The sequence below is a fragment of the Lacerta agilis genome, chromosome 7 (assembly GCF_009819535.1).
Source record: "Lacerta agilis isolate rLacAgi1 chromosome 7, rLacAgi1.pri, whole genome shotgun sequence".
NCBI classification, from domain to species: Eukaryota; Metazoa; Chordata; class Lepidosauria; order Squamata; family Lacertidae; genus Lacerta; species Lacerta agilis.
In genome coordinates this window covers 63,185,561-63,473,918 of record NC_046318.1, presented here as the reverse complement: position 1 = coordinate 63,473,918, position 288,358 = coordinate 63,185,561, and the positions used below count along the sequence as shown (strand labels likewise).

Here is a 288,358-nt window from a genome sequence, read left to right as displayed (position 1 = left end):
CTGCCACCACCAGAAGGCATTGATTACCCTTCTGACATGTGTTCATCACATGTGGCGATGCTTCTGTTCTGCTTGCATGCCAAGGCACCCGAGCCCCAAAGCTCCCAGGAACATAGTAACTCACACAGAATATTTAGTTTATGGGTTCAAATAGGCCACAACTTTTATTGGTTACAGATGTGAGCTGTTTGGCTTAGGTATTGGGGTGAAGCCAGGCTATATATTGACTCCTGTTCATCTGCAGGGAGTCCTGGAAGGGTAAACCACTGACAGAGGGTACCTTATAACATATGTCAGATAGTGGCACCCCTTGGGGTCCCCATAGGGGCTGTGACATGGCCCTAGCCCATGCCCAGGCTTCAGACAGTAGAATCATAGAATCATAGAGTTGGAAGAGACCACAAGGGCCATCCAGTCCAACCCCCTGCCAAGCAGGAAACACCATCAAAGCATTCCTGACAGATGGCTGTCAAGCCTCTGCTTAAAGACCTCCAAAGAAGGAGACTCCACCACACTCCTTGGCAGCAAATTCCACTGCCGAACAGCTCTCACTGTCAGGAACTTCTTCCTAATGTTTAGGTGGAATCTTCTTTCTTGTAGTTTGAATCCATTGCCCCGTGTCCGCTTCTCTGGAGCAGCAGAAAACAAACTTTCACCCTCCTACCAAGGACCCTTTTTAACAGGGTACCCTTACTGAGGAGGGGCAGGCAAGGCCACAACCTCCCCTCCGACCAAACAAATGCTTACCCAATGCCTAACCTCACAAAAGTTGTGACGATTGCTACTAGGTAGGTGAAAACCAAATCGTCGGTGCCAATTTGCCAAGTGGAAAAAAATTCCTGCCTGGCCCCCCACAACAAGGCGACCGACAACTGTCATAGCAAGGTCATATCAGAGCAATGCATGGTGGGTAGGGTGATCTGAAGCAAAGAGAAGAATGAACTGGCCGGCCACAGTGTAATTAAACGGCCCGTGGCCACGCCCTCCCTGGCAGCAGATTGGCTGGGGATGTTCCCAGCACTGATGAGGTGGCCGGCAGTGACGCAAGAGGGAAGGCAATTTCCACCCTCACACCAGAAGGCTGTTGAGGCTCGGCTGACTGGCTGCAATGCCGTACACCCGGTAAAAGGTGAATGGACTTCGGACAAAAACAACTTAAGTCGCCTTGCTGTTTGCTGTGGCAGGATTTTACACAACTAATTGTGTAATTAATTACATTATTCTACACCATTACAGTGCAACAGAAACACAATGCAAATCAAGGGAGGGGAACATCCTTTGTGGACTTAGAACAACAGTGAATATTGATCGTCAGACCAGGCATGGGGCATGGGGTGTTCCATGATATCTTACTATTTTTATCCCAACTGTTCAATATGATGAGCTTAAGGGGCTTATATATTATTTCTGTCTTTCCAACGTCTCTTAAATATTTCTAAATAAGTTATCTGATGAGTCCTGTGTTAGGTGAGCACACATTCTGCATGCAGGAGACCCTCGATCCAAACCCAGGTGTTTTGAGCAAAAAGATTCCTGCATTGCAGCGGGTTAGACTAGATGATCCTTGTGGTTCCTTCCAGCTCTACAATTCTATGTTTCTAAGATTCAGGTAGGGCTGTGATAAACCCTCCTGTCTGAAACCTTGGAGAGGCTTCTGCAAATCAGAGTAGACAATACTGAGTTAAATGGACCAATTGCAGCTTCCTATGCTCATACGCCAACTTGTGACATGAAATAATGCAGAAAGCTAGTATCCAGCATTGTGTCACAGTCTTCTGTATTCTAAAATGGGAATATAGGGATCTAGGCAGACAACCTGGCTAACTTATCCCAGTGATAGCCCCAGTTACAAAACAAGCTGCATGTAACAAACAGCAAATGCCAATTTAATTAGATTACCCATTTAAAGTAATTGAAAGCATGGTCTAAAAAGGCAATTGCAATCATGAGATACATTAGCAGCTGACCTTAGAATTTATGATGATGAATACTATCTTTGAGTAATGTAGAGCATCATTGTGATGCAATTAGGATGGCTCTGTTTTTCACCTGAATTAATCTCTGAGTATAAAGCTGATCCAAATTGAAATGCTTTTCGCCATCTGCTGTCAAACACCCAACAAACATGAAAATCCCACAAAGCCTGGACCTCCCACCAGTTTGCCGTGGCACATGGAGGAAACCGACTTAGCTGAAAGATCACACTGCTTGAGAAAGTAAATGTTCTTCAAAGCTGTGTTCATCGCCAAGTCTGGAGAAGATTGTTGTGGTTGTGCAGCCTCACTGCAATGTTTTATATGTGAAAATAAAATCTCTGCATCTAAAATCTGTAAAATGAGTTTATTTATTTATTTGAACAAATGTTTTCTCACAAAGAGTGATTGAAGGCAAGGACAAAGGGTAAGACAGAAGGACCATGTGAGGCATCATAGCAGAACAAAAATGAAATAGGAAATACAAGTCATGGGGAACAGTGGAACCCACTCTCTGAACACAGATTGTCGGGATGCTGTCAGAGGCTCCCGGCTGGTTGCCCAGGAAAGTATAAAGACAAGGGGAAGTTTATTACTGTCCTTTTTATTTCAATATTACAGAGAGAGGCTATAGCCTCTTGGATAATGGTGTTGTCCCGACTCCTGAGTGAATCTCCACCCCCCTTTTCTCCCACAGCTGCTACTTGCCCTCTGTCTTTGAGCTCTTTGCTCTCCTACTTTGCTCTCCTACTTTTAAGGCTCGCCATTCCTCCTCTGCCCAGTGCCTTACACAGATAGAGCAAGCAGCCACTGGATTTAGAAAATCCACAAATCTATTTATAGTTAACTATTATGGCATTAAGAAGAGCCTCTTGGACCAGGCCAGTGGCCCGTCTGGTCCAGCATCCTGTTCTCACAGTGACCAACCAGATACTTGTGGGGAACCTGCAAGCAGGACCTGAGCACTCTCACATTCTATAGTTTCCAGCATCTGGTAATAACTTTTAATTTTTAATACCGGTATCTTTTATTATTAAGACTTCGGAAGGACAACAGCACTAGTAAACCGTAATACAACACCACTACACATGCTAAAGAAAGAAAAGTCATCAATATGGCTTTGCAGAAAACCAAGGTAAGCACAAAACAGAGATGGAGGCATACGGCAATAAATGAAAGGGAAGAACGTCATCTTCTTAAGCTAGGGTCGAATGAAGGGGACATCCAATGTGTGACTAATCAGTCCAACAGTATGACATATGAATTGCCAGATAAAGTCACCCTTCAGTGGGATAAACGGCTTCTTATGTTGTTTATGTGTGTCACAAGCACTGGTGCCAACTGTAGGGGGCTGGGATCCATTGCCCACCCCCCACAATAATTTTCTTTTGGGGGTACCCTCCAAGGTGAAAGGTTTAGATAAGTTTTTAGTCAGTAGAAGGGGACTTTTACTGAAAATTAAGAGAATAACAAGGAATATTGTAAAAGGGAAGACTAACAAATGCTAGAAAGTAAGCTATAAATTGGGAAACCATGAAGTGGGAGGGAGGGAAGTCAATGCTCGGATGAGCAATATATAAAGTGAATGTTAAGATTATGCTTTAATGTTAAAAATGGAAAAAGGAATAAAAAATATTATTTAAAACAAGTTTTTAGTCAGTAGTACATTTGGTCATTTTTTACTGCCTCGCCACTTACTAGGCTGTGTGAGTTCCTTGTAAAACGCAGACTAATAACTGCATGTTTAATGTACCTGGTGGCAGGGGCCATCTTGTCACAAGGAGGAAGCTTACAATCTTATGCACTTAACCAACCTGCTTTTACTTTAATCTGTAGGCATAATCAAAGCTGAAATATAATCAAACTTGAAATATAATTGAATCACTTTGACCAGCATGAATGATATCTATTATCCATAGGGCTTAAAAGCACATAACACAAATTGGAACTTAAAGCAAGTAAAATCCTAAAAAAATACATTAAATTATATTGTTTTATTTATTTATTTATTTATTTATTTATTTATCTATCTATTATTATTTTGAGCTGATGATAAAATATGGCTTAATATTCAATAAAAAGCCATCCTTGTTTCTTGTTATCATTTAGCTGTGGGAAGTACAAAATGCGAATTTTTTTTAAAAAGCTGAAGGAGAGATGGGAGGATGAGGGGAAAAAAACCTGGTTCAAGAGGAGAATGTTGAAAATATGCTATTAATTCTAAATGCATCTGGAAGCTAGAAAGCATAATACAAGTGGATTAAGAGATCCAAGTTGTTTGAATGACTGTGATTACCCTGTGGGGCTCTCTATAAAATTCCAGAGGAAAAGTTGAGGTAGATTGGTTGGCTTGTTTGACAAGAGCACAGCTGAGGTGAAGTGCTTCTCTAATCTTCCCTTTTTGACAGTTCATTACTCACCTCCACTTGCTGTACACACTATATGTGGCCGCCTTTGCAGGTTCTTGTTGAGAGAGAGAGAGAGAGAGAGAGAGAGAGAGAGAGAGAGACCCTTATGAAATATATATTGCCAGTGACACTCTCAATAGACCTCAGGAAAAGAATGTATTTATGATCCCACACCACAATATCATCTTTATCACTTGGAACGGGCCGCAGAGGGCAAGCGCAACATGAAGTCATGGAAATCTCTGAACTAAGTAGAACCAGATCTCCTTTCCAACATATCAAAGCCTCCTGGTTTCTTCCACAGCCCAACCCCATGCATGTTTATTCAGAATTAGCAGTGCAATCCTAAGCATGTTTACTCAGAAGTTTGAAAGGGGGCCCCAATTCAAAGTGCTGTTTTTCACTTCCAAAGCTCTAAACTGGGGTTGCCAACCTGCTTTGGGCCAGCGGGCACATCTGGAACTTTGAGCAAGTGCTGTGGGTGCCAGTCAGAAAATGGTTGCTGTGGGAGCGTGGTATAATAACACAAAATGGCTGCCGCTTCAGAAACAGAAGAAAAAGGGACAGGGCAGCACAGCATGGACATGCCCCATCCCCATCACTTGGGGGAAAGATGCCTACATCAAACACTGCTGCATTTGGTCACAGATAGAAGCTCCTTGAACCTTCCACCTGGTCAGAAGGGGGTTGTGTGTGTGTAAAACTGACATACAGTGGCATGTATGTTAGTGTTCTGAATACAGTTCAAGAACTTCCCTCTCTCTGGTTCCAGAGAGGGAAAGAGCCTATGCAAGCATCTTGCTTGTTCATCATTGCTGAGCTTAGCATCAACTGCTCCAATGACCAGTGCTGAGTTCTCATGTTTCATCTCATGCTATGAGAGATCTCTGCTTGGGCTTCTAGGATGAGTCATCAGCTCTCCTGAATACAACCTTTTCTGCCGCATTTGCTAGAGACAAACCTCTCTTCCTAATGCAAACAGCTCTGCGTAGCATTTTAAATGCAAAGCACTCAGACATAGCATTTTATGTGTATCAAATGTATATCTTTAACAGTATGGGTATGCTTAAGGTGTTGTGTTCAATGTAGGAGAGGCTGAGCCAGTGTAAATAGGAACTCAGCAGGAAGAGCAAAGAGTCTCTTGTGCGCTGTGGATTTTTAAGGCAATAAGAGAACCCTTGCTCTAAACAGCTCCTACCAGGGATTACTTGAAACACTACCTTCTCCCATATGTATCTACCTTGAACCTTAAGACACTTTTCGGAGCTGCGTGGAATGAAGTGAGGCTGTACTTATTCATTCATTCATTGGCCTATTTATATACAGCTTTATGGGTCAAGGCCATCAAAGTACTGAACAGAAAAAGGATAAGAAAAATGCAGTAAAATTACATCAAATACAGACACAAAAATGCAATAAATAGATTAATAATAATAATAATAATAATAATAATCTCAACATCTCCTTCAACAGGAATATATATTTGTGAGATGGAACATTGGAACAATCTTCCCGGACAGGCTTTTCTCATCTTAGTGTTTTTTTCAGCACCAGATGAAGACCTTTCTATTCACCCAGGCATTTTAAATAAGTATGTAGCCAAGCATCTTTTATCAACTTTGCTGTGGATTTATTTCTATAGTTTTTGTGGTCTTGTATCTTATTTTGTATTTGAATTGCTTTCACTTAATAACTGTAAGATGACCTGAGAACTTTATGTTATAGGTTGGCATACAAATGCTGTAAATAAATACCGTTTAGTAGGGTATGGCTAGGATTGCAGTCTTAACAGTAACAAACCTACGCATGCTTACTTGGAAGTAACCCCCTTTGCATTCAAGGGGATTTACTCCCAGTGATGTCATGCACAATTTTTTTTGGGGGGGGGAATAAGTGCAGTTGAACATATTTCTGACATGCATCAGATTGGCTGTAAGCCTTCCTTTGCGGTCCAAACTGCTTACTTCCAAGCAAGCACGTTGGATTCCAGCCTAAGGTTTATTCCTACAAAGAGAGTGAATTATATATAGATAAAATGTCACACTTCAGTTGTCATCTAACGTGATAAACTGAGTTGCTGTCTTCTCCGCTTGCCCCTCCTACCCGCCACACGCAATTGCTGGGCTCCACGATAGTTTTAAATATGCATATATTTTAAATGAATGGGAGTGCACAGATTAGAAGACTTTTACTTCTTCTGCTAGAGTGAACAATTCTAATTCACGCTGCGGCTTTATTGCACAATAACAGCAGGGAGCGTCTGGGCGAGCGTTTGTCATGCAGGCTTAGCACTGCGTATCACAAATTAAAATGCACCCTAAGGATATCTGAATGCCCTTTGGAGTATAACCCCAACTGCTATGTAAATAAGCGACCAAAAGCAGCTTGCCTTGCGGAGATGCTATATTTGCTTCCTGGATGGTGAGTTGCTGTTGCTTACCAGAAGAGGCAATGAGGCAATGCAGCGGGGAAGTTGGCACCAGGCAATGCAGCGGGGAAGTTGGCACCAGATTGGCATCGTGCCACCCTCCCCAACACCTCACCTTTCCACTCCTGGCAAGCAGCAGCAACCCACCTGCTGAGAAGCTGGTGTAGTGGCTTTATCCCACTAGCAACCCACTTTTGAAAACCACAATTTCATGATGCCCTGAGGTATTTCTGAGATCTCCCACCGATGTCATGGTTTCTTGCACTGGGGAAACAGGCCTTTTCTATTTCTCCGTAAGAGTAGTTTTTGTTACTAAAAACCATGGGGGGGGAGGGAATTCCCTAGCAAAAGAAATTGAAGAAGGGAGGACTACATTTTGAGGATTACCATCACAGCCACCATTCTCTTCCTAATGGCTGCCAGACCCAGGACACAAACAAGGATCTTCTTGAAATGTCAAAATTCTGCCTACCTACAATGCTGTAATGACATCAAGCTGTAAGTTAGAGGATGGTTCTGTTGCCAGGATTTCTTGCAACGGTCTGTAAACTCAGCCAGATTTCTCAAGTGAGGAAAGAGTAGAGACAGCAGTGCATAAAATCACGGTGTAGCTAGCAGCTTCGCAATATTATTAGAATACTGGAACAAATTCCCCAACCCCACCACAATATTGTGGAAACTAAAACAGTTCTTGGGGGGTGGGGCAAGATGTAGGTATAGAAACACATATCAGGGGACGAAACCACATGGGAATGGACTGCTATAATGAACTATGTGGCAGAAATTTTAGTAGCACAATGCAAGATAAAAGAATTGTTATCAAAATAGCTTTAACCTTCTTCCTTGGCAGCTCACATACAATATGCTAAAATGTCTGTGCCTGTATATTGGATTTGAAATTGTTCTTATACATAAAATTGTTTTTATTGTTGACGCTTCTGTTTTTAAATCACCTTGAGATATACATTTTGAGAAGCGATTCATAAATGGAATTAAATAAATAGATAGATAAAAATAAACAAAGGAAACGGATTTATTGACAGCCACGTGGTATCTATTTGTGATGCATACAGATAAGGCCTGCACCATATGTGTTCTGGTAGCTCAGGTTAAATTCTGCATTAATGTTTTCTGGAAACAAAGTCTATATAATGAAAAGACAATATTTCACTTAGATTAGAGAAAATAGAAATGAAGGCTTGAGGACGGTATGTTGTATTTTTTTTTATTATAAAGATTTTATTCTTTTTCCATATATAAACAAAGGAAAATACAGAAATACATAATAAACAACAAACAATAAACAACAACAGTAACAATAACAATAACAATAAACATAAGAAAAAACTCAAATACATAACTAAACATACACCTAGCTCAGTCTTCTTCTTGGTTCTATCTTCTTTGCATACTTTCGGACTTCCCCCGTTCCCCCTCCTGCATTCAAAACTGATATAAAATTTGGGTAGCTTTGTATCTTTTTCCATAAATCTTAACCTTATCTCTCAATAAACTTTAAGTTTATTAAACAAATATATTTTCTGACTTAAACTCAATATCTTAGACAACCCTTAAGCATTTGTAACATTCACATCTAAACTTCTTCTGCACTGTTCTACCTAACATATACATGCTAAAGCCAGTTCTGCTAGCTAATTCTGCTCAAATATTCAATTTTGCATATTTAACTAAATAGTCCTTGAATTTCTTCCAATCCTGCGACTCCTTCTCCTCCCTCTGGTCTCGGATTCTCGCGGTCAGTTCGGCGAGTTCCATAAAATCCATTAGCTTCATCTGCCATTCTTCCACTGTCGGAATCTCTTCACCTTTCCAGTTTCTTGCCAATAAAATTCTAGCCGCTGTTGTGGCATACATAAAAAATACTCTATCTTGACTGGGTATCTCTTCATTGGTCATGCTCAAAAGGAATGCCTCTGGTTTCTTACTAAAGGTAATTTTCATTACCTTCTTTAATTCGTTATAAATCTTGTCCCAGAAGGCATTTACCCCTGGGCATGACCACCACATATGATAAAAGGTACCTTTCGAAGATTTACATTTCCAACACACATCAGACATTATAGGATTCATCTTTGCTATCTTAACTGGTGTTAAATACCATCTGTAAAGCATTTTCATGATGCTTTCTCTTAAACTATTACAAGCTGTAAATTGGATACCTTTCTTCCACAATTTCTCCCAGTCATCCATCATAATGTTATGACCCACATCTTTTGCCCAATCTATCATTGTCGATTTAACCAGTTCATCTTTCGTATGCCGGTATGTTGTATTTTATCATCTTAAGGTTCCGATTATGTTAATAGGTTGTAGCCAATGCTAGTTGTACTCAACAATAGATCCATTTAAATTAATTAACATCATTACCTTAGTTCCATTAATTTCAGTAGGTTTAGTCTGAGTAAAACTTGGTTGGAGACAAGCCAATAACTTATTGTCAAGACCCAATACAGTGGTACCTTGGGTTACAAACACCTCGGGTTACAAACTTTGCTCCAGGGTGAGAATGGAAATCGCGTACCGGTGGTGCGGCGGCAGCGGGAGGCCCCATTAGCGAAAGCATGCCTCAGGTTCAGAACGGTTTTGGGTTCAGAACAGACCTCCGGAACGAATTAAGTTCGTAACCCGAGGTACCACTGTATGGGAAAATAGATATGTCTTTTTGATAAATGTTTTCTCTTTTAGAAAGAGCCACCAATGAATTTGCCGCCGCCACCACAGGAGTGCTTCTGGGCCCTCATGAAACACAGATGCATTCCGGGGAATGAATAAAGAAAATAAATTATGTAAGCGGCTTGTTTCAGTCCCAATAGGCTGTCCTAGGGCTATGAGCCCTGGCATTTGCCTGGCCAGGCCAGGCGCTTATGCCAAGTCTGGTGTCTTGGCTCGTATAGTTTATCATCTGAATTATGTGGTCTAATTTTTTTTAGCTCCTGATTTCAGTTTTTGGGGCAATTTAGAAAACTGCTTCATTGCAAGCCCAACTATTAGTCCATCTAGCTCAATATTTCCATACTGACTGGCAGCAGTTCTCCCGGGTTTCAGTCAAGTGACTTTTGCAGTTGGTATCAGGGACTGGTTGGACGCAGAGGAATGGTTGGAGGAACCAGCTTGGGAACCCACAAAGGAAGAAGGCTCAGAGCCTGGGGAGTGGTGCTGGGATGACGATGAGTGGAGTTGCTGTGCTCATTAGACCTAACACTCCTGTGAAGATCCTGTTTTTTCCTACTTGCTCAGTGTGATTTACTGCTGGCTTGCTCCTGTCACTTGTTAATGTCAGGGATTGAACTTTCAACTCACTTCGTGCAAAGCATTTGCTGTTCAGTTGAGCTGTGGTCCTGTAGATATAAGGTGCATTTTATGTTGGTGTCACTCCATGAGCGTCCATTTTCTTCCATGCCATGCCTCTGGGCTGCTGGGCTCCACCTTGGCCTCTTCAAGGTGCTTGTGCAGTGAAGAAGCATCTCTGAGTCCATCTGTGAAATACTGAAGAGCAACAATGGAATTTGAGCCACTTCCAGGGTCCCATAAATTGTGCCTTGGGTGTATAATTCCAACACAGAGGATCATTAGTTTCCATGACGTAAGAATTGCCATTTGCTGGCAAATTTCCCCAAATACCACATCCCTCCCCTAATGCTACTTAAACAGAACTCAATTTTCTACACTTACTATGGATGCTTCCATCAGTATAGAGTTTTTCAGTATGTCAGAACTTTGTATGCTCTCTTAAAATATTTTGGACTAGCCCTTCAAGGAAGGTTTGCAAATCAAGAGTGTTTATGCAATGAAAGCTAGGATCCCAACAAATATTTGCGCTGTAACTTTGCTTGTATACACAGCCTAAGGGTTTGTACAAAGCAAGTGCCAACTAGATACGTGTTTCCTTGCACAGTCAAAATGACTACTGTATGTTTGCTATTACTACTAGCTCTATATACAAATACAGCTTATTTGAGATGGGGGGGGGGGACGGCACTGGGAATGTCAAAAACCTAAACTCATGAAAGGTGCTGACCAGAAACTGCAATAATCCTGGATCCCTCAAGGTCACCTTCACCTTGTTAAATATAAGGTGATCATTATAACACTGGCTTATTTATCTCCACCCAGTCCAATGTGGAAGGCAAAGAACTGGCAGTGGTTAAAGAGGAGCTTTATAGATGGGTGAGTTTTATGGCCATTTCCACTTGTTTTGTTTTTAAGTAAATGTGGGGACATGTGTGGAACAGGAAGTGTCAGAGGTGGAAAGCATTCAAAGCACTCCCTGTTTGCAGGGCTGGTGAGGCAAAAAAGTTCAAAGTAAACAAACATCTCGGTTGCTGCTTTTAATAATTTCTTCTCAGCTGCACTGGAGTTTATTGTGGCCTTCCTCTGGCAGGACTAGGTTGCTTTGCCAAAGTTAGTTTGACGACAGTAAGTCCACTCTACAAGTTTCCATGATATTTTTCCAACACATTTGAGGGATGTGTGAAGAGGATTAACGAACTCCTAATGTGTCAAGGCCTTATTTACAAACTGTTTTTTCCCGAGTCCTCTGGGCTGCCCTGATGGACTAGGGACTGCATATGGCCCTCCATACCTTTCCATCAGGCCCTCCTTAGGTCATACCCCCTTCCCTGGCCACACCCCTCCTTAGTTCATAAGATTTGTACTGCCTGTTGAACCTTAGATATGGAAATCAGGCAACTTAACTGGTTTATTAACAGGGATCTATACAGCTCTCTGGCAGGGCTCTTAACAAAAGCTGGCATCATTTTCTTGTAGTCTGAGGGAAGAAGAGAGAGAAGTGGGAGTCTGGAGACTCAGTTGTGCTTAAGGGTATTAATTCACTGTGCGTGCCTGACTACACTGCAGACCTAAAACCTTGTTTACGCTGAGGCTTTGTTGAAGGCTGATATGGATTAGAGGCCATATGTAATGCACAGTTTACTTGGGATTAAGCCCTCTGAAGACTTAGTTCCAAGTAAATATGTGCAGGATCACGTGATTCATGCTCAGTTGCAGTGAAGCATCACTAAGTCAGCCTAGATTTCTAACCTGTCCTTTCGGTTCTGGTCAAGAATTTCTGACTGAAGTATTCAAATTTGGGTTGGCTGTAAAATCTAGGGAATAAATAGAACTACTTCCTTAAAAGCCCCGGAAGGGAGAGGACTCACTGGTCCAAGAAATGAACCAAAGCCCCCTTCCCTAGTTTTCTCTCAGATCCTTATTTCATCTGGAAGCAATATTGGCGATAAGCTTAGGAGGCTTCAAAGAACACATTTCTCCCAAGATACCACCCAGAAAAGGAATGAGAGCAGTCTTTCTCTCCAGGAAGCCCGACTAAGCGCCCCTTGTAATAATAGTTACGACAGAATGGGAAGCATAATCATATTCACTACTATGCACTGAAACTAACATCCATTCGTCAGCTGGCATTTATTGCTGCGACAAAACAGCAACAACTCTTTATCTGTGTCACGGAGCGATCTCCTAAATACTTGCACTGGGGCAACTGCTCACATGCTATGTCAGTGCAGCCCTTTGACACTCAAGTTGGCGCAATGGTTGCACGCAGCCACATGCACTCAGTCCTAAACGAGTGCTTTGGCTGCTAGCTCAAGAGACCAACAGGCAGGGAGAGGGGGGCAGAATTAACCCAGCATGCAATTGCCCATCTGGTAGATTGTGTGTGTATATTTTGTTTCAAGTCTCTGCCCGCCTGTACACTTGTGGGAAGCCATAAACCAAATATAGGCTTTCGCCACGGCTGAATTAGATGCGCTCAGAGGACACAATCCTTTGAGTGTGTGATGCCAAGCGTACTAGCAGAGGCTATGCAATAGTGCATGAGCAGGGGTACCAAGTTGAATAAAATATTGAGGGGGCCCAGGTAAGCTCTGCCCTGCATAGTTGATCACATGACACAGCACACACACACCCCGTTTGAATGGCAATGCCCATTAACTTGGTGGAGGCCTCAAATGTTTAATTGGTGGGGGGGATGAAGGGACCTTGGTCCCTAGAAGCTGGCTCCTATGTGTGTGAGGAAGTTACAATTCCTTATATAGAACTAGGAGTGCTAGTGACTCTTTTCATGCTGCAGACTGGTTTCTCATTCACTCCTGATGTTATAAGAGTAGCCACTGGCCTGGCTAGTGAACCAGCCTAGAACTTCTCCTTAAAGCAGGAATGGCTAACTGGTTTTTTTTTTTGCCAATTCTTTTGGTCAATACTTTAATTTTTCTTCTTCTTGCCACCCAAACTGGTGAGGTCTTGGAGGCCCTGCAAAATTTCCTCGGGGACTGGCTCAGGACCCCAAACTGGAGGCTATCCACCGTCGCCTCACGGTGAAGACTGGTTACTGGCTGACACTGACCCCTCTGCTTATGGAAACACTGCCACACCATACCTTTAAATCACATCTAACACATATTTAAAGCACAAGACTTCCTGGGAACTGTAGTGTTCCTCCCTCATATGACCACAATTCCTAGAACCATTAACAAACTACAGTTCTCAGGATTCTGTGAGGGAAGTCATGTGTTTTAAATGTGTGCTGAATGTCCTTTAAATGTATGGTGTGGATCTCCCCAAGGTAATTTTATGGGTGTGGCAACACTCTCTTTTGTTCCATGGTGTTGGAGCTCCCACCCACCCCAATCTCCAAATATGTTCCTGATTTACTATTTTACAAAATAGTAAGTAATTTCTCTTGAATGCCTCACCTTTGCTACATTAATATTTAAATCCAGATACAACAAAACAACAATTTTATTATTTATACCCCACCACTCTGACTGGGGTTTCCCCAGCCACTCTGGGTGGTTCTCAGCAGAATAGTAAAAACATGATTAAACATCAAACATTAAAAAAACTTCCCTAAATAGGACTGCCTTCAGATGTCTTCTAAAAGTCAGATAGTTGTTTATTTCCTTGACATCTGAAGGGAGGGCATTACACAGGGAGGGTGCCACTGCCGAGAAGGCTTTCTGCTTGTTTTCCTGTAACTTCGCTTCTCACAGTGAGGGAACAAACAGAAGCCCCTCAGAGGAGGATCGCAGTGTCTGGGCTGAACAATGGGGGAGGAGATGCTAAATGAAATAACAACAACAACAACAACAACAACAACAACAACAACAACAACAATTTATTATTTGTACCCTGCCCATCTGGCTGGGTCTCCCCAGTCACTCTGCGCGGCTTCCAACATATATTAAGATACATTAAAATATCACAGATTAAAAACTTCCCTAAAGGACAATCCATTTTTCCCCAAAGAGGCTCTGGAAGATTAAAAAGAAAACACTTTAGTTTTAAGTTTTGTTTGACTTAGTTGCCCACTTTCATTTATGAAAAATCCCAACTCCACCATCCCGAGGTTAGGCAGACTATGTAGCAAAAAGTCCCCTGGGCTTTGTGTTTAGGTTCTGTATTTATTCTAAATGAAGTCAGGCAAATCTTATTTAGCCATTGATGAGGGAACCTCAAAAGCCGGGAGTTTCGATTTGGATAAACACTGAAATGTTTAGCGATTTGTCTAAATTTAACCTACCACAGATGTGAGGGAATGAAATGTTAGGCATCTAGTAGGGCATTTCTTAATCCGCTGGTTCCAGATGCAAGCTTTTAAAGTGCACAATCCTCAAAAGTTCCTAAATTACAAAAGTTGCTAAAGTTTGGGCGCCAAACTGCACTTCTCCATTGATGGATATGAAAACCTTTGTTGTTGTTGTTGTTGTTGTTGTTGTTGTTGTTGTTGTTGTTGTTGTTGTTGTTGTTGTTGTTTCTATACCGCCCTTCATCTGAGGATCACAGGACAGTTTACAATATAAATACACAAAAATATATACCAAACAAAATCCACCCACCCCACCCCAGTTTAAAAGGCCCTCGATTGTTTAACTAGCCAAAGACCTGGGGGAAAGGGGAATGTTTTTGCATGGCACCTAAAGATATGTAATGAAGGTGCATTGACTAAGACAGCAGCTGAAGTTGGATGTCCTACACCTCTTGCAAATTGGAAGGTGGCCATTTGTTATTGCCAAAATCAAGAGAACAGCAGAAGCTACATTCAGCAACACCTCATCTGTGTGAAGTTAAGGCACAGACCGCTAGGAAATGTCTTCCTGCGCAAGTCACAATGAATTTGGAAATGAATGTGAACTCTTGTACAGCTCCTGGTCTTTCCAGTGGAACTTGCATAGGAAATGTTCTCAGTGGGTGCCACCCATAATTTTCTCTAACACTAGATCCATTATAACATGGGACTCATTACAAAGCACATATGCCTGCAGGCTTGCCAGCACACGGTTTGCCTTACAGACCAGGCTGTGCTAGCCAGCAACCACTGGAAACATTTGCAGACTTGAGCCTAGGACACTAGTCATCATGAAACTCTTGCTCAGGAAACACACAACAGCTGTAAATGGAAAAAGAGATAGTTTTTAGTGTAAATGCTCAGAAGTATTTTCTGGGAAATAAACATGTCTGATACAAACACACAATATTAAAATATTCCATATTGGCGTCACTGAAAATTGCACAGTGGAGCAAACAAATGCAGGCTGCAATCCTATACACACTTACCTAGGAGTAAGCACCATTGGACTCAATGAAACTTACTTTTGAGCAGACATGCATACACTCATGTCAGTATTTTCTGTTCTGAAGTATCTCGCCTATCAAAAGAGACATCAATGATTGATAACATTTGAAATAAACATTTTAAAGATTGTCCTCTGATTAAAGGGTTTTTTTTTTAATCAGTTGACTATCATGATTTTAAGTGATTAATTAAACCAATTAAAATAAATGCCATAGTTTATCATTACAGATGACATTTTGGATGTGTTTTAGGGAAGTGAAGTTATTCAAAGATGCCCTTAATTGATTAGCTGCTTTGCTTTAACTGATTAAAATAAGTAATGATAATGTTTGGATTACTATCACTTGACATTTACTTGACAATAAAGTAAAACTAGTTCACTGTTGGGGAAACCATCTTAACTGATTTCAAGATGTACTTATCGGACAAATCTACAATCTAGACTAAAAGGAAAGTTAAAAAACCAGGTTCCTGAAGAGAGCCCAAGTGTGGCGCACTTGATATGGCTGATACAGTTCTACCCCCCTCTATCTACTCCATGTGAGACAAGGACTTCCACTCCTGAGAAACAGTGGGGCTTGGGGGGGGGGTCGGCATGAAATTTGAGGGGCATTTCATACAGGGATGGAGGACGAGTATAAATTTTTTAATACAAGTCAACGACATTCCTTACAATCAGAGACACTTGAGATGTATAATTAGGTGCAAATATCAATTGGCTCATTAGCTGGTGCCATTGCCTTCCTATAAATGAAAATAACAGCCTAGACTACCGTATTTTTCCATGTATAAGACGCCCCCTATTTTTGGGGAATCCAAATTAAGAAAACACCCCTCAGCACTACCCGTATATAAGACAAGCCCCAATTTTAAACCTAATTTTTTGGTTAAAAAAAAACCTAGTCTTATACACGGAAAAAGTAATTCTGATCTCCTAGAGGACAAAAAAGAGGGCAGCACAGGAATCCTGAGATTTTAAACACACACCATAAGCACTTTCCCTTTACCACCAAGGCAGAGGTGGGGAACCTCAGGCCCCGGGGCGTAATGCAACCTTCTAGGACTCTCTGTCTTACCCTTTGAACCCTTTGCAGGCTGCACCATCTCTCCCCAGACTACTTGCACCCCAACTGTCTTTGCCTGACTGGAACACATCCTTGAACTTTGATAACACCATGCCTTCCAACATTCTGCTGATTAAAATCGGGACACACATCTTTCAGTGCTGTGTTCCCATGCGAGCCAGCTGGGGCTTCTAACAACTCTCTTAACAACTCTCAGCACCCTACAGTTCCCAGAATTCTTTGAGGGAAGCCATGACTGTTAAAGTGGCCTCATAGCGCTTTAAATGTATAGTGCATATGTGACCTATGGAAAGAATAATTTTGGTGTGTGTGTGTGTCCCCCCCTCCCACACTTGCTGATGTCGTCTGGAAGCCAACTGAGATGGCAGCCATTCTGTGTTTTAGGTCTCCTGCTCTAATTCAACCCTCTAATGTTTAACTTTCCCTGAACGGTGACTTCTTTTCAGACTTAAACATTCCCTCCCTCCCTCTTAGAAAGCATCTGTTTCCTGGCTCCCTTTTCAGGAGACCTGGGTGGCCCAAGTCTGCACTTGTTTGAGAAAAAAAAAAAACCTCACCTACTGTTCAAAGCCTTAATTTTTTATTTTTATTTTTTTTAAAATATTGGGTACGGTATATATTTTCTCCTCCTCCTCCATGCTTTCTTTTTTTTTTTTTTTGAAAGCCTGTAACCAGACTCAGTAAAAAAAAGAAGAAGAAGAAAGTCTTTCAGACAAGCCAGCTAAAGTAGAAGAAAAATATTCTGAGGAGCAGCATTTAATGTCCTCTGCCCTCAGGCTGAAATCGTGGGTTTGTTTTCGCACAGCTGTGCCATTTGGAATGTCCCCATGTGGCCAAAAGCAGACTGTGTTCTTCCTTTCTTGCCATTTTTCTCACAGATTACAGAAGTTCACACATAGGGATATCTCACACATTGTTTAGCCTTAAGGCTGCCTTCTGTGTGCCTTTAATGGGCACAGGCTGACTCCCTCAAGTCGCTCCTGGGCTCTGAATACACAAGAGAGAGGCTTGTGTGAACAAACAATTTTTGTGACTGGATTCCTGACAGACCCCAAGGGCCTAGCTAGCAGTTTACATATTGAGCAGATAACCTCACTTGTGTTCTTTGTGCATTCAGCAAAACATGGAGATAACTTTTCAGGGAATATCACTAGTTTTAAGTGACAACAACCCTGCTGAGGCATAGTGGTTCAGGGTAATGAGAATCAGCTGCAGTGAGCCTTGGTCATATGTCTTCTCCTCTTCTCCTTTCTGCAGAATGGGATGAGTTCAAAAGCTTGTGCTTTTTCATTTTGAATAAATCACAGTTTCCTGTTACATTTAAACTCGGGAAACTGTAGTTTATTTGACTGTAATTAGTTAACAAACCAGGATTCGAAACCATGGTTTGATTCTGGCTAGTTTGAACTAAACACAAATCTGGATGCAACAGGAAACAATGATGGATTCAAAACTAGCAGCGTAAGTTTTCAATCTCCTTCTCTTACTGTACATGTGGATAAGAAGTTGGGGGAAGCACCAAAGTTTGCCATGCCTCAATCTCAAAACATGAAATCATTGATGGGGACCTCCAGCCCAATTTGGCCCATGAGACAGTTTGTGCCAAACCACAGTCACCTTCCATATGTGATTTTAAGTGGGTGGCATGTAAACTTGTGACTCTAGCAGAGTTTGAGTCCAGCAACATCCAGAGGACTTCAGATAGAGAAGGCTGTCATAAAGGATCCTTTATTGTCCTTATGTTGTTGTTGTTCAGTCATTCAGTCGTATCCGACTCTTCATGACCCCATGGACCAGAGCACCCCAGGCACACCTATCTTTCACTGCCTCTCACAGTTTGGCCAAACTCATGCTAGTCACTTTGAGAACACTGTCCAACCATCTCATCCTCTGTCGTCCCCTTCCCCTTGTGCCCCCCATCTTTCCTAACATCAGGGTCTTTTCTAGGGAGTCTTCTCTTCTCATGAGGTGGCCAAAGTACTGGAGCCTCAACTTCAGGATCTGTCCTTCCAGTGAGCACTCAGGGCTGATTTCTTTAAGGATGGATAAGTTTGAGCTTTTTACAGTCCATGGGACTTCCTCCAGCACCATAATTCAAAAGCATCAATTCTTCAGCGATCAGTCGTCTTTATGGTCCAGCTCTCATTTCCATACATTACTACTGGGAAAACAATAGCTTTAACTATACAGACCTTTGTCGGCAAGGTGATGTCTCTACTTTTTAAGACGCTGTCTAGGTTTGTCATTGCTTTCCTCCCAAGAAGCAGGCGTCTTTTAATTTCGTGACTGCTGTCACCATCTGCAGTGATCATGGAGCCCAAGAAAGTAAAATCTCTCACTGCCTCCATTTCTTCCCCTTCTATTTGCCAGGAGGTGATGGGACCAGTGGCCATGATCTTAGTTTTTTTGATGTTGAGCTTCAGACCATATTTTGCGCTCTCCTCTTTCACTCATTAAAAGGTTCTTTAATTCCTCCTCACTTTCTGCCATCAAGGTTGTATCATCAGCATATCTGAGGTTGTTGATATTTCTTCCAGCAATCTTAATTTCGGCTTGGGATTCATCCAGTCCAGCCTTTTGCATGATAAATTCTGCATATAAGTTAAATAAGCTGGGAGACAATATACAGCCTTGTCATACTCCTTTCCCAATTTTGAACCAATCAGTTGTTCCATATCCAGTTCTAACTGTAGCTTCTTGTCCTACATAGAGATTTCTCAGGAGACAAATGAGGTGATCCGGCACTCCCATTTCTTTAAGAACTTGCCATAGTTTGCTGTGGTCAACACAGTCAAATGCAAATGCTTTTGCGTAGTCAATGAAGCAGAAGTAGATGTTTTTCTGGAACTCTCTAGCTTTCTTATACTTCACCTCTTTCCCAGTTTTCCATGTTTTTCTTGAACATTGTTTATATGCTTCATGCTTCCTGTGGAATTTTCCATCAGGGCTGTATAGCTAAGGACACCGAGGCACTGAACATATTAGTGCTGACACACTGGCGAAGGAACAGAGGTCGAGAGGTCATATAAAAGTCTGGATGCCTCTGAAGATTCTTCAGATCTATGAATGTGAAACACATGCTATTTCTTTCCCTTTGCAACTAGTTGGCTTTTAAATTTATTTCTATTACTTGCTTTATTGATTTTATCTAGTAATAATTTATTCCTCATGCTTATTACCCTTTGACTGAAATAGCTCTTTCAGTCATAATTTCCTTTAACAAAAAAATCTTGTTTCTCCAGCCTCCTTATCACTCAGAAGAGTTTCTCTCATTGAATTTGATCAAATCTCCTACAATTTTAAATATGTCTTGTTGCCCACCAAGAAGTCATCCTTGTCATTATCTTTTTATCTTCTTTTGAAAAAGAAATGACTGTATATCTTGGTGGATTATATATTCATTTTAACTTAGTCTTTGGGTAAAAAAGAGAGCAAAGACCGTGAAAATAATTCACAACTAGATTATAGAGCCATGAGTGCCGGTTTATTGTTCAGGTGTGTTGCATTCTCTGATAGCACCACAAGAAACCAAGATTATTTCTGATAGCACTATGTGTTAGGGAGGATATCTTGGCTGAGTTGTGCCAACTTTCCAAATGTAAGGGAAATCAGTTAAAGAAAAAGCAGGTTGATGTCAGGGACTGGTAGGATGCAGAAGAATGGTGGGAGAAACCAGCTGGGGAATCTCCAAAGGAAGGAGACTCAGAGCCAGGGGAGTGGTGGTTGGACAACAATGAGTGGTCAGAGGGAGAAGACTGGGAGGAGGAGGTGTCGGAAGCTGAAGAGGAAACAGGGCTTAGTGAGCAGGGAGAGTCTGTGGCAAAGAGAAGTCCAGAATTTTCCTTCACAACATACATTTATCAATGAAGATGAGAGTGTGAGTTTGGTTTTTTCCTTACATGTAAGTTATAGCAGCCATTTTGCTCTTACTTGTCCGTGGCTGCTTTAATTTCCTAGCTGTATTTAGGAAGCTAGTGCTGGGAGCACAGTGGGAGGGTATCATTTTCTCTCTCTCTCTCTTGGGCATTTATTTATTGGGTAGCTATCAAAAAAGGAAATAAAAATGGCAGCATGGTAAAAGTGTCTGGTAAATTACACAGTGCTAATTGAACTACAGTATAGTGTAGGGTTTTTTAATATTTGAATCTGTTTTATGAGACTCTTCTATTGTGTTTATACTATATTTTTGTATGCCTCTTAGAGATTCTCCTACACACACACACACACACACACACGACTACTTATATTCAGATTTATTTATTTATATTTTTTGTGTTGGCTTCTGGGTTGGGGGATAAAAAAAAGAGAGGATATGAATTGGCTCCTAAACGTCCACAGAATATTTTGCTATGCAGGGAAATGTGTTTTTAAGGAAATGGCGATTAACGAGTTAACAACTGTTGCAGAAATGGGCCAAAATAAAAGGATATTTTGCTCCAGATGCTTGCTGTTGCGTGCTGTCACCAAGTGTTATCCCATTAGTACAAATTGCTGCTTGATGAGACCAAGCTGAATCAATATGGTGAATGTCACCCATAAGCAGAGGGGTCAGGTTGCCGGTAGGGAATATGATCATGGAAACCAGTAACAATTATGAAAGATTAGGTGAAAAGGAAAGGCAACGAGGAATTCAGAGGCTGGCATAGCTGGAGTGCAGCATTTATCTTTCAAAAAATGCTAGCAGTTTGCAAATATTAAGCTTAAATATTGACAGCTAAGCCTGAGTTCACCAGTTGTTTCCTGAACCCTTTTTTTTCTCAGCATTCAAAACTGGCTAATTCCTTTTGTGCTGTGAGAAAGGACAGCTCTCAATGGTGCCGGAAACCACCTTCTCCCAATAAACATGTAACATATTTTAAAAAATGAATTGCTTCCTATGAAACACCTTGTAGTGATTTAACAACAAAAACTTCAATAGTAACAAACAAGTACAAAGCAATTTCTTATATAAAAACAATTTCAAACCCAATACAGGCACAGACTGGTATAAAAATCTCCACTTAAAAGGCTTGTTGTAAAAGAAAGATGTTCCAAAGACAATAGCATATTTCGTTATCCCAAATCTTTACGTCACTGCTCTTTTCTGTTTTCTTGCACCCACAATGGTGCTTTGCGCAGCAATTGCTGGTGCTGGGACATCCATAACTTGAGGGTGGCAGGACATAGTCTAAGTCACATGAGACATTCTATTTTCTGTTCTTGTTGCTTTAATAACATTTAATTCTTCCCAAAGGCTCATGGGCTGTAACCTTGAGTACACACAGTAGGGGAATGTGGCTCACTGACTTACCTCTGCATAAACATGTATTGGAACATAGGAAGATGCCTTATATTTAAGACCACCAGTTCATCTAGCACACAATTGCCTCCATCAACTGGCAGTGTCTCTCCTGGGTTCTGGCAGGAGTCTTTCTCAGCAGTACCTGGAGATGTGGGGATAGAACCTGGGAACTTCTGCATGCAAAGGAGATTGTTGACCACTGAACTACGGTCCTTCATAGGACTACGCTGCCAAACATCTGATGGGTCTTACCCTTGTGGAAGCCATGCTCGTTCTTTTTCAGCAAGACTTGTTCTTCTATATGCTTAGTAATTTTATCTTTAATAACACTTTACAGCAGTTTTACTGGAACATATATTAAACCAATTAGACTGTAATTTATCAGATCCCCCCTACATCCCTTTTCAAAATTTGGTTGCGTTGGCCACTTCCTGGTCCTCGTGAATGAAGGCTGATCTTGGGGACAAGTAACATATTTTTGTTAGAAGATCAGAAATTTTATATTTGAGTTCTTTAAGAACTCTCAGATGGATGGCATCTGGACCCAGTGATTTGTTGATTTTTAATTTGTCAATAAGGTCTAGAACTCCATACCTAGTCATTTGCCTCATTTCCTCATAGTCACTTCATAAGAAAGTTAGGTTAGGCACAGGGATTTGCCCTTCAACTTTGTCAGTAAAGAGGCAAATAATTCATTCATTTTCTAGACAATCTCATTTTTGTACGTTAGCTCACCTTTGACTCCCTTGTTGGCCGAAGGTCAGCCTCTTGCAGGTTTCCCTTTCTAATGATTTTAAGTATTTTTTCATTGTTGGTCTTAATGTTTTTTTAGGTAAATGTTCTTCAAATTCTTTCTTGCTTTCCACATCCATTCTTGTCTGCTTGCATTTTATTTGCCAAAGTTTGTATTCCTTTCTTTCATTTTCAGAAGATAGCTTTCTTGCCTCTAACAGTTTGTTAAACATGACTTTGCTTGTTAACCTTGCTGACATCCTCCTAGTATTGGTAGTAGTTGTTGTTGTTGTTCAGTCGTTCAGTCGTGTCCGACTCTTCGTGACCCCATGGACCAGAGCACGCCAGGCACGCCTATCCTTCACTGCCTCTCGCAGTTTGGCCAAACTCATGTTAGTAGCTTCGAGAACACTGTCCAACCATCTCATCCTCTGTCGTCCCCTTCTCCTTGTGCCCTCCATCTTTCCCAACATCAGGGTCTTTTCTAGGGAGTCTTCTCTTCTCATGAGGTGGCCAAAGTACTGGAGCCTCAACTTCAGGATCTGTCCTTCTAGTGAGCACTCAGGGCTGATTTCTTTGAGAATGGATAGGTTTGATCTTCTTGCAGTCCATGGGACTCTCAAGAGTCTCCTCCAGCACCATAATTCAAAAGCATCAATTCTTCGGCGATCAGCCTTCTTGATGGTCCAGCTCTCACTTCCGTACATTACTACTGGGAAAACCATAGCTTTAACTATACGGACCTTTGTCGGCAAGGTGATGTCTTTGCTTTTTAAGATGCTGTCTAGGTTTGTCATTGCTTTTCTCCCAAGAAGCAGGCGTCTTCTAATTTCGTGACTGCTGCCACCATCTGCAGTGATCATGGAACCCAAGAAAGTGAAATCTCTCACTGCCTCCATTTCTTCCCCTTCTATTTGCCAGGAGGTGATGGGACCAGTGGCCATGATCTTAGTTTTTTTGATGTTGAGCTTCAGACCATATTTTGCGCTCTCCTCTTTCACCCTCATTAAAAGGTTCTTTAATCCCTCCTCACTTTCTGCCATCAAGGTAGTATCATCAGCATATCTGAGGTTGTTGATATTTTTTCTGGCAATCTTAATTCCGGTTTGGGATTCATCCAGTTCAGCCTTTCGCATGATGAATTCTGCATATAAGTTAAATAAGCAGGGAGACAATATACAGCCTTGTCGTACTCCTTTCCCAATTGGTAGTATTGGTAGTACCTTTCCTGATTTGTGGTACAGGTGAACTAATACCAGTATAGTGGAAGAAGCAAATATCACTGTTATGTTTTGAAGTTCTCACCCTAGGCCACTAGGGGTGTGTGTATATAGTTCATTCTGCTGCAGTTTTCACTCAGGTCCGCACATGCAAATGAGGGATTGAAAGTGATGTTCAGGGATTGGGTAACTACAGAAAGTTGTTACTGTTGCTTGTAGCTGAGTTCTATATAAGCAGGCTGCTGAGCCCTTCAGTTCACTTCTGTTCCAGCCTGAGAATAAACAAGAGCTGCTTGAAAATCACTGTGTCGTCTGCTGCGTCCACCCACTACTTAACACTCACCAGTGTTGAAGCAATGATTCTTCAACATCAACTTTATTGGACTGGTCATGTTGTGCGGATGTGTCTTCCAAAGCAACTACTCTATTCCGAACACTGGAAAGTGTAATGCTGGTGGTCAACAAAAGAGGTTTAAAGACTGTCTCAAGGCAATTTTTTTTAAAAAAAATGTAGTATAAACACCAACAATTGGGAAACACTTGCCTGCGAGCGTTCCAGTTGGAGAACAGCCTTTACCAAAGGTGTCATGGGCTTTGAAGACGCTCGAACTCAGTATGCAAGGGAGAAACATGCTTGGCAAATCCGCTTGGCAAATCCACATTGTGATCAACTCCCACCTGGAAACCAATGTCCCCACTGTGGAAGGACGTGTGGATCCAGAATTGGCCTCCATAGTCACTTACGGACTCATTGTTAAACCGTGTTTATGGAAGAAAATCGTACTCGGCTATGAGCGATCGCCAAATAAGAAAAAGACACTCTTTGTTTTAGCTGAGCTATTATTGTGGTTTCGAATAACATTGAAGCATTCTGGAGAGATTTGACCCTCTTGACTTTCTCTTTCAACTTCCTTGACAACAATCTCCTCATTTTTGAGAAGCTTCGTCTTCTGAATTCAAATGTGAGTATGTTGAACTTTATTGGTAAATGCCCACTTGCATATATAATAAAACTGGTAGCACTGTGGTCACTTTTCCAAGTCAGTTCAACAGCATGTCCTGGTTGCCACTTAAAATTAAGGGTCTTCTCCCCTCTGGTTGGTTTCACAACCAACTATTCTGCAGCACGGAATTTATGGTATCTAGAAATTTAATCTTTTTGTCATAAATTAAGCTTGCATTCATCCCGTCCGTGTGAAGGGAATTGTCACAAAGTACTGCCACATTTCCTTCTTGGGGAATCCTTGATTTCATGCCCCCATTTTGGTAGCAGATGACATGCTTTGTATGTAAACGTTTCCAGGTCCAATCCTCGACACCTTCAGTTAAAGGCTCAGTTAGAAGGGGGAGAAGCCTCTTCTGAAGACCCTGGAGAATCTCTACCAGTCAGAGTAGACATACTCTGAGTATGTACTGAACTAAGTAGTATGCACTGAACACAGAGTAGTACTGAACTAAGCAGACTAATAGCCTTTCCTGGTAAAAGGCAGTTTCCTATATTTCTGCATCTGGACCACTCATTAACTTAATTTACAGGCCCATTGCAAGGCTAACATGCTGCCAGGTATTGGTTGGGAAAAGGTTGTTTACAAATTGGACAGTGGAACAGCATTAATCTCCACTGAAATAGACCACTGTCAGTTTGAATCTCAGTACTTGGTGAAATTGGCAAATTGGCACTTAGGAACAGAAAAATATAAACATGTTTATCATTAGATTATCTGACATCCTTTGACCCCCTGGGACCCTAGAGTGTCTCACAAGAAATGAACAGTTAGTTAAAATACTAACATCAAATCAAAACAAGACAAACATCACAAAAACAACCAGGGAGCTTTAATAATTAAAATTATTAAAATAGAACCGCATATGGCACAGTGATTCCAGTAGAACAGCAATGCAAGGAATAACGGGAATGGCAAGATGAGCCATCTATCAAAATCATACAGCGGCATGCCCCAGCCTAGTGCACTTCACATGTTGAACTCCCACTCCCACCATCCTTGACCAACAGCCATGCTCATTGGGGGTGATGGGAGTTGTAGTCTCCCCCCCCCAAAAAAAACCCCTCAAACCCAGAGGGGCATTACATTGGGGAAGGCTGCCTTGCAGATTGGCCTTCTGGATCAGTGAGTGATTATTTATCTGAGTATTCTGCTTGCAGACCACCAGATGTCTCTGGGAAGCTCAATAAGCAGGGAACAGTCCTCACCCAACTTGTACTCCTATGCAGGTGGGGAATGCATCCCATGCAGGTGGGGAGGGCATCTAGGGCATAGCTGTCAACCTTTCCCTTTTTTGCAGGAAATTCCCTTATTATAGCATTGGGAAACAGCAGGGAGGGTTGGCAGCTATGTATATAGCAGTGGGGAATAGCAAGGAGGGATTCTAGGGTGTAATATTGGGACATGAGGTAGCCTACTGGGAGATACATGGGAGAGTGTTTCAAAATGCTACATCCTGCGACACCTGCTGTAGCTAAACATATATTCTGCTTGCTGGCAACTAACACAATTTGCATCAAGATGTTGGGTGCCATGTCCTACTTCACCAGTGGAGATTTCATGCCAGCTGCGGTGACCAGCATTCGTGGCATCTTTTGCCCCAGTGGAGCAGTCATAAGCCTCTCAAAAATATGATAAATGAATGCATAATAAATTCACAGTTCTCAATCACTTGTCGTCTTTCTTCTCTCTCCCCCCCCCCTTTTAAACTAAACATTTGAATACATTGCTTCCTCCAGTTTTCCCTTGTGGCAGAAAGGGACTAATGCTATCAAAGAGACTTTTCTTTTTAAAGAAGAGATGATTAAGAAGACGATGAAGAAATCAGCTGGTGCTCCAACCACTTTGGCCATGAAAAATGGTAAATGATTTTTGTTTAATAGTTTTCAAAGTCTGGTTGCTTGTTGTTTCATCATTGACATAAAAATAAAACATAGCTGATTAAATTGCATCCATGTGGGTCTAATATTGTCATTTTTAAAAAATTTCATATTTGATATTGGATCAGAACCTGTATAAAAATCCCCTATGGTATTGTTTTAAAAATGATTTAAATTTACCCAGGTGATTCAAAAGTGGGTGATTTTTTTATTAAAAAAAAGTGTCAGAGAAGACACTGGAGGTGTCATTCATTTTAACTCATCCAGTCCAAACCTGCCAGGCATCCACATTTGTTCTGCCGAGCCATTTTGGCTAAGCCATGCTTACCTGCCAGTCACCTGGTGCATAGGCCAGTAGAAAGAAATACAAAATATTATGTTTTCTCATTTTGCATTTTTCTGTTGTGAATATTATGTTTTCTCATTTTGCATTTTTCTGTTGTGAACTGCCCTGGGATCTTTGAATGAAGGACTAAATAAATAAATAAAGCAGGGCCAAAAGGGACTTCAGAAGCACTTCATACTTATCCCCTATTAAGTGGGACTTCAAAGTGCAGTGCAGGGCTGTTTGCAACTCCCTTTGAAAATAGCCTTGTGTCGTGCTTTAAAGTCCTGATAATCAGCTGACTGTTGGGGCTGCAAAGCACCACACCAGTCTCTTTGCAAGCCCCAGGGTGGCAATTTGGAGTTCCTATGACCAGCAGATTGTTGGGACTTCAAAGCACCATGCCACTTGACATCATTGTGACCACCCGGTGATTAAAAGGAGGGTGAACTCCATCCAACTGCCAAATCTGGCCCATGGACAGGGGAGCAGGGGAGATAAGGATCTGACGCACTGGGCTGGATCCAGTTCCCTACTCCTTGTATAGACAGTATTGAATGAGATGCACCACTGGCTTGACTCAGTATAAAATAGCTTCCTGTCTTCCTTTCACTGGCTCCAGCAGTGATCTGACTCAGTATAAGACAGCTTTACTGGTTCAGAACCAGTTTCTTTAGCCGAAAGGTTGTTGGGTTAAGCTCTGGGGAGAAGCATAGATTTTTATTTTATTTTTTGCTTATTGCACAGTTCTGATGGTTTGGTGTGGTCCTACTGAAAGCAAAACAGCTTCTCTGTGCTTTCTAGGTACTGACTCACCAACCATCAAGCCTGATGTGCAGCCAGTTTTTTGCAATTTAAAGGATTATGTGAGAAAGACTGTAAAATATCAGGCATGTTCTCCATCAGCCAGGAAGTCTGCTAGAGCACACTCCCGAGAAGGAAACTGTGAAGCTATTGTCAGAGGCCTCAGCTGACCCCACTCTTGGAATCTTTTCAACCACCTGTTAGTACATTGGCAAAGAGAATGGACTATGAGGAGCAATGACTGAAGGGGCTGCTCAGGAGGTCTGTGCTAACAAAAGCCTTCATAAGAAAGGGAGAGAGATGAATTACGAATCTTGAAGAGTGATCCATGGAAACAGGTCGTCTGACTAGGGTTCAGGTAACAAACTCCTAGGCTACGGTAGGTTGCAGTATGAATGAGTGGTTTTTATTACAAACCACAGCACAGAAGAAATGGACTGTGAATGGAATCCCAATTACTGGGTAAAGGTTGCTGTGGAATTGAGTATATGAGTTTTCTGTCCATCTGTATTTAGTTCAACCCAGTTGCTGAAGAGGATAGGGTTGATCTATACTGTAGTGTAAAATAGAATTTCAGCCCATCATGCAAGGATGATAAAATCTCCATTTGCCGTATCAGATTAGATTCAGTTCACATTTAAAGGTGAACCTACCAAATTTGCACTTTGTGGACAATTGGCAAACCGAAACACAACCATTTTTTCAAATTCTCTGAATTTTGCAATGCAGCTCTCCAGCCTAGTAGTGTGCACAAAAATGCACATATTTGTGACCGTAATATGCAATATATTAGGGGAAATTGATTTGCAAAAATGTGTAAATTAAGAGAAATTCAAACTAAAAAGCTGGTGTATTTTCATGAGAACTTTTTTTAAAATTGCAAATTGATGTGGAAATGTGGAGAACTGAACCAAGAACCGGAAAAAAAGAGAAATGATTCATCCATCACTAGTTCTGATAGCCTAATCATTTTTGAGCTGGTGCAGAAACCCTTAAGGCTCAGACAGAAGAATTATGTGTAACCAGCATACAGAACCCCTGTAAACTGGTCCAGTGGAGCCCAGCCTCTGGCTCTTCTATTTAAACACACATCTCCTGCCTGTGCTCTTGTTTCCTTCCTTGTCCCTGCCCATTTCTTCTGTCTTTCATTGCTTCTCTTCATTCATTGGGTCTGCATACTCAGCCAAACATTGTCTGAAAATTCTGAGAAATGTCATCTAGGTCTTAGTTTCCTCTCTTCTGTTCCAGTTCCCCCATATCCTGTCTCTCACCACTCACAACAAAAGTTACCTAGAAGTCTCTACAATCCACCACAACCCACTTGGCAGTCGTCATTGAATCACACACATGAATAATCTACCAGCTTCTCCTATCATGAATGACAAACTGTGCGTTTTGTCTCAGTCTGCACAGGCTTGAATCTGCATGTGGCACTCTAGGCTTAGGAAATGGCTGTGCCTCTCTCCAAAGCAAGTTTCGGACAGGGTGATTCGTGCTGCTACAAATCCACAACCATCAGGATCCTCTCACCATTTCCCTCCAAATGTTTTCAGCCTCCGAGCCAGTTTTCCCACCCTTGCCTGATCCGTATTTGTGTTACTTGAGGTCAGTTATTATAAACCACCATTCGCTTCTCAGGAATGCAGTAAATCCAGCGGCTGTATAAATGGAGTTTCTATCGACGCTCTCAGGCTTTCAACCGCCAGTAATCCCCCCACCCCCCATTCCAGTCCTCTGCCCCCTTCTCTCTTTCTCCTTCCAACATTAATGGTTTCCAGCTGTGTGTTCTTTGGATATGTCCCTGCATCGGCTTTTTCCATAATGTGGAGCCAGCCCACTTCCAAATCCCAGATGTGCTATTTATTTACTCTGCAGCATCTGGGTCTCGCTACGGTCCTGTCACTGCAACGTGGCAAACTTGTGAAAAATCAGACTGGCAGCCAGTTAACAAGCTGCATTACCCTGTGAGAACATTTCAAAGGAGAAAGTTGAAAGCCAGGAAAGGGTGTGTGTGTGTGTGTGTGTAGGAAAGGAGGGAGGGAATGATGGAAATCAGGAAGAAACAGACAATGTTTTTTTCTGTACCATGTTTTACAAGGTTACAGATGACTAGTAGTGACATTAACGTTGGAAGCCGGGGATTTTGCTCTTTTTGAAGAGGGTGCTGGAAACCCAATAAAGTCTATAGGAAGAAGGATGCATCTACCCACTGCCAAGGCAAGCATCTCATTACTAACTATTCCCTGGTCCAGACTCATAAATGGCACCTTCATGCAATCTATTGCAATATAGGCAAGTGAAAACTGGAAAGTGAGTGAGAGTCCCACAAATCCTCTGGCTGCACACATGCCATAGATTTAAACAGTGCCCCCCCCTCTAAAAAAATGTTTAGGGGTACTCTCATTTCCCTACTCATATTGAAATACTACCCCAGACTTAGATGCACAAAATGTTTAGTGGGTATGCGTAACCCAGCGTACCCCCAGAAAAAAGCACTGGATTTAAAGCACATGACTTCCTCCAAAGAATCCCGAGACCTGTAGTTTGTTAAAGGTACTGCGAATTGCAGCTTTGCAAGTGGTAAAATACAGCCCCCAGAATTCTTTGTGGGAAGTACTTTAAATATATGGTGTGTGTGTGTTTGTTTGTGTGTGTGTGTGCAGTTAAAGCACATTGGCAGCCAATAAGCCAGCTATGTTTGCATTCATGCTTCTTTTGCTAGCTCCGGATAGTTCAAACTACTGGTAAGTGATAGTTAATAGCCACATAACAGCTGTATTTGGGTGTTCCTTCTACTTTCATTAAAGCAAATAGGTGAAAATGATATTGTATGTTAATGTGAGAATGTATTGGATGTATTGTGTTTTAATCAATAAAGTTTTTTGCATCAAAATAAATAAATAAATAAATAAATAAATAAATAAAGCAAATAGGTGAGTGGGAACAGGGGCAGGCTAGCAAGTCACATACCTTCCTGCAGCATATCTCTATCCTTTAGAGCCCTCAATGAGTTTGAGGACAAAGGTGTGAAGTAGGGAGTCTCCTCTATTCTTCGAGACCCCTTGTCCAATTTAGAGCCTTGATTTTGCCCTCCAGGCAACATGGCAGAAGGTGTAGGGAATTGGCAGTACACCTCTACTCTGCTTCTTCTATTTCTTTTGATGCAAGTAGATTGAATGTCTGGTAACGGGTAGTAAGGTAATGAAAGTGGTGGGACTTGATCCATGCTAACTATAGGAAGGCTAGATATATTTTTTTTTGGTCCAGGATTGTCTACTCTGACAGGTAGTGACTTTCCAAGATCTCAGGATGTTTCTTTCACATTACCAACTTCCTAATTCTTTTAAGTGGCGATGCCCAGGACTGAACCTGGGATCTCCTGCATGCTAAGCACGGACTCTAAGTCTATAAGAGTTTAAGTATTTCTCACTTCTTTTTTGGTGCACGTGCACAATATTCCCTAGAAATGTCAAAGTATGATGGAAACAAACACCTGCTTGGAAAAGCATGTTGGCTATAGCAGGCAGTCAAGTTTGGCCATTACTCCCTCTAAGATGGAGAACAGAAGGCCAAAAAAAGGGGGGGGGAGAAAAAGACCTGCAATGGCAAAACCAACCATGAAATAGCAATAACCAATAGTGTTATATTTTCACAAAAGTTATCCAAAAGCACATTATAATGTTGTGAATATACAACAAACAAGAACAAAAGCTGAATGGTGAATGCAGTTATGCTAATGAAGGTCTACAGCCCACATCTGAAGATGTTCTAAAATCCATCCATGCTGAAATTCCTTAGTATTCTGAATCAATCTCTCTTGAATAAATATGACTGGTCCATCAATCCATTTCAGGTTATTCTTATTCTTGCAGTTCACCCCTTTCTCCTGTTTTTGTTCTGGGTGTTATGGCACACAGGATGGTGTATGAACATTTCCTACCATGTAATGTGGGAAACAGACAGGGGTGGCCAACTTCCAAGAGACTGCGATCTACTCACAGAGTTAAAAACTGGCAGTGATCTACCCCCTTTTGGGGGGTTCACGTAAAAGTTATTGAGCTTCTTTAGGGAGTAGGAAAACGACACTGAGTTGTTGTTGTTGTTTTTAGGAAGGAAAGCCCTGTTTTTGGTGGTTCAGGTCATTTTAGGGGTGCAGGGCAAAGATGTTGAGTTTTTTTTTAGGCGCGCCAAGGTTTTTTAGCTTCCTTGGGGAGAACCACTGATCTACCGGTGATCTACCACAGACGTCCAGTGATCTACCGGTAGATCACGATCTACCTGTAGGACATGCCTGGACTAGACCTTCTGGTTCTGAATATAATGAACTGTGACTCTTCCATGTTCACTTTGTGAAACTCTGTTTTGGTGTTTCCTTGCTGTATCCTGGGGCAGGCAAGGCAAGGGGGGATATTTGAAAAGTGACACTCAGGCACATGCCACTAATAAATATTCTAGTTTTATTATAGGATGCTAAGAATTAAACACTGATAGAAACTTCCTCAGAAAATGTCAGGACAACAACAGTACCAATGTTTGAAATTTTGGCTCAGACATTTTGAACCAAGATGATAATGATGATTTTTACAATGGCACCAGGGCTTAAGGTTCCATTTTATTTGGCCCTCGAGACACATGTTTAAACAGATGTCACAGTTGTTAAAAAATGGAATTGAAGTTTCAGATGTGGAAGGCCAAAAGTCAAAACTTTATTAAGGCCGTCACCCCAGAAACAAGATAGTCTGTAAAACCAAAATACCTTATATAATCTGACTTCAGTTTAGAAGTTGTTTTTCCAAATTTAAAGCACAACTAGTTTCAGTAGTTTCAGGTTCCACAATGCTCAAGCCGAGTGTCCATCATTTATGCCCCAGATAAATCAGAATGTGTACGCATGGTGCAATAATGTTCATTCAGTGCTGGATGCAGGTGCCATTTTTGGGGTGCTGTACAAAAGCTGTAGTCCAAGTTGCAACTCCACCCACCCCTAGGCAGTGACTCAAGTAAGGAGTGGTTAAATAAACTCAAGCAGAGAATGATCTGGATTAAAAATGGCCACAACTTTATTGATTACAGATGTGGGTGGAATTCGGCTCAGGTATTGAGAAGGTATCAACCTCATGGTGTCCTTATCCTGCAAATATATCTCTATCTATCTCTATCTCTGTATGTCTGTAGGAATACCAACTGAGGGGAGAGGAATAGAGAACACCATTGTGCAGAGGCGTAGGAAGGTCAGGTGGTACCCGGTGCGGAAAATTTCTTGTCACCCCACCCCAATTGATTCCCCCCCCCCGCAAAAATGGTTTTACGTTATTTCATATTTTCTTACAAAGGAATAATAACAAGTAATAATAATAATAAACTTTTATTTATATCCTGCCCTCCCCGGCCGAAGTCAGGCTCAGGGTGGCTAACATCAGATACATAATATTGGTATAAAATCAAACAATAATTAAATTACCTCCTAAAAACAGAATCAAATTAAAGTGTAATTAGATGGCTTTCCACAGGGTTAGGGTTGGGAACAGTAAGTGCTCCACTGAACTGAAATTTCAGCCTTCACGACATAGGAAAACAGCCAAGTAAACAGCTATTTTGGTGGAGGTGGGTCAAGATATTAACCAATATGCATGAAATTTCATATATAGCTATATAATCCCTAGTATAGTAAGATAAGACCTTTGGAGCAGACATTTTTTATTTTTTTAAAAAAGTTTTTTTTTATGAACCGCCCTAGTAGGGCAGTAATTGTTCCTTGATAATTTGTCACCCCCTCCATTATGGAACATGGGGTAGTCTGCCCCCTACGCCCCCCTGTGTGTGCAGACAACACAGACAGTAGCTGCTAGTTTAGATGGCTTTATTCCAGGAAGGTGTGTAGAATGGCTATGCACAAATGTGCATTGTGGAAAAACATGATCCCTGTGCATTTCAGAGGCTATGTGTACACAGCTTCAATTTTAGTAGGGTGGCTAAAAGGAGGCAATTCTGGCCCTAACTGCTCCCCTATGAAAAATTTCACCATACACCACTGGTACTGTTACACTGAGTTGCAGCCCGAATGATAGCTTTGCATATGTTGTGGAAATGGTGAAGGGCGGGGAGTGAGAAACACCTAATTGCTTGTGCAGCCTCTTCCCTCCCCTTCCCATTGAGGCAGCATTCAAAGTGATTCTGTCATGGCTGCTTTTCTGCAATCAGATTTCATCTGTCTGTGCCTTATGTTGTTGTTGTTGTTCAGTCGTTCAGTCGTGTCCGACTCTTCATGACCCCATGGACCAGAGCACGCCAAGCACACCTATCCTTCACTGCCTCCCGCAGTTTGGCCAAACTCATGTTAGTAGCTTCGAGAACACTGTCCAACCATCTCATCCTTTGTCGTCCCCTTCTCCTTGTGCCCTCCATCTTTCCCAACATCAGGGTCTTTTCTAGGGAGTCTTCTCTTCTCATGAGGTGGCCAAAGTACTGGAGCCTCAACTTCAGGATCTGTCCTTCTAGTGAGCACTCAGGGCCGATTTCTTTGAGAATCGATAGGTTTGATCTTCTTGCAGTCCATGGGACTCTCAAGAGTCTCCTCCAGCACCATAATTCAAAAGCATCAATTCTTCGGCGATCAGCCTTATAGATGGATATATTTACTAGCTTTTAGTTCTTTGGTTCCTTGTCGAATAACTATGTTTGTGCTGAAGCACTGCCCTGACTGCAGAAGGAACAACTTGGGGATTCTGTCAGTCAAGGTATCCCTTGTAGCACTGCAGTAAAACCTGAGGTTTAACTTTCAGGACCTGCCAATCTGAGTATGTTCTGGGAGCTGTGCCCTATCAACTGCAATATCACCAGAGATCCCCGAGTTTGCAAATGTCAGATTGTGCAGTTTAAAAGCATGGAACAGGCATACACCTTGGGCTGGACAGCTTATGCCAGCTTCTATTTATATATATATTGAGTTTTGAAGTGCTGGGAATCAGATGTATAGAGAAAATGTAAAAACAAAAACAAACAAACAAAAAACAGGTTTGCTGTATCTCAGTATAAAAACGCATTTCCTGATAGAAATTCAGGAACTGAAAGGCAGTCAACTCCAAGAAATGTTTAGTTCTCCACACCCAATGCAGTTCTCGAACCAAAATGATCCAATGCAAAAATTATTATATTATAAGAAAATTGCTTGCAAAAGCAAAATTGCATATCAGGGGAAGCACACATTAGAATGCTGATGAATTTTCATGGGGACTTTTCGAAAGAAAATTTGAATGCTGGTGAAGAAATGTGGAGAGTTGACTTTAAGACTGGGAAAAGACAATCACCACATAATTATATTTGTTGGTAGAGTGTCAGCAGTAGATGACTAGTCAGCCAGCTTTCCTCCCATAAGTTCCCAATCATCATCACTTTCAATTGTGCCCGGAAGATTGGTAACCAGGATTGGTGTGACATCATCAAGCACCCACCAACATCCTTGCAGCTGCATTCTGGACCAAATGATTTTTGCTGAAGGTAGCCTCTTGTAGAGCACCACTCTTGTATAGAGAGTAGGGTGAGGGGTAGGGGAGTAGATGACATCTCAAGGAGCCGAAGAGACAGACAGACAGAGAGAGAGAGAGAGAGAGAGAGAGAGAAATGCAATAATTTACCAGGCTGCATAATGCAAAAATAAAAAATAAAAAATGCAACCTTTGTTTATAGGACTGTTTTTATACTGGGCCTGGCTATACTTGAAAAACAGACACTATGATTCAGATGGATTGTTGTCACATAATGGAAGACTGTGAGAAGAAACCACATATTCAAATAGATTTGGGAACGTTGAACCATACTACGTGGTGGATTGGGAATTCTTTTAATATTTCATCTCATTCAGCACATGGTATACTGTAGTTCTTCTCATCAACCATCTTCCTTTCAACTGGAAAAGGAAACAAAGCAGAGGGTCCAAGGGATGATTGATCAATGCTTATATCTTATGCATAAATACAGGAAAAGTCTTATTCCCAAATGCCCTCCTTTAAAACCTTTCCCACTGGGCAACAGCCTCCCTGTCCATTTCTAACATTATATTAAAGTCTGGCTGAGTGTGGCTAATTGTTGCCTGGACTCTTTGAGATAAGCAAAGTTCTTGGGCCCATACCAGCTAATATGCAGGCGGTTGGAGGAGTATTCAGCAGAGAATGGGGGGGGGGGAGTGGCTTAACCCTTTCCCTCACTTGACAATTGTTTTCTACCCTCTAACTGATTTTCTTCTACCAGAAGATAAGTCCCATAATCTGTCCCAGCCCCTCATGGCTGGGAAAGCAACTTGTGGGCTGCTGCTGTGTGAAAATGGTGAAGAGCAATAATTAAGAAGATCTTCCATCCCACTTTTTTTTCCCTCTTTGGTGCAGCCTCTGAAGCTGCTTTTCAGTTTAAAAACCAGCAGAGGGAAAACAAAGCCCACCAGGAGCCTTTTAACATGGCTCCTGAACATTGGTTAGTTTGGCCCTGTGAGCCAGTATAGTTCATTAATTGGACCAGTGGAAGATGTCTTACAGTAGATGAGAGCTATTTCTCCCTCTAGGCCAGTGCTGACTACACTGACTGGCAGCAGCTTCCCCTGATCTCAGACCGAGGTCTTTTTCATCACCTGCAGCATGACCCTTTTTAAAACTGGAGGTGCCAGGTATTGAACCTTTGACCTTCTTAATCCAAAGCATGTGCTGTGACAGAGCTATGGTCCCTTCACTTAAAAGTGAGGTGAGGTTACATCTGGAGACCCCTGCTGGTTCCAAGCCATAGCCACCTGATTTTCTTGTGTGGCCTAAGAGAGCCCTATAGCTGGACTACAATTCCCATTGAAGGGGACAGTTCCATATTGCTAATTATTCCATATTAATTATAAATGCCTTTTTAATGTTTAATGCGTTTAAATATAGTCTTTAACCTGTTTAAATATATTTCCCTGTATTGCTTAAAATTACAAGCCTCTGAAAGAGAAACAGTTTAGAAGAGGCCCCATTCTGGGAAACGAGCCAACATTGACCTTGGGAGATAAGAACTGTCTGGGCTAGAACAAAGCACCTTAGAGGAGTTTTGAAACTGTCTATTAATACACAAGAGACAGAAGCAGAGACCTTTGAAGAGAATGGAATGTGCCATTAATATTGAGCCTATGAGCTAGTCTTATTAATCAATCGTATTAGAAGCATCAAGCTTGTTAGAGCTATGTACCCTTGCTATGTATTGCTTATTGATTTATACCCTTTGTATTCTAAAAGCCTAATGCAATAATTATTGCCAGTTAATTGAAGTTATGCTTTCTTGTTGATTAGCAGTCACACATGTCCTATGGATAGACTCAACCTTCAATAGACAATGGGGATCTGTTTGCTTGCTAGGTTCTATGTTGCTACCTTGGAGAAAGCTTGCCAAGAACGAACTCCGTTACATTTTCAGACAAGAAGGAGGGGGCTTTGGGAGGCCGCTTAAGTTTCTATTTTCGGTTTCCTGTAAGTCGCCTGATTTCCCGTAAGTCACGTGTGCTTGTCATGAATTAAGTTTTGAATTCCTGTTGTATCTATAAAAAGAATGCACGCTAGTCTCTCGGCGCGCAGTCTGGCTTTTGCCCTGTGCCTTTTGCTTTGCATATGCAACTCAAAATAAAACCTGTTGTATCCTGCATGGTGTTTGCCTCTTTGTGTTCAAGGTCCAGCACTCAGGAGCTCAAGAGCCCATAAATGGTCTTACACCATCATCCCTCACCATTGCCCATGCTGGCTGGGGCTTATGTCAATTGTGGTCCAGCAACCTCTGGTCCCCATCTGCACTATACATTTGAAGCAGTATCATACCACTTTAAACAGCCATGGCTTCTCCCACAACTCCTCGGAACTATAGTTCATTAAGGGTGAGAAAAGTTGTTAAGAGACCCCTATTCCTTTCCTGAAGCTACTGTTCTCAGAGTGGTTTAATGATTGGTCTCTCTTCCCAGAGAATTCTGAAAATTGTGGCTCTGCAAGGGGATATTTTGGATATTCCAAAGGGGGGGGAATCTTCTCATGAAATATAACAAAGGGCATATCTAGTCTATAGGCTTATATCCATTTTATTGCCCTTTAACTTTCATGGCCTTCTCACAACCATTCCAGAAACTGTAGTTTATTTAGGGTGCTGAACAGTCTGTAAGAGATTTCCAGGACCACACTCAGAACTATAGTTCTGTCTGGATAATGCTGTTATACAGTTTAGTCACTAGGTGGCACTGGATTTATATTTGGGTATTATTCTTATTTTATTTATTAAATTTGTATACCATCCTTTATCCACAGATCTGAGGGCAGTTAGCAGCATAAAAAGACTATGTAAAACACAAAATACATGATAAAAACAACCGAAAACAAAAATGAAACCCCAGACCAATAACTCCTTCCCCCACACCCTCTGTGTCTACTTTGGTCCATTGTTGGAGAGAAGCAAAATTCAGTTCTTTCTAACTTGGGACATTTCCTCCCTGGTTCACAACAGTCTGATGGTTCTTCAGAGAGCGGAATTGTGATATGTTTTTTCTTAAGAGTGACCATTATTTCTTGTTTTTCAGCTCAGGTGTCATGTCAAATATTTTCAGGGATGTGTTCCGCCTTTGGGGGATAGCGATATTGTTCCAGTAAGCAGCAGCTAACACCAAGGTCCATCATGGGGCCAGGAGATGTTTCCTTTCTGTTGGGAATAAGTTTTGTTTGGTTTTAATATCTTCCGGTTAATGGACATAGCATGAAGTTGGTAAAATTAAAGGAGAAACGTCTGCAAGAAATAAATGTGTCTTTTCTGTCACTCTTTTTTATTCCAGAGGGCTTTGAAGATCTGACCTGTAGTGATTTTGCCTTTATTTGGTCCTTGCTCAGTCTGAAACAAACAAATGAGTCTCTTTCAAGCCATCCCCACCTTTTCTTTTCTTAAATGTATTGTCTGAGAGTTTTTGCCTCCAGGGCCCAACATCATGGAAAGAAAAACAGACAAAGCAACTTAACCAAAATCCCTCTTCCTCTTCCGAGGACTTGGCTAGATTCCCCCCCCCTCACCCTAAACTGGTGTTTTGTTTTAAGATTGCTTCTTTCTACAATAAAATGTTTGAAAAAGCCAGGGTGGGGGAATGTGACATTTTCGGTGGCTTATGTAATAACTAAAAAAAACAAATTGAAAGCTTTTGTCTGTACATTTTAACCGCAGTTTAATAATTCTGGGCCTAAGGATTTGACAATTATAGGTAAAGTAGAAAACACTTTTGAAATTGTTAGAGAAGGTTATTCAAATCATGAGCTGCTCTTCCATTTAAAATGTGGCTTGCCTTTTCAGATTACCTTTGGTGGGAAGGTGCCTTGCCTTTTTGGCCCTCTTAAAATGCCCGTATGTTTCTCGTTATCTGGAATGAGTATATCTGGTAAAGCAAGTGAACCTTTAAAAACCAAGATTTTATTTATTTATTTATTTATTTATTTATTTATTTATTTAAGTTTAGTTTATTGAGGCCAGTAGGTGTAACATTTTAGTTTTGACACTGTGAGGGATTTTGAACTGTGTGTAATCAGCAGAGGAATTGTGAAAGCTTTTACGGAGTGTGATGTTTTGCAGTTGCTTTGTAAGAAAAATCCCACTGTGAGGAAGTCAAAGGAAGAGCTTGTTTTCTGAAAGCTTAATGGCTGATAAACACTTATTAATTTTAAATTTGCGCTCATCGTAGGGCTTGAGGACATTAAAAATCTTGCATTCCTCCCACATAGTCTCAGTTATCAGCAGACACTAATTCCTGATTTGGAGACTGCGGTGTGGCTGGCCTGGGCTGCACAATCCACAGGAATGGTTTCCCTCGTGCCCAGTTCCCATGCTCTTGATTCAGCAATATGGTGCTGATTGAATCGGGTTTGTGGGAAGCCATGTTAGATAAGCCAGAAGTTGGGACCATCAGAGCCAAGGGGCTGAATGCAGCTCAACAGGCCTCTATTTTGGCCTTGGGACTATTCCCCAGACCACACCCTGTTTCGCCACCCTGCTCCCTCAAGCACTTTTGCCTGGCTGGAATGTGTCCTGCCATGAACTGGCAGGAAGATGGGGAGGAGTAAGAGGAGGGAAAGTATCCCAGCGAGGGATGTAGCTGGGACTGGGAAACACTGGGGCAAGCAAGGGATGTGGAAAGGGGAATCAGAGCAGCAGGACCCAGAGCCAGAGGGGCCTCTGTCTCCATGAACACAGTGGGCTCTGAGGTGCAGGGAGCAGCAGGAGCTGCTCTCTAGGAGGCTGAGGCAGGCAAAGATCCACAGCCCAACTCCCTAGTTGGCCAGGTGGGGCTCGCTAACTCGAAGGAGGTGTGTGATTCCTCAGCTGGAGTAGGCTTAGAACAGGTGAGGGCCACATTCCTCATCAAGCCCAGATGCTGCAATCAGCAAGCAAAGTGCAAAAGGGAAGCAGAGCTGAGGTGCTGTGTCTGCTCAACTGCCCATGTTGGTGGACCTCAGCATGGATACTCCTGGACCTCCATGGGACTGTGCTTTGGGTTTGACTCTGGACTGTATCCTGACTGCTGGACTTTGGATTTGGCTTCACTCTGGGCCTCGTTCCTGACCTTTGGACTTTGCTTGTGTGGCTCGACCCTCACACGTAGAACTTTGGACTTGGCATACTGACTTGCTGCCAGGTAGACCAGTGTCCTTGAATGTGCTAATGCTTGCCAGGGTGGAGACATGTGGGTGGGTAGGTGCAGGTCAAAACCGCTGCCCTTTGTGTACCTTGAATATAACCTACAGTTAAGCGTTGTATCCATTGCTTTGTCCACTTTTGCCGCTGGCTCTGTGGGCACCTGGACGATTGGTGCTCAGAATGGATAGCTGTGTTAGTGGGCGAGGAGAAGGTGGACCCGGTCAGGGAGGGGCACCACTGAATGCATCTTCCCCAGGCTTCCTCAAACTCAGCTCTCCAGATGTTTTGAGACTACAATTCCCATCATCCCTGACCACTGGTTCTGCTAGCTAGGGATCATGGGATCTTGCCCATGGACCCCTCAGAACATGGAGCTGCTCAACTCTGATGATCTGACACAGCATGTCAGTTTGAAAAGTTCAAAAGCCACGTACCTTAAGGTATGAAAAAGGTGGCATCCATGCCTACTTCTAAGAAAGGGGCTACAATCCATCAGAGTATTTTAGAATTTTTCCTATGCATAATTTCTCTAGAAGGACAACGTTTTCTCACATAATGCGCTTGTCTTTTCTAAAAATAAAATGGGAGGTTTCTCTGACTATCACATACAAGCTGCCACAATCTGTGTTTGTTATAGTTTTCTACAAAGAAAACTATAAAACTTGCAACTATGCTTAAAAATTATGGTGTCTATGCAACTTGGAACGGGAAAAACCACAAACAGTTTCTTCTTTTTTCCTTTTTTGGCTTGCTGGGAGATCTTTGTTGACAATGTGGAGATGTAATTTCATAGTTGCCGATGGAATAGGATCTTCTGATTGGTTTACCTTCACTTCTAAGGCCAAATACAGCTTACTAAGCAAGTGTCATGTACCAACCCCAAATTACTCCATTAGGAGGCATAATTTTCCCTGCAAGGTAAAAGAAAAATCAGCAGTCTTGATTTCTGCACACTTGCATAATTCGAATATGCTATAGAGCTTTTTGCAGTGAACCCTTAGTATGGTAGCCAGTTTAAAGAGACAAATGCCTAGTCTTTGTTTTCTGAAATTTTCTGGCCCTACAATTTCGGTGCAATCCTATACTTACTGTAAATCCAATTGAGGGGCTTCAGGATGTGATGTAGGTGCCAGTCTGGCAGCAAAGATGGAGGTATGCTGGTGAGACAATACTTTTTCGACCAGACATCCTCCATCATGTTGCTGGAAACCTCCCATGTACATCGGAAACTATACTGAGTCACATCAATGGTCTATGCGGCTCTTTATCATCTACACTGAGTAGCAGTGGCTCTCCAAGATTCCTGGCATTCCCAGTCCTACTTGTAGATGCCTGGAATTGAGCCTGGGACTTTCTGAGCACAAAGCAGAATTCTACAGCCCTTCCTATGTAAGCTGATCCACACTTCCTCAACAAACAGCCTCATCGAACTCGGTGCTATTTGCCTCTACGTCAACTTGTGTAAAAGTCTCTCTCTTAAACATTTGCGCTTCTACCTGTTGCAACCAAATGGGAGTTTAAAGTTTTGATTTTCCTTCAAAGAAATGGAACATTCAACCTGCTTGAGAAGAACATCTTGGTTCTGAAGTTCTTCTTGAAAGGCTTCAAGCTTTGCATTTCCCTGCAGATGGCCCGAGATGTGGGTGCAGACATCAGTCATCTCTATTCTGCTGTCCTGACTCTAGCACACCATGTTCTTTCATTCAAGTTCCCTTCTGATTGACAAGCCCTAGGATGACTAACATAATTCAGGCCACCTATTTCCCACCATCAGTCCATTATGTGCTGTACACAGTGTACAGCTGGTATTGATGCCATACAAAATGAAAAGTGGCTGGAGTGATGGAGAATTACAGGTTGTGATGAGCCTTACACATCATTACCTGAGCAAACTACTGGGAGAATGCAAAGAGGAGGAAGTAGGATGCATCACTGTACACCCTACTAAAGAAAGGATGTGTCTATTTCCCACCACTCTGTCTTAATCCTGGAAAGATTATTTGTTCAGTGAGTGATTGAATACTTTCAGATATTGCCAAACTGGCCCGAAGGAACCAGCGGCAGCAGTTCCACTTGGGACAGTTTTGAACGTACAGAAGCAATTGACAAAGGCATATCTTTAGTTGTCCTAGCTGTCTTTTTTGGGATCAAAAGCACAGGATGTGAAATAAAATAAAACAAACGAGTAACTTACTTTCCAGGGGAAATCTGATGAATTGAAATTTCCTGTGATATCTCAATGACCTGTTTACAATATTAAGTCCCCATTTGGAAGCACTTGCAGAAAATGACACTCTTGCATGGTGTTTGCAGCATAACATATTGTAATTCCAGAATATAGGCTAATGAAGGGATATGTTTACCACGCAATATTGACATATCGAAAGAGAAAGGAAGTTGAAAGGCTTTGCCTAACATCTTGTGGTTAAATTATGTGGACATAATATTTGGGAAAGATTCATAGCACACCTCCACAAATGCTTGCCCATGTTCTCCCCTGAACCATGCTGCCAGCTTTGTTTTTCACTGTTCCTATGCTCCTATGTTCTTTTCTGTTTTTTTCTGCTGCCAGTAAAAGCAGCAGCAGCAGCAGCAGCAGCTGTGTCCTCCACAATGCCCTGGACCTACCATCATTCCAGGGCATGGTGTATGTGTGTGTGGAAATGATGGACACTACAAAAAAAAAAAACCAGTGGAGATTCTGCGAGGTTGCCTTCTTTTCTGGGGTAAGGAGAAGAAAAACCTCAGATTCCTCCTATCTCAAAAAGTGTACAGTATTCAGAAAAATTTGAGCACAGCTCTTGACAAACACAAAAAAGAAGGCTCATAAACAGCAACAACCTTGCAACATACATATTACACTCTACAATAATGTTTCAATATGTGAGCACCATTTTGAGATTTTGCTACATAAGAACCCTGCATGATCAGATCAAAGGCCCATCTAGTCCAGCATTTTCCCAGATGCTTGTGGGAAGCCTCCTTTTTGTTTTTTTGAGAGGAACATTTGCCAAACCTGTGTGCTAAAGGCATGAACCTCTTTCATAAAAGCTGGGGTGGCGGGGATGTACATATGATATAAACAATATAAGCAAATGCAGGGGCACTGCTCCCTAGTGTGTGCGCACGCAGTGATATCATAGCGCATGCGCAGCATCCCGGGTGGACTGTGCATGTGCAGACATGCGCAATCCACCCAAGATGGCGGGCACGAGCATCAGGCACCCCTCCCGACCATGTGGCGGCATGGCAAGTTTTAAGGCTGCAGCACGCGAACAGTAGCACAGCCTTAAAACTTGCAGCACCCCACGCATGCTGGCACCGCCGATCGCAGGGGCGGGGCACTGCCTCGAGTGTCACCCCCCCGGGTGGTAACTGGGGTGGCCCGCCCCCTTGCTTCGCCCCGACCACTAGTGAGCTCTCTAATTCGTATTCCCATTGTATCGGCTGAAGGTAACCAGTCTGCCTGGAAGTGAAGCCTGGCATTTAAATAGGGTGGTCCCCTGTTCTATTTTACAGTACAGAGGGCAATCTTCTGTTTGAAGGGCTGTCAGCCCGCTGTTCGAGAGCACCCTCTGCTTTTACAGGGTTGACTGGTCCAAGCCCAATTTAAAGGCAAAGAACCCCAAGAAGAGAGAGAGCAGCAAGGGCCTTGAAGTTGCCTCGAAAACACCTGGACAGCAAGATTGACACAGGTCACCTGGTCACAGTCATCCACGCTGTGGAAAGATGTGCTGCATTTTCATTTCACAGTCATGATTTCTATATTGGCACATCTCCATATCCATATATATATATTAGCACATTGCAATTTTAACGCAAATCTGTGCCCTCTTCTGTTTTGGCAATGCCTAGGTGGCCACCCGGATGCCAAGGGCCTGGTTTAGACCTACACACATTTTGCCCAGAAATCCATAAAAACCAAACTTCGGCAAAAACCCTTCCCTCTATCTCTCCATCTTGGGAGTTTCACAAGCCTCTGCCGCATAAACAAGATGCCAACACTTAAATAAACTCAAGGGAGGGGGAGCCAAAAGGACTGCAAAAAGGGCTTCAGTTCAGTCCTGTCCCCCCCTCTGCACTGTCCTATGTAAATACCAGAAGGGAAGTGAGCCAGACTTGGATGCTTTCTGATGTGGATGAGATGCTTTGACATCGGTGCAGATGGAAATGTGTATGTGGTCTGAGTGGGCGAGACGAGCTCCGCTCTTGATCATGGGAAAACAACGGATCAGTATGCTATCAAACTCTGCCTAGGGTCAGTCCAGCTTAGATCAGGCAGGCAGTGATGTGCTGACATTCTGGGCAGCTCTGAAACTCCGAGTTCTTTTGAGCACAGTTTGTACCCGGAGGAATGAGGCTGAATGTGTTTGCTATTTTTCTCACTTGTACGGCTGCCTAGACTCAGTGAAGGAAAGGAAAAAAACCACAGTGTTAGTTGTTCATCAGCATGACCCCATTTAAGATCAATTGCAATGGGATCTAAGCCAAAAGATTAATAGGAATCTGACAGATCTTGTTTGAAAGTATATTTATTCTGTCAGATTTCACGAGTGGTAGCTATTTCTCCATTCAAGCTGAATGATAGCATTCAGCTTGCATACTTACTCATCCTGACGGCTAGAAAGATAAACATGTCAGCATGTGATTGGCCAAATACTTTCCCATGGAATCGAGGCAGCAGTGCTTGCACTGAAAAAAGAGGATCGTGGCTCTGGAAGCAATACAGGACCCCCCAATGCTGCGAAACAAGCTTTCAACAACAGCGGCCAAAAGTTTGGAATTAGCGTCACAATATGTCTCTGCCCACCATGAACTTCTGTTCGCATTCTAACTTATTTGCAGAAATGTTTGCTCTTGGAGTAAGAGCAAGCATAAGCTAAGGGTAAGACTCACCTGCCCTGAGTGGAGTTCATAAAAGAGGGAACTGTGCATGTAAAACATTGAATGGGAATAGCTGGTACAGCCATTAGGGAATAAATCATGGTTTAGGGAATAAACCATTGCTGGCTGGCCATGCCCTTTAAAAAAAACAAACTTCTGCACATTTACCGGTATGTTTCACAGGCTGAGAAAGAAGGGCTTTGCACCTTGCCTGACAGAGAAACCGCACGCCTTGCACCCCTCCTGGCAACAGCCACCCGCCTGTGACTCCTGAGCCTCCCCCAAACAAAGGGGCAGGAGACGGGGAAGGCTCAGGATTCACGGGCTGGCAGCGTGCGTTGTCCAGTTTTGTTTGTTTTTTTAAAAAAACCCTCTGTGCATTTCATTTTTCACAGGGCTTTGCACCTTTATACAATAGGCATATGTGCTGGGCCAGGGTCTTTTGCCTCACCATCCCCACTACTGACTCCCTGTTGCTACTCAGCTTCCCCCCCTCAGGAAAAAGTTCCCCAGATTCATTGAAAAAATCTGGTAACCATACTCTGGAGCACATGTGGGGCTTGATATTACAGTGACCCATATTGTTTCAAATAGGCCAGAGGTCAGCAACCTTCGGCTCTCCAGATGTTTCGGACTACAATTCCCATCATCCCTGACCACTGGCCTGTTAGCTAGGGATCATGGGAGTTGTAGGCCAAAACATCTGGAGAGCCGAAGGTTGCCTATGCCTGAAATAGGCAATCTGCTTGTTCTTTTTTTCCCTGGAAGCAAGCTACTTCATGATTCAATCCATCGTTTTAAAATTGAAAGGTGTGAAAGCTCACTTTGGGGAGATAAGTATGCTGATTCCTACTTTCCTGCAGTCTTGACAAAGACCGATTCCTAAAAACCATTTGAGAAAACAATCACGGAGGGTGATGGTTCATTTAAAGGTGTAGCATGAGCTTCATCTCTAACTGCAAATACGTACAATTTCCTGTTGCCAGGTTCTGATGGGATTCCGCTTAGTGACAGGATACAATTAAACCATTTATCAAATCTAAGGCCGGGAGTTGACATGTGCGAAGGGCAGGTAACTGATGGATTTGGAAGACTGAATTGCTAGTTATCGGAAAAATCGTTACATAGCGCTTCAAACTTTTCAGCGTTAATCTAGAACTCTGCAAAAAAGAGACCTCACTGACAGGAATTTTGCTCAGTTAAAAATGATATAAAAGGAATGTGTTTGTGATAAGAATAGGATATAAGAGGAAACCCTCAAATAAGTGTAGACTCTGAAATCAAAAGAAAGAAAAACTAGGAATGGTTGAATCCAGGCTTTCCCAGATAATCTGTTTATACTGCCATGTGCAGTTTTTTTTTTTTACTTATTTGTTGGGAGTTGGATAGGCTTTGACAAAGTCTCTCATGGTATTATTGTGGAGAAGCTGGTAAAATGTGGACTGGATGAAGTAACTGTTAAGTGGATTTATAGCTCACTAACCGTTCCTTGTCATCCTAGAAAAAGTGGCAAGTTTTGCAGGGTTCTATCCTGGGCCCATTGTTGTTCAACATTTCTATAAACAACTTGGATGAAGGTATTGGGGGTGCTAATCAAACTGAGATGACACCAACTGGAAGGGGGTAGCATTGCAGCTGCAGACAGACTCTCAAAACGGCCATAACAGATTTGAGAACTGGCCAAAACTAACAAAATGAATTTCAATAGGGACAAATGTAAGCAGAACTTAGGCAGAATATAAGATGGGGGACACCTGCTTTACCAGTAAGATATGTGAGAAGGACTCCATGAATTCCTTTTAAATAGATCCTGTATACACACACATGCATGGTGAACAATGTTCTTCATCTTTGGCATGAATGAATGTCCCTACTTTTCATAGTTGTACATTTCCCATGCCTTTGTGTGTTATATATGTAGGATTCCTGCCCCGCCATTATAAAGAGTGTATCTATTCCCTTGCAAAAAGGCTTGTGATAGTTGTGGTGTCATTGGTAAGTACTTGAGTGTTCAGTTGTACATACAATGGTTTTTAGGCTGCAGTCTATGTGCATCAGCCAGAGGAAGACATTATCTAGGACTGTACTGTCCATTGTTTAGACAGGAGACAGTGTGTGGTGTGTGTGTGTGTGTGTGTGTGTGTGTGAGAGAGAGAGAGAGATGAGAGAGAGAGGGAGAGAGAGAGAGAGAGGAGAGAGGAGGAGAGAGCCTTTTACACAAGTTGATGTAGAGATAAATAGCACGAGTTTGATGAGGACTGTTGTGAGGAAGTGGGGATCAGCTTACATAGGAAGGGCTGTAGCATTCTGCTTTGTGCCTCAGAAAGAGATTTGATGGTTTTTCTTTTTTTGGTTTCAATGGAGTAAAATACTCATGTCACCTCAAGGCTACATAGGTATGGGACCTAACCCAGTACTCTGCTGGGGTGTGTGTTGTGGTTTTGAATCCTTGAAGCCCTAATTCAGATGCTATATCCAGTGGGAATTTTCCCCACAGTTCTACTCCCATAGAGCTTTCTGTAGGCATACTTGCCCCCCTCAGTTCTTCTGCAACAGACCTTAGGATTGCCCTGTTTTTCTTTTACTTTTGATTTGGTTCAAAGAAACCAAACAGAGCTAAAGACTACTTATAAAGAAATATTCCCAAAGATTTGAACAATTGTTTATTTTCTTTGAATGTGGTCTTTTATTTTTATGAAAATGTCAAGAGCAGATCATGCCTTCTGACTTGAACAAGAAAATGTTCACTCACAGTTGTCAAAATGCCACTTTTTTTTTAACCTTTTTAGCATTCATTCTGTTTTCCCTCCTTGTTTGCTTTGCATTCCTCCCCTTAAATTGAAAAAAGAGTAAGAATTTAAGATGAAAATAAAATGCAACAAGGCGTATTGAACACTGTCACTTTGCTTTTGTTTTTGGTTCTTAAACAAAACTTTGCAATAAATCTGACTGATGCTTATCTGAGATGACATACTGGTTGCATATTTCTCACAGTTAAGTGAATCCTAAATTATACCTTCTTTATCTTAAATTTTAGTTTTCATCCCATGAGTCTTTAAAAAGAAAGATTATGGGGTGTGTGTTTTTTTCCGAGAGAGAGAGAGAGAGAGGAGAGAGAGAGAGAGAGAGAGAGGGGAGAGAGAGAGAGAGAGAGAGAGAAAATAAATCGGGCCATGAACCTTAAAAACATCCTTAAATATTACCAGTGGGCAGAGTAATCTGAACTCCCAACTCTCCCTGCTGTAGGGGTTGGATGAGGCAGAGGAGTTCTGTCTCTGCCCAGCTATGCAAGTCTCTGCCAGTGAAGAGACTCCACTGCTGCGGAAAACTGCTCTGTCTTCTGAAAACCTTTGTGGGCAGAAGCATAAATGGGCCATTTCAGGGAGAGAGAAAACACTCAGTTGGCCAAAGATCTGCTGGATTTTAAGCTGGTCCAGCTACCAACAAGTGGCCAAATCCAGGCCTATCTGCTCCACCAGCCTGGAGCTGGCACAAACATGTAAGTTTTTTCCTACCCCTGCTCATCACACTTCTACCGTGACTGGTATGAGCTTCAGGGCCCCTGCTGCTGCCCTCAAGGGCTTAGAATCGAGCCATTGGACTATAGGTACCACTATAGGTATAATTCCGAGGTGTCCCGTATACATCCCTGCCCTATGTGGTACCGATGGGAGACTGCAGTAACAGTTTCACATGCATTGCCATGCAGACAGGGATATGTATCCCCAGCCATTATTGTGCGGATCAAGGCCTACGGACCACTGGATTCCCACATGGTTTGTGCACTCTGTGCTGAAGTGGTTGTCATACAATAAGCAGTCGTCTGCGTTCACCTGAAGAAAGACCTTTGAAAAGTCAGTTGAAAGAACTTCAGAAATGGCTACAAGAGCTTTATGCCTGTCGGTGGAAAATATTCTTCCCTTAGATGCCAGTAAACAATGCTAAGGCTATAAAATACCAGGGTGGGGTGGGGTGGATGTTACTGTGCAACTGAAGCACCCTCTGCAAAGTTTGCCAACTATTTAATCTTAAACAGATTCAGAAGCATTGTGAAAGATTAATGGCATATATGAAGAAAACTTTCATTGACACCTAATACAGACCATAAAGTAAATGTTTAAGCAGCTCCCTCCCTTTGAAGGCATTGTCAAGAGCTCTGGTAAAATCCACGCTGCTCCAGCCTGCTTTGGATGCAGTTCTGAAATGCAGCGATATGAAACATGAAAAGCATTTGATTTCGGTGGTTTCACAATGTGGTGACAACATCGTAAATTGAATCCTGACGGCATCTCCAAGTTTGAAAGGTATCCAAGTGGGGTAATTATTAATGGCATGCGATTCCAGCTGCCAGGTGTTGCGAGACAAGCTGTGCCCGTCCTCAAGGGCTGGCAAATCTTACACATCTGAGCAAAGCTGCTTACAAGCTGTCAGCCCAGTTAAAAACCTCCCTTTAAGATACAGCAGAAACCTGTTTTTTTTAAAAAAAAAGTTCTGGAACAATTCACTCTACCTTTAAACTCGGGCCCCAAACCAGTAAGTCACATGCCCACCAATGAAAATGCCTGCCATGAATGTGTTGCTCAGGGAGGAGCAACCTCAGTCTGCGGGGGGGGGGGGCTCAAATGTGGCCGTCCAGGTTTCTGTATCTGCCCCACAGAACTTTCTGCAGTGCCCCCCCCCCAATTTCCCCAGGCCATTCCCTAACTGGCCTGGCTTCTCTTGCTCCTTGAGTGTTTACCCCTAGCTGGAAGAGCACCTTGAACTCTACTTCTTGTTTGTCTGGATGTTGTTTCTAAGGGCTGTATGGGAAGAAAGATGCCTCCTCCATTTGATGATGTGGAGGCTATAATTTTCCCCGCCCCTTACAGCCCTTGGGAACATTGAATAATCATGGGGCACCATTTACGGGGACATTGCCAGACTAAGTTTGAAGTCATGCTGCAGGAGACATGCTCCCTAGCCTTTTGGTGAGGCTATTATCTCTGAGGAAGTCAAAGAAAATAAAGAAGAAATCTACTTAAAAGACTACCTTGCACTACTGTAAGTTTAGATTTGAAGATATTTGGAAACCGTGCAATAGCAAAGAGCTTTCTGTTGATTTTTATAAAGTTGGATTTGTAACTTGGCCAGCAAACTTGCAAGCTACCCCTTGTGCTTTGTGTGATGTCTATTTCTTTCTCCCAAAAGCAGCTCTATAAGGCTGAAAGAGACCCATCTCCATTAAATTTATTGTGCATTCCATCTAATGAACTCTGCTGGGGCTGTATATCCTCACCTGTATCAAAAGATTCATCCTTCAGTGGGTCCCAGATGATGCAAACGTTTATCCAGATGCACATTCCAACCATGCAGAAATTTGCATCTGCAGGAAGCTCTGCCTTGATGACTTAGGGCACTTGACATTAACCTGTGTCCAAGTCTTGCCTCTGCCAAGAACTCCCTAATGCAGCTATTTCTCACTTTCTGTTCTGCAGCTGCAGAATGAGTGTAACAGTAACCTATCTCACAGGACTGTTGCAGAGATGAATGTCACACATCAAAAGTTCTACAAAAGTTATTATTATTCTTAGCATTACTCTCCGAACGGCTTTCCAAACCAGACACTTCAATTGAGGTCTGACTGATAATGGTCACACACTACTGAAACTAGTAAAACTCCACACACACTATGATGTTATGTAGTTGGAATCTGACCAAAATAAGATGCCTGCCTATGGAAATTCTCCACTCCTCATCCCGGCCAAAAAAAGGAAAAAAAAAGAAAGAAATCGCCATGAAGATAAATATTCCTTGGAAGAAAATGCAAAATATACCGTGAAGACAAAGCCACTTGAATGCTTCAGGCTACAGAGACACATTTCCCCCAAGTTATGGCAAAAGTAGTATAATACCATAGTTCCCCACAGCATTTGACTTTTACCCAAGTCTCTCTGCAATTTATCCAAGTTAAGGTATTAGTTTCAAGACTAAAAACTGAGAGTTGAAGCCTCTGTAATATGAGTCGTTTCTCTTCTACAAAACCAGCTCAGGTAATTCATTGGACGGTGGAAGCCTTCATTGTTATGTGTGATTTGGGCTAGTTTGCAAGGGCTAATAAAACGGTTGTTTATTTCACAGTCCTGAGTGAGGAGCGGTTGCACGACCACACCCATGGAGGCTGGAAAGGCCCAATGCGCAGAGCAAATAAGAAAGTTATGCACACAGTGTGCATTATGTCATCAAGGAATTAGGCGTATTAATTACTTTCCAGGCACATACCACTTAGAGATATAAAGATTTGAGAAAAAAGAAAGACTGAGAGATCATGTCATTAACTGGCTCCTCTGTTTCCAAGTTTTGGATGGTGGGGACAAACGTCGGGGAAAGGAAACCCACGTTAACTTTCCAGCACCAAATTATTTCTTTGGTTTCTTGCATTCTTGTCCTGACCCTTTCTGGAGTTCAGGGTGACTCATGACTTTCCCTTGTGCCCAGTCTATCCTCAAAACAAGTCTATGAGGTAGACTAGACTGCAAGGGAGTGACCAGTCCACCATCACCCACCATGCTTCCCCACTGTGAACACTCCTGCCCCATTTCTGTGCTGCTTTCCCCAACCCCATGGTCACTCCTTTTCCTCTTGCCCCCTACATTTCCCCCACCCCCTTTTATCCTACCAAGGATCGGCTTTGCTTTCAAATGAAGATGGGTGAATCAGTTTCTCAATTTTCCATTCTTAAGGTTGGTTCTTTACATTTCCACAACAGTTTGAGAATTTTATTTTTTTTGGGGGGGGGGGAGGAGACCTCATGAAAACTCACCAGCATTTCACTGTGAATTTATTCTAAGATACACAGATAGTGGGTTTCAACTAACGAATCCCACCCACACAAGGTCTTCTGCTAGGACAATGGGGCTCCCCCCTCCCTGCCCCATGTGCCCTAGAACCCCCCAAATTGGCTTTGGAGGGCAGTTTCAAAAGAATCCTTGGAACATCATGATAGGGAGAGGGCAGACTGCTCCATGAGGAAGCAGAATGCTTGGGTTGATTGAGTGATCTGCTTAGCACAGTACTGACTCCCTTCCTTAATTGTGTGCCATTTTGCTGAATTCACATGTTTTTGCAAAGCAGCTCCCCTAATATAAAGTGTTTTTGTATGTTGTTTTCACCAATGTACAATCTTTTTAATTTTTTATTGGTTTTACATAAATTTATACACAATAACTTTAACCATTCCAAATCATAACAATAAAAAACCCTTTCCTCCATGGGTTCCATTAAGAAAAATTATTCTTTTTCATTTTTCCTGCACCTTTTACCATTATCCATCTATTATATAATCATAGTTACCAAATTTTATTTCACATTACAAGTGTCATTGTATCACTGCCAGTGATTTTAACTGTCTACAGTGGTCTTTTAAATAAATTAAGAAATTGTTCCAATCTTTAAAAAATACTTGATTTTCCTGGTTTCTGTTCCTTCCCGTCAGTTTTTCTGCGTATTCCACCAACTTGGTCTGCCATTCCTCTCTGGTCTGTACTAATGTACTTTCATATGAACACTTTACCTGAGTATACCAGTATATGCCTTTGCTTGCACATTACTTAGTTGAAGAACTACATTTAAAATTTAAAGAAAGGCAATGTTTGGGGGACTAATGTATTTCCCACATTCAGAAAGTGGGAATTCAGTAAGTTTGCCTTCCAATGTGAACTGAATCAAATGACCCCATTACTTGTCTTACAGGGAGGGGGGCACCGTTAAGACCCCACTTGCTAGGTGGGGTGAAACTCCAAAGCACAGTGCAGTAAGACCCCAAACATTTGATGTTTTAATTTGCCCACCAGCACTTTCTGGTGTGCTCAGCCAGCCTGTAAACAAAGTGAAAAACCAATATATATACTGTACCTGCTTAAGTTTTTTAAAAGTGGAAGAAGTGGCTGGAGATTGAGGGCCCATCACGAAGACTGACTCGGCTCCCCTGGGCTCCCTCTTAACAACACTCCTGCTTTAAGCGCTTTTTCCTGTTCTTAATGATAGGGGGGAAATATTTTCACCAGGCTGATGTATATTTAATAACCTGGGAGTGAGACACTGGCTGGGTTCAATTTGCGTTCAACACAAGGACTGCCCCCCACTCGCCAGAAGCAGTTCCCGACTGATCTTAATGGAATTTATTTCATTCTTCTAGAAGGGAATGATTGCAAACACATCAGGAACACTTTCTGATTCAAGAAATGTCTTGAATGCCTCCAATACATCGGGGAGAATTGAGACGTGTGCTTCGTTAATTTCTATGCGGGAAACTCTGCTCACTTCAACCAGCGATTAATGGTAACATTTCTATCTTGTGTTGTCATGAGATTTTTATTATGCTAATCAATAAAGAGCAGAAAATTAGTCATTTGGGTACTGTTGAAGGAGATGTATATTTCATGAGGCGAATATAGATGTTGAGATCCACTTTGATATTCGCTGGCAGTAAATGGAAGCGGTTCAGATCTTTATGAATGAAGCATAAATAAATACATGGCCCGGGATTTCTGCTGTGTAAGTGCCTGCCCCATTGATGCATGTGATTCACTCTTTCAGCCCTCAGCCCTGGGCCACAGCTCATCCTGCCATTATGCAATTTTATCATTATGCAAAATGGCCAGTGTTCAAATGGTTTCAAATTCAGATAGCTCTAATACAAAATGATATTATTTTATGGGGAGAAGGAGAGAGAGAATACAATAAGTAAAGAGCCTTTGAACTAAAGGTAGTCACAGACCGCAATCCAGTATGGTGCCTTAGACAAGAGTAATTGGTTGCATGTGTACAAGTTGAGCTGATTTGACCTATTTCTCCTTAGGCACAATTTAATATGCAGGCAAGAAACTGATGTTATATGATCCAATCAGATGTATACTGTTGTGACACATGCCTCTTAGTTGTGCAAGCTGAAACTCCCTTTAGGCTTTAGTTATAGCCTTTCCATTGATGGTGGACCATGGGCAGTTGGTTGTTCCAGTTGGCTGAAATGAAGATCATCCCTCCTTCCCTGTCAGTGTGGCTCTGAAGCCAGTTTTCTTTGAGTCTATAATCTCTGTATTCCAAGTGAGGTTGGCCCAACAGCTGGCATTCCTGGGAAGTGGCCAGGGCCCTCAACATGTTGGCAGAGGACACTGTTGACACCTGCTTTGGTTCTCCCTTCCAAAATACTCCAACCTGATATTCCAAGTGCCCATGAGCAACTAGGCCTATCTGCCATTTAAATTTCCCGTAATGCCCAGGAGCATCGCGGGGAGCTTAATGAAGGCTAGATCCAATTGCCAGGCATTGTTTGGGCTTCTGCTGTCGCACCACTGCCTCTCACCCCTACCACCAAGCCTATCAGTGAAGGATGGGGCCTGTCAGAGGGCCATCTCAACCCTAGAGCTGGCAGCAGTTCCAAGACCCCTTGAAGCAAATGGCTATAGTCAGTGCAGAGAGCTGTAATTGACTAGCTCTGTGCTTGTCTGTCCTGTGCATTTGTAAACAGGCTGTTAAATGGATCCCACCATTTTCTAGTGTTCTTTCTCTGCCAAAGGAAACTCAGTTCATTTAGGGTAGCTAGCATGCTATATCCAAAGCATGAACTCAGCATAAGCAAGACCCAAAGCCACCAATATAGTGGCAAGGGGTACATTAGCAAATTCTTCAGGAAACCATGGTCTGGTTAGCATAAAACAAGGCTAACTGTTGAGCTAAGATGATGGTATAACTGTGTGCCAGGCTGGCATTCGATGCTGCAAATCCCAAGCCTGCTTAGCAGTTAAACTTGAAACCTTAATGCATTCTTCCCACTGTATTTTTCATTCATTTGCGTTGCAGGGGTGAGTGGTTGATAATGGACTGGGCAGAGTGCTTTACTCTCCAGCATGACCCGAGTGCTTCTCCTTCTCTTAGGGGTTTGCTATTGTCACCTGCTCCTGAGGGAAGCCAATTACCACTTTTAGTTACCAGCATGCTTCCTCCCCGCCTCACCTGTTCCCTCATCTTGGAACACTGCAGATTTGCTTCAAGTGGGAATGCTCAGGACATAGCTGCGCCTGTTTCAATAAGTTGAAGTTGCTTCAGGAAAATAATTGGCCTTTTGATGACTGGCTGACAGGTGGGTGGGTCAGGTTCTGCCCTGAAGCTTAAGCCCTCGCCGAGCATTCTCAATGTGAGTGAAGTGGGACAAACAGTTTCAGAAAGTGTGTGTGTGGGACGGTTGTGCCGGGTGCAAAATATGTTAGGGGCGCAAAATTTCAACACCTGGTACTGCTTCAATATAGCTGTGTGCTTTCATCGCTGGACTCCTTTGAAAACAGCTTCTCCATGTGAACCAAGAAGTGACCTCTTCGGAGAACAGAATGACTCTTCTTTTCTTACCTCTGTGGCTGCGATCTCCTGGGTGATGTGGATGCTGTCAGGCAGTTGAATGAACATGCATAATAATAATAATAATAATTTAATAATGATTTATTTGTACCCTGCCCATCTGGCTGGGTCTCCCCAGCCACTCTGTACTCATGCCCGTTTCCCTCCCACCCACTCTGCGTGGCCCTGGGCACTGGCAACCCACGCTACGCCACTGGGTGGGGCGGTGGTGCTCACCTGCCCTCTAGAGAGCTTAGCTGCTGCTACTTACAGGAAGGAGAGAGGTGAGGTGATGGGGAGGTCTGAGCAATGCAAGGACACGGGCAGGAGGATTGGCTCCTCTGATGGTTCGCACTGCACTGGCTGCTCCACCCCTCCGTTTCTCCTTTCCTTTATGTAACCGTGACTCTGGTGTTAGGAGGTCAGGTGAGTACTGCTGCCCCGCCTTGCCCACTGATACTGGGGACAAGTGCACTAGTTCCACCCCGTCAGCGTTCCACTCTGAAAACCAGGGTACTCAAATCCTGCAAGGAACCTCCATGAATACAGAAGGCTCTCTACTCCACCAACTCACAAAGGACAACGAAAATGGCAAGGGAGCTAGAATGCTCATCTCCATTGAGAATGCCTCAAGGGGACTTTCTGGATATGTACAGAATGTCAAGTCCTCAATCAAAGTCTTTACAGCCGTATGTGGTCCCCAGCTCCCTCTCTCCCTGGCCCTTGGATTTCTCCCCAGAAGAATTCCTGCTTCACACCCCAAGTATTCTAGCCTAGCTTGAATGTGGCCTTGAACTCTGACCATGCCTCTTGCTGGCCTGAATGGAGGACAGAGAGGTGTGCATGTAGGAATTAGCCTACAGTACATTTGAATCCGTTGCTCCACCCACATTTGGCTCTGGCCCCTCCCCCTGTCCCCATAACTAGATCCAAGTCCGAGAACTCTTCAAGATTGCTTGAACATCTTTATTTTTCTTCCTTCTCTCTCAGTACCCCTAAAGTGCATATTAAGCAGAGAGTGTGTCGGAATTTTACAATGCAACACATTTATTTAAAGTACTTGGGAGGTAACGGGTTCACTTGTTTTACTGAAAGCTGCTGTGAGTGGCACAGCAGAGCAGCTCTAGAAAAATCACAGAATTTAATATAGGTAGCAGGAAACAGTCATCAGGAAATCGAAGCAGGCCTGCATAATTAAAGGACCATCTTTGACACAAGCTTTTAAAGGAAAAACAGGATTTCATCACAGCAATAGACCATGTGCATTCCTTGTCTGCTCTGGAAAAGATCAATCTTTCCCCTCCTTTTCTTTTTTTAATTACACTGGTATCTTCTCATCCATGTCAGCAATTACATAGGATACCACAGTCCAAAGAGCAGCACAGAGATTCATCTGGATAGGATCCTGAACTGTCAATGTGTCCCCTTGGGAATGATGAAACCAAAAGTATCTAGTGAGATCATCACGCAAACTGGCAGCTGTGAAGGGGGGAAAAGTCACTTTGTTATTATGAGAATTTTATCATTTTGACATTTTCTTGTACTTTGGCTTTGACTGAATCCAGGTGAGCTACTAACAAACAATGTATGGTGCATGAAACCACTTTAAGCCTAAGTGTCTGGGTTTTTCATGGCTTCCCTATTAAATACACTTCCCATAGTTTTCTCAAACTTGTAGGAGTAAACGAGACAGCAAAAATGAAGGCTTCTGTTTTTCAGTTATTTGTAGCACAAATGAAACATTGTACAACAAACATTAGATTGCAAAAACCCCCACCAAATTTCTGTCCTTTTTATTGCATTTCTCACAAAATCAGTAAAAGCTTGAAACTTTACATCCTGCTTCTTACAGAATGCTTACTTACATTCTGATCAGTGAGGTGGTTCTTCAGCAAAGAAGGTGGGCTTGTTCTGCTTTTGTTTAATATGTGTATATTCAAATTAATGGCTCAGATACTAAGACAAATAAAGGAAACTTTCTTAATTCCCCCTGTAGCCACCTGTGGCCCCTGAAAAGCCTAGAGTCTCAGGGACCCTCCAGAAGAATGTAGAATATGGTACAGGGGGCCAATGTAGGAGGGGCAATTTGTTCTCCTAATGCCAACATCCTGTTTTAAATTGTTTTACTTGCTGCCATTGTGCATCCATTCATCGTTTTTCGTTCAACAGTCTGAGAATGAGAATTAATGAATGATAATGAGAGAATTCTGCCGTCGTTCCTTGCCTACGGAGGCCACAAGAAGGCGCACATGGCACCAGCGTTTTCTTGTTCCAATGCCAGGCAATTTTTGTTTTGTTTTGTTTTCCTAGGCCTCTGGGCAGCACCAATGATTGGATGTTTTGACTTTTACTTTGTTTTCCATTATGTCTATCTTCCTATATACATAAAACTATAAGGCTGTAATCACGCGGAACAGCTGTGGGGTGAGGAGGGGGAGTGGTGGGGTCAAGGGTGGGGAAAGAGTGGTTGGCGAAGGAGTGGATAGGGGTGGCAAGCAGTGCAGGCATGGGGGGGCAGCCCCTAGTGTATACATACCTACTGTATCACTGTATTTTATTCTTACAAATTCCTTTGGGGCATTCTGTTGTGGGGAGCCATTCGTAAATCCAATGAACTAAACTAACTATTCCAATTGACTGCATGCGGAAGGGAATGATTATGGGATACAGCCATATTTTGTTGCCCAGCACATTTCTGATTAATGAAGTTGCATCTCCTGTTTGCATCTGTGCAGGGAGATTTCTTCCACATGTTGGCAACATACAATCCATGGGCTTAATTGGACTCTGTTGAGCAGCATAGGCCCCGGGTATCAGCACTGGAACCAGCTACAGAGTTTTCTGAATGCTGGTGATGATTACATGGGTTTCCTTCCAAAATAAAGCTTCAAATCAATCATACAAGTTCTCCTGAAATTGTTGCTTGAAGTGCTATTCTGCACATACATGTTCAGTCAAGCAGTTGCAGAAAACATTTTTAAAGTCCATCTTTTATGAAAACCCACGGCACAGCCTAATTACGCAAACAAACTGCGGGCCAGGTGTTCTCCTCATAAGAATAATTATGTTTTTGTATAAAATAACATTTAATTAATTCAAACAATGAACTCAACTTTTTTTTTCTTGTAATGGATCACTCCATTAAAAGCTTGTACTGTAATAGGTTAATAGATTTAAACTATACCCTGAAAAAAATTAAGAAGTGGGTTGCAAAACACACTGGGTGGTCTTCTGCTTGGGTACAGAAGATTTTCGGCTCTTCCTCCATGTGGCAGCTACGCTCCCCACAAAGCCGCCCTCCCCCCTTGGACAGGACATCTTCCAGGGTCATATCCCATGAGGTACAAGGGGCTGCCACCAGATCTCTCCTCACTTCATGCATGGAAGCACTCTGTTCTGTGATGGATTGGGTTCAAAGTACTTCAATTTTCTTCCCTAAACATTTGGGCAACAGATACAGTCTCGTCTGATGTGAGAGCTAGCGACTCACGATTGTCCCACTGGAGTAAATGAAATCATTTCCAAGGATGTGGTTTTCATAGTGTAAATTACTCTCCCTGTCTCTCTCACAATTATGACTAAAATTGAGTATATAGCTCATATACTCTCATATACTAACATACATTCTTGTGATGGGGATGTTGTGGCTTTATTGTGTTGCTGGTCAAAATGCTTCCATCTATGGAAAATAAATGTTTCAATTCATGGAACCCAAAAGAGGCAGGAGAATGCATTCATTCCTTACTATAAGTAAACAGAACAGTTCGTAATTTGCTTCTACCCAAGAAATACTTGGCATGTCTCACGGATGACATTGTGGTCAGGACCAAAGGTTGCATAAGCTCCCCGCAGCCTTATGGGAGCTTAAAGGTTCCATAGCTTAAGCGCATCTGAAAGACTGGGAAATTAGACATTTATCAGCTTCAAAGGGGGAGGAAATGCCAGGGAGGGAATTAAAAGAGACTCTCTTTAAAGTGCCTCTTTAATCAGAAGATGAGTTTCAAACAGATGGAAAGCAGTCAGAGTCATCTTGAAGTGCAAACATGGGAATGAAACAGGGTCAAGCAAGCCTCATACTTTATAACAATAATATGTATTGTTTATTAAGCATTTGTAGCACCTAGGTGCTGGGGAAACATAGGAACATCAAAATACAGGAAGCTGCCTTATACTAAGGCAGGACACTTCCAAACAACCTGTGCATTTGTCCCGATTTGTTTGCAGGGAGATCAGACTACGTTGGCTATTTAATGAGCACCTGTCCTGATCTGCTTGGGAGAAGCTAGATGATGTGCATCAAGGCAAGTGTTATTCCACACTTTCTACTGTGTTTTTCCATTGCATTGCTTATTGCAAAAATTCTGGTATTTTGAGGAAGTAGGGCATGTTATGCAAGAGCTCCAAATGAAGTCTAATTGTACAAACTCATTTTTGCCAGGATGTGCTTGCATACCCAACAATAATGGTAACAGACTGGAAGTCCTCTCAGACTCCTGGTCCCTCTAGCTCAGTAAAGTCTACTACAATGACGGACAGAAGCTCTCCAGGAAGCTCATGCTGGAAGATTCAGGAGGGGTAAAAGTAAGCAGTTCTTAGCACAGGACTTTTAACTATGGAACTCACTCCCGCAGGAGGCAGGGATGGACAGCAACATGGAGGACATCAACTTGTTAGGATTCTTTTCCCGTGCTGCAGTCATGGGATTGTTTTTATCACATGACGGTGTATGTTTTCATTCCACATTGTGGGACGTGACGGAGCCAGGATGTTTGTATTACTGTGTTCCCGTGATGTAGGACGTTTGTCCTTTGTTCTTTCTCTTTGCTGTCTGATGCTGAAGAGGAAGGAGCTGAGTTACGATGCTCCAAGTGTGTATATGTAAATAAACTTAGTTTAGCCAAATGCTGTGCTACTGAGTCTGTACGCTGACTGCCTATACTCTGCTGATCCTGAAGTGTGCTGATGCCTCTTGGTATCAGTTGCTGTGATGTTCAGGCTGGAGAAAGATTTTGAATCTCCTGAACAGACGACCAGGAGGGAGAGAACATACCAGTTGGGCATGTGTCTCTGCCAGACTCCTACTCATGTGTAGGACCTCCTGACAGAACTCACTTCCGCAGGAGGCAGGGATGGACACCAACTTGGATGGCTTGAAAAGAAGACTGGACAAAATCCTGGAAGATAAGGCTGTCAATTGCTGCAAGCCTTGATGGCTATGCTCTGCCCCCATGGTCGGAGGCAGCAATGCTTCTGAAGAGCCGTTGCTGGAAGCCACAGGAGAGGAGAGTGCTCTTGTGTTCAGGTCCTGCTTGTCTGTTTCCTATAGGCATCTGGTTGGCCACTGTGAGAACAGGATGCTGAGCCATTGGCCTGATCCAGCAGGCTCTTATGTTCAGTACCTGGTATAGCTTTCACAAGAAATGTTTTGGAGTACAGCTCCCATCAGCCCCAGCTAGCACTGGGTGTTGCTGATGGGAGTGCAGTGCTTTGTCTGCTTCCTGCCTAGTACAGATACAAAACAGGCTTCTGGTGGAATGGATGGAGTGCTTGGGTTTCTGCTGCATGGAAAGGAGGGGGGAGACTCCTCTTTCTGTCCAGTGCAGAAATCAAGCAGGCTTCCAGTGGAGACATTATTGTTATAAACGCAGAATCCCCTATTCCTTCTCTAGCAGCCTACTGTATTCTGAAACTGGACAGAACAGGAGCTGGAGCTCCCTCCTGTGCAGCTGGTACAGAAACCAAGAAGACTGGCAGTAGAGGAAATGAGGGCTTCACCCACTCACCATCAGTTTGCTGTGTTCCTAGCATAGCCAAACCTCCTGCCCATCATGCTGGTGGTGAAGGGACTGAGTGGATCTGTGCCTTTGCAGCCCATCCATTCCCATGTTGGAGATTACATTATAAGTACTTTACAGATATTGAAAAGAGAAGACAGTCCCTGCCCCCAGGCTCGCAATTGAATAGACACAAGGAAAAATGATTGGGGAGAGTAGAGGAAAGCAAACATTGACGCTGCCCTGATATTCATTGTCACAGGCAAGGGAACAGCTTTCCAGAGGCCCTTGTTTTCACCACTGATGGCAGAGGCCAGAGTGTGCCCACTAGGTTTGTGAAGTCGGAGGAGAGTGCTCTTTCTTTTTTAGTTACAAAGCAAGGTATACAATACGCCTCCTCCACTTTAAAGGGAACAGTCATTGACAACTGTACTTTAAAGGTTATATTTAGGAGCCCTTTTTAAAGTGCAAAAGAACTGGCTTGCCCTTTCTCATCATTGTTTTGTACTTACATTTTAAGGCAGCACTACAAGCACAGGATTAGTAGGCTAGGCATGGAATCACACACACACACACACACACACACACACACCCCTGAAGAGGAGAGATAGAGCATCCATTAATAAATCAAAGCTTCATCATCTCAACGAAGCAAAGGGCATCTGCAATGAAGAGCAAGTTTTAAGTATAACAAACAAGTGCATTCTGGATCTCCAGGGAAGTGCATATTCATATCCTTCTAGGATAGCTGTGTTGGTTAGTGTGTTGTGCTGACAATGCCAAGGTTGCAGATTTCATCCCCGTATGGGGCAACTGCATAGTCCTGCATTGCAGGGGGTTCTCCAATTTCATGATTCTGTGGCATGTCAAGTATCTGTTTTTCTTTTCACTTATCAGAATTTTGTGAGGCAGTTCTCCAACCAAATAATGTTCTCATATTGTTTCGCATAAGGTAAATTTGACAGATTGAACACACACTCAATTGAATTTCTCTTGCACCCCTAATGAAGTAGTAAATTGCTTGTATTCAAAAAAAGTCATTGCTTCATGAGACCCACAGGTTGTACTGAGTATTCCCCACTTGGCTTACTCCAAACTCCTTATACTCCATCTCCATCAATAACATTCCAGCAGGGCAGGGAGCTATAAAGTGCTTGGCATTTATCTTCGAGCACATCTAGCTAAACTACCATACTAATTAGAGAAAGGCCAAGAATAATTGGAGCAAAGGACCATTTTGTGAACCCCACCCCCACCCGTCCCTCTGTCTGCCTCCTTCTCTCAAATTCCCTTTAACTCTTTGCAATAAGAGGTTCCAAGGAGTTGGGGCCACAAAATAGCAAGCAATGGAATCATAGCCCAGTCTTGTCAGCAGCTGCCCAACTTCCACTGGCTGAGATGCCTTTACTCTGTGCGAAGGTGTTCACACCTTGGCTAGAGATGAATTAGGAATGGTTTAAGGACTCCAACAAATGTGAAGCTGGTTGGAGAAACAAGGCATCAAATACAGTCAAACCTCGGTTCCTGAACACCTCCGTTTTGGAACGTTTCGGCTCCCGAATGCCAAAAACCCGGAAGTAACTGCTTCAGTTTTATAACAATTTTCGGAAGCTGAACGTGCTACACGGCTTCCGTTTTGAGTTTCCCTATTGTATTGAGGCTTCCGCTTTCAGTTTTTGGTTGTCAAACATTTCAGAAGTCGAACGGTCTTCCAGAACGGATTATGTTTGACAACCAAGGTTTGACTATAGTAGTATTTCATAACAAAGTACAGGATACATATGCTTTTTGGATAACATCACATGAACAGGGAGTAAAAGCTCAGCACTAGAAATGCAGTTGGTGCTCAGAAAACAAGAGTGTGGCTATATCCTAACTTAGTCATTAATTTCAATGGGTCTACTCTGAGTAGGACTGAATACCACCTAATGGACTTAATTTTGGCAGATCTCCTTAGACTCTGCCTGAGTTGGACAGAGACCTGGAAAAGTGGCTTATTTATTTACTTATTGGAAGAGTTATGGCTCACCACCAATTTATTTATTTTTAAGGCCAAATGTGTGTGGAGTGTTTGTGTCATTTCAATTTTTCGCTTCAGATGCCGCAACATCTAAAGCTAGCACTGTTCCGCAGGATTAAGTGAGCCAATTGGTGCCTTTGGTGGCAGACAATACTTTGAGAATTTTTGTTTCATTTTGGTTTTTTTTGTCAATTTGAGCCAAAATGATCAAGAAGTTAATGTGGTTCCAGTGGGGCAACGGTGCCATTAGCTCTGTCACTGAGCCTCTGCGCTTGAAATTACTGGGTAAAGTAAATGTTGCTTGAGTTACCCTGCTGCATGCAGACCTTGAAATAGTTTCCGGCACAGAGTTTATAAATAACACCCGAAGTCCTGCTGTTTTTACCTCCTGAATCACTGCTCTCTAAAGCTTTAAAAAAATAATAAAAAATCAAGGTTTGCACAAAATGGCAAAAGGGAAGCACTTCCTACAGCTGCTGTGGTGCCTAATTAAATGAGGGTCTGCTGATGGGAGGGAAGGAGAGACGAGAGACAGGGAGAGAGAAATATATGCTGCTCATCCAGTCATTTCCTGTTCTGTTTAATCCATTTGAGTATTAATTTGTATTGATACAGTAAATAGGGTAAATTACAGCCCAGGATTATCACAGTTACTTTTGCAGCACATTAACCTTTCACTCATCGCCGCAGAGCATTAGTGGCAGCTGGAGATGGAAACGAAGCTTGCATAAAGACGGCACGAAATCAGGTCGGGGTTCCACTCTGCGGCACAAAAGCTGACGGGAATCAAAAATAACTTCTCCTAAAGTGCTCCCAAGTTAAAACCAAAACAGATATAGCCTTTGTTTTGTGAAAACACTCTGGTGGCTTTCGTAAAAAACACTCCCACCCAGCTGCTCCCAAGCATTACACAAGCAGATTTCTACTTTTAAGCATTACCAACAACCGATAACTGGCATACACAGATTGACGGGACTGTTAGATTCCACCCACCCACTCACCACCCGCAACATCCCATAATCAGTAGTTTTCAGCCTTTACTGCATAAATAAATAAATAGAGCCCAGAAAGATAATCATGTTGGCCCACAAGGGTAAAAAAACTCTCAAATTTATAGTCGGGGTATATCTTCGTTGAGGAAGAACCAGATACATAATACCTAAGCAATTAAGGCCCCATCTGCACTGTAGCAGGATCATAGCACTTCAAACGTGTTTCCTCATTAGGAGACGAGGAAGACTATCGAAGGCTACCGACAACAATGGCTGTGCTCTGCCTCCACAGCTGGAAGCAGCAAAGCTTCTGACTACCAGTTGCTGGAAACCAAAGGAGAGGAGAATGTCCTTGTGTTCGAAACACGCTTGCTGGTTTTTCACTGGATTAGATGGGCCTTTGGCCTGATCTAGAAGACTCTTCTTGTGTTCATATGTCTGACTCCCCCCCCCCCCCCCGATCTATTCTCTTATTGTGTTGTGTCTTTTAGACTGTGAGTCTGAGGACCGGGACTGTCATATTACTGATGTTTCTAAGTCACTATGCTATGGGAACCTTTTTTCCAACTGAAGAGAGGGGTGAAAATACTATATGAATGAATGAATGAATGAATAAAGTATGTTGCCTTCTGCTCATCAGCTGGAGAAAAAAAAAACCAACCCCAGCTAGGCTGTAAAGAATGGAATCTCCAAATATCCCTACATTGTAAAGTGCTAATTTTTCTTTCATCAGGCTTCAAATAAGAAAAAAAACCCACATTGCACTGGAAGAAGAATTTATATGCAATTAAAATTCCAATTCTCCCACCAGATTAGGCTTGTTGTGTTTTCATGTTGTCACAGTATAAATCTGGAAATGCACAACTGATGCCGAAAGTTGATACACCAGTGATTGAAAGCAAAACTATATTCTTATTTTATTACTGAATTTATACTGCCATGCGCAGCATAGGAACAAGTGAGGAAGGAGAATTCAGATTAAATAAAACTGCAACTGCCAACCAAGCACTTAATATGGCAATTTCTTTGTTTCCCATAGTAACTATGTTGTATCTCCAGTAATTTGATATATGAAGAGAATTTAAGAGAATATGCAAGAGAAATGGAAGAAACATGCACCTTTTCTTAAAAAAAGCATTTTCTAGATTTCTAAATTACGAGAAGTAGCAATGACACCTGGACAGAAAGCAAAATGATAATTAAACAAAAATGAAAATTAATACCCCTTAAAGCAGTGTGTGAGAGTGTGTGAGCTGGATCCAACAGATAGACAGCATCCTGAGTTCTGGCAACCCCAGTGGCCACTTTGACAGGATTGTGGGGGTGTTGGCCACCTGTCAATCACCTGGCTTCAATATGACACCAGGTGACCATTTTTTCTTGGATGACAAACCACATTGCAAAAGAAAATCCAAGGCAAGTGAGTCCTGGAGTTGTAGTGGTGAATTCAAGCCTGCCAGAAGTCCTCATGTCCTGCTTTGGACAGGGGTTGGCTGAGTCCCCCAAGGAGTACTCAGTAGCATAGTCAATCCCTCGTTCTAACTGTCAATCATCACTGGTAACAGCCTGCCTCTCTTGCCACTGCACAACCAGGAGCACACTTTAAGGCTACCAATTGCACATGGGCTGCCACATCTCTACATGCCCTGCACTTCACTTCACTTGTGACATCAGGTGTAGGGCACCTGAGCATGGTTTCGGGGGGAACCGGAGGATAGCTCAGTCGGTAGAGCAGGAGACTCTTAATCTCAAGGTTGTGGGTTCGGGCCCCACTTTGGGCAAAAAGATTCCTGCATTGAAGGGGGCTGGACTAGACAACCCTCGAGAGCTCTTCCTTCCAACTCTACAATTCTATTATTATATGAGTGTATGACATACGCCGGGTTTAATTAGACCTGCAGGCTGCACCCCACCTTAAAGGATTAGTATAAATCATGTGCAAGGCGGATGAAACATGTAGAGCCGTTCAGCCCAGCCTGTACTCTGCCAATAGTGCAGAGAAGTATATTCCATGCCAAACTTGCATCTTTCTCCTGCAGCTGAGGGCCTGCCTGCACAATATGTTAATCATGTGATTAGCAATCCTTTTGTGGTGTATATGAAAATAAAATGCCAGGGACGGGTGAGAGGTGATTATCAGTGCCACAGGGTACAGGGAGGGGAGGTTTAAACTTTCCCACTTCAACAAAAGTCTTGATAAAAATCTCCCCCTCACGTAAGAGTTACCGTAGGTAAGGTTTTTCTTACTGCTAATTGCAGCACAGTGTTCCCCAAGATCATGGCTGGAAGGTGGGGAGAGGCTTAAACCACCCCTGTCAACATGCTACGGTGCTGATGGCAAACCCCCACCCGCCTACTTGTTCTTTTATTTTTCAAAATACCGCAAGCTGGTGGCTAATCACATCATTAAAGCTAGGTCTTTAGAGTGACAAATTGATCCTGTGTTACAGTGAGAGCCTCATAATATTTCAGCACATCTGGATATCTAGAGCCCATCCCCCACAGGAGTCACCTGGGTCTCCTTGTAAATGGGTACATAAAAATCCCTTTTCACGGTTTGCAAACAACATGTTCTGCCACCATTTCATTCCTGTATTTTGCATCTCTCCATGGCGGATGCTGTGGTTGCATCAATTGAAGTGCAACATCTTTGGTCAGCCCACATTTTCTACTGCAACATCAAAACTGTATGTGACACAATTGCTCAATCCTGCCTATTACTACTACTGCCAATAGTGATATTGGCAATATTCTCAATTTTACAATGGAAACCGTTTGCAATAACCTGCTCCTAAGACATGCACAAATGCCCGGATGTGTTTTCAGATATGGATGTGCATGAGTATGGCAGCTCCCATCATTCCTCCCAAGCTTGCTTCCTTCCCACTTCTAAGGCTGGGACTAGGAATGGGGGAGAAACCAAATTCCATTCTCATTTGAGGGAGAATCTACTTAATCCACACTTTCTGAAACAGTACCCAAACCAAAACACAGCCTGCCTTCAAAATTCACACTTCTCTGAATTTTGCAATGTGCATCTCCAGCCAATTAATGAACACCAAAATGCATATACTAGGGTAAAATGTGCATATAAATGCATAAGGTAAAGGGACCTCTGACCATTAGGTCCAGTCGTGTCCGAGTCTGGGGTTGCGGCGCTCATCTTGCGTTACTGGCCGAGGGAGCCGGCGTACAGCTTCCGGGTCATGTGGCAAGCATGACAAAGCCGCTTCTGGCGAACCAGAGCAGCGCATGGAAACGCTGTTTACCTTCCCACCGGAGCGGTACCTATTTATCTACTTGCACTTTTGACGTGCTTTCAAACTGCTAGGTGGGCAGGAGCTGGGACCGAGCAACGGGAGCTCACCCCATCATGGGGATTCGAACCACCGACCTTCTGATCAGCAAGCCCTAGGCTCTGTGGTTTAACCCACAGCGCCACCCGCATCCGCTATAAAGGCATACATTAGCAATAATAACATATAAAATGCATTATACTAGGCAAAACTGCTTAGGAACATGTGTATCTTAGGAAAAATTTGTACTAACATGCTGATGAGTTTTATGAGGGGCTGGAGTGCATGAAAATTTTCCTCTTAATATCTAAATTAGATGTTCCTTTCCTTTCACAATCAGGGTTCCGTTCCAAGAGTTACCCAACAATATCTTAAAGTTATTTCTGTATTATAAAACATTTTCTTTCTTTTTTGTGGTGGTCGTGGTGGGGGGTGGGGGATAAAGCAGTGAATCCATATTTTCAGAAATGTATTATTAAGTTGTGACTCTCCTTCCACATATATATATATCCCAAGGCAATTTTTATGTTCTGTAATACAAAGGAATAAAAGTTCTGTTTAGCAGAATAAAAAGCTAGGCTCCCTTTCAGAAGACTGGACCAACCAGTACAGAAATGTCCCCACATCCATGAAGTAATTAATAAAGGCGTTTGTCACAGGCACTGCAGTGTTTGAAGACAGCAGCACTACATGAAAACACTTCAGAATCTAATTTATTGGTGCTTTCTTGTGAGAACTGGGAAGATACAGAACCTCCTTGGATCTGTTTGGTGTTGTTTCCTTTGGGGACTTGTTTGTTTCCTCAGTATTTTATAGCAAAAGCCTCCAATGCTGAGTGTAGAAATTTATGCATGCCTGTCAATGCATTCTCTCCACCATCTTTTACATAATTCTACTTGAATGAATTCAGACTTGAGTTAAATGAGGTCACCAATGGTTTCACAGCTTAAGAGCAACAAAACAATAAAGTCAATCATTTGCAAATTTCATTTTCCCACCTGGTCTCACCACACGCTGAAGTTTGTATTTCCAAAAGGCAAAGTTGTCCCCACCCCGGTGATTAAAAGTACAGTTGGACATCATTTTTTGAGAATAGCAAGATGCTGAAATCAGGACCCCAATGCATGTGCAGACACACTTATGTACTCAAGTGGTAAGATGAGCAAGTGAAATCCAGTACACTGACCATGGTAAAAAGTCATAAGAAGATGTTAACCATGGTTGTCTCCAGGCTGTCAAGCACCTGCTGGAAATTTAGGCCTGCACAACTAAAGTGGATTAAAGCACTGTGCCACCCTAGCACAAAATATCAGTTTTAAATTATTTTTAACTGACTTCTTCAGAGAAAAAAAGTTCCCATTGGGCAGGCATGTCCAACAGGTAGATTGTGATCTACTGGTAGATCACTGGATGTCTGTGGTAGATCACTGCCCCCCCCCCAAGAAGCTCAACAAGTTTGGCTCCCCCCAGAAAAGCTCAACATTTATCCCTAAAAAACGTGGTCTTCTCCTCCCTATGAAAAGCTCAACAACTTCAACCTGAACCTCGCCAAAATGGGCCTTCCTCCTTCCTAAAAAAGCTCATCAACTTTGACCTGAACCCCCCAAAAGGGGGTAGATCACTGCCAGTTTTTAACTCTGTGAGTAGATTGCTGTCTCTTGGAAGTTGGCCACCCCTGCCATAGGGCATTGTCCCCCAATTGAAAAAGGAATGCTGCTGGGTTGCTGAGGGCAGGCTAGCTCTACTTGAAATGGCAGCCATCATGGTCATAACAGAGACAGAGTGCCAGAGAAAGAGGTTTTCCCTCAGCCTTACTTCAGATAGCTGAGGAGGAGCTGAAAGAGTAATGGTCACAGGCAGAGGCAGGGATATATCAGGATATGTGGGCCGAGAAATGAGAGAGGGTGAGAGAGAGAGAGAGAGAGAGAGAGGATAACAAGGCAGACAAATAGTTCTTGGTGGCAGTTGTGGGGCAGTGGGGGCTGCAGTGTTAAAACACCAGGGAAGAGAAGTAAAAGAGGGAATCAATGAGAGCGTGATGCAATTTTCACTGAATGGGCAGAAAGGAAGTGCTATATTTTCTCAGTTCTGCACGGGGAGAACTGACAAGACTCTCTTTAAGGAGCAATTTCAATTTTTTTCAAAGCCTAATAGCATTAAATTAAGTGCTCACAAAAGATAGTGTTACAGGTTAACACTCTCTCTTGTAATGCAGCCAATAGTTGTTGTTTTTTTCTTTAAAGAGTAATGGATTTAACATTTGTGGTTGGTTCTCCAAGTGCCAAGCAATTAAAATTGTTCTCTTGGCATGGTGCTTCAACTTAATAGCTCCTAGCTGGTCAAAAGCACACTCCTTTCATCCTTGTTTTCCGCTAGGACAAGATAATTTTATGGGAGACTGGATGGCCTATAGAAGCTGGTGGAGCGCTAAAGAAAATACACATACCTGTCACTTGTAAAAAACAAAACAGAACGAAAACAGCTAGGTTCCTAACACTGTATCTAGGTATCTTTGGCTTGGCAATCTGTGCTGCAGGGCTCAGAATAATATGGTGTGAAGTGATTTAGTTCTGTACATGGAATCAGGAAGACCTGGGTTCAAATCCTCACTCAGCTGTGAAGCTAGGGATGGAGGTGGAACTTGTTCAGCCTGCTTTTTGCAGAGGATTGGAAAGCAGCTAACAACTAGAATACACATTCCTCAGGATGTTGCAGTGCAGTTTCAGTCCCCAAATTGTGCACAAACACAGACATAGCTTATATTACATAATGCAATTTGGGGGGGGTGGAATGCACTGCAAAAGCTCTTTACGGAGGCTTTCAACACTTAAGATGTATATTCAACTTATTTCTGTAATGTTAAGTTGTTTTCAGTTGTTTTCAACATTGCTTAATATTGTGTTTTAATGTTCACATTTTGTTTTAATTGTTGTAATCCACCCTGGCGCCTTAGGAAATAGGGTGGGTAATACGTCGCTGCTGCTGTTGTTTTTGATGCCGTTGTTATTTCTGGGAAGAGGGCACACAAAATGTGTCCTAAATGCATACAATGTGCAGGCAGATTTTTCATGCATTTGTTTTGGAAAGGCCACTTTCCCCCTCTACCCCCTTACCCCTATTTTTAGTCTGATGACAAGGAATGTGTCATTTAGTGATTGTTGTAAGCCATTTGGGGAGGCACTAGCTGTATAAAAAGCAGAATGAAATGTAGTAAAACAGAGCCATCCTAGCCATAGCATAACCTTCACCAGTGTTCATTACTCTTATTCCAAACTCTGCTGAGGAGCCTCTGGGATGAGCTATTGCCAGCCAAGCTGGCAGGGAAGTGTGGGCCTGAGGTCATATGACTGAGCTGAACATAGTTTGCAACAGGTGTAAGTCTCTCCTTTTTCTGTCCCATCGCTGTCACACCACCACAACTCCCCTGGACTGGTCATGTTGTACGGATGCGTGATTATCGTCTTCCAAAGCAACTACTCTATCCCGATCTTAAAAACGGAAAGTGTAATGCTGGTGGACAACAAAAGAGGTTTAAAGACTCTCTCAAGGCAAATCTTAAAAAATGTAGTATAAACACCGACAACTGGGAAACACTGGCTTACAAGCGCCCCAATTGGAGAACAGCCTTTACCAAAGGTGTTGTGGACTTTGAAGATGCTCGAATTCAGGACGAAAGGGAGAAACGTGCTAAGAGGAAGGCACGCTTGGCAAACCCTCACCATGATCAACTCCTGCCCGGAAACCTATGTCCCCACTGTGGAAGGACGTGTGCATCCAGAATTGGCCGCCACAGTCACTTAACGGACTCGCTGTTAAGACATGTTCATGGAAGACAATCTTACTCGGATTGCCAAAGAAGAAGAAAGAACACTCCCCTGGAACACCTCTTTTGGGAAATATATGCTAGCCTAAATTATGCCAGCTGAGCTGGGGAAAAGAGTTACGCTGGTGTATCTCTGGCTCAAAAGGGATGAGAGCTACACTTGCTGATGTAGCCCCCCACCCCCAGCCTCAGCTCAGTTGAGAAAGGCCAAAATCTGTTGTGACTCCTGCGAGCGTTGGATGTTGCTGCAAAGAAACAATTAAAAAAAACACCTTACTTGTGGTTCTGAAGACTGTTATGCACAGTGCCGCATGCTACAGCGGTAGCACTGTGGAGAAGGTGCTTGTTGAATCTGTTTGGGATAGCATGATGTGTAGAGTAGCCCTCAGTTGGCAGCTAATGACAGCAATCCAACAAGGCTAAGCCTTTCCAGGAAGGCTCCAGTCCTTTCCAGGCATATTCGCCACAGTACACAGGCAGCTTCTACACTCAATATGCACTTTGTAGGAGATCTTGGCTTTCCGATGATTTTCTAAGTCCATGTAAAGCTTTCAATCATTCAGAATTTAACTGGCCAATTCATAAACTAGATTGGGTAGGTCATTAAAAAAGAAAGAAAGATTGCTTATGGGATTTACTTGCCTAATGAATTTGAAGGAAGTTCCTTCACGTGTAAACAGTTCCTTTCAAATATAAAAGAATGAAGCCGTATATTTAGCGTCTGCTCCTTGGTCTAACAGAAGGTGCTTATGTTACACTTTTAGGGGGATATGAAGAGAATGGGCTGAGGTGGAAAGTGGTGGGATTGCTGTGTTTACTGAATTGCTGTTTCTAAAACGAGTAGCCGATGGGCAGCGCAGCACAAACTTGTCAGCTGCTCAGACAAGGCTAATTATATAAATAAGCACTAAAAGGCAGTGGTTGGTATGACTTCAAAGAGGCACACTTATTCTAGGGTTGCCATATTGCAAACAGTGAAAATCTGGACAGAAAGGTTGTTGAGCTCCCCCCACCCTGCCCAAATCTCAAAAGAAAAGCTGTTTTGAGCTATTTTTATGGGGAAACGGCGGAAACGGCACTGCCAACACAGGCTACCATACGTTCGGATTTTCCCGGACACTTTCCTGATTTCCACCCAGACGCTGCTGCCAACTTCAGCATTCCAGACATATGACAACCCTACATATTCATAGTACAGTTCACTCAAACAGGTATTTACCTATTTAGCTTCTGCTAACCAAATGTGCTGGCTGTAAACACTGTGGAGTAACACAGGCAGAATTCTGCTAGTCCGTCTTTTCACCTGGGATGGGAGATTAATTAGAAGCAGTTCACCTTTACAGATGAAACTACTGTCAGGAGCAAGACAGCAGTAAATCACAGGGAGTAGGTGAAGTTTAATCTTTTTTTAAAGAAAAAAACAAAACAGCCACAGGATCTGCACAGGGGCGCCAGGCTTAATGAGCACAGCAACTCGTTTGGGATAGGTCTTGCTCACATGTCTGCTTGCCTCCTTTTAGGGGTGCGGCAGCTTTGCAGGACGGCCAACGCCTCCCCCTGCCAATAGTGCGGGGTTGTGTTTTGAGGTCTCCTTGTCAGAGCGCGAGCTTAGACTCATGCTTCCGGGTTGAAATTCTGCTCCGCATCAGCCTGCCGATTTGGCCAATGGTAGGCTGGCGCAGAGGTCTGGTCTGGTCTGAGGGAACAGTCAAGCTACCCTCCGGTCAACTCCCAGGGGATTTAAAACAGCCCGCCCAGCCTCCAACACCCAGCTCTTCTTCATCGGATCAACCCACCCACTCCAGTATTAGGGCATTTACTCATTGAATTGACCTTGCTATGGCTGCAGTGCTCACTCTATTTTTGTGGCTGGGTAGGAATTTGCCTAACAGGTGAATTGGCTATGACCTGGAGGTTTTGCCTACCTCATAGCAATTGTCACAACTTTGGCGGTTTAGGCTTTGGGTAACCTTAGCCTTGGTTGGGGGGTGGGGTTGTACCCCCCGCTTTCCCCTCCAGAAACAGGGTATATCATTAAAGGGATCTGTGATGGAGTTGCTTCTGTCCATTTGTCCAGGCGGGGGGCTTGGGCCTCAGTGCTCCTAGAAGCAGCAATTCCTGCGGCGATCCCCCTATTTCATGTATGTCATAGGAATCCCCACTGCCGGATGGACCCTGATGTCATTTCCAGTAGGCAGCCCGGAAATAAACGCTTACCCAATGCCTATGCCAAACCACTTCATCTGTACTCAATAAAGTTGTGGCCTACTTTGATCCCATTCAGCTGTGTGGTCTCTTTAATTGATTGCTCACCTGAGCAGAGGAGGGGGGAATGGGCCTGTAAGAGGCATTTGCGGAGACTGAAAGTCCCTGCCTTCCCACAGCTGCCTAAGTACCCTCCTCTCCTGGGGTTTTCTCAAGCAATCTGAGACTGCGTCTGCTTGCCTGCCTTTGCTCCTCCCACTTCATGCATCTTTGCATTCTGGGAGACCAGGGGTGAGCTTGTCGCAGCAGCAGCAGCAGGAGGAGGAGGACACCCGTGCCTCTTCACCAGCTGGACTCATCTCTGCCTCTTGTCCTCCCTCATCCCATTTATCCCACTCTCTGGCTTCCACTTATGACTCTGGACTTCTCTCTGCCACAGACTCTCCCTTCTCACCAAGCCCTGTTCAGCTTTCAACACCTCCTCCTCCCAGTCTTCTCCCTCTGACCAGTCACTATCATCCCAGCGCCAGTCCCCTGGCTCTGAACCTCCTTCCTTTGGGTATTCCCCAGCTGGTTCCTCCCACCATTCCTCTGCATCCAACCAGTCCATGACACCTAAGCAGCTTAACACTTTATGAAACAATACGTGAACCAAAACACAGCCATCCTTTGAAATTCACCCTTCTCTGAATGAGGTGATACATTTTTTTCCACCCAAGTACTGTGTACAAAAATGCATACAGAAAGGTACGTTGCATGGTGCATAAAAATGCATTATAGTGGAGAAGATATAAATGTTAGGGAAAATACATTTTGCAAAAATGTATATATTAGGCGAAATAGCATACAAAATTGGGTACAACAGAAAAAAATTCATGATAAAGTGCCAATTAACTTTTTACTAAAGTAAATGCAAACTGATATGGAAATGTGAAGATTGCAGATTTATTGTTCATTAGACCAGTGTTTTTCAACCACTGTTCCGTGGCACACTAGTGTGCCGCGAGATGTTGCCTGGTGTGCCGTGGGAAAAATTGTGTTTATTTGTTTCCTATTCAAGAGAATTACTTTATATATAGTCAATATAGGCACAGAGTTAAATTTTTTAACATTTTCTAATGGTGGTGTGCCTCGTGATTTTTTTCATGAAACAAGTGTGCCTTTGCCCAAAAAAGGTTGAAAAACACTGCATTAGACCTCAGCTAGACTCCTTAGACTATAACGATGGTCCAAAGTTGCATGCTTTCTACTTTCAAAACTAATTCCTTGCAGAATAATTTCAAAACCTATGCGGTTGTGAGCATTTCCATTCATAAATGGTAATGATTGATTCGTTCAGTGCTATTTATGTTGCTGCTATTGGAATTATAACGCATTTTTTCAAAGGATGGCCATAAGTCACACAAGATTCTTGTTTAAACTTTTACAAAACCGTTTGGTACAGGCTAGTTTATTTTGCCCGTAAGACAACAAAGTCCAAAAAATGACGAAGTTTTTTCAGTAAACAGTGTCTGGAAATAAAACTGCTCTTCCCGTAACCCATGTGACTGAGTTTGTTTAGGGAACGGGAGGCGAGGTTCTATCAGCACTGCAGAAAACTATATTGGACAGCTGTACTAGATGAAAGGTTGAATTTATAATCTCCGAGGTTAACATAGGCTCATTACACATACATACACAAATTCTTGAGGAAGCTGCTTTGGAGAACGATACAGACCTGCAGTCTGCTGGAACAGACATCACCTCACCGCAAAATCCTTCACTTTCAAGATACTAGAAAAAATGTAGCTTTCTTTCCAAGTTAGAAACCCAAAACCAAATTAATAGCTGTGAAATGCAATGTGGAAATCTGATTCTTAAAATTAGAACCTTCCTATTAAGGTGAGGTTTTCTAGGTAAATAGTTTTTGTCTTTCAAAGGAAACATAAGCATCGTGAATACTTCTGGATCATGTCGCCATCTAACAAAAGAAGTTGAGAACCCCTGTATTGTTAATTGTTTACTTATAGTTATATGAATGTCACAGTCAGGCCTAATTGAAGTAAATCTAAAGCCCCCCTAGGCGCTCCCCCCTCCTGCAATTAACAATCATATGGGCGAAAAGTGGGGGTCACAGTGACTGGCCCTGTCTTCACCATCATAATTTTGGTTGCACTCACAAACCCCATCACCACAAGGCAATTAGGGAGGAAATCACATTGGCACCAAAGACTAAGCTTTTAAGGCTAAGTGTTGTGCATGGAGGTTTTCTAGTGTGGCTGGGGAGAGAAGGGTTAAACTTCTCCTCCTCGTTTTCTGCAGTCCTGATTAAAATTGCCCCCACCCCACCCCAATGCTTGGTATTTATTTATATTTTAAAAACTTAGGCATGGTTGCTAGTCATACTAGCAATACCTGGCGTAAGATGCAGACAAAATTAGGGTCAGTCCAACTCAGATGGGGCCCTGGTTCAAATGCTGCTCAGCACCCCATAACTAAGTGGTTGTGAGCAGCTCACTTGATTTTGGCCTGATTTAGAAAGCTGCTATAATAAATAAGAATTATCTCGGCCTTTCCCAATGACCTGTTTGCCCCCCCCCCAGAAAATCCAGCTGCTCATGCAACCCCTTTCATCAGACACTTGACTTTACATTTTAAGAGGCACACATGCCAGAACATTTTGAACCCCTAGCTAGCAAACCCATTGTGATGATTAGTGTCATGGGGAAATGAGTGCTATTTAGGGGAACTTTTCAAAACTTGCCTGCTATTTTTTTTTTCATTCTTAAAAGCGCTGTGTCACTAAAATGCTGACCTGAAGTTCAAGCTGACCTTTTTTTAAAAAATAGAGAACACCAGCAACACAGACATGTTGGCATGCCTTGCCATTGTATGGATCTTTCTGGGGTTTTTAAAATAATAATAATTTAGTTCTATAAAAGCGAAGGAGAAAGGTTGTATTTTATCTATAGTGATTTTATAGAAAAAGAACTTAAAATGTCATGGCTGAGCCAGGCTTTGATTATTTGCCCTGGAACATTTTACCCTCAATCATGGGCAAGAACTTGAATGTGGAACATTCATGTTTTTAAACAACTATTTGATGTCCTAGTTTAAATAAACTGGCCTTGGACTTCAGTTGCTGCTCGTCAAGTACTTGCAAAGGGCATGTTGAGCCTTCTGTGAATGATGAAACTTCAGCATATTGCTGGGGCATTGTGTTTAAGCACAGCATTATAGACTCAAGGGTTCTTTTTTCTGACATTCACTGCACTCTGCCCCCTGGGATTAAAATCCAGAGGGCACTGTCCCCATTTACACCCCCAAATAAGAGTGAAGAGGTGCAATGCCACGTTGCACAGGGGCTGAATCACTCAGAAAAGGGAGCAGGTCTCTTTGTACTAAGGTAATGTAAAGTCAGTGCATGCCTTCAAAGGCAGCTGCTGGTGGAACAGGTGTGCACCAAGAGATGAGCCCTGAATGCCAGGGAGAGTTCTGGAAGCCTAAAGGCTTCTGTGGCAGTGGTGTGCGGTGAATTTTTTTTGGGTAGAACAATTAGGGCCAGAGGCTCAAGCTTGCAAGGGCAATTGTGTGTGGGGGGGGGTGTGCTGACGTTTCGTGTGACCATCATGCCTCCCTTCCCTAAGCTGGTCAGAAGCTTCCCTCTAATTTACAAGGAACATGTAGGAGACTAGCCTAGAACCCCTAGTCCAATGATCACACACCATTGTACGGGGAGCTTTATTCTGAGGTCAAGCCTGTGAGAAAAGAGAGAGAGAGGTCCTGGTGAGGACATGATCCCTCCTGAGGTGTTCAAATCAAACGACCAATGGTGGGCCATCTTTCTGGCCAAACTTTTTACGGCAACAAACAACACATGTAAAATTCCAGCAAAGTGGAAACTAAGTTTGGTAGCCCCTATCTACAAGAAGGGAGATATCCAAGATCCAGCAAACTATCGCCCTGTAAGTCTCCTGGACATCGCATACAAACTTTATACCCGCTACCTACTAAATAAGTTGGTGGACTGGGCGGACCACTCTAACCTGTTCAACCAGGAACAGGCAGGATTTAGAAAGGGACACAATACGATAGGTCATTGCATGGTACTACAGACCCTGATAGCTAAATATTCAAAAGCGCATAAGAGCAGACTCTTTGTGGCTTTTGTAGACTTGACATCCGCCTTTGACTCAATCTGTAGAGATAGTCTATGGAAAAAATTACATGAAACAGATATTGATAGACGACTTTTAAAAATTCTCAGAGAGCTACACACAGATACCACAGTTAAAATTAGAACTGGGCCATCGGGAAATCTTACTGACCCTCTTCCATTGGAGAAAGGGGTCAAACAAGGATGCCTGCTAGCCCCATTTCTTTTTAACTTTTATATAAACGACATTGTCCAGCACATGGCAAAGTACAAGTCATCGGCTCCAGCCCTCGAAGGCAAACATCTAAATATATTGTTATATGCTGATGACATGGCTATAATGGCACTCACCCGAAGAGGCTTACGCAGCATGTTGGAGGGGATTGCAGCCTACTGTTCTCATAACTCACTAAAGATAAACTACGACAAAACAAAAATTGTGGTGTTCACTAGAGCTCGCCACACTTTTAGATGGTCTTTAGACGAACATGTAATTGAACAGTGCCCTTTTTTAAAATATCTGGGTGTTACATTCCAGGCTACATCTAGTTGGCTAGCCCACTTTAAGGCTGTAACCCTCCTAACACGAAGAACAATTGGTGTCCTGCTTAGCTTCTTCCATACCCGGGGAGGACAATTGGTGATCCTGGCACTAAGAGCTTTTGTTGGGAAAGCTATTCCCCAGATGTTATATGGGGTAGAACTCTGGGGGTGGAACCAGAGGCTGTTGGATCGGCTTGAAATTTTGCAAAATTACTATCTCAAGAGGATCCTAGGCCTTCCTCAAGGAACTCCGGCAGCTTACTTGAGAGTGGAGGTAGGATTACCTTCTGTGTCTGCCAGGGCCCACTTGAGATTCTTACGTTTTTACATCAACCTTGCAAACACCTCGAACAACTTACTGGCCAAACAAGCCTTTGTATCTCTTCAAAAGAACACCACTTGGCGTCAAAACTTATCTGATATCCTGGTTAGATACACCCTACCGGAGTTTAATACACTCAAACTGTGGAGCCCGGACAAAGTTCGGGAATGGATCCTGGAGAGAGACGCCCTGTTAGACATCACAAAAATACAGAACCCAGGGTCCTCCCACTGGTTTCCCCGACTGAAAACAGTCAAAACCTGTGCCAATTACTTGGCGAATATCACCGATCCCACACTTCGGAGAGCTTTCACCATGGCCTGTTTTCAAACTATCCCTACGGCCTATCTGTCAGGCAGATATGCAAAAATCCCAGTAGAGCACCGTTTATGTCCTTGCCACATGAGAACCAAAGAGGACCTCACACATTACTTGTTGTACTGTCCCATCTACTCGGCCTTCAGGGATGCGATCTTACAAACTATTCCCAAGTCAATAGTCAACTCTGAGGACCAAGTAAAGTTTCTGCTGGTGGACGCTGACCCACGGATTACCCACGTGGTAGCGGTTTTCATGGCGAGGGCTATGAAAACCAGGGTGGGGTTCCTGGATGAGGCAGTGAAGGCCCTCCCATCGCTCTCCTAACCTGTTGAATCTTCTTTCCTGTATGGGGGGGGGGTGTTGGGTTTCATTTTTTTGCTTCTTTGTTTTTTGTTTGGTCTTGTTTTGTCCCCTTTGCTGCGACAGCGCGGCACAGGCTTTTAAAATTTTAAACCTATTTTAACCTATTTTAACAATTTTATTGTTTACCCTTTTATGGTGTTGTATGGTGTTTCGTGTAAAGGCATGGGCCTCACAAACCTAATAAATGATTGATTGATTGATTGAGAGAGAGGTCCGATTCATGTCTTCCAAGAGTTGACAAAATAGTGTTTTCCTAAACCGGAACACCGCCTTCTCTGGAAAAGAACCTGCCTGCTGGCTGAGCTTCTGAAACAGGTTGCAAAGTTCCATTACACTACTGAAGGATGGGCTCTGGAACCCAGAGATGGAGAGCAAAAGCCCCCCTTGTCACAACAGAGGAGTACACCAACACTACACACACTCACCAGGCATGCAGCATTCTCTCTCTCTCTCTCTCTCTCTCTCTCTCACACACACACACACACACAGAAGCAACCAGCATTTCCAGCCTTTTGCATTGTAGTGATGGGATGAGATAGCTACTCTCAAAGAGAAGGCAGGGGACTTTATCCCTGATCTCAGCACTAGGACTGGATATAAAAGATCCCTGTGCCTGCTCTTTAGAGAAGGTAGCTAAAGAGCAGGCAGAGTCGTTTATCTCCCATATAAAGCTTTGAGGCTGATGGAGCACTTCTTGCGGCCAGATGTTACCCACAAGTTAGACATCCCTTCCCTATTGGAAAGACCACCATTGGCAAACATACAGTAGTACTCAAGGTTAGGACGCAACTCTTACCTCAGCTGCGAGAATCTGTGGCCTTCCAAATGCTGCTGAACCCTTGTCCAATAGGATGCTATGGGATAGCCCAATCAGCTTGCTATGGCTGATGGGAGCTGTAGTTCAGCAATACCTAGGAGGCCAAAGGTTCCCCTTGGAGGAAGGATGGGATAAAAATGCAAGTGTAAATAAACATCACTGTGAGAAGTCATAGTAATTCCTCCCATAGAACCCTAATTCCCTTTTATCTGTTAGCAGTACCTGTCACTTAAGAGACAGGAAATTATGCTTAACAGCTGCTTTATCTCTTCTTTCCTCTGAGGAGGGATGTAACCATTTCAACAGCACTAGACTGTGGTCTCAGCAGAAAGGCCTATTGGATGAATCAAAGGTCACAAGGTTATTGTGCCTTTCTGCTGGAGAAGTTTCCTTGTGGAAGGAGGAGATGTTCAACATTAATAGCCTTGTTCATATCACAGTGAACTGCTCACCTTTAACATTACTAGCTTCCCTGCAGCATTTTGAGTCATTACCTATCTGACCAAGATCTGGAAGTTGTAGTCAATAGCCTGTAATCTTCTTGGTTCATCAAGTTACACCTTGCTTCAGGACTCTTTTGATCATACTAAAGGGAACGGGCTTCCTTTTCTCACATCTAATGCCTTGTTTGCTTGCTGTAAATATCAGACTATTTGTCTAGATGGGGTCCCAGCATGCTTTTCCCACCAAGAACACCGAGCAAGCAATATATGGAGTTCTATCTTTTTCTAAACTTTGGTTGGGTCCACGGGGAAAGTAATAACTTTCCCCCCAGACCCAACCAAAGTTCAGAAATAAAAAACAAATCGAAGGACATTGATTGAGGAAGATTTCCCTATAATGAAGCTACGTCTCATGGGGCTGATGTTCTGCACAAATCAAAAGGCCATCAGTTTTAAATGATTTTATTTAATGTAATGGCATTTGGTTTGCATTTGCTGGAAAGGAAAAGACCACCCATATACACGTATTACAAAGCACTTAAAATTGAGAACAGAATTTTTTTTAAAATACTTTTACAGAAAGAGTGTTTGATTTATAATGAGGTCGTCTTCAGCAATCCAAAAAGATCTGGTCCACTGAAAATGGTTCTCCGTGTGTTTACTGTTGAGCAGTCTTATTTAGGTTTGAGTGAATTCTCTTGATGGGCATATGTGCCTGGGTTCAATTTGGAGCTGGGTTTGGTATACCAAGCTGTTTCTCCAAAATATCTAAAAATAGAACCCCCCTCTGACCAATCTGGGGGTCCTGTTGAACCCCCACTGAGTACACCAAGAGTACAACATGGCCTGAATCCATCTTCTGTGCCCATGAATATGCCAACCACTCTCAAGTCCTAAAGCCTCTTACTTCCAATGAAACATTATCTCATGGACAGCAGCAATGACCAAGAGGCCTCTCTGCAAATCTTCCATTCATCCCTGGTACCCAGGACATTGCAACTGCAGCACCCCAATTCTGAGGATGATATGGTTTCCGAAGGCATTTTAGGACTTAGTAGGGATACCACCATAAATATACCATAAATCTGTATGTGGGACAAGAAGCTACAGTTAGAACTGGATATGGAATTGGGAAAGGAGTACGACAAGGCTGTATATTGTCTCCCTGCTTATTTAACTTATATGCAGAATTCATCATGCGAAAGGCTGGGCTGGATGAATCCCAAACCGGAATTAAGATTGCCGGAAAAAATATCAACAACCTCAGATATGCTGATGATACAACCTTGATGGCAGAAAGTGAGGAGGAATTGAAGAACCTTTTAATGAGGGTGAAAGAGGAAAGCGCAAAATATGGTTTGAAGCTCAACATCAAAAAAACTAAGATCATGGCCACTGGTCCCATCACCTCCTGGCAAATAGAAGGGGAAGAAATGGAGGCAGTGAGAAATTTCACTTTCTTGGGTTCTATGATCACTGCAGATGGTGACAGCAGTCACGAAATTAGAAGACGCCTGCTTCTTGGGAGAAAAGCAATGACAAACCTAGACAGCATCTTAAAAAGCAAAGACATCACCTTGCCAACAAAGGTCCGTATAGTTAAAGCTATGGTTTTCCCAGTAGTAATGTACGGAAGTGAGAGCTGGACCATAAAGAAGGCTGATCGCCGAAGAATTGATGCTTTTGAATTATGGTGCTGGAGGAGACTCTTGAGAGTCCCATGGACTGCAAGAAGATCAAACCTATCCATTCTCAAGGAAATCGGCCCTGAGTGCTCACTAGAAGGACAGATCCTGAAGTTGAGGCTCCAGTACTTTGGCCACCTCATGAGAAGAGAAGACTCCCTGGAAAAGACCCTGATGTTGGGAAAGATGGAGGGCACAAGGAGAAGGGGACGACAAAGGATGAGATGGTTGGACAGTATTCTCGAAGCTACTAACATGAGTTTGGCCAAACTGCGGGAGGCAGTGAAGGATAGGCGTGCCTGGCGTGCTCTGGTCCATGGGGTCACGAAGAGTCGGACACGACTGAACGACTGAACAAGGGATACCACTGCTCTGGAAGCTACATATTCCAGGACTCAGTGCACCTTTAATGCTGTTGTGAGTATTCATGGAGCAAGGAACTATGAGATATGCAGTTCCCAGGGCACCTGATGTCTTGAAACTTCAAGCACCCTGCGAAGAATGTGTGTGGGGTGTTTTTTTTAAAATAAAAAATATTTCTACATTTCTATATTGCTGATGACCCACCCATGTTCAAAATATCAACTTCTTTTCTTCACTGGAGAATGACACTTGATTCATAATGTGGCTGAACAATCTAGCCTGAAGATGTTTGTTTACGGAGCAAAATTGCTGCATATATCTTTAGTGTATTGTTAGGTCAGACACCGCAGATTAAGTGGTTTGAGGACTGAAATGCTGCCCATGAGTAAGATGCAAGGATGACAATGGTGTTGTAGTCAGAGTGCTGGACTAGGATCTGGGAGACCGGGGTCCAAATCCCCACTTAGGCATGTAGCTCACTAGGGCCAGTCACAGTCTGTCAGCCTAACCTCCCTCACAGGGCGTTGCGCTGTGGATAAAATGTGGAGGGGTAGAAACATGCATACAAGTGGTGCCATCTTGAACAAAACATTGGGGGCAGGCTTGACCTAATCCGCCCTCCACTGCTGCCCCCTCACTGCACCACAAGCAAGGGACCCCAGCCCCCTAGAGTTGACACCTATGATGTATACCACCTTGAGCTCCTTGCAGGAAATATGGATTATAAATGTAATATTACTTTTTAATCTGTGTGAGGGGGTATTGTTTTTGTTTGTTACTATGCTATGCATTTTTGTGTTTTTATATTGTAAACCACCCTGTGATCCTCAGATGAAGGGCAGCACAGAAATTTAATCAACAACCCACAAATTTAAACATTGATTGTATTTGTGCACCTATATTATTATTTGAATAATAATAATAAATTATTATTTATATGCTGCCCATCTGACTAGGTTACCCCAGCCACTCTAGGCATTTCTTGAAACCTGTATAACCCATCCTATATCAATTCACACAAAATATCGAGTAATGCACGATGCAATATAGTGTCCAAGGCTTAGGAAAATAGGTGAAAGAGAAGCATGGCTAAAATATATATTTGGTTTGATAACTGTGAAAAGAGGGAAAGACAAATTGCATGTGCCAAAAGAGGAGGAGGTAGATTTAAAAACTGGGAGCAGAAGTTGCATGACCCTAACACAGCTAATTAGTCATTTATGAGAGAACTAAATTGCTGTGATTGAATTTGTGACCAAAATAGCTCTTGTTGATAACAAGACAATTCCATAAGATTAAAAAGAAGAACAGGGAAGAAAAGAAAAAAAAGGACTTTCATCGAAGTAGCAGAGTGAATTTTCAGGAATATATTTAAATGGAAATGACGAAGTGTCGACATTTCACGGCATGCTTAAATTGGATGCAACCGTGCAAGCTGTTAGAATACGTACAATTAGCTGCCGTGGTATTACATACCATAAGTATTCCCCTGGCCTGTTCGCAGCTGAGCGGCATGTGAACTGTGCCAAGATGTTCAAAGCTTTTTCTCTTGGACAGAATATGCATGGTGCAATTTGAAGCAACATGAGCCCTTTGAGGAGGGTCTGCCAGACAAACAAAGCAGCTACTCTATGCATTGTTCCAACACTTACTGCGTACTGTAGCATTAGAGAGGGAAGAGGCGGCTCTAACTGAGGTGGCTCTAAGTTTGATGTGTGTCCTTGGCATGCCCCCCACCCCTATCCTGCCTGTGGGATTCCCCATTGTGTTGGGAGGCTGTGGCTCTTCTTTCATCTTCCCAAGCTGCATCTTATAAATCTACACTACCAGTGGACCAGCAGACAAGTGGGACCTCCCTGCACACACTGGGCATGGAGAGGAGACGGCAGTGGTGATACCCTGAACAAGTATGGCAAAAGTAGCAGCAAAGTTGAACAGGAGAAGAAGGGACCATGGCAGTTGCCCAACCATGCTGCTTGGCGCAGCTGGACTCGCACGGAAAGATTTCAGGGCTAGTGGGAGAAGGAAAAAGGCTGCTAAAATTGGTGGCTGGTAATCTTTTGTCTTCAGATTGCAGGTAAATAGTTCAGGATGGTCATTTATGTATGTGACAACAGCGGCTAGAATATTATATGCACAGAAATGGAAAGAAAAGAAGGTTCCAACAAAGGAGGAATGGCTTTTGAAAGTAATGGACTATGCGTAAATGGCAAAGCTGAAAGCAAAATTAAGAGATCAAAACGATGAATTTTTAAAATGGAGAACAGAGGCCTTCCGTGGACTATCTAAAAAAAATTACAGTCAAATGAAATTGTGGGCAGGATTCGAGATAAAAGCAGCAGAGGAAAAATGACAAAATAATTGTAATAGAGAAACCTTTTGTAATAGGTAAAGTTATAATGCAGTAGATAAGGTTTGTGTAAAACCGCTGAGTAGGTGAGGGTTGTTGTTGTTGTCATTTAGTGGTGTCTGACTCTTTGTGACCCCATGGACCAGAGCATGCCAGGCACCCCTATCCTCCACTGCCTCCCGCAGTTTGGTCAGACTCATGTTGGTAGCTTCGAGAACACTGTCCAACCATCTCGTCCTCTGTCATCCCCTTCTCCTTGTGCCCTCCATCTTTCCCAACATCAGGGTCTTTTCCAGGGAGTCTTCTCTTCTCATGAGGTGGCCAAGTATTGGAGCCTCCGCTTCAGGATCTGTCCTTCCAGTGAGCACTCAGGCCTGATTTCCTTAAGAATGTATAGTTTTGATCTTCTTGCAATCCATGGGACTCTCAAGAGTCTCCTCCAGCACCATAATTCAAAAGCATCAATTCTTCGGTGATCAGCCTTCTTTATGGTCCAGCTCTCACTTCCATGCCTCACTACTGGGAAAACCATGGCTTTAACTATACGGAGGGTGGGATGGTCAAATAGTGCTTTATCAACAGGAGCTGATTTTTGGGAGATGGACTTCTGATAGCTCTGGTTTTGTTTTGTAATGAGACTCCCAAGCCCTGTTCAGGCATTCGCAACCTCCATGTGATTAGACTTTCATAAGGGAGAGTGGGAACGCTAGTCCTGCTCACCCCTGTGTCTGGCCCTTCTGCCTTCCATTACTTGGAGGGCCGAATGTTTGCAGTGGGAAGTCTTCTATACTCATGGAGACTCATGTGCAACTTAGAACCCTGATCTTCTGAAATTCTAAACCAAGCAGCAAACCTCCAAGAGTAGGAAAAACTCCTTGTTGCAGAAGTTCATCTCCTCAACATGTGGAAGGTGATGGTCAACGGTGGGGATGTGATAGAGCGGGTGAGCCAATGGCTCGTTCCTGCTCTCCCTTCATTCAATGAGGCTAAACATCTGAAGAGGGGCTTCTGGGAGAGGGTAGATGGGGGCATAGGTGTTAGAAACAGTGGTTGGTGGTTTGAGTGAAAGAGAATGCTGAGAACTTCTAAAAGGAGTTAGCTGAAATTGGGATGCATTCAGGGATTGTCCCATGACTCTCTGGAGGAGGTCCTCTTCTGAAAGAATGCCTCCTTCCCTCCATTCATGCTCTGTTGTATGTTTGTAAATAAAGCTTATGATTATAACTGCGAGTATAGGAGTGGATTGCGCCCAATGGGGAGTGTGCGCCCTCCCTCCAGCCAACTATTTAATGCAAAGAAAGGAGGAAACACAGACTGTATTTCAATGCATTATTTTTGGTTTGTGTGTCTGCCCCCACTTACATTTAAGCAGAGGGAATGCTCTGCTATTTTTAGTCCACTGCTCTAGGAAAGATTATTATAAAGCCTAAAGCCTAAAAGAAGATTGTAGGCACACTACCCACACATCATCTATAACTTTTCTAAAGAGAAGATCAAGCACACGTTATACCCAAGCTTCTGTAGGTTAGCTCTGGGATATGCATACATGTTTCATTTCTGGTACGGAGCTGTTCAAGAAAAGTCATTGTCAAACCCTGGGGCTGCCACAAAGGAAGACAAATGGAAAAGAGAGGAAAGCAGTAGGAACAACTGAGCAATTTCCACAACTCATTCAGGAATCTCACCTGGTATTCCATCATGTATCCAGTAATTAATGTCTGTTCCTTCACCGTTTTCAAAGACATCAGTAACATTGATGGGCTTCAGCAACTTCATGATCTCCTTCATGATGTCACGAGCTTTATCACTGCCTGTGAAAGCCAGGCCAGTGGGCATGAATGTTCCCTCATCAGACTCCATCACCATGTCAAAGTTGGAGATGTTCTCCTGAAAGACATAAAGCGAGCACCTTGGGTTTGCAAATGCCAATTTTAAGGAGGACATTGTTTTGGTAACCGTTTCAATTCCTGCGCTACCTGCCATGCAGTTAGACAGGAAATGTGTGTGAACCAGAAATTTTGAGTGGAGAATGACGGCATTGTAACGGCTAAGGCTCGGTTCAGATGCAGCACTGCCGCTCCAACGAATTGCGCCTTGTTGGATGGAACATGGACGAGAGATTAACTGAAGTGCTCCCTCCTTTCTCATCCCCTCTGCATCTTATCCATCTGTCTTCAAGGAAGACCATCCAAATTGGTGGCCATCGCTACCTCCTTGTAGGAGCGAATGCCATAGTTTATCTATGCACTGTGTGAAGGAGAAACTTCTGAATCTTCAATCATTCAGCTTCATTGCATGTCCCTAGTGCTCATATTTTAAGAGAGAGGGAGGGGGGAAAAGCTCTCTTCACACAATGCATCATTTTATACACATTGATCATGTCCACTATTCGCCAGACCTTTCCTCACAATGGAGTTGCTCCAACCCCTTAATGATTTCGGTTGCCTGTGGGGAGACAGTGTCCTGGCAAATTGCCCGTTGCTCCTTTAAACTTGTGTCCTGACTGGCTGCTTCCCATAGCTGTGAACTCATTGGGCAACCCGTGTTTCATAGCGTCCTTCCTGCATCTGCCATACAGGGATAATAAACAACCTATTTTATTGGGTTTATGCGTGGATTACAATGTGAGGTGCTTTGAATAAGGTGTTACGAGTAAGAGAGCACAATGGATGCAATGCAGAAGAGCTCAGCCAGCGTGACATAGCTGTTATGAGAGATCAGCCTATTAAGCAGCATTACTGAATTTGCAAAATGGGTTTTTGAAAAGCCTCAGAGTTTAAACAGCAGTGTGAGGTTCTGGCATAAGAGCTGCAAAAAGAGAAACTTGCTTTATTATTTACTTGCACACTGATTTACAGAGAACATTCTCTGGGAGGCTTGTACTGTAAAAGCCTTGCAGCATCAATAAAATTTCATGATGCAAAACTCAACTGTAAAACAATACAAGAGCAGACCTGAAGAATAATTTAAAATATTGTTGTGAGTTGGGAGGGGTAGACTACATGCTTGAGTCCCTTCCAATTCCTGGATCCAGCATGGATTCAATTTCTGGAATGGTTTCAATTCTTGGAATAGCCAGGCTAGCTTCCCGGTGCGGTAATGGTATAAGTATGGGCTGTTAGGGTAACAAAGGAAGTGGTTTGGTGCCAGAGGACAAATGGGTGCTCCTCCCATTGAACTCTCTTATTAGTTAGAAACACAAAGGCCAGAGTTGTATATGTGAGCTTTGATGATAGAGGCTGCAGGCTGCAGGCTGGGCAGCTGAGAGACAGAGCCATGCCTGATTTTGGGTGAAATCCAATGTTGTTGTGGGAGAAGCAAGACTCTCTTTGGGGTGTTGATGCACCACAGGGACAGGTTGTACATATTTGTAAATAAACCATATATCATAAAGACAACACAGTCTCTGCTGTCTCTCCTTTCGAGGAAACCAAATCTGGGGTAAGTGCCTGGAACCCCTGGAATCTTGCACTGCTCAGAGATTGGGGTGGTGTGTGATAATATTTAAAACAGCCTCCCACAATCTGGTGCCTGTGCTGGTTGGGGCTGATGCAAGTTGTAGCCCAACATCTGGAGGGTGTAAAGTTGAGGTATGTCTTAAAAGTCCTTAAGACAATATAAAGAAGCATTTGCCTGGCACTGAAATGACCCCCAAGCAGGCACCAAGTGAGCATCTCTAGGGAGAGAATTTCACAGCCAAGGTGCCAAAACCAAAAATGCCCTCTGTGTTTTTTAAAAAAAACATGTTCCTACTTCTGGAGACAGCTTTGCTTTCTTGCACCACTGACAAATCTCCAATTTCTTTTTCTCTTTCTTAATTTAGGGTAATCTGAAAGTCACCTGTCAGGCTGACTGTGGGGACCTACTGATAGGGAATGTCTCTAAATAACATTGACAAGTTGCATGTGTGTGCCTTCGGATCAGACAGGAAGGCTGTAACCCAGAAAAGGGCAGAAGGAAAGAGATTGTGAAGTTAGTTTGAAGATTGCACTGGGTAAAATAAATGATGAGCACCCCTTTGCTTTTCTGGGCCATGCACAATATTTCTGGCATCACTTATTAAACAATCACTGAGATATAATTAAGTACTTCACACATATCTCCTCCAAGTTCTACACAAACATTCATTAAAATCAGCCTTGCAATAATATTCTGAGGCAAGTAGTTATTACCAAATCAAGTGACTTCACCACAGAATAATATACTCTGCTGAAATCTGCAGACCCCTTGAGAGGTTAATTTGAAGGCTGGCTTTAGGTGTTTCATTTTCTTTCATTCTTTCCTTTCTGACCACCCAAGCAGGTATATTCGGTTTCGAAAAGGAAGGTAGGCAATTAGCCGTTCTGTGCTCCCCTGCACTGTAGTAGCCATAAATTAGACATGGTTAAGGAGACATAGAACTTATCTCTCTTAACAGCATAAGGAGGTGTGTGGGTTGGTGTTTTTTTTTACACCACCGTTTACTATGGAACAAGCACCCAAATTTGTCACCTCCAAACTGGCATTTCAGCAGCCATTGGTTAAGATCCTTTGGAAGGTAGGGATGCAGTCTGGCCGGGTCAGAGTGAAAGTGGGTTGCTGATGCCTCTATGGCAATGAGGAAAGTTTCCTCAGTTATTATTTCCAACAAGGAGACTGGGGTGCATGTGTGCTTCTTGAAGAGTGCTCCTGGCAAGTGAGCTCTGTTCCATTCATCTAGTACAGGGGTGGCCAACTTCCAAGAGACTGCGATCTACTCACAGAGTTAAAAACTGGCAGTGATCTACCCCCCCCCCTTTTAATTTTTTTTAAAATTTTATAAACTTTATTGAAAATTATCACATTCATACAATAAAAGCAACACACAACAAACAAACAACAACACTACCCCCTTTTTGTTGAGCTTTTTTTTAGGAGGGAAAGCCCTGTTTGGGGGGGGTTCACGTAAAAGTTGTTGAGCTTCTTTAGGGAAGAGGAAAGCGACACTGAGCTTTTTTTTAGGGAGGAAAGCCCTATTTTTGGTGGTTCAGGTCATTTTAGGGGTGCAGGGCAAAAATGTTGAGCTTTTTTAGGGGAGCCAAAGTTTTTTAGCTTCTTTGGGGGGAGCCGGTGATCTACCACAAATGTCCAGTGATCTACCGGTAGATCACGATCTACCTGTTGGACATGCCTGATCTAGTAGATCACAGTCCTTAGGCAATGACATAAGCCTTAGCTGGATCCCAGCATATGGCTGTGCAGCTTAAAGCCTTCCAAGGTATGGTGGCCACTCTTACATGTCACCGAAAAAGAGGAAACACATCACCAAAAGAGAGGGCTCACATTTGCATAAAATGCTGATTGATATGTAGAGGTGCAAATTTAGAAACAACTACTATAATTTTAATAGAAATACAATGCATCTCACCATAATGGGGGGACAACTGTGAACAGTCTAATGCCCAGGTGCTAATTGTAGATGGGCAATTTCAAGGACCTGTTATCTGTTCCTATGGTTCTTTATCTTTAAAGGACCAGACAGCCCTTCAAACAGAGGATTCCTCCAAATAGAAGACCATCCTTTGTGAAGTAGGCCACCCAATTTCAAAGTGTTATGGGCATGTCACTTGCTAAATCTAGCTTTTGTTCCATCAGTGTGCTGCAAAAACACTATTGTTCATTGATGACAGAAGAAGTTATATACAGTCCCAAAGCTATAATGCTACTTTTATTTTACTTTTTTTTTGCCTAGTGGCCAGGAAATAAGTGCCATTCTACAGGAACGCCACAGAATTAGCAATGATCCCCTTCCAAGAAGCGTGGAATCTTAAGAATCTAGGTTTGAACTGTATAGCATAATCTCTTTTTCTCTAAACGCTTGGGGTGCATTCCAAACATCACGATAAATCTGAAATGCATATAAACCAGAGTGCCATATACAGAGAGAGCTACGTCGCGACAACTTTGGCTACATCCAAATCATACATTCAAAGCACTCACACAACTTTAACTGTCATGGAGAATCCTGGGAACTACAGTTTGTGAGGGTGCTGGGAATTGTAGGTCTTTGAGATCAGCACCCTTAACAAACTACAGTTCCCATGATGCTTTGGGGAGAAGCCATGGCTCTTAAAGTGGCATGAGAGTGCTTTAAATGTGAGGTGTGGGCAGTGCTGGGGGCACTGAAAGGTACGCAGTACTGGCACCTTCTTTTCTAGAAGAAAAGCAGTGGGTGTAACCTCTGACTGGCAGGTGACAGTCATACTTAGCATCCGTATATGCATTAGAGGCTTCAGAGCAGTTTATGTGCATTACCTCAATAATCAAGACAGAATGCAAACTGGTACGATTTAAGGTAGACTGGTGCTGTTATCTTCGTATTACATACAGGGAGGGGTGGAGCGGAGGATGAGAAAAGCTTGCTTAAGGCCATGTACCAAGTGAATTCTTGGTCATGGGCATTCACAGGAATTTTCCAAAGTGAATGCGGGGAGAAGGATATACAAACAAAGATAATGCATATGTACAAAATATGGCAATAGAAACCTATACACACAAAGCAAGAATTTCATATTGGAAAGAAAAGCATTTGCTTACTTTCATCAAGTTTGATCTGTCCTCTCTTCAAAATGTTGAAATTGCTCTTTAAAAACTTTTAAAAGGGAGTTACTGTATTCACTACAAGCACGCCAATAAATCAGTAGTTTTCAACCTACCTTCTTCTTCTCCATGTGGGACCCACTTGTTAATTTAGGGACTGCATACTACCTCCCTGCTTGCCCACATTTGGGCAAAATGAAACTGAAGTGTGGACTTCCTAGTTCATAGCAACTTTGCTACATTAGAGTCCTGCTCCGTTGTCCATTCTACACAGCATGACTACAATGAGAGGTGGCACAATCTCTGCCCCCAACCTACACATGTTTGTGAGAATGACTGTAAGAAGTTACATGCAAAGGGACCTCATACAGATGTTCCAATGGATATCTGTTATAATAATAATAATTTATTATTTATAACCCGCCAATCTTGTGGTGGGAATCTGTGCTAGCTGAGGTGGCAGTGGCTGCCCTCACCACCCCTTCTTCCTCCTTATCTCTTCTCCTGCTGTTTCTGCCTCGTCTTCCTCCCTCCCTGGATGTTAGTGGTTAGTAGTATGACAAGGCTGTATATTGTCTCCCTGCTTATTTAACTTATATGCAGAATTCATCATGCGAAAGGCTGGGCTGGATGAATCCCAAACCGGAATTAAGATTGCCGGAAAAAATATCAACAACCTCAGATATGCTGATGACACAACCTTGATGGCAGAAAGTGAGGAGGAATTAAAGAACCTTTTAATGAGGGTGAAAGAGGAGAGCGCAAAATATGGTCTGAAGCTCAACATCAAAAAAACTAAGATCATGGCCACTGGTCCCATCACCTCCTGGCAAATAGAAGGGGAAGAAATGGAGGCAGTGAGAGATTTCACTTTCTTGGGTTCCATGATCACTGCAGATGGTGACAGCAGTCACGAAATCAGAAGACGCCTGCTTCTTGGGAGAAAAGCAATGACAAACCTAGACAGCATCTTAAAAAGCAAAGACATCACCTTGCCGACAAAGGTCTGTATAGTTAAAGCTATAGTTTTCCCAGTAGTAATGTATGGAAGTGAGAGCTGGACCATAAAGAAGGCTGATCGCCGAAGAATTGATGCTTTTGAATTATGGTGCTGGAGGAGACTCTTGAGAGTCCCATGGACTGCAAGAAGATCAAACCTATCCATTCTCAAGGAAATCGGCCCTGAGTGCTCACTAGAAGGACAGATCCTGAAGTTGAGGCTCCAGTACTTTGGCCACCTCATGAGAAGAGAAGACTCCCTGGAAAAGACCCTGATGTTGGGAAAGATGGAAGGCACAAGGAGAAGGGGACGACAGAGGATGAGATGGTTGGACAGTGTTCTCGAAGCTACTAGCACGAGTTTGGCCAAACTGCGGGAGGCAGTGAAGGATAGGCGTGCCAGGCGTGCTCTGGTCCATGGGGTCACGAAGAGTCGGACACGACTGAACGACTGAACAACAACAACAAGTGCTGTCACACATCCTGCCTCGTTCCCCCCCCCCTTTTGCCACTGCAAGGGCAGAAGCCATCTTTCTTCCTCCTCCATCCCATGGTCTAAGAAATAGGCAAGGTAGAGTCCTTCCTCAAGAGTGTTTGCATTCTGAGCCAGGCAGCTGAGAGACCCCCTGTGCTGCCACAACGGCTAGACGTTTTGTTTAAACTTCATTTTTGCCTATGCTTAAATGAAATTTCTAGCCACTGCGGCAAAGCAGTGGCGGCACAGGCAGTCTCTCAGTTGCTACACCCAGAATGCACTGCTCTGAAGAAGGGCCCTCCTTGTGGCAGAATGGAGGAGAAGGAGCGTCACATGGTTGCAGCAGGATGTTGCCCTCCCTATGAGGCTTCTGTTGGTCAAGGCCAGCAGTAGCATGCATGCCACCTGAGATTAATGTCTCAGTTCAACACATGACTTGGCTGGCCTTGATCCTGGCCCTCCGACACATGCCTTCATTATATAACAGCAGCAGCAGCAGCAGCAGCAACAACAACAACAACAGCAATTTATTATTTATACCCCATCCATCTAGCTGGGTTTCCCCAGCCACTCTGGGCAGCTCCCAACAGAATATTAAAAACATGATAAAACATCAAACATGAAAAACTTCCCTAAACAGGGCTGTCTTCAGATGTCTTCTAAAAGTCAGATAGTTGTTTACTTCCTTGACATCTGAAGGGAGAGTGTTCCACAGGGCGGGTGCCACTACCGAGAAGGCCCTCGGAGCTGGACTTCAGTGTGCAGAATGGCAACTGAAGAAATTGTAGCTCTCTATGAATGCTGGTTAATATAAATATTTGGGAAATTGTCCTGGACAACTTGAATTCTGTGTGTGTGTGTGTGTGTGTGTGTGTGTGTGTTGTGGGGGGTTACACGCTTCAAGCATGTGAAAATTATGCTACCGACATCTATTACAATTCTCCTTACCAGTGATAAATCTGGCAGCCAGTCCCAAAATTCAGGCTTTTACACACACAAAATTGAGCAACTACTCTGATTTTTTTTTAAAGCAATCTTATGTGCCACAGTAATGTATCTGTGGGTTTAGCAAAAAACAAAAACAAAAAACCCTGCTACCATTTGGTGAGTTCTGTCAGGAAAAGCCTGCTTTTTAATGGTGTATACAGCACCACACATGGCTTGCAAAGTTACTCACTGTCATGAGAGTCTGAGGATCTGGCTCATGTTGCTGCTATTGTGGGTGCTTGTAAAGCACAGCTTTAAAACATTATCTCTGCATATAAATCATGAAAACAGGAACTGAATAAGGGAAGCTAGATGTATTTTAGTGGCCAGTTTGAGCCTGGGTGAGGAGAGTTGCATGAAACAAATATGTTTCCATCTCACAATGGTGGGAGAAGCAACCAAGGATCTCACAGTGCTAATATTAACTTAGCAGGATAGATTATGAGAAAGAGAAAGAGAAAGAGAGAGAGAGAGAGAATTATTATGGTAGATTTTTGAAAGCTATTGGCAACATGACATCAGTTCATTGTTATCCATTTTTGTAATGCTCTGCATATGTTTCTAATATGAAACCAAGAACATGAACCACCCTTAGCACATGATATGGCTACACCCCATCCCTCCATCATTCCTCATGTATTACTGTAACCGTTAATTTTGAGCATATGTTGGGAGATGCCTTAAAAACAGAACTTTTCTGTAGAGAGAAACCAGTATTGGGGAGGGGGAAACACACACAAGGCAAAACAGATCTCAGATGTGAAAAGTGGGTTCATTGCCTCCTGAAGACCATCCTTTAAGAGTTTATTTCAGCACAATGAATAATTGTAAAGTATAAGAAGTCTGCCTCGGGGTGGGGGGGGGCAGGCAATGCAAACCCCTTCAGAAAGCATTTTTGCTTCTGCTAGCTCAGAGGCCGCAAACACTTTAGAAATGTATTAAGAGCGCATATTTGTATGAATTGTGCTGCCCTTTGTTTCCTATCAGATGGCGAAAAATATAACTGCTGTTTGTCAAAACAAGCGCCGATCAGGCTATATTCTCCTAGGTAATTTAAGTCAAGAGTGACTGTATGAGCCAAAGATTAACTGTGGGCTCAGCTGTTTCCTCCGTCTCTCCTCATATTGGAGGACTCATTCAAATATGCAAGCTCATTAAAATATCAGTCCACTGAGATAATCACTTTCGTCAGGCAGGCAACGATCTGAGCTCCTGCCTCTGACTGTACAATGTGACGCTCTCACCACAGCACATGACAGCAGGGTGGGGGAAATAAGTCAACACATTTTGTCAAAGGGTAGAGCTTACTTAACTCTCTGCATGCCTACTGACAGGGCCAGGCTGGGGTTGTGGGCATCACAGCTACATACATCCAGATCTGGAGGGCACATTCTCCACTCCAAGGCCCCAAGATTGGCAGCATCAGCTGGTAAAATGGAGGACAGCAAGCTGAAGGTACAATTCTGTTGACTATACAAAGGCAGGACATAGGAAGCTGCTTTACAGACAACTGATTCATCTAGCTCCATTCTGTCCGCACTGACTGGCAGAAGCTGTCCAAGGTTTCAGGCAGAAGTCTCTCCCAGCCCTACCTGGAGATGATGGGGAATGATATTGGGACCTTCTGCTTGCAAAGCAGATGCTCACTGGCTGAGCTATGGCTCTTCCTAAAAGGGATGGTTCACCAGTTCTGGCCAACACAGAGGCTTTTTGCCGGTGCTGATGTTGCATATCTGTAGTACTTTTTTATGCTCAAAGACGGCTCCAAGGCCTATCTGGTCCAGCATCCTGTTCTCACAGTGGCCAATCAGATGCCTATGGGAAGCCTGCAAGCAGGCATGAGATTAACAGCACTCTCCTCACATCTTATGCCCAGCAACTAGTATTCAGAAGCATATTGCCTCCGACAATGAAGGTAGAACATAACCATAGAATCATAGAATTGTACAGTTGGAAGGGTCATCTAGGACAAGGGTCATCTAGGTCAAATGAAGGAGTTGCACTCCTGAATTTAAGCAGGTTTGGGTCTGCATAAATGGAAGTCCACCTATGGATGCCTCCTTGAGTTACATGATGAAAGAACACCGGGATATAAATGTACAAAATAAATGCAGGAATATACAAGTGCTAATGGTGGAATCTGGTGGTACATGTTTGTGCCCTGTAAAAGAACTGTATTATTATCATCATGCTTTCCATAAGTTCTGTAGATTGCAAAGCAACAAGGTGTGGTCTTCCTGTGTTGCAAATGTAGAGAACAGCTCTCTCCGAGCCCCATGAAGCCATGAAGCAAGGTATAGAAAAAGGGTAATTAATAGGTCTTTAAAATTCACGAACTGGCACTTTTGTTATGCATTATTACTTCCACTGTGATTTCTCAGCTCCCAGGAAGCCACGAACCTCCATTTCTTCGATATGGTTGAATTCGACTTTTGGCCTTTTTTTTGTTCAGATCTGAAGTGAGTTTTTGTTAATATTAGAACTTGACATGCATTTTAAACAGGTCATTTGAAAGCATCCTAAGAATTCAAAGTTGAAATGTGTCCATGTACAATAACCAATTCTGGCTGCTCACTTCACTCTCTACCCAAAACCTCACCCATATGAGTGAATTTTTATTAGTCTAATATGGGGGTGGCTAACAGGCAGCTCACAGACTGGATTTGGCCCTGAAAGCAATTTGTGCTAAATGCTGTTGCTATTATGAAGTACAGTATTAATAAAACACAACACATGATTACAGTGCTTGCATTTTAACTACTGCATTTTTACATGTTGGGTTTATCCAAGCAGAAACATCAGGACAGATTTGCTGCATATCTTAAATCACTTTTGACCCCCCTCTGCCTGAAATACAATGCTTGATCAATACTGTCATTACCACTGACAGTAGTACTACTACAAGTCTAAGATCAGCATACAAAAAGCCCTCATTTATAACTCATGAAACTTTAATGGTTTAGATTTGGCACTGAAGGTAAGCAGCTCTCTTGTGCTTTCGGCATCTATTGGGTAGGCAGGGTCGACCCATCCGTGATCAGACTGTGGCAGCCGCCTCATGCAGCAGAATCCAAGGGGCGCCTCTGTGGGTGTAGCTGCTGGAGAAGTGAGACCAACCTTTGTTAAGTTTTCTACTAGAATGCCAGCAGTAATACCTACTTTTGTGTGTCACCATGGAAGTCTAGAAGTTCTGCAACTAATTATAGCGTTGCAGTTGCTTTTCTCACCTCTCCCTCTGTTCGTGTGTAGTGAAATGATAATCACCTTGCTCAGGTTTCTAATAAAATATGCAGAACTGCAAGTTTTGTAGCTTGAAAAGAAACGAGGAGGAAATGCAATCTAGATATTCTTATAGGATTAAAATGATTTTGAGTTTCTAATTGTATTCTTATCTTTTTCTGTATGACTCCTGTCAGTACATGTCGTTTTGATATAAACCGCATTGAGGTTCAAAAAAAAAGTGGTACACAAGAACACAATATATAAAAATAGTCCAGAGAAACTGAATAGAAGAAGAGGGGGCCATAGATTCTCCATATTTGACTTACAGTGTGTAAAGAGTGCATGTCAAGGGGCTTTGAAAGGACTGGAGAAAAATGCTGTAGAAACAGAAAGCTTTATGAAGATTACACTTGCTATGACTTCTTAAAGGCTGTGCCTCTACCCATTTTAGCACTGATGGACAAATACCACAAGAATGGGGTTACCAGGTTGTTCTCTCCCTAGACCCTCCCCACCTCCAGCTGATGTTACTGCCTGAAGAATTAGGCCAATGCAAGTAGTATAGAGGCCAAAGCATCTCCAGAAGAAACTCTGAGAAAGCAAATAAATTCTCTGCCCCAGGCATCCGTTGCCTGCATCTATTCTTATCTCCCCTCCTTTTCATGACCCTCTGCACTATTTCCTTCTCCCTGGCTGCACTACCCTTAAAAACATATAACAGTGCAGACATGAAGGGGGTGGAAACACCACTTACTTTTCTGTGATGAAAAATTCCCGCTATCTTCGCTTAAAACACACACATACCAACAATTGTCCATGCATACAAACAAGCTTTACAAGAAGCTGCAACATAACAGGTTCACTATTAAGTCTCCATTCTATAGTCTTAATTCTCAGTAAGGTAAAGGGACGCCTGACCGTTAGGTCCAGTCGCGAACGACTCTTGGGTTGCAGCGCTCATCTCGCTTTACTGGCTGAGGGAGCCGGCGTACAGCTTCCAGGTCATGTGGCCAGCATGACTAAGCTGCTTCTGCCGAACCAGAGCACCGCATGGAAACGCCATTTACCTTCCCGCCGGAGTGGTACTTATTTATCTACTTGCACTTTGACGTGCTTTCAAACTGCTAGGTTGGCAGGAGCAGGGACCGAGCAACGGGAGCTCACCCCGTCGCGAGGATTCGAACTGCCAACCTTCTGATCGGCAAGCCCTAGGCTGTGTGGTTTAGACCACAGCGCCACCTGCGTCACTAATTTGCAGTAAGACACTGCAATAAACTCATTCATACCACATAGTAGCCTTTGACTGGACTTAACTGTCCAGGGGTTCTTTACCTTTACCTTTTACTAGTCGCCCCCAAGCTGAAAATCATATTTGTTTGCTACATGAAACAAAGTGGACTCCTTGTGATGTACTGGGCCATGTATCAGTTTGCAAATTGCTGTTTGTCTGCTCACCTTGGCATAAAGGTAAAAGTAAAGGACCCCTAGAAGGTTAAGTCCAGCCAAATTTGACTGTGGGGTGTGGCGCTCATCTCACTTTCAGGCCAAGGGGGCTGGCGTTTGTTCGCAGACAGTTTTTCTGGATCATGTGGCCAGCATGACTGAACCGCTTCTGGCACAACGGAACACTGTGACGGAAACCAGAGTGCACGGAAACGCCGTTTACCTTCCTGCCACAGCGGTACCTATTTATCTACTTGCACTGGTATGCTTTCAAACTTCTAGGTTGGCAGGAGCAGGGAACGAGCAATGGGAGCTCACCCCTTTGTGGGGATTTGAACCGCTGACCTTCTGATTGGCAAGCCCAAGAGGCTCAGTGGTTCAGACCACAGAGCCACCTGCACCCCTTGGCATATAGCAGCATGTATTTCTGAATGTCTACATGGCAAAGTGCTGCACAACACAACTAGTCCTTTCAAACTGCACATAGGAGTGGGGTAGGCATTTGGTTTGGTTCCACCTTTTAATGTCAACATATCTGAGTACGTATCTATCTATCTATCTATCTATCTATCTATCTATCTATCTATCTATCTGGCCTGCACAGTGATCAGTGTACTGCTCTGTGTTTTGTTATATTTTAATCGATTATTATGACTGTCTTTACTGCATCTTACATTTTACAGTATTCTATATTGCTATAGACAGTGATGGAGTATGCAAACATCTGTTGCAATGATTGTTGCTGTTGCTTCTGATTGGTGTGTTTGAATGAATTGATTTGTTAGTATAGTTCCTAAAGAAAATATCAAAGAAAGCATTCATTTTATTTCAGTCTTAGATGTGTCCTAGCCTTGCTTGTCAAAAGCTGACACAGATCAGATTTAATATGGGGCCATTTGTTGAAAAGAGCAGTTGGTGGCTCTTGAGATGTCTTGGTAAGTAACATGGTTGTACAAAGAGGCTTATTTTGGACAGTTATCAGCCTGCCTTGGAAAATAGGGATAAAATTGATTATTTGACAATGGAACTTTGTAAATGTCAGATGCTTACAATGTTTCCAAAGGGCCTCCAATATTCATGGCATTTCTGACAGTTACCAAAGGATGCTTTCTAAAACTATTCTGTTGTGCTCCGAAGCAGCGCTCTATGATTATGAATGCATGTGATATAAATTAATACTATAAGGATATCTGTTTTGTCACCGTATTTGCCTCTTGCTAATAATTATTCTCTTAATTGAAAAGGTTTAATTATGTTCTCCTTTGCAATCAGCCAGTCTCATAATAAATCCATCCTCGTAAATGAATTATCCAATCATCTTTTAAAAAGTAACCTTTAAAACTTAAAAGATGGAAAGTTTAAACGATGGATCATATTTGTCTGTGAATAATTACTATCGACAAGAGATGTTCATATTTTCATAATCCATTTCTTGAAAATGTGTGCAGCAACTCTGCAAAAGGTTAAGATGTTTTTCGTGCAAAAAAGGCATTATTTACAGTATTAATCAGTTTATATTTGCCACCTCATGCTAATTAGACTTCCCTGTCGATAGATACATACCAAACATACAATTACAGTGGAAAGAACAGGTTGCATAGAAAAGGGATGGGTGGGGGAAAGCCTTCAAAAGCACATTTTATCTTGCTGATTTCTTCCTATCCTCACAATAAGCAATTTCCCCCATCCAGATGGTATACAATAGTTGGGTATAATTCAGTAATGCTCAGGGGCTCTTTTCTATCACCCCTCTATTATTTAGATAATTCTTTCATGCTTAGAATATTAAATGGAATTATTTATAAATTTCCCTGTCAAGATTTTCAATAAATAAGATTAGCAGCAGAATACTCCTTGGCAAAGCAAGGGAGCACGAGTCTATCGGAAAGTGATGCTGAGGGAGAAAACCCAGGGTAGAATAAGCATTATACATGCATGGATGTGACAAAACTCTGTCATCTCCTTGTTAGAGAAAAGCTGCTTTGAGAGGGGGCAGTTTGAATTTGTGTGTGTATATTTCACCTTCAGAGACCTACCACTTTCCCCACGGTTCTCCCCCCCCTCCCCCAATAAACTCATTTAACTCATAAACTTAAATTCAGAACTCCACAGGGAGGGGAGTTGCACAGAAAAGGGGAAAGATTTAATCTCCTCCTTGCCATTTCTTCAAAATGCCACATCTCTCTAATAAAAATGGATTCCACATGTAAAAAAAAACCAACGGGTTCCATTTGGAATGGTTTTACCTGTCTTATAATTGTATCGATTTTATGTTTTCATAATTGTATAGAGTATTGGTACTCTAGGACATTATGGTGAAGGGAAGGGAAGGAAATCTTGTATACAAATAATTTGTTTGCAGTGTTCAGTTCTGCCCTAGGTGAACACAGCTGTGTGTATTTCAGCAGAACCACATAAGATAAAGTTGCTAGTGAACCGCTGCTATGGGTTGATCTACACATGTAGACCCATTACTAGACTTCTAACCACTATGGGGGCTCGAGTAAGTCCTCTCCCCCATAGTTAAAGTATTCATGGCGGTTGTTGGGGCCTCATGGCTCAGCCACACTTCCTCCGTTGATGAACCTGGCAACTCCACCCTCCATGCCTATGCCCGTGTGTGTGTGTGTGTGTGTGTGTGTGTGTGTAAACACAGATATGTATATGAGCATATATATACATACACATATACCTATCCAGTTTGCAATTGGTGGCTTCTACATAAAGTTTACTCCTTAATTTTTGAGGAAGTAATTATAAGAAGTCATAACTAAGTTAGCAATGACATGTTTATACAATGATCACATTGGCTCAGAGACAATTTTATCAAGTTATCCCTCATTTCATACCATCCTTTGAAGAGACAATTGCAAACAAATTCCACAGAAAACATGGAAATGCTGTGACATGGTACATTCAGCCTAATTTTTAATTTTAAAAGAATTGTTTAAAAATTTATAAGGCACCACAAAAACATTGGTGATGTTCAGAACATGTTTCATTCTATACGGCTAACACACTAACTGGCAAAAATCACATTCTGAAGCTGTCGCAAAAGCATCCTTCTTGATTTGAGTCCAACTTCTTGTCATAAAGTGCACCGTTAAAATAAACGAGGCACATACCGTAACCTCTTTTGCTCCTCTTTTCTTCCAGCCCAAATCACAAACAGTCAATTATTTCCGAAAACCACTGATGATATCCATAAGATCTAGTCACTGTGGAATATTATTTTTTAAATGATTTTGCAAGGTGGGACAAATGCAGAGCATATGCGCAACTCGGCATGTAGTAAGCCATGAAAGGAAAACATTGTCACCTCCAGCTTGCAAGGCACAAAGATATCAGAGTCAGCAACCTAAATTGAAAGAACCGCAGGCACTCTACCGCAGTTTGTAGAAAAGCCTCACAAATCATGATCCCAAGGGCAGTGGCGGAGCTTCAAGCTCCAGCGGCGGAGTGGGGGGGGAGACGGAGAACAAGCGGGCGCGTGGCGCACGATGTGCCGCCCACAGGGACATGGCGCACAGTGCGCTGCCTGCAGGGGCGTGGTGCACATCCTGGGGGTGTGGCGCACCACCTGTGGGGCGTGGTGCCCAGTGCGGGGGGGGGGCAGCCGCAATGGAACTCCACCAGGATCGTGCCGCCAGGGGTGGTACGCTCCCCCTGCACCCCTGTTCCTCCACCAGTGCCTAAGGGCCTAACTACATTTGACTCTACCTGTATGACTTGCAGCCACACCATTGGCTTTACTTTATTTAATTGCAGGCAGCCAGAGAGGAGGATTTTTTTATATCAGGAATGCAGTGCAGTGAGGGGTGGTTTAACCCTTTCCTCCCCACTGCAGTCTCAATGAACACCCCCCCTCCCCTGGTGTTGCAATTCAGCTAAGGACAAAAGATCCCATGATGTTAATGGGAGCTCCCTCCCACCCCAAGCTTGACTTCAATCTGTGCGGATTTGAATCAAGATCAGAGTGGGAAAGGAAAGGGTTAACCTCCCCCCCCCCCCATCTACTGCAGTGCTGATAAAAATGTACACTCCTGTAATTAAAATCAAGAACAAACAGGTTGGTGTGACTGCAAGTGATGCAAAGAAGGGTTACTGTTGCTGAAGGGTCTATCACACACAAGAATGTGAAAAACCTCCCTGAGAAATGTTGTTACTTCAATTGAAATGGCTTTAGCTTTCTTCAAAATCCCTCTGAGGTTTCATCTTGTGGAGGAAACTCTAAATTCACTTTAAATTTTGCTTTGTGCAAAATCAAGTTAGCAGGTTGGCAATATGCAGGGCAGCCACCCCCAAGCTGATGCCCTCTGGGTATTTCTGGGCCACTGCCTCCATTAGTCCCCATTCAGCAAGGCCAGACTATGGTTTGGGTTGCTGCTCCACCCTTGGAGGCTGCTAGAGGGATTCTCAGGGGAGGCAAGGAGAAAACTTCTCAAATCATGGTTTGCCTATATGTCTGAAACAAAACAACGGTTTGGAATCTAAGTTATGCTTAGAGCAAACACTTGAACTAACCCTCTCTTTGCCAATAGCTTCTTGGATGATGGTGTTTGTTTCTGATACTTTCTGGATGATAACCCTTGTTTGTTTCCTACATCCTAATGGGAATCCTAATTTTCCCTCATAAAAACTGGGCTTAGTCTCTAGGCCAAAACCATTTCATAGCTTCATTGCTTCCCTTCATCCCATACATTTGAAGTAAGAAATTAAATAAATCAAACTACAAAAGGAATGGCTACTGTCATGAAATACATATTGCTCCACCAGACTGCTTACTTTATGCATCTTGTAGTATTGTTCAGCTCCTATTCCACCTTGTTCTTCTCCAGTCCAAAGCAGTAGACGCAGAGTTCTCTTGGGACGGAGCCCTAAGTTATTTTTTAAAAGAAAAAGAGGGGGAATAAGTGAGCAATTAAAAAAACAACAACAACCTCCATTTGAATTTGAATGAGCTTCTTCTTCTAAGCATTTATGGAGTAACCCTAAACTAGAAGTGGACCACTCACATCACATCTGAGATGAGGGCCACTTTTGCATTTTTATTACCACAAGGGGGCTGCATGAGTATGTGATGAGAAGAGAAGCACATTGGTCATTATTGTAAATGTTTTCTTTCAAATGCATTTCCTGTTAACCACCCTTTCCCTTCTGCATCCCGCTTCCCTCTGTCTGCACCTCCACAGGTCTCTCTGAACCTCTCTGTCTGTTTGTCCGCTCTCTTTGCACCCTGTAGCACACACACACTCTTCTCCACAGGGGAGGGGCTGCAGCACATGTTCTATATGCAGGAAGTCCCTGGTTCATCTCTAGGTAGGGCTGGGAGAGAAGCCTGCCTGAAACCCTGGAGAGCCATTCTCAGCCAGTCCTAGATGGACTTGGTGTAAGGCAGCGTCCCAGCTTCCTAGATGTTTCCTATCCTCTACGTTCCTATATCCACATCACCACAGGTCAGCATCTTCATATCTGCGACCCATCAGTGCCACATGTCTTTCAGTTACCGCCCTTTTCTCTTTCCTTTTTGACAGTGCACAGAGAAGGGCTGTAGCTCAAGGGTAGAGCATCTACAGAACCAAGGTTGGTCAGCTCTGATTGGCATGCAGAAGGTCCAGGTTTCTATGATTCTATCACTGGTATCTCCAGGTAGGACTGGGGGAGAACCCTGCTTGGAGCCCTGGAGAACTTGGAGCCCAGTCAGTGTAGTAGACAATACTGAGCTAGATGGACCAAAGGGTCTCATATGGTATGAGGTTGTTTCCTATGTTTGTTTGTTTGTACCTCTCCCTGCACTCCCAGCTCCATTATCCTGAAGTTCATCCACATAATGGTAAACTGTGGTTTGATCATTAACATTAACTAGCAAAGTCCATTTAAAAACTACAGACATTTTCTTTTATCTAAGCTCCCTCCTACATCTTCTGTGCAATTTAAGTTAAAGAGTTCAATGGGAATTACTTCCAGGTAAGTGAGTATAGCCTTGTATGCACTAACCCAGTGCCCTCTTTGGACTACATTTCCCATCATCCTTGACCATCGGCCATGCTTGCTGGGGCTGATGGGAACTGTAGTTCAAAACATCTGGAAGGTACCTGGTTAGTGAAGGCTACTTTGTATTTGTTGTGCATAAAAGGTGCAAACCAAAAGTAAGTGGATAAACTGAACCAAAATCATGCAAAATACAGTGGTACCTCGGGTTAAGAACTTAATTCGTTCTGGAGGTCTGTTTTTAACCTGAAACTGTTCTTAATCTGAGGTACCACTTTAGCTAATGGGGCCTCCCGCTGCCACCGTGCTGCTGTCATGCGATTTTTGTTCTCATCCTGAAGCAAAGTTCTTAACCCGAGGTACTATTTCTGGGTTAGTGGAGTCTGTAACCTGCAGCATCTGTAACCTGATGTACCACTGTACTACAATGTGTGTATAATGTAGCAAAATAAAGGGGGAGGCACAGAGCTACAAAAAGAGCATTTTATGACTACAGTGGTACATACGCTTCAGGTTACAAACTCTGCCAACCCAGAAATAACGCTTCAGGTTAAGAACTTTGCTTCAGGATAAGAACAGATATCGTGCTCTGGCAGCGCAGTGGCAGTGGGAGGCCCCATTAGCTAAAGTGGTGCTTCAGGTTAAGAAGAGTTTCAGGTTAAGAACGGACCTCCGGAACGAATTAAGTACGTAACCAGAAGTACCACTGTACAAGCAAATGGGTCTGTTAGTTTCAAGAGCAAAACCTAAAAAATATATCCAAGAGATTTACTCGTGTGCTTCTTAGTTACTATTACAGCACAGGATTAGAGCTTCCTTTCCCTTTTCAAACCAGCCAGATGGCCAATGATGTCATATTAAGATAATAAAAACAGTAGTCACATTAAAGCCATCACATGTGGTCTCTGGTCAGCCTCAGGTCAGGTGTTTAGTTTTGGTGTGATCTTTTAAAAGTCCGCAGAGAAGCCTAAAATTCTGTGCTTTTTGGGTTACTGCCATAAGATGCACTGGATGCTGATAACATTTCAGATGCAAAATAATGCAAGTTTGGCTCAGCAAATGGGGGCAGCATGTTTCAGAAGAACGAGGGGGATTACTGATAATAGGCACTAAATGCCATGGAGGGATTAGATTGTATAATATGTATGTGTATATATAAATGGGTGCAAAAAAATATATGACAGGGCTGGAAAATGATTTTCCACCTTCTTGGGCATCTGGTACCAAATGATGCTTTGCATAATGCACTGCAAGGTGGGGTTTCGAGTAAGGGGGCACATGATAGAGATGTAGGAAATTATGCATGGTGTGAAGAAAGGTGTTTTTATCCCTTTCTCATGCTACTAGAATCAGAGTCATCAATGAAGCTGAATGCTGTTGTCTGTTCTGAAAGTACTTATTTACACTGTGCGTTAACCAAAGGAATTTGCTACCACAAGATATGTTGGTGGCCCCCAACCTGGGTGTCTTTAGAAGTGGGTTAGACATATTTATGGGGAAGAAGGCTATCAATAGCTTCCCATCACAGTGGCTATATGTTATATCCCGGATCAGAGGTGGTGTCCTTCTGAATGCCAGTTGCTGAGGAACCCTAGCGAGAAGCATGCTGTGCTGCTCATGTCATGTTTGTGAGGAAAGGCATTCTCAGGGATGTCTAGACTGCTTGCTCTGCTAATTTCTTAGTTCTCAAGCTCCACTATTCTGTGCCTCAATATAGGAATATTGATCAATTGCCTTGGACTGGTCACTTGCAGAGTTCTGTGTTGGAATGCCTGGTCTGTAGTAACTCAGGTGCAGATTTGCTTTAGAATATGCAGATTAACAGGGACGCGGGTGGTGCTGTGGGTTAAACCACAGAGCCTAGGGCTTGCCAATCAGAAGGTCAGCAGTTTGAATTCCCACTACGGGGTGAGCTCCTGTTGCTCGGTCCCTGCTCCTGCCAACCTAGCAGTTCGAAAGCATGCCAGTGCAAGTAGATAAATAGGTACCGCTGTGGCAGGAAGGTAAACGGCGTTTCCATGCGCTGCTCTGGTTCGCCAGAAGTGGCTTAGTCATGCTGGCCACATGACCTGGAAGCTGTACGCCGGCTCCCTCGGCCAGTAAAGCGAGATGAGTGCCGCAACCCCAGAGTCGTCTGCGACTAGACCTAATGGTCAGGGGTCCCTTTACCTTTACCCTTTATGCAGGTTAACCCAAGTTGCATGGGGTACAAGAGGTATCTGGCTGTGCCCCCCAAACCACCCCTCACATCTGGCTCCACCCCCATAGCCATGACTTGAACCAGACTTTGGTTAGCGAACCTTGGTGTTCTAGTGGTAAACAAAGCCGATCCTGGAAGTGTGATGTCTGTCCACCCGCTGTACTAGAGGATCCCTGTGGCATGTAGCTTTCGTTGCTTGCAAAAGTGGCACTTTAAGAAGAGTAGGGCATTCCACCTCCTGCTTAAAAGGGGTTTGTGAAGGTGGAGTCTTAAAATGAATTGCAATCTATTAGAAACCTCCTGGCTTCAGCTGGCACTCTTTAGCCAGCGGCACCCATTGATAAATTTGGGCACGGCAATTTGAATCTTTCATTGGGTATTGTGGATCGTCTCCTTCTGCATAAATCTACTTGAAGGGAGAAACACCAGCCTTCCTAATGAACCCACTTTTCGTGCAAAAAGGAAAGTAAAATTAAAAACAAAACTCCTGCCTGAATAGTTGTAGCTTTAAATTTGTAAGCTATAATAAGCAAGCAGTGTATTGAACAAGGTCTTTCAAAATCCACATGACTTCCTCTTTAGCTGGTTGGGTTTTTAAATAGAGGTGCAAGTTACATATGTCATGAAAGTAACTGCTGCATTGATACTGGATTGAGAGGTTTAGCAAAATGAATTACTTTAGATTTTAAAATAATATATTACTTTCTTTTTGCGCAGCTGAAATGTAATACAAGCAGGATGTGTATGACATGTTTCATTATGGTTGCTTATTCATTTTTGGCAGCGCCTCCCAGCTTTTCCATTCCAGGGGAAGGGAAGGGGGATGATCTGATTTCACGAGGCCTAAGAGATTCCCTGAATGCCACCGGTATTTAACAGTCTGAGTGGAAACTTACTCAACACCTTTTAAACAGCACCCGATGACAATACAACAGACTATCTATAACTTGGATACAGAAAACATGCACAATGGCTACAGATTTAGCTGCATATTTCATTACAGCAGCCGTAGACTCATGTGTCAAATGCATGACTAAGATACAATCCCAAGCATGGCTCAGCGTCATTTTCTATAAATAAAACAAGGTACTGAATTTGCTTTCCCACCATGGTCTGAATTTTTAAAAAAGTAATACAATGGTGTTTCAATTCACTGTCTAATTTGACCTAGTGAGGAATCACTCCATTCAAATCAACTGAGCAACAATGGTTTATTTCCTTACAGCATTTTAATCCATTTTTTCTACAGTCTAGGGCAAGAGAAGGAAACCTGTGACCTCCAGGTGTTGCTGACCATTGGACCTGTTATCTGGGGCTGATGGGAGTTGGAGACCAACAGCATGCAAAGGGCCACTGATTCCCCAGCCCTGATCCATCAAGTTCAATGGAATCCCTAGAAGAATTTTACTAGAAGGGTGAAAGGACCTGCCTCTATCCTCATCTTGTTTCATGTACTAGAAAGCTAAATAATTGAAACAGGGGGTGGGGGTGGGGCTTAGATCCAATGTGTGAAACGATTTCAAAACAATAACCACAACATCTATTGGATTCAGAACCATGACAGCATTTAATCATTTTTTGTGATCTATTTAAACGTGCATTAAGTGAAGCACAGGCAATGCAGTTCCAAGGGTCTGCTCCTGTACTGGCCCCATTAAGGTTCTCTCTTCATAAAATTATCTTCTTCTCCAAAACAACCAGTCTATGGATGAGCCAGTAAACAGCAGTATCTGAGCCTTTGCAATCTATATCATTTAGATTGCCTACCCTGGTATAAAACAATGAATTTTGAAGGGCTGTAGCTCAGTGGGAGGGACTTACTTTGCATGCAGAGGATCTCAATCTCTGGCATCTCTAGGTAAAAAAAACAACTGCTGTTGCTTAGTGTAGATTTGGTGCCCCTTATGGTAGTTTGGACTACAAATCCCATCAGCCCTAGCCAGGACAGCTGAGCACCAAGTTGGCAGACATTGGTGTAGACAATAGTGAGCTAGATAGACCAATGGGTTGACTTGGTATAAGACCAATGAGCTGAAATAAAAACTAGTGTCTTAACAGCAGCTTAGTGCCAACTCCAGGTTAGAGGGAGGGGCTTAGCTGGCCACTCCCACCACACCCTGACCCCTCCCACATGATAAGTGGGCGGCAGCTACTACTACTCACTAGCATTGGCTGCCTGTTTCCCCACACTCCCTCCCTAGAAACATGGATGGTAAGGAGGTGGACTGTGGGAGCCGAGGCTGGAAAACTGGAACGTGTGGCGTGGCTAGGCAGACTATCCACAGTCAGGGAGAAAAAAGAAGATCTGTTGCACTGCAGCAGTATGGGAAGTGTTCCAATTGTCTGAGGATTTCATTCGGTCCGCATTAGCCTGCACTTCCTAGACAAACATGCTAATCAGAATGCAGTTATTCCTCACTTTTCACATTTTCTGAATTTTGTAATTCAGTTTTTGGCTCAAAAATCTAACACAGGTGTGTGAAAAATGTGTATTTTAGGTTAAGGCGTTTTTTAAATGTGCATTTTGGACTAAAATGGGTAAAAAAAAAATCACATTTTTAGGGAAAATTGCATACAATAGTGTATACTTTGTGGAAAAAAATAGATACACAAATAATGTGAATCATTGCATGCTGTTTTAAAAGATGTACTGATTGGTGCAGAAACAGGATGGAATAGACTTATGAATCAACCAGAAATTTTCTTACACTAAGGGCTCACCCAGACTTCAGCTTGCTCTGCTGCTTTCAACACTGACTGGCGTAATTTCAGACTAGGGACATGCCTATCACTACCTGGAGATGCCAGAAATTGAATCTGGGACCTCCTAACACATGTGAAGCTGACTTGAAATTGACTGATCTGTCTGTCCCTACTGCCATCCCACAGTGAGGTAGGGGGAAAATGAATGAGGCGGCACAAGAGCGGCTCAGCAGCCCTCTCTGTCTGATGGTTGGGATTTGTGCCAGAGAAAGAGGAAGGACAAATGAGCAGGTAGGAGCTCATAACTAGGAGTAGCATCAACAACAACAGGGCTCCCAAGTCATCATTAGGTTCTGGCAAGGGTTTTGTGTCAGGACATGGGAGTCTTGAACTGGCTTGTCAGTGGAGGCTACAAGAAAGGTGGTATGGCATGAGATGTACTTTGATTTTCAGGAGCAGGAACCCACAGAAAGAAAAGAATTTACTATTAGGGATGAAGAAGAAATTCTGTTTGATAAGCATTATGTGGAGGGGAAAGGGCACTGAGAAGATGGAGAGATCTCAAAAAGCCGAGGGCTCAGGTGATAAGAAATAGATTCCAGTTACAATTTCAAAGATAAATCCGACAGAGAACATAACAGATAAAGGGGGAAGGAGGTACGTTAAGAGGCAACAAGCACAAAAAGTTCATTGTTGGACATCTTCCCTTTAGTGAAGTAAGAGGCCAATTAAAGATGAAATATACAGTAACAGACACAAGGCTGGACAAGGATTAGAAGTGCATCTGTGAGTAATCTGAGCTGAGGTAATAGCTGAGCTATGAAGTGGAGAAAAGAAGGAACAAATGTCAAAATGATAATGTTCTAGGGAGAACTCTCTTTAGAGAAGGATGTCAAAAAGTGAAGGTTGCATGGGTACTTTTGAAAGGGTCAGATTCACACTAACTGCATACTGATGAGCAACCAGGTCACTGAATTTTCACCTAAGGTTGTAGGATCTGCAGAACTGGTAATGCAATTTTTTTTAATGGATCTAAAATAGCATTGGAGCCAGACTAAAATTATTAACAGTTTTCCCCTTTTCAGAAATGTTGCAGCACTTCTCAAGAAAAAAGTTTGCTGATTATTTACATTGCCCTCAGTAACACCAACACATGTTCAATTCTGATTGGAGATGCAGCATTCTGATGTCATCCAGTACTTTTCATGATCCACCATGACTGAGTTAGTGGACAAGTAGTGAATTCAGGAGAAACAGTAACTATTCATATTACAGAATCTGGGCTGGTACACAAAACTCTGAAGGGAAAAAGCTCCAATGACTCCAGAAAAAAGCACACGCAAAAGAAGCGGTGTGGCATTCAAGACCTTCTATACCCCACAACTGATCGCCGAAGAATTGATGCTTTTGAATTATGGTGCTGGAGGAGACTTTTGAGAGTCCCATGGACTGCAAAAAGATCAAACTTATCCATCCTTAAAGAAATCAGCCCTGAGTGCTCACTGGAAGGGCAGATCCTGAAGTTGAGGCTCCAGTACTTTGGCCACCTCATGAGAAGAGAAGACTCCCTGGAAAAGACCCTGATGTTGGGAAAGATGGAGGGCACAAGGAGAAGGGGACGACAGAGGATGAGATGGTTGGACAGTGTTCTTGAAGTGACTGGCATGAGTTTGGCCAAACTGCGGGAGGCAGTGGAGGATAGGGATGCCTGGCATGCTCTGGTCCATGGGGTCACGAAGAGTCGGACACGACTGAACGACTGAACAACAAAATACCCCACAACAAAACCTGAAGTGGAGAAGAACTCTGTGATCATAATGCTCACCCCACCTTTAAGACATGCACCCCAAGTTACTGAAGCTTCCATTCCGACCTAAGGTGTGATGAAACTCAATGATGGCCTGTCAAAATGTATGAGTGCAAATACTAAACATATCATTTGCTGAACTCCCAACGCTAAGCACCCTAAGAGTAACCTCCTCCACTATCTAGACAACATCCTTTCTTGGATAGCATGACATCCCGGCTCTTTTCCAGGATGTGCCTCTTTTCCAGGAAAACTAACCTAAGGTTCAGATTGCAAACAAAGCAAACTTATGTCAGTTTCCTGAACGTTGCTTGCTTGGTTTCCAAGTCAGCTAAAACACACACACAAGATCTCTAGTGCAACCACCTCAAGGCTAAGACACATGACTACTGTGCTATTGTCAGCCATTCCCCCCTTTGGTGTGTGATGAGGTTGCTCCCTGCTGTGCTTGTGGAAAGTTTTAATGTGGTGAAAAGGCCAGAAAGTGGCATCCGACATTGTGAGAGTGCTGCCACAAGTGTGGGTGGGTGGGTGGGGAGGTATTCAGCTATACACACACACACACACACACACACACACACACATCATATGTACCAGGCTTTAGCCCTTTTCAGCAGTAATTATTCTTTTCTGTCTACTGTCATCATCCTTCTATAGCAGTGGCAGCTCACAGGCAGCATTCAGTCTCTGACAAGATTTTCCCCCTGCCACTGGACCCTTGGGGAGAATGCAGGGCCTGGCATCCTTGGACAGCTGCTGCAATCCTAGCAGAGTTCACCACTAATATCTGCCCTGGGCTCCCCATTGTGTGAGTGGCTAGGTCTAGATGCCATTTTGATCCCCCACAATGCCCTAGAGCGACGATACATTGTGCAGGAGCTTAAAATGGCAGCCAGAAGCTCCTTCTTGCTCTGAGGACTGCAACCCATTGCCAGGTAAGCCCACTAGGACAATGAGATGATCTCAAACTGGATCTGGCCCTAGGAGACTATTCTGGAAGAAAAAGGGAACAATGTCACAGTGGGAGGACCTTGGCTTCATCTTACAGCTGACAGCAGTTCTTCAAGATCTCAGGCAGAAGTCTTTCCAATCAGGTGCCACCTAATCTGTTAAAAAAATGAAGAAGACTAGAGATGTCTGGTTTTGAGCCTGGGACCTTCTACATGCAAGGCATATGCTTCACCACTAAGTAACGGTCCCTTCTCTGGAGCTTCTGACCCTGTGCATTATGCCCACCCCTAGCCTTTAAGAGTTGGCCACTGCTGTTCTATATAATTCCTTCCTTTATAAAAAAACAGATTGATTGCTCTCCTACTCATTCCCAGCACTGGGTTATTTAGAGTCCATAGATGCAAAAGGAGAGTATTCCAGACCAGAAAGACGTCATGTCCCCTCAATCTCATTGACAGAGAATCATAAAATTTGTCCTGGCCTTTGAACTCAACCAAGCCATGCCATTGACGTTTTGCTTCTGTGCTTTTCCAAGTGAAGTATAGAGATTGAATACTCGGTTTATAACCCTTGTCATTTTCTCCCCATCTCAATGACATGGGACTTGTCTGTCCCCAGGATGTATGACACATTCTAACAATATAATATTAATTTAAAATAAATCGTCTGCGAAGAGAAGAAGGCAGAGGACTCTCTCTTTCTCCCTTTCTCTTTTAATATGTTTTTATTGATCTTCCAGGACCATTCCAATATCAGCCTCATTAATTGGCTAAAATACCAATTTTATACAATTTATACAGTTATTAATGCCAATTATTAATATGTCAAATTATATGATTTAATCAAACTGGCCTCCCCATGTGCTAGATTTGATGTCTTCATTCTTCTATATTTTTTCTGCATTCCAAAATCTTAACAATTTCCATCCCACTCCATTCAAATATAATAATCCTATTTATAACTGCTACAAGGAGTCATTCTCAATAGCCCCATGCATTCTGGTGGTACACAGCTTTATGAAGAACTTGAAGTTCAATAGCACCAAGCCATAACTGATAATCTTTATTTTGATGGTGGTAAACCTAGGCCCAAATTCAGGGTTAGACATTTCCCAACTAATATGATGAAAGCATGTGCAGTGGCTACAAATGCATTTGTTTTTGAGCTTCAAGAGGGAAGACGATAGAAAGCACGTGTGATTCATACTTCCTATTTCCTGTCCTTCATAACATCCAAAATGGAGGTCTTGACAATCTTTCAATTTAATTTGACAAACTCTTCATTTACAAATGAGGTTCACTAGCAGAATTAGCTCTGAAATTGTTTACAGGGGCTTCCTCTTAACAATCCTTTTATAGTTCCAAAATTGGATACCACCATACAGACATTGCTTCTTTATACCCTACAGAGAACTAGTTACTAAAGTTCTTCATGTTTGATTGCATGACTGCTTTGACAGGCGCTTGTATATGGATATATACCTGTTGGATGAGGTAAAAATGGGACAACAGTCTGAACAGACACTTCTCGGTCACATCTTTCATTTCAGTTACTATGGAAACAGCAGAAAGAGCATATTCCATGGTCTGTTTGGGTGCATCTGGGTTCTCTGTTTTCAAGGGGAAAACTGTTATCTCTGATCTTTGTCCACTGGAAGCATTAATGCCAATGTAACCATTTCCCAAGAACTGCAAGAGACTACATTTTCATGGAAATAACTCCAAATGGGATCTGGAACAAAACTAGCTGAGAGGTACTGACATGCTTTCCTTTGCTTCATCCACCTTTAAACCCACCTTTAAACCAAAAGCAGAAATAGGAGGCTGCAATTGTGAGTAGAGCAACATTCCCTAACCTGGGACCTTCCAGATGTTTCAGATCACACTTCCCATCAGCCCACCGGATTCCTTGGGCTGGTGGGAGTTGTGGTTCAAAATAGGATTGTGCAAGGTTCCCCTGATCTGATTCACAGTCCAATATCCCTATCTCTAATGCCCTGTGCTTCCCTTCTAATCAGGAATCCATCATCTCAACTATCTTGCCTCTTAGCACCCTTCCTATAACTTGTGGCCACAAAAGACACAAACCATATAGTCCCAAGCCTAATATTTAAGAAATTTTGTTCCCATCCAAATTATGACTGGCGAACTCAGGGATCTTGGTCAGAAGCAGTGTGTCTCTGAATACCAACCGCTAGCAATCAGAGGTGAGGAGAGTGCTACTGTACCCAGGTCCAGCTTGCAGGCTTCCCATAGGCACACTGTGATAACAGGTTCCTGGCCCAGATGGGCCATTGGCTGGGCCCTCCTCTGATGCAAAAAAGTGTCTCCAGTCTGCCACTAGCTGAATCAAAACAGTAGAGTACAAAACATTGACATCTGAAGAGACGCAATTCTAGAGGCCGAAATAAATGATAAACTGCATCCTTAAGAACAGTCATACCCATCCTATAACTATTCTCTATATGCTAAAACTAAGGATGCACTGTGATATGTTTGGATAGTCTCCATTGACCTAGTCGCCAAGAAATGGGCCTCTAAAGATACTATCTGTCCAGTAGCTATTAATCTCTTTCACAACCACCCTTGGAAGTAAATATCCCATCTCTGTAATTAAAGAATTGGAAGCGCAGCCCAGATTCAAAGCATGGTTTCTTCTGACCTCTTCCCAAAGCAAGGGTGGTAAAGGGAAAGGGAACACCCACCTGGCTGCAGGCAGCATGAGGGATGTAGTTTGAATAAGAAATAAAAGAGAACCCCTAGGCTGCTGACTTTTGCACAGGCGGCATTCAGCACTGCCTTGGCTATTTCTAAAAGGACTCACTCACCACACAGGTGACCTTTTGGGTGAGGAAGCAACAGTGCCAGTGGGGTGGTGCCAGTGGTGGAGCTTCATGCTCCGGCACCGGGGGGTGGAGAGCAGGCGGGGATGGAGCTGGCGTGCATCCTGGGGGCGTGGTGCGCTGCCCGCAGTGGCGTAATGCGTGTCCTGGGGGCGGGGCACGCCACCTGCAGGGGTGGGCAGCCACGATGGCACCCTACCAGGACTGCGCTGCCACTCCTCTTCCTCCGCCAGTGGGTGGTGATAAACAAGTCATTTTCAATAATGCTAAAATGACCTGGCTATTTCATGTTTGATAACGGTGTCCATGCTGCACCACTGACTATAATTTCATTTCTTCCTTTCCTTTGTTTGCTGGCATCTTGCAATTCTTGAATAGTTCCTGGAGGCTTTTTCTGTACTACAAGCATTCAACATACAGCACAGATTAGCTAGTGACCTTACCAAAAATATTACAATCGTTGAGCAATTAACAACAACAAACAACAACAACAACAACAACAACAACAAATAAATTTAATGACACATTGCAACTTAGGGCAATGTCACTCTGATTTGTTGCTCTTCGCTGTTATCATCTTGATATATATCTTAGAATTACATCTCAAAGGGATTCTTGAATATTGTTAATGGTTTGTCTTTAGTTTTATTTTGAATTGTTCTAAGGTGGCAACAATAAGGTTTCTGTTGTTGTTTCTGTGGAAATGCATGCCACCCCAATCTCTGAGCAGGGCGAGATTTCAGGTGCTGACCCTGTGTTCATGTTTTCTTTGGAATGAGGCACAGCGGAGACTGTGGTGTCTTTATGATATATGGTTTATTTACACATCTATACAGCCTGAGCCTATGGTGGAATGGTTCACAGCACTAACATCTCAAGAGGTTCTGACTTTTCCCATAGCCATAGCAGCCTCGGACTTAAGCAAACCCCAAACATTGTTCTAAACATTGCTCTCATTTTCTCTCCAGCCCACTGTTTACTGTTTTTGCTGCATAATGCCTAACTGTAATCCTAAACCCTAACCTAACAACTGGCATTGTCTTTCAAAGTAACTCTCAGTTGAGGGAGGGAGCCCACTCTTTTGCATTGCCCTTGATTCTTTGTTGTCCTAATCACTCATTACTCCCAGGCTATCGGCTTATGCAAGAGGCTAGTCATGTCTTAATTAGCTTTGGACCCATTGCAGGAAGCTTAATTAGCTTTTGACACATAATTCCAGAGGGCTAGAAGTGCCACACATGGGCTCAAATACATACATGGGCCTAGCAACCAGTTTTAACACACAAGCTTTAATTAAATTCTAACACTAGCTTGATCCAGAATTTAGGGCGTCTTGCACCCACCAACTCATAACACTATCAATTAAAAAGTAAATTGAATTAAATGAGATGTGTACTGTTTTAAAACCCATCTGGCAGAACCAGAAGCAGAGATTTTACCATAATATCAGAGGACTACATAGTGTATATTGAAAGACATATCTACATTCCCTATTCCATAAGATTTGTCTCCCCTCCCTCCCCCTGGCCACTCCTTCTCTGCAAATAATTAACATAAAACCTCATTGATTTCAGGATTTAGGCAAAAAATAATATCAGTGGCAGAAGGGAATGCACTCTGAATGCCAGTAGATATTTGGTTTTAAGATGTTACATGCTCAAATTCTGCCGCAATCAAATTCAGGGCACAATGTTCCAAAAAGCAGACTTGGGGTGCTTTCTGATCTCACAATGTAAATAATCAGTAAAGCACTGAATATTTTTCTAGCAATTATAGCTGAGGCAGCTTTTGGCTAGAATAAAGTAGTGGTTTGTCTTCTGCCCTTTGGTTAATTTCTGGATTATATACCAGAAAGCACAGGGTGGTCCCTATGGTCCACAGGGGAAAAATAGGCTACAGAAAAGAGGGTGCAATAGCAGCAGACTAGGCTGGTGCATAATTGGAAGAGAGGAGAAATGGTGCTAAGTATAGGTGCCTACCTTGAATCACTTACAAGGAGTAGTCAAAGCAAATAGATTTAGGGACAAGAATAGGGCGAACACAGCAGGAAAGCAGAGAGAGAGAGAGAGAGAGAGAAACACAGTAAGAGCAATAGATAGCTTGCTGTATAGCAGAGCCTGACCTAGAAACAATCATGCCCTGTCTTTATGAGTTTTCAAGTCTAAATAGTTAGCACTATCTGGGAAACTTTTAAAATAGCAAGAAAGCTATAATGTAGTTGTCACAAGGGCCAGGAAGAAATTCACTTCAGTTCACGCCTAAAGCCAAATTTATTGAAGTCACACTTCCCAATAAAGAAAGAAAGAAAGAAAGAAAGAACCAAAACATACCCGTCTTTTGAAATTTGCATGCACCTGAATTTTGCAAAGCAGTCCTCCAACCAAACAATGTTGGCAAAAATGCATATATTAGGCAAACGCATATGTAAAAATGAATATGTTAGTCAAAATAGCCAACAAAATGCATTAAATTAAATAATATAATATGCATGTTTAAAATACAGTATGGTGTATAATTCAAAGGCATGTTTTGTTAATTTAAAGCTGTTAAAAGGTATACATTTTTAGTATGAACTAAGACGTGTGTGTGTGTGTTTTTTAAACATGCCTGCTCTTCATCTTCTTTAGCTGATATCACTAATATTGCAACTAGTGAAAATTAGAAGAAGAGCAGTTCAATCTTCTTGGACATATATCTAAGGCTGGAACACTTTTCAGCAGTTGGGATACAGTGAGAGTCAGTGGGTGCAGAATTGGAAATCATTAACAAATTTGACTTCATTTCTCCAGCAATTCTTTTGTTTGTCAAATTCTATTGTCTCCTTTTAGGATATTCATTGAATTCACATGCCGTCCTCCATCGATTCATTAGCATTGACATTTAATGCTCCAGTACATATTCAGATTAGGCATTGTATTCATACCGCAGCAAAGAGGATTTAGTTTGTGTGTTCATTAACTTTAGCTTTCAAAATCTAACTATTTACCTTGTGGATCTCCGTAATCCCATAATACACAACTACCCTCTTTTTAGACAACTTTGTGCACCTGTTGAAGCAACCCACTAGCCAATCATTTCTACTTGACTAGGGTGCCAACTCCTAGAGGCCAAGGCCTTTCCTTTTGGCCCCCCCCCCAATATTTTTGGGAGTGGGGAGCCCCCCAATATTCAAAGGGGGCAGAGGAGGCCAAGCATGGAGCCCAGCACGGCATGTCTTCAATGACTGGCTCATTCTCCTCTTCCTGCCACAGAGGGGAAGGAGCGGGGAAGCGGCCTCCAGCCTGTGGCAGTGGTGGCAATAGGAGGAGGAACTGCTGGCTACTGAAACCATGCTGCCGCCATGTTTAATTCCGCTGCATGGCTCTTCCTGATGTCCTGACATCACACACCCAATCTCGTGCTCAACATCACACATGCAACATTCCCGCCCCCCCCCCCATATCCCTCAGAAGTTAGCGCCTCTGCTATGGTTTCTGTGCAAAAGAACTTCCACTGGATTATTTTCTTAGCATCTATGCTGCCATGACAGTTTTTGTGATCTTACTGATATGGTATGAAAATCATCATTATCATCACCATCAATTAATTGATAGACTGCCTACATGCCAAAACAGCTTCTAAGAGGTTTACAAGTATACAATCAATTATACAATCCTTACATAGCTAAAGTACACAATAAAATAATTCCATAAAAGCACTAGAACATCCAGAATTAAAATAAGACAATAAAACAAGCTGGTAAAAAAGCATAGCAATTAAAACAGTTTAAAAAGCAATCAAAACAATTAGATCAGTAAGTTCAAATTCAGGGAAATGCTTATCTAAACAGCTGTGTCCTCAAGAGCCAACAGAATGCCAAATGCTGATGGGGCCTCTCATATTTCAGATCCACTCCTTAGGGACCACCTAAGCCCTTATGTCCCAGCTCAATCACTGGTCAATCTCCAAATTGGTGAGGCTCATCTCATAGGATCAAGAATCCGAGCCTGTAGTGTTGTCAGCCCAGTACGGTGGAGCGCTCTGATTATAGTGATTCAGCAGGCACCTTTTGTTTTAACATTTAAACACCTAGAAAACATCTTTCAGGAACGCTTTATCCACACCTTTGTTTGCCTCATCGCTTTCTCCCAGGGAAACCCAATCTTTCACGCTGAATTAGAACAAATGGCATTCAGGTTTTCTACGGATTGCAGTTTGTTCCGATTTATCGCTAAAGAGTGGGTTTTCCAGGATAAAGTGGTGTGCCAAAGGAAAAAACTACATAGACCTGAGCCTAGAAAGTGCAGGAGAAGCAGAAAACTGCTCAGACTCATGCTGTCTAGGCGTGAGATCAGTGGAAGTGTGGATGAGCCCTAGTAGTACACAAATCTTTTGATAAATAAGTAAATAAAAACCCCAGCATCTCCAGCTAAAGAATCAGGTGTGGGGTGAAAGGAAAGACCCCCGAGAAGAGTCCCTGCCAATGGATGGAGAAACAGTGTGGCCTGGAGTAAGTCTGCTTCTTAAGTTTCCCGGGTAAGGGACAATAGAGTGCACTCCACACTGTATATATTTTTGGCTTATGGAATGTATGACATTATGCAAAGTGGTCCTGATGAGCACGACTTACTATATAAAGAAGCTGTGATGTGACCAAAATCAGGAGGAAGGAAGAGACTTGTGGCTGAGCTCCTTAAAAATGAGATGACTAACTTCACAAATTCGTTCAGATAAATTGTTATGGAGTCCTTTTATGGTATGGAAAAAAATAAGCAATAGACTAGACTGAACTGTGAATACGTTTCCCTTGAGACTGAAGCTGAATAAACAGCTGAGTCCCCAAGATTCCATACGGTGCTTAACTCATTGTAGCATAGCATCTTCTATAGGGTTATTTTCAAACAATATTTCACTTCAGGAACGGTCAGTCTCTTCATCCTAAGCTGCTCAAGGGGGGTGAGCGATGATCATCACTCATTGCCTTCATGCACATTGGCAAGGAAGGGTCCAGCTACCCAGGCAGAAGAGTGGATATTGCAGAAGCTCTAGCAACTGAGCAGAAGACTCTGCTTTCTTCTCAGCACTGAGAGAGGGGATAACAGATGGGGTGGGGTGGGGTGGGATGGGGCGGGACGGAAAGGAAAGGAAAGGAAAGGGGAGGGGAGCCTGAAAGCACCACAGATTTTCTTACCAGAAGTAAATGAAAGGATGACTCTGTGATATCACAGAGGTCTCAAAAACACCTTCCCATTTTTCATAGGAAGCCTGCTTTGCCAGCAAAGGCAGCTCACATGGTTCAAAGCAATGCTTTGACTCTGTACGTGTCCCCACAAGATGCCCAAGAGACTTCTAGGCCACTCAATACTTTGCTTGGGGGACCCAATAAGTGAGAGACGGAACCTCGTATGCTACCATGCACCACTTCTGACTTGGCAGGCACCCCATGCAGGATTAAAAGATGCTCAAGATCCTCAGTTTGGAAGGCTGTCAGAGAAGGGTTGTCTAGGCCAAGTCCAGCATAAAGAAATGTAAAAGGTTACCACTTGGACAGCAATCTGAGGAGGCACACAAGTCACTCAGCTACACTCTTTCCCACTATGGTGAGATGTACTGTATACAGTTAAATTATAGCAACTATGTCTAAATTTGGAATTTATGTATCTGAATTAGCACATGCTAATTTTATGCAATTCGGTGTTCCTTTTCTGTACTCTCTTTTGGGTGATGCAAATCCTCTTTTCAGGGGCAATGTGCAAGTGATCGTTTCATCTGGGGGCCTCTTTCATTTAGTGCTGGGGAGAGGGCCAAGCAGGTGAACTCACTCGATGGTCGGTACTTGTCAAGATCAGCCACTTTCAACTGGGGTTGGGTGAGTTGGAGAGACCACAAAAACCTGGAAGCATGGGATGGATGCTTTAATTTACATACCAAACACCCCCCTCAATCTATTTAATCCTAGGGAATAAGAGTGGGAGTTGCAAGCCAAAGACAAGCCATTTTTTTCCAGCCCCTGCAAAACGGAGGTCATACAGATCTGCCTTATAGGGATTGTTTTGAACTTTGAATGCTATTGATGCTAAGCATGGAAGCCAGTATGTTGTAGTGGACAGAATGTTGGGCTGGCGTTGAGGATATCTGGATTGACATCCCTGCTTAACCATAGATACTGTTGGGTGGTCTTGGACAAAGTGTGCACACTCTCAGCCAATTCTACCTCACACAGTAATGATAAAATTGGCCAACCATCTGCACTTGGCCCCGAGTTCCTTCAAGGAATATAACTGTGGCACATAACAAACAAATATTTATCCTATAAAAGCAGGGTAGAGCGTCATGATGGACATCACCATGGACCGCATAATGGATCCAGATAAAAGAGATCCCAGGTGTATACGGATATGGCTCATATAGTGTTTTCATGAATACAGCAACACTACGGTCAATACAGCTGTTTCCTTATTTTGGCTTTCAAGACACAAAGAGACTTCAGTTTCTGCAAGATCACAGATCTGAAAAATATGAGTCTTACCACAATGTTGCTACTATTAGGAGGGGAAACTTTGAGAAATAATTGCGTTGCAAATGGCCAGGGATTTGGTAAAATGCACTTGCTATCGCTTATTTTAAAAAGTTTAAGCAGCGTTGTCATTCTTTACTCGTTAGATAATTTTTTAAAAGGTAAATATTTACCAAGATCTTTAATGAGCGATAATGCTTCCCATGATATAAATGCTCCACCGCCGTCATCCATGGCTCCTTGCCCTACATCCCAGCTGTCCAGATGTCCACTGACCAGGACAACCTAAAAATATAACACAGAAAGGATAACTACACAAAAGTTCTGTACTGGGATAATCACACTCTCCAGTGACCCTTCATTCGTTTTCCCCTTTCAGAGGATTTAATTCCTGCAGCTTGAACCATGACTGCACAAATATGTTCTTGAGTCTAATGTTGGCATTGAAATTAGTTTTGTCCCAATGGGAAGTGATAAAAAATGACTTTGTGTTTGTTTAAATGGTCAAGTTGCTGGGCTGATCATTCCAACATGCAACTGCAAGCGTATGTCAGCAATCTTTGTTGCTAGGCTTTAAATACCATAGATCAGGGTTTCCCAAAGTTGGGTCTCCAGCTGTTTTGGGACTACAACTCTCATCATCCCTTGCTAGCAGGACCAGTGGTCAGGGATGATGAGAATTGTAGTCCAAAAACAGCTGGAGACACAAGTTTAGGAAATACTGCCATAGATCAACCTCTTCCCAACCTGGCTCCCATCCAGATGTTTTGGAATACAGATCCCATTACCCTTGCCCATTAGCCATTATAGCCTAGGATGATGGGAGTTGTAGTCCAAAGCATCCAGAGAGCACCAGGTTAGGGAAGGCTGCCTTAGACTGATATAATATGATGCACTAATATCATTGCATTGAGGGGCTAAACTGCATGCTATACACAAGTCCTTGTAACAAAGCCAAAAGTGTTTAAAATGAAAAGCAGCATCAAGAGCCTGCAATTTTGATTGGAAGAGCAGTTTGGGAGAAAGACCCTTTGCCTATCAGCTGTTTTTCCACTCTCAAGTATCCCCAAGATGTCCCCAGGGGTTCCTCGGGTGCATTTTTGCCCTTGTCAAAAGCCCAACCATTCATTCCCCAGCTAAACTTAGATTTGTTTACTGCTGTTAAAATTAATGTAAAACCCATTACAGTATTTAACAATAACTTTTTTTGCTTTTGCCCCCTTGTGCCCACCACAAGCCCTTTTGCCTGGAACTGACATAGTTAGTTCCCAGTGGGAACACGGGGAGCTGGCAAGACTTAGGAAGTGGTGGTAGCTCTGCCACGGAATCTCACCGCCACAAGTTTGCTGGGAAACTTAGTTGCTGGGAATCACAAGGGGGGGGGGGAGTGCTAATGCACTCAGGGCCTGCTTGTGAAAATAGGATGCTGGACTTATGTTCTTATGAAGCGTCCGAGTGAGTATATATTGGGGGGGGGGGGGTAAGGTGATCCCTCAAGTGAACTGTTTACACATTGGCTTGAGTATTCTAGTAAGTGCTTTAGCTCAGTGGTAGAGCAACTGTTTGGAGTGCAGAAGGTGCCAGTTGCAATCTCCAGGTAGGGCTGAGAGGGATACCTGGTGTGAAACCCTGGGGAGCCGCTGCCAGTCAGAGCTGGATAGACCTTTGGTTTGACAGTTTCCTATGTTCCTAATAAAAGTAACCAATGATTTGTAAGGAAGCAAGTAAATGCACTTTAAGATACCTAGACACAGATATTGGCTTACGCAGTAAATATTTCAGCAGGCCCTCTCATATTTGGCACAAGGTGACAGGAAAGGAAGAAAAGCAAAAACAATAAATGGGATACTGTACACAACAGAATATCACAGATCCACCAAGACAAGCTTTTAAATAGCTGGCATGTGAACAGAAGGAGATGTTAACCATCAAAAAGAGTACGCTGGCATGGCTGTCAATTGAGTAAGCTGTTTTCATCAAACACTGGGCGACAAAAATGCACCTATGCCTGGAAGTGAATTATGGCCTAGTTTATAAGGGAATTGAAAACCTGAATTTACACCAGAAGTGATGCCTTTCCCGTAGCAGCAAAGGACTACCCAGCTAATATGGTGAGAAGTTCCCTGGCAACCATAGATTTGCAAAAAGACCTGATGGAGAATTACTTTTTGTTCCTGTGAAAGAACTCGCATTACAACAGCAGGCATCTTTGAATCAGAAAGTGGTGTAATCTGTCATGGGAGCAGAAATTGGTGGCATAAAAGTGTATGAGTAAATTTCAGAATGTTAGATAAAGAGAGGCTGCTATTCAAGTAGGTTCAGAAAGAAAAGAGGAAGCTGCCTTTTGCCAGGTCTGACTCTTTGGCCATCTGCCCAGTAACGTGTACTCTGACTGGCAGTAGCCCTCCAGAGTCTCAGACTTTTACATTAACTGAAGCCTGGAGATTGCAATGATTTAACCTGGAACCTTCATTTTGCCAAATATACAGTGTACCACTAACCCAAGTCTCCTGGGGTATTTCTCCTCCGAACATCTGTGGTATGAAAAGTTATGGGATTTCAGCAAGAAGTTACAGCATATTCATGGATCAAAAGTTGTTGTTGTTGTTCAGTCGTTCAGTCATGTCCGACTCTTCGTGACCCCATGGACCAGAGCACGCCAGGCACGCCTATCCTTCACTGCCTCCCGCAGTTTGGCCAAACTCATGTTAGTAGCTTCGAGAACACTGTCCAACCATCTCATCCTCATCCCTTTTCCTTGTGCCCTCCATCTTTCCCAACATCAGGGTCTTTTCCAGGGATCAAAAGTAAAGCAGTAATAAGACTGCACCAAAATCTTTGCAGGACCAAATAGTATTAAAAACAGGATTGTGTGTGACCACCCTGATAGAATCAGGAGAACAAACCATCACGAATGTGTACAATAATAATAAAAAAAGATATCTGGAGGAGCCTCCCCTCCAAAGGTTTTAATGGGGCTGGCGGTCTCTTTAAATGGCAAAGTATATTGTGGTAAGTCCACCCTGCTGCTTAGGGGGCCTTCCTGCTCTGCTGAGTGGGGCCTTGGACTTCTGCCCCCAAAGTCCCATCCTGAGGGCACCACTACCTAGGAGACAAAGCACTGGATTCTTTCCAAGGCAAAACGCCCGACATATATTCTGTGGAAATATTACATACTATTATATATTTATAAGCTCACATCATAAGAGTTAATCTTCCACAACATTTGTTTCTAATTCAGAGTTAGAGAGGTTGACCACATCTCCCTTGAACAGGCATGGCACAAACACAGGTATATCCCTTACTTACTTACTTACTTTACTTGCTAGTTCACAACCAAGAGGAACAACAACATATCCCATGGCCTCCCAACATATCCCACGACCGAGAGGAACAACAATATCCCATGCGCTCCAACGTGATCTGCAAGAGCAATGCAGCTTCCCCAATATAGGCGTACATTTTATTTATGTTTAATATACTGAGGAAGCATCAACATGTGCATTCAGGATCATGCTTTGCCTGTTTCAGAAAGGTATTTAAGGATTAGGGCTATTTCTAAGCAACCCGTCCATGTGAGCCTGGGGTTTACTACAGTTTCACAGCTAAATCATTGCCTTTTTGCCCGCGAATCCTTATCGAGGATAATAGCAGAAGAGAAATTAAATGTTGGGTACATTTCAGATGCACGATGACTAATTCAGTTTCCTGGCAGGCCAGCACTATGACGATTATCCAGCACTTGTCAGTCATGTGCTGTGTTCTCACCAGGACAAGCTGTTTTTAATAAAAATGAGGAAACCAGGCAGAGGGGGTTCTTTGTCCTCCCACTCACATATGCACAGCCATATTAGGCAGTTGCTTCTTTTTTAAAAAAAAAAAAAAAAGTCAGGATGCCCTAACTTTTCCCAAAGCAATCTCCCACTCCGTGTTTATTCTTATTCTCAAGTCTATTACAAGAGTGTGTAAAACATCATAGTATTCTAGTACAGGGCAATTTGCTTGTGTAGCAGCCTGTTATGTACTGAGTTGAATAGGATCCAAACTGCAGCAGTCTGATTGGTCCTAGAACAATAGGATTGAGATTGCAGCAGTCTGACTGGTCCCAGAACAATAGGATTGAGATTGCAGCAGTCTGACTGGTCCCAGAACAATAGGATTGAGATTGCAGCAGTCTGATTGGTCTGCAGGAGTCACCCAATCCAGCTCCAGGTGGAAGTGAATCCGCACTCTGATTGGCATACAGGAGTATCCCGGAATTAGCCAATCACGTGGGGCCCATTGTGTAAATAGTGTATATAAAGCAAACGTTTTGGGGGAACTACATTCCTCACTACTATGAGCTGAATAAAGAGCATGAAATTCACACTGGACTCCGAGTATCTTTCACAGCCCTTATGCTTTCTTTCAATGGGTTCTGAATCCAGTACAATAGGTTCCTTATGGCTCTTGCATGATGACCTTTCAGCAAACAGGTCTGTTGTGTGGCCCATCAGAAGGAAAGATATCCTGGCCTAAAATTCACATTTTCAAAGGAGTCTTCCCTTAAAGGCAGCTGATGCATGGCAGTCAATGCATTTCCCCCTTCGTGCAACACTCCTGCACCGTAACATCTCATTGTGCTATCCTGTCCATGAGGATAGATGCTGCTGGATCAACTTCCATCAGCCCAAACTAGCATAGCCAATGATCTGGGATGATGGGAGTTGCATCCAGCAACAACTGGAGGGCACCAGGTTGGGGCAGATAGCAGTAGTGCATGACAGGGTGATAAAACTCATTGTGCTATCCTCTCCATGACGGGACATCTTGCAGAGGGAGTGGATAACTATAGGTTTAATGTGGTCTCCTCTTGATTGTAAAAATCTGGTTTCATGATGCTGAACTGCCTGTGAGGGTGAGGACCCAAAATGAAAGTGTCACTAACAAAGAATCAAACTAGATGTGATGAGCTCCTTGTCTGTTTTAAAGTAAATGGCATCCATAGGGTGTCTCAATCTGTATCAAGGACATGTGGAGAGAGGATTTAACTCTTTGTACCTGCTACAGTCCTGATCTAGATTGCCCCCTCCCATGGGTGCTATTTGCATTGGGAGGAAAGGCCCCATTGGAATCAATGGGAACTTCTCTCTCAATGCAAACAGCAGCTGTTGGGGGGTGGGTTCCCCCCCCCCACCTCATGGCTGCTGTGTACTTTAAAAACACACACAGTGTAAAGGACTGGAAGACTGTGATGTTTAATTCCACCCATTAACTTTGGCATTTGATTCTGGGTTTCTTTCTCTCTTTCTTTTTTTAATGCTCTCCGGTTTTCTTTTTTCCGGTGGCAAGATGTGAGAGCATGAACAGCACAGGACTCTCCTTTTCTCCTGTTTAATAAGCTTCATGGTTTCAATAATTGCTAAGCTGGGACCTAGTCCCATAAAACTTTAAAATCTAGAAAATATGGACATATGCTTTGCAAAGAGGCTGTAAAGCTACATGCACACACACACACACAAAAGAAAGATTGAAAAGTTGAATCTTTCAACTTACACTTGAATCAGTTTTCTCACCATGTTGTTGTTGTTGTTTCTTTATTGCAAGTTGCTTATCATTTAACAGCTCCTAATTAGTGACATTTATCATTAATTTCTTGCTAAAATATTCCTGTTTTTACAGAGTTAGAGAAGGTATCTTTTTCCTCCCTAGCTAACAGCAAACCTAAAAATAATATTATGATTCTGTACCACCTGTCACTAATATACCTTTTCCTCTCCAGTTTAACCTCATTAAAAATGGGGGATAGGGAAGACCTAAACTAAAATAAGGGCAGGAGATTGGGCCTGTCAAGAGATCTGTGGGTCTTTTGGATCCAGCAGATCCAAAGTCACCAGTGCTTTGGGCACTGAAATACCCTGTTTTGGGGCTTTCTGTCAGCTGCTGCCATTACAAGAACTGCCAGCATCTGATTTCTGTTCTCAGTGATAATTTTCAGCTATTGTTCTTACTTTGTCATGAACATCTTCATGGTGACTTGCCAAATAACCCCCTAGTATAATTTTTAGCCTGCCCTGTTGCTGCAGTATGTTAGGGCAGAGGCTCCAGCTTCTCCAGAGTATTGGAGGGCGGCCAACACAATTCGGTACAGCTACATCTGCTACGGTGGCTGAGACCCTACCTGCCTGTGGACTGTTTCACCAGAGTGGTACATGCCCTGGTTATCTCCTGCTTGGGCTACTGCAACACACTCTTCACAGATCTACCTTTGAAGGTGACTACACTCTTCACAGATCTACCTTTGAAGGTGACTCGGAAACTACAACTAATCCAGAATGTGACAGCTAGACTGGTGACTAGGAATGGCCACCAGAACCATATAACACTGGTTCTGAAAGACCTACATTGGCTCTCAGTATGTTTCCGAGCACCATCCAAAGTGATGGTGCTGACCTTTAAAGCCCTAAATGACACAAGCCCTGTAGACTTGAAGGAGTGTCTCCATCACTATCATTCAGCCCAGACACTGAGGTCCAGCTCCAAGGGCCTTCTAGCGGTTCACTCACTGCGAGAAGTGAGGTTACACAGAACCAGGCAGAGGGCCTTCTCAGCAGTGGCACCCTCCCTGTGGAATGCCCTCCCACGAGATGTCAAACAGATAAATAACTAAATGGCTTTTAGAAGACACCTGAAGGCAGCCCTGTACAGGGAAGTTTTTAATGGTTGGTGTTTTATTGTGCTTTAACATTTTGTTGGGAGCTGCTCAAAGTGGCTGGGGCAAGCCAGTTAGATGGGCAGCATATTATTATTATTATTATTATTATTATTATTATTATTACTACTACTACTACTACTACTACCTCACAATCCCCAGCCAGAAATCCCCAGACTTCATTCAATGTCAATGTGTGCATCATTTAAGAAAGGGCCCATTGTGCAATCCTATGTATGTCAACTCAGAACTAACCCCAAGGACCAACTCCCAGGTGTGTTTCAGATTGTACCTGAAGACTTTTCCTACCAGGATTGAAACATTTTATTTTTAGTGCTGTAATACAGGGCTAAAAAGTGATGCTTTCATTGCAGGGTATAGCAGCATTAACAGAGGGGTCAGGGCAAGGCAAGCCCTTCCTTGAGGATGGAGTTCTAGAGCTTGGGGGCAGCCACTGAGAAGGCCTTGTCCCAACTAAAGATATTTCTAGGAACACTGAGGCACCCAGGTGGGCTTCTACTGAAGATCTCAGCAGGCAAAAGATTTTTACAAGACAGGACAGTCCTAAGATACCCTGGCTCTAAGTTTCTTAAGTTTCTTTTCTGCTCCAAAGTTCTGAATTCTCTATTTCTACTGGGCAGTAGCAAAGGTGAAGTGTAAAGCACAAAATGTAATTTTCAGCTACAGCCCCAAGTGCAAGTGGAAGAAGACCCAACCAGCCCTGACAAGCAAATTGAATAGGTGTGACAGGGATGTGTTGGTAAAACTCCAAGGCAGCAAGCTTTTCAATTTTAGCCTAATATACACATTTTTTAATAAACAATTTCCACTAATATAATACTTTTCTGAATGTTGTTTTCATTAATATTTAAATATTTTCCTCCAATGTGTGCATCCTTGTATACAGTTTTGGGTTAGAGAACTGCACTTAATAATTTGGAAAGCGTGGCTTTCAAATGATAACTTTGACCTTGTTCATCGTTTCAGGAACTGTGTGAATTAAGTGTTAAAACAGGAAGTGAACCAAATTTCTCCCTCATCCTGACTCCAAGGTATGTGGAGCCCAGAACTTTGAGAACTGAAGCTATTTTGCTCAGCTTTGTAATCAAGTGGCCCTCACATCTTCCCAACCGCACCTCATGCAATATTATTTCACAACTTGCCACATTCATCCCCACTTTCCTTCCCTTTCCTGTTCTTCGTGTGTCACTCAGTGAGTGACGCACCTTCCAGTAGATCATTAAGTGATGTGAGAAGCATCTCTCAAGGATGATTCTCTCTTTCTATCGTCTTCTCAGTGGGAAGAAAATGGTTTATAAATTTAAAATGAAGTAATTTGTGTAGGCTGGATTTTTGTCTTTTACTGTATCCATGATACAGAGATTGTATCATGGATACATCCATGATACAATCATGAGAAGAGAAGACTCCCTGGAAAAGACCCTGATGTTGGGAAAGATGGAGGGCACAAGGAGAAGGGGACGACAAAGGATGAGATGGTTGGACAGTATTCTCGAAGCTACTAACATGAGTTTGGCCAAACTGCGGGAGGCAGTGAAGGATAGGCGTGCCTGGCGTGCTCTGGTCCATGGGGTCACGAAGAGTCGGACACGACTGAACGACTGAACAACAACAACTGTATCCAAGGAAGTGAATGGATATTAGCATACCTCCTACAATGGACAAAAGTTCCTAGAACAACTCCCATCATTCCTGAAAATGAATATAACTTAAAATTGCATGAATTTCTGCAGATATCAAGGGTTTTTCACAAACAAAGTTAATGCAGACATAGCCCAGTTGGTCGAGCATGGGACCCTTAATCTCAGGGTCATGGGTTTGAGCCCCACCTTGGGCAAAAGATTCCTGCATTGCAATGGTTTGGACTAGATGACCCTTGAGGTCCCTTCCAACTCTACAATTCTATGATTCTAAAAAAAAACACCCACAATTTTTGACAAAGCACCACAGAAGGTCTCTTCTTATGCTGAATGCTGTTCATGTGCTGCTTACCCCAGTTTTCTTTCCCTTTTTTTCCTTCATTTGATACAAATATCAAACAGAAACACCAATGTACAAATAAAATTATGGGACAGAGATGAGCCCAACAACTACAATGGCCTGACAGCTGAGCAAACAGAATATCTACTGTAGAAGAAGACAATTGTTCTCAGATTCGTCAGACAGAAGGACTTAAGGCATCATAAACCACAGGAGCTGATTATAATTCCCCAGACACTTGAATCATTAATTGTCACATATTGCACTGGAAGCATTCTCATAATGTCAGTACAAGGATACGTCCAGCCCAAATAAAAGGACTCAACTCTTCAAAAAAAGGCATCCTGCTATGATTGCCCTTTCAGGACATGGATTTAATGCCAAAGCTTCTCCGAAATGACCATTCCCCATAGTTTACTGTACCAGAGATCTATGGCAAGAGTCCCATCGCTCCTCCATAGTTCTGTTATCTCAGGTCTGGCTGCAACTAATATGACTCAAAACAAGCCCTTAAATGCAAGCTTCTGAGTCAAAGAGTGAAAACTGCATTCATTTTTTGGTGTTATAACAGCTGCTTGCCCAGTTGCGGTGTTGATCTCCTTGAGTAGCCCATCCCAAAATCTCACTACCTATGGGCACTGCTGACTACAGTCCCACAAAAGTCTGGGGGCATTGCAACCAGCTTGTGTGGCAATCTCACTGGGGTATAATACCATCTGTGGATTGTTTTTAATGTATTCTCACCGATATACACAGCAGCAGACTGTGACGCCTTCACCCTGCATATGTTATCCCACTGAGTAGATTGAATTTCCCCTGCTTCTTATGTAGAACGTTGTTCACATGCTGTTTGCCAACTCTACGATTCTACCAATCTTACTTCAACACTGACAATGGGACAGCACAGTCCACCATGACTGAGGCAGCAGGCTACTTTGAGAGTCCCAGAGTTGGTCATGCAGAATTTGCAGCTTTGTCCTCCAGCCAAGAGAAGGTTCACGAGGAACAGGCGGGAGGCCTCACATTGCCTAGGGATGGAGCTGGCTGTGCCCTTATCCCACAGTAGTTTGGTGGTCAGAATTCTGTAAAGAGAAGCTGATCGTGGAATATTTATCAGGTGCATAAGTGTGGTAGAATGTGTAGTTAAAGTGGTGTCTGTTGGTTTCCTAAACAAGGTGTGGGTGTGGGTGTGCATGCGTGTGTGTAGAATGAGATTTCTCAGGAGGAGGGCACATCTTTTTTAAAAAAAACTACATTAAGTCTGGTTTTGATACTACTACAGGACTAATGAAGAACAAAATCGATGACCAACAGCAAACAGGCTAACTGGGGGTGGGGAGCAATTAGTTCCTTGAGAAACAAAAGACATCTGGGAGGTAGAGCAGAGCAAACGTACAGCCTGGGTCGGCCAATTCAGGTGGTGTGTCGAAACAGACTTCATTGTGTTTTCTTCGCCACACTAAAGTTAAGAGCGCTATGCTCTCTGAGGTCTCTTTCATTATCTACATTCCATGTGGCCAATTAGCAGGCATGAGGGTATTCTCTGACTAGTGGCGGGGAGCGACAAAGAGGATGTGCCTTTATATCCCATTAGTGCTCTTCCTTTCAGCCTCTGAGAGGTCACAAGGAAACCAGACACTTTACTTCCAAGACATAAAAAAAGCAAAATAGATGCTCCCCCCACCCCCGCCACGCACACCCTGGCTGCCCCCGTTAAAAGACTGAATCCTGGATCACCCTGCCAGCAGACAAAATGTGAAGCAGAGAAGACTGAATGGCCATACAAAGCCTGCTTTAAGGAACTTGCCACCGAAAAACACACCAGGGGAACACATCCAGTAGCTCATGGATAGCCCTTGTGAGTCCCCGTGACAAGTTACTCTTCGTAATTCACGAAGACGTAAACCAGGGCTGAAAAAAAATGTACTGCGGATCTGCATGGATTGAAATACAGAAGTGTGTGCATGTGTATCCAAATGCTTCACAACTGCCTAGGAAGCAATTCGATACTGACAAGCTGGAATGTGTGCAGAGGACGCCACCAAGATGACCAAGGGTCTGGAAATGAAGCCTTGTGAGGAACAGTTTAGGAGACTGAGAGGTGATACAATAGCCATCTTCAAATATCTGAAGGGCTGTCACATGGGAAATGGAACAAGCTTTTTCTGTTGCTCCAACTAAACATTAGACAGAACTTTCTGGTGGTAAGGGGTGTTCCAGCAGTGGAATGGACTACCTTGGAAGATGGTGTACTCTCCTTCATTGGATGTTTTTAAACAGAGGTTGGATGGCCATCTGTCAGAGATTCTTTAGCCATGATTCCTACATTTCATCAGATTGGACTAGATGATCGTTGGGATTTCTTCCAACTCCACAATTCTATGATTCTAAATTTTCAGTCATTATACCACTAATGTTGGGAGTATGACTTTTATTTATTATCCAGGTGTGCATACATTTACTTAGTTTTCATAATTTAGTCTGCCTTTCTGGCTAGCCATGACCGGGATAAAGAGCTACTGAATTGCCCTGTGCTTCTTGTGGTCTATACAGCCCAATATTGTCTTGTTCCAGACTCCCCCAACCTGGCACTTTCAAATGTTTCGTAAAACAACTCCCATCAGCTTTCTAACCCAGTCAAAATATATGGAGGGTATGAGATCGGCCTAGTGATAGCTCTCCAAGGTCCCTGGTGTGGAGATCTCTCCCAAAACTTGAGACTTGTTATAACTGCGCTGAAATTGGAGCCACCTTCTGCATGTTCTCTCCCACTGAGCTATGGGAATACCTCAAATGGCCAATGAGGGCATACCGTGAAGCCTGCTCAGCACGTATGCACAACAGGAGGGTCAGGGTGGAGCTCAATCCTGGGTCTTAAGACTTCCTTACAGGACAAAGAATGGTTACTGTTCATTGATCTCAAGTAATCTACCTCCGATATCCAGTAGTGGTAATTTTTTATTTTATTTTATTTATGTGTGTGTGTGTGTGCTTATAGATATATATTTGTGTGTGGGCATGCACAGAGGAAGATAGAGATAGATAAAACTGCAATCAATTCTTTTCCAACTTTTCTTTTCCTTTGCATTTTGGCTTCAGAACAAAGCCAGTTCACCCTTTGCATCCTCATTATCTTTTCATAGTTTACTGATCTTTCATTAGTTGCTTAGAAAGCCAACACAACTGAAGAAGCAAAGCATCTGCTTTGTGAGCCGGTATTTTAAAATTACAGTTTCATTACAACCCCCCCCCCCCCAAGGCTTACTGACAGGGAACATAATGCTGAAACAAACAAATCACAGAGAAGTCAAAACAAATACTTTCCTTCGATTCATTTTCTTGACAGCTTTCACTGACGGACTATAATCCCCTCTCTCCCTCCCCCCACCCCCATGCCCAATCTTGAAAGAATTTCGGAGCTGGCATCCCATCTTGTGAACAGCTTTCAGGCGCATGAACAAAGTGAAGCGGGCTCTGTTTTTAACGGCAAGCCTCAAGTCAGTGATGTGGAGAGCTCTGGCACCGCTACAAAGGGCAGGCAGAATGGGTGCAGTCTAAACAGATATGGCTGTTTGGTTTCTGTTCCGGAACTGCTGAGCACAGAAGTAAACTGCACGGACCATGTTTGCTTGCTCTGAATATCCCAAATAGCTGAGGCTTGATTAAGGGGGCCCCTTTTCTTTCATCTGACCAAAAACGAAAAGGGAAAAAAGAAAAGGGGGAGGGGGAAGTAGCCCAGGAAGTTGTCTCAGTATAACTGGTGGTTGTTTTTTTTTTTTTTTAATGCTGTGTGCTTTCAAAAGTAGCCTACATTTGCTACAACTGCACACAACAGCTTAAGGAGAAATTTGTTTCTGACACGTCCACAATCCAACAGCAGGAAATTCAGAATTCACACACTTGTTCCAGCTCTTGCTATTTATGCCGGAAAATTCAGCCATCACTTAGGGTGGAGATCCTGAAATTTCTCATTCTGAATTCAATACGAAGCCATAGAAATGTATCCTGAAGTGAAATTTGAAGCAAATCAGGGGAGCTTTTCTTTCAGAAAGAAGTTCCAAAGGTTTTCAGGGAAAGCCAAAGGCCTTTCATTAAAACTGTTGTTTTTCATTTGGGCTGGTGCTGTTGGCCTGAATGTCCCTGGGCTGCTGATGGATTTCTACTAAAGCAAAATTGAGGTTTTTCTTAACAGGCCAGAACGAGGTATATTAAACCATTTTGACAAGCCCTGAGATTTTTCACAGGCAGAGTTCAGCACATCACCTTGCTTTGTACATGCCTTGAATTAAAGAATACTATAATTATAAGCTGGTAACTTGCATAAATCTAAACACACCTGGTTGCGGAGGGACATGCCAGTGTGGTGATACTTAAGTAACACTACCTGAAGGAGCGTCTCCACTCCCATCATTCTGCCTGGACACTGAGGTCCAGCACCAAGGGCCTTCCGGCGGTTCCCTCACTGCAAGAAGCCAAGTTACACAGAACCAGGCAGAGGGCCTTCTTGGTAGTGGCATCCGCCCTGTGGAATGCCCTCCTACCAGATGTCAAAGAGAAAAACAACTATCAGACTTTTAGAAGGCATCTGAAGGCAGCCCTGTTTAGGGAACCTTTTAATGTTTAACAGACTATTGTATTTTAATATTTTGTTGGGGAAACGCAGCCAGATGGGCGGGGTATAAATAAATTATTATTATTAAATAATAATAATAATATGTTTCAGAATTTCCCTTTTCATTTATCTGCTAACTACTGATACACATGTGGCTGTCAGTTATGTGTTAAACAAGTTGCCCCAAAATTGCTGACAGAGAGCTGTTTAGTTTTATGCTTAAAGCTTCCAGAGTAAAATGGTGAGACCCAGAATTGAACTACTAATCAAAGTGCAAGATTGCCAGTGATATGTATTAGTTCCCCAAGTCCAAATAGCATGCTCCTATTGATTCAACCTAAAATGGCAATGGTTTTTTTTGGGGGGGGGGTGCCACAACATTACATTATTTGACATGTTTCATATACTGCCTATCTTCCAAGGAGCTCAAGACAGCATACATGATTCTGTCCCATGCATTTTCTCCTCAGAACAACCCTGTGAGGTAGGCTGATGAGCCGCCCAAGAACACCCAGTGAACTCCATGAACATAAGATGAGGCTGCTGGATCAGGCCAATGGCCCATCTGGTCCAGGATCCCGTTCTCACTGTGGCTGACCAGATTCCTGCAGAAAGCCTGCATAAGCACAAAAGCACTCTGCCCACCTGTGATTCCCAGCAACTAGTACTGAAGGGAAATTTGAGTCCAACACTCAAACCATTACACCACACTGTGTTGCATGTTCATGTTCTGGATCTTAACATTACGATTCAGTTTGCTGTCTATTCTAATTCTCAAGTGCACATTGTCCTCTATCTTGTACTTGGATCAATGAAAAGATGGTGAAAATATATATATATATATATATATATATATATATATATATATATATATATAAAAGGAGTACAATAAATTCTTGGGTTGTATCCTCATCTAATTGGTTAATGCTTTTCCTTAAATCTACTGCCATGTTGATTTGCTTGCTAAATCAATGGGATTTCAGCCGACAGTAAAACGCTTATAACCCACTGATTTAGGTACATGAAATATTCTCTATATTACATCTAAAGCAACAGTTGCACAGCTTGCATTCTCTGATTTAACTGCTCCGGCTTTCTCCTTTTCTTGCTTATTGAGGTCTATTACCTCAAAAGACCTGCTAGACTGCATTCCTGCATTTGTGGCTTGCCAGAGCTGATGAAGAAGCTTTTGCTACCTGTCTGCTGAAAACCTACACATTTTCTATAAAACATTGGTCGGGGGTTTATACTGGATCATTCACACATCATTCCTCAGTATTATTTGTTCTCTGATGCTTCCACAGCTTTACCCCATTATTGCTGGAAGGTCACTCAGGTGCTATAAGGGAACAAAAGTAGGACAACACTCCCCCCCCCCCACAAACCTTGAACATTTGTGGTACGAAAAGTTTCAGCTGGAAGCTATGCACAGGGACATGCACAGAAAACTTCTGCAGGTGCGAACAATACTGAAAGCGGGATCATGTACAACAACCACAATACCATCATGAGCACAAATTCTCATGCACAATAAAGGTGATGTCTGAAGGGGCCCAGTGTGATGATGCAAAGGACAAAGACAGGAAGACTGTCAGCCTATAGGTGGAATGGGCTGAGAATCTGTTATAATGAACTGTCTAAAAGGTAAGATGATGTGTAGAAGTAAAAAAGAAACAGTAGAATAGATTCTCAAATTCCAAAACCTGAACATATGTTTATTAGGTTTTACTTGAGGTTTTTAATCACACAGAAGTTCTCCAAGAATATACTGATGCTGTAAATCAAATCCCTTGAACACCCTTTTTATACAGTTGGAAGGGATGAGCTAAGCCACTCAAGTTAATGTGATATTTGCCCCTAACAAGTGCAAAGGTCGCTATGGTACTTCATATCCCACAACCATCCCGATTTCAGCAGGACATCCTGGAATTACAGAAGTCATCTCAGCTACTGATTGGATCCTAGAATGTCCCATTTTTTGGTCTGGTGTTCTGGTGTGAGTCAGCTGGCTCGCGCCAGACTAAAAGACGCTGGGTTTTTTTGGTCTTTCATTCTTGTGTGAATCAGCAGACTTCCAGGAGACCAAAAACAAACACCCCAGTTTTGATTAGCGGGATGGTGGAGGGTATGGTACTTTCCCTTGTCACCTGATCCCCAAAACTGAAGTGCAAACTGGACTACGATTGCAGCTTTAAGATGGGGGTTGATCAAGAAGACCTCTCAAGGATCTCTTGCAGCACAGTGGTTTCAATTGTTAAAAACTGAGATTTGGACAAAGAATGGTGGAAATGATATTGAAGTGCTGGAGCACTTTCCCCTATTATGAAAATTGCTCTCTCTAAGCTGTAGTCTTTTGGAAGAAGAGAAACTTTTACAATTCAGACAGCACAATTGAAAAAAGATCTAAAGACAGAAATCAAAGAAAATTTAAAGGAAATTATGATGACTCAAGTATGTGAGCAGGTTCATATGTGACCAAACTACCATGTACACTTCTGTACAAGCTGCTGCTCTGTATCGGCAACTATGCTACTTTAGAAATATGCAATTGGTGTGGTTGTGTATGGAGAAACAAATAAATGTGGCAGAGATGTGTGTATTAATAATAAGACTTTGGGTTTTGGCGCTGATGGCAAGCTGGCTGGTCCTACAACACTTGATAGACAATAGATCACTCTCAATTTGCAGTTAATGCTGTTAGCTAAAGTCATTGTTTGCTTTATAAAATGCGTATGCAAACAGCATCCTATTAAACAACAACAACAACAACAACAACAACAACAACAACAACAACAAACGCTTATGAGATTAATAAAGTAATAAAACCTACCTTACTAATTGTTAACACTTGGGAAAACCAGAATGCACTGCATCATTTACATTTTTACAGAGAGAGAGAAAATTATCAATGTGTCACTATATCTGCAATTCATCATTCTATACAGCTCAGCGAGTACATTACAGTCACAGAAATTGCATTGAATAACATTTTAAATCCTTTCCCCTCAAGGGTCCTGTGCATCTGATTATACCACACAGAATTATCTGCAAACATTGGGATGGTGTGCTGAGTTCATAGATTTTAAAGGCCTTACAGCATGTGGGTATAATCACTTCTTGCTCACCTCTCCCACATGTTATGCAATATCCTTTGCAAATGATATACAATAAATCAAATGAATGTGATTAATGTTTGTCATAAATCTGCTTTGGCTGCAACATTCAGGAATTCACTTAAGGCAGATTTTTATTTTTTATTTTTTTAAAAGCTGAGCTCTTTCCCTTCTCGAGAATATCCTACCTGCTATAAACTCAAACTTGGCTATCTCTTTTTAAACACGAAATGTGTTCCATACATCACCTGCAAGCTATTCTCTTTCATCCTTTAAGGTTCTCCTCCAATTCTATCAGAGTAGATTAAAATTGATAACTGGCTTCAAGAACTGTTGATCCTCTTTGAAGTTGGGGAGTTTGCCAGAGAACCCATTTAATTTAATGAAACAAAAATTGGGCAGGTCAAGAGGACATCCCCAAAGCATCGCCCAGAATTGGAAGCTTGAGAAATGCTTGCAATTTAAATCTTCTGCATAAAGTGGTTGAGTTAAAGGAATTGCCAGGCATAGTCATATGAGTGGAGAAATACAAGTAGGCTTCTTTTTTAATGCCCTTCAAACACTTACAGGTTGAAGATTCTGTCTTTTAATTCAATAAAGAAATCAGCAGTGCCTTTTCTTACCTGATCATTTAAAAAGTCAGATTAAGGATGCAATTATATGCAATTATATTACCCTGAAGTATCCTCACTCTTGTGTTTCAAGGGATGGAGTAAATAGCTATTGGATGGTGCTTCAGTTGCCTTAGATCCATTTTTAAGACATGTATATATGGCCCTTTAAAAATGCAATTTAAAAAGGCAAACCATATTTTCAGAAGTGTGCATTTTCCATTCACAGGATGGCTGTTTAATGTATCCTTATGAATGCATGTGTGAAAATAGCTATGAAAAATAGTTCACCCATGCAGCCTGTTCCAACATGTTCCTCTCACTTGAATGTGGATTAAAAGGGAACAACATCAAATCCAGTTCACAGATGCATGATAACCTTGGAAGAAGAAGAAGAAGAAGAAGAAGAAGAAGAAGAAGAAGAAGAGGAGGAGGAGGAGGAGGAGGAGGAGGAGGAGGAGGAGTTTGGATTTGATATCCCGCTTTATCACTACCCTAAGGTGTCTCAAAGCAGCTAACATTCTCCTTTCCCTTCCTCCCCCACAACAAACACTCTGTGAGGTGAGTGGGGCTGAGAGACTTCAGAGAAGTGTGACTAGCCCAAGGTCACCCAGCAGCTGCATGTGGAGGAGCGGAGACGCGAACCCGGTTCACCAGATTATGAGACTACGAGATGCTCTTAACCACTACACTACACTGGTAGGGGTTGTAGTGACATCCCACTATGGCAGGTGGGGTGTAACCAATCCATCTACAGCATTGACGATGCTTTGTCACTCTCAGCAGCATCCTATACATGTCTATTCAGAATTAAGGTCCAATGAGTTTAATCAGACTTACTTTCAGATAAGAGTGTATTGCAGGGGTAGGGAAGATGTGGTCCTCTATATGATGCTGAGGTTCTCAGCTCTCAAAAGCTCCAGCCATATGGTGTTGAGGCTCCCAGCTCCAGCCAGTATAGCTAATAGTCAAGACTGGTGACTGGGAGCAGCCACTGGGACCATATAACACCGGTCCTAAAAGATCTACATTGGCATATATTAGAGAAAATAACATTCAGAATGCATGCTGTTAAGAGAAAATTGAATTTAAATGTGTCTGTTAGGCAAACTTACATGCAAAAACGCATATAGCAAGAGGAATTTGTACTAAAATGCTAATGGATTTTCATGGTGACTGAAACCAATGTTGAAATGTGGAGAACTAAACAAAATCAGAAGAATACGAAACTGAGACAAAACGAAATGGATACACAAACACATGCTCATCCCTAGCCACCAGTTTGAATAACTGTTCCTGGGAAAATTTTCCTCCACACTTTTCAGCATGGGGGGGGGGGAGAACCACACAACATTCACTTCTTTTATCTCCCCTGTGCAAAATCATGGTTGCACTGTTATTCCACCTAAAACAGTGATTTTCAAACTCTCCATTTTCATCTTCAGTAATCCTCTTTTCCATATTGAATCCTGTCCCTAAGATTCTGCAAGCAATACAATATAAAAGACAATCCTTTCCCTTTCCCTTTCCTCTCCTCCTTTATTTAATATGGACAGTTCTGTTAACCTGAAAGCTAGAACGCTATCCGGATTCTATCCGGATATCTATGTCTTTTGGAACAGAATAGCTGCCTGCATTAAAATAAAATAAAATAAAACACATCATTTTAAATGATTCCACATTCACAGTTGCTACCAAAAAAACAAACAAACAAAAGAGTGAACAAGTTGTGTCCTCTTTACATAATTACTTCCAAGTGCCTTCAGGATTACAGCAGGTGAAGTGCAAGAGGAAAGATAATTCTTTCTGCAGGTAATACAAAGTGACAGTAGTCGAACTGCATTGACTTTAGTGGTGTCACTTGGAGATTACAGTAATGTAAATGAACATTTTAAGTCAGTAATTCCCGTGAACATTTTCTGCTACATTTTTAAAAAATGGGTGAAGAACCACTACACTTGCTTCTCTTATGCCCCCAGTGCAAAACCATGATTGTAATCATGTTAGTTGCATTCATATGCCGTGGTTTTCAAAATTTTCATTTTCCTCTTCAGGAATCCCCCTTTTCTACATCAACTTATCTGTTGTAGAATCCTTGTGCAATACAGAGACCACCTTAGGATACATCCCGATCTCAGTTCATGCAGAGCGTGGGTTGGGCCTGTCAATTACCCCATGTCAACTGATGGCACCCAACTTCCCCCTATGGCTGCGTACAGTGGTGCCCCGCTAGACGAAAATAATTCGTCCTGCGAAAATTTTCGTCTAGCGGGTTTTTCATCTAGCGAAGCGGCAATGCAAGCCGCGCTTTCGCTAGACGAAAAAAAAAGACGAAATTTTTTTGTCTTGCGAGGCAGCCCCATAGACTTTTTCGTTTTGCAGGGCTGCCTTCCGGTAGACGAATGCCTTCGTCTAGCGAGTTTTTCGTCTAGCGAGGCATTCGTCTAGCGGGGCACCACTGTATTGCAAAGGGAGATCAGTATGGTTGAGTCAGCTGCAATTTAGGATAATGGCCCTTACAAATCACTTCAGTTGTCAGGCGTAAATGGAACTTTATAACAACAACAACAACAACAACAAAGCAAATGGGCTCAAAGTTAAGATGTGGAATATGCTCTGTGGGAAGTATGCCTTTCTGTAACATAGCACAGGTTCAGGTATCTATTCCCCCCCCCCTCTGTTTTTGCATTCGCCATAATATGCATGTGGAAAGATCTGAGTTATCTGAAAGGCTCCAACACATGAATACCGTGTTTCTCCTAAAATAAGACACCGTCTTATATTTTTTTTCGCTCAACAAAACACAGTATGGCTTATTTTCAGGGGATGTCTTATTTTAACCGTGTCGCATCGGTACGCTGCATATCCACGCCTCTCCAGGCTGTTTTAATGGGAGGTACCACGTCACTATGGCTTATTTTCGGGGTATGGCTTATTTTTGGGGAACGGCTTATATTTCGCAAATGCATAGAAATCCTGCTATGGCTTATTTTATGGCCATGTCTTATTTTAGGAGAAACAGGGTAGGAGTGCCAACCATTTAACCTGGCAAATTAAAGGCGGCCATCATTGTGTGTGTGTGTGTGTGTGTGTATACGTATATCAATGAAACTAAACAAACTACTATACCACGTGAAACAACATCACCCCAAAACCAAAAGCATAGCAACACACTTTGAAACCGCCTAAGGAGTCAAGGAAATAACTCGGTAGCCTGGCCACCAAGTACCCATTGAGGACCTCTGGACCGCAGCCCTAGGACCGCAGCCTCCTCCAACCATACTGTTAAAGCTCAAGGCAGGACTGATCGAGATTTGGTGAACACTCGATTCTGACATCGCAGAATATATGGATAAATACTGTACATGTTAGGCTCTCTTATTATTATGGCTACAGCTCCAGAAATACAATATATGAGCAGCTGTAGACATGATGAATGGATAGGCCTGCATACTAAGCCCCTGCGGACATCGTCCATCCAGCAAGTTAGAGTATACTACCATGTGGATAGTAAAGTGGTTGTAGAACCCTATGTGTGCTGGGCATCTTCAGAAAGCTCTGACCAACAAGAATCCTATGACACAGTGACTCTAGAAGTCCTTGTGTAAAAGAACAAACAAAAACCATTTTAAGGCTGCTTCATACATTGGATCTGTTCAGATATAATGTTTAAACCACAGTTTAGAATTGTGTGCACAAACCATAGACTCACAAACTTATTTCTGCTCTTCAAACATGGCTGTGAGGAGGAGATTGGAAGTATCTGGTGTATTTTTTAAAAACTTCCTTCTCTTTTGCTTTTCCATTACAACCATAAGGAACTATGGTCTGTTTAAATTATGGTTACTCAACTAATCAGGATCATAAACCGTGGCTTGATTCTGGCATGTTTGAACAGGACATGGTTTGCATTAACCTTAGTTCTCCAAGATGCTATGAAATGGTTCCCCAGATTACAAGTCTACTGCTCTTAACCTCTACACCACACTGGCTCTGGAAGCACTTGCTGAGTCTCATGTACATATTTTGGGTGCAAATGCAGTGTATGCCAAACAAATGCAATGTGTGAGGGAGAAAATAAAGCATGTTTTGAAAGACAGGCATACTGCTTATACATGCACCAAGGACACATAAATTGGTTAGGTTTCCTGCCATGTGTGCGCGCATGCCATTGAGAATGCACATTTATCTCCCATAAGGTGTTACATTCAACATAAAGAAATTCTATACTGCACCAAATTACCCCCCCACACACATATGTATATATAAAATGGACCACACTTGCTGTTGTGTGTGAACATACCCAATTATTTCTATGTATAAAAAACATAAAAAACCTGACCCAATGCACAGAACAATATTCCATCTCTGGATTCCTTCCAAGACCTTGTTAGAAACTGCAGCCTATATTTATGTGCAGATTTATTGTTGCAGACATGGGGAGAAGGGGAGAAAGACACACACACACACACACACACGCACACGCAAAGGAAACTATAAAGAAACACATCTTCCAAATACAGTGTCAGTTACAATGAGAAACTCCTTGGAGCACTTTGGCATATAAAATGCGCTCAAAGAACATCAAGCAGCATATAAGAAAAGGGCATGGGGAAATTCACCAAAAAAAGCAAGAAGTTTTCTGAATGAAAATCTGTGATGCATGTGAACTGAAAGGGCACAAGCAGAATCAGCCACCCATCATAAGATGCTTCCAAAAAGCACGGCAAGATGCAAGTGTACGTTTCAAGCATTTCTGACTACCTTCACTCACAAAAGAGCTGCACTGGGATTCCTATTGTCAATTATTTAAAGGCTGGCGAGGCAGAGGAGGAGAATACCTCATGTTCCACATGTCACAACAAACCAGCTTTTCCAAGAAATTAGGTTTCTCAGATTTCAGAGGTTATTCTGCTGCCAAGAACTAAGGCAATAATAGGAACACAGGAAGCTGCTTGTTCCTATGGGTCCACCCTGCACAATGTTGTCTACTCCATGGGTGGGAACCTCAGCCCTGAGGGCCAGATGAGGCCTTCCAGGTCTTTCTCCCTGGTGCCCAAGACACTTCCCATGCTTCTTGAGGGCTTTTGCTTGACTGAAATGTTTTCATGAACTCTGATAATAATGCCTCTTGGATAATAATTCCTGGATGGAGAGAAGTACGTGGAGTTGGTGTATGTATAAAACCTCTGGTTTTTACTGTATGAAGGGAAGGCAACCATACCTGCCTTGTCCACCCACCTCTGCCTCTGACCCAACCCACCACTCAAATAGGGTCCATGAGGAAATGCAGCTTTTGAGGTCAATCCCCCACTCCGTCTTTTCTGACTAGAAATCGCTCTCCAGGGTTTTAGACAGGGGCCACAGCCCTTCTCTTTGTATCATTCCTTTGCTGACCTCACTGCCAGAAAGTAGGCCTTCAAATGGGCTCTAGATTGGTCTTCCACCAAGGTCGCTCCAGCCATGCTGCTGCTGCTTCATCTTCAGTTCAACGCCAGAACTTTGCTCAGGAGGTATCGTGACATTGAGTCAACCCTTAATTGAATTATCCATGAGGATTTCAACCTGACAGGCAGTGGAGCTGACTGAAAATCCCTCAAGGGCTATTTGTCCTCCACTACAAAATGCACACAATTAAATAATGCAACAGAATAATTTAAACCTGAGCCAGTGACTTCCAGGGTAAGGTTCAGCTTCTCCACTTTCAACATTCAGGAGTGTATTCCAGAGAAACTCCTGCAAAGTCCCCACATATCTACAATTAAGGGAGATGACTCCAACCAACTCCTCATTTTACTAAACCTGGAAAAACAAATTGAGTATTGCACCATATACCTCAAGGTTAAGTTTGGAGTGTGGATGGTTAGGTGCATGCATAGATGGGGGTTATATGAAGCACTATCTCCATTACCAATACTGAGATTACGTTTTTATATGGGACAGATCCAATAATATTTTCACAACAATCCTGTGAGATTGGAGAAGGGTGGTAGGTCAGCAGCACAGCATCTGCTTTACAAGCAGAAGGCCCCAAGGGCAACCCCTGACATCTCTAAGTAAGGCTGGGACTGTCCCCTGTCTAGAACACTGGAGAGCCACTGGTGGTCAGGGCAGACAACCCTGAGCGAAATGGACCATAATAAGATAGTGTCGGGGTTGGTTCAGCTGCAAGTTGGCATGGAGACTCAGAGACAGGCAGTAAAGGTAATTCTTTACTCAGGGAAACAAAATACAAACAGAGAAACCTATGGACAAGACTGGCTCCCGGTAAAGCAGTTAGCAAAATGGATGATCTGTGCCTCCGACTTCCCTCTACATCTCCTCCTCGGCAGGATGTTTTCCAAGCATCTTTAAACTTCATTGAGGAGGGGGCCCCTGTGTTATCTGTGCTCTTAGGTCTACTACATACAAGGCCCTCTGTGCATTTGGAGACAAGGGAGGAGGCAAGCATAATCCAGGAGGACCGGCAGGCTCCTGTGAAGTTGCTGCAGCCTCTGTTCTCTCCTCAGCTGCCTGTCCTGCATCTGCAGTGCTTTCTGTCTCTGGTTCACCTCTCTCACTCAAGTCTGTTGCTTGTTCAGCATTCAACCATTTTGCCCCACCTTCAGCCTCTGACCTGTCCTCACTGTCCCACCACCATTCCCCTGGCTCTGATCCTTCCTCCTCTGGGGATTCCCTATGGGATTCTCAGTCTGCAGCCTCCCACCACTCCTCATCATCCAGCCAGTCCCTGCCTATAATATAATTAAGTTGAGAAACAGTGACTTAACTTGCCTAAGGCTGTCCAGGAAGCTTCATGGTTCTTTTTTTTAATAGAAAATTTATTGGGTTTTACAAAACACAAAATAGGAAAAAACACAACAACAAAATTACACTACATAAAGAAAAACAAAAAAAAACACAATCAAAAAACAATACAATACAAAAAAGAAAAGAAAAGAGAAAAAAATTATCTAATTTTTTATAACCTTATTTCTAATCTTATTATAGGACTTCCCTCATTCCCTTATCTGCGTACTTAATAAATCTATTTTAGCAGTTTCTTAACCATTCTAATACACATTCATGACAATTCTTATTAATTAAAACCTTTCTTATCTCTATCTCTAATTCCCAATTTTAACACAACAATAACAACATCTTATTTAATTATATTATCTTATCTTCTAAAAATATTCGCTCTTCACTTCTTATATCCTATTATCTAACATTGTATAGCTAATGCCTATATTTCCGCTGATTTCACTCAAACGTCCAATCTTTCACGATATTTCAGATAATCCTTAAATTTCTTCCAATCTTCTTGCACCGCCTCCTCCCTCTGGTCACGAAGCTTCCCGGTCAGCTCTGCGAGTTCCATAAAGTCAATTATCTTCATTTGCCATTCCTCTACAGTCGGTAACTCCTCACCCTTCCAGTATTTAGCAATCAAAATTCTTGCAGCCGTTGTGGCATACATAAAAAACACTTTGTCTTTTCTATGTATTTCATGGTTGGAGATACCCAATAGGAAGGCTTCTGGTTTCTTAGAGAATGTGTATTTAAACACTCTTTTAAGCTCGTTATATATCTTCTCCCAGAAGTCCTTAACCTTTGGGCACGTCCACCACATGTGATAGAAGGTACCTTCTACTTTCCAGGAAGCTTCATGCTTCAAGCTGGACTCTCTGCATTTGGACCTTGCATTCTATTTCCTTTGATATTTTACATTAATCCTAGCTGGAAAGCAAACCAGTAATCACTAGCAGCCTGCCTAATCCACAGCCCATCAAAGCTAGCTTAAATACAAATTCATTGACATAAATTGGTTAGAAGTTAAGCAGGACCACTCTTATTCTGGACCCTTTTCTGAATATTTATTATTGCATAATCAGAAAACCTCTGGAGTGCTTTGCCCGTCCGTAAGCATCTATGTTCATAATAATCTGCCATTTGACTAGCACTAATAATAGAGGAATTCAAATGTGTCTATACTCTCTGACAGCTTTCAGGCAATATTTTTAAAACACACACACACACACACACACACTGCATTCATGTCTACTGCTTATTGATTCAGGACAAATATTTCAGGCTGTTTTAAAGCCACCATAATTTAATGTGATGCTTTTATGTCTGCAGCGCTACTGACAAATCCTTAGACACCCTCAAAGTTGGAATGACCAAAAAAAAAAAAAAAAAGATTGTATACTTTTGCAAAATAAACAGAAAGGGGGAAACAGTAAAGATAATGATCTTGCAGGGCCCTTCTGTGTCTTTGAAGAGTCGCTTAAAAAACCTTGCAACATGGTGTGTAGAAATAGATGGTGTGAGGGGAAATGGACGGGACAAAGGCACAACCTTGAGAGTAAAATTTAAAGTGACTACAGCTTAGATAAGAAAGGAAGGAAGGAAGGAAGGTGAGGAGACTTATAGATTCAAAGGAATCTGTTGATTATAGCCTAATTTGTGCTTTGAATCAAGAAAGCTATGCACTCTCTTATAGTTTGTACTCCCTTTTATACATTTGGCTGAACACCTGAATAGGGCTGTGACAACTATATATACCGTACATACCCGAATATAAGCCGACCCGAATATAAACCTAATTTTCCCACAAAAACCTGGGAAAGCTTATTGACTCGAGTATAAGCCGGTTTACCTTTGCCTCTGTGTAGGAGGAGGAGGAATGAGCAGCCCGAAAGCAGCCCTTTGGGCTGCTGCTTCCTCTTCCTCTTCCTCCTTTGCCAAGTTTGCATTTATGCGAGCAGTTCAGGAATGGAACAAGCTGCGTGGGGAGAGTAAAGAACCGCTGTTCTTGTACGCTTCTTAAGGAATGGTTGACTGGGGAGAGCGGGTGGCGGCACGAGCAGAGAGAAAGGGCTTCTTTCTCGCCGCCCCCCACTCAAGTATAAGCCGAAGGCAGCTTTTTCAGCACAAAAAAATATGCTGAAAAACTAGGCTTATACTCAAGTATATACTATATATATATATATATATATAATATCTCACACCTGAGCTGAGGAATGGAACCCAGCATTCCAGACCAGCTTTGCAGCTAATCTTTGCAATATGCATCAAGATGTATCACAGGATTTCCACCACAGGCTGCCTATCAAGAAAATTGCAGGAGGTCTGATCGTGCAGTCCCCACGAATGAGCTGTAAAGATCAGCCTAACAAACGGGAACAAGGAGAGAAGAGAAAAGAGAGGAGAGACTATGAATCAAGCTTCTTTCTCACTTCCCAGGACCACGAAAACGCTCACTACATCATGCCTCTGAAGCAGAAAGCAAATTGAAAGAGCCAGAATGCTGACCTAACCAACATATATACTATTCCAGGACTGGAGAGGTAGAAAGGACCCAATCACTGAGATATGGGTGGCTACAAAGCAAAAGCAGAAGCAAAAGCCTTATGATAAGTAGTCCAGGAGATAACTAATGGCCTTGAAATGGGAGATATGGGTTCCAGTCCCATCTCTTCCATGATGTAGCCATGGGGCTACTCCTCATGTTTCAGCTTCAATTCCTCCACCACAAAATGTAAATAATAGTGACCTAGCTGACTTAGCTGACAGTGCTCTTGTGAGGCCAAATATAATTTGGAATGTTAAAGCTACTTGCATAACAAAAATTATCCATGAATTTTGGAAAGCAACAGCAGGACTTATAGCATGCGTGGTGCCCTGCAATTAATCAATCACTGAGCTGTCTTAATTAAAGGAAATGTTTGTAATTGTTGTCAGTTCCACACTTAAAACAAAACACTATGTGTATTTACAGAGAAGTAGGGATGCCCCTCCCTTGCAAAATTCAATTCAGTTTGCATTGAAAGGTAAATCTACCTTACTCACACTTTCTGAAAATATATGCAAACCAAAACACATTTGTCCTTCAAAATTTGCATCCTTTGGAAAATGCACATACCAGTGTAAAATGTACATATAATTACATACTTTAATGAAAATGATGTAAAAAAATGCATTATGTTATGGGAAACTGTGTTGTCAAAACGCTTATGTTAGGCAAGATTACATACACAAATGTATATATTAGGACAAATTTGCACCAAAATGCTGGTGAATTTTCACGAGGACCTTTTATATTTAAAAAATTGCAAACAGATGTGGAAATGTGGAGCACTGAAGTTAATATTGGAAAAATGAAAGAAACCAAAATTGACTTATTCACCCATTCCCACTCAGAAGTGGGACCCATTGTGTTCAATGGGGTGTTCTGTCAGGTAGGTGTGCACAGAACTGCAGTTTTAATTATATATTAGCTATAATGTCTGACTCAGGGGATATTAAGATGGTAAAGCTCAGTTTTCTCAAAGTTTCGATTCTAAAGTTGTTCCCTTCCATGAAAACTGGATGCATTAAGACCAGTAGTTATGGGGCACGTGAACTGCCAAAAATCCTGACCACAGGATTCTTTATAATCCTGTTAAAGCAAGAGGAAAGGATTGTTGCTGCACAGTTACAAGATCTGAGCTATTTTTATATTTACAAGACATCCTGGGAAAATACATTCTTTATTTGTACTGCAAATCCTATAATGGAATCTTTGGGGAAGGGATAGTCTTTCTTAAAATGCTACACATTTGGCTGCTAGAATTCTCACTCTGATCTTCCATGATTAGGCAGATAAAGCACAAGGAAAAGCTAGCACCTTCCATATTTGGGTGGCCAAGTCCCCCCCCCCCATTTTCCAACATAAAGTGACATTCAAGGGTTGCTCAGTTTGAACAGCTGCTGTTGCAACTAACCACTGCCGATTTTTTTTTTTTGCAGTGATAGTTAAATGCACAAACGTCCACTGATCTTGTTTAACTAGGTAAGCATAATGCTTCATGATTGAATATATTTCATGACATGAATCCATTGTGACCTAGGCCCATCAAAGACTGTGTAGAAGATTGTGCCAACAACAACAACCAGGGTCGTCTTAAGGATATCTGGCGCCGTGGTTCAAAGATCCCTCCCCCCTCCTGGTTTCACCTTTTTACAGCACTGCCGGCAGCTTTGCAGGGCTGGAGGGCAGCTCCTCCGGTGGGGAAGAGGCGGAGGCTCCAGGCGTAGTGCTGCTTCAGTGCTGCAGGCGAGGGCGCCGCGCCCAGCCTCCGCTTCTTCCCTGGCATTCGTGCTGAGGTGGCCACAGCAGGCGGAGGCTCCGGGCGCGGCGCTGCTTCGGCGCAGTGGGCGAGGGCAGTGAGCTGATGCCGGGAGGCACTGCATCCAGCCTCCACCTCTTCCCAGGCGCCCTCCAGAACTTAGCGCGAACTTGGAGCCCTGGCACCCCGCACCACTTGCCTCTATGGGCAAGACGCCCCTGACAACAACAACAACAAGCCACATATACACTATCCTTTTGCACAAGCAAGCTACTCTAAGACAGCAATCCAAATGCACACTTACCTAGACGTAAAACTCATTAAACTCAACAAAAGCTGCTTCTGAGTAAAGGTAAAGGGACCCCTGACCATCAGGTCCAGTCGTGTCCAACTCTGGGGTTGCGGCGCTCATCTCGCTCTATAGGCCAAGGGAGCTGGCGAACCGCCGACCTTCTGATCAGCAAGCCTTAGGCTCTGTGGTTTAACCCACAGCGCCACCTGGGCCCCTGCTTCTGAGTAGACACATATAAGAGTGAACTGTGGATTAACTGAAATTGGAGAGCAGCAGCGCCTGGAATATTTTAATGTATAATAACTTGGACCGATTCGACATTTCCATCACAAATGTCTAGTCTAAGGATTTTTGTACTCATAAAAATAAAAGAAGCTTGTCTTATATAAAGTTAACACATTCTCCACCCCAACCATTCCAGTATGTTCTACTGTTTCAAGTTTGTTTCACTTCTTGCCTCAGAACCATAGAGTTGGAGGAGGCCTTGTAGCCAATCTAGTCCTGTCCCCAGCTTAATGGAAGGGGGAAATTCAGAGCTCAACCTTCCTCAATAGATGGCTGTCGAGTCTCTGCTTGAAGAACTCCAGTGATGGAGAACGACCAAATCTGCCTATTCCAGCAGGCATTTGGCTCTGCATAGGTTAGTAATTGTAGTCTCCTTAGTTTTTAATTACTGCTTTAAAATTCTACTCCTTTTAAAAATAAAATATTTTTATGTCTTTGGATATTTGCCAAATTCCAATGTCATGGAGGGGAGAAAGCACTAGGAGATGTACTGAAATGTTCTCCAAGGTAAGTGGAGTTAGGATTTCAGCATTAATCTGCCTTTTTCTGAATTTAAGAAACTAATGTAATGCAATGCTCATTATTATAATTTTCATGTGTAAAGAAGTGATCTTTCTTGTTACTTGTTTCTTGTTATCTGTGCTTCCCCATTAATTAGGTGAGGAGAACCACGTGGATTTGACTGCTCATTTCTGACCACCCTAAACCTTCATTTTAAAAGTACAATTAAATTTTCATTTCATTGTGAAATCAGGGTTGCAGGAATGGTTGTGATCCTAATCCCACTTACCTGTGAGTAAGCCCCAATTAAGTCAATGGGGCTCACTTCTGAAAAGACATGGTAAGGTTTACAGTCATAGGTGTTATTGTGATGGGCAATTAGTCACTTCATTGACTCTGTCTGTACAAGGCTCTTTTGCTGCAAAAGACTAACATGGCTACCCCTCTGGAAATTTGTTAACTTTGACAGGGACAAATTAATGGATGAGGGGGCTATTGACAGCTACTAGCTATGCTGGCTAAGCTCTTCCTCTGCAGTTGGAGGCAGTAATGCTTCGGAATGCCAGTAGCTTGAAACCACATAGGGGAGCATGTTCCTGTGCTCAAATCCGGCTTGTGGGTTTGCCACAGGCATCTGGCTGGCCTCTGTGAGAACAGGATGCTAGATTAGATAGGCCACTGGCCTAATCCAGCAGGCTCTTCTTATGTTTTTAGGATTACAGTGGTACCTTGGGTTACAGACGCTTCAGGTTACAGACACTTCAGGTTACAGACTCCGCTAACCCAGAAATAGTACCTCGGGTTAAGAACTTTGCTTCAAGATGAGAACAGTAATCGGGCAGTGGCGGCACGGCGGCAGTGGGAGTCCCCATTGGCTAAATTGGTGCTTCAGGTTAAGAACGATTTCAGATTAAGAACAGACCTCTGGAACGAATTAAGTACGTAACCAGAGGTACCACTGTACACAGGAACTGCATTTAAGCCTCCTGAAATCAATAAGGTTAAGAACATTTAACTGCATGTTATATCACATCCTAGGAGTTCAGGACTCTTTGCTTGCAACCATAGCTTGATTCAGTACAGCTAAGAAGTGGACAAAACCTAACAGGGCGGAACTGGTTCTAGTTCTTCCTTTTATAATCCTAGGGAAATGTGGCGCCTCTTCTGAAGCATCATCTGGGAATGCATATGTGGGTTGAAACATCCTCAGTGGCAAAGGACCACATTATTACCACTAAATTAACGAAACATCTGAACAGGAGTTGTTGGAGCACCACAAGGTTCTTTACTGCTTATTTCCCACAGGGAAAATATGATATCTAAAAGCAGCCACTCTCATCATGGTAATTAAGATGTGTGTCCCCCACCCCAAAGAACCATAATTATTGCTTTAATTATAACACACACACACTCCCGCAGAAACAAAATACAGTGTTTCTGGTTATTTCCATAAAATCGCACACAAATGCAAATATAGTTTGTGACAATGCCACCTAATTTAAATCTCAGCTCCTTTCAATCAGACCGGCTGCCCGTTCTCAGCAACCCTTGCTGATTTTAAGGCTGCAGTGAGAGTTTTGAAAGCACTGTCATCTGTGGAGGCAAGAGCATATACAGTAGTACCTCGTGTTACGTAACCCTCTGGTTACGTAAACTTCAAGATGCGAACTCGACAAACCCGGAAGCATTTTTCCGGGTTTCGCCGTACGCGCATGCACAGAACAGACACCTCCGGTAGCATAAACCTCAGGATTCCGACCGGAGCCCCGGAACAGACCCTGTCTGCAACCGGAGGTACCACTGTATTCTGTTTCTACAGGATCAAGTCTCCAGCACTATCAGTACAGCTTCAAAACAAAGCAAAACACCATGCTGAAAATAACAATCTTCAGTTGTACCAAATTTAAACACATCCTTGTTCCTGCACTTGCTATGCACATGAGTTAGTCTGGTTTGATAGACTACTAAAAAAAAATACACCAAAGCAGGGGGTGGGGGTGGGGAGACCCAGCCAGATGGGCGGGGTACAAATAATAAATTATTATTATTATTATTATTATTATTATTATTATTATTATTATTATTATATTCAGGTTGAGCTCATGCCAAATCCGACAAAAGCTTCTCCCTCCCTCCCACTGAATAACCGGTTGGGTTGGGGAATTGTTTAGGGGGGTTGTGGAGGGGAGGGCTTCTGCTGCTGCTATTCTTGTCCTAATTGTTTAAAATGTTTGAAATTATTTTAACTGCTTTTTAACTTGTGTAGGGTTCTCATACGTCTGGAATTTCCCAGACACATCCGGAATACAGTGGTACCTCTAGTTAAGAACTTAATTTGTTCCGGAGGTCAGTTCTTAACCTGAAACTGTTCTTAACTAGAAGCGTGTTTTCGCTAATGGGGACTCTTGCTGCCGCTGTGCCGCCAGCACATGATTTCCATTCTCATCGAGTTCTCAACTCAAGGTAACTCTTCCAGGTTAGCTGTATGGGCCTATGGCCGTAAATAAAATTCTATTCTATTCTATTCTTCCAGGTTAGCGGCGTTTGTAACCTGAGGCATTTGTAACTCGAGGTACCACTGTACTACAGGTGAAAACATTCCTCTATAACCAAACCTTTGGCTGGTTAACATTCTATGGCCTTTTAAATTTGTTTGTGGGAGGGGGTTATTGGTTTGTTTTTGTTTTATTGTGTATTTTGTGTTCTCATTTTGTATTTTTATATTGTAATCTGTCCTGGGATCTTTGGATGAACAAATTAAACAAATAAATATAATGCACATATTGAATTATCTTCCCTGTCCATTTATGGGTGTTTCCTATCCATTAATGACAACCAGGATCTAGAATTTCCATGTTTTTGTTATTCAACAGAGCTTCTGCCAAACACAAATTCCAAAAGAGGATTCTTTCCCCCTCAGAATAAATGAGAATTGTAAAGGATAAGCAAGTACGCTCCCATTTCCTTTGTCACAAAGAACCTGCTAAATCAATCACCGACAAGGAAAAGAACTTCATGTTCTAGGATCTTAGCAGCATTACGATTCACATCACTTTCAAGATTTCCCCCAGATGCTTTGAACTACAATTCCCATCAGCCTCAGCCAGCGTGTAGTACAAAACACATGGAGTCACTAGGCTGGGAAAAGCAGCTCTACTCATTAGAAAAACTTGGCTCAGAATAAAAGGAGATTTATCATAATGTTTGATGGGATTTAAAGCTTAAAATTGAGTATTCTATACTATGGCACAAGGAGTTGTATCCAATGTTAGTGTTTGTTAATTTCAGAGCAGAACCCCTGAAATTAACAAACATGAGCAACTTAATTCTGCTAATTTAAAGGGTCTACTCTGAATAATACTTAGATGGATATAACCCAGTAATTGCACTTCCCAACAGGGTGGCTACTTCCGCCTCACCAAAAAACAGGAAATGTATCACTATAAAAGACAGCAGAACTTCTTCAGCTTATGCCACCTCCTCTTCCCAGTCTTCTCCTTTTCACTCTGACCACTCATCATTGTCCCGCCACCAATCCCCGGGCTCTGAGCCTCCTTCTTCTGAGGGTTCCCCAGCTGGTTCCTTCCACTATTTCTCTGCATCCAACCAATCCACGACAGTTCTCCATGTGTCTCAGTCTGCCACTCCACTCTTGACCCCAGTGAAACCCCAGGACTTATGACAGCTTCCCACTTTGCTCACAGTGCCCCCAAAGTATTGTTGTGCCTAAATAAGACACAGCTGCTGGCTTAGCATATACATATTTCCTCTTTGGCAGCACAAAACACACACAGAGGCCTGTGCCCCACACAGAGCTGAGTGCCTGAACAGAGCAACTTCTCAGGGCGGTCATCGCCACAGCAAACATTCTGATAATGTTCCTGTTATGTACTGAGGTGAATCCTAGAACAATAGGATCCAGAATGCAGCAGCCTGATTGGTCCGCAGGAGCCACCCAATCCAGCTCCAGCTGGAAGTGAATCAGCGACCTGATTGGCCTGCAAGAGCAGCCAATCAGGCTCCTGGAGGATGTGAATCCGCAACCTGATTGGCCTACAGGAGTAGCCCGGAATTAGCCAATCACGTGGGGCCCATTATGTAAATAATGTATATATAGCAGACATTCTGGGGAAAGACTCATTCCTTGCTACTATGAGCTGAATAAAGAGCATGAAATTCACACTTGACTCTGAGTATATTTCAGTTCCTCTGCCAGATTCCTGAAACGTGAGACAAATCACCCCAAAGTGGATGCTGTTTCATATTATTACAACCATATATGCAGCTGTGCATTATACTCAGACATGCATAATGCACCCTTTACAGCACATAAATGTTATTGATGCAGTTGTAAAATGTTAAGGGAATTCCATTATGAGGGCAGCAAATTGAATTGCTTAAGGAAATACAAATCAGCTCATGACACAGCAATGGCAGTTTAGAACCCATACTGCTCACCACTCGGGGCAAAGGAGCTGTACTGAAATAGTACGATTGTGCAGAAACTTTCTGTGAATGTGTAACAACTAACAGCAAAGTGCAGGATCACAGCCACAATGTGGCCACCCACATTTGTGTGTCATCTTCAGTGCTAGGAGAATGGAAAAGAGAAATCGCATAGAAAATTCATGACTTCTTGTGCCCTTCTGGATCCAGCCTTGAAGGCCACCATAGCCTTGCACTCCATTGGGAAGAGTAGAATTCCCCAAGGATGAGAGCGGCAGAAAAGAGAACAATTGGGCTCCCAGAGGGAGTGGAAGGAGTTTATAGATGGCCAAGAAATAGGGTGGAAGGTGGGGCAGGAGCATGTGGCCAGGACTGGGTGACCATCACCTGGGGCACATCACCAGGAGGTCATTGCCTTTTGATGTGGAGCTGCTTAGTTGGGAGAAGTTCTGTAAATAGAATGAAGGAAGTGATGTCATGTACATTTTTTTGTAAACTGCTTTGAGGTTTCCTACAATCAAGCGATATATAAATGTTATTAAATGATGATGATGATGATCCAGAAATAAGCCTCACTGGCTTATAGGTCTTACTGCTAGATCAGTGTGTATGCATTGGAGTGCAGCTCTAGTTACTTTGGACCATGCAAGGGTACGTACGTAAGATCTCAGGCCACACCGGAAACTTGACTGCTCTTTCCTTCATTTTTGCCACACACATCTGCCACTACACTAGAACCTGGATCTAAACTTTCCATTGGATTTTCAATGCTGACCAAGCTGAGGTCTTCTTAGCTTTAACAATGTTATAGCTCAGACCATTCCCTGAGGTAATTTGAGGGGCACTGGCATAACATTCCTACTGCGCTTCTTATGGTTTTGAGAGGCTTCCAACGAAGACGCAGCAGGTCGGCTACAGCAACTTCAACTTGGCACTGAATCTGCAGTCCCTTAGCAGTGCAGACATGCCCACACGTCTTCACCATATGAAGACGTGTGGTTAACTTCTCTGCTGTATTCCTACAGCCCTCTGATATCTGGCAAGTGAAAACTCTTACTGCAAATTGAAAACCTACTGGGAAGCGACTAGCTGTTAGAAATCCTGATGAAGGTTTGACTTCTGCTTACTGCTGCCCTGGAAAATGCATTATTTGCAGAAGAAATAAAGGAAGGAAGGAATAAAAATAAACTTCAGAACAGAACAGGGTGGGCAGCAAGGTCTACTACCTCTGGCTCAACTTTTACAGATCTATTTGCTTCAACCAGAAGGCCAAATAACAGAGGACACAACACCACAATACTGGCATTTCCTTCTGAATTGTAAGATCTGGGCCACACACATTGAAATTTGTTTTTGTCACTTCTGATGCAAACTGACCTTGTCCACACACCTACCAGACGAACATGCGAATCGGAATGCAATGATCCTTCGGAGTTCACCCTTCGCTGAATTTTGCAAGATTGTTCAAATAATGTACCAAAAAATGTGTTAAAGGTGCGTATTTTAGGATAAAATGCATCTAGAAATGTGTGCATGGAGATAAAATATTTAAATACATATTCAAATATGTAGCTATCAGTTTTCATGTGCATTAAAAAAACACACCACCTGATTAATGCAGAAATAGGTCAATACAGAATTACAAAAGAGATGGTACCTAAAAGTAGACAGATCCATGAATCAGGTTTTCAGTTTATTAGGTCTTCCAATAAAGACTCTGTTCACGTAGATTAATTGCCCGCTATTTTTTTCCAGGAACATTCAGCTATTCTCTGTATTATACCCTGCTGCCTCATCTTGTTCTGACAAGGGTTGCAACACATGCATACAAACTTCCACAGGTGTAATGTATTTTCTGCTGACAAGTGATAGTTTTGTAGATTACACACAAGTATAGAGGATGTGCACACTTGCAGAAGGAGGGGCAAGGTAGACTGGGATCTCTTAGCCTAGCAGATCTCTGGCTCATTTGAAGCGGATCAGCAAGAGCAAAACACTTTCCCCCACCTAAATTAGGCTTCCAAAATAAAGAAAACAAATTGGGGCGGCGGGGCGGCGTTTGCATGAAAAAGCTGAAATCTCAGTTCAGTTTGGCACTGAAATCAGATAACTTTCATATTTTACTTGTTTTTAATTCTGAATTATAAAATTGTTGTTACCCGCCCTGAGACCTGCTGGTGAAGGATACAAAACAAATTTAATAATACTAATAATGATGGTGATGATAGGCTAGGAATGTGCTCAGAACCACCCTGCTCTTTAATTCCGACTGCATGTCTTTTGCATCTGGCTCAGTTGGGTGGATCTTGGGGTTCTGCTAAAGAAAGAACAAGAAGTAGATCCAACTCCAACCCTAAAGTCTGCCCACCTCTAAGCTGAAGATCAATGTGCATATTAGGGTCCCGTGAAGCATTGGGGTGCATGTTTTCAAATTTTGCTTTTAAAAAAAACAGAAACCTACCACTTCAACATTCTTTCCACTTTTACTGTGTTTTTGTGAGCGTTTACAACATTACCCAGTCTTTCAGCAATCCAAAGCATACATGTGGTGGTAGAAAGGTTGGCAATAAATGGGACAAGGCTTTTTCTGCTGAGCTAATCACATGGAATGGTGCCTTTTTGGGGGTTATATAAGTTTATAAAGGGAATGATGTCATCTGAGCAGTGGCAGAAATACTGCTAAAGGGCTATTTATCATTTTCAAATTATATATATGGTTGAAAATGTACATGCAATTTAACTTTGAAGGGGAATTTAAAAGACTGTCATAAACCCTCTACTGGGGAAGGGGGGGGGCTTCAGAAAATACAACCCCTGACCTCCTCCTGTCCCCAAGAGGACTGCTGGAAAGCCTTCTGTCTGAGCCCATAAACTGGTGCAGCACATGAGTACACTATTCATCTAACCTCTGGCTAGTTGTGTTCTTCTATCCACCTCATCTTGCATTATTATTATTATTATTATTATTATTATTATTATTAGGCATATTTAGTGCTCTGGATTGCCTTTGTATTGGAAGGGGGGCAATCTTGCAGCAGGAGTGTGAAGGGAACAATCTTGCACACAGCCTGAGATGGTCCTGAGCTGTTCTGGCTTTCATGCTGTGGAGACTGCAGAGACTCCCTGCTCAAGATCTTTGCAAACCACCCTGCTGCTCATTTCCCCTTTCTCCACCACTGCGTCCTTCTAGACAAGCCTCTCTCAACCTTGGGTCCCCAGAGGTTATTGAACTACAAGTCCCACCATCCCTGACTACTGGGCCGTGCTAGCTAGGAATGATGGGAGCTGTAGTCCAACAACATCTGGGGACCTAAGGCTGAGAAAGGCTATTCCAGACTGTTGCTGTTTTGGGGCGGAATTCAATTGCGCACTGGTAGATGCAGGTTGTGCAATTAAATGGTGCTCTTTTGCCACATACCCATTTCTCATACACATTGTAATTTCTGTGATAAGGAAAGAGATGAGAAAAGACACTGGCAGTGTGGGGGAACATGGGCTTGATGCAACATCTTTTTAAAATATATCTATCTGAATTTTTATTGCAAATTTTCAACATAGAATACAATAAAAACCAAACTCGATGCAACATCAAACCCACTCACAAACAAGTGTCAAAAGAACACTAAGCCTGACTCATTTGCATAGCTGCCAAACACATGGCCTGTGCGCATGTTGATGGGGTGGGTGGGGCTGCCCAGGATGATGCCCTCATGCATGCTTTCAGAGTGTGAGAAGGATCATGTGAACCTCCTTCGTGGCACCATACCCAAGACCACCTCCATCAGCTCAGTCAAGGAGGAGCTAATGCATTCACTTGGTTGGACTTAACCACCTAGTGGCACGGAGGAATTATTGCCTTCAATTACTGTATAGCTACCTCTCATCTTATGCTGGATGGGTTTTTTTTTTTTTTTTTAGCTACATGTTGGGGACCAGCACGCTGTTTTTTGGAACGATGCTCACTTCACAATGTCTGAAATCATAGCCTTCCTGGTTCCACTCCTAGGGCGTGCAAATAGCAACAGTTGCAGCCCGTGTTTGACAAATCCTCTAACTTTTTAATGCAAAGAAACAGAGGTCCAGCTCATCAGGTAAAGGTTAAGGAACAGTTGTGTGGCTAGGGTTTTTGACACTGTTGCTGAGAGTATATAAAAGAGAAGGGGAGAGGAACTTCTTTAGCATTCATTCCTCTTTAGGATTTACTTTCCAACTTCTATTTCAGTGTCGTCTGTGAAAAACAAAACTTGTCCGGAAGCCGCCCCTTCAGAAACACCACTCCCTAATCCCAGTTGTACGAAGGCTGGCTCCAGTTATTCAAAATGAGGAAACTGAAACTGTATACATGCTCAGGGTGTCTCCTAAGGTACATGGCTGAGCTCCGGCATTGAAAACAAGCGACAGAGTGGAGCCCTTGCTGAGACTAAGCCCTGTGCTACTCTTGCACTTTGCAGAGGCAGGGTTGCAACAGAAAGCAATGCCAGATTCAGCCACTGCGACTCACTTTGTGCTACAGCCTGCAAACCTGAAGGGGGGAAAAGAAAGCAGCTGTTTCTTTTTTTTTACGAGAAAAGTAATCTAACCTGAAATTCAGAAGCACAATAATAGCAGATTTGGCCTTCTAAATCTTTGGCAAGAAATCCTAAGTGGGTGGCATATCTATTAACAGCTCTTAAACCATACATCTTGAATAGGGAACAGGGGTCCCTGAAACACCAGCCTCAGCAGATCTGAGAGCCAGGTGGGTATTGAGGGAATAAAGCAGGTCTATATTTATTAGATGATGTCATGTCATGCATTGTAATATATATTTTCTTTGCATATTAAATTCACATTTGGAAAACCTATTAGCTCTGATCTTACGGTAAAGGAGTTACAATGCAGTTAGCAGCAACAAGTAATGAAGTTATCTTATTAAAATTCTCCATCTTAAAAGCATTGTTTTCTTTTAAAAGGGAGAATTAATACTTCAGCCATATTTTTAAAAGCGGGGGGCGGGGGGCGGTTGAAACCTTTACTTTTGTTAACAGAAACTCTGCTGAAAATGAGAGTAACTAATGGCCACATCACTTTCGAGAAAGAATTATTCTGTGGGCATTTTGCTGTCTGATGTGCAGGACAAGATGGTAGCCTGAATTTCACATATAAAAGTCTTCCTTCATCACTGGTAATAGGACAGCATCCTTCCCTGCCCTCCAATGCTTTTTTTTTTTTTTAAACAGAATTTATTAACATTTTCATAATATAACATAAACCCAACCCCACACCTACAAATACAAAAACAACTACAAATACACATAAAGTCAGGATTCTTCTTCTTAATTGTAACCTTACAAAAAAAAAATCCTAGTTCTGAATCTTGACGCTTGACTTCCCCCGCCTTTTCACCTTCGGTTTTAATTCAATATACTATTTCCTTAACAACTTTTCTCTGTAAAAAACTTAACTTTACTTAAAAAAAAGAAAACATACTTATCTCCATCTTTGCATTATACCTTAAATCGTAACCAAATATTCTTATAGCTAAACTTATTTCTTCTGTCCTTTATCATGCTGCTTTTAACTTAAAATTCAATATCTCCTTACTTATTTAAAATAAACTTATCATTAACAGACTTCACACTCCGACTTCGGATACCATGGCAGACCATTTAGATTATACATTTAGTTCTTCAACCCACTCCTCCTCTGTCCATTGACTTTTCCTGTCTTTCTCCAGCGCCAAATCTCCCATTGTCTTTCTCCAAGTGTCCACAGATCCAGGCTGCATCCACAGCAAACCCCGCATCAAGCCTCAAGGCGTTCCTCATCTGCATTCTGGGCTCCTCCGTTTCTTTTGCTTCTTCTTCTTGTAAAAATTCTAATTCCATGTCCCTCGCCCCCGAGCTGCCACCTCGGGGTCTGGATATTGTAAGTTTTCCCATTTCCAGTTGCTTTCCCCGGTTTTGCCCAGCCATCTCAGACCATCTTTCAAACGCCTCTCCCAGCTCTTTGCCAAGGCATGATTCCATTGTATAGAACTTTTGAAAAGCCTCCTCTGTGGAAAGTAGATCTTTTTTATGAATAATTCCACTCAAGACTTGTAGTTTCCGATCAAGCAGTTCCATCTGTAAAATAGTGAGCTTTTCCTCATCCTTTAAATATGAGTTCGATGCCAGTGTGAGCGCGAAGTCCAGCATTTTGAGAGAGAGGGTGAGTGTCAGATTTCAGTTCCTGTCTCTTCCTTCCTTTGTTTCACATTTTTCCTACGACACTCCGAGTCGCCGCCATTTCTCCGAGGTAGGAGTATAAAGATCCAAACTTCAAACGGAGATATTTTTCCCCCAGTTAACCCCCGAAAGGAGGTCTCAACAGACTCAGTTTTCAAATTCCAAATACTTTCTAATGATTGTTGTGGCAGCAGTCACTTAAAGAGTTAATTTCTTTCACCAGCCGAAGGGAGGGAGGCGGGCTGCCTTTCTTCTTTTCCCCAGAGCATTCCAGGAATACAAAGAGTCAATCAATTACTCACAGCCTCCGGGTTCTTATCAGCTCCTTAATGACAGGTAGAACTTAGACGCTCATCACAGGCTTTGCCGCCGCAATTTCATCCCGGTTGGGGCTTCTCCCCAAAGCCCGGCTCCGTAGTCCCTTCACCCCCACTCCCCCTTTACAGGGGGTGCGGGGGAAGGGTTCGGAGCCACAACGGGCACAGCCGGGGAGCCCAGGGCACGGGACGCTCTTCCCGCACCCCAACCGGAGCCCTGCTATGCGGCTGCAGGGCTCCTGACCCCCGGGATGAACTGGGTGCTTCGCAGCCGAAGCGACCCACGACCACCCATAATGGCGTCGCAAGCGGAAGTCTGCCCTCCAATGCTTTGCCACCACTTTTTGCCTAATGGTACGACTGGCCCTGTCTATAAGGAATACAGAAATGTGGAGACGTAGAAAGAGTTTGCCTCTGTGAGCGAGCCTGGTGCTGGTAGTTTTAGGCACATTTTCACCCAATGACAGAGCTGCTAATGATGGCGCCTGCACCATCTTGTGGTCATCTCTTTTATACCATGCCCCCAACAAAGCCATTTTGGTTACGGCATGCCCCTACAACAGCCATTTCGTGACTGGCTCCCACAGGTCTTCCCCAAATTTTCTAACGTGCCCAGCGGCTCAAAAAGGTTGGCAATCCCCACTTTAAATGTTGACACTGGACCTCTGTGTGTTTACGGCGAATTTGAAAGCATGAGATAGGGTAATCTCAGTGGCGTGCTTAATTTGTTCCCCAACAAAGTGTCACCCACCTGCTCGGGGTATGTGCTCCCAACGATCTCTGCAACCGTGTTAAAGGAATCAGCATCGGGGTAGGTTTTGGCTCCCATCTTCAGGGTCACAACAATCTTGGTGCCTCGGGAAGACATCCGGCTCATCATTTCAGCATCTTCCACTGAAATGCAGGCAGTGGGAATCTTGGGTACATTAGGTTGGTATTCTTGCATCCCAGTGTGTGGGCTATATGGAAAGTACAAAAAATAAACATGTTATACAGTACATAATGACACTATCCAACCAATAGTGCTCCGAAATCTGTCCAGCTCTGTCCACCCACCCTGGTGGATTTTTCGAGATCACTATCAACCTTGTTATTTTTAACAGCTCCTGAGAAAAACATCCTTTCAGCTACCAAGACAACATAGTCCAGTACTTAAAGACAGGACTTAGGGGTGTTATTTGAAGAAGTTTTTCATTATATATATGCTATATAAAACTTTGATAGTTAAGAACTAGCTGTTCTTGATACATTTATATACTTATGGACACACCTGAGGTAAAGCACAAGATTGTGCCCCCCTCTCTATTCCAGGTTCAAGAGCTGACTGGACTGGCTGTTGAATCTTATGCCCTTTTAAAATGTGGGGTTTTTGGGGGGGTTAGGTTTGGTTTTTATTGTGTATTTTGTGGTTTTATGTTTTGATTTTATTCTGTGAACTGCCCAGAAACCTCCAAATATAGGGCAGTATATAAATTCAAAAAAATAATTAAAATAAAATACTTCAACACTTGTGACAAGGCATCACCCTCCACTATACCTATGGCAGCAGGCTAGCTTAAGAGAGAGTAGGCCAAGGCATGGGGCATATGTACATCTTGCTGCTGCCTGAGGCAGCTGCCTCATTCTGCCTAATGCAAGGAACAGCCCTGTCTTCACACTAAGAATTCACAGGCCCTAACAGTGTGATCCTACACTTGTCGATTCAGAAGATAAGCCCCACTGAGTTCAAAAGGGCTTGAGTCACATTCACACCATACATTTAAAGCACTATGATATGTTATGGCCACGTTCACATTTTACCGCTTTAAACAGTCAGGGCTTCCCTCAAATAATTATGGGGGCTGTAGTTTGTTAAGGGTGCCCTCAAAGCTACAGATGCCAGAGTTTCCTGTGAAGAAGAATTTATGATTAATTTATGGCTCTGGGTTCTGCAGTTCTGTGAGGGAAATAGAGGTCTACAAACAGTTATCGGAACCAGAGACCAAATTGCGAACATGCGCTGGATTATGGAGAAAGCTAGAGAGTTCCAGAAAAACATCTTCTGCTTCATTGACTACGCAAAAGCATTTGACTGTGTCGACCACAGCAAACTATGGCAAGTTCTTAAAGAAAAGGGAGTGCCGGATCACCTCATTTGTCTCCTGAGAAATCTTTATGTGGGACAAGAAGCTACAGTTAGAACTGGATATGGAACAACTGATTGGTTCAAAATTGGGAAAGGAGTACGACAAGGCTGTATACTGTCTCCCTGCTTATTTAACTTATATGCAGAATTCATCATGCGAAAGGCTGGACTGGATGAATCCCAAGACGGAATTAAGATTGCCGGAAGAAATATCAACAACCTCAGATATGCTGATGACACAACCTTGATGGCAGAAAGTGAGGAGGAATTAAAGAACCTTTTAATGAGGGTGAAAGAGGAGAGCGCAAAATATGGTCTGAAGCTCAACATCAAAAAAACTAAGATCATGGCCTCTGGTCCCATCACCTCCTGGCAAATAGAAGGGGAAGAAATGGAGGCAGTGAGAGATCTTACTTTCTTGGGCTCCATGATCACTGAAGATGGTGACAGCAGTCATGAAATTAAAAGACACCTGCTTCTTGGGAGGAAAGCAATGACAAACCTAGACAGCATCTTAAAAAGCAGAGACATCACCTTGCCAACACGGTCCGTATAGTTAAACCTATGGTTTTCCCAGTAGTAATGTACGGAAGTGAGAGCTGGACCATAAAGAAGGCTGATCACCGAAGAATTGATGCTTTTGAATTATGGTGCTGGAGGAGACTCTTGAGAGTCCCATGGACTGCAGATGCTACTCCCCGGTACTCTCTTGAGAGTCCCATGGACTGCAAAAAGATCAAATTTATCCATCCTTAAAGAAATCAGCCCTGAGTGCTCACTGGAAGGGCAGATCCTGAAGTTGAGGCTCCAATACTTTGGCCACCTCGTGAGAAGAGAAGACTCCCTGGAAAAGACCCTGATGTTGGGAAAGATGGAGGGCACAAGAAGAAGGGGACGACAGAGGATGAGACGGTTGGACAGTGTTCTCGAAGTGACTAGCATGAGTTTGGCCAAACTGCGGGAAGCAGTGGAGGATAGGGGTGCCTGGCGTGCTCTGGTCCATGGGGTCACGAAGAGTCAGACATGACTGAACAACAACAACAACAAACAGTTATCGGCACCTTTAACAAACTACAGCTCCCAGAATTCTTTGGGAGAACCAATGACTCTTTAAAGTGGTAAAATGTGAACGTGGCCATAATCCTTGATAAGCATGTACACAATTACAGCTGGAAGAAGAAAAAACAAAGAGAAATGTGTGGGCTTGGCAAGAAGGTTGGGTGTTATGAGAAATAACTGACTGGGACCCACTCTCCAAATGTGGTAAGGCTAGCAATAGCCATGCATGGCAAAGGCAGGCCAGGGGAGCTACGTAAACAGAGGTGCAACTCCTACCTGTGCTCTGTGATGTCTCTGCTCCCGGCTAACATACCCCTTTGTGACCTGAAACTCAGCAAGGCTATCTACGTCCTCATTCCAACAAATAGCACATTCTGCAGGGACCGATAAAAGGTGCCATTTCATCATTTGCTTACCGCCTGCTTATCAAATAGTTTACGGAACAAAACAAAACTTAAATCTTGGGGGGGGTGATAATTAAGAGATAAGCAGTATGTTTTCAGCATGATAACTTAACTACAGCTTAAAACAGGTTGGTATAGCTACCCAGCTGTGCCTTTATCACTGGCCAAGCACGGAAACCGAACAACATCTAGATAAAACATTGGTTCGTAGTTTGGAATGCAGTGGCAGCCCGGATTCCCCCCCCCCATTCCTTTCTGTTCTTGCTTGCTCTTTTATTCCGGATTTAGAAACTGGGGGAGGGTGCAGGTGTTTTAAATACCAAATCACCTCCCCCTGCCCCCGCTTCCTTCTACCTGCCAGCTACCCAGCAAGCCGGGACTTGCTTATGATGAGTCAACATGCATAGGCTTGTAGTGTAAGTCTACTGTTCTGTGTTGCTTAATATATGGGGAAGGGATGCATCTGCCTTACATGCCAGAATCTCCAGCTAGTTCTGGGAGAGAACCCAGCCTGAAACCCTGGGGAGCTGCCGGCAGTCAGTGTAGACAATACTGAGCTTGATGGACCAATGGCCTTACACAGTAGAAGGCAACTCAATATGCTTTCCCTATGCTCTATTGCTTTGATTCCTTTATTGTGTTCATTGTACCTCCCTTGAATATTTCTTTATTTCTTAAAACCAGGGAGCACTGTTATCATTTGTTGGTTCTTTTATTCTTGTGAGCTGCTTTGATTGCTGGAAAAGCGGCATACAAATATTTAATCAAATCAGAATTTTGTTCAATGGGTTACAGCTTAAATCTATGAAAGGAGATTACATAACTCATCCTACCTGGGCCAACACTATCTTCTGGGGGGAAGGGGAAGTCAGGGCTCATCCACACTTACTTAGGTTCCACATTTATGGGCGCAGGTCGGGACTTTCCAGGTCTGTGTCTGAGTGCTGGCTGTGTGTTTTGCCCCTGCGCTTCCCCCGTGAAAACCAGCTCTTTACCACTGAATCTGAGAAAATGGCAATCCACAGAAAATCCAAATTGCCTTTTGCTCTGATTCAGTGGTAAAGATCAGGTTTTCCGGGGTGGGGGGTGGGATGTGTTTTGACACAGACTGGGAAAGTGCAGAGCTGTGCCTAGAAAGTGTGGGGCAAAAGGTAAGTGTGCATTTTTAAATTATTATTTAATAAATTTGTATACCGCCCTATTCCCACAGGTCTCAGGGCAGTTACAACATAAAATCACAACATAAAAACACAATATGCATAATAAAAAACAACCCAATAGCACCCCTCCAATACATTTTAAAAGGGCATTGGATGTCAATCAACCAAAGGCCTGGTTAAAGAGGGGCGTTCTTGCCTGGCGCCTAAAGAAGAAGAAGAAGAAGAAGAAGAAGAAGAAGAGTTTGGATTTGATATCCCACTTTTCACTACCCGAAGGAGTCTCAAAGCGGCTAACATTCTCCTTTCCCTTCCTCCCCCACAACAAACACTCTGTGAGGTGAGTGGGGCTGAGAGACTTCAAGGAAATGTGACTAGCCCAAGGTCACCCAGCAGCTGCATGTGGAGGAGTGGAGACACGAACCCGGTTCCCCAGATTACGAGTCTACCACTCTTAACCACTACACCACACTGGTGTATAACGAAGGTGCCAGGAGAACCTCCCTGGGGAGAGCATTCTACAAAAGGCAGTTCTCATGTTGCCACCCTCTGGACCTCTCATGGAGGAGGCACATGAAGAAGGGCCTCAGAAGATGATCTCAGGGTCCAGATAGGTTCATATGGAAAGAGGTGGTCCTTGAGGATGAGTCCTCAATCCTACAATCACTTCCAAGAGCCTCTCAAAATCTACTTTGCTATTGTCAAGGTACAGATCCAGATTTTTAAAAGCTATGCTCAGAGAACAAGTTTAGCAAGTATATGGTGTTCAGTATTATCTTTCTTTTTTAAAAAAAAGATTCCTCCTGCAATAAGTTTATTGTGCTAGCCAAAGGACACAACAATTACATTAAAATATACCTATATACAAACATAGTGATAACAACCATCAGCAATATGAAATAAGAAAAATCAGAAGTTCCATCAGCTAACTCAACTTCAGATTAAACTTCAGAGTCACCAAAACAATTTACAGCAATGTTGTCTATCTAGCTCTGACTTTTTCATTTATTTTGCAGCCACTGCAATATATATATATAAGAAAATTTAATGAAGCTCAGGATACTGATCTTAGAATGTCTTCTTGCAAAAACCTGACTCAGATTGTGATGCTTCAACAAATGAAAGACATGTCTGGAGTCAATCAATGATACCAGTTGGAAACAGGATATAAAGCTCGCCTGGATAAAGTGAGCAAAATTACATGATTATATAATGCAGGATAGCCTTTCACCGAATTTTAATGCTGCAGGAAGCAATCATAGTTCATCCTTAGCAAAGCCTGGAGGTAACATAGCTTCTCTATGAACAGCTGATCGGAAGAGAAAGCTGTTTTCATATAGGCTCTATTATCAAATAAGCCCTATCTACTTTGGAGCAATTTGGAAGAGAACAAATCAAACTGGAAGGCTGTTTTCTTTTTGCCACAAGGAAGAACTTGCATGTTTCAAATGCATCAGATATCAGCTTAACAATAAATCATTTCCTCTACTTTCTCTGTAGAAGTAGGCAAAAATTATTTAAAAGCAAAGGGGTGTACTAAGGGAAGCAAGTGTTCTGTAACAATAATATTTCTTCAAACAGAAAAGGAAGCAACTTGGCCTTTCTGATCTGGGGACCTAAGGTTGAAGAAATCTGCATTAAAGGTTAAGATGTGGTGTAAGTACCATAAGACCACAACTTACACCACATTTAACTTGGCAAAAATAAGAAATAAGTAAAAAGCGGGTTGAAAGCGGGTGGGCGTCTGGGGAAAAAGACTTCATCAATCCCACCTGCCATTGCACCCAATGTGTTTTGACTACCACGGTGCTGTCTACAAATAGTTGCAGATCCACATAGGACCTTCTTGGACTCCCAATTTGGTACTTTTAGAAGGCTGGAAATATATTGTGTAACAGCCAAACAGCATGTGTTGAATGAGGTTGTGTGGTCCTTTTCTTTGTGTTCAATAATGACACAATTCACTCCCATCACTTCCACAGTCTGCCATGCTGCCCTTGTTTAAGAGCTAGCAGGGAACCATATTAAATTGCATTGCAGCGCTTGTTAATTTAACAAAGCATCTAAAAGTCACAGATTTTGAAGAAGCGCAATTAACAGAAACAAGGACCCGAGACCTTGAACTAGCTGCCAACTCAAAGACATGCTACACATACTCAGAACATGATTCTCCTTCATTCCTCAGACCCTTTGCCTGAAGAGGCCTTTGAAGATCAAGCTAAATATTTAATCTGCAAATGTTTGAAGCCAAACGACAACAAAAGTACATTAATTAGAAAATGGCTTTGGCTTCTATTTTGTTATAAAATATGACTAAGGACATTGTAGCTAAGGTTGCATGTACTGTGTGGTGCTTGGGTATGATTAGCCTTATGACTTCCCTACTGTCTGATTTCCACTGTTGCCATGTGAACAAAACAAGATAGAAACCCAGCAAAACAAAACAGATTAATCATAAAAATGGCAACAGTTGGCAGGGACTTAGGGACAGGTGTACTACCATGAAGAGTCATTTGTTTGCTATTTGAAATGGACTAAATTTCAGCTGTAGCGTCCCGTATACTTTATATATGGCTATATCACATCACACATACCCAAAACGTTCAATAATCACACAAGGATGGATTAAGGCATGGAGATGACTAACGTGTTTGAGATTTCGCCATTTGCTTTGTGCTTCCCAATTTAGTAGGGTTTACTTGCTTCCTGATTTCACAAAAGGTTTGCACCCATCTTATAGAAAAGCAGCAGCAAACATATTCCCAAGTGTATGCAATAGATGGGGGATTTATGGAACCCAAAGAGACCATCAAATATTGAGCCAATATCATCTGTGAGTGTCGTCTACATTGGATTCATTGTTTTGCCACTGACTTCTCAACAAACCTTCTCAGCTGACATTTTTAACATTTGTCTGCATATCCCTTCCTGTGGGCCTTAAAATTCCTCTTGCATTGTAAACAGCTTGTGTTAATACCGGGAGCAGCAGGCATTCAAGGAAAGGGGCTGGAGGATGAATTGATATTCTCTTTTGCTTTAGATTCAGGCTTATCCTTTTTTTTCACTCTTTCCAACAGGTGTCAGCTACACAGCAAACTCTTGGTTAAATTTAAATGCCCTGGGAAAACTATGATTCAGTGGAACAACAGCTTGGATGACAAATGGTACACTATAACAGATGGCAGCTACTGAAGAAAGTGACAGCATTGATGCCTCGTTCTTTGCTTGCTAAATTCTGGTTTATTTACCTCTTCATTAATTATTATAAATCTAAACAAATCTGCATACAAGATTAAGTTTCAAATTGTACATTTCAGGGAAGCTTGAGCTAACCAGCATCAGAATGTACAGCAAAGAGAACTCATTTTTCACACTATGTTCTTCAGACACGGGATTATTCCCATGAGTCTCTCCTAGGATGCATTTATGTGGAAATGACTTCCAGGCACTGCCATATACACACACAATTGGCTCCCAGTAGGACCTTTCAATGGAAACTGCTTCCAGGGTCTTGCATTTCACAGGTCTGACCAGGAATTCACTGCATACAGTTCTCATTAATATAAGACACTACAACAGGCTGGCAGCCATATGTGTGGAACACAGGAGTCAGGTAGTTTCTGAATGTGATACAAGAAGCAGGATGTGTGGTCGAATCCCATGAAGGTTTACTTGGAAGCCCAACTGTCCTTGCCCCCCAGGTCCCCAAAAATCACATTTGCCTTGTGGAGGTTGCATTCCCTTCTCCCTGGTATGGACTGTCTCAATCTCCTTTCCCGCTCTCCCCATTTCTGATTGCAGTGTTCTTTCCCATTGAGTTCCATTCTTCCTATTGGCTCTTTCCCCTCTTCCTCACAAATAGCATGCTCTGTACCAGGCATCCCCAAACTGCGGCCCTCCAGATGTTTTGGCCTACAACTCCCATGATCCCTAGCTAACAGGACCAGTGGTCAGGGATGACGGGAACTGTAGTCCAAAACATCTGGAGGGCCGAAGTTTGGGGATGCCTGCTCTGTACACACAGGAAGACTGTTTGCAACATTGCCTGTGTAGGATTACTGCTCTCAAAGAGGCTTGTTACCTATAGGTTCTATCTGAAGGCTTCCTCCCAGCTGCTGGGCTCTACTGCAGCTTGGTTGTTGAGACTGTAATGACACCTGTCCCTTTCCTTCCCTTTGAACATGCTTCTCATGCAAAAGGGTTGTTCTGTGACCTGTATTTGAGCTGCCAAGAAATTTGAACCCCTGCCTGAGGGATCCTTGTGGGATGGCTCCTCCAAAACCCTGAAATGTGATACTGGTTGTGCTGTGGTCTTCCTGGAAGCGGGCTTGTGCCTTGTTTGTGTACACACCATGCATTTAACCACACGACTTTCCCCAAAGAATTCAGGGAACTGTAGCTTACCCCTCACAGAGCTACAATTCCCAAGACCTTAACAAACTACAACTCTGAGGGTTCTATTGGAGAGACCATGTGCTTAAAAGTGTACAGTGTGTAGGCAGCCGGAGTACGGAACAAATACCATGACATCATCATGGCATCCCCACCCCTCCCGTATGTTGACTGGTGCCTTTCCATCATGACTAATAGGGCTGCACCATTGGGAACAACTGTGAGAATGGTGAGTAATGGATTTACTGGGCGTTTTATGAGAGTGGTTGTCAATGTTACCATGTTAGCTATTTCTCCCCTGGCTATTATTGTGGTTTGGGTGTTTCTGCTAGGAGAGCACACTGCTATGAGTTTGTGGGTGCCAAACTTCTAATCCTTAGAATCCAAACAAGTGTTAAAATATAAGCCAGGCTAGCTTCATGAGGTGATCACCTGGGCGATAAGCCATTAAGGGAAACAAAGGAAAGGTGACGGGTCAGTATGAGAACAGAGCAAAGGGAGCTCTGTGCCAGAAGCAGGGCCCCTGCCCCAGCTCTTAGACAGTTAGAAGGACAAAAAGCCTGAGCTTTTAGGGCAGAGTTTTGTGTGATGCGAGAGAGATAAAACCACTTGAAGGCTGGTAAAGGCAGCAAGCTGTAAAGCGAGAGAAGCAGAGCATTATGTTTGACGTCTATTTGAATTCAGGGCTGCGGCTATGGGAGAAACAAGGCACTTTTGGGGTGCTGATGCTATGACCCCCTCCATTGCAGGCTCAGGCTGTAGGTACAGTCATACCTTGGTTTTCAAACAGCTTAGTTCTTGAACGTTTTGGCTCCCGAAACGCCGCAAACCCGAAAGTGACTGTTCTGGTTTGCGAACTGTTTTTGGAAACTGAACGTCCAATGGGGCTTCCAAGGATCACCCCACCCCCCCCCCCCGGGTGCACGGTATGTGCACTGCCCTGGGTGCCCGGGAGGCTAGCTCCACCGCTGCAAATGAGAGTTGATATTAGAAGGAACTCCAGATTGCTACAAGCATCCCTATCTGCATGACTGAAGAGTGGTGCTGTAGTTCAAAACATCTGGAAGGCGTCACATTGGCTACTCTGATTTAAGCTAATACAACCTTTCTCAACCTTGGGCCCCCAGATGTTGTTGGACTACAACTCCCATCATCCGTGACAGTTGCCCCTGCTAGCTATGTATGATGGGACGTGAAACAACATATGGGGACCCAAGGTAGAGAGAGCCTGAGCTAGCGCATTACCCTTAATATTTAGATTAAGTGCCCAATATTCTGATCATCTACATATCCATCCTCCTTTTAAAATCAATTTCTGTGACTAAAACATAACTTATGCTGCACAATTCCTCTCAGGTAGGTCCCACTGAGCTCAGTAGGAGATTCTTCTGAATAGTCATAGGATTGCACTGCCTTCCCAATTTATTATTACTATTTCCAACTTTATTGTAATAATTACATTCTACCTTCAAGGGGGGGGGGCAAAAGCAAATCAATACCATGCATTCAAATGCTTGGATAGAAGACTAAATATTTGAAATTCTGTTTAATGATTTTTAAGTCAATGTTTGCTTTTTAAGGTCTTATTTTTGCCAAGATTCTATTGCTCTTGGCCCAAGAGGGCATCATTTCGGAGTCTTCTGAAATGTTGACAACTTGGTGCCAAAAGCTGCTCCTGGGAGAAAATGTGGATTGCTTAACAGGGAGATTCAATGTTTGTTTTTCAACTAGCATAATTTCCTATAAACTGTGGAGACTCTCTGGTAGGACCAAGTGGGAACCTTGTCAAAGTCAACTGCAAAACTCCTTTCATTTCAGTAGGACCAAGATTTGGCTCCAACAAAGAAGTGTGGGGTTAATATGTGGCTTCCTCAAGTTGATCCGGCTACACTGGGTCTTCACAGGGAGTTCAGACAATTGTAGCTCTGTGAGGGGAATAGGGGTCTCCTAAAAACTCTCAGCACCCTTAAACTATAGCTCCCTTAATTCTTTGAGGGAAGCCATGGGTACAATTGCCAGAGTTCCCGGTGAAAAGGGATTATTTGCTAACCGTTCTTGAAACTGAAGCTCTGAGGGGAGCAGGAGTTTCCTAACAACTCTCAGCACCCTTAGCAGCTCCCAGAATTCTTTGTGGGAAGCCACGGCTGTCCAAACTGGCACAATACAGCTTCATAGCTGTAGAAAGGGCCTTAGTAAAGAAGGGAAAAACATGTGGTTTTGGCTCCAGCTCCATTACTGAGAAATCGGGTGTCAGCTTTCTCTTCCTGTGGCCCAGCAGGCCTCTGGATGCAGTCTCTATACATCCAATGAAGTGGTCAGGTGGAAGCAGCACTTCCAGTCCACCCGTCTTAAAATAAAAATGTTCAGAAAGCCATGCAACGTGAGCTGACAATGCCTCCTGTTGCTGACTGACAAAGGGCTCTGTGTCCAGCTGAGCTCTACTCAGTGCCGTTTGTCAGGACGGACAGAGAAGGAAAGGCACAACAGGTGGTTGAGAGGAGGCGTTAGAGGCAGACAATCTCTGCTGGCTAGGACATTGTCCCTTGTCGCCTGCAGACACGAAGGACAGGCTTTGTCACCGTGGAGTGGCAGCAGTGACATTAGGCCTGTATGCCATCCATGTTACTTTTTTGGAGGATAGAGAGAGAGATAGAGCGCAAATTTGGTTCTTTTGTATTAAATACTTTTTGGGTGACCTCTAATGTTGCAATAGCATCTGAGAGTGACACACAACTCTTTCCACCTAAGAGTAAGATGGAATGGATGCTTGGCACCCCATTTAATCTCTCCATTCATTTCAACTGATTTTTTATTTATTAAAAAAGAAAAATAATAAAAACCCACTGCCATTACCCACGGACACCAGAGCCGCAAGCTTTGGCAGATTCAACCCACATTCCTTATTTTCAGACTTTTCACTGTCTTTTAAAACTAGCACTGAAATGTAAATTTCCACCTCTAGCCCCAAATGTTGTGCGGTGTGTTATGGGGGTGGGGTGAATACATTTTTGTAGAGTACAAATGCACTAAAAGTTATTTGTTTTAAGGAAAAAATCCTGCCCATGTTTCATAGCAGGAACTTTAAAAAAATCACTGCATGACATCAGAAGCCATGGCAACGAATCTCAGACATTAGCACATAAGCAACTGGATGCAAAAGACAAGTATTTTTCTTTCTTCGATCCAAGGTTGCCAACACAAACTATTTTATAAATCACAAATAAAAAGAGTTCATAAACTCTAGGTGATCTCTGTGTGCCAGCATAAAGGTATTTCCAGACATGAGTACCCAATCATTGCTGTTCTGCTCTAAGCTGCAAGTGGAACAGCAACTCTGCTCCCGGCTGACATTTTGCAGACAGGCTTCTAGTCCATATTGCCCCAAGATGGACAGTTTTCATTGGGACCAAAGTGTAAGGTAAAGGGTTAAATCAGGCATAGGCAAACTCGGCCCTCCAGATATTTTGGGACTACAGCTCCCATCATCCCTAGCTAACAGGACCAGTGGTCAGGGATGATGGGAGTTGTAGTCCCAAAACATCTGGACAGCCGAGTTTGCCTATGCCTGGGTTAAATCCTCCCTCGCGGCTCTTCTGATCGTGATTCCTAACCCCCCACTGCAACGTGGGGAAGGGGCAGCAGAGAGAAAAGAAACACACATAAAGGCAATGCTACTTGGAACGGTTAAAAATTAAACTAATATAACTTATTTCTAGAGAGAAGAGATGGACCATAGAGAATGAAATGGCTGGACCAATCCATACAAGCCATAACTGGCCCCCCAAACCTTCTGAACTGCTGTGCAGTAAGTCATTATGAATCTGTTCCATTATGCTTTTGAAGTCAATTTTCTGAACTTGGGGTGTGGGAGAGGGAAATGAACAGGAAAACATAGGTACAGGTTGCTGTGTTCACAAGGTCATGCAGATACCCCGGAGAAAGTGAGCAAACAAAGTGTGTCTATTCCACAATAAATTTCTAGTGTGGAAGCAGCCTAGGTTATACACGGCAACAATACAATACTGCTTACATCATGAAAAATGTCCTTGCTTTTTGGTGCATTAATAAATGTGCAAGAGCCTTAACTGCTTTTTATAAACCAAAGGACTTTCCTTTGTTTTTGTTTTAATTCAAGAGTTCCGTTTCATTTGTGTTCATTATTCACAATCCATTATTAAACAGAACACATCTTTTAACCACTTTTTGTGAACAAGGTTTAGGTTTCATCATTCTCTTTACAGCTCTCAGTCTGCTCATTTGGTTCCAGCTGCTCTTTCACACAGCATGACTATATTTCTTCAAGCAGTGCATTTGGCCTTTTTTCCTTAGGAAATCATGTATAACGCAGAGGACTGGCGAGACAACCAGGCTGAGAACTGTGGCTTTATCACTTGGGACCTCCATCCCAAATCAGTCTAGGGACTTGAGGAAAGACAGAGGATGAAGTTGCAAGTGAAGGATGCCTGGTGTTGGACTTTCCAAGGGTTAAGTTGATGCTCAATGCCCACCTTTGAGGTGTCCCAAGCATTCACCTTGCATGCTTGGTGTGTACCACATGTGAACAGTCCAGGGATGTTCAACCAACCTTAGTTCCCTCCAGTCCTTCCTTGCTGATGTTAGGAACAAGGGTTGAGGGAAGGAACAAGGAGAGAATCAAAGGCCTTTAAGGGTACGTGTGTGCTCTGAATCATGCCAGACAAGTACAGAGCCCAGAAGATCCCAGAGAGCCATTTCCTCCCTCGGGTTGGGAGGAAAACAACAGCGTTTCCTATTTACCAAGAAGCCACTGTAGAGGGGGCATGGTTGGGGGGACTGCTGAGAAGGCAAATCCAGCCTCCAAGGAGCATACCACAGCTGTTGTTGCGCCAACAGTAGTAGTAGCAGCAGATGCATTCCTTGAAGGCCAGATCCTCTGCCCCTGTGGATTCTGCCGCCTGAGGTGGTCACCTCGCCTTGCCTCATGGGTGAGCCAGCTCTGTACTTCCCCACCCTTTGCCTCATGACTGACCCATGAGAATAGCAGGAAAGAACTGTATGAAAGTATGCCACCCTAAATTTCACCAATTTGTTCCTGCAATTTTCTGGATTAATGGGGTTGCAAATGCATATTTTTTCTGAAAGTGATTAACATGGAAATGAGCACTAAATGTCCACTATATTCTGCTAGATTTTTGGATTTTACATTGTGTGAAAGCTCAAATTTAATGTGAAATTAACAAGGTAATGTTGGGGAGATGGAATTAATTGGCGTTGTGAATGCAGCCGTGGCATGAACTAGTCTTGCAACTTTTTTCTACAATGACCAAATGCTCTAGAAGAAAAACCCACAACCCATCAAGCATGGCTGCTTTTCAAAGATAGCTACCGCAGCTACTCTTTTCTGAGAAGTCCCATAGAAGACAGAGCACAGGCTTTGCATGTATAAGATCCCATAGTTCAAGGGGATTGGTAACCTTTTGTAGAGTATCTAAAGAGCTATTGTAAACATGTAAAAACACAAATAGGATTTGAATGAAGAACTGCAGTAAAACATGTATCTGGGAACAAGCAGAAAGGATGGGGTATACGGTAATTATAAGAAAATTAGAAAATGTGGGGTAACCATGAAGGGGTGGAGGGGAAGTTAAATGATACATGAATATTAATTGGAAAATAAGTATTGTGTATTAAATTTGTAAACCTTAATACACACATAGACACATACACACATACACACACACACACACACACACACAGCCACTGCCAGTTATAGTAGACACTACCAGGACAGACAGACAGACAGACAGACAGACCGACCAATAATAGACTCACAATAGCAGACTTTCTTTTAGTCCTGTTGGGTTTTTTTTTTTGTAAAGTGTATGCTTTCCCTGCAAACCCCCCCCCCCACACACACACACACAATTTTCTGGTTTTTAGAAATCAGGACCAATAGTCTGAAGCTCAACCCGTTTTAATAGCCAGAACTGCAGAAAGGCTGTCTCAAAAGACCCTCACTAGTTTTCTGCTGTTTTTACAATCCACTTGCATATCATAAATGTTAGATAGAGCTCATTTCTGAAATGCCATGATTCAATTTTCATATGCTATGGGGTGAGATGGTATGGTGTTGAATTATGGTGCTGGAGGAGACTCTTGAGAGTCCCATGGACTGCAAGAAGATCAAATCTATCCATTCTTAAACAAATCAGCCCTGAGTGCTCACTAGAAGGACAGATCCTGAAGTTGAGGCTCCAGTACTTTGGCCACCACATGAGAAGAGAAGACTCCCTAGAAAAGACCCTGATGTTGGGAAAGATGGAGGGCACAAGGAGAAGGGGACAACAGAGGATGAGATGGCTGGACAGTGCTCTCGAAGCTACTAACATGAGTTTGGCCAAACTGCGAGAGGCAGTGAAGGATAGGCGTGCCTGGCGTGCTCTGGTCCATGGGGTCATGAAGAGTCGGACACGACTGAATGACTGAACAACATGGGGTGAGAATAAGCAACTGCTTCCCATTTCTTCACTTTACAGTGAAAAGGCCGAAGTACACCTTACCTTTGCCAAAGTGATCATACCCAAGATGTTCTGCCCTCCCCACTAATTCCACATACAGAAGCCAACCGGAAGTGGCAACTGAATCTTGAACACTGGTAATGTCCTCCACTAAGTAGGGCCAGTCCCCTGCTCTCTCAACACCACCCTTTAGCATGTTCTACCTAAGGCAGTCACCCCACTGCCTAATGCAGTCTTCATGATGATGCCTCAAAAAATGGACTCCCCTGGGTTGGAAAAATATAAAGAACATACAGTCAAAGCAAAGCAAAATGTGTCCTTGTTTCAGTTAGCACTAATGTTTGGTCTAAAGCAAAATTTGTAATGAATGTGCTTGTTATTTCTTGAGAGAAGCCAAAAGAGAGTCAATAATGCTACCAATGACCTCTCAGAGGAGGTTTCACATATGCCTAGTTTTAGTCAATAAAGATAAATTTTGGTAGATGTTTGGAAATATCCTAGTATCACAGAACTTGTATGCAAAAAAGGCTGTGAATTTTGATTCTAGGCAATGTTGAATATGGGAACAATGAAAATAATTTCTTCAAGTAACAAACGGGGGGGACCACATTGACCACCAGACTTTTACTTGAAACTAGGACACTTGAATTCAAATTGCAGCCCCTGGGAGGCCTTGAGAAAATTACTACCTCTCAACTCCCCACTCTGTAAAACAGAGATAGCAGAAATGTCCCTTAACAAACATTTCTTTGTGATAAAAAAAGGTTTTTGAGAAGAAATAAACATTATAAAAAATTTAAACACTAGAAACATCTCAAGTCAGGAATAGCTAATAAGGAATAATATCACTATTTCTACAAAAAATAATAATTACAGCATATGGAAACTAAAACGAATTTAAGACCTTTTTGATTTCTTGTTGAAATATTTTCACTGCTGAGAGGTGGCTTGTTTTATTTTCTGCCTCTGGTGTCACAATAATTTGCTGCCTTTGGGCATTATGCACCTTGACTTGTGTGTACATTCGTATTGATGCCGCAATATCTTATGAGAGGGTGTTATATACTTTTTATAAATACATATTTGCTACTTCACTTCAGGCAGTAAAACTGAGCCAGCCTTGCATCTGTAGGCATGGAGAGGCATCTGTTCCAGCAGGCATTTTAAAGAACGTACTGTATTTTTCAGTGTATAAGTCTATAAAGGTAAAGTGACCCCTGACCATTAGGTCCAGTCGTGTCCGACTCTGGGGTTGCGGCGCTCATCTCGTGTTACTGGCCGAGGGAGCCGGCGTACAGCTTCCGGGTCATGTGGCCAGCATGACAAAGCCGCTTCTGGCAAACCAGAGCAGCACACGGAAACGCCATTTACCTTCCCACCGGAGCGGTATCTATTTATCTACTTGCACTTTGGCGTGCTTTCGAACTGCTAGGTTGGCAAGCACAAGCCATAACTTGTGCTAAATATGTTTGAAAGGATGACGTTCAGCATTCTCATCACATAGCCAGGAATTTCACGAATAACGCCTGGGGCTCCAGCTATCGAGAGTCTTTGGAGGTCAAATTCCAAACCTGAACTACCAGTAGAACAACAACAATATAATATACAGCAAATGGTTCCAATCCAAATATCCTTTCTTTATTGGGAGCAAGCCTGCCTCAAGAGCATGGAGGCAATCTGAAACACTAAGGGAGTGATCCTGTGTACATGAAGCAGGCATAAAGCAGGCCAGTGCAAGCTAAGTAGGCATCAAGTTACACCTGATCCAAAAACCATTCAGGAGGAGCTGCTGCTGCTGCTGCTCTGCCTACACCTGGCAGAGGGGAAACAAACCTTTAGAATAGCGTTCCCTGCCAGGTTTCCAGGTCATGAATCCAGTCTAAGTCTACTCTCTCTAGTCCTGCCCACTCTACACCCCCAGAATGCCCCTTTTTGGGAACTCGCACTAGCTTTTGCTCAGCTAGCTGAGCCAGGATGAGCAAGTTACATCAGAGTATCTTTAGCTGAGCTGGGGTTGAGGATTAATACCAGCTGAGCCACGAATCAGCCAGCTGCCAGAGATCCACTGCATCCTGAGCTGCTCATCCCAGCAGATCCTGCCACAGGATTGCCCCACCCCCACCCCCAGATGAAAGCAGAGGTGATGTCTGACTCGCACCAAGCAACAAGCCCTTACCTATGGATGGAAAACGGAGTAATAGACTTGATAAGAGATGCCTTCGCTCCCACTTTAGCTGCTTCCACTGCTCCTTGAACTCTGTACTGGACTGTTTCACCATAACTGACAAACTGCTGGTTGTAAACAATGATCTTTCCATGGGCTTCCTGAGCTTTTTTGTGCAGGTCGTCAAAGGAAGTCACCACTAAGACCTCAGCCGTAATGCCTGAAAATGAAAAATTAGGACAGTTATGGAGACAGGTGTGACCAAAGACATTTCAGTGCCTGAAAAATCTAAATGGCACCTCCTCCTACCAGGGAGGGCCATATCTGTCCCGTTTCCCTCAGATTCTCATATTCCAATCTTAAATTCTCTACATTAAGCATCTCTTGCAATTTTTATATTAAAAGGAACATTGCTGACAATCCATCAGCATTTTAGTGCAGATTCCTCCTACTACACACATCTTTGCAAGCACTTTCCCTTAACCAAATGCTTTTGGGGTATTAGTGAAATTTATTTTCACTAATATATGTATTTGTATGCACATTCCTCACAGCTATATGCATTTTTGTACACATTTTTTGGTTGAAGAACTGCGTGCAAATTTTGAAGGACAGTTGCATTTCAGATGTGTACTGTTTCCCAACACAGTAGCACTCCCATATTTCCAAGATAGCACGTGTGCCTTTTATCATTCCTGCAATACGCTAGAATTCAATAAAAGTAAAACAAAGGGACAATGACATTACCAGTATGTCTCCTGTCAGGCATATAGATTTGCAGGGCTTCAACTATTTCCATTTTAAACACACCACACAGCTTCAAAGTATTGATACGATCTGACCATTGTTTTGCTTGGTTGCTGAGTAACATGAAACATTATTATAAAGGGCAGAATCTTCCAGGAAATTCTCTTTCATGAAATCCTCTTTGAAATGAAACCAATGTTTTTCATATACAGATATTTTTTAACCCAAAGGTGGATGTGAAAATGATTTATAAAAACACAAAATCAGTGGCCAGCCTGCAGTAATTCCTCTCAATAGGCTTTGCTTCTTCTCTTTTAAAAAATAACAAAACCCAAGGATCTGCAGTTTCTGAATTTCTAGTACAAATAAACTCTTAAGCAAAAATTTAAAAACAAAACAAAAAACACCCACTATAAACATTTCCTCTCTGCCTACCCTGTGGCCTTGCCTGAGAGAACAAATAAATGTTTATAGGTAAAAGTGGTAACCAGATGGGATGGTTTTTTGTGTGTGCTCACACACACACACACACACACACACACACACACACACATATATATATATATATATATATATATATATATATATATATATATATATATATTTCACTGAGCATACATTTGGGAACCACGTTTCATGGTTTTTACAAAACTGTTTGCAAGATGACCACAATGCTCAAGATCCAATCTTGCAGACGAGTTACAGAAGTAAGTGGAAACTGTTCAACAACAAGAGCAAGGCTCGGCTACTAAATATAGAAGTCGTAATGGATGCCTGGAATTCCACCACTGTGCATTTCACCTAGAAGCCGCAAAACACGTCAGTAAAAGCTAAATGCTGGAACAAATGTCACCCCCCCCTACACACACACTTGGTTTGTGCCAAGGCCAATGGAAAGGATGAAAAAGCACTAGAGTCTCCTTTCTGTTCTTCAGTTTGTAACTGTAAATTGTAATTACAGTGGAACCTTGACTTACGTATGGCTCTACTTACATACGATTCCAGTTACGACCTTCATTAGGTGCTTCGACTTATGAACTTTCCTCTAGATACAAACAGAGGCCTAGCCTGGAGCTCACCCTGCTAGCTGCGGAGCAGCACTGAGGCCTCCGTTGCCAGGGAGAGGGCCCCCATCCCACCCCCAAAGCTGTGGAAGAGGTGCCGCCTGCAAGAGGCACTGCAGCCCCAAACACCCACCGAGGAACTAACCTGAGGAAGTCCAGAGAAGAACCTGGCCTGACAAGAAAAAAAAGTAATCCTGGCCGAAGTAGATCAGCTCTTTACTGACCCTTGCCCCACCCCCAGCTTGTAGCCAGGTAAGCCCACCCACCCTCAGTGTGCGTAAGGGGAAAAAATCAACATCTGCAATACTGTCTTATTTTTTTTTATAGTACAGTACATTGATTATTGCCTTCATTTTATGGATCTATGGTCTCATTAGACAGTAAAATCCGTGTTAAATTGCTGCGGGGGGTGTTTTTCATCATCTAGAACAGATCAATTCACTTTTCCCTTACTTTCTATGGAAAAGTGTGCCTCTACTTATGTACGTTTCTAGTTATGACCGGAACGGATTATGGTTGTAAGTAGAGGTTCCACTGTAGTCTTATCTAGATGCTTGCACCAAAGATGTTTTCAACAGCAAACCACTGCCCGTTTCCTGGCTGCTACATAAAGACGTAATATCCGAAGCTCTGATAGAAACACCCCCTCAACATGTGATGAGTTAACCTGCAGGATTTGCTACTACAAGATGGCGACCAACAAGAACAACAGCAATCTTCTCATTTGAGCCCCACCCCCGGTAACTGGCATTCAGCGCCTTCCCTCTGATGCTGGAGATAGTGCACAGCCATCACTATTAGTAGACACTGATCTTCCTTCCTCTTGTCTAAACCCCTTTCAAAGCCTTTCCAAGCCGGTCGCCATCTTGTAGTAGCAAGTCCTGCAGGTTAACTACGCAGTGTGTGAAGTGCTTTCTTTCGTCTGTCAGGAATCTTCCAAGATTCTGCTTCATCGGATACCTGCGGGTTCTACTATTACGAGAGACAGAAATATCTATGCACGTTCCTTACACCCCACTTACTCGACTTTTTTGTAAACTAAAAATCTCCAAACATTGTAACTTTTCCTCACGGCTCCTTTTTCAGGTGAGGTGACCAGAACTGCATGCCATAAATCTCTCCATAGATTTCTATAATGTTGTTACGATATAGGCAATGCTATTTTCAATTCTTTTTCTAATGACCCCTAACATGGAATTTGCCTCTTCCCCCCCCCCATCCCACATCTGCCGCACACTAGGCTAACATCTTCAATCACGGTATTCCTGCATTGCAGGGGGTTGGACTAGATGACCCTTGGAGTCCCTTCCAACTCTACAATTCTATGCGAAGTTTATTATTATTGATTTTTTGCCCATATGTGGACCACTATACATTTGCTCAAATTGAATCGCATTTGTCATTTTAATGCGCGTTCACCCAGTCGGCAGAGATCCTTTGGGAGTTCTTTGCATTCCACTCTGTGAACCAGCACAGGAAGCGCGAACCTGGTTGGGTTCACGTAGAAACACGGACTGAATTAAATCTGCAAGCATCCCTATCCTTCAGAGCTCCTTTAGTTGCTCCCACTGTGTTTGATCTGATGCAAGACCAAAGGACAAGCTTATAAACAACAAGGAAGCACAGTGCTGCTGGTGTGCCGATGCTGTCCAGTTGCTTTCTATTCAAGTTTTGTTTTGTTTTTAATCCAAATAGAGGAAGGTGCTGGAGGGGCACTGCATGTGGGCAAGAGAGTTGAAATCCAATCCAGGCAGGACTGAAATAATAACGGCGGGGAGATACTGTGACGTGGGCAGCGAGACACACCAAAATGCCCAGGGCATTTTCTTCAGGGGGAACTCGCTGGAACTCAGTTCCAGCAGCTCTCAGGTGGGCGCCATTGCCATGCTAAGAGGGAGGCATTCATGGTTTGTTCCGGAACCTCTTTCTCTAGAAAAATAGCAGTGCAGACACCCACCGGACTGCAGCTCAGACCAGGTCACACAAAACTGGTTTCCTGTTAAAAATTCATTACACATCGAAAATATGCTGCTTCTGCCTACAACTGGGGGGGGGGGGGAATAAATTAAGAAAGATTGTGGGCAGAGCTTGAAGTTTGATTCCAGGAATAGATAAGAAAGGTGAGAAAAGTCTAACTTGGCAGGCTGCCTGGGCTTCCAGACTCCCCCTCCCCAAACCGTCCCCCGCCAAGTGCCAAGCATGCCAAATCTGAGTACTGAGTGAGAAATCTACTGCTGTTTTGCTTGGCATCTAAGTGAAGTGAACTGATAGGCTGCAGCCGCTTCTAATGAAGAGGGCAGCCGTGTACCTAAGAAATGTCTCAGTGACAGGATCATCCAAAGAGCCGGCGAAAATGAAGCCAGGGATCTGCAGATTTTCATTTTCCAGTAGGAAAGGGAAAGGGGTGGGTGGGAAATTGAGGTCTGTGCTGGCTGGCACTGCAATCTACATGCCATATCAGCTTCGGTAACAGATGAGCAGAATTGGCACCAGGTAATTCATCCCAGTGCTCCATTTACACACCGCATCAAGCGATGAAAACATAATAACATGTGCTCGTGATTGTTCATCAAGGCGAGGAAGAACAGGAGCTATTCCTGACAGCTCCTTGCTGCATTAATGACAGATGTCACCTGCTAGGGAGGGTTCGAGACGGGATGCCTCCCTTTCACAGTGTGCACAAGCCCTACAGAATTGCCCCAAGTTGGGTTGATGGTTTTTTAATAAAAAAATGCTATGCTGAGTTTTCTAAGAAAAGAGAACATAGGAAACATGTCCCCTTATTTTTTTAAAAAAAAATCCCACAAAAATACATTTTAAAAAACAGGGAGAGTCAAGTGAGTTTGCCAGAGCACTCCTATGATGATGGACGTGCAGATAGCATAGACAGATACAAACAGCATCATTTTTTGCGAAGATAAAAAGGTAAAGGGACCCCTGACCATCAGGTCCAGTCGTGTCCGACTCTGGGGTTGCGGCGCTCATCTCGCTCTATAGGCCGAGGGAGCCAACGTTTTTCCGCAGACAGCTTCCAGGTCATGTGGCCAGCATGACTAAGCCGCTTCTGGCAAACCAGAGCAGCGCACGGAAACGCTGTTTACCTTCCCGCTGGAGCGGTCCCTATTTATCTACTTGCACTTTGATGTGCTTTCGAACTGCTAGGTGGGCAGGAGCTGGGACCGAGCAACGGGAGCTCACCCCCGTGGCAGGGATTCGAACTGCCGACCTTCTGATCAGCAAGCCCTAGACTCTGTGATTTAACCCACAGCGCCACCTGGGTCCCTGAACTGCAGTAAAAAGGAAACAGTGGTGCATGCGATGAATACAGTACACTACAGTATATGACGCCTTCTTACATCACTAACTCCAGAACCGGGGGTGGGGTGGGTGGGATTAAAGCCCTCTTCCCAGGCACCATGGCACTTATTCCTTCCCCCGCTGTTTAAATAACAACTAAGACATGTTAAACACAATTACCATCTCATCTAATTTGGCCCTTTGGCAAGCTACTTTTTTCTGGTGCCCTGTGGTGGCGAAGGCTCCAGGTAGCTCTATCCAAAGCAGGTTTGCTCAGAAGAACACCCCAGTAGATTTGCAGGGACTTACTTCCTGCAGGATCTGCTTAGGGTTGCAGATTAACAGTCATGGCTGAGGCAAGGTTCCAACACTACATCAGGAAGCAGAGTCCAAAACGGATTCTGCAAGAGAGATCTGAGAGCAGGGAATTAACTCAGGTCTGCTACTGCTCATGGATCTTGCCAGAAAAATGTGTGGATTTTGCAGCCTGACAAAGTTTCACAAGTACTCTTCCACAGAGGAAAATCATTTTGTTGGAATTGGCTCCGATACCTATAGAAGTTTCCACTAAGATGGGAGGAAGCCAATGCATATCAAGGAAAATGCTTTCTTTTCTAACTTTTTATTTCTTTCCAGGACGTTTTCCATGATGTGCTCCCCATTTCTCTTGATGGTCAAAGCAGGGGTGGGGGGAATTGTTAGTCACCAGGGGGCTGGGGAATATGATATGTTGAGGGTCAACTGGTAAGAAAAACGCCTCAAATATTTCATAGCCCAATGTACATTCACAGAAAGCCCTAATAAACACGAACACCCACTTCATGTTTTCCACACCAAGGTGTTCAAAATGACTTCCAAATATGCAATTGATTATGCAAAAGATCATTTTGACACACCAGGCAAAGAGCAGTAATACATTTGTGATAGGAAGTGGAGTTTATTTCAGTTTGCATTTTAATGTAAACCTACCAAATTCACACCTCCTAAAACAATATGCAAACAGAAACACACCCATCCTTCAAAATTCACGCTTCACAAAATTCACAAAAAATGTGTATATTAGGAATAAAGTGTGTCTAAGAGCAGCTATATTAATGAAAAGAACATACGAAAATGAACTTTCAGGGAAACTGCTTGGAAAAAATGTCAATATTGGCCAAAGTTGTACACAAAAATGTGTAGATTAGGAGAAACATATACTAAGATGCAGATGATGCAGAAATATTGGAAACTGAACTTAAGACTGGAAAAAAATGGGAAACAAATTGATTCCTCCATTGCTCATTAGTGAGATATGCAGCAAACCGAAGACTCACGGCAATTACTTATTTTTGGCAGTGGAAAGAGAAAAAATTATTCGACTCTTAACAAAGGTGTTTGTTACAACTGATGTTTCCCACAACATTCTGTTGCTGTTTGGATGCTGTTTTAATGCATTTCAACTCTTGGAATTTTAATTTTGTATTTTATTGATTTGTTATATCCCGCTTGGTGAGGAATGTACATATACCCTAAAATAATTCAGTAAGCTCAGACATTACCTTCTGGAGGAGTTCCAATGCTGCCGCCAAGCCCTAAAAGGGCAATGCTGTAGTTCCGTGGTTTGATCATCATTGCTGACTCTTCCCCCCTTTCCCAATGGGGGATTTTTGCCGGCTCCAGGTGGACATTTTCCAGGCCATCTTCCTTCAAGACTTTGTGCATATACTGGATAGCTAGTTCTAGATTTCTGGAACCACTCACTCTCGGCCCGAAAGCGTCCACAAAGAATGCAAGCCTTTCATAGGATCTGTTCTGAGCCTTGCCATGGACGGCAAGGTCGATAATCTTCTTAGCAACCTCTGAATAGCCCGCTATTTCCCTCTTAATGTCTTCGAATGATCTTCGGGGACCAGCATTGTCACTGCTTAATGGATTCTCTTCGCTTTCAGGAAACAGGCAAATGAGAGCTATTAAATACAGAAGCTTCATTTTTCTCCACTCTAAATTTTATGGGTCAATCTGTAGGAGGGAGAGGGGGGGGGGAGATAGGCAGTCATGAAGCTGTTCAAGGGCTGCTCCAGTTTGGGAGCATGTGAATGTTGCAAAGTGAAAGTTGCGAAGTTGCAGAAAGGTAAGGCCAGTTTCTGGGTGGTCGTCTTTAAAGCTAAATGAGAACAACTGAAGACACCAACTCTAACTTTAGTTCAACTTAAAGGACTACCAATGGAATGCAGCATTGTGTCTAAGTGAGTATCCTGTATGGATGTATTGCTTGATGGCCGGCAACTTTTAGCACACGAGAAAGCAGTGCACCTTGACACAGCTTTTTCTATGGGTTCCCATCCACAAGTGGAAGAGCTTTGCACCTTCACTCATTGGCTCTGGCCATTAGTGCATGAGCTCAAACCCTTCACTGCTAAGCTCTGCCCCCTGGTGGATGGAGTCTTAGAAGCAGGTGCCGTGTTGCATGCTGAGGTTCCAGGTGGTACTACCCTTGAGGGTAATCCATTTCTCCAGAAACATTCCAGATCAAGTTGAGTATGGGCAGCCAGTCTCTCCTTTGCAACCTCCTGTTTTAAAGCTTCACATTCAGTTATGTCCTCTGCATTCTCAATCCTCTCTCAATAATGTGTCAGTATTATTATTTAAGTGAACTGACACGTAAGAACTGTTGGGATCTAGAAGTCTTTGAAATGCTTCTAAGGGTCTTTTCCTAACAGAACAAAAAAACATGGCAAAGAATTAAGATGCCGAATGCATATCAAATACTCTTTATTGTTATACATAAAAGGGGACACACAACCACTATCCGCTCCTTTTAAAATTAACCAAGCTGCAATTAGAATGCTAAATATTACACTCTTATGAGTTGAATGGTAGGGGAGAGATAAAGGAAACCTATAGATGTATCTAAATTGACATTTAAGAGGCTTTGTAACAATAGGACCTCACACTGGAACACTTTTCTGCCAAAAAACAGTTAAAACCCAGTCCCCGTTTCAGTTTTTTAAAACTTCATAACCCTTATTAAGAGCTAATTATAATTGTCATAAGAATAAAGCAGACTTATCTTTAAAGAACTAATCCCAGATGCAAAATTGAACTTTATTCTACAAAGAAGAATATTCTCAGCATCAAGTTGTTCCGTGCAGGGGCGGACTGCTAATTAGTTCATGTATTATTTTTTAAGTGCTTTGAAATTGCACAGGTTGGAGGGACTTTCTTCTGTATGTTTTGTGATTTCCCCGCCCCCTTTAATGTACTATAGGACACAATCCACTGGAAGTATTTCTTACTTTCTGCACAAGCTATATCATACCCTCCAACACCCCTCTGCTGAAATTGGGGTGCGTGTCTTTTGGTGCTGCACTCTCGCAAGAGACTGAGGTCTGAAGCAAGACCACAGCCCCACTGCAAGCATCGGCTTATCCTGCTCCCTGAGTTTGGTGGCCGTGGCGCTGGAGGGGGGAAATGGGACATTCCGGGATCAAATCAGAAGCCAGTATGGCTTTTGCAATTCCGGGATGTCCTGGGGAAATTGGACACTTGAAGGGTATGCTGTATAGAAACGAATGGGAAAAACACAAACACATAGCTATACAGGAAGGATTGTGCCACCAGAATGGTGAAAGGGAGTAGCTAATTCAAGGGTCACCAACACAGTGCCTGCGGGCACACATTAACCTGCAGCAGCCTCTTATCACCTGAAAGGCCCCATCGCCTCACTGAAATTAGACTTGACAGATAGAAGGCTACAGCAGAAGAGTTCCCCCCACTGAGTCTAACTGCAACATGGGGACAATTTTGGGGTGTGCATTGCACCTGGGAATAGTTAATTCCCCCCAAACCTTAACTGTTGTGAGTGGACAATCTATCTGGAGTCTGCAAGTGGGGAGCAAAGGTTAACCCTTACATTAAGGACCCTCCAGGGTGGTTCACAACCATTTCTCTAGTTTGATAGACTTTGAGCTAGATGCTGTGTTATCAGTTGTCTGTAGTTTAACTGGGCTATTAACAGTCACCCACAGCTCCCTGGCCAGGCATTATACACAGGCCTGCAGAAGGGCTTTAACTAGGCCAGAGTGGTGCCTTCCAGATGCGGTTGGACTGCAATACCTATTATCCCCAACTATTGGCCATGCTGGCTGGGACTGATGGGAGTTGGAGTCCTGCAACATCTGGAGGCAACTGCACCGGCCACCCATGAACTAGGCCAAGGCTGGAGAGAAGGGGGAACGGCTGGAAGCAGTGCACTGTGATTGAATGCAACATGGATAATACTGTGTCGACAGCTGACAATTTGATTCAGATCGCCAGCATAGCAGTTGTTTCAAGGTCAGGGAGTACATCCTCCCCACACACAGCTCCATTTGCTCCATAAGGGCAAGCCCTGTTAGCTCATCCACAACCTCAAGAGAGAAAATAGCAACATATGAAGAGCTCTGATGGACCAAAGAGCCATCTGGTCCAGCATTCTGTTTTCAAAATTGGCTAGCCAAATGCTTCCAGGAAGCTTAAAAGCAGAGTGCAAAAGCAAACAGATTTCCACCACTACTTGTCCCAGCAAACATCTGATCTTCATCGCTATACTGACTCTGAACATGGAGCCTTCGTCTACCTGTCATGCCTCATAGCATCAAAAAAAAAGAGGGGGGCGGATCTGAACAGGTGCTACCCATAGATGTCCTCCACAAAAGGATACAGAACGGGAAATGCAAACCAAGATGCTCTTGGCAGGGCCAGCATCATAGGCGTCTTTGAGTAGCTACTGGGGATCCAATGCCTGCCATGTAACCCAAGGGAGAATTAGGCCTGCCATCAACCCGCTGCCAACAGCTGCATGACCACCTCTCTAACTTGGAAGAATGACATTTCTGCTCATTTGTGTTTTGCTACGGTGCTACTTACACATTGTGAAACAGGGAAAGCTAATCACCCACAGGCATGTAGAAATTGCTGTAGTTCAAATAGAGGAAACACATCACTCTAAAGGCAGACTTGCATAAAACTTGCATATGTCTACAGTGGTACCTCGAGTTACGAACTTAATTAGTTCCGGAGGTCCGTTCTTGACCCAAAACCATTCTCAACCTGAGGTGCGCTTTCGCTAATGGGGTGCCCCGTGGCAGCGGCAGCACAATTTCCGTTCTCATCCTGGGGCAAAGTTTGTAACCTGGAGCAACTACTTCCGGGTTAGTGGAGTTTGTAACCCGAAGCGTTTGTAACCCTAGGTACCACTGTATTTACATGTATAGCTGCTCATGTAACAATAACTTCCATAATTCAAACATAACCCAGCAGAGGTCAAAGAGATAAATAACTATCTGACATTCAGAAAATACCTGAAGGCAGCCCTGTTTAGGGAAGTTTTTAACCTGTGATATTTTAATGTATTTTAATATCTGTTGGAGGCCGCCCAGAGTGACTGGGGGGACCCAGCCAGATGGGCGGGGTACAAATAAATTATTATTATTATTATTATTATTATTATTATTATTATTATTATTATCATCATCATCATCACTGTAGCAAGAGAGACTGTGTCTTCTGTCCAGCTGCTATCTGCCCCTTGCTCTCTCTTCTTTTTATTATTTATCTATAAACTGGACTTGGACCAGACAGCGTTCAAACTAGTGCTATGCTGAAACCTGGCACCCAGTTTCTCAAAAAGTTACCTTTCCCTGAAAAAGACTGCTCTTTTTATGCCTCATTCTCCAGGAGCTTTAGAATTTCTTCAGAGTTTTGGTTGCCATAGGTGGTGTGTTTCCTTGCTCCCCTTCCATTAAACATTTCTCCAAAACCCTGCTGCCTCCAGGCTGCCTACATTTCCCAATCTGAAAAGGGTCCATAGGAGCTCACAAAGAATCATGGAATCACAGAACTGTAGTGTTAGAAGTGGCCCAGAGGATCATCTAGTCCAATCTCTTGCAATGCATCTTTAAAAAAATCTTTAAAAATAAAAAAGCTCCACTTAAACAAATTAAAGCCAGCACCTGTCAGGCACAGAGTAGGCGGCAGCAGGGGTATTGGTTTTGTTTGTTACCACGCTGTGTATATTTGTGTTTTTATATTGTAGACCACCCTGTGATCCTTGGATGAATTTAATTACTTCTTTGTTTTGTTTCTGCTCTTGTTTTATATTGCATTTTAATGCTGTGAGCTGCCATGAGATCTACGGATGAAAGGTGGTATACAAATTCAAATAATAATCCCCACTCACTCCACCCCACCACTTTCTTGTGCCAACAGAAGAACCCAACACTGGGCACCACGGGATCTTCAGGAAAAGCAAGGCTGCAGAGTTCAGACAAAGAACTGATTTGTGGAATGAAAAGACACTCCCAACTACCTTGAAAGCACGGCAAGGGCAACGAACCCCTGCACTGCACCCCATGGGAATTTTCACCAAAATTTACTTTCTCCTTTAATAATTTACTGGTGTAATTCCTTTTCTCATTACAGTGGTACCTCAGGTTTCATACGCTTCACGTTGCATACTCTGCTAACCCAGAAATAACGCTTCAGGTTAAGAACTTTGCTTCAGGATAAGAACAGAAATCGTGCTCTGGCGGTGCAGCAGCAGCGGGAGGGCCCATTAGCTAAAGTGGTGCTTCAGGTTAAGAACAGTTTCAGGTTAAGAATGGACCTCCAGAACGAATTAAGTTCTTAACCCGAGGTACCTCTGTACTTGATGGAGAATACTAATGAAACACATGGGGGTTATTATTATTTAGCACAGCTCTACTTTAAACCAAAGTCTGTCTTCTCTAAAGTAAGGTACCTGACCACCCCTAGGTGAAAAGGGTCAAGCTCCACAGGTAGAAGCGCTTCCGAACAGCAGCAGCTGAGAGTGCTGCTGTGCTCGGTTCCTGCTTGAGGGTCGACCACAGATTGGCCACTGTGAGAACAAGATGCTGGACCAGATGGGCCACTGGCCTGATGCAGCAAGCTCTTCTTGCTATATTCTTAATGGTCCCCTAGCTGGCTAGTGCCTGCCATTCCGCACACACAGTGCCGCCCCCAACCGGCAATGCATTGTGGGGGAGCAGGAAGTGGCATGCATCAGCTGACACCCGTTGGCTGTTACTGTTCCTGCTACTACACTGACAGGGGAGCTCAGCAACCCAGCCCAAGGTTTTGCACAGGGATAAGGAAGCTCAGACCTGTGGGGAGGGCAAATGCACAGAACTCCAGACCTCTCTATCGTGGGACTTCCCCCAGCACCTCTCACCAGCCCTCCTTGTGCATTTTTGCCTGTCCAAAATGAGTCCTTGATCTCTGATAACAGCTCTTGCCTGCAGGATGAACAGGGGCATGCCAATGTTTGTAGAAACTCGTGAACTGTACCATGCGTTGCTCTGTCTACTTTTCAGCCTGCTCAGGTCAACCAGATGCAAATGAGGCCTTTGGGAATGGTAAACCTTCCCTATCCCTGGTTTATGGCTTTCTTAGAATCAGAGTTGGAAAGGACCACAAGGGTCACCCAACCCACTGCAATGCAGGAATCTTTTGCCCAACTTGGGGCTCGAACCCACGACCCTGAGATTAAGAGTCTCATGATTTATCAACTGAGCTACCCCAGACTTCCAGAGTAATAAAGCCAAAACCACACTGGTTGGTAGCCTTGAACTCTTAACCACAGTGCAGCAGGTAGATGAAGCTTCTCTACCACAGGACTGTCCTCCTGCCACACCCACTCTACAGCCCAGTCTGTGAGTCATGAAATCTGTCGTTTACATAGTTTATACAAGATAGGGAGATAACATGCTTAACCACACACATTAAGATAGGGAACCGAACTTTGAGAGAAAAAACATTTGAACAAGAGAAAAACATTAACAGGGTTACGCGAAATGTCCCGAGTACAAATCAGACATTGGAGGAGATGAATTAGCATAAACTGGTGTCGCATAGAGGCTGCAAGCATGTGCCAAAAAACCATCCCTTCAAATCTCACTTCCGACAAAGCATTACACAATTTTCCCTCGACTGTTCCCCATAAGGCTTGGTTTCCAGACCCTTGATCATTTTGGTCGCCTTCTTCTGCACACCTTTCAGCTTGTCAATATCCTTCTTAAACTGTGGTGCCCAGAACATTTTTTGTTTTTATTTTTAAATAAATAAAAGAAAATTTAAGTATGTGAACTTAAGAGTGTCAGAACACAAAAATGACATCAAAACATCAAAATAATTACCTAGGCGCTTATTCATCAATCATGGGCTAAATGGAAAGAGACAGATAGAGGCAGAGAGAGAGAGAGGACAGCCTAAATGAAGAAAGTTTGAGCAATGCTTCTATTTTTATACAGAATTTCTAGAAATCCTTGTTGACGTTTGCAGATCAAAAGGAGCTAATTCATGATGCTGAATAGGAAATGTGGAAAAGAAACAATAGGCTCAGGTTAATATCCACTTTATTGCTAGAAAGATCTCCTAAATCTGCGAATAATCTAATAATTTCCTAACGATGTTTTCCGTTTGATTTCCCTCCAAGGGATACAGGAAATCATATACCTGGGAGTACATGAGGTGGCTTGGATAACATCGGATTAGACTTTTAAAGCCCTGGGGCAAAGGAAAGAAACTTGCATGGTACACGGGGGCGTCTGGTACAGTTAGTAGCATCTAACAGTCAGTTTGTTATGACAGCTGTGGAAAAAGTTGGCTCAGAGGTTAGCTGAATGTGCAATATAAGAGGAATTATGGCGTTGTTGTTTTTAAGTTACGGGGTTGTTTCCTGTGATGGAAATAGAGCAGCAAAGGGTGAAAACAGAAGAAATTGAGGTGTTTCTGAATGCCTGCTCATACTTGTTCAACAAGAGTTATCTCTGTGTTTTGGGGCTCAGAGTTGTGTTCTGCTAGACATTTCAATGGAGATCAACCTACCTGCCAACCCTGCTTTCCCCACACCTGGCTGGCCCCTCCTCTCTTTACACCTGAACAACCCCTTTCCCTTTACCCCTCACAACGCCTCCCCCATGCTCCGCCTCTTTTAAAAGAGGGTAGGAGGCGTTTCAGAGAGCAGTTTGACAAACTCTGCAACGCCTCTCCCTCTCTGTTACACCTCCCTGCAGTCGCATTATGAACACATTGTACTGTGTTTTCCCGAAAATAAGACATACCCATAAAATAAGCCATAGCAGGATTTCTATGCATTTGCGCAATATAAGCCATACCCTCAAAATAAGACATAGTGATGCGCCGCCTCCCTTAAGACGGCCTGGATAGGCGTGGCTATGCAGCGTACCGACACAGAGCGGTTAAAATAAGACATCCCCCGAAAATAAGCCATAGTGTGTTTTCTTGGGGGGGGGGAATATAAGACAGTTTGTTATTTTCGGGGAAACACGGTAGTAACAACAAAGGCGTGCAGCAAAGCAAAGAAGGGGTATGGCTGGGCGGGGGCCTGGAGGGCCAGATTTGGGCCCATCTCAATGGGGGAATTTGTTGGCCTGGCTCCCGGATCCTAACCAAGCACATGCTTAGGACTAGGGCTGGGCGATACCTGGCTTTCAACATCATGATATATCACCAGCTAAACATCACAATATACTGATATCGAAACAAAATAGGAAATTCTTTCCAGTAGCACCTTAGAGACCAACTGAGTTTGTTCTTGGTATGAGCTTTCGTGTGCATGCACACTTCTTCTGAACAAACTCAGTTGGTCTCTAAGGTGCTACTGGAAAGAATTTCCTATTTTGTTTCGACTATGGCAGACCAACACGGCTACCCACCTGTAACTGGAAATATACTGATATATCATCATTGTGGGAATACACTTCGTGGCTTCCTTTGAACCCGCGGTCATTTGTTTAATTTAATGATTATTTATGTACTATTTTATGTGTTCTTCCACGTAAAAGTGAAAGCAAAAGCAGGGCTCAGTAGGCATTTTGCCACTGAGATCCCTCCGCCTAAAATTCTAGTTCCAGGGGTTTTCAAAGTTGTCAATGGTCGTTTATTCTGCTTCCCGCCTTTTTTGGGGGCAGCAACAGCGTTCCTATTGGTAAATATATCGATCATGACATTGCACTTGGTTATCAATAAAAGGCTGAGGCTCCCCGCTTTAGGCAGATAGACAGGATTGAACAGCCGTTCAGTTAGTTGGGGTTTTTTGGGGCTGAGGGTTGGATGGGTTGGATGGGTTGGAAGCGCGGGCAGGTGGTAATTAGGTTTTAGTTTGCGGAAGATTTGGCGGTAAAGGTTTAGTTAGGTTTTAGTTTAGCATAGGCTTAGATCGCGGAAGATTTGGCGGTACAGGTTTAGTTAGCCTTAGCATTGCGGAAGATTTGGCGGTGTAGGGACTTTTAGTTTAGGGGACACTTAGAATAGTGATAGGTTCAAAGAAAGTCTAGAAGCCTATGCAGGTCAGCCAAAGCCATAAAGGAAATTACTGTGTCTGTCTTTATTTGGGGAAGAATTTTGGTTTAAAAAAACGTTAGGGGTTTCACTTAGTGCTTTTCAACAGTGTAGGAGGTCGCAAGTCATCCCAAGTTTAGTTACGAGGCAAGTCTTTTATTCCGACTCACTCACGCACCTTCAGATTTCGGCCTGGCAGACAACGGCGCGTCCCGTTCACAGGCTTGGCCGGCGCCCGTGCATTTACGCATGTGAGGTGCTGGCCGCAGATCCCCAGCAACTGGAATCCCATGCGTAGGTGGCCTAGGCTTATGCATGGGAAGCTCCAGCACCGAATCCCCACAATCATGTCTGAAATAAGGATCGAGCTATGTAGAGGCTTTGGCTGGCTTCATGGTTTTCCCCCACATTGTGAGTTTTTCATAGCATACACACACAAAACGATTTGCAATATATTGACAGGTCAAAAACTATGAAACCAATATCATGATATGGACTTGAGACCGGTTTTGGATAATTTATCAAAATAAAGCCCAGCCCTACCTAGGACGGTAGTTAAAGAAATTAAGAATGAATTGATCTAGCACGAGAGGTGCACAAATATGGTTCTCTTAAAAGCCTTGTCTATTTTCCTGCTAACTCTTGGAGCTGTCCACCCTCAGGCCTGGAGTGAAGAAAGCAACGCTTGCAAAATATCAACATGCAACCCTTCTGCTTGTCAAGTGAATACTGAAACAGAGCAGGGCAGCAAGAAGCCTTCTCTCTCAAGAAGCATAGCTTCTCAGCCTCAATCTACCCTGGAAAATGCAAGTTTCTGGAGTCGAAAGTTGTAATGCGATCTCCTTAAGTTTCTCGAAACAGCAGTGAGTATGGAGCTGTCACTTTATCTGTCAGCTCTTGCACCGGCGGCTTGGCCAGCCCTGTGGAATTAGGGAAACCGAATACAATCAGACTGTCAAATCAAACAGCAGTTACAAAGGCATTTCTTGGGCACCCTCAAGCAGCATTCCAGCAGAGAAGACCCTGTGCAGTTCCGCTGCAGATAATGAACTCTGAACATTGCTGGGAAGCTTTCCTATAAATGGCAAAACACCTCTTTTAATGCAATTTGCCAGGTTTTTTCCTCTTTTAATTTGTCAGTAGAATGGATGAATAACTTCTACTTAGGTTTCCTCCTCTGAGCTGGAAAACAGTGGGATAACTACCATTTGTAAGATGCTGCCAGATAGTTTTATTTTTTAATACTTATCCATATACTCACTGGAGCAAACCTGATAGCAGTCACTGTAAATAACAAGCCACACATTGTTCAGGATAGGTAATTTCTGTTGATTTCAGAACAGCTTCCTTCTTATGTCGTGAATTCAGAACAACAGTGTTAAACAACAAGGCTTTTTAAAAGGGGTTAGTTCGGAAGTATTTTGAATTGATATGCTGGTTTTAGTAACATGATTTTTAATTTTTTTTTTTAAAAAAAAAAAACCTGTTGTGTATCTCCAAGGAGATGGGAAAAATACTTGGCCTGATTTACACATTCTGTTTTTGGGACATGGCCGTCTTCCCAGACATCACTCCTGGGTTTAAAAACTACTTAATATGTAACAAGAGTTTAAGGGCTGTGCCCATGTTAGATTTATGCAACAAGGCCACACAGAGCTATAATTGGGGAAGTTGTTATCCTCTGTCAGACCATTCCTGGAACCCGAATATTCCTTGGAGAACAAAATTGTGAGGGAGCTGGTTAATATATTCCGCAAAAGTCAGGAAAGCAGGTTACTTCATTTTCCTATTTCTGTATAACATGAGTCTGCAATCCTTTTTGGGAGGAGGGGGGAGGGAGAAGGTCTCGGTGGGTACCTGTGTGCCCACAGGTTGCCACGTTGGCAACCGCAGCATAAGGCGTAAACATCATAAACCAAATGTAACATTAGTGGCATGGATATTGCCACCAGAGCTAGAGGGGTGTGAACAAAGGAATGAACGTTTGTGATGGGAATTAGCTGGCTTTTTAAGGTGTGCCATTTTGATAAGACAAACCCCATATTTCAAAGGTGTAAAAACTACATTTCAATTAGTCTGCTTGTCCTGAGGAAAGCACGCTCAGTTTCCTCTGTGGATCAGAGCCTGCCATCCAACAGCAGAAGCCTCAGACCCCACATCTCGCCTTGTTTCCTGTCCTGTTGGATAAGTGATGCTACCGTAAATCAGTCTGAGTGCCCAGTGGATGCTGTGGTGGGAATAAACGTTTCGTTTAAGCAAAGTAAGCTTTCTATTAAGTGTACGCACTTCCAGGGGGTAGGGTGGGAATCTGTCATTTGAAGCAAAGTTTCCTCAACCACCATCCTCATTGGTAAGGTTTGCAATGTTAATTCTTCTATTCCTGTTTATATACATTATATACACACACACACACACACACACACACAAATATATACAATTGCTACTCCATCTATTAACTGTGTGCAGCTGAAATTCTGCCAATTTTCACTGGGTGATATTGCTGAGAAGCTGGGTAGCTTTTCCAGGCTATCAGATACGAACGACCCTTTTCGAATTCCTCCAAACACATGGAGGACTGACAATTGCCAGCTGCCTGGAGTTATGGAGTGACATAATTTGAATTGCATTCTATTGTGATGGGGGGAATCCTTTCTCCCTTTCCATTGGCACAGAAGCAATATGCTCTTTAGGCTAAGCACTGGGAGTAAAAGGTATTTCATTTCAACCATGTGGACCTTGCATTCAGGATAGCTGTCGGTAGCTGTGATTTATTATCAACTAACAGGCCATTCAGATGTGCTGATGCTAGAAGCGGACAAGCTGGCTATTTTGCAATGAATTTATAGACTGTCCCTAATCCTCAGGCCCACATTCCTCTTCTTTTATAGCCCCATGCCAAACCTTCTTGTGACCAATGGACCCTGGGGGTTATTTGGGCATAAGTGCCTCTGTCTACCAGCCAGACACATAAATTAATAACTTATCCCTTCCCAGGAGCTTGAGAAAAATCAAAGCTTAAACTTAAGGCAGGGTCAACAACTGCAGATGCTTTGCTGTGGCTGAAGGATGGAGAAATTAAGGCTGCAGGAAGGACTGGGTTGAAGTAAAAAGGTGGAAAATGTGTAAGAACACAACCCTACACACACACCCTTACCACAGTAGATAACTGGAGATGTGGGGGGTAGAATGGCACACAGCTGCCCCTCCACCAGCCCTCGCAGGTGGAGAGCATTGCCTGGCAGGTGGGGGGCATGACAAGAGCATTGTTTAGTTTCATTTCACTTTGAATTTGTATGCCGCTTTTGTGTATTGCTGTACACAAGGTGGCTTACAAGGCGAAGAAACAGCATACTACATAGCAAGGATCACACATCTCTCAGGGCCATGAGTTCGAGCCAAACGTTGGACAAAAGATTCCTGCACTGCAGGGGGCTGGGACAGATGACTTGCTATGGTCCCTTTCCAACCCCAAATTCTATAATCTTATTAGCTATCCAACACAATGCAAATAAGCCATGATTTAAAAATACTGTATGACTTTAAAATAAACAACTTAGATAAAGTAACATTCAGTGCTCCATTTCGAATGTAATATTACACAATTATTATTACATCAGCAAATAAAATGCGGAAATTCACTCTCAACAGCTACAAGAAATCATTACCTGTCTATAATCAATTAAAAAAACAGCAAGTTGCAATACTTTTTAATATAAAAAAAACCCATGCAAAAAGTCCAAATTGATCAACCAAGTCACATACTTACAACATTAATTTTATAATTTTTGTGTGAGTGGTGGTAGCACACACCTGGCTTCCCAAATCTGAGTGCCGCTGCCATTTAACAAAAGGAGGTGAGACACAGGAGACGCGGCGGGGGGTGGGGGTGGCCTCAAGCAGACATTCCTGTCACTGGGCCCACACCATGCGGAGCTCCCCACCACTCTAGGGCTGCCATACATCTGGATTTTTGACAAATCGGCAAAATGTCCCGGAAAAAATGTACTTATGGCAACTAGGGCGATCTTTTAAAGAAAAAATGCTTCTAAAATCCAAAAAAAGCCCAAAGACTTGTTTTTTGTGGGGGGGGGGTGTTTGCCAAAAAAGGTCAACGTTGTCCAGATTTTCACTTTGGGGAATATGGCAACCTTACACAACTCATCCCTCTCAGTAATCAGCCCACTGTACAACAATGTCCCACTTCTGGCCCAGTTCCGAAATGCCCCATTTGGCCCAGTGTTTGCTTTCTGCCATGGAAGAGCCCCCTCCCCCAGCCCTCCTCTGTCAAGGGGGGGGGTTCAGAAAAGCCACTTACTCACTTCTTTTAAGCATCCTTTTGTCCTTGTTATCAAGGATACCAGTTTAATTTAAAAATTTCAGTAGCTAGCGATGCTAAATCCCATTGGACTTTACCCATAAGAACAATCAGGTTCTCAGTGATCATTGTCACCACATTTTCTATGCCTGTTTTCAACCCATTCTGATTTTTTTCCAGAGAGTATTGTGCCACAGTCTACCTCAGCTAGTCACAACTGAAGTTAAAAGCGTGATTTTCTTCATTGTTTCAAAAAGCACTGTCATTTTTTTTTAAAGTGCCGATTCTAGCTCATTTTAATTCCTGCGAAAACACCCCATTTTAGCACGGCAGAGGACCCTTTTTGAGTAAGGTAGAGGAAGCGCAGCAGAATGCATTCGTAACGATAAATGAATTAGTCATTGACTCTCCCATTAAACTGCCAGGACTGCAAATCAACTCTGAGAAAGTTCATTCTGACTTAAAGCACTTCGTCAGCTGGGTGACTTCAGAATTATCCTCAGGATGGCATACCAGGGACTCTTTTTCATACAGATTTTAGTTCTACGCCATAGTCTCAACCTCTTCCCAAACCATAGAGGCAATAGTATACAAAAGACTAGTAAGGGGACACTGGCAAACAGAGTGATTTTTTTGGTCACTTTGGTGCCGTTGACTTCACCCCTGGAGGTACACTCCATTGTCTCTTGAGACAGATGGATGCCACCAAAAAGAAACTATCACAGGCGCCACAAAATATACCCACATTTTTTCGTGTATAAGACGCCCCCATGTATAAGATGCCCCCTATTTGGGGGGACTCCAAATTAAGAAAACACCCCCCAGCACTACCCATGTATAAGAAGAGCCCCAATTTTAAACCTAATTTTTGGGTAAAAAAAACCCTAGTCTTATACATGGAAAAATACGGTAGTTCTCAAGGGAGAGGGGAATCAGATGATGCTCAGAACTACCCTTCCTAGCCCCCCACACAACAGGCCAAACACCTATGCACAACCCAAAGCAAAACACAGGCAAAAAAGCAAGCTACCCCTATCTGAAGTCATAAAAATGTAATTAATCAAAAAATAAATGGAGAGGCCGGGGGGGGGGGGCTTGGCAGGCACAAGGGGGGCACTTGAAGGTGCCACAATGCCCACAGGCACCAGTGGGGACCCCAGATCTGTCTGAATGGGCTGCTGCCATTTGCTGCCATTATAATTTGATGGGTTAGTTTGGAAATGTGTATTATTTTGTCAACTGTATGTTTTATATTTTATTGATTACTAAATATAATAATAATTACATTTTGTGCTTTTTTGTTTCTACCGTGGGAACATACATTTATGCTGAACGTACAGGATACAAATGAAATAAGTAGATAAAAATGCTCCGACTTGGAATACTAACAGTCACATTCTCATTTTTTGAAACAAGAAAACGTTTATGTTGGAAAATAAAGGTACTGAATGACAATGCGTCCTAGAAAGTATAAATTGTTCCTCCTTCCAGCTGCCAGACTACGTAGCCATGCCATTTGCTTGCATGTTTATGTCCCAGTGGCCTCAGCTCAAGACTCTTGAGCTGTGCGCTGCAATGGCAGCATTCGAGCCATAAATCTCCGAGGCTGGTTTCGCTTTGAGGCAGGAACACCTGACCAAGGCTCGCACAGGCCATCTGGCAGAGACTGATAGCAGGCTAGATAGAGCCATCTCCTCATGTTCCAAAGACATGCCAGATTTCTCCTTTTGTTGCGAAGATGTAGACAAATGGTGAGGAACCTGGATTCTGGTACATGAAACGCAAGAAATAACTCTGGGGGGGCTAGTGACAGGGATGATGGGAGTTGTAGTCCAAAACATCTGTAGGCACCACACCAGCTACCCCTGCCCTGAAGCTTCCAAGTTTAATTGGAAAAGGACCGTGTAAGAGCAGAGAAACAATTTTTCTTCTCCCTGTATATTTGGCTCTCTTAATCGACAGAGCAGATTTACGCCTTTAATGCCCTTTCTGGAGTTAAACCAAAGCTTTAATGAAATAGCGTTTCCAAAAGTGTATTTTGTCAAGGGAACGTTTCCAAATCTAATTCTCAAGATATTTCATTTGCATTGAATTATTCTGCCACCAGAAAGAAACACAGCCCAAAATGTACACCTGGCTATCATACAGCTGCCTCAGCTCACCGCAGCAGGGAGGGAAGTTCAGATAGAAGAAGAAGAAGAATAAAGTTAACCACAAACGCCACAGGCTGTAAGGATGACGTGAACCTAAACCAAGTCAAGAAAGTATGCTCAGCTCCAGCTGCTATCTAGACTCTGCCACCAACCGGGGTACAAAGGGTGACTGGGAGGCTGTGCCCACAGCCTCTCAGCAAAAACATAATGCCTAGGGAAAGGCCATAGCGCTGGAAATTTGTGGGATCTCTTGTTAACGGTCCCATGTGGCACCTTTCAGACTAGCCAAGTCAGGCTGCATTCCTGCACATAGTTAACAGGGAGCAAGCCCCATGGAAATCAGGGGCTTACTTCTGAGTAATGCACAGTGGCATGGAGTCATTAAAAACTGACAGCAGGGACTCATTCTGAACCACAGACACTTTTCAGTGTTAGTGATGTGCGAACTGCATGCCAAACCAGAATAACCTAAGTTTAGGCAATATCTTTACAAGGGAGGAATATGCAGAGGAAACCGGAACAACTTGGGCATGCCTCTGTGACCTCCTAGCAGTTCCACCACATCTGCCACTGAATCCAGGCACTGACCCACCCCAGACTTGTTTAGCTTGAGCAAGTGCTGGTCTAGCAGCTGAAACGACTCTACGTTATTCAGCCATGAATATTCAACAGGAGAGCTCTGAATACTGAAATTCACTTCTCCCACCTGATACAGACCCAAAAGCCTTGCACAGGTACGAAAACAAGCAGTTATTCATCAACAGAGGGTGGCAGCTGAAATTAGTTGCTTGTGGCTATCTGGACAGCCGAGAGAATTCAGCTGCACATATATAACTGACTTTGCACACCAACAATTAATTCACTTTAGAGCAGGCTCCCTATTACTCACACGTAGGCCAGGCCAGCCATTTCTCAGCACTTTGTTCATGAGAATAGAGAACTCACTTAGTAGGGACGTTTTAGCTCGTGATAAACTTCCAAAGCATGTTTTTCCATGCAAACATTAATATGTCTAGGACGGGCAGCAGTATTTTCAAAGTTATGGTGCAGGTGCAAACACAGCCTTTGTAGATTGCCAGAATAAATCAAAATTACTGTTCTAGGAAATATCTGCCCTGCTCTCAAGTGTGCCTGACATCATGTATGATGCACGTTCTGGCGTTTCAGAAACTAGAATTCCGGTTTATTTAATTTCGCACTAAAGGGAGTAGCATCTGTAAAACTCTGCTTTCCCAGAAATAAGTGGGATTGAAAGGGTGGGGGACTTATTTCAAAGGAGACAAAGAAAGGGGTGGTTTGTAAAAAGGAAAAGGAAATATATTATTACTTATAATGTTAGGTGAAAACATCACACACTGGAAGCATGGTTTCAGAGCTGCTAGCCGTAGCCCCCAAGCAAGGAAAAGCAAGACCGTCCTGAGTTGGACTGGGGAAGTAAAATGAAGCCGGGTGCATCTGCTCCCTGAGGCAATCACCTCACCCCACTTTATGAGCAGGCTGGCAGGCCCTGAGGAAGATGGTAAGAAAACTTCCATAAGAATATACTCCAATAATAATAATAATAATAATAATAATAATAATAATAATAATAATAATTTTTATTTATACCCCACCCTCCCTGGCCAGAACAGGGCTCAGGGCGGCTAACACCAATAAAATTACAATAAAACGTAAAAGAAAAAGAAAAAAGCAGTTAATTAAAATACGGGTTAAAATACAATTTAAAATGCAGCCTCATTTTAGTAGCAGCCCATAAATGAAAACCATAAGGGGAGGGAAACACAAGGGTCAGACTGAGTCCAAACCAAAGGCCAGGAGGAACAGCTCCATCTTGCAGGCCCTGCGGAAAGATGTCAAATCCCGCAGGGCCCTGGTCTCTTGTGACAGAGCGTTCCACCAAGTCGGGGCCAGTACTGAAAAGGCCCTGGCCCTAGTTGAGACCAATCTAACCACCTTGCAGCTCGGGACCTCCAAAGTGTTGTTATTTGTGGGCCTTAAGATCCTCCGCGGGGCATACCAGGAGAGGCGGTCCCGTAGGTATGAGGGTCCTAGGCCGCATAGGGCTTTAAAGGTCAAAACCAGCACCTTAAACCTGACCCTGTACTCCACCGGGAGCCAGTGCGGCTGGTAAAGCACTGGATGAATGTGGTCCCGCGGCAAAGACCCCGTAAGGAGCCTCGCCGCGGCATTCTGCACCTGCTGACTTCCTTTTTATTTCAGAGGCACTTACATCTGAGTGAATATGCACAGAACCGGGAGCTTGAGTGTCCCCCCTGAGAGGAACGACTTTGTTTCCATGTTCAGGAGTGTGGGCTTGTGTCCTAGTTTATAGAGAGCAGTTCTCTATTTTAAGGAGCCCCATTTCAAGATCTGCCTGGTCCAAGTCCAGTTTAAAGATGAAGAACTATACGACGATAAAGGAGGAGAGCAGTTCCCTTGAAGTCTTCCACCAATATTTAGCACTTGGACAGCAGACTGAGCAGAAACACAGGTCTTCTGGTCATATACCGGTAGGGCCATTCCATTGTCACGGGTGGGACACTTTGACCATGTTTTTTTGGTATTCACACATGTGTAACAATGTAAATATACATAAAAATTAACAACCAAAATTTAAACTATGTTCTTAATAAGATACTGAACATTTTACTAATGTTTTATTATTTTATGGATATTTTTGACAATTTTATTAAATGTTAAAAGTGTTGTCACAGGTGGGACAAAAAAAGGACATGGAGCTTGAGATAAGTTTGATTTATGGAAAAACTCTGTGAGTTGGGAGGTGACTCAATGATAAACTCAGCATATCTGTTTAAATCAATGTTTATTGGTTACAACTATGCAATCAGGAATTAAGTTTAAGAAATTTAATGATACAAAATTAAGGAAAAAATGCTGTCACGGGTGGGACAATCATCAGAAAACTTTTAATTTGAACACTTCTGTGAAGACTACGTGGGTGGACTTTTGAAAAGAAGGTCCATAAAATAACTTCTTTTGTCTTTAGCTTTTTAAAAAATGGTTAGACTGCACGTTTGGAATCTTCCTCACCAAAGTCCAGTGCTCATCTAGCATTCTTATCAGGCTCATTTTTCACGGAATGGCCCGGTAGTCTTTCCCTCTATAGTCAAGTATGTTATATTTCTGCTTAAATATTTCTATTTAATTCTATAGCTGCAGCAATGCATCTAAATGAGATGCATATGTTAGCGTGCATGCACACGAAAGCTCATACCAAGAACAAACTTAGTTGGTCTCCAAGGTGCTACTGGAAGGAAAAATTTTTGTTTGTTTGTTTTGACTATGGCAGACCAACACAGCTACCTACCTGTAACTGGGTTCTTTTAGGGAGTTATGCATTTCCTCTCCTCTTCTTGGGGGGGGGGGGCAACCCAACAAATGAGAAAAGTCCTCTCTCTCTCTCTGGTCTCCATCCACCTGACTTGGAGGAGGCGCTCCAATTGGGACTGTAAAGTTCCACCAGGCTAATTCAGTAGGAGCAATCCTCCAGACAGCTACGTACAAAGCTGTTTAGGGCTTTATAGACAATGACCAGCATTGGAAAAAGACGGTAACCATTGTATCTGTTTATGTACTGGTGAGATATGTTCCCTAAAGCCAGCCCCTATGAGTAACCTAGCAGCAGTATTTTGTTCTAACCAAAGATTAGGGATGAGTGATAATCTGGTTTTCAACATCGTGATACATCACAGCTAAACGTTTAAATACACCTGTATACCACAATGTCTGAAATGATGGAGCTCTGTAGAGGCATTGGCTGGCTTCACGCTTTTTCCCACGTTGTGATTTTTGCATAGCACATACACACACACACACAGAAACAATATATTGATGTATCGCCCAGCCCTACTGAAGCTCCTGTTAATTCTTCAATGCACTGTATCCCAAACAGCTGAATAGACCATGAATTTTACACAACTTTCCCATCCCTTAGCTTTGATTAGCTAAACGCACAGCGAACAGTAACATTTTTAGACCTTCGGTCATGTCTCCACAAAATCAATCACACCAAATCCTCTGCTTGCACCCAGAGCTTTCTGTTTCATTTCAACTTCTGCCAGTTCTCAGGCAAACCTTTTCAGCCTAGGAGTTCACACATTTTCTCTATGAACCCTGCCCTGCTACACGACACCAGTGCTCATCAGCATGCCGGTGCTGTGAATATTTCTGAAAAAAATAAGATCTTGATCCAAAAAAGGGCCTTTGGAGTGACTTGCCAGTTATTTTATTCCCATGGCGCCAGCAGCCAAGTTCCATTTCAAAAATAACCCAGAGTTTCAAAATAAAACTTGGAAATCCGTCAGAATGCTTATATTAATGCATTAATAATGAGATACCTGAAGTTTTCTGCTGGTACATTCGCCACCAATGACAAATGTGAGAAAGGTCAGACGGAAAGATGCCCTTGGTCCCAGGACGAGAGGATAGTGGGAGCTCAGTGTGTAAGAGAATGCAGTGCTCTTGTCAACACAACAGGTCAAAGGACAGGCCAGGAGGGCAGACACTGGAAGTATTTTTTTTAAAAAACAACCCCACAAATATCCTGCTATTTGTTTTCTTCCCTCTCCCCATGTATAATTTACTAAGACATCGCTGCCTCCAGCTATGTTCCTTCCTCTGCAAAATTTAAGCCATTGATTTTCAATAAGCTTGGGAAGCAAAGAATTTGTATTTTTGTTCTTTCCCCGTACAAATTGCGAGATCGGATGTACCGACCTTTCTAGCAAGGGCAATTCAGGCAAGGAATGTGAAAAATGGAAAACCAGCTCAGCACCATTTGCATGGAAAGAAGGGAGTTCGTCTAATTATTAAGAGTCTCTAGATTTGTTTAGCCAACATGGACGCTGCATTCTAAAGTGTGTGTGAGTGTGTGCACGCACGCGCTCCTGATCATGTAATTTTTCTTAAGCAGGAAAATCATAGAAAAATCAGAGTAGTCAACTAAATAATTGTGCAAGCAGAATGACTTGCCCTTGTGCAATGGGACCTCGCTGCTCTCCTCCTCCCCACCCCTAAATCCGTTCTGATGCGTGACGTGTGAGACGTGAGGTGGGGAGTCCCACTGCACAAGTGGAAGTCATTCTGCTTGCACAATCATTTAGTTGAATAAAGCCCAAAGTTTGCTTTATTTGCACACTGTTATGATGTGAATTGTTGAGATGAGAATGGGAGCCAGGAGCTTCGGAGTCTGGCCTACAGAAATGATATACCCAATTTTAGAGAGACGGTGTTTTTAGGGCTGGTGCAAACATGCATGTAAGAGTGCCCTGAGGGATCCAACCAAGAGTCCATTTAGTCTAGTATACCATGGACAAACAGATGCTTCTAGAAAGCTTTGAAGCTTATCACAGAGGCCAAAGCCTTCCCGTTTGGGTCTCCTTAGCTATAATGGCTGTCCTTTGTGAATCTAACTCCCTTTGAAGCCACCCAAGCCAGTGTGGCCAGCATCACCACACACAGGGACAGTGATCTGCATACCTTTAGTACGCACTGCGTGAAGTATTTTCTTGCGTCCAGATTCTACTGCCAATCAGTTTCACTGCTGCTGCACATCAAATTGCCATTGAGCTATCAACCTCAACCCCCAGATCTGTGTGCTGAACAGTGTCAGGTCCCTCCGGGCTAATGCCTCTCCACAGATCTACAGCAGGAATTGGGAACCTGTGTGCTCCAGATGTTCACAGAATCATAGAGTTGGAAGGTACCCCAAGGGTCATCTAGTCCCACCCCCTGCAGGGCTCCAGTTCTCACCTGCTCCATCCAGCATGGCTAATGTTCCAGGATGATGGAAGTTGTAGTAGTCCAACAACATCTGGAGGGCCATCCCCTCTGTGGATCTACAGGCTATCCTGGTGAGCCTTCCCTTAAACAGGCTGTAGGCAGAATTACTGGGCCGTGTTCAGAAAGTGGTGGTGGGGGATGAGTGTTCAGACCCCTGGGCTCTCACTTGTGGGGTGCCTCAGGGTTCTGTCCTCTCCCCCATGCTTTTTAATATCTATATGAAGCCGCTGGGAGAGATCAGGGGGTTTGGGCTGGGTGTTCATCAGTATGCGGATGATACCCAGCTCTACCTCTCTTTCAAATCAGAACCAGTGAAGGTCGTGAAGGTCCTGTGTGAGTGCCTGGAGGTGGTTGGAGGATGGATGGTGGCTAACAGATTGAGGTTGAATCCCGAGAAGACAGTAGTACTGTTTTGGGGGGACAGGAGGAAGGCAGGTGTGGAGGATTCCCTGGTTCTGAATGGGGTAACTGTGCCCCTGAAGGACCAGGTGCGCAGCCTGGGAGTCATTTTGGACTCACAGCTGTCCATGGAGGCGCAGGTTAATTCAGTGTCCAGGGCAGCTGTCTACCAGCTCCATCTGGTACGCAGGCTGAGACCCTACCTGCCCGCGGACTGTCTCACCAGAGTGGTGCATGCTCTGGTTATCTCCCGCTTGGACTACTGCAATGCGCTCTATGTGGGGCTACCTTTGAAGGTGACCCGGAAACTGCAATTAATCCAGAATGCGGCAGCTAGACTGGTGACTGGGAGTGGCCGCCGGGACCACATAACACCGGTCCCGAGAGATCTACATTGGCTCCCAGTGCGTTTCCGAGCACAATTCAAAGTGTTGGTGCTTACCTTTAAAGCCTTAAACGGCCTCAGTCCTGTATACCTGAAGGAGCGTCTCCACCCCCATCATTCAGCCCGGACACTGAGATCCAGCGCCGAGGGCCTTCTGGCGGTTCCCTCACTGCGAGAAGCAAAGCTACAGGGAACCAGGCAGAGGGCCTTCTCGGTAGTGGCGCCCGCCCTGTAGAACGCCCTCCCATCACAGGTCAAGGAAATAAACAACTACCTGACATTCAGAAAATACCTGAAGGCTGCCCTTTTCAGGGAAGTTTTTAATGTGTGATATTTTTGTATTTGATTTCTGTTGGAAGCCGCCCAGAGTGGCTGGGGAAATCCAGCCAGATGGGCGGGGTACAAATAATAAATATTATTATTATTATCCTTAAACACACACACACAATCTACTAACTCTTATTAACTAACTACTCACCGGGAGCAATAGACCACACAGGAGAGGATACAAGCCTAGGAACTTTCTCCTGCAACATACCCTGGTGCCAGTTCTGCCCCCATAGCTAGTTTGAAAAACACTGCAACAGAACCTAATGGCATCAGCCTAACATCAAGGACTTATTCCACTGCAGAATGGACATAATAAACATAATAAACGGGCATTAGAAATAACCCGTGAGGAGCCATTTCAATCTCTCAAGACATTCTGGCTATGTTCATAGTTTACCCCCCCCCCCCCAAAAAAAAGAAGGGGGCACCAAAACGAGACCCCAGTGGGAAACTGTTAAATTGGAATAATTTGCAGAATTTGGCATTGTTGGGTTTAATATCGGCTGGGAGTGCCTAGCTCACTGCAAAAAATGCATTCATTATGTACACTTCATCTTGGTTTGCCAATTCATTAACGGGTGGGAAAAGCCAACACCCAGTTGGATGAAAAGATTGACTCCTTTTGTTATGCGACTGAATCTAATTTTCATGTGGGCTCTGCATGTGACACACATCTCGCCTGCATGGCTGGGTCTTCCGGCTTTACTTTGCAATAACAACTCTTCTCACAGCCCAGCCATATACGTGTGAGTGCACTTATATGTGTGTGGGGAGGGGGAGGATAATGTTTCAAGTATTACTTATACTGCTGAAGCTTTCTGCTGCCATTATTGGGGTTGCTTTGTGCATTTTTAAAAAAATGAATTGCATGTGGTTTGTGTAAATGTGTTCTTAATATACAGTATTGAATAATATCCAAGCCTGCCGTTCCGCCTGCGCAACAGACTTCCACTTGTGCAATAGAACTTCCCTTTCCTCTTCTCCCCCACCCACGAAGCCTTCCCTGCACCCTCAAAATATGTCACAGATGGTTAAGGGACCCTCTGGGTCAGAATTTCCAGGTGAAGGGAAGTCCCTTCTGTGGCGGAATAATGCCTGCTGATGATTCAGGTTCATCATGGGCTAACCTATCACTCCCATTTTAGGTAGGTGTTCCCTGGGAAGCGGAGCTAGTTGGCATTCTAAAAGGAGGGGGAACAACGGTTGAAAGGCAGTTGGGGGTTTGGCAGTTGGGAGTGGAGGATTAGAGAGAGAAAATGCGAGGTTAGGCTTTGGGGAATGGGAGGAAAGGTCATTACCATTGCTAAAGGGATGCAGGAAATATAACAAAGCTGAATTACATGAGAAGAAGATTTGTACCAGTAATAACCCGAGACATCCATGTTTTCAAGTTACCACTAAAGTTAAATGTGCTTAAACGTTCGTTGAATCTGGCCGTGTATCAGTACCTTAAGAGGTGTGACTAAGAGGAGAGAACAAAGCTTTCCTGGGGAAGAGGAAACGGTTTGCTTATTTTCCTGTCATACAGAGGGCTGGACAGTGAAGCCAAGTGTGCCACTTATTTGCCTAAAGGGAAGGCAAACTGCAGTAGTTGGGAACCCTGGTAGGGAGATCCCATAGGTGGCAAAAGGTTTTCAACCGTAGAGCCCTGAGGTACCCCAGAGACAGCTCCCATATGAACACGGAAGGATTCATCCTAGTTGTCAGTAAAATTTAGGGAGAGTCACTGTTGGGGAAGTATTGAAGGGGAGGGAATAGGATCCCTCACACCTTGCACCACTGTAGTTTTACCTATGCTTATGTTCTTAGATATATAGTAAGTCGCTGGGAGACTTCTGTGTAAGAAGTAACTAACAAGTTCAAATAAAATCATCATCTGGTGAAGCAGAGTAGGGCCCATAAAGGCTTGTGCCAAAATCAGTATGCCACTCAACTCTTGCTGTTATTGTCTGAGGTTGACGTGAAATCTCTTTTGCATTAGATCCGATTCATACATGCAAGTTATAACTGATGCAGATAAAAATTAGCCTGTGTCCAACCCAGAACTTGATCAAGTCCACTCAATCTACTATATATGTGTATTAAAGGAATATCTGTCAAATACGAGATAGGGATGCCAACATTTCCCTGCCTTTTGGCAGATTCGAGACTCACAGCTAACATTGCTCAGATAAATTTGCCCAGCACAGAGACCTTCCGTGTCCCCCTGCAAATGTTGCTGAACCCCTAAGTGTACATATCCCTCCACCAGCATGGGATGGTGGGAGTTGTAGTCCAGTGACATGTAGGGGGCCATGGGATCCTCATCTCTGATACAGAGGCAGTGTTGGAAAACTTCACCTGGTGAATACAGTGGTACCTCGGGTTACAGACGCTTCAGGTTACAGACTCCGCTAACCCATAAATAGTACCTCGGGTTAAGAACTTTGCTTCAGGATGAGAACAGAAATTGTGCTCCGGCAGCGCGGCGGCGGCAGAAGGCCCCATTAGCTAAAGTGGTACCTCAGGTTAAGAACAGTTTCAGGTTAAGAACGAACCTCCAGAACGAATTAAGTTCTTAACCTGAGGTACCACTGTATTAGTTTTGCATGCAGCTGTTAAAGGCCGTATTTTCTGTGAACAGCTCTGGGTATAGGGTGGTATACAAATTCAATAAAATAAATTAATAATGTAGCCTGCCAAGAAAGAAATTGGTAGTCCTGTTTGCTCAGCCCATACAAAGCACACAGCCACACAGACCAACCCTGGGATGCTCACAACACAATGCAAGGTATACTTTACTGAGAATGGAAACTTACTCAGTTCCAGTGGAGTTTACTTCCAAACAAGTGTGCACTGGATTGCTGCCTTAGTGACACTGGGTGGAAATAAATAGTGGTGGAAACTCCACTTCTTAAAATTGATGTACCAAACTATTAGAGGAGCAGAACTACTATTAGAGGAGGGTTGTAGTAACTTTACCAAAAATGCTAGATTCCTCCCAAGAGCTGTCATCTGTGGTTCCTGTTCTGCTTCCGATGCTTGCAGGAAGGAAGCCCTGGTTACTGGACAGTGAATCCAGAGATCCCGGCTGTTAGCAATGAGCAGCAGCTGGAAAGTGAGGGCAAGAATGGTGGAATAGTACCTAAAAACGTTATCTCACTCATCATCTCCTGCCACTGACAGCGCCAGCTCCTCAAAGTGGCTCAAACAAATGCTGTACATTTTAATGAACTGCCTTTCATCGTGCTGATTATCTAGAGGTAGATCTCTCAGCAGTCATCAGAATGCTGGCTGCAATTTGCTGTTCCCTTGGCTGGTCCCCCCACCCGCACCTGTCAGGTTCAGTAATTGGCTTTAATTAAAAACACAACAGCAGAATTAAACTGACCATGCAAGGCTATGGCAAGCGCAACTCATCCTAGGAAGGGAAATCTGTAACACGGAGCTGGACCACGAAGCTGCAAATATCACCCCTCCTCCTCCTCGTCTCTCCACTACAAACAATGCTTAAAGATAATCAGTAAGCTCCTCTGGAAGGTGAAAAGCAGGTCGTCAATACAATCTACTGTATCCATTCAATTGCGCAGTCACACCCTCCATAGTCTCCGCCGCTACCCCTTCCTACTGGGCAAATAATAAGTTGCTACTAGACAAATAATAAGTTGCAGAAGGAGGAGAGCCGCATCCAACAGGTAAAGTTCCCCCTCCTTCCCGTTTTGTGGGCTGAATTGTGAGCAAGAGGAGAAAATCCTATATGGGGTTTCCGCCTGGTTCAGGGAACCACGAGCTCCCAGTGAGAATATCTGCTCCCTTGACTTCAGGACACATTTTTTTTTTTTAGTTTCTGCAGGGGCGTTTCAAGAAGCGGCGGCCCTCCTTGCGCGCAAGCGTGCGCAGTCCGGCCTTAAAACTGCGCAGCCGCGGGTCTTTCCGGCCCGCAAACGGCTCCCGAACGGCCTCCTGCCGTGGAGAACGCGGGGGAGGAGCGGGGCTGTTCACAAACCTTCCTCTGGAGCGAGCGAGCGAGCGGGTGGCGGAGAGGAGAGCTCGAGGCCACAGCTCCTTCGCAGCAGCAGCAGCAGCGTTTGGCTGAATGAACCGGAGAAGCGCTTTTCTCCCTGCCTGAGCTGGCCGCCTGGCAGGAGCATTTGCGTCTCCAGCGGGTACAGACGTCAGCCTCGTGCGCTGCCTGTGCGCTTTGGAGAGGCTCCTCAGTCACAGCCCGGCGAGGAGGGCCAGGGAGCCCCTCGCCTCGGTGGGGTGTTGCCAGGAGAAAGCAAACCAAGCTCTGTCTTTTTTAATGATTCCAGCACCAAAGGCATCAAGACAGGCCTGTGCAGAGCTTGTGCGAGGCCCCGGGCGGGAGTCTTGTGAGAAGAAAGTTACAAACTCAAAAAAGAAAAAAGGGAGCCGGCAAGGTTACATAAGACGGCAAGGTAGCTCGGATAAGCGTAAGCCAGTTCATTGCAACGTACCCCATGCAACGTATTTTGCAAAGCCACTTATTTACAGTGTTTCCCAACCTTTGGTCTCCGGTTGTTTTCAGACTACCATTCCCATCATCCCTGACCACTGGTCTTGCTAGCTAGGGATGATGGGAGTTGTAGTCCAAAAACAGCTGGAGACCCGAGGTTGGGAAACACTAATCATAGCTTTGGTCACAGCGGCCGACTAGTCATCCAAATAAAAGGTTGAATCGCTTAGCACTAGAAATAGAAGCATGTAAGGAACAATATGTGGGCTGATGTACGTGCATTTGGCATTCAGTGGCCCTCTCCCGCTCATCCTTGCGCCAAGTCCTGCTGATGCATGGTAACACCGGCACCAGACATGTGGCTCCGACAGACTCACAGGCCACAAGATGTGCCACTGGTTGCATCTAATCTGATCTGAAGCTACATGCTAGGCATAGGGGTAGCTGGGGAGGGGGGGCAGCTGCCCCCCTAAATCAAGTAAATCAATAAAAAATAATTAACTGAGGTTCTGCCCCCCCCCCGAACAAGGAGATTCACCTGCCACGCCCCCCCCCCCAATATGAAGCCTGCCCTCCCAACATCATTTCTGGCTGGGCACATGAAGGCAGATGAGTGCTCTTGGGCTTTGGGATTTCCCACTATGAGAACGGTGCAAGACTAGATGGGACACTGGCCTGATCCAGCAGGCTCCTTTTATGTTCAAGCCTGAGTTCCTATTATTCGCAGTTTATAAAGATGTCACAGAACATCTATCCGTAAGGTGATAAAGTACAGAGATGATTGAATGACTCATTGTCACTCACAAAACACATTTTCAGTTCTTCGTGGCTATAATACGTTCACGTCTATTCACTTCTGTTTCTTTCCCTTTGGGTCTGGTGACAGAGGTTTCATTCGCAGTAATAACGGGGGGGAGGGGGGAAACTGCCCTCGTGTTGGGCTCATTGAGGGGCCCTAGAAAACATACCCATCAACTCTTTTCTCCTCCACACACTTTTTTCTTGCACTCCCCTTTGGTACCCTTGAATTTACTTCCCTGTTTGTCTCATTAAGAGGATAGTCATAATCTGGCTATCTGCAATTTTTGTTGTTGTTGTATTTCTTTGTTTTTGTTTACAAACTTCTCTCTTTTCTTTTGAATGGTGGAAAACATGATTAAAGTCGACATGACAGAGACAATGTCACATTCAGCTCTTTAAAACAATCTAGCTCACTGATTTTTATTTTTATTTTGAAAAAGCGTAACACAAAAGGGTTGTTTCAGTGAACCTCACTTCTTTTTCCCTAGTCAACTGCCAGGCAGAGACTCCTTGTGTGGCTTTGCCAAATGGTATATGCTACAAACCTACAAGCTTTCAGACGTAGGTATGTTGATATTGGGCAAGCTTAAAACTAAAAAAAAAGAATTATGTGCACACATATAAAGTCACAAAAGAGGTTAGGATTTTGCTTTCCTGCAGCATCTGCTTATCTGTGAAAAGGAGACATTGCAAATGCTTTCCCTAGATTTCTTCCCCACCCCCCTAGATTTCTTCCAGTAAAGTCATCAAAGAATGTAGTTATACCTGTCTTGGAATACAAACTTGCCCTATTTGTAATACTCAGCAGCCTCACCAGTTGAGGAGCATTTCCCACAAAGAAGTTATTCATCTTAGATTGTACACTGAATGCCTCCCCCTTCCCCAAGTCCATTAAATGCCGGGTCACCTGGGAAAGCAAATTTTCTAGGACACCTTTGTCCTTAGTATGGATGCCAGGTATCCTGGGAAATGATGTTTCCCAGAATCCTTGGCACATGAGACAGAGCATTCAAAGCACTAGGAAGGGGAGTTCAGCCCTCCATTGAGACTTCTCAGTTGCTTTTGCTACTGCTATCACAAAGTGCAGAAGGCTAGAGAACAGTGGCTCACAGCAGAGTTGAGGGAAGCAATTGAACCCTACTGAGCATTGGGAAAGTCAACAAGATTTGAATTTGGGGATTAGTTTCAGGGGTGGCCATTTTGTCAACCTCTCAATTTGCTGGTCCCAATTCCAAATCAAGCTGATGGATTTGCTTCTATACTTAACAATGAGCAGAAAGTTTGGATTCAGTTTATAATGGCTTTTGTAACAGTGTATTTTCCCTCCACATTTCACCCTTGTGGGGGGGGGGAGTGAATGGAAATTTCCTTCCCTTAATGTATCGGACAGTTCAGAATCAATAAAGTTCTGGGCACCTCATGATGTCCACTTTTGTTATTTGTTTATTTAGCTGGCGGTACTCCAGACAGCTGAGTCCCTTCCAAAGACACCTGGATTTTGGAAATGGTATCATATACTGTACATGTTTTGTAGTGTTTAACTCATTAGGCTTGGGGCCTGTTGGCGCTCAAAATAGAAATAATTAACCAAAACACTAAATCTCTGGCATAATAATTTGCTAGTAAATCATTTACTACTTAGGGGATTAGAACATGGAGCAGAGAAAAGAAAAAGGAACCAAAAAGGATGTTTGAATGTACACAAAGCTGCCAGGTTCAATATCTGCAGATAAGCTTAAAAAAATACAGCACCCCAATCTGACCCCCTTCAGAAATTTTGGACTCCCGTCAGCACCACTGCTGTAGTCCCAAACATTTGGAGGGCCCCAAGCTGGGGTCACTTGAATTAATGCAGGACTGGAAGGTTCACAGCAGCACCATTTTGAACTTGTTTTGGGTTGCTTTTTATGCGGGTAAATTTTCCTACTCCGCCGCCACCATTCCTTTGCATTTCTATGTCATTTCTTCCGCAGGGCCACATTTTCCCACAAGTGAAAGAAAAGAAAGCTGCTTAGGAAAGGCTCCTAAAACTCACTCCTCATGAACTGCTCCACCCAGTTTGATGTAGACTTTAACCGATATATATTTATCCTTAAAAATTTAATAAAATTACCAGAAGACTTGCACCACTTTAGCAGCCATGGCTTCCCCCAAAGAATCATGGGAACTGTAGCCACCAGGATTCTTTTAAGGGAAATGGTGGTTGCTAAAGCGGTATAAGTGTCACCTAGAGGTTGTTGGACTACAACTCTAAATCAACTCTGATCATCCCTGATCTTTGGCCATGTTGGCTGGGGCTGATGGGAATTGGAGTCCAACCACATCCAGAAGAGCCACAGGCCATAACAGTATGTCAGAGAAGAGCAGCTTTGGTGATTCACATTTATTAGAGCACAACTTTCCTGAACCCCTGGCCTACCTGGCAGTAAGTCAGTATGCCAAATCCAAAATTCAAGGTCAATCCACACAAGTGAAGTCCAAAGTCCAAAGGTTCAGGGTAAATTTAAGTCTGAAGTCCAGCAGTCAGGATACAGTCCAGAATCAAACCCAAAGCACAGTCCTGTGGAGATCTAGGAGCATCCAACTCACAATCCACCAACATGGGCAGTTGAGCAGACACAGCTCTGCTTCCCTTTTATACTTTGCATGCTGATTGCAGCATCTGGGCTTGATGAGGCATGTGGCCCTCAGCTGTTCTAACCCTACTCCAGCTTAGGAATCACACACCTCCTTCCAGAGCTAGCAAGCCCCACCTGGCCAGCTAGAGAGTTGGGCTTTGGGCCCTTGCATGCCCCAGCTTCCTGGAGCATCCCACCTGCTGCTCCCTAGGCCTCAGAACCCGCCATGTGCATGGAGACAGGGGCCCCTCTGGCTCTGGTGGTGGTTCTTGCTGCTCTGGTTCCTGTGTGCTGACCCCCGTCATCCTCTGTCACCCTGTGAGTACTTAAAATACCAACCTCTCCTTCCCCATCCCTTGCTTGCCCCAGTGTGTCCCAGTCCTGGCTACACCCCTCGCTGGGATTCTCAGCCTCCTCCCCGTTGTCCTGCTATTTCATGACAACAATTGTATTTGAATGTCTGTTGTTCGGATTTAGGACATCATAATCTTCCACTCCTTTGTCCTGTCAGTGCCTCTGTGAAGTAGGTTAATATTATCCCTGCTTTACAAACTGGAAACAGAGACACTGTTAAGCTAGTAACGATTTTTCTATGAGTTCTGAACTAAGTGGCTATTTTTTTATTATTATCTAGTTTTATCTAGCTTTCCAGTTGAGCTGCCCATTGCTTCTCGTTCAAATGGAAGGTGCAACAAATCTTCCATTAAGGAAACTCACGCCATTCCTGTGTGCGAGCTCTTAGTTTCACAGGTTTGTTCCTGTGTACGAAATTACCTGCCCCAGAAAGAATAAAAGGGAGTTTGAATGTTTTGAGTCACTGGATGTCCAGATAAAACAAGAGATTCATCTCAGTGTCTCTGGTGAGCCTGCATAGCAGATGAGATCGTTCATCTCCCCATGCTACGGCTCTTCTGTCTACCATATCAGCAATTTTTAAAAAATGCAACAACAAGGTAGGGCTTTATGTCGCATCAGTGAAATCCTATTGTCTTGGGTGCTGTTATTCGGAGGCAGGAGTAGCTGCTTTTTCTCCAAATTCTTTGCATTGTTCATTTCACTTTCCATCAATTAAATATGAAAACCTCCACAGAGGCAGGAAGGAAGAGGAACTTAAGACATATGAGATAGCTTAAGCGATGTGATGTTTGCTGGGTTTTAGGGGCAAGGGAGCGATGAGGGAGAATCACCAGATGTTCAGATATCACAGTGATAGGTTTCAGGAATAAATTCTACAGCTGCAGACCAGCTGCCAAGAACAATCTATGCCACACAGTTGTGCTATTCTCTCTTGTACTTGACAGTTCCATGGTTCTTTAGAGCATTGAAGCTGTAGCATGCTATGAACATTTGAGAAGGCATTTGTGTCAGGAAAGCCCAAGTCGTCGTTCAGAATTCCAGTTGGGAACTCGCCCGTGCTGCAAGTAGTGGAGCAGTGTGCAGTCAACAGCCTCAACTAATGAGTCCTTTGGTCAGTGATGTTCCTCCAAGAAAAAGGTGATAGAAGAACCATTTTGTTAAAAATGCAGAAGATAAACGCATTCAGTGCTAGACATTCTTTTAGACAATGCAGTTGGACCAGTGTTAGAGTGGTAAATTTTGAAGCGCATCTTGACAGCCCCATAGCCACAACTCCCAAGGAGAGTGCAAAAATCAAAAGGAGCCCTGTTGATCCATTTTGTGTAAGGGTCAAATGACAGCCATGGATTAGTAAACTACTCTTTCTCTATGCTAATGAGAATGTTAGAAGAGCCTGGTGGATCAGTCCAATGACCCATTTTGTCCAGCATCCTGTTCTCACAGTGGCCAACCAGATGGTCATGGGAAGCCCGCAAGCAGGACATGAGCCTAACAGCACTCTCCCCCCCCCCCTGTGATTCACTGCAAGTAATATTCAGAGGCATACAGTCTCTTAATGCTGGAATCAAAACATTGCCATCGTGACTAGCAGACACTGATAGTTTTATCAGGGGTCCCCAAACTAAGGCCCGGGGGCCAGATGCGGCCCAATCGCCTTCTAAATCTGGCCCGTGGACAGTCCGGGAATCAGTGTGTTTTTACATGAGTAGAATGTGTCCTTTTATTTAAACTGCATCTCTGGGTTATTTGTGGGGCATAGGAATTCGTTCATATATATTTTTTTCAAAATATAGACCGCCCCCCACAAGGTCTGAGGGACAGTGAACCGGCCCCCTGCTGAAAAAGTTTGCTGACCCCTGGCTTTATCCTCCTTAGATTTGTCTAATCCTCTTTTAAAACCATCCAAGTTGGTGGCCAAGTCGATGTCTCCAAGTATTTTGAGCGAAAGAGAACTTTTCTCTATTCTCCACACCATGTATAATGTATAACTTTAGACACCTTTGTCATGTCTCCTATTACTTGCCTTTTTTTCTAAACCAAGAGTTCCAAATGTTGTAACCTTTCCTAATTTCTCCATCCCCTTGATCGTTTTGTTTGCAAAACAACAGTAAAACCTGAAAGCCTCTCAGTCACTTGCTGGAGCAAGGAGAGTTCATAACCTGTCCTCTGCTTCCATCCTCTGCATCCACCATTTAGGGGACCAAATCAGAGCCATCTTCGGCATCTGAGTATGGTGTCCCCTCCCTACCAAACTAGAAGGGGAAGTAAAGATCTATCTACATCAGGAACAAGGGGGGGATGAAGATTCATTGGAGGTTTTTGAGCAGAGGTTGAGTGGGCATCTGTCAAAGATACTTCAACCATGGATACTGCTTATGTAGAGAGAGAACTACCTTGCAAAATTAAGAGAAGTGTGAATTTCTAGGGTGTTTCATTTTGCATATTGAATTGGGCAGGCTTGCTGTTAAACGCAAACAGAACCCAAACCTAGGTTTTGTGCACCACCTCCTACTCGTGTTACCTCCGAACTCTCCTGCTGCAATAAATCAGCTAGATTCTGACGTGCAGCATCGCTTTATGCATTTTTGTAGCTCACAAGGCTACTCTTCAGGAATCTGATGTCATGGGAATCCTGTCACAGGATTCATTGTGGGAACAAGTCTCTCATGAAGAGAAGATGTGTTGTGTAATGGCTTTACTCAGCAAAGGAAATCCAGGAAAGGATTTCCAGATTTTCTTCCTGGAAGCAGCAGATGTCACAACTGCACAACTGGGACTAGAAAGCTATAACTGACCAATTTCCCAATAAACTGGAATGACCTTTTATAGTGGATAAACCAAATTACCTCTTCTGAACTGAATCCATTGAATCCAGGGACCATATTACACACACAAAACGATTTTTAATGATTTTATCTGGCCAAACTTCACTCCAGATTTTCGCATTCTGAATTTTAAGATAACAATGAAAGATTGTTATTATTCAGTCTACAGAGATGGTGTTGGGACTTTGTTCATTGTATGGTTTTAAAACCTGAAGGCTGTGTGGGATTCTGTTATTCAAAATACATTACCTGTACATTAAAGTGACGGTTGAAAGTAGGCAGATATAAAGAGTGTGCTGTTGATTTTTAAAATTAATATATTTCATGCCAGGCTACACTATAAAGTTGCCTAACCTAGTACTCCAGTACCTTGTGAATTACCATTCTAGAGAAGTTTGCCCAATTCAACCTAGATTCCCTGGATTTTATTCCCTTTAGGAACAAAATATCATTGGATCAAGCTACATGCAATCTCCCTAAAACACAGTATAAGGCTGGACCACTCTTGTCTCCAGAAAAGGAAGAACTGAAGGAAAGGTTATGGAAACTAGGACATACACATGTAGGGCATGGATGATGCTAAACACATGCCCAGTTGTTGTTGTTCAGTCGTTCAGTCGTGTCCGACTCTTCGTGACCCCATGGACCAGAGCACGCCAGGCACGCCTATCCTTCACTGCCTCTCGCAGTTTGGCCAAACTCATGTTAGTAGCTTCAAGAACACTGTCCAACCATCTCATCCTCTGTCGTCCCCTTCTCCTTGTGCCCTCCATCTTTCCCAACATCAGGGTCTTTTCTAGGGATTCTTCTCTTCTCATGAGGTGGCCAAAGTACTGGAGCCTCAACTTCAGGATCTGTCCTTCTAGTGAGTACTCAGGGCTGATTTCTTTGAGAATGGATAGGTTTGATCTTCTTGCAGTCCACGGGACTCTCACATGCCCAGTACCAGTAAGTAAATAGTTCCTGAAGGGAATAGTTTAACAAGTTACTGTCCTTCTTTCACCATCCAGATGTCCTTACTTCCCATCTGGATTGAGAGGTATGATCTGCCAAGAGAAGAGAGTCATCTGTTAATCACTAGACTTTTATATAAATATATAATTTGCACCGTATGTTTTTCACAACAGGCAGGGTTTGGACAACATTGCAAGCTGTGGTTTCTCGAAAAATGGAAGTGACAATTTCCAGAGTCACAGCTAAGCTGAAGGAAGCAGTGTGTGTAAGCTTGTGGAAAAGCTCGGCCTGTTCTTTTTAATGCTAATGTCAGTTATATGGCAACTTTGATTTCTTAAAGCTGTGACCAAATGTATGTAGTGTTTTGCTGTTCAATATTGCTGATTTCTCACAGCAGATCCAGGAGATCTCCCATGAAAAAGAGTTTCCAACTTGAGTCATTAAAAAGTCTAGATAATGATTGGTCTTCTCACTCCTACTCACTTGCACACAACAGAATGGGTAATGTCTTCTTGGGGCTGGTTACTTCAATTTGACAGGAGTATTTGTCTATCCCTATGGTCTTAATAACTCATGCATAAATGGATACTTAAAAAGAAAAGTCCATTTATACTGAAAAGTAAGTTTCTGTCAGAAAGATATTGACATTTTCAATGGAAAGTGTTTTGCTAAGAATTTATGACAAGAACAGGGTCCAAATTAACAAGTATGTACAGTTCCAACAGGGGAAATAGCTATCACCTCCTAAGAAGCTATAGTAGAGGTAGGTATATTGAAGATTGTGTAGTTTATCTCGCTAAGTTGCTTTGAGAGCTTTCTACATAAAGCAACTAACAAATGCCAGAGCTGCCACCTCCTCCTAGCGAATAGGAGGTACTGCTCGTCTCTTCCCACCTGTATTCCTGAGGTAAATCTTCACTCCCCGCGCCATTTTGTGGTTCGCCTCAGCTGCCAAATTGTTTTGGGCCAACCCTGTCCATAGCTTAGTTGTTTGGTGAAGAATTACTTTCTTTTGTCTGAAGAAAGTGTATCTGAAGAAAAGGTATCTGAAGAAGTGTGCATGCACACGAAAGCTTATACCCAGAACAAACTTAGTAGGTCTCTAAGGTGCTACTGGACAATTTTTAATAATTTTTTATTTATTTCTTTTGTCTGTCCTGAATCGGTTTGCTATCTGTTTGATTGGATGACCTGAGATCTAGTATTGTGACTTACAGGAAAGAAAAAAAAACTCCTCACAACATGCATAATGGTATAACCTATTATAACCCCCTGCTTTAGTCATCTTTTCAGCTAAAATGAAAACCTTCAAAGGTGTTATTTAGCTTTTCCCCAGAGAAGTTGTTCCAGCCCCCTGATCATTTTGTTTCCCCTTTTCCTGCACTTTCCCCAGCTCTACAATATCCTTTTTGAGAACGAGCAATTAGAACTGTCCACATTATTCAAAAAGTGACCACGCCATTGATTTGGAAGCATATGTGTAATAAAATATAGAGTCTACCACAGAAAGTAATAAGAACCCTTTTGTAAAAATACAATGTAAAAATGACCAAGCAGTCCACTGAAGGGCGTGTTCAGTATGTGTTACTATCTAAAAACCATCCAACAATATGTTTTTCTGCATCGTAGGAAACTGCATCAATTTAACAGTACTTTGTTCTTTTATTGTATCGCCCACCCACTTTCTATTAAATTATGTAGCTCTGCAACGAATTTGAAAGTAATAAGCAACAGGAGCAGAATGGTTAAATATTAATTTAAGCCTACCAAGAATTATACTTGGAAAGTTAAGTTGTTGTCATTTTGGCAAGAACAATAATTAATCCATGCTCCCAGAAAGATTCAGTGGGTTCATCATAATTTTAATCATCTCTTGATTCAGCTTCAGTCAGCTTACTTGGATCCAGTACAAAACAATGACTACACTGCAAGATGGGTGGGAAGAACAGAAGGCAACCATGTTTTCTCCTTTCTTCTGACTTGAAGTCACAGCTTGGCCCAAGATCCAAGAAAATCTTCTGAAACTGAATCCAGACAAGACTATTGTATCGCTCGGTACAGTGGAGACCCCACACTCTGTGTATCTTTACTATCCTGCTGTCTTCATTGGGACAAGAAAAAGTGACGCGGTGCTGATGGCTTTCACTGTTTTTATTGATGTGCTTTTTTCTTAATATAATTTGTTTTCATGCTGCATGCTGCCTTGGGCATGTGAAAAGAGAATGAGGGGGATCTAAATTTAATAGACAAGAGTCCTCACCCAGGGTAGGGCCCTTTCTATGGCATACTATTGCAGTTTAAATTTATTTATTGAGTTGATCTATAGTACAATGGCTTGAGTCACTTAACAAAGTCACTCCCACTTAGAAAGAATCATTTACGGAGCACACAAAGAAGTATTTTCCCTCATGCATCATTTTAGATATAAAACCAAAATGACAGAGTTCTCTGGATCCGGAATTATATGTATTTTAGCAGCAGAGTTGTGAAGCGTCTTATAGTAAGCAGACTGAAGATCAAGAGTATAAAATTCTTCACCATGACAACAAAACTTGGCCTGTAGGAAACATGTAGGGTTGGCTCTAGAGAAGTACTGCATGCCTCCCTCTGACCCTGAAAATCTGCTGGTGGGTCAATGGAGAACTCCTGGAATGGTATGGAGTGGGGCCCAGAGGAATCACCCCTCTGCTTGCACAAGGCACTTTTGGATCCAACCCAGAGGGAACATTCGTTCCAGTAAAATTGCCTTAGAAGCATAGTCCATACTGGGAAAAGACACATTTTGCATTATTTGAAGTATTAAAAAGTTGAAAATTCAAAACAGGAGGTTGAATGTTTAGGATGCAACCCTAATCCTTGCATCCCAGCCACTTTCTGTTGGGGCCACCTCTGCAACCACAGTTCTGCTCCACATGCCAGTCAGAGGGGCAGCAGATCCCAGATTGGTTTAGCTCTCCCACACCCCAAATGCCTCATTTTGGGAGTTTCCATTGGCTATTCCGCTCACCTATTCAGGAAGAGTGATGTTGTCCCTTCATTCAATCCACCCTCGTTTCCCATTGCACATGTGGTGGGGATAGATTGCATAACTAGATGCTTTAATTCTGACTGTGCAATGTTCTCCATTTAATATTTGGCCTACTCAACCTGTAAACAACCTGGAATTATGCAGAAGACTTTACATCAGACCATGCAAATGAAATAACTATGTTTGGGTATAGTAGACTTTATGTTGGCATTTGAGTAGCAGCAAAGGCTTTTTGCCAAAATTTCATCTTGGTGCTGTTATTTCCAGCAGCTTCGCTTCACTACATTTTGTGCAATTAATGAACACTTGCTGAACACCATTTTAAAGTGGCTCAGCTTGTGGCAAATCAAAAGAAGCGTGCAAAGTATTTCAGTTAGCTTTCAAGTAACTTATTAAATAATTTTCTATAGCAGGAAAGCTGCCACTCAGTCTCTTGCAAGCAACCAAGCGCAGAGTTGTTTGCTAGGCCAAATGGTGAGATTTTATTGGAATAGCTACTCCATTATGCAAAGTAAAATGAAGTTTAATCTCCTGCCACACGAGTTTCTAGTATCACACCCTTCCAAGGGACATCATGTGCTCCATGCACCCCTTATGTTGTGCATCCATTGCAATTTGTGCTCGTGACGGTATCCAGATGATTCCATGTAATCACACTTCCAATACTGCTTGGAATTGCAGAAAGTTGAGATTGTACATACCATTTCATTTCCAACCAGGGAATGTTCCTTGGCTTCCTGCCAAAACCTTGCAACTTTTCACCCCACCATTCTCCTGGGATTGTTTTTCCCCACCCTGCTTTTGCTGTGCTATAGAGCAAGAATTCGACTCCAGATGCAAAATACAACGTGTTAACAATGGGAAAGCATCACAGAGCAACTACTAAAGCAGAACAATGTGTGGATGGTCCTGCATAAATCCAACACTATTTCTCTTTTATTCCATCAATGACATGTTACACACTGTACCAGCAAAAGAAGCCAACCCAGAGAGACTCAAAGCCCTACGTTGAATGTCCAAGTTGTAAAGAGATAGGGTGTGTGTGTGTGGGGGGGTGTACTTTGGTTTTTTCACTTGCCCAGATTACTGCACTTTTCTCTTCACTGGACTTCCTTATTCAGTTTACATCCTCCCCTCTTCTGTCAGATCTTGGCGTCTCATGAAATCCCCTTGCCTCTTTGACATACCCTCTTCTCTTTATCTTCTCCTAGTCTATATGTTGGCTTGGTCACCCACCTTCCACATGAACCTCAAAGCTCATGGCTTTTAAGGCTGCAGTGGTCCACTTCCTTATTAGATCTGTTTTTGAAGCTCCTCCTTGCTACTGCGGCATTCAGCCTCTCTGCTATAGGATGCACCTTAAAAAGAACAAACACCATTCCAGCTTGTCATACTTGAGGCCTATGATTAAATTCTTTATTCAGTGCATATTAACTTCAGCAGTTCTGTGCTATCTACGGCAGGTTAACCTTCTCCCTACCCCTGGAATGGGGACTCTAGATATTGATGGAACACATCCTCCCACCTGCCCTGACCATTGGCAATGTTGGGAGCTGGGGCCCAGCACCTGGAGGGCCACAAGTTCCTCCTCCTTACTGTCCCTTCACTAAGCCCTATCATGCCTCCTTGTTCTTGCCCATCTTATACAGACTGTGTAGGACAGGGCACTTCTGTGTGGTCTCTGCAGCACCCACATTTGGCATGATGTCCAAAGCACATTCAGTGGGACTCAGGTGCCTGGAGGCCACTTCTCCCATGCAAAGAGTCGTGTGGTTGCACAGATTTCCAGGGAAGCACCAGCAGGCAAAAGGAGAAAGCCTAGTTTCCTGACTCACCTTTGTAGCAAAGGAAGGATGCAAACATCCCCCTTCCCTCCTGCCGTTTCTGCCCTCTCCTCGCATCCTTTTCTTTGGAGAAATGGTGGCCGCTGAACATAACAGTTCTCGCCAGCTATTCTCAATCCCCACCACAGAGATAATGATGTGGAATAATTATGTTACTTATCAAGGCATGCAAACATATCCATATTGCTTATTTCAAGGGCAAGGCATGGGTGGGAGGAATCATTCAAGCACATGGAGAACTGAAACTTTATATTCATGTGAATTTGAGCGCTAAAGAAGTGGTCCATATTGATTAGCACTTAACATTTCACCAGTGTGAAAAGAATTAACCACTGCAGGTACGTTTTCATTTTAATGAGGCTATAAACAGAGCTATTTCTCCTGTGAAACTCTTGTTAGCAACCTTCGGGGACCTTTGTTTCCAACATATCCTTTTATCATATAACAGATGCAATTAGTAGCATGGCGCATGGAGTCGCCATTATACGAAAGAGAACAAAATAAAGTCCACAATGAAATATTTCAGTATTAGGCCACATGATTTATTCAGTAGTGTTTATGTTCCCAAATTACAATTTATGTCTATCCATGTAAGACTACAAAAGTTACCATTAGAATTGTCTGTGCTTATAAAATACCAACATTTTCTTCTCTCTCTCTCTCTCTTTACTGTTATATACTCATTAACACCAGTCTGCAACAAGTTACATAGAATCATAGGCACTTCAAAGGCTTTAAAAGACGTTTACAACTTAAATGCATTTTTTTAAAGAACAATTTAAAAAAAGGATTCTTTTTCAATTCCTACTCGTACCTTCAAATTGCAAGAAATTAACCAACAGTGGCCATAGAAATTTGCAGCAACATCTTGGAATACTGTTAAGAGTCTTTGGGTTTGTATAGGCTTGTCAGTAGCTTACTGCAAAATCTCCCATAAAGAAGATTTGTTTTTGTATGGGTACGACTACATCGTTTGCAGTAATAGTCCAATTTTACACATTAATTTGCTGCTGTAAGTTTCAATGAAGCTACAGGAACACTGAGAAACAAAGCAAGGTGTAAAATGGATTTTCTGACACTAAAATTTATACAAAGTGGAGGTTAAAGTTTACATAGCTGAAAAAATACATTTACACTAAGAGTTACCATTATCTGAGTTATCCGAAGACAAATTGCACCATGACAACTACAAAAAGGCATTTTATTTTTATTTTATTTTTTTGGAAACAGATAAATTAATGAAATAAAAACTAACTTGTAAGATCAATCAGACATGCTGACAAAAATTAAACAACTTTCATTGAACCATAGGATAAAAACAATCATTTTCATTTATGCATAAAGTTTTTAAATGATTCAGTGAACATCAATGGCTGTATAAAATAATGTTTTGCCACTGTTATTCACAGAACACTGCAAAATGTTAAGATTTTACTTTACATTTTCTTAAAAGGAATACATGAAAAGTTTTAAATACAATGGGATTTTTTTTATCATAAAGGTGCCATAAAGGCTCTTTAATGAAAAAAAAAAAGGTTTCTTCATTATTCTATGCAAAAAAAAAAAGCTTTATTTAAAAAGTTCAGTGATCTCTTAAACAGAGACACTTAAGTTAAGAGTTTTATGCGTAAAACTCCTTAGTAGGTGCCTTCTGGTAGGCAGCGCTTGATGGTTTGCGTTCTCCAAGGTCGTAGCTGCCTTCATCCTTCTTTCTCATGCGATATACCAAAAGCAAGATAAGGAAGATTGCAAAGAGAAAACCAATAACTCCACCGGCGATAACAGCTATGGAAAGGAAAAGAACAGAAGTTTCACCATGAGCAGTGTATTGCCTCCAAGTTGTCGCCTCTCAAGAGAAAAAAACCACCATCGTTTACTGAGTATCCCAACCTTTAAAATGGCATTCCAGAGCAAGTCTCAAGCCTGGGAACCAGGCCACGCCCCTCACTGGTCCTGCTCTGCAGTTTCCATGAGGGTTCTGCCTGGCTGAAATGCAGTTTGCTTGCCCGAATAGGGAGGGGTATGAATGTTCCCCCTACTTTTGCTTCTGGCACTGCCAATTATGGCCCCTTGGAGCACTGCCATTGTAACATTTTAATTTAATTTAGTTTAAACATGTTCATAGTAATAGTAATAGTAATAATAATAATAATAATTTGTACCCTGCCCATCTGGCTGGGTCTCCCCAGCCACTCTGGGTGACTTCCAACAAATATTAAAATACATTAAAATGCCCTCGGCGCTGGATCTCAGTGTCCGGGCTGAACGATGGGGGTGGAGACGGTCCTACAGGACCGAGGCCGTTTAGGGCTTTAAAGGTCAGCTCCAACACTTTGAATTGTGCTCGGAAACATACTGGGAGCCAATGCAGATCTCTCAGGACCGGTGTTATGTGGTCCTGGCGGCCACTCCCAGTCACCAGTCTAGCTGCCGCATTCTGGATTATTTGCAGTTTCCGGGTCACCTTCAAAGGTAGCCCCACATAGAGCGCATTGCAGTAGTCCAAGTGGGAGATAACTAGAGCATGTACCACTGAAAACACATGCCACCGCTAAACACAATTCTATATGCTTTGAACCAAAAACTGCATTGCAATATTTGAGGAAGTGTGAAATCCAAAGGGTTCAGATCCTCACTTTCGTCTGTGTGAGGTGCAGGTTAGGGTTTGAGCAAAGCTCAAATGCTTCTAGCAGCCCCATCTCCTTTGCAAACAAAACAAAACAAAACAAAACAAAACAAAACAAAACAAAACAAAACAAAACAAAACAAAACAAAACAAAACAAAACAAACAACCCCTCAGGTGAAAGAGATTTGTTTTTTCTTTCATCCCCTGAGGAGGAGGTGAATGTCCTGGTGTAAACATTATTGAGATGCCAAGGAAAGGGCAGCAATGTATTGAGGAGAAAAGAGCAATAAAATGGGAACCGTTCCTTGGTTGCAAAAGAGAGAAAAAGTGGGGAGGGAGATTGCATCATACCGCAGGGTGGAGAGGAACAGTGCTCCAAAGCAACAGTCCTTCAATACTCCTAACAGCTATGTGAGTAGTTGCACAGATAGTGATTACCTTGGTTTCTAAAATAGAACAGGAAGCTTCTTTTTCTGAAGCTTATGAACATATGGCACCCACCTGCCAATACTTCTGTTCTCTGGAAAAGGTTTTCTGAGTGTTTTTGGGTGAATACGTCGGTGTCTTCACCTGGTTCGTTCTTAGCATTTTTGTTTTCAGCGTCAGGCTTGAGAATCCTCTTTTTATCAATCTCTTCAGGCGACTGTAGCACAAGATGTGGGGGAAACAACGGCACAGAGTCAGTTCAGAGGGAGAAACAACAACCCGCAGCAGCAGTAACAGAAACCAATACCCTTTATGCATTCAAATTCTGTAATATATACATTTCCTATTCACTTGACACCTTTATCTCAACTCTTTGGAGAACCTGAAAGGGGGACGGGGGTCAGAATTTGTCTCCTAAATTTCTAACTGGAAGCCTCAGACCCCTTTCTCAAAATAACTCCTACAAATCAATGTGTGCTTATATAGATTTGCTTACCCCTGTGAAATAAGAGTAAAATCAAATAGATTTGTTGCTACATGGTGCAATGAATGTAGTCTATTTCACTTTGAATATTCTTTAACTGTGTAACATAACGTGGCTTGTAGCTCAGTGGAAGACCATAGTCTTTGTATACAAAAGGCCCCAGGTTCAATCCCAAACATCTCCAGGTAAGGTTGGAAAGTCCCCTCTCTTAAACCTGAGGAGCCACTGCCAATGAGTGTATCCCAGTCTTCCCCAACCTGGTGTGATCCAGCTGTTTTAGACTACAACTCCCATAAGCCCCAGCTGGAGGACACCAAGTTGGAAAATAAGGTTGGTGTGGAAAGCATAGTGTAACTAGGTGGACCAGTGATCTGACTTGGTAAGAGGCAACTTCCCATGCTCTTGTTCCTATAATTTGAAAACAAGGAGTCTATTCGCCACAATTTAAGCCACGCCCAAAAACATTTCCACTGTTAATTTGAGGGAACTCTGTACAAAGACCAGTGTGCCAATAGCCCTACAACAAAGCTTTTAGCGGCAATCAGCTCCTTTTGATATTTTGTATTTTGGCTGCCCTGTGTAAAACCTTTTTGAGTGTCAGAATTAAGGGAGGCAACAAGCACATTCTGAGAGGATTCACAGTCCATAAGAGGAATAGCCAACTGCTGGGTGATGCTAATTGGGTGCCCTGAATGCAGGAAACTACAGCAGCTTGCCCTACTGTTCAACAGTGGAATTTGCTGCCAAGGAGTGTGGTGGAGTCTCCTTCTTTGGAGGTCTTTAAGCGGAGGCTTGACAGCCATCTGTCAGGAATGCTTTGATGGTGTTTCCTGCTTGGCAGGGGGTTGGACTGGATGGCCCTTGTGGTCTCTTCCAACTCTATGATTCTATAATTCTACTCTTTGGTAGTTACTAAAAACTCCCCACTATGGTTTTTTGCAGGTTTCAGGCCTCTGGAAGTATCTCTTACGATGCAACTCAGAATCATAACTTTGCAGTACTTAACCCTACACCAACCTTTGCTTTCCTTACACACCTGTCTCCCTTCCCCACTAAAAGGGCAGGGGGGGTTAAAAGAGGGGAAGCAGTGGGCAGAGTAAGGCTTAAGCACACAGTCTCCTGCCCACTACCTTTCTCCTTGCAATAACCTACTGCTACTTTGCACAGCAGCAGAAAATGCAAGGCTGGGAATTCTACACTTGTCACCAAGCTTTCCCATTTTAGCTGTAGGCACTAACACATTGGGGAGGTCACCAGCCTGAGGGTACTCAAGGAGGAAAATGGAGCACTGGGGAAGAACCTTGCCAAACTGTGGGCACCGGCCGCCTTCTACTGGAAAGTTGTTGTTGTTGTTGTTGTTCAGTCGTGTCCGACTCTTCGTGACCCCATGGACCAGAGCATGCCAGGCACGCCTATCTTTCACTGCCTTCCGCAGTTTGGCCAAACTCATGCCAGTCGCTTCGAGAACACTGTCCAACCATCTCATCCTCTGTCGTCCCCTTCTCCTTGTGCCCTCCACCTTTCCCAACATCAGGGTCTTTTCTAGGGAGTCTTCTCTTCTCATGAGATGGCCAAAGTACTGGAGCCTCAACTTCAGGATCTGTCCTTCCAGTGAGCACTCAGGGCTGCTTTCTTTAAGGATGGATAAGTCTGATCTTTTTGCAGTCCATGGGACTCTCAAGAGAGTACCGGGGAGTAGCACCTGCTATATTCTCAGATACAGAGCAGGGGATACACACGTTTCAAAACAGAAGACCAAAGCTCTGCGTTTCTCCTAATAGACTGATATGATATCCAAGGGAGTTTGTCTTTATGGTTAATCCACAGCTTTGCACTAAATCTAGTAAATCCTCTTAAAGCATACATCAGATGGCATTTAAGGTTAAATTATTATTACTGCAGCTTTAAAAACCAGCAAGAGGCTCCTCCCCTGACACACACCTTTGTTTGCGTAGGTACCTTGGTCTGCATTTTCAGCGTGGTTTTCTCAGTTCTGGGAGCATCGCTAGTTGGCGGCATCTTTGGAAGAGTTCTTGATGGCACCACTATTGGCGTGTTATCACCTTCTTCTTCTTCAGCCCCTGAAGTATAAGAAGAATATGAATGGAAACACATCTGTACATATTTGCTCTGCTCTAGTTTATTGCTGATATTTGTGTGCTGCCCTAAAGACTGTTTAATTTTTTTTTAATCTTTTCTTTTAAAACCCATCAACATAGCAGTAAAATGTAAAATAAATATTGGCGCTTCTCCTCCAAGGAGCTCGAGGATAGCGGATAGTTCTCCCTTCACCCGAACCATTTTGTCCTTACAACAACCCTGTTGTATTGTAAGGTGACTTGAACTCTTCACAACATGCTGGTTTCCTGTCTACAGCAGTGAAGGGGAACCTATGGCCCTCCAGATTTGACCATTGACCATACTGCCTGGGGCTGATGTGAGTTGGTGTCCAACCACATTCCCCCATGTCCCAGATCTGCAGGGGGGTTGCTTTCATAGGGAAGCATTCAAGCATGTGACACCCCCGCCCCACCCAGGAACAGTTTAAGAATGTAATCTGGTGTTTGTGGGGACCAGCCCTTACTTATTCAGCAGCTGGCTAATCAAAAAGGTTCTAAGCATTTACTGTGGAATTTATTTAGCTATAAAAAGGACCGGATAGTTATCTGACTGATTATGTAGCAACTGCTTTGCACTGAAATCCAAACACTCATGACATTTTCTTTTATCTACCTAACTGATTTAATTCACATTAGATTTGCTCTGTAGTATTTGGCTTTCTTAGTTGAATTTTCCATTACTTCAGTACATTCAACTGGGGCAGGGAGAAAGAATTATATCAATCAAGCAGACTGGTACAACCACTTTTTTAATTCCTCAGGGTCTAATCTATAACCAAATCCCATTTTTTTTGTCTTATCCCTTATTTATATGTAATAAATCCAACAGGATACCAGCGTTTAAAACTGCGTATCTCAACTCCGGAAAATAAAAATGCACAGTTCAACCAACAGGAAGCTTCAGAAAAGTTCGGGATTACTGTATAACTATAGAAATGTACATGAAATTTCACAATCCAGATGGCCTCATGGAAGGGGTAGCTACTGAAAGCTTGTGTTTGTTCCCTGCCACACACTCAATATCTCTGTCACTCTAGGTAGCCCCACCTCCACGCGCATCAATAACATTATGCTCTCCATAAAAATACTCTTTAACTGATATATGCTAATGAGATGCAATGCTCTTGCTTGTGGCAAAATTTATGACGTGGTGCCACCTGAGCCACAATTACTTCTTTGTTTCCAAACATTCTCTGTGGCCTTTAAATGCAGTGTGTCACCAAGGTCATCCTACTAAATGATACAGACAATGATTATTATTTTTTTAACAACAAAAATTCTAATCTTCATCATAAACAGCATCACAGATTCAGCAGGTAGTCAACATACAGGCAACGACTGTTTTAGGCACATCCAATATACGTGCGATTGTGCACATGTGCATCGCGCCAAATCCAGAAGTGACCCAAAAAGTCACCCAAAGGGGCAGAAGGGGGTGTCTGAAGGCTTTTTCAAGGGTGTTTCAAATATACACACTTTCACTTAAATGCATGGTGCCTTGGAACGTAACGTCTGCATAAATTGGGAGCTGCCTGTCCTGAATTTTCTGAACTCTACAGATTAGGTTTTTTCATGTTCTTCTTGATCAAGGGCCCACTTCACACATATCAGCTGACCTGAGTGTATCAACACAACTTGTGGAGACCCACATAGGGAACACAGGAAGAGAACATGGTCAGACTCTTCTAGCCCTATAACGACTACTCTGCTTCCCATTGCTTGCTACCTGATTTTATTTCATTTTTAAGAAGCCAGGGGTCGAACCTGGCACTTTTTGCATGTGACGTGTGTGCTGTACAATGGAACTGTAGGACAAAGGCCATGTCCGGTCCTAAGACATTTATCATTATGTGACATTGCTTTACCTGAGCCTGAACCCGAAGTATAATCATCATCGTCAATTGGATAGACTCCTGATGCTTCTTCAATGGAGCTGTTGTCAAGGTACAGGTCTTTATCGGAGGTCAATGCTGCTCTCTGGAAATGATGGTGAAATGCATGGTTAGTTCTTTGTTTCATGAAACACAAGCACAACTTCCAATTCAATTTCATACCAGTATATCATTAAATGAACTGAGGAAGCAAACATCACAATAAATAGTACTGTAGTGGAAAACAGTGTTAAAACAAGTGCCATAAGAATATCTTTCATGGCCATTGTTGAACTGGGTTTAATGAAAGATGAGGTAAACATGGAGGCTATGTCCTCTTGTTTCCATTAGCCAAGATTTATTAATTTAAACTGCTCTTATTAGGCATGTTGTCAAAGTCTGTACTTTCTTGGCTTGAAATATGAAGCACAAGGACTTGTTGTGCTTGCATTAAGTAAAAGGCAAGCATTATGACTCCCAAAATCTCTTTTCAGCTAAACTGCTTCCTCCCCGTTTTTTCTGAACACCAGTAGCCATGGGAAAATAACATTTCCCAGGGCTACCAACCTTTGGGCTGCTGTTACAACAATACTCCAGGAGGGCTAAAGAGAGATGTCTCTCATTCAATACAATATCCAAACAAGAACCAGGTAAGCAGCTGCAAGAAAGGAGTGTTGGCAGCTCCAAGGTGGGTTAGCTGGTGGAGATAATTTGGGGGATCAAGGATATAGGGATTTGGATGCTCCAGGGTTAGTGAGGGAATGATCTGTCCCCATAGTGCTCCAGATAATATTATAATGGGTACCACAGGATCTAATTGCAGTTATAACAGAGCTCAGTATAAAGTGAGTTATTCCCCAACTGTTTTGGGGAAATATTTATGTTTGCTGCTTCCAGTTACTGAGGACCAAGGGTAGAGAGCCCATCACTCATTTTTCAGATGTCATTCCAAGGCAGCCAACATATTCACACCCAACACCACATCACTAAAAATAGCATAAACACAACCAATGACAAGATCAGCAGTCAAACACACACTTTCTGATAGGCAGAGGTATTATACTTACTCCCTCAAAATGAACTGACAAAGCTCCCAGTTATTAACTTTGAATCATTTAAAAATCAGCAGGCCCCTTCATATATTATAACCTGAAACAGGAGGTTGACAGGCAGTTTAGGTGGAATCTCATGTAAGCAACTTGAACATGCACTTGTGCAAGAAAAAAGGTTTTAAAAAATGAGAAAAGGGACAAAAACTGTGAAATGCTGGCTAGTGCTCCCTGGTCAAGTCAGAATAAGCAACAGCTCTTGACCACTGGAAATGGACTTTCATATTTTAACACATAAAACAACATGAAGGACTAAGTTTATTAAACATCAAAGATCCAGACAAGAACTTATGAGCAATATTCTTTGCATGCCTACTATAAATAAGTTCCCACTGGGTTCAGAGGAACTTACTCCCACCTAAGTGTGTACAGTTAGATCGCAATCTACATGCTTTTAATTTGTGTGCATTCAGCTGAACGTGCATGGCAAAATACTTAAAAGGAGGTGGGATTTGGGGGGGAGAGAGAGACTTTGGCAATCCCACCCACCATTGCGTCTATATGCTATTTTTGCTTGAGGTGCGGTCTCCGGAACGTAACCCTCGTGTAAGTTGCAGGCTTACTGTGTTTGATTTTAGTGTCAGGCAGTGAGCACAGGCCCTGTGCAAGAGACACAGAAACTCTGTTCAGTACACTCAGACAGGGATTGCATTCCCATCCATCAATTATTATCCCACTTACATTGATATTCTTAAGAGTATAATGCTGGAAAATCCTCTGACCTAAATTCTTCACATATTACAAGCCAATGATCATTGGAGCCCAGTCTGGTTACTGAATAAACAGGAATAAATCTAAATCTAGGGGATGCGAAGCAGATTAATGTCCACTAAGCACTAAATACAGGTTGCTTCCCCTCTCAAATATGTGCTGAGTTTAGATTGCACATCTGGGAGTTGTTAGCTCATTACAAGTCATCAACAAAATTAAAAAAAGTAGTTTTACAGAAATTGTGTCACCCTAGACCCACAGTGAAGATAAAGGCATCTTCTTGACCGCAGATATAAAGGGAGAAGGGAATACGTGTAACAGAGTGCCACCCACCCACCCTCTGCCCCTGGTTCAGCTTGCACATGTATCTAAATAAAAGCATCCCAATCACCATTTCTTAACAGCTGGGGAAAGGCTATGATAAGCAAATGTAGGAAGCACTTATACTGCAGAACCACTGATTCCTTTAGGGCTACATAATCAGTGGCATAGCACTCATCTTCCTTTCAAATCTTATTTCTTCAGCAGGCAGCCTTATAGAGAGAGTTTACAGCTGGCATTGTATGTGTGCTCTCAGAGTGCTGCCACCTCTTCTTCTGCTGCCCATGGGAACCATTGTTTTACTGTCACCATAGGCACTTTTATCAACATATGATATGAGCACCTCAATTCACCGTATTTTTCCATGTGTAAGACTAGGTTTTTTCCCTAAGGAATAATGGCAAGAATTAGGGGGGCGTCATATACACGGATCTCTCTCTCCCCCCCCTTTCTTAAATCTGAGTTCCCCAAAATAGGGGGCATCTTATACATGGGGGCGTCTTATAGACGAAAAAATGCGGTGTGTGTTTTTTAAACCAAAAACCCCCACTGTGTGTACTGACCGGAGAATAAACCCCACGGTGGGTCAACATACTGAGGACAGGACAACCCTGTAAAGGCATGATGTTTCAGAGACACATAGCTGTTTTGTTTTGCTAAGGAGCCTAGTTCCGTAAAAGAGGCTAGAGAAATTAACATAATTCTTATTAGGATTGTTCTCTGCCATTGTTTCCTCTTATCTGCTGCTTATGCGGCTTTTTAATTTTAACTTACAAAATCCTATTTCCCTCCCCTGGTTAGTCACACTGGCAGTGCCACCCAATCAAGGAGCGTGTGGTGACTGTCATGATGCCGTGACATTGCATATCCTGTCTAAATTGGCTAGTGTGGTGTAGTGGTTAAGAGCGGCAGACTCATAATCTGGGGAACCGGGTTCGTGTCTCCACTCCTCCACATGCAGCTGCTGGGTGACCTTGGGCCAATCACACTTCTCTGAAGTCTCTTAGCCCCATTCTCCTCACAGAGTGTTTGTTGTGGGGGAGGAAAGGAAAGGAGAATGTTAGCCGCTTTGAGACTCCTTCGGGTAGTGAAAAGCGGGATATCAAATCCAAACTCTTCTCTTCTACATGGTAATGCAATTCCTTCCTGAATCAGTGACATGGGTGATCCCAGTCAATTGAGGGTACTGAACAGGATAACATCACACCATTACACAGCCAGCCTGATTTTGCTATGTAATTAAGTCATTAAGGTCAAACAGAGTCAATTCATAGTGAGGTAAAGGCTTATCAAGCACAATACAAAATCACCAAAGGAAGGGGCCCTCTTAAAATAAATAAATAAATAAATAAATAAATAAATAAATAAATAAATAGATTAAGACTGTCCCTACCAAATCCAATCCAATTTGCTTTCTCACTGGTCCACCATGATTCTCAAAGTCAATACCTGCTACCTAAACAGTAACTATATGCCATGGCATGTATTTTTAGGATAATCTCTTGATTTGGGGCTTTAGCATTCCATACACACATATGTGTGAAATATTATATGAAATGCAAAGAATGAATGCTGATAAAACCTGGTTTCTAGCAGGATCTATTTAGAAGTAGTGGAGGCCGGTCCATTAAAGCAAATGTGGAACTGCTCAACCAACTTCAGCCAGTCCTCACCTGTCTTTTTACTTACGACCAGACCAGGACGTAGCTCTGTCTACTTGCTTCCTTCTCCATAATGTCAGTGTTACCATTACAGAGCTTACCGAGGAGGAGGATGGGGACAAAACTAGAACTAGTGGCTTCTGCCAGTCATTGGCTCTGGCTCCACCTACTGTTGGCCTCCCTGCCTTCCACCCCAGTAGTCTCAATAGGCACCAGCATCCAATGTTTAGAAGACTGCACTAAAGTATGTACATCTCTAAACAATGAGCCTCATCGTCCTTCTGTTAGTTAGCATGTGTCTTGGCCTCTCCGAAGCCAGGGGAGTAACCCTCCACAATGGATGGTTTCCTACTAAGAATTTGGCTCCAGGTTCTGTGTGCTCTGCCCAGCACTCTTTCCAATAAGTGAGATGGGAGGGAAAGAGAACAACCCAGAACATCTGCCTGAAAAAAACCTCTCCTCTGAGGATGCTGAATGGTCCTCAGAAAGCAAGTTAAAAATTCATTGCTTCCGCTCCCATGCTTTTCCTGGTACCCAAATGAACCTAGGGGGGAGAGAGGGAGGGAGATTGCAGAGGTCTTTAAGACATGAGTTGCATCTGTTAATGTGTTTTAGATGGTGCCTGACACAACAGAGCTCTTGCCCGGACTAAAGAAACTTCTCTGCTCTAATGGAGGATGAGTGATGCCCTTTGGCTAAAGAGGCTTAGCGAATCTCATGGTGCTCAAAGACATTTTCTCTCTTGACAAGGCAATGGAATAGATACAAACTTATTTCTCGGGACTACATACGGATATCTTATTTCAGCAAAGCTACGGCAGAAAGCAACAAGGAGGAAGTTTTATTGACCCAGAGGAAACAAGAGAGCTTCTCTATGGATACTTTCAAAGAAACACACATCCCTTAAAAAAATAATAATAAGTGGCCAAGTTCCCTTGTAGGGCTGCAACTCAAGGAGCAGAAGACGTTTTAACACAGAGAGCTATCCTGCTCTATTATTCTGTACAAGTGCATGCCCACATACAGTATATAAAGCTTTAAGCTAGGCCCAGAACACGTGGAATGGGGGATAAAGCCAGTCGCATCAGAAGTCTTAGTACAATCCAGTGTTCTCCAGATGTTCGGGACTACAGCTCCCATCATCCCTGGCTATTGACCATGGAGTCTGGGGCAGATGGGAGCTGGAGTTTAAGGGGAAGATTTTGGAAGGCCTCTTCCTGTAGTCTGCCTGCCTGGGCAGAGTCTCATAACTCAGTCGATCTCTCTGCCAACACTGCAAAGGGGCAATATGGCCTATGAAGTAATGTTTGAATAACTCTAGCTGCAATGCCAACAGATGTGGGGTTTTGCAGTGCACTGCTGTGCTGAACTGAACAGGGCACCTTGTTTTAGCCACACACACACCCCCACTTAGACAGGAGGGTTTACTGTAATTTAAAATGACACACGGCTTATATAAAAATGCTTTATAGTATTGAAGGACATTTGCAGATCTTCCCTTATGTAAGCACGAAACAATACTAAGTCAGCATTTGTAATGTGCATCTGCAGTTGATTCCGAACTCTGGCATCCGCCTGTGGCAACGAGAGCGCAGCCTTGGAGATGGAAACTGTGCTCTGGACTGCAGCCTTGCTTGGCTTACCAGTGCAGTTACTATAACATTCAGAGTAGATGCCAGAAAGATTATTCACGCTCTTTGTATCTAATGAAGAATTTCTTCCCAACTCTCTCTGTGTGTATATAATAAAATAATAAAAAAGAAACATAGCTGGAGGCTCTGAACTTTCATTGCAGATTTTTTTTTTTACAAAAAAAAAAAAAGAACTGGCTTGACTGTCTTCAGCCAGTGAGAGTACGGAAAGACCCAGATAACTGAAATTACAGGAAATTGTCTCTGTTGGACACAAAAGAGAAAGATTCTTAAACAGGAATAGGTTCCTACTGAGACATATTAACCGGTTTAGCCATATACAATTTGAATAACCGAACTGTAGAATTGGAAGGGACCCCAAGGGTTATCTGGTCCAAAACCCTGCAAAATGTATGAATCTTTTGCCCAATGTGGGGATCGAACCCACGACCCTGAGATTAAGAGTCTCATGCTCTAGCATTTGGATTACAGTGCAATCATAAACCTAGGACTGTATTTCTTTCTTATTCTTTAAACCAGAGGTGGGGAAACGTGGTACTCCAGATGTTCTTGGAAAACACCCACCATCCTAGGTTACGCTATGGGGGGGGGGTAAGAGGATCTGGAGTCCAATAACATCAGGAAAAGCCACAGTTTTCCCCATCCCTGTTTTAAATGTGCACATGCAAACAGCATAGAGAAAGTTCTTGATTACACTTCGAAGCAGAGAAATCTCAAGTGCACAAGCAGATTGTCCCAGGCAGGAGAACAAAAGAAGAACACTGCTTGATCAAACCATCTAGTCAAGCATCCTGTTCCCCACAGTGGAGAGCCAGGTGCCTCTGGGATACCCACAAGCAATGCCCGAAAGCACTAATCATTCCATGGTGTTGCTCCTCAGCAACTGGCATTCTGCAGTTCCATATTGCCCTCATGACTAATGGTCATTAGGTAAAGGGACCCCTGACCATTAGGTCCAGTCGTGTCCGACTCTGGGGTTGCAGTGCTCATCTCGCGTTACTGGCTGAGGGAGCCGGCGTACAGCTTCCGGGTCATGTGGCCAGCATGACAAAACCGCTTCTGGCGAACCAGAGCAGCGCACAGAAACGCTGTTTACCTTCCTCCCGGAGCAGTACCTATTTATCTACTTGCGTTTTGATGTGCTTTCGAACTGCTAGGTGGGCAGAAGCTAGGACCGAGCAACAGGAGCTCACCCCGTCACGGGGATTCGAACAGCCGACCTTCTGATCAGCAAGTCCTAGGCTCTGTGGTTTAACCCACAGTGCCACCATTCATTTGTCTAATCCCCTGCTAAAGGCTCCACCAGCAATTAGATATCCAAGTAGTACCATCTCTGGAAGCCACCTCCCGTCATGTAGAAGTAACAGTTTTATTTATGCCACAGGTCAATTCTATGTCCAAATTACAAGGCGGAGCAACCAATCATTTTGCAGTTCACACATATATGCAAATATTCCCCACATGAACCAACCCAGATCCTGCAACCATCATCTGAGGCCCTTCTTCATGTGCCTCCTCCATGAGAGGTCCAGAGGATGCCAACACAAGCTTAGGCCTTTTCTGTAGCCATTCCCTGCTTGTGGGTGCTCTCTCTGGGAAGATTCACCTGGCATCTTTTTAACATATATTTAGTTGTCAGACAAAAACATTCCTCTTCCTGTGATCCTCGGAGGAAGAGCAGTATAGAAATTTAATAAATAATAAAAATAAATATAGGCACTGATTTTTTTTTTAATTGAGTCAGCTAAATTCCATTGCTAAACCATTTCTTGTTGTGTATTTTACCTTGTAAAGTAGCACAATTTTAATTGCTTCTATCCCACCACCTAAAAAGTAAATAAATCAAATACGCTTCATCTTTTGAGTTGTCTACTATACCTGGTGCATGCCAAAGCATTTAAGACACAGCATGCATTTCTGGAAATCTAAACAAAGACTCCCATCTGCACAATATAACTAACATCAGCATTCAAAAAAAAGGGGGGGGATTCTGCTTCATTGTGAAAAGCAACACCCTAATCCTGGATATGAAGACTGGGGTCTTTTGCTGCCGCCATATTTATTGTGCTCTCATCTCAGCCTCCAACGTGGATGGAGTGGGAGCACTCAGCTCTGAAGACGTCAGAATAGCTGCTTCCGAGAAGCTATCTCCAGTTCAAACCCTGAAGTGCCACTCCACGTTTGAGTTTTTAAATAGATAAGCTGTTCTTCTAACTGTAGCAGCAGCAAGGCAGGCAGGCAGCCAGCCAGCCAGCCAAACCACAGATGGATTTACCTCAATTAGCATAGCAATTCTGCATGTTTTACAAAAAAAAAAGAAAAGAAAAAAGAAAAGCGCAGTCATCAGTCTCAGTCCCAAATAGAAGGAAGCATGCACGGCTAATTCTCCATTATAGTTCAAAATGTGGATGTACATTTTTCAGCCACAGTAGCATCAGCCTGTGTTTTACACATAAAGGTAAATTCAGAAAACGATCTGTTAATGAAGACCCAGGTGCCAAACTTAATCCTTTTAAGGCAGTGAGATGTTGGTACCATTGAGGACGGCAGCCTTTCCTCTTTAATAAACAAACAAACAAACAAACAAACCTCTTATGAATGCATTTCACTGTAATTAATTGCTATTAAAGGCTAAGAAAGCATTTCTCTGTCTTTGTCTCACAGATCCATTTTCTACTTTTCAGAGGTCCTTCCTTTCCAGCTCCAGAGAATGCAATTGAATGATTAAAGCTGTCAGGGTAACCTTGCTGGCATGCATGCCGATAACTCTTCACATCACAACCTTCCCTCTTGCCTCACTACCCCAGCCTAGCAGCAATTAATTGCAATCTCTCCAAGTGGTTAAATTGCAAAGCAGCCCCCCTGGAAACTTGCAAAAGCTCATACCAAAGAATGTTGTTTTTAAAGCACACCGTTTGTTCTTTTCTCAAACCACCCCCGGCACTTATGCAAGCAGCTGCTAATCAATAGGCACTGGAGATGGAGTGAGGAAGGACCTGCAAAAATACATACATACATACATATATAAAAACAAATCCACCACTGTCAAAACTTTCCAGCTGATGGAAAAATACATGGAGAAACGAGTGTAAGAGATGCAGCATGTTTACCAGTTATATATTCTGAAGAAAAGCAGGCAATTAAATAGCTAATGAATTGCATTACTTTTGAAAAGCACCATCTTAATCAGTGGCTATTACAGATGCCACAAAACAACAAAACTTCTATTAAGCTTATAAAAATGTCAAAGCATTTCCCCCCAGTTCTACATGAAGGTTCTCATAGCCTTCCATTTCCATCCAACCTATGACCCATTTAGCAGATGCTTAACCTCTTAAAAAAATTAAAAATTAAAAAGTGGGCAGCCATTAAGTCAAATCTTCCTTCAAGTATATGAAATGAACTGATTCAGGCTTTGCATCCAGGCAATGAGTTTCCAGGAAATCAAGAATGGGTTAACCAGGTTTCAAAGGTTCGGGAAACAATATCTACAGAACAAAACAGGGGAGAAATACTGTAATGTGTTTATATTTTTCATTTTTATGCTCACTGTCAATGGCATGCAGAAGGGTTTCTCTATCATAGAATGCATGCTTAGCCACAGCTAGTAAACTCAGACTCAGACACCATACATTCACGAATCATGGTGCTTCTCTTTACTCCCCCTACTTTGGGGCAGGAAATTAATAAGTGCCTCGCTCCTCCTTCTTTGCTCTATCCTCCTTATTTCCTCCATCTCACTGTCTCTGAATCCTCGCACAAGTCCAAATCTTAATCAACTGCATTCGAGATTTGCCCCCTGGGAGTGCTGGGAATGTGGCAGGGGTGGGATGGAGCAAGGAGAGACTTACACTTATGCCAAACTTTGTTGAACTCAAAGAAATGACCTAGCACCCAATTGTGAAAATTCAGGCTTACACACACCTGCTGGCTCAACAGGCAGTAGAATCAGCTATACAGTTCTGTACAAAGGTCTGTTTAATTTTGGCTTCACATATGGGGGTTTGGGGGGGGGAATCACCCATCACACTGAATTCAGTATTCGCACCTGATGTTTCTGTGAATGTTTCTAAGACGCCACAGAAAACAGCTATAGAAATTCACCTTTATTTCTATAACCACAGTTGCATATGTTGTTCTAGTCTGAGATCACACAGAGTTCTGTTTTGTTAAGTTTTTCAAGTTGGGTTGGATTGGACACTGAAAGAGATGCCTCGGGGATAAGGAACCTCTGTGGCAGTCCAGGTACTGTTGGACTTCAACTTCCATAAATCACAGCCCGGGTGGTCAATGGATTATGTAGTCTGTCAATATCTGGAGGACTCCATATTCCCCATCCCTGACCTACATGGCAGGCTCATTCTTACTAAGGCCAGGAGAAAGTCACACGTGATAGTGACGCTTGGCTATAATACACAAAACTGGGTTTTAACATGATTGGTTACTGAATCACCATATAGTCAGCAAATCTAGCTTTCCAGTTTTACCAAATACTTAGTGATGGGAAACTTGCCTATGCTGAACTCCTTCACAGGCCTGGTCTTCATGCAATGATACCAACAATCTATCCTGTGCCACCAAAGCAAAGCAGAGCCGTTTCTAAGTAGAACACTTACTCACTACACTTCAAAATGCTTAAACATTTAAGCCTTGCTGCTCTGAGGTGTGATGCTTATCGCTCAAGTCATGAAAGAGTTGGCAGTTAGCAAACAAACGTTCTAATCATATTGCTGGTTCTGAAGAGAAAACAACATTCATCTTGCTGTGCTTCTATAATTTAAAGAATTTAAGCTGTTTATGCCCCCTTCTTCCCCTTAACACCTCGTTCATGAGACTGCCAGGTAATTCATATTTGTTAGAACTTAAAACACAAAAGGTGAGAAGCCGGGAGCCTGATAATGGCAGTCCTCTCACCCCAGCCTCCACCCCAAAGCTGAAAATTGAAGACCAACACAGACATTTAAAGTGGAACTATGTCTTCTAGGTTTTTCTGCATTGGGCGCCACATCTCCTGCTTTCCCCCTACCTTTTAAAACATTTAAAAACAGAATTTTGCTTACAGGGTGGCAAGGTATGCTGCAAAATGTGTGGAGTGCCATTAGGACATTAGCCACTGACAACTGTAATTTGATGAAGGGCCTAAATCTGTATCCATATGTATAACAAATTTGTGACAAAGACCTGTGTCCTGAGTATTTTAAGTACATAGTAACACCCTTGGTGATCAATGTATAAGGCTGGAGGGGGGGGGGAGAGAAACTATCTGGAGCCAGTGCTGACACAAGCAGTAACTAAAAATACAAACCCATCAGAATGTAGAATTACATTTTAGCTAGCATGTAACCATCAATTACAAATCTGTTTCATATGTAATGCTATAGTTAAGTAGTGTCGCACTATGTGGTTCACCAGCAAAGTGGAACGGGCTCCTACGTTGCTGAGGGGAGAAGGCGCCATTAGATGCAACAATAGAACTTCTAAGACGAATAATATTGCTGGCTGTTTGACTGGACGCAGAATAGCTGTGACTAATTCAATTGTGTAGCACACTGACACTCAACAGAGCTGCGGTGAAAGTACATAGAGAGAGACACACACACACAAACACAGACAGACAAAGAGATGTCCAACTTAGTTAACAATTAGCATTGGATCACAGCATGGAAAAAAGGATCTCATCACCCACATCTGGAATCATTTCTCAACCCACCACTTTTTGTGTATTCTCTGTTGACTGTTGCTATGAATGTCCTACTCAGGGACAATGTTCCAATCAAATTAAGCATTAGTGTAGCAAGAGCTCCAGGGTTGTTCATTCAAGTTATTTTCAAAAAGTTGTTTAATAATAATAATAAAAATAATAAGCAAGGAGGCTGCTCAAAACAAGTAATAATCTCACAGAAGGACCAAAGCAGCTATTTACAGGAAACAAGATTCTTGTTGCATAAATAAAAGAGCAAATTGTACTACCGAGCTATTAAGGATGTACTACTAAGAGCAGTCCCGATTTCCCTTTCTTTGAATGCTTTGTTCCCTGAATTGAAGATTATTCCCCCTTCAGTGTATTCTGTCTCCTGTGTCCTGTGGAACAATTTATTTATTTTACAAGACTGCTTTGATATGAAAGTAATGGGGAAAGGAAGGGTCAATTTGATCACTTATTTCAAGTTGTGTTGAAATTTGTTGTCTTTGAAATAATTCTGATTCCTGTGATTCCCTCCCTTTTTAATATTTATGTTAACCAGCAAATCTGGTTTCATTAATGTTTGTGAAAGAACTAAAGTGAACCAAGCTCCAGCAGAGGTGATTATTTTGTGGCTGATTTCTCCCTCTCCTTGCAACTCCTAGTGCTACTCTCATGCTGCTCATAAGAATCCACCAACCCTGCAGAGCAGACTTTCAGGCGTCCGCAGGAAGATCAGGGACAATCACTACCCCACTCCCTTCCTCCAAGCCAGGGGTCCCCAAACTAAGGCCCGCGGGCCAGATATGGCCCATGTGAGCCAATTATCCGGCCCCCGACGACCCCCATCTCTGGGGCGGCTGCCCATCTCTGCGTCAGCACGGCACTGGAAATAGCTTGTGCACATGCGCAAGCCTCTTTTCTGGCACACTTGTGGCGCAGCGCAGCACAACGCCAGAAATAGCTTTTGTGCATGCGTATTTCCAGCGCACTTCTGGGTCTGCGGAGGCCTGTGTGCAGGCGCACAAGCTATTTCCAGTGCTGCGTCGCGCCAGAAGTGCGCCGGAAATGACGCTTGCGCATACGCACAAGCTATTTCCGGTGCCGTGCTGGAAAGAGCGAGTGCATGCATGTATGGGCGCGCGCTCCCCCACCCTCTGTGCGATTGGCGCCCGAGGAACCGGCTCGAGGCCAGGTAAATTTGGCGACCCCTGCTCCAAGCCAATGGGAATCTTATAGGTTAGGAACTTTTGTTGATTTTGTTGTTGTTGTTGCAAGACTGACGAAAACAAGTTTGGAGAAGTACAAATGAAGATACTTGCAAAAAACCAAAAAACCTCAACTTTTGAACAACACTCGCTGCTTATTGAACGTCTTGCCATGTTTACAAGTTGTGCTCTGCCACAGCAGGGAACAATCTGTATAACATCAGTAGCCTTTTTACTTACGACGTTGCTATAATGCCAAACCACACTGTCTGAACTTAACACCATTTGATAAACTGAAAAATCTGTGGTTTCTGAGAGGTTACCAAACCAGGATCTGAAACCAATAATGTTTGAAGATAGTTTGTAAACTAAAGTTTGGCCAATTGTGGTTTGGACTTCCATCCCACCCCTAAAAGCGTAGCCTAGGAGGTTCTTCTGCCCTCAGAGACCAATGTTGGGACAGCACCTGGAAATTCTCGGGGAAGGTGAGGGGCAAAGGGGGAATGCACCAACTATAGTTTGTATGGCAGTCCAGCACCTAATGCAAGCCATAGTTTGCCACTGCATATGAACCAATACACACCTGTGGGATTTTTTGATATATTTTTTTTATTAAAGCAGGGAGACTTCTGTACCTACAGACAAAAATAACCCTGTAGTACCTGTAAGTCAGGGATGGGGAACCTTTTCCAGAGGAGGCTGAAAGGAGCAAAAGGCAAATGCCGGGGAGGGCAGTGATGGTAAATGTCTTCTCTGGCCTCCTGGAAGTACCAACTCAATGTTTAGGTCTCAGCGCACTTCTTCTGCCAGGGTAAGGAGAAGAAAAACAGACCAGCATGGAAATGTGGAAAGGTTCACTTGAGAGATGAGATCCTTTCGCCAAATGGACAATTGATGGTCGGAGAAGATATTGGCAGTGAAAGAATCAGCAGTGAAAAGACATATGGAGTTCTCTGGAGGATAACTCGGAATAGGAGTGGGAGGAGGCATTAGCTAACCAAGTGAAAAGCCATGTTTTACTGTCTTTATGTTTTGATTATTTTTATTCTGTATTTTGTGCTTTGTATACTGTAACTTTGTGTTGTGTGAACCGCCCTGAGACCTACGGGTACAGGGTGGTTTACAAATATACTAATACTAATAATAATGTGTGATCTCTGGTTCAATACATTAGCATAAGAGATTTCCGTGAAATCAGTCACATTTTGATGCAATTATTTGTATAATTTCGTATCTGGAACACTTTGAAGAAGCAAGACATTAAACTTACTAGTCTGTTTAAAGGAACATTTTATATGGTTATCGGTTTTAGATAAAGCTGTGAGTGTCATCCCCATTTTACATCTTGTCTATATAGCACAACATGCACCTTAAATTAGAATTCCAGTACTATGCAACAGCACAAAAAAGGCAACCACTTCATGTTAAACTGAACTTCTCCAAAGTTAATCCGCAGTCTGCAAAGGGTTATGGCAGACAAAAAACAAAACAAAAAAAACTGCATTTCTACCATTTCAACCTCTCAGTGAAGACAATAAGCTTTAGAGCTTGTAAAACCAGAATATCAAATGTTAGCACGGAATAGTAAGAGCTCCGTGCCGTATCTTTGAAGGGAGGAGTTTTTTTTCTCTCTTTTTGAAAGTGGGCGATCAGAGTATAAAGAGAGAGAAAACCCTTCCTTTTAAGTCCTTTATTATGAAACAGCTATTCCTAGATTCCTGAAATACCTACAATTCTTTTCATTCAGTACTAAGAAACTCTTATAAGCTTAATGAAATGAAGAAACACTATCCTTTAACAAAGACAAGATGCTTCAAGAAACAGGAGGAATGTTCATTCAGCATCTCACAACAGTGGAAGACCACTATGGGGGAAATATAAAGTTCAATAAGGCAGCAAATATGAAAAATGGAGTTGATAAAGCAACCAATCCTTAGGAAGTTTCATTAATAGTGAAAAGTGTCAAGGGTGAATAGTGAATAGTGAAAAGGGTCATGTAGTATAAAGCAGGAGCTTTGGGGGGGAGAACGCTGCTTTGTTGCAGAGAAAACTCTATGCAAACTATTTTCACAAAGATGTGAATGCAGTTTCTGCAGGTGGAAACTCAGCTGCTTAAACAGATGGTTCGATCTGTGCATATATTTAAAGCTTGATGTCCAAGTTAGGCTTATAAGAGAAAAACCATTTCTGGAACAGTTTTCATTAAACACAAACTCTAGCATTATTTGAAAATTAAGCTAATTGTCAAGTCTTAGGCTGCAATCCTAACTGCATCCTAACAAAGGTCCGTATAGTTAAAGCTATGGTTTTCCCAGTAGTAATGTACGGAAGTGAGAGCTGGACCATAAAGAAGGCTGATCGCCGTAGAATTGATGCTTTTGAATTATGGTGCTGGAGGAGACTCTTGAGAGTCCCGTGGACTGCAAGAAGATCAAACCTATCCATTCTCAAAGAAATCAGCCCTGAGTGCTCACTAGAAGGACAGATCCTGAAGTTGAGGCTCCAGTACTTTGGCCACCTCATGAGAAGAGAAGACTCCCTAGAAAAGACCCTGATGTTGGGAAAGATGGAGGGCACAAGGAGAAGGGGACGACAGAGGATGAGATGGTTGGACAGTATTCTTGAAGCTACTAACATGAGTTTGGCCAAACTGCGAGAGGCAGTGAAGGATAGGCGTGCCTGGCGTACTCTGGTCCATGGGGTCACGAAGAGTCGGACACGACTGAACGACTGAACAACAACAACAACAAGGGTGGAGCTCAGTGGAAAGGCATCTGCTTTCCATGCAGAAGGTCCCAGGTTCAATCCCCAGCATCTCCAGGTAGGGCTGGGAAAGACTGAATGCCCCAGAGAACTGCTAATCAATGTAGACAATATTAAGCCAGCAGGACCAAAGTTCTGACTCAGTAGAAGGCTGCTTCCTAGGTTCCTCTGAATTCAATAGTACTTCTGAGTAGACATGGTTAGGAAGGCATTGCAATTCTGGAGGAGGCATAGCTCAGTGGGAGAGCACCAACAAAAACGTCCTGGATTCAATTCCAGGCATCTCCAGAAAGAGCTAGGAAACACATTGGGAGAGCTGGCCAGTCAGTGCACATCCTGGTGCACTGCCATCATCCCTGACCATTGGACACACTGGCTGAGACTGATAGAAGGGACCCAAAATACCTGGAAAGTGCCAGGTTGGGGAAAACACGTGTAGATGATACTAAGATAAACAGACCAATTATCTGACTTTCTATAAGTTAGCTTCCCACATTCCTAAGCAAAGCAACAAGCTGATAAGTAAAAAGCACAGAGGAAAGTGAGAACAGGCACACTTCCTTCATTTTGGGTTTTGCAAAATGCCATCACATTACCGGTAATTCCTACCAGTGGAAATTGAAGAAAACCACAATATGAATTGTCTATTAAAGGATGTGATGCTATTTCTAAACCTGACACCACCTCTTGGACGATGTCAAACAAGTGGCAGAAGATACAAATTCAGATTCAACCTCAAAGTCATCAGCACTAAATCGTGTTGGTTTTTTTTAATGATGTTAACATAAAGGTTGCTGTTACTGGGAGGGGATTGGCAGTGCACAGAACAATCCTAGGCCCAGTGAAATGATGTAGGACTGTGAAACTAGGCAGTCAAAGCTCCAGGGCTTTCACTGAACTCTGTTATAGAATTTACAAAAAGCAGGTTAACATACCGGCCACGTTTGATTCTGGCTCACTGTCATGGTTGGCCATGAATGAGCAGCGTGGAGGTTGATCACTTCCATTTCATTCCTCCCCTGCCACTAGCAGAACTAACAAGCAAGGAAACCTTGGCTACCCATTATGTCTGAGCCAAGGATTGTTGTCGTTTTCATTCAAACAAGCCATGGCCCATAAATCAACAACAAATCCTTGCCTAATGTTGGCTAAAAATGATAGTTTGTTAGGGAACAGCAAATCAACAATGGCCGATTTGGATACAACGGAGAAGCCAAGCAATTGGGAGGTTTCACTAGCACCCTACTCAGGCATGGTAAACCACAATAATCCAAAAGCCTTGTTTTATTGTTACATGAGAAACAAAATAGAAAATTCTTTCCAGTAGCACCTTAGAGACCAACTGAGTTTGTTCTTGGTATGAGCTTTCGTGTGCATGCACACTTCTTCAGATACACTGAAACAGAAGTCATGAGAATGTGACTATGAGGAGCCAGTTTAGCCCCAAGTTCCAACAAATTCAATCCAACAGATGAAAGATTAAAAAGAGTTAAAGGCCCACCAGATCAAGTTACAGACACCAGATTACTTTGCTCAGGACAGAGAAGGAATCATAGCATGCTTCCTGATTAAAGTATCAGAAACAATGAGGAGGGCTCAAAGAATCTGGAGTTAAAACTAGATTAGTCCAAGACAAAATAATGGGCAAAGAGTAACAAGAAAAAGCAAGCCGCCAGCTGGCACTTTCAAATAATCAAGATGGCCATTAGCTAGAGGAACAAGTTCCACACCTTCTCTGTGAGAGTCCTATCTTCTGTAGCTTATTACGAACACTGAATACACATCACAAAACTTAAAGCGTAGGAGCAATTCTTTATAAATGAAGGAAATGGATGGGCTGAACTATCAAGACTCACCACTCCTCGCCCAAAAAGCCCACCTTGAAATATTTTACAGAAGTAAAATTGGATAGAGAGGTGGCATCTGGCTGTGTGCACAACAGGGGGAGGGGGAATGGCTGCAACTCCTGAAGGAAGATATTTCACACTTATTACCAGACAGGAGGCAAAAGTGTGATAAATGCAGTATTTATGTGGTACATTAACCTCCTAAGGGCTTGATGTGTAAACAGCCAGGGCTAATTTCTGCTGGTTTGAAAGGGAGGAAAAGGGATTGCACAAGCATTCGAATGAAATGTATTTGGTATTGTTGTGGACTGCAATTAGAAAAAAAAAAGAGATATGTGAAATCTTTGTTAGCATTGCAATTCAGGTGCAGGTGGGTAGGGAGATAAACAGCCCGCCAGGCAGCATAAGAGAAGAAATTGGGTGTAACTCCAAACTGTAATTTAATTCCTAGAAAATTTAATGTATTGCTGAAAGCACATTATTTGGCTATGCAAAACAGCCCTGCTCTCCTCTGTTAAGTGTTTGTAGAGCTTGGCAGGTTATGGAGCACAATGTGGTCCTGATTAATAGCTTCTGATATCCTGTGATGACTAAGGCATTAGAATTTATGTCACACCTTACTTGCCTGGGGGCAGAAGGAACAATTTCTTACAGTCCTGAGCTTGGCCAGGAAAAAAAAAGAAAATAAGGGAACACAGGCTTGAGTTTGAAGCTTGCTGCCAGAAGTAGCTTCAGCTCAGAAATATACTGAGGAGTAGGGCTGGTGTTGCTAGTACCACCCGCATGCTTGCTTGCTTCTGATGGACTCAACCTGTTCATTTCCAATGAACTGTTCATTGCAAAAGGAAGCAAATGGTCTCTAGTGTTCTCATCACGAAAACATGACCCTGTAAAATAGCACTGGGGAACCTCTGGTGTGCTGCCTTTTCAGCTGCTGGTAGAGTCCCATATCTGAAGAGGTTGATGACCACTGCTATATGCTTATCAACTTTTTGAAAAGAAGGGAGGGAGGGAGGATAGAAGGAAGGAAGGCACTCTACCAAGGAAAGGTTGAACAGGGCAGTCTCAAAGACCTGCGAATCTTGAAGACAGCTTTGGCTTTAAAATATTGTTGGATAAATTCATGGAGAAATAGGGCAGCAGTGACTCACTAGTCATATGCTATCTCCAGCTTCAGATGTTGCATGCTTCTGAATACCAATTCCTGGGAAGCAAAGGGGAGATTGTCACCCAGGGACTAAAGCACTCGGTGCAACACCGTTTTCCTAGGTAGAACACATGGGGGGGGGATGACACTCCCCTATTGTCTCCATTGAACTTTTGAAGACCAGCAACTGAAAAAGTCAAAACAGTAGCAACTTTCAGGAGTACAATTTCCTTCATTGTCGCTGCAGAGATTATGTAAGTCAACACTGAATTTTATGTGCAATATGCAGTACAAACAATATCTTACGCAGGCGTTCAGTTCCAAAGGTTCTGCGTACACCTGAAAATATGCATACTCAACCGGCCCCCATGGAACTGGCCACATGCAAGCATCTCTAGTCTTCTGGAGCCAGCATACCAAAAGGGCCTTGCCTCCCCCCCCCCCCCCCGGCAAGCAGGGCAGACAGCTTTTAAGCTCTTTGCCTTGCTTCCCAGGCACGCCCCACTCAACCCGCTGGCTCCAGAAGTCTAGGGGTGCTCATGGGAACTTGGATGGCCCTGTGAGATCTCGCAGGAGTATTTCACAGCCAACGCACTCAGCGGGACTTGCCCTCAAAGCAAGACAGAGAGCCTAAAAGCTCTTTCTGCACTGCAAAAACCCACGTGAAGATAACATTTAAGCTGCCCACCTTACTTGCATTTAACTTGCAGAATTTTAACCAGCCAGACTTCAACCATGCATGGTTAAAACCTCACAAGTTAAATGTGTGTAAGATGCAATCATACTGTATTCATTTTCACTTATGGTCAACCATGTTGGAGGCCTGTTTTCAAGCAGAAAAGTGGACAATAAATATTTTTTTTAAAAAATAAATAAGCATTCCCCGAATTTTGTGCCTGTGGGTTTTCCATGGAGGCTTCTGGCTGGCCACCATGGAAAACAAGATTAATTAGATGGGAGTCCATCTGGATCACACCAAACGCCTGCAAATGTTCTCCGTGTGTTTGTAGTGCTGTTTGGCAAAGATAGGCAACAAGGCAACAACCCAAAGAAGTAACTTGTGCAGAGCTGGGTTCATATTCACTGGTTGATCTACGAAGCAATCCTTTTTTCTTTTTCTTTTTTTTTTGGTTATTGTTTCTAGGCAGGGAACAGAACAGCTGTATCTCCATAATAAAAAGTCAAAACACAATGAAGAAATCACTCTTGAGTAAGGATTTTTGAGTGATCCAAATGGGTCCCAAAGCAAGATGTCTTTGAGTCAACAATGACTCAATGGCAATTGTCTGATTTTGTGGTATCATTTTCATTACTTCCCTTGTATCCCTTTTCAAAGAAAAAGGAAAAACTGGTTGAGTTTGCAGACATGAAATCAAGCACCTTAGAGACCCCTGTTCAGCTGCAGATAAGAACCAACACAACAGCTGCCTTCTGTACAACACAATCTTCTCTGTCTCCAACATCATTCCGTGTGTCAGTTCCTAAAATATTTGCTGTTTATATTTAGGATTTAGGACAGTTCCAAGGTTTACATTGCCTGTAAGGGCACTTTCGCACGCTGAAGTCTGCTCAGCAGCGGGACACAGCAGCTTAATGCAATGTGCAATTATTAGGATTGTCTGTTATCCCTGGGGTCCACACCTTGATAGCCTTATCTGCTCCCCAACATTCATAAATGGGGAAAGCTGCACAGACTGTAATATGCCAAGTAAATTCCATGATCACCAGACAAACCACATCCATGATCTCAGCACAAGCCGCCAACAAGATGGGCAACTGGCCATTTTTGTCCATCGCATCATTGTGCCACTGCCACAAATTTATTATAGGGTGACTGATCATAAATGGCGCAAAAGTTTCCTTTGAGTAGTTTCTTATTAATATGTATGTCATTTGAACTAGGGTAGATTCAGCATAACCACAAAGCGAATTTGAGGTAACCTCAAATCCATGTGAGTCTTGTTCAATATATGTTCTAGTTTGTTGAACAAGTTCATTTAAAAAAAAAAACCCTCATTCAGCGTAAGCTGAATCCTTGAATAGATCATGTGCTAGAAATTCAAACCACAGAATTCAATCGGTGAGGCAGCAGAAAGTTGCAACTATTTGTTCTTAGTAATGTTATGTTTACGGCAGAGATTTGTCCAGTTTTGCAGAAATGGAATTCCACAGTAAAATCTTGTTAGAGGTGGGCTTTAGGAACTGCCTAAGAGTCAGCATCCTTTTCTCACAATGGCCAGCCAGGTGTCTCTGGGAAGCCCACATGCAGGACCTGAGCACATCAGCACTTTCCCCTCCTGTGGTTTCCAGCAACTGGTGTTCCGAAGCAGTGAAGGTACAGCATGGCTATTGGGATTAGTAGTCATTGAGTGAGATGCAGTTGGTTTTGATGAAACTTGGCCTCCATCTTGGAACTCAAAGTCTTGCCTGGAGAAATCCTCAAAGTCCACAGCGAATGTACAGCGCAGACATATATTCAAAGCATAATGCCACTTATGAGAGTCAAAAATGGACATGGGCATGTATTTAAGGGCTGGCTAAAACTACTCAAAATCAAATTAAATGCTATGATTATTTCTGTCACATGAAACTCCCTCCCCAGTGAGGCACATATGGCTTTAGCATTGCTGGTTTTTAAAAGAACTTTGAAAATATTGTGACTCCTGTCCATATTTAATTAATTTGCTGTGCTGGGGAGAAAAAAAACGGCTACGGGCTTTTAATTTTGAATTATATTTTTGTTCTGATCTGTAACTAATTATTTTGCTGGGCTGGAAAATTGTTCACAGCTGCTAAGTTTTAACTTTGAAATGGTACTTAAAAGTATTGCTGTGTTGTGATGTTTTATACGATTTAATAATAATAAATAGTAAGCCGTCTTGCAAGGGCAATGTGCCCCAAAAGGTGGAGTACAAAGGCATTAAACAAACAAATAAAGCTTTAAATTGCTTATCATTCATCACAGTGGGAAATTATATACTGCCTAAGCAGGACTGGATCAAAGCTTAACTGAAACATGCCACAAAAGCAGCATACAATCTCACACAATCATCATGAAAATTCACAATACAATGGTACCCCGTGTTATGTACGCGATCCGTTCCGGGTCATGCCACATAACCCAGGCGTACGTAACGCGAATGAACCAAAAAACAAACAAACCGGAAGTTTGCGGGTTTTTGCGCTTCTGCGCATGCGCGAAGTGTGCAGAACGCTTCTGCGCCCCCCCGCGCTCCGTGGAGGACTTCCGGGTCACGGAGGTGCGTAACTAGAACGTACACAACACGGAGCGTACGCAACACAAGGTATGACTGTAATAATAAAACACCCAACTATCTAAACCACCATTATTTAAAATTGTTCAACGAAACAAAACACTAGATTCAACTATTTTCTCAAAACTTTCCAACATCACTGAAAACTGGATCAATGAAACTGCATCATTCAACTAGACATGCATGGTCACCTGAATTTTAGGTTTGAAACAACCTGGGGCTACGTTGAAGCCTTGTATAGCTTGGGATTAGGATACCTTAAAAAAAAAACACAACCTCAACTGATCACTGCATTCTTCGGAAGAGGGAATCCTCCATGTGATATCATATCAAGAGGTCCATTCTGTACAACACCAGAATTGGACCTTTAGTGTGGAAACACCTACCCTTCGGAACTCCCTCCCACTGTAAACCATAAAGGCACCTTCCCTATTGACGTTCTTCTTTCAACAAGCCTTCTAAACAGAGACCTATATCTCAGTTGGTATCCGCACTGGATTTGAACTGACTTTATGCTGTTGTTGTTTTAGACACTGTTTTCATATCTGTAACTGCTTTCCATAGTATTATAGTGTGTATCGCTTCTGGGTGCCTCACAGTAAGCAATTAGTAAATGAAATAATAGTAATAATTCAACACCAAGCAGTGAGGCAAGATCTCCTAAGAGTGAAAAGTGTTCTTCCCTATCAGTTGCAAACAATCAAATGTCTCCTTGCTCTCATTGGGCCACCAGTTTCACCCCTTCCCCTCATGCCCAACCCACTCCGTGGTTCCATTGCAATGGGGCCTTTGACAAATTACCACTCTGTGGCAGTGTAGAGCTATACAGTCCAAGGCAAAGCCAGCAACTCCGATGTCCCCACCTCTATAACAGCAGCCCCCCCCTCTAAACATCCCCCCCAAAGCAGAGTCATAGATGTCTGCATGGCAACAAATGTATAATGAAACAGATAACTCATACAAAATATTTTGCTTTGCTTTGCATTGCCTTGCCTTTCAGAATAATTAATAAAAGCCAACTTGGAGCCTAACGTATTTTAGAATTAGCCATCTATTTATTATAGGAGATTCCTAGTTCTTTATCATAAAGTCTTTCATTCTGCAGTATCCCCAACCAGAAGCATTCAAAAGCAACCAAACCCTTCAGCTGCCAACAATGAAATGCAGCACATGATTCAACTTTGATTTATTGTTCCAGTGTCCTAAAAACACTTTAGAAAACACAAAAGTTTCTAAGGAAATTTGCAGGAAGGCCAAATCCCATTTCTTCTTGGAACTAATTTGGTTTAACAACTTGCTGCTACCAGTTCTTCTCAAAAGCCAGCCAAACGTCCTTCTAACTACTGTTTTGAGACCATGGCAGACTGCAAGACCTACATAAGGCTTGAGAATTTAAGGGTTCAGCTGCAGAGAGGCACAGACTCTTAACATTTAAGTCATATTAATCATCATCAGCAACATTTTGTGCAAGCTGAAAAATACTCCATGATTGGAAGTAAGAAGGCAATCAGTCATTCTTCAATACTAGGTTGAAACATTTCCCTCATTTCCTCGAATGTGCACTTAAAGTAATATAATAATTTCCCAGGGCACAACCTCTACAGATCCAGATGGCAAGACTCAGTTAACCCATAAGGGAGGCTGCCTTGCACAGAGTCAGATCAGTAGCTCATCTAGTTCAGTACTGTCCATATCAACATAGCCCAACCAGATGTCTCCCAGAGATTATGGCCTCTGTCCCACCCAGCATGGCCAAAGATAGGGATGGGTGAATCTGTCCATTTTGCTTCCTCTCAATTTCTTATTGCCCATCCCCCGCTTTCCTAAATTCAGTTCTCCACATTTCCACATCAGTTTGTGATAGCTATTTTTAAAAAAGAATTCCTCATGAAAATCCATCAGCAAATATATCCTAATATGCACATGTTGCTATACAATCTTGCCTAATGAACCCATTGTTGCAAAGTGATTTCCCTAAATACAATGCATTTTAATGTTATTTTCACTAACATATGCATAGTACAGTCATACCTCAGGTTGTGCTCGCTGCAGGTTGCGCTCGCTGCAGGATACGAACACGCTGAACCCGGAAGTACCGGAATGGATTACTCCCAGGTTTCAGCACTCGCACATGCACAGAAGTGCTAAATCGCACTTTGCGCATGCGCAGAAGCACCGAATTGCGTCACACGCCAGACACAGCAGCGTGGGTTGTGAATGCGCCTCCCGCATGGATTGCATTCGGAACCTGAGCGTCCACTGTATATGAATTTTGTACATACTGCTGGCTGGAGAACTACATTGCAAAATTCAGGGAAGTGCAAATTTTGAAGGATCCTGTGTTTCAGTTCTCATTTTTTTTTTTTTTTGGACAGTATGAATTGGGCAGTTTTGCATTTAAATTCATTTGTGTGGGTCGGCATTTGCACTATCAATTGATACTCTCACCTCCCACATGTTCAAAAACTGTTATCGGATTTAAACACGAATCAAAATGCATTTTAAAATACTTTTTTTTAAAAAGAGAGAAAATGCTTTAGAAGTAAGTATTCAACTGTCCATTTAAATGCAAATGTTCATGGGAATTTAAAAAATGTATTCTCAGATATATGTAGAAACAGATTGATTCCTTCATCCTTAATTTAAAATGTTTATGCACTTCATACTCTGCACTTAAAATAATGATTTCGCAGTCATTATTTACTGCCCCATCCTGCTGTGCCCACAAGCGTTTAAACACTTAACTCATGGATGTGGTTCAGACAAAAAAACACAAATACACAGACACGCGTAAGCACCCTTTAACAGCCTTACCGCATCTTCACCACGACTTATTAGCAAACATAATGTGTGGGTTTGAAATGTGTAGTGCTCTCCTTTTGTTCATAACTCACAATCACTTCTGCCTGAAAGTTCTGCACAATTCAGTGCAATTAACATCACACCCAAGTCCCTCTTTAGGCATCTTTTTCATCATGCAAGCTTGAGGGGGAATTGCAGAGGATATGTGAGGCAGCTCAACCACCCTGTCATCACACATTCAGAGGTACTGGTGCTGCAGGGAAAGTGCTGTGCTTGTAGAAGCTCTCCAAAACATGGAGAACAGCTTCAGAAAAGGTGGGGCTCGCAAATGTATCTCCATTCTTCCCCTCTCACAACTACAACCTCACGGTGAAGAACACATTTGATAACCCAGAACTGGAATAAGGTTCCATGCAGGGGTTATGTACCGGTAGTATCCTGACAATACCATCAGTTGCTATGACTTAATATTGAATTGTAGTAATTGTTTTGATGAATCTGTTGTTGTTTGCTTTATAAAGTATGCTATTATGTTTGGTATTGTTTTTCATGCTATTGTGAGCTGCTTTCAGCTCAACATTTGTTGTTGGAAAACAGGAATACACATATTAAATCAACTCAAATCAAACCAAACAAGAACACCCGCACAGGGCTACAGTAAAAGTGATATCTCACTGATCCAAACTGGGAGGGGTACCTACAACATACTCTGCACAAAGGCTGGTGACCAAAACACCTTGTTCAGAAAAGATTCAAACACATATTGCACCATGAGAAAAGTCCACCAGAAATCTATTCCCTTGCAGCTTCGTCAGGGCCCTGATCTCTACAGTTTCTTTGTGTAGACCTGGACTGGTAGTACTGCTCTAGATTCTAGTGAACTTGAATGCACAACATGTGGACTGGATTCTCTAATGTTACAAGGAGTTCAGTCTCCATAACCACAGACATCTGAAGCTAGACACTATTAAGGCTTCTGTAGCAGAACTATATGTTGGCCCAGTAACAACATTTCTCAAGTTCTTCTTCTTCTTCTTCTTCTTCTTCTTCTTCTTCTTCTTCTTCTTCTTCTTCAAGAAAGGTTATGTTGGACACCCAAAACATGCTCGGGGTGGGGGTGGGGGGGGTAATATGTGACCAGCATCACATTACATCTGCAGCATTGGAATACCAGCGTGGCATATACCCTGTCTCTGGATTCCTGGTGGGGATGGCAACGCAATGCATTTCTGATTCTGGCAATGTGCAGAAGGACTAAATGCACACATTTCTTTCACACCACTTTTAAGTTTGGCCTCACCTGCAGAAGACCCATCACTTCTTACTACTCATAATCCCACCCCCTATTTTGCCGCAGTTGTACAACATGTAGACCAATCTTGAAAATGTTTACTAAGCAGCAACCCCCTACCAAGTTCAGTGGGACTGAGCCTTGCATCCAGATAAAGTCATACCTTTAGTTACGATAGCTGCAGGTTGCATTCGTCATGGGATACGAACGCGCCGAACCCGGAAGTAACGGAATGGGTTACTTCCTGGTTCGGCGGTTCACACATGTGCACTGAAGCGCCAAATCGCGCCGTGCACATGCGCAGACGCGGCGTTTCATATTGCGGATGGGGTTCCGGAACAGATCCCGTTCGCAACCAGAGGTACCACTGTACTATAGAGCAGGGTTTCCCAAACATGGGTCTCCAGCTGTTTCTGGACTACAACTCCCACCATCCCTAGCTAGCAGGACCAGTGGTCAGAGATTATGGGAATTCTAGACGAAAAACAGATGAAGACCCAAGTTTGGGAAACCCTGCTTTAGAGGTTTACTTAGTAAGTCCCTCTGTGTCCAATGGCACTTTCTCCCAGATAATTTCAGTTCAGTATTTTGATTGCAATTCCAAACATAATTGCTAGGAAACAAGTCCTACCTAAAGTCAGTTGGACTTGTGTCTTGTTGAGAATCAGGCTGCAACAGAAGCACTTACGATTTGCATCATTCAGACTGTACACAGGTCAAAAAAGTGGGGGATAATAGGCAGGGTGCATTAGATCAGGGAACAAAACACGAGACAGATGAGCTTACCATACAATGCCCAGAGGCATGCAGACACAAATAAAAAGGTTTACAATCTAATATTACCTGGAGGAAATACACCATCTATTTCCTCCAATACACCATCTATTGCCTAAGGCAATTCCTCCCATCCCCAATAATCCTTCTAGAACAGTGACCAAGTGGCTTCATAGAGCACAATGAATTCCACTCAAAAGCTTCAACTAGATTTTTCTAAAAGAAAACTAGAAAAATATTTTTAATAATTACACTGCATTGCACTGCACTGCACACATAATATCAGTATCCACATGATGCAAGACTGCATTGTAACATCACAACTCTTACACAAAATATACCACTCCTTAATAATAATAATAATAATAATAATAATAATAATAATAATAATAATAATAATTTTATTATTTACACCCCACCTATACAGCCACTCTGGCAGGCTTACAGTATATCTAAAAATATAATACAAACATCAAGCATTAGAAACCTCCCAGTACAAGACTGCCTTCAGATATCTCCTAAAAGTTTGCTAAAACTTTTACATATATATATATATATATATATATATATATATATATATATAGTCTGAGTTATCAGGAAATGCTTTTTAACCACATAAAAGTGGTAAGACAAATCTTCTCTCCTGTTGATGTTCAAAACCTTTACTTACTTCCCTGACAGATTTTGATTGTGGGCTAATATCAGTTGTTTTTCTCAGGCAGGAAGAACTGGAGTTAGGCCATACATAGTTTAGGTGCAATAATGGTGTTGTCAAGGCAGGTCTGCAGTTTTGCAAAACGAAAGTACAGTACTTGCACATTCTGCAAGGCCACGTGCTGAGGAGGGGAACTGTGTAAAACTTGTGCTCAGGATCCATAGAGTTGTATGTATGAGTAAATCTGTTTACTGAGCACGAATAAAGATGTGTGTGCGTTTTGCTTTCTGACTTCAGTCCTTTGCTCCAAAGCAGTGTTTCTCAACCTTGGGTCCCCAGCTGTTGCTGGACTAGCCTACAATTCCCATCATCCCTAGCTAGCAAGACCAGTAGTCAAGAGTGATGGGAGATGTAGGTCCAACAACAGCTGGGGACCTAAGGTTGAGAAACACTGCTCCAAAGGGTCCATCTTGCTATAGAAGGTCCCTTGAAGGGCTCCAGTGGAAGATGCCTGGCGCATGCAAGTTGTGGCCCAAGACATTTTGCTGACTGAAGAGGAACCAAAAAGGTGCCCCATCCACTCCCAGCCCCAACATTTCATAAAAAAACTTGCTGCACCATTCACCACATCCCAATACAGCCCAGAATATGTCCACTAACTTGGATGACTGTAAAAGAGAATTAGTCAAATTCATGCAGGGTGAGGCATTCAATGACGACCAATTTTGGGAATCGAAGGCGAGGAGAGATCTGTTGGAATCAGGTCCTGCTTGTATCTGGCTGGCCATCGAGAGAACAAGATGCTGGAGTAGATGTGCCTTTGGGTTGATACAGAAGGGATATTTTTGCGCTTTGAAACAGTTCTTGCCTTCATCTATCTCTCTAGCTCCAGGTGCCACTAGAGCTAGGTTGCTTTACTCTGTGCCGCATTGCAGAATTGGCACTGGGGGTATGTGCCCTCCTCTGCAAAGCTACAGAATCAAGCTATATCAGGCCCAAAGGTTCTGGAAATCTCAGTTAACATATCTCAGTTAACACCCTAGTGCCATTAGATCATTAGATGAGGTCTTGCTCCATGTTATCAGTTCATTTACTGAATTAATTTTCAGTTGCCTTAAGAGTTATGCCCTCACAAAACAACATGCAAACAAGACCAAAGCAAGATGCAAAAATATAACAGCCACATTAGCAAGCACACAGAATACTTTGTCAATGAGTATCCCAAAACTGTGGCGCTGATCCTTTATGGTGTGCACAGTTCCCTCCGGAACTGACTGAATGACATTAGGCTGGGACATTGAAACATCCAACAAGAGTACTACATGCCAGCAGTTGTCTGCACTGAGTCTCAGTTTATTGGCGCTCATCCAGTCCATTGCTACATCCAGCCTCTTGCATCCTGCTTCTGTTTAAGTGTTTATTGGATTGTTTTTAATTATCACATGGGATGATTTTATTGGCCAATTATGCAGATTTTCTTTTCAAGTTTGTAAACTCACACAGACTGCCATTCCAAGACAAAAGACCAAGAAACTAGCAGTATTTCTAAATAAACTTCCCATAGCCATGTTTTCAAGCACACAGACAACATAGACCAAGCATAGACAAACTTGGCCCTCCAGCTGTTTTGGGACTACAACTCCCATCATCCCTAGCTAACAGGAGCAGTGGTCAGGGATGATGGGAATTGTAGTCCCAAAACAGCTGGAGGGCCATGTTTGGCCATGCCTGATCATAGACCCCAGGTAGCTGTTATATTTTAAGCAAGTTTAAACACCAATCTCAGCACCAGAACCTACTTTTTACTCTGGAGAAAAGCAGCCTGCTTCATATAGTCAACTAGAATATTTCCCCAATAAATAAGACATTAAAATAGGATCAGAAATGTACAGGGTACCCATGGTCAGAATTGGCTGTGTGTCAGGGACTGGTTGGATGCAAAGGAATGGTGGGATCCAATCCAAGTCTCTTGGTGGTGTGTTCACACTGTGCTGACCTTGACAGTGTCTCCCTTTCTGCCTCCTAGTAAGCAGTAGTGATGTAAAGATGAGTGCCACTGCCTCATCACGTTGTCTGCTGTTCCTCCGAATGCTGCTGAACTATAGCTCTCACTGTCCCTGACTATTGACTATGTTGGCTGGGGATGATGAAAGTTGGAAGTCCCACAACATCTGGAGGGCACCAGTTGGATGCAGGGAAGACTGTCCAAGAGGAAGCTCTTTTTGCATGGGCTGGCTTTTGGTGTCTGAGGCTAAACCAGAACATTTTCAGTCCTTGTACTCCGGAAGGATCTGGGTGCATTTTTTAAAAAAAATGTATTTCTTTTTTTAATCCAGGATAAAGAGCAAAGACAAAATTCTAAATGAAAGCTAAACACGACAATGAACAAAAGGTCAAATGAGCCCCCATGCAAACACAAGACAGCATTGTATTACAAAGCTTAAGACTGACAGGTACACAGGCTGACAGAAGTATGGAAGTTTTTAAGATTAAAGCATGGGCAGTTTACATTTCCAGTTGCTCATTTTTTATGCTTTTCTGCCGCTCCCAACTTCTTGCTCACAGTACTTCGTTTTAGAAAAAGCAACGGCCAGTCATGCACCTGGATCCATTTCAGAGTCTTTGATGCATGAACTATTACATTCCACACATAGCAACCCAACAGAACTATTAAAATGTCTCCTCTCATGTTCGAAACAGAGTCCTATATTCAGAGAAGAGGAAGGAGGGAGCATACCTCCAGGTTATGTTTTTCTTTGCTATGTGACTGCACATTCCACACACACACACACACACCCCAAAAAAACTGCGAACGAGGAGGAAGCGCACAAAAGTAACTGCTTATTGAAAGCAGCCCCCTCTCATCTTGCAAGCTATTCCATTCTATCATCTGAACGGCAGAATTCAAAGAAATCTAAAAATGTATTTTTAACCCAACGCACCACTTATTACAGATGACAGGGGAAGTGATTAGTCAAAGTCAAACTCAAGTAACAACTGAGTAAGTGCACCATGTCCTAGCACTGGTTGATGATCCTTCCATATCTTTCTCCCCTCTCCTTTAGAGACCCCTTTCACTCACTTTCCATTATTTCCTTTTACCACAGTGCTGCCTTGCATTCTGCATTGCTGCTAAAACTTAAACAGCATGGTGTAGCAGTTAGAGCGCTCCACTAGGATTAGGGAGATCCAAATGCCTACCCAGCCATGGAACTCACTGGGTGATCTTGAGCCTGTCGCTATCTCATAGTCTAAACTACATAACAGGGTTTCTTGGGAGGGGGGCAAAATGAAAGAGGCTAGGGAAGGAGTCCCCAAACTAAGGCCCGGGGGCCGGATGCGGCCCAATTGCCTTCTAAATGTGGCCCGCGGACGGTCCGGGAATCAGCTTGTTTTTACATGAGTAGAATGTGTGCTTTTATTTAAAATGCATCTCTGGGTTATTTGTGGGGCGTAGGAATTCGTTCATATATTTTTTTCCAAAATATAGTTCGGCCACCACACAAGGTCTGAGGGATAGTGGACCGGCCCCCTTCTGAAAAAGTTTGGTGATCCCTGATCTAGACCCTCTCCTTATACATAAGATCTAACTGCAATGCTGTTTTAATCACTGCACATTCAGATATCACCTCCCATTTGAAAGGCTCCAACAGACCATCTCTGATGGGATTGGCAAGGGAAGGTTTGGGATCTGGCTCTTTCCAAACATCTAGTGTAACATGGAGGTTGTTGAGATGCTAAACCAAGCATGATCATTTTGTTCCCATATATCAACTATGCAAATATAAATGACTTTATAATGTACAGTAAGACTCCCACTGCTCACGCTCAGTTATGGAGAGGTTATGTCACAGCTGAAGCCTCGGTGGTGTATATTCAATGATTCAGTTAATTGACAGTGTCCCCGCTCAATTCTTTTTTTTCCTCAGATGTGACTGACGTAAGTGTGTAACACTCTACAAGTTTTTCTGGAACTGACTGGTGTTGTTTTACTATAAAACTAAAGTAATGTTCTGCAAAATAAAAATAAAAACCAAGGAAATGCAAACAATTAGATGAAATCTACTAGCACATATTTAGACTCAACACAGAAGCTATAAAAAGTAGGAAGTCCATACACTGCTTTCCTTCACATAATCTGTCTTGTATCGACAGGCCTGCAATTTAAAGGCAGCTCAAGGCACTCAGTGCTCACTGCATAAAAACATCAGCACCTCTCACAGAAAAACACACACTGGCTAATACATAGCTGTGTATACACATTGGAGAACCCAGACCTAGGAACCATCTGCAGTAGACATTTAAAGCAGTATACCTAGCCGCTTCCAAGGATTCAATGGTTGATCGGATAACCATGGTATTCTGCATCTTCACAAACAGTGCAGCCGGTCAAGTAATGGTGGCCACTGATGGAGCAAATTTGTTTTCTGTGGTTCCAGGGGGTAGGCCTCAAAACTGCTTGTTCAAATTTCCAGAAACATTAGCAAAAACCTCTTGGGAGTAGAAGCTGTCTTTGATAGTGGAACAGACTGCCTTGCCCAGTTGTGGATGTCCCTTTGATAACAGAGCCTGATGGGCCAACTATCAAGGGATGCTGAAGCAGCAGGTTCCCTACTGGGCTAGAGGAGCATGCAACTAAAAGTGATCTCAAACAGATTCAACGATTCTAATGTGTGTGTGTGTGTGTGTGTGTGTGTGTGTGTGTATATATATGCCTGGTAAATTATGCTCTCAGGAGAAACACCACCCTCCCCACCACCACGACTGCCAGCCTTCCCTAGCCACCCCACGAAAACCTTATTCACTTTGACATAGGCTGCATACATATCATGCATTCAAATCATATTTTCTCCCTCAAAGAATCCTGGGACCTGTGGTTTACCCTTCACAAGTCCCTACACCCTATAGTCACCAGGATTTGGAGGGAGGTTTATTTAAATGTGCTTTAAACGTATGGGTGTGCAAGTACCATGCAAGAGTGCTGCCTTCCAAACTCCACGTATTATAAGCATAATAAGGATAACAATAACATGCTTCGGATTTTGCTACTACATAGTTTCTTTGAATTATCATCCCCTAAAGTGCTCTCTCTGTGGGGGGGGGGAGTAACACACATCCTACTTGAAAGCAGGCATTGGGGGGGGGGATGAGAAACCAATGCTCTATTGTCTATCTGGGGAGAAAAATATTTATACACGTTATGTTAAATGTTTGACCAAGAACACAACACAGCTCTCCAAGGACGCCTGGTTGATGTATTATGAAAAGCACCTTCTGAACTGCCAACATGCAGAATGCTTTTACCGCTGTGACTTTCCCCCCCTCAAAAGAAGTTTTTTTTTATTTTAAAAAAAATCTATTTCGACTGTTCTCCTCTTTGATCTCTTTGTTCTTTCTCCCTTTTCACTAAGGAGGAGGTTAACATCTCCCAAGAGAAGCCAAGACTCCCAAGTAAGCAAGCTGAGCAAAGCTCCCTAAAGCACTGACCTACTGTACCATTAACTGCATTAGCAAGGATTACGCACACCTCCCTCCTCTCCTTGCCAACCACAAGGGCTCGCGATAACCACTTTGCAGGCCTTGCGCCGCTTTCGCAGCCTTCAGATTGGGTGCCCTGGCAATCCGAACACTTCATGTGGGCTTAAATGCCTCCATAAATAAACAGAACAAGGGTCTCCTATAATATGGAACGGGAGCAGCGGTGCATCCGGACAAAAGGTGCAACGTGTCGACCTGTTTGTGTCTTTCCATCTTCAGTTCGAAAAGCGAGATCCTTTGAAATGGCAAGTTCCAGTTCAGTTTTTTTCAGCAAGTTCCAGTTCGGTTTTTCCACTTTCCCTAAATATACAGTATGCTCTACTTACAAAGGCAATATAAAAAGATTTAATAAATAATATTCGAAAGGTATGTTATATATTAGGACTCTCTCTCTCTCTGGGATACTCAGCGGTTTATACAGATAGTTATAATTTTATCGTTAAAAGATAGGGGCAGTGTTTTGTTTTGGTTGTTTTTTTAAAAAAAAAACCTTAATATATTCCATAGGTATCCTCTAAAATAGGCTGGGCACTACAGCAGAGACTCAGTAAGCAGTTTCAAATTTTATCACTAGGTGGGAGTAGAGCAACTTCCATAGAACCACAGAACTGTAAAGTACCCCAAGGGTCATCTAGTCCACCCCCTGCAACGCAGGAATCTTTTTGCCCAGCGTGGGGCTCAAACTCACGGCCCTGAGGTTAAAAGCCCCATTCTCTACCAACTGAGTCATCCTAGCTGAAGCCTTTGCTCCTCTGAGACAGAAATTGCTCTTTCCTTTACTCCTGTCATTACAGCGTAGTGACAGGCCATTCCGTTAGGGCATTCTCTGCCGGTGGGGGGGGGGGCTAGGCTGCTGTTGGTCTTGTGGCTAAGAGCTGATCTTCACTTCGCACTTGGACTTGCTATGTGTTAATTTGAATCCTGTGTTGGAAAACTTGGCTGTTTCTCTTCTGTTTATTAATTAGCACTGATGGCTTTTCCTCCTGCCCTTGATGAACAAAGTTGCAGTGCTTCCTCAAAAAACGACTATTCACATAACTACGAATGCATGTTGATTCACAACAATGTTAAGTTGTTTTCCCAACCATGATGGATCTTTGACTAGGGTCTAGTTGTGCAAACTTGGGGGACGGGACCAGACTATGTTTTTTAAGTAAATGAAGCAATATAGAAAAGATTGTCTCAGCAGATAAAATGCATTTTTCAATAACACAGGCAGACAGAGCCTTCCCAAGATGCAGTGAGCATAAGAAAAGGAAGATGCTACAGTGGTGCCCCGCTAGACGAATGCCTCGCAAGACGAAAAACTCGCTAGACGAAGGCATTCGTCTAGCGGAAGGCTGCCCCGCAAGACGAATTTGTCTATGGGGCTGCCTCGCAAGACGAAAATTTTTCTTTTCTTTTTTCGTCTAGCGAAAGCGCGGCTGTCATTGCCGCTTCGCTAGACGAAAAACTCGCTAGACGAAAATTTTCGCAGAACGAAATGTTTCTAGGCAATTTACTGTACAATAAAGCAAATAGTTTTGTGCTGTATCAGGAACGGTGCCTTCCAGACATTATTGGATTCAAATGCACATCATCACTGGATGGGCCCAAAATTTCTAGAAGGACACAGATTACCCATCCCTGTCCTATATTTCAAGTGAAAATACATTTCATAAAGAAAAAGGTACTATCTGAAGTGGCTTTCCAGCAACAAATTTCATAGTCTAGTCCTGGGATGTTTGGCTATCACTCAGCCTAAGAGAGTTGTTGTGAAAACAGAGTAACAGAAGGGCAACAGCACGTAATGTGAGCCCGTCTTAAACTGGCTTGACTCCCATTCCTCAGTTCAGGAAACAGGAAAAACTGTAGCTCTCATGGGAGTGTTCTGGATCATTGCTAGAAAATTCCGAACTCCCGTTCTCAGGGCTCTTTTGGGAAGCTATGACACTTAGCCTATGTAACACAGATGTCTGTACAGTTGATAAGCATCCCCTGTGTAAGCCCATCCCAAGTCCTCTGGACAGCCTTGAAAGAAATCCAAACTAAAGTACTAAGAAGGCAGCCAGCAATGCTGGACCAAAACTAGAGATACAGTACACTTTGGTTTGGATCCCAAGATAAGTTAACTGGAAGAGGTTCACGGAAGGAGCGTTTCCTGTTCACTCTTTGCTTGTGAAGCCAAATGCATCTGCTGAAAAGCTTCTCTGGAGGGGTCAGTAGCGATACTGAATAATGTGGGACAGGGTTGCTGGAGGAGAGGGAAAACACCCAAAACTGAACTTTGATCTTAACCTAGGAATGGAAAACCTATGGCACTGCATATGTTGCTGAACTTCAACTCCCAGCAGACTCAGCCAGCATCCTAGGCACTCGATTTTTTGCAGCATTAAAATAATGAGATATGAAATTTACATCATACCTTTCGAATACGCAAGTATTACACAAGACTGCCTTATAACAACTATATCGAAATGAACAGCAATATCAACCATATATAGACTGCAATATAACAACCATGACAAATTAAAACCATAGCAACAAAATCAGCAAACTCAACAAGGACTTTGGTATTAGAACTCAAAACACCATGACTTGGATGCAGTCATACTTTTTAAAAAGGCACTACTTATACATTTCTAGTTGCACCAGAACATAGACTGAGCAACAGATTTGACTGTACAGCCTACTGAAAAGCAACTTAGTGCATACAGACGGCATTAACACCCAGGTGTGCATCAAATTTTCCTTTGCGGTTCCTGATTCAATGGAATATATGTTCAGTTCTCTTTCACTCAACTGACAGTTTTGCACTAACTCTGTTGTAGCTCATGCCTATAAAGTGAAGTCTGACTCACAGTAAGTTGACATATTTATTCAAACTTACTTGTGGACCTTGCAAACATATAAACTTCTTTAAGGAAAAGAAAATCAGGAGCACTGAATATGTAGGTCAATCCTGCCTTGGAGAAATCCTTGAATTGCAACCATTTTATTTGCTCTAATTTGTCTACTGAAAGGCAAGAAAAAAAGCAAGGAAGACTATTTATAGGTAAGTGTCAATGCCTTCAGTGGGTCCAGAGGGTTAATAAGTTGTTCATGATGCAGGGTGTGCATAAGCAAGCTCTCAGACAGCAGCTGCTGATCTGGAGATAATCCGTCAAGAGTTGTGCCATGGAGACTCTCTTCTCCCTTGCCTAGCGAGACAGCTTGGCAGGAGGCCCGAGTTGGTTGGACCGTATGTTCCAGACACATTACGTGCCTGTGACTGGTGTGCAACTGACTCAGCAGAAGCCAGGATTTGGGTGGTTTGTTCTACTGTACTGCACATAGCGCGCCACACACACAGCATTCTTTTATACCTTTCAGTGTTGAATGGCAGATACCACAGTGGTATTAGGGAAACCCAATGCACTCTGACTGAGATATTAAAAAGTCAAACATTTGATAAAGCAAGTAGGTGGAACCGACATTTATTTTCATTGCATTTGTGAATGAAAGTGCTTTGTTCATAATGAACTTCTTCTCTGCCATGCCACTTTCCCAACTGGAATCCCAGTGCCACTGCAGAAGGCAAATAGGAACCCACATTTCAGTAATGTGCAACATGTAGTTTGGTCCCAACAGAGCTCACTTTGAATCTGGCCCTCGGGATGAATGCACAACTTTTGATTTCTCAATATTGCCACCTTACTTTGGACCCAGCTTATACACCAGCATTTTTTAATAAAATGCTTGGATAGGTTAGGTTCTTTGTTGTTTCTTAATAAAAACATGGGAAAGATGCAGGAAATTTTGACCACTTGGCAAGTCCTTTTGTCTTAAGGAGAGAGGTTAACTAACAAAACAGCTGAAATCAACGGGTGCCTTTGTAACTTTGAGTGCACTGCCCACCTATCCTCAATGTAGAACTGCTTTGAAGACCATTTGGAATTTCCAGCTGGTCTAGAATGATGCAATTTGCTTTCTAGTTGGAGACATGGAAGCAGCAATCTATTCTGCATGACTAAGCATCACAAATCAAAATGCTTGTTCTAACTTATAAATCCCTATACAGCTTGAGTCCGCCATATTTATTAATTTACTTAGAAACTTATGTACAACTCAATCCTAAAAATATCTGAGTAGTGGACAATACAAATCCACATAAATACAATATGAATATGTCCAATCAGTAACACAGAGAAACGTATGGCTGAGTCACACTCAAGAATGTGAATAACAATGTGATGATGATGATGACGACGACCAGTTGAGTTCAAAGGGTTTGGGGTCATCTGCTGCATACAGCTTCCAGATGATGACTTTAATCTTGTTATTTTAAGTACTCTTTATTGCTATTACTCATCAGCAGACTCAAGTTGCCCAAAATCCATACCAATATTTAAACCAGTAGAAGCATATGTTTTTCACTTCAGTCCCATGCTGGCCAATATGCAGCTTTTCCAAACTTGAAAATGAAAAGGTGCATATCTAAACCATATGTAGGTGACACATCTCAGTGCTTAGAGCAGTGTTTTTCAACCACTGTTCCGCGGCACACTAGTGTTGCCTGGTGTGCCGTGGGAAAAATTGAAAAATTACTTTATATATAGTCAATATAGGCACAGAGTTAATTTTTTTAACATTTTCTAATGGTGGTGTGCCTCGTGATTTTTTTCATGAAACAAGTGTGCCTTTGCCCAAAAAAGGTTGAAAAACACTGGCTTAGAGTGCATTAACATACACTGCAGTAGCAGGTTGTATAAGAGATATGAGGTCCCAGGTCCAATCCATGGCATCTCAGGTAGCAGGGATAGAGTATCTGTGGCCCTTCAGATATTGTTCAACTATAATACTCATCATCCCAATCACCACTGCCCATGCTAACTGGAGCTGATGGGAGTTGAGAGTCTAATAAGATCTGGAGCGCCACAAGCTCCCCATCCTTGACTTGAAGAGTCATTGCCTTCCAGAGCTGGGCCATGGGCAGCAGGTTGAACTGAACCAGGAGCTGGGAATGAGAAGCCATGGGACAAGCCAGAAGTCAAAACCAAAGGACAAGCCAGGACTGAAGGACAAGACAAAAAGAGGCAGGGTTTGTCTGAGGAGCAATATAAGCTTATCCTTCTCTGATGTGTAGTGAGGCATGTTGCTCACTACACTCCCGTTCCACTTAGTGTGTGTACCCATCCTTATCTGTGAGGTGTTCAGCCGTCAACAGCTGCAGCTCATCCTGCAAAGCCTACAATTCCATAATGTCTTCTATTCTTGGTTTTTTTAAACGATGCATGGCTTTTTCCTTTCCAAAATTTGCAGTGCCCCCAGGCAATGATGACCAGCGTCCACTGAGACTAGTGGGGTGGAAGACAGGGATGCCAAAAGGAGGTGGAGCCAGAGCCATTGATTGGCGGAGCCACAACAAGTGGAGTCAACCAACTCTACTTCTACCTCCTCCCTGCTAAGTTCTACATGCGGCAGCACTGAGACTATTAGCAGAAGAAAGCTAATAGCCAGTGACAGTCCCTGGCCTGGATGTAAGGCTAGAGGCAGAATGGGGTTGGTGCTGAAGCAGTACCCCATTTGCCTTAATGAACCAGGCACCACTGCCCCTAGATCCAACCACCACGTGGGACTCATTCCCTCTCTCTTCTTCTGCTACTTAGATCAGCACATCTGGTTGGATGGCAGAAGTTGGCCATCTGTCATGGATGCTTTAGCTGAGATTCCTGCATTGCAGGCGACAGTTCCCTTCCAACTCTATGATTCTATGATCTGAATGAGGGGCAGGGGAGAAGATCTTAGAATGCAGTCGCTGTCTTGCAGGGATGGGGGGGGGACGGACTCTTGATTTGAAAAAGAAAAAGAAAGAAAGAGTACCACTTTAAAATAAGCATCCCTGCAGTGGCACAGACAACTTTGCATCCTTTAAAAAAAATCAGGTTGTGAGCAAGAACCACAGTTAGGGCAAAGCCTCCATTCACAAAAGCCTCTAGCAAACAAATCTCTCGTAATAAAGGCTAATTGACAACTGCGGAGCGCCAAATGAGAGACTGCCACTACTTAATTGCAGGTAAGTTCTGTTAAGCTTCATGCTATATTTAACGCTTAGCCTAGCAAGGGGCTGCTGCCTGTGAATGATGCTCTACAGCAAAGTTTTTCTGTGCGCAAGCGTTTAAGCCGGGAAGAATTTACCTCAAAACCTTTCCCGACAAATTAGAAGGGCGAGGCCGACTTGCCCACTTTCCTCAGAGAAAGTAGGTCAGGACTTCCCTGAATGGCTCCATTGGAAGGCTGTGCCCAGAATGCAGATCAAATGCCTTTCATTGGATTAGAAGCAACAGCATTAAGAGGTAAATTCATATAGTACTAATTATCACCAGAACAATGGATTGTGGCTTGCTTCTTAAACGGTACGCAGAAGCTCTCCACCCCTCAAAGTAAGAGGCTGAAAGTTTGATGTTGCTTCCACCCTATTTATTTATTTTGCAAGTTTTATATACTACTTGACTGTAACGAAACCTTGAAGCGATTTACAAGAAAAACAATATTATCAGTTTTTTTAAAGTTTTTTTTTTAAATAACATACTGAAATCATTTAAAAAATAATAATTAGAATCAAGTATAAGCTAAAAAAAACACCCCAGGTTAAAACACTTGTAATCAATCTACATGTCTGGATGGGCTTGCCTAAGCAAAAATTTTGTAAGCAGGCACACACACACACACACACACGAGTACAGCAAACACAGCTGCCTTATGTCAACAAGCAGGGAGTTCCACAGTGTGAGTGCCACCACAATAAAATATTGATTTCTTACAAATGCAAAGCAAGGAAGCGAACACAGAAGTGAGCATTAGACTTGCACAACATGAATTGTTAGGGGAAAGCCATGAAAACTGAATAAACTGCCATGTGAACACAGCTGATGGTAAGCATTCTTTCATTTACCGTAAGTACTATTTATTTATTTATTTATTTATTTATTTATTTATTTATTTATTTAAATACAAACAGAAAAAATGTTTTCGTACTAATTGGGCATAACTCTTCAGGCAGTGTTCGAAATTAGCCAGGAGCCAGGCGCATTTTGCACCGGGCTATTGGCCACTTTCGACCAAGTGAAAATGCTTGGGGGCCAGGACAGCGCCTGACATCTCCACAATCTAGAGGTGCATGTCTGGGGATCTGGACTGTTTTCACACACTAATACCCCATCAGTTATATTTTATCTGCATAATCAGAATGAAATTCAAGAACCAAAATGCTTTTCCTGTGCAGACTGAGCAGGAGCAGTGAATAACATTATAGTTAACTGTTGTAGCTTGTCTTCACTTACCTTACCCCACTGCCCTGAATAATATTCTTATTTTATGAATGGTCCATGCCACCATTAAGAAAAAGAGGTAGGAACAGGGCCAATAGATATGTGGACTGCCCCTGGGTCTAGTCCCATTTCTTCAAGCTCTCGGTTGTCCTCTGAACTAAACAGATGTTTAACTGAGAATCAATCATGGTCAGTCCATCATTGGGGGGGGGGGAGAGATTTTAGAGCCATCTTGCCCCAAAATGGCAACTAGACATTCCGTTTTGGTGACTGAAACCTTGGTTTAAAGTGCCATTTGGCCCCTAGCTTAGATATATGAGTTTCTAACACTGACTTCAGGCACACCTCATAAACAAGGCCCAGAAAAATGAATGGGAGTTCTGGATTGTTTTTTCAAACTTCCATCCATTCAAAGAACGCTTGCTCAGGAAAGGTATAGAGTATGTTTTTAAATGAGTCCAGCTTTGTATTCTTTAGATTAGGCATGAGCAGCCTTTGGGCTTCTCAGGCTTCTTTGTTGTTTTAACTGGAACCCCAAGATCTATCAACCAGAGTCCGGTGCAAATGGCAACCAATTAGAATTGAACAGGGTGTCTCTGAACACATTCCGAGTCCGGGAATTTCTTTGCAATACAGAATTGACCTGAACTCACTGTTCCTTCGCATCAAAGTCCACTGCTGGTTACCTTTCTCCATTTATTTCTTCATTTTAGCAGCCTGGGTTAGGTGCAAAAGTCATGTACGTTGGTTTATTTAAATGATTTGGGCTCAGATTGATCTACTGCAAATAACCTAATCTACTGCAAATAACCTAGAGATCTACCAGCACATCCTGATCTAATTTCAGCCCACTCCTGCGTCAGATCATTGTAGTATTTGTTCATGACTTTTCTTATTCTTATTATTTTTTCCTCAAATTATTTTTTTCTGGCAAAGCAAGCACTTTAAAATCGAGATTTTAATGATACAGTGGGGGGGGGGCATATAACTTAAGTTTCACAATAACTGCACCAGTCACACGGTCCATGTTCTCAAATCTATTAAAATAAACCAAATAAGAACATCTCATTTTGCATATGCTCACTATTTTCATTCTTCCCCTACTTATAAAGTATGCATCGTTCTACAAAGAAAGCAAGATCATTCCATCAGTCAAGCAGAAATGCTTGCACAGGTGAAATAATCTCCATTCAATACCACCTATAGTACATAGCACAGTCTGCAATACTGAAAAAGCAGCATTATATTAGGATGTCCTGACAGCCACACAGTTGGTAGGGCTACTGAACTGACCTCCTGCCACCACCGTAGCATACCCAGAGGGCAAAACAGCAGAGAAGTTTGCGTGGTGCACACATACCAGCAGGAACGCCAGATTGACTCTACTAGTGCTTTTGTATCTCACCTCTGCAGTGATGGGAGGACAGGTAAAGCAGTGCCCCCAACCACTTCAGCAGTCACAGAATCGTGAGCCTTTTGGAGGCCTAGATTCACATCTGTCAACAGCCATGCAATTCACTGGGTGATCATGGGCCTGTCACTGTCTGAGTCTACCCTACCCAAGCAATCATGCACCAAACCAAATTTGTCCCCCTACTTCACAACACTGGCAAATGCTACTCCAGCATATGGTCTTACTGCTCCTGCTGCGGAAAAAGCACCAGAACTTCAATTCTGCTAAATTTTCTGCTCCGCTACACTATTTCCCACCTATAAAAAGTGCACTTGTTGAGCAAAAATGTCTTGCACATAGCAGCCCAAATCCAAAACAGAAGGTCTTATGCTGTAATAGGTTTCAATATCCTTAAGCACTCACTTTTGCATTGTGGCCTAAACTCTCACAAAACAAGCATTTGCTTGAGAATGTTGCCTTTAAATTTTGATGTATGACTTAAATAGTCCAAGCATAGTTTAGCTCTTTTAAAAGGTATTGCTAACAAGAAGCAAGCAACTGACTACAGTTCATCCTTACCTGTCCAAGCCTCCCTTGGGACAAAACAAATCTGAATACAGTAGCACCTCGGGTAACGTAAACTTCGGGTTGCGAAAGCTGCAAACCCGGAAGTGTTTCACCGCATGCACAGATGCGGTTCCTTCGGTTGCGGAAACCTCAGGATCCGACCAGAGCTCCAGAACAGATCCCATCTGCAACCGGGGTACCACTTTTGCCTGCCATGGATTAGATAAAGACATTTGCACCTACTGACCCAATCAAAGTCTCTAAAGAAACCAACACACAAAACCAGCGGACAGCAACGAAAACGTAACCAAGTTTTCAAAAGCCAGATGAAATTCGTGCTTCACCTATGCTTTCCTCAATCTGAAGATTGCCAAGTTGTCCTGGACAAGGACTCAGTAGACAAGGACACTTTTTCTAGACCTGGACTACCATTGAGGGAAGGATTTGTGTTGTGGAATATTTTGTGACAAGGAACAAGATGTTTGCACTGTAATCCAGGTAAGAACGTAACAGAAGGGTGGAGGGGACCTGTGACCAAATATTGTTAAGACTACAACTTCCATCATCCATGACCACTGGTCATGTTGACTGGGGCTGATGGAGGCTGCTAAATTGTCTACCCCTAAACTGTACCCCCTCTCACAGAAGAGTGTTAATGTGCCTTAAGGAATGCTGGACCAGGTTGGCCATGTTTCCAGAATTGGGAATTATAATAACATTTTGTGATTCCATGACACTTATGCCATAATGGGCAAAACTCCTGACATGAATCCCATCTAGGGAGCGATGAGAGTTCCACCACCAAGGTGCCACAGCAGAGAAGGGCCCACTACTTTTGGTCTTGGGCACCGAAAGGAAACATGCGCAGGACGGATTGTCAACCAGTTCAAATCCCCATCCCTCAGCTTCACTGGATTGTGGATTCACAGGCTGCCTGAAATGAAACCCAGAGTGTAAACATAAAGCTAATGCCAAGCTCAGCAAACGTAATATGCTCGGCCAAATAAGGGCTCCACAGACATTCAGTCTCCAGCATGTTTCGCGCGATTCCTTTCTCTAAAGCGGCACATTACAGCTGAAATGCCAAGCCTCACAGCTAAGAAATAATCAAAGAGTCTACGCCGGAGAAATTATAAACAAAGCCATCAAAGACTGGAAGCTGTGTACAGTATTTGAGTGCAGGGGGATACATATGAAATTTTCATTGAGCTAATAAAAGCGGCAGCAATGTTACTTCAAACTTTCTGCCTCGGGGTGGTGATTCTATTCTCTCTCCACAAATTCAAACGCGGCACAACACAGAACTGTTTAAAGAGCACGCAGGGTAAAAATGCTGTCACAGACATTAAGATGTTTCCGTCACAGCCATCGTTCTGTCATCAGGACTCGGGAACAAAATGTTCCCAAATCCTAGTCCAAGGTACATAGCAAGAGTCCCGAAGCCCATGAACGTGCTTCTCTCCAAAATGATGAACAACCAGTGCTACATTTTGGTTTTAAAACAGCTCCATTCCACTTTTCCTGTCCAAATAAGAAACCTAATAAGCATGCTCCGGGAACCATGGAGTAGGTGTTGCCAACATGGCACCCGCAGGCCTTCCCTGGCACCTTCATGGTCCCCTCCCCGTCTGAAAATAGGATTGAAATAAGTGTTCTGTTGTAGCCAAAGAAATAAGTTGTGATGTGTGCACACTGGGGTGGGGGAGAAATTCAGATTCAGTTTGCATTTAGAGGCAAATCTACCCAATTCACACTTTCGGAAACAATATGCAAACCGAAGAGCCGCCATATTTCAAAATGCTCACTCCTCTGGGTTTTGTAACACAGTGTTCCAGCCAAATAATGTGTACAGAAATGCATATTGGAGGGTAAAGTGTGTGTGTAAATGCATAAAGATAAAAATATTATCATCATCATCAACAACAACAACAAGCATGTGGATAAAGTTGACCCGTTAAGTGTTGTGCTCTTGGACTTTTGACAGAGTCTCTCACCAAAGGCTACTAGGCAAACTTAGCAGTCGTGTGGCATACCCTATGTAATTGGTTAGAGAACAGGAAGCGGAAAGTAGGAATAAATGGACAACTCTCACAATTTAGGGGAAGAATGTAAACAGTGGGATATCCCCAAAAGGATTGATAATCTGTCTAATCTGGTTTCTCCAAGTGCCTCATTTTTTTCCTAACCTTAAATTCAGTTCAACACATTTCTGTGTCACATTTGCTTTTTTAAGAAAACAATTCTTGTTAAACTGTGTGCATTTCTCCTAACATACAAATTTTTGCATGCAATTTCACCTGATACCAAGCGTTTTGTATATTATTTTCATGTACACGTTTCCCTAATATGCATTTCAATTTGTGTGCTGTTGTGGGAAATGTGAATTTGGGCAAAACAAACTGAATTTCTCCCCCGCCACTATCTCTAAAAGATAAGTAAATTATCCAAAGTTAAGGATGAGCAATAAGGTAACTTTTTAACGTTAGTATAGCTGCACTTCTCAGGATACGATTGTGTTGCAAAGAATTCTCAAAACAGCAGAGTATTCTTGGCTGTTCACTCTCTACCTTAGAACGTATCTATACCATCAGGTGCCACAGAAAGGCACTAAATATATCAAGAGACCCATCGCACCCTGGTCACCGTTTCTTTGAGCTTCTGCCATCGGGACGGAGATACAGAACAATGAAGGCGAGAATGAACCATCTCAAGAACCCTGGACTCTGAAGTCATCTGATTTTATTTGTTATATTGTCCTGTATTGTACTGTGTTTATTAGTATTTTTAAATTATGTGGAGTGCCTTATTTGAGTTGATATAACAACCGAGGAATTTCGTTGTTCCTGCAAGGGGACAATGACAATAAAGATTTATTCTATTCTATTCTATTCCAATTTATTCAGGGTAATAAAAATGTAAGAGTTTTCAAAGAGCTCCAGAAGAATCGACAATAAATTGGCAAATGCTGTTCAATGTAAATGTAAAATATGGTACATTGGGACTGAAATACCCAACTATGCATATACACAGATGGTGTCTGTGCTGATTGTGATTGACCAGAAGGAAATCTTAATTTCACTGTGTATAGCCCAATGAAAAAGTCAATGCAGTGTCCCACAGCAGAGTAGCTCTTGCTTTTATGTTTGTATTAACTCTACCTATCAGAAGAGCACATCCCTGGAGAAGACCGGAACCTATTTATTTCATAAAATTTATATACCGCTTGACTGTAGAAAAAACCTCTAAACGCTTTACAAAAAACACGTGTATAAGAAACGTGCTGTGTAAAGTTTGACTCAAGAAGCAAAGGTTCCAATAGCAGCAGGGACATCATGGCCCAAAATGTCAGAACCATTCAGAAATTATGCCTTTGGGTCTTATTAGCACACAGAGAGAGACACAATATTTTCATGATGAATACCGAAATTTTAAAAAGTCATTACAGGTAAAGATACAATATTATTATTGATTACGATTCTGCAGAACTTAGGAAGGTGGAGAGCAGGATCCACCAGTTGGAAGAGATGGCTAGTAGCTTCCTTGTTCGTCCCACCCCTCTGGCCCGCACACTCAACACAGTGAATAACTAAGAGGACCCAGCACTGCAAACTACAGTGGGACCTTGGTTTGCAAACTTAATCCGTTCCAGAAGTCTGTTCTTAAACCAAAGCGTGCTTTCCCATAGCAGCGGGGGACTCAATTTACAAATGGAACACACTCAGCAGGAAGCGGAACATGTTCTTATTCCAAGGCAAAGTTCACAAACCAAAACACCTACTTCCCGGTTTGCAGCGTTCTTAATCCAAGTTGTTCATAAACTAAGCCAGGCTTCCTCAGCCTCGGCCCTCCAGATGTTTTGAGACTACAATTCCCATCATCCCTGACCACTGGTCCTGCTAGCTAGGGATCATGGGAGTTGTAGGCCAAAAACATCTGGAGGGCAGAGGTTGAGGAAGCCTGAACCAAGCTGTTCTTAAACCAAGGTACCACTGTACTCTGATATCATTGCCTCCAATTTAAATGCCTTAACTCCAAATGCTGAGATTAAGAACTGTGAAAGGGAGGGCTCAGCTACATACAGATAATGATCACTGGGGACTGTGTACTTTAACCTGTTGCGGGTGAGGTGGGAAAGGAAGGATTTTGAGCCAAACAGCTGATAGAAAGAGCGCCCTCCCCTCTCCAATATGGCTACCCGTGTGGCTCTATTTTCTTTTCTTTTTTACAAAAAAAAGGTCTCCAGAGAATCACATGACTGAGTATCATGCTTCGCCAGAAGAGGTAGCTAAGCCCAAACCCAGAGTGCAACATACCCAGGATGAAGAACCTGCTTCCTGTCCTTTTCAGCAACCCAAGTGCCAGGACCAATAGTTTTTTTTAAAGGTGCCAGTGACAACTAGGCACCGACATGTTTGTGAGATGGTGTGAGGAGAAAGCATACTGATGAGAATCTGTGAATACAAGTCAGTTAGATCATTAAACACTGCTGTTTATTTTGCAACGTAGTATTCTATCTTTTGAGTATCTGCCATAGGGATCCAATGGTGAATGTTCATGTAAATAGGGGGGGGGGGAGACAGCTCCAGGGTTCAAATGCTGCCCTTCTGGATCTCGAAATATGGCCCTTGGTACTATTTCCAGGTGACACCCCTCGCCAGCGTTGCTTCTCACCCTCCTTGAGAGTTTCTGCCTGGTTGGGATGCATCCCTGAACTCTGATAATGACGCTTGTTTGGTTGCTTGGAGGCCAAAGGGAGGTGTGCATGTAAACTAGCCTACTGTAGAAAGGTAAGATTCACATCCATTGCTCCACCCACTTTTGCCTCTGGTACCACCCACTACTGCCATGTGGCCCCCCAGAACATTATGTGGCCCTCAGAACAAGTTTCCCCATGCCTGATGTAAATGAAAAGATATTAACCATCCCACATGTGTCTGTGCATACATGTTAATAAATCGTTCATTTTCTAGCCACCTTCAGTATTACAGATGTTCCAAGACACCAGATATATTTTTTTTGAGCGGGACGGAAGAAAAGAATGCAATGTTGTGTATTTGTGTTCAACAAAGAAATCCAACACAATGTTAATAATGCCATCCAAAATTAATTCGCTTTTGGTTGGAAACCATGTACCCTCCCAATTGGGCTAATGTGCTTACGAGTGTTTTAAGAAAAACATTTTTTTATTTTTTTATTTATTTTGATTTGCAATTTGTTCTTTACAGGTTGCTTGTGCAATATTATGCATATATTGCTCATCATCTTATTTCACCCCAAGCAAACTCAGAACCAGACAAAAATAATTCACACTGCTTGTTGGAAGTAGATCCCTTAAGATTTAACCCTCTGCACAGTCATTCTCCCCAGGGTTGCTTTGGAGAACCTGTGTCATTTTGAGCATTGCTGTATTATGTGATTGTGCAACCATAACTATCATTACATCGTCAAGGGTTAATCTCTCTTTGCTCAAAAGGAGTGCAAAATGTGTTTCACTGTGAACACGGAAGACCATGTTGTGCAATGTAGGTCTAGGAATAAATTACCAGCGCTACAGACAGCAAACTCCTCGCTTGCCTTGTGAACTAAGGACACAACTAGGCAAGGTTTTGTTCGCAGAACAGCCTGAAGTAATTCTCCCATACTAGCTACAACAGGAAACCATGTCATACCACTTTAGCAATGTGTCTTGAACCAAACCCAAATTGCTCACTCATTATTTGCTGCGGCTGAAGATGAGACGCAAACATTTAAAAAGGGGGTTCTTTATGACTTCCATGCAAGCAGTGCCTTACAGGGGACTTAAAACAACCTCTCCATCTTCAAAGAACAACACAACCCTGTTTAAAAGAAGCAGTCACATCTAATAAGACGGCAAGAGTGCTTTTCAGCAGCTACACAAGTGCTCTTTTATTCAGTCTCCGGATCACAGCAGCATAATTATTCGCCATAAGGAAAACATTTGAACTGGTGACCAGGAAAAGTTAACTCATTTTCCAGGGTAATTAAATAGTCGTTTAATTATAATAATTTAATTAATAACTCATTATAGACATGCTGCAGTGAAGTTAACCTTAAATAAAATAAGCATAGTGTGGTGGTTGTTCTTCTTTGCAAACTCTCACAGAAAGAAAGGGAGAAAGTGCAAGAAATGCTATTAACAACACTATTTATTTTGTTTATTTAAAATGTTTATATTCTTCGTTATACCACATTCAAGGCAACTGATACACCACCATGGGAACCCAATAAATACTAGGTTTTTCTCCATGCTTTGCTGCTAGTGCACACGTTACATATACAATCCAAGATAATAACCACGATTTTCACAAACGACTAGATCACATCACTGTTTCTAAAGACCAACAAGGCCTCTTTCCTCTTAGCTAGGAAAAGGAGTCAGAGTTGGTTGGCTACCTAGTCCAAACCTCTATTTGTTGAAGGAAATCTAGAGCTAGGGCATCTCCATTTGGTTCAAGTGGGATCCACAACAAAATGTTGCACCGTAGAGTGCTCCTATTCAGGGTTGTGGCTAGTCATACCATCTTTTAGGCTACTCCAGTCCATCCCTTCTTCCCATTTTCTTGTAGTGGGGTAGGAGAGCAGGAAAAATCAAAATCACATTTTGCAACCAATGCGCCCTTCGTCTAAAAGGCCTGGGACACAAATTTTCACAGCCCACTAGCGGCTATGGCGGCACACTTACCAGAAGTACTGTATTCAGTGTTAACTCTGAAAGTGCATACTTGATTCTGACCAAACTAAGCCTCCTAGTGCAAAATATACATCAGGAGGCTTAGTTTGGTCAGAATCTATGATGCAATTATCTTCAGCCTGAACCTTGCACATAGCTGATTTGCACTGAACCTCTGTTAGAACTAGATAAAAAGAAGGTCCTGCAGGTAAGAGCATCCATGAGATCTTGCTGAATAGTAATTCCATGTTTGTTTATTGCCCTTCTTCTGGAATATTTGGGGAAAGTCTAAGCCCTTCATAACTCCAGCTGCGCTGACCATAAAGAGGAGACATAAAACGATATCTGCTATCCAGGTGAGAGTTCTAAGAATAAGTTCTAAGAATCTTCATCCATCAGTAGAACAGCTACATCATCACCGCACTATATATTTGCGGCTGACAAAATCACCTTATTACCTGCTGCGAGTACTGTGCAACTGAAGCAAATGATCTGTGGTGGCAACGTGGAATGTTTTCAAGACATCCAAACATAGTTTAAGGGCAGGATGCCAGGAGCCACAACTGGGTCACCACAATTGATGGCTTTGTTGTTTACTGCAAACCTTGTGCAGTTTTCCTTGTGAAATGTGCCCCCCTTCATTTAACATACCACAGTGTCTATAATTCCTCATCTCTTTTGGGGAAAACCCCCCAGCAAAAATAAAATAAAACGTCTCCACTTATACCACCTCTTTTTTCTTTCAGGGAAAATTTTGATGAGAACTTACCTCTCCAAAAAGAAACAATTAAAGGGGGGAGAGAGAAATATATAAAGGGATGTCACATGGAAGATGGAGCAAGCTTGTTTTCTCCTGCTCTGGAGGGTAGGACCTGAATCAATGGATTCAAGTTACAAGAAAGGGCTAAACATGAGGAATAATTTTCTGGTGGTAGGAGCTATTCAACAGTGGAATGGACTTACACAGGAGACTGTGGGCTCTCCTTTATTCGGGACTTTTAAGCAGAGGTTGGATGGCCATCTGCTGGGGATTCCTTAGCTGTGTTTCCTGCATTGCAGGGGGTTGGATGAGATGACCCTTGGGATTGCTCCCAACTCTACAATTTTATGATTTATTGAATTGTTATCACGTTTATATCCTGCCATTGCTGCATGGAGCTCAAGATGGCGTACATGGCTCATGGGTCCGTCCCCTCACACCTCCATTTATCGCGCCAACAACCCTTTGAGAGGGTAGGTTAGGCTGTGAGACTGTGATGGAACCAAGGTCACCCAACAAGATTCATGGCCAGCTGAGAAATTTCACCCTCGTCTCCTTGGTCTAGTCTAACACTCTAGCCATTACATTACATTGCATTGCATCAGATGGATTTGGAAAGCACACATCTGAGATGGAAATGGTACTGAAACAGTATGATCTATTTACACATTTGGAAACAAGAACTAACACTGCAGCTATAGCATCGCTGAATCAACGCTGCATGTGTACAGTCAGCTCAAATGTAGTCTCTGCAGAAAATCCACATGGTGCTGTTTTCAGTCTAAAAAGCTCCAGAGAAAATTGAAAAGTGCTTGTGCTGGGTAGAAGAAGACCATGCCGAGTGGGTTATTCACTTGCACCATCATTCTACATCCATTTACTCTGAAGAAGCATCATTCATCTCAACGAGACTTCTATGTAAATACGCTTAATGTGTGCAGCCTTTAGTTCATCAAGAAAACTAGCAGCAGGCCCCAGCTAGCCAAGGACTCCCCAAGATGACTGACAGGGGCAATGCAAACTTTTCCTTAACATTCACAGTTCAGTTACAGGTGGGTAGCCGTGTTGGTCTGCCACAGTCGAAACAAAATAGGAAATTCTTTCCAGTAGCACCTTAGAGACCAACTGGGTTTGTTCTTGGTATGAGCTTTCGTGTGCATGCACACTTCTTCAGATACACTTCTTCGGGTATCTGAAGAAGTGTGCATGCACATGAAAGCTCATACCAAGAACAAACCCAGTTGGTCTCTAAGGTGCTACTGGAAAGAATTTCCTATTTTGATTCACAGTTCAGTAAGTCCAAGACTAGAGTTGAGCTGTGCTGCTGAACTATCCTTCCCAATTAATGTAATGAAGACACTTTGTGGATGTATGCATGCCTACGCATCTTTATCAATGGTGGGGTTGGACCTCCTTTTGTTATAGTCTTCATGTATTTTCAATATGATGGGGTTCAATACCATCCTTCTCTATCAGTCTTACTGCATCCAGACAAAAGCAGCAGGACTACCAGCTCAGCCACTTAGAACTTAATGCAAAAAAATAAATGAAAGTACTGCCAATTGCTGAGGCTCTTTCATGAATACCTTTTGTCAGAGAAACCCAAGATAATGACACCATTAGCAGGTGCATTAACTGGAAAATGAAGGTTTTATGAAGGTTTCGATTTTATATGAACAGTGTGGTGAAGAAATCCTAATGTACCAACATTTATACAATTGTTCTTATACTGCCATTGATCAAATGGGGGGGGGGGGGTGAGCAACTACTACCAATTAATACCACGCTCATTTTATGAAGAAAACAAACACTGAAAGACGTCGCCAATTAAGATGATCAAATCATTGCATTCAGGCTAGGAGACGGGCACAATGCAGTAATAAACACATTTAGCTGGATCTTAAGCGAGTTCCCTTAGCGTAAATTCCACCAAGTTTATTGGGCTAACCCACAAAGTAGGCGTTCTGTCCAACTGCAATCCTATGCACACTCACTCCATCATGTGGTTGGTCCAGGCTGCGTCATATGTATTGGTGGCGGTATTCCTAGGGCTGCAATCCCAGGCACATTTAATTTGGAGTTGGCTGTAAGTCCTATTTAACTCCAGAAAACTTATGTGAATATTCATTATCAGGCTACCGGTTTTGGAAACTCATGACAGCAAAGTCGAGCAGCTCAAAGACATCCAAAACATTTTAAAGAGGAAGGAGGGAGAAATCAGCAAACTCTACAATTAGTTCCTATACACTTTCTAACCACAGAGAATTGCTTGTTTTATCCTCACGGTAACTTCTGAAAGGATACAGGATTGCCTGGAATGCTTCTCAATGATACCAAGCCAAGCAGAGACAGGACCCCCCCCCCCCGCCCCCGCCCCATTGACAGTACCCCTAGCAAGCAAGCAAGCACGCACGCACACACAATCACACACACAGCCCCTGTATGAGCAGAGAACAGGATACTAAAGCCACATCAAAATGCTTAGGCGAGGGGGAAATATCAGATTATTATCAGATTTCAGCTTGGCTTCACCATTATTATTCAGTAGTTTTGAAGCCTGTATTATGCATAAGGGGAATAGGAAATGCAAACAAGCTACTCCAGAGAGAAACTCTGTGCTGCCTGCAAATTTCATAAATTCAAGGTACTGTATGCTGAAGTAATTCTAACCTTGAACACCAGAAAGAGAGGAGGGGGAAGAGGATGTAATATAACCATAAAAGAGTGCAATATCTTTTTACATGAAGAGTTTCAGATATGCTGAAGTGATGAGGGAAGAGACCACAACATATATTGTTCAAGATCTGCAGCTGAACCTCCCAGTTCTCGAGGGATACAAGCACTTTCAGCAACAGAATCCTGCAGGGATTTGAGCTATTTTGCAAAGAGTAAAAGGTTTTTTCCTCACTTTTCCATGCAAGGGGGTGGAAAGAAGAGTTTTTGGTTGCACAAGGGTCAGAAAGGCATTCAATTCTTAAATGTCTTCAATTCTTAAATCGTCAACAATTAAACTCCACTGTATGTAATAGGCAGAAGGCAAGAACAGAAACAACCAGCCTTTTCCAGACACCCTGGGTAAGCACCATAGCTACAGCCCAGAGGAATCCCTGGCTGGTTTCTAAACTTAAAGGGAGCCTGTTAGTCTACCGCAAAACAAATCCCAAGAGGGAAAACATTTCCCCAATTCCATTCTAACCATCTATGCAACATATCAATCCCACAGGTCCAACCAGAAAGCTTTGCTGGGGATGGATTTAACTCTTAAATCTGCTTATATATGTATTTTTTGTCGTGGGGAGAGCTTCTGACCAAATCCACATTTCAGTTCCGATCCATAAAGCTGAACTTAAAGATTGTCTCTGGAATTCTCACCCCCTGCCCCCCCCCAAAAAAACAATGATCACAATTTGAATCACCATCATATCATGTTCTCCTGAGTCTTCCAGGCAAAGTGAACAAACTGAAGCCGCAGCATCGCAGGTCTGAATTACTAACTTTTTTTCTGCAGTGCTAAAAAAGCAGCCACACTCTTATCTCATGCACCCACTTTTTAAAAAAGGGATGCCTTTTTATGGTGCATTTATAAAGCTTTCCCATCTCTGCACTTCTGTTTAAACCATTATATTCAGACAATTTTTTGTACTTTATTCATTATTTAAAAAAACAAAGGCGGCACCACCCAAACAGAGCATCAGAAATGCAGCACAAGGTTTTGTCAATTGCCTCTTCAGGACGAACATCCTTTAATGCAACAGCCTGGCCCCAATTCCAGGAAAATCACTGCTTGGTGACATACAATGGGCTGCCCTCTCTCTCCTTTCCTCCCACCCGCCAACCTCAGTCTCGCATATCACCACGTAGGAGCCGAAAGACCAAAGTGCCCTTTTTCTGCTCGAAAAGTTTTGATCTTTTGCGAATGACCTCAGCAAAACTTCTGCGCAGCAGATGTGGGAACAGCGGGGGCGTCTCATCCTTCCTCCCGATTGAGCCGTCGCCCCCCCCACCCTTTCCCTCCCCAAATCGGGGCCGACCCCTGGCTTCTAGAATCCAGAAGGCGCGCGTCGGGGGGGGGGGGAGAGACTTTTTCCAAAATAGACCACCACCACTGCCCCCCATCTCAGAAACGAAACAGGGGCCAGCGTGACATTCCGTGCTGTTGGCTGCCAGCACTAACTAGCGGAGAGGGGAGGGCATGAAAAAAGAATCCTCGAGCGCAACGGGGAAAGTGAAGCGAAGTTTCTGCAGACGCTGAAATAGCCAGCGGGCTTCGCTGCCTCCACGAAGCGGGAGGGTGGGGGGGGGTGTGTTGTTTATCTGCACCAGTTGACCAAAATGCAGCAGTTAGGGGGTATCGGGGTTTGCTGCAGGGCTTGTGGGGTGGCCGGCTGCATGGAATGCGACTGAAAGCGGGGGGGGGGGGGGAGAAAGGAAGCTGCCAGTATCGATTCGTCCCACGGTTGCTCCGCTTCTCCCTCCCGCCCACTCCTCAAAAACAAATCTTTTTGCAAGAAGAAGAAGGGACGTACCGTCTCTGCCGAGACGCAGGCCGCCGAGGCGAAAGCAAGCAGTATCCACACGTTCCACATTATTCCCGGGGTTGCAAGCTGTGGCTTCGAAGGACCCGTCCCTCCCCCTCCACAAAAAAAAAAGGAGAGCGTGCGCGCGAGAGAGAGGAGAGATTCCCAGGCAGGTCCTGCGAGTAATCCTCCTCCTCCTCCTCCCCCCTCCTCGCCGGCAGAAGCGTCGGACTCGCGGGCTCCCCCTCTTCCCTGGTCTCCGCTCCTGCAGACGCCGCTCCTCCTCGCTCGCTTCAGGGAGGGGTTGGCTGGCTTGTGGGGAGCAAAAGGGGAAGGGGCTGGGCTGGTGGGCTGCTCCGGACTGCTGCCGCCGCCGCCGGCCGCTCGCTCGCTCGCCCGCCTTCGCCTCCTCGCCGCTTAGTCGGACTCAAGCCCGTCCCTCTTTCTCTCCCTCGCGCCGGGTCCGGCCAAGAGAGGCGCGCAGGCAACGCCACAAAGTTTGGCCGAGGCACCGGAGTTGTCCGCGGGGAGAAGGGAGCGCAGCAGCCTCGGCGGTCGTCGTCGCAAGCCGCGCGCTCTAACTCGCGTTTTTCCGCTCGGCTTTCCTTTCCCAGGGCTGTGCGAGCGCGACTCCTAGTTGAAGCCTGAGGGAAATTCCTGCAGGATTACGGCGCGGATTGGCAGGTCGCGCAACCAGTGGGAAGGAGGGGAGGGGAGGCGCTCGGGGCGCGCGGCGGCAACCCCGGCGCTGCTTGGCCCCTCGCGAAGCCAAGCTAATCCCTCCTCAGAGCCGCCGCCCCCTGACCACGTACCGCTCTCTACACGCGCGCGCGCGCACACACACTCACTCTCCAGCTCCCCTCGTCCAACCCGCCTCGGAAGGCGCAGCGAGAGACGAAACTCCTCGCGCGCCTTGCTTCTCTGAGGCGGGCTTGCGCTGGATGCGGAAAACTGCGCGGGGGGGGGGGGTTGCTGTCTTCCTTTGCTGAATAGCGTCGTGCAGACGGGAGAAAGGAGCTCAGGCGCCCGCGAGAGAAGCCAACTCCCCAGCAATAAAATATTTGATGGGCATTGCCATTCAAAATAGTGTGCGCCAGCCACATCATGTGATCGATTATGCTGGGTGGGCTTACCTGGTCCCCGTCCCGTCCCCCCCCCCCCCCGCAAAAAGATATTTTATTCAAGTTGTCACCCCTGGAGAGAGAGAAGGAAGCAATGGAATGCAAATCCTCAGGTTGCTACTTGCTCCTGAAATTTATGAACAAGTACCTTGCACCTTGCCGACAAAGATCCGTATAGTTAAAGCTATGGTTTTCCCAGTAGCAATGTATGGAAGTGAGAGCTGGACCATAAAGAAGGCTGATCGGTGAAGAATTGATGCTTTTGAATTATGGTGCTGGAAGAGACTCTTGAGAGTCCCATGGACTGCAAAAAGATCAAACTTATCCATGCTTAAAGAAATCAGCCCTGAGTGCTCACTGGAGGGACAGATCCTGAAGTGGAGGCTCCAGTACTTTGGCCACCTCATGAGAAAAGAAGACTCCCTAGAAAAGACCCTGATGTTGGGAAAGATGGAGGGCACAAGGAGAAGGGGATGACAGAGGATGAGATGGTTGGACAGTGTTCTCGAAGCGACTACCATGAGTTTGGCTAAATTGCAGGAGGCAGCGAAAGATAGGCGTGCCTGGGGTGCTCTGGT

At 43.0% G+C, this 288,358-nt stretch overlaps 2 protein-coding genes across 3 annotated transcripts; both read right to left on the bottom strand.

The window, feature by feature from the left end:
- Window positions 1-56,698: 56,698 nt before the first annotated feature.
- CPQ (carboxypeptidase Q) lies at window positions 56,699-186,837 on the bottom strand. The gene is made up of 7 exons (XM_033155621.1): window positions 186,408-186,837; window positions 179,771-179,978; window positions 162,712-162,919; window positions 121,966-122,077; window positions 103,588-103,679; window positions 86,804-87,005; window positions 56,699-57,145 (listed from the first exon to the last, which is right to left on the bottom strand). The coding sequence occupies exons 1-7, from the start codon at window positions 186,835-186,837 to the stop codon at window positions 56,985-56,987; spliced, it is 1,413 nt and encodes a 470-aa protein (XP_033011512.1). The 3' UTR covers window positions 56,699-56,984.
- A 39,160-nt stretch (window positions 186,838-225,997) lies between these two features.
- Window positions 225,998-287,353, bottom strand: SDC2 (syndecan 2). Of its 2 annotated transcripts, none has more exons than XM_033155620.1 (5): window positions 286,669-287,353; window positions 233,000-233,111; window positions 230,974-231,095; window positions 228,606-228,747; window positions 225,998-227,262 (listed from the first exon to the last, which is right to left on the bottom strand). In XM_033155620.1, exons 1-5 carry the CDS (start codon window positions 286,726-286,728, stop codon window positions 227,099-227,101), a joined length of 600 nt encoding a protein of 199 aa, XP_033011511.1. In that variant the 5' UTR covers window positions 286,729-287,353; the 3' UTR covers window positions 225,998-227,098. The 2 variants fall into 2 exon arrangements, with proteins under 2 accessions (XP_033011511.1, XP_033011510.1); XM_033155619.1 differs by having other exon boundaries at window positions 230,956-231,095; window positions 286,669-287,345.
- Between the last annotated feature and the right edge of the window lie 1,005 nt (window positions 287,354-288,358).

Coding starts and splice junctions, on each gene's coding strand:
- SDC2 (XM_033155619.1), bottom strand. CDS start 286,728: ATGTGGAACGTGTGGATACTGCTTGCTTTCGCCTCGGCGGCCTGCGTC. Junction 233,112..286,668: donor CCTGCGTCTCGGCAGAGACG/GTACGTCCCTTC, acceptor CATCATTTCCAG/AGAGCAGCATTGACCTCCGA. Junction 227,263..228,605: donor GAGAACAGAAGTATTGGCAG/GTGGGTGCCATA, acceptor TCCTTTCCATAG/CTGTTATCGCCGGTGGAGTT.
- CPQ (XM_033155621.1), bottom strand. CDS start 186,837: ATGAAGCTTCTGTATTTAATAGCTCTCATTTGCCTGTTTCCTGAAAGC. Junction 162,920..179,770: donor ACTCCGTTTTCCATCCATAG/GTAAGGGCTTGT, acceptor CTTTCCATATAG/CCCACACACTGGGATGCAAG. Junction 103,680..121,965: donor ATCGCTCATTAAAGATCTTG/GTAAATATTTAC, acceptor AAAATAACTTAG/GGCTCCGTCCCAAGAGAACT.